The following is a 249167-nucleotide window of genomic DNA, read 5'->3' as shown; positions in this document are numbered from 1 at the left end:
ATACAGAACAATAGATACACCCATATTCCTATCAGAAGTAGATGAAATATGTTCCTGGGCATGTGTATTTGTGATATTTCACCCATAATCTCCATACAGAACAATAGATACACCCATATTCCTATCAGAAGTAGATGAAATATGTTCCTGGGCATGTGTATTTGTGATATTTCACCCATAATCCCCATACAGAACAATAGATATACCCATATTCCTATCAGAAGTAGATGAAATATGTTCCTGAGCATGTGTATTTGTGATATTTCACCCATAATCCCCATACAGAACAATAATTATACCCATATTCCTATCAGAAGTAGATGAAATATGTTCCTGGGCATGTGTATTTGTGATATTTCACCCATAATCCCCATACAGATCAATAGATATACCCATATTCCTATCAGAAGTAGATGAAGTATGTTCCTGGGCATGTATATTTGTGATATTTCATCCATAATCCCCATACAGAACAATAGATATACCCATATTCCTATCAGAAGTAGATGAAATATGTTCTTGAGCATGTGTATTTGTGATATTTCACCCATAATCCCCATACAGAACAATAGATATACCCATATTCCTATCAGAAGTAGATGAAGTATGTTCCTGAGCATGTGTATTTGTGATATTTCACCCATAATCCCCATACAGAACAATAGATATACCCATATTCCTATCAGAAGTAGATGAAGTATGTTCCTGAGCATGTGTATTTGTGATATTTCACCCATAATCCCCATACAGAACAATAATTATACCCATATTCCTATCAGAAGTAGATGAAATATGTTCCTGGGCATGTGTATTTGTGATATTTCACCCATAATCCCCATACAGATCAATAGATATACCCATATTCCTATCAGAAGTAGATGAAGTATGTTCCTGGGCATGTATATTTGTGATATTTCACCCATAATCCCCATACAGAACAATAGATATACCCATATTCCTATCAGAAGTAGATGAAATATGTTCCTGAGCATGTGTATTTGTGATATTTCACCCATAATCCCCATACAGAACAATAGATATACCCATATTCCTATCAGAAGTAGATGAAGTATGTTCCTGGGCATGTGTATTTGTGATATTTCACCCATAATCCCCATACAGAACAATAGTTATACCCATATTCCTATCAGAAGTAGATGAAGTATGTTCCTGGGCATGTGTATTTGTGATATTTCACCCATAATCCCCATACAGATCAATAGATATACCCATATTCCTATCAGAAGTAGATGAAATATGTTCCTGGGCATGTGTATTTGTGATATTTCACCCATAATCCCCATACAGAACAATAGATATACCCATATTCCTATCAGAAGTAGATGAAGTATGTTCCTGGGCATGTGTATTTGTGATATTTCACCCATAATCCCCATACAGAACAATAGATATACCCATATTCCTATCAGAAGTAGATGAAGTATTATCCTGGGCATGTGTATTTGTGATATTTCACCCATAATCCCCATACAGAACAATAGATATACCCATATTCCTATCAGAAGTAGATGAAGTATGTTCCTGGGCATGTGTATTTGTGATATTTCACCCATAATCCCCATACAGAACAATAATTATACCCATATTCCTATCAGAAGTAGATGAAGTATGTTCCTGGGCATGTGTATTTGTGATATTTCACCCATAATCCCCATACAGAACAATAATTATACCCATATTCCTATCAGAAGTAGATGAAGTATGTTCCTGGGCATGTGTATTTGTGATATTTCACCCATAATCCCCATACAGAACAATAGATATACCCATATTCCTATCAGAAGTAGATGAAGTATGTTCCTGGGCATGTGTATTTGTGATATTTCACCCATAATCCCCATACAGAACAATAATTATACTCATATTCCTATCAGAAGTAGATGAAGTATGATCCTGGGCATGTGTATTTGTGATATTTCACCCATAATCCCCATACAGAACAATAGATATACCCATATTCCTATCAGAAGTAGATGAAGTATGTTCCTGGGCATGTGTATTTGTGATATATCACCCATAATCCCCATACAGAACAATAGATATACCCATATTCCTATCAGAAGTAGATGAAGTATGTTCCTGAGCATGTGTATTTGTGATATTTCACCCATAATCCCCATACAGAACAATAATTATACCCATATTCCTATCAGAAGTAGATGAAGTATGTTCCTGAGCATGTGTATTTGTGATATATCACCCATAATCCCCATACAGAACAATAGATATACCCATATTCCTATCAGAAGTAGATGAAATATGTTCCTGGGCATGTGTATTTGTGATATTTCACCCATAATCCCCATACAGAACAATAGATATACCCATATTCCTATCAGAAGTAGATGAAGTATGTTCCTGGGCATGTGTATTTGTGATATTTCACCCATAATCCCCATACAGAACAATTGTTATACCCATATTCCTATCAGAAGTAGATGAAGTATGTTCCTGGGCATGTGTATTTTTTCCTTCTCATACTACTCTCATTTTCTCACTATCCTCTCTCCTTTTCTCATTCGTTTATTTAACTACTGGCGCTCTATGGGTACTATTGAGAGAGAGGGTCTGGAGGCTTGTATTTCGACACTTCCTAAACCTGGGAAACCTATGACCTCTCCTGGCAATTTTCGTCCCATCGCCCTTTTAAATTGCGATGTAAAAATATATGCTAAGGTCTGGGCCAATAGGTTACTGTCGGTGCTCCCATCCTTGGTTCATTCGGACCAGGTTGGGTTTGTCCCGGGTAGGCAAACTAGAGATGGTACGAGACGCTTGATCGACCTGCTGGATATGGTGGAGAGGGGGAGCCTCCCCAGTGTGTTCCTGTCTCTCGACGCGGAAAAGGCGTTCGATCGGGTGCACTGGGGCTATATAGCATCTACATTGCACAAATTTGGTCTTACTGGCCAGATTTTTTCAGCTATTATGGCTTTGTATTCCAATCCTTGTGCCTCAGTTCGCTCAGCCGGCTTTAAATCCCGTATATTTTCTATTTCAAATGGGACCCGGCAGGGTTGCCCCCTCTCCCCCATCATCTTTGCTTTAGTCATGGAGCCCCTGGCGGCTGCGGTGAGGCAATGCCCTGACATTAGGGGGGTAATGGTGGGAAGTCAGGAACACAAAATTGGCCTCTACGCCGACGATGTGGTGTTGTCTTGCTCTGCTCCTCTACAGTCACTATCTGCAGTGTCTTCCATTCTTACCCAATTTGCTGAAGCCTCCTATTATAAGCTAAATCTGTCCAAGTCCACAATTTTTCCCCTATTTATCTCTTCCTCTCTCCAACTTCAAATCCAAAATATTTACCCTTTTATATGGTCTCCGCTCGGATTCACTTATCTAGGTATTCAAATTACCCATATTAAAAACATTGTTCGCCTTAACTGTGATTCAACCCTCCACGAAATTAAAAAAGAAATTGACCAGCTTGCCTGCTCTCATCTATCCTGGATGGCTAGGATACAAACGTCTAAGATGTTAATTCTCCCTAAACTTATATATCTTTTTAGATGCCTCCCCTTCGCTATCCCCTCTAAGTACCTCTCTGCTTTTCAAGCAATTATTGACCGTTTTATTTGGAATAACAAGCCACATAGAATAAAACGCTCTCTAATGTCTCTCCCATATGCCAGGGGAGGTCTTGGTGCCCCTAATATCCACCTTTACCACAAAGCTGCTCTCCTAGACCCCCTTAAGATTTGGTGGGAGGGGAACTCCTCCCTCCAGTGGTTCCATATTGAGTCGTGCTTTGCCCCTAGGGGTTCCCACAAACTTTTGCTGGAGATCTGTTTGCTCCAGCCGCCCAGTCGGAGCTCCCCTCTTAAAACAATTTGCTCCGCCACTAAGGTCTGGACAAGTCTCTGCCCTACTTACCTCCCTTTTATATTTGACTACGTCTCTATTCAAGCATTAGAATACGCAATAGATGGTTTGTCTCTCTCTGCCTGGGGGGACTGCGGAATACACCGAGTGAATGATCTCTATAATGAGTCGGGCCTGAGATCATTTGCGGACCTCACTGCTCGCTATAACTTGCCTCCTAGGGCTTTTTTTCAGTATTTCCAAATTCGTAGCCTCCTTAAACATTGTAACTCCTTCGGTGTGGCCGTGTCCCCCCTGGGTATGGAGACCCCAATCCACAGATTTTTCAGACCAAACACGTGGATTGATCATGGCATTTCCATCATTTATAAATCCCTCCTCTCCCATGATTTCTCTGAGAGACTCCCATTTATGTCCACTTGGGAGGGTGCCCTTGCTTTCGAGGCTTCCCCGGAGGATTGGAGCATGGCTATGCTGCATCCTTCCAAATTCTCTTCGTGTCTTGGTCACCTCGAACAAAGCAAAAAAATTCAGCTCCTATGGTACTTCACTCCTGTTAAATTAGCTAAATTTTATCCCTCCTCTTCCTCATTATGCTGGAAAAATTGTGGTGTTTCTGGTTCGCTGGCTCATGTATGGTGGAGTTGCCCTAGTGTGCAAATATTTTGGCGTCAGGTTGAAGCGATTCTTTCAGAGGTGACCCATCTTCCTATCAACCTAACTGGCCCTCTAGCAGTATTGGGTATATCTCTCTTGGACTTCCCATCTTCCCTTCAACCCATTATTTCTAATATTCTTGTGGCGGCCCGACAATGTATTGCAAAGCATTGGAAATCTTCTAATATTCCCTCCAGACCTGAATTGATATCCAAAATTAATCTGCACTTTAGTTATGAGTCGATTACTGCGGACTGTCTTGCAAAAAAGAATAAGGTCCTTACGTGGTGGGACCCTTGGGTCTCCTCACCCTTTATTTCCTCGCCTGACCACCATCCCCCTTCTTCTGCCAGCTGACTCAATTGTTTGATATCATAGCTATGTATGCACCCATGTATTGTAATTTTTTTTTTTTTGTTTCATTCTTGATCGTGGATATTTACATTTATGTCTGCCTCTTCCCCTCCCCCTTCCTCCCCCTTTTTCCTTTCCTTGTTGCATTTTAATTGTACTCTGTTTTCTCAATAAAAATTGAATGGTTAAAAAAAAGAGTATATTTAACCAAAGTTATTTAAGTAATTTATTATTATTATTATTATTATTATTATAATTGTGCAAAATTACATCATACCAGAGTAGCACTACCAAAGCAGGTACCATGGGGATTTCTGTGAGCCAAGGTACGGCATTATTTATGACAGAAAATTATTAGTGCATAAGAATGCAAATACTATGCTCTGTAAACAATGTAAGAGCACACTAAATACATAGGAATCGCGCTTACCACATTCCTATTAGTCCCATAAGGGGTCAAACGCCGAATGGAGTAGGGATATGGATATAAATCGCTCCTATGATAAAGTGCCACAGTGCATGTTAGTGCATATTATTGAACAGAGTATCCATAAATAAAGTGCAAATGCCAGCGCCGTAACTTACATGGTATGTGACAAAATTGAGCCCAGGCCTGCCGCCTCTATGCGCGTTTCGCCCGTCTTCATCAGGAGGCTACATGTGTACAAGATCAAAACCACCTTCAGTACATGAATCTAGCACCAGAACCACCTTTGGTGCATGAACGCATAACCACTGTTACAACATGAATACAGCACAAGAACCATCATCATTACATTACTGCATTAACAGAAGCACCATCAATTCATGAATACGGCTCCAAAAACATCATCAGTGCATGAATACAGCACCAGAACCACAATCAGTTTGTGAATTCAGCACCAAGCTTAACAAAATTAGCAATTGTAATGCCAGGTCAGCCCCTACAATATACACTTGTATAAACAAATGCCAGTCTTCATCCAATACCACAGGAAAGATAAATATCTTGGTACCATGTTAGCCAGTAACACGGTACCAGCTCTCAATTCTAAATATTTTTCATCCTATACCAAGAATTGGGACAAGCGGTGTCACCTTTAGGATGACCACCTCCCGATGTTTTTTCATCCCTTTAGAGCAGTGTTTCGAAACTCCAGGCCTCAAGACCCACCAACAGGTCACGTTTTCAGGATATCCTTAGTATTGCACAGGTGATGGAATAATTGTCAGAGGAGGTTCTGCAATTATCACTTGGACAATACTAAGGAAATCCTGAAAACATGACCTGTTGGTGGGTCTTGAGGCCTGGAGTTGAGAAACACTGCTTTAAAGGGACTCATTTGGGGATACAGCGGCGACAAATGGAGGTCCCACCCGTGCCAAGAGGTAATCAAAGCTGACTATCAAGTAAACGCCCGGTCCCATTATATAAAATTTTAAAAATTTCTGGCAAACCCCTTCACTTGACCAACATAATTTCCTCACAGTGGAACGCATAGCTTACTCATCATTTCTGGTTCTAATATGTCCTTACCGGTGCGCGAACCCAGGGTCGGAGATCCTGCTTGCATACAATGCCAGCAGCTGCCTAGGGCCCCCGCTGCTCCAGGGGCCCCTAGCCAGTGGCGTGTCGCTAATAGCGGCACACCACGCAGCTGCTATGGGGCCCCTGGTGCCAGCGGAGCATCAGCGGGTGACAGGAAGCCTAAGCCTGTTCCCGCTGCTAAAGTGAAAATAATATTCACACTTCCCCTCGCCCCCATGGGCGTGGAAGGGAGTGACTTAATTTCACTTTAATAGCGGGCAGTGTTTGCCGCATGCTGCAGCTAACACTGCCCGCTATCAGGGCCCCCGCTCCCTCAGGGGCCCCCAGCCCACGCCGCCGCTATGGGGCCATAAGCCAGGGGGACCAAGTACCGCCCATTAGTGCGCATTAATGGAGGATAATGGAGGAGAGAGCGTCAGATGACGCTCCCTCTCCCATCATTCCCCTCGCCTGACACACAGTGGGTGCGCGATGACGTTACTTCATCGCGTACCTGCTGTGTGCAAGGCCGACTGCAGCGCAGCTCCTGACATCGGAGCAGAGCCGCCTCCAGAATCCGCATGGGAGCAAAGAGGAGAGGTAAGTATCATGCTGTGTTTATCTCTCTCTCTCTCTCTCTTTATATATACAGTGGGGCAAAAAAGTATTTAGTCAGTCAGCAATAGTGCAAGTTCCACCACTTAAAAAGATGAGAGGCGTCTGTAATTTACATCATAGGTAGACTTCAACTATGGGAGACAAACTGAGAAAAAAAAATCCAGAAAATCACATTGTCTGTTTTTTTAACATTTTATTTGCATATTATGGTGGAAAATAAGTATTTGGTCAGAAACAAAATTTCATCTCAATACTTTGTAATATATCCTTTGTTGGCGATGACAGAGGTCAAACGTTTTCTGTAAGTCTTCACAAGGTTGCCACACACTGTTGTTGGTATGTTGGCCCATTCCTCCATGCAGATCTCCTCTAGAGCAGTGATGTTTTTGGCTTTTCGCTTGGCAACACGGACTTTCAACTCCCTCCAAAGGTTTTCTATAGGGTTGAGATCTGGAGACTGGCTAGGCCACTCCAGGACCTTGAAATGCTTCTTACGAAGCCACTCCTTCGTTGCCCTGGCGGTGTGCTTTGGATCATTGTCATGTTGAAAGACCCAGCCACGTTTCATCTTCAATGCCCTTGCTGATGGAAGGAGGTTTGCACTCAAAATCTCACGATACATGGCCCCATTCATTCTTTCATGTACCCGGATCAGTCGTCCTGGCCCCTTTGCAGAGAAACAGCCCCAAAGCATGATGTTTCCACCACCATGCTTTACAGTAGGTATGGTGTTTGATGGATGCAACTCAGTATTCTTTTTCCTCCAAACACGACAAGTTGTGTTTCTACCAAACAGTTCCAGTTTGGTTTCATCAGACCATAGGACATTCTCCCAAAACTCCTCTGGATCATCCAAATGCTCTCTAGCAAACTTCAGACGGGCCCGGACATGTACTGGCTTAAGCAGTGGGACACGTCTGGCACTGCAGGATCTGAGTCCGTGGTGGCGTAGTGTGTTACTTATGGTAGGCCTTGTTACATTGGTCCCAGCTCTCTGCAGTTCATTCACTAGGTCCCCCCGCGTAGTTCTGGGATTTTTGCTCACCGTTCTTGTGATCATTCTGACCCCACGGGGTGGGATTTTGCGTGGAGCCCCAGATCGAGGGAGATTATCAGTGGTCTTGTATGTCTTCCATTTTCTAATTATTGCTCCCACTGTTGATTTCTTCACTCCAAGCTGGTTGGCTATTGCAGATTCAGTCTTCCCAGCCTGGTGCAGGGCTACAATTTTGTTTCTGGTGTCCTTTGACAGCTCTTTGGTCTTCACCATAGTGGAGTTTGGAGTCAGACTGTTTGAGGGTGTGCACAGGTGTCTTTTTATACTGATAACAAGTTTAAACAGGTGCCATTACTACAGGTAATGAGTGGAGGAAAGAGGAGACTCTTAAAGAAGAAGTTACAGGTCTGTGAGAGCCAGAAATCTTGATTGTTTGTTTCTGACCAAATACTTATTTTCCACCATAATATGCAAATAAAATGGTAAAAAAAAACAGACAATGTGATTTTCTGGATTTTTTTTTTCTCAGTTTGTCTCCCATAGTTGAGGTCTACCTATGATGTAAATTACAGACGCCTCTCATCTTTTTAAGTGGTGGAACTTGCACTATTGCTGACTGACTAAATACTTTTTTGCCCCACTGTATATATATATATATATATATATATATATATATATATATATATATATACATACACACCCAATACAGACCGAAAGTTTGGACACACCTTCTCATTTAAAGATTTTTCTGTATTTTCATGACTATGAAAATTGTAAATTCACACTTAAGGCAACAAAACTATGAATTACCCAGCAAAAAAAGAAGAAAGCAGATGCACTCACCAGATGCAGTTACAAAGCGTCCTTTATTTCAGTGCCAGCCGGCACATAATTCACGGCACGGGGGAGAGGGAAGTGGACAGGGAGAGTGCGACAGGTAAGACGACGGCCGTTTCGCGCTGCCTGAGTGCGATTCTACGGGTCCATATCAGATGGGAAATGACGCCAGGCTAAGTAGGCAAACACATGCGAACTACACCTGCCTCATTAACCCGCCTGACACCAGAGAAAGTGCACAGGTACATTGAAAGCAATTATAATTAAAAACAAATGCATAGTACTGCCAAAGAGAAGAGAGACATATAATCTAGACTTCCAATCAATATGAAATGTTAACATATAACATCGTAATTTTATCACGAATTTCCACGATATGCATAACAGGGGGAGCAACATCAATACACCTCTTAGTGTTAATTATCCAAACAGTATGATAGAAACATATAACTCTATTACATCCACAAGGGATCAGATGGAACAAAACGAAAAAACGAAAAGGAGGAGACAGAACGAGAAAAGGTATATATATATATATATATATCCGAGCTACAGAAATACCGCCATATCAACTCTATCATTAAGGCCGGCGGGGCCAGTCGCTCTTGTTCGCAAAATCCATTTCGCTTCCTGTCTTAGGAGAATCTTATGGAGATCGCCCCCCTGTGCTGGTAAAACAATTTTTTCAATGCCTGCAAAGGTTAAAACCTCCGGATTGCCATCATGATTTTCTTTTATATGGTCAATTAGTCTAGGAACACCTTTGCCGGTGGTAACAGATTTAAAGTGCTCTCTGAACCGCACATATAATCTACGGATGGTTTTACCTATATAAAATCGTCCACAAGGACAAAAGACAACGTACACTACGAACTCTGTTTTACAGGAGATGAATTGTCGGACCTGATGTATTATTGGTCCAATATGCAGGGTCTGACCCAATACATGAAACCGGCAGTACTGACACTGTCCGCACCGGTGATTACCTGTTGGAATCGCTCGCTCTAACCAATTAGATCTATCTTTTGTGACTTGATTACGTACGAGGACGTCCCTAATATGGGCTCCCCGCCTATTTGACACTAAAGGTCCTCCTGCCGTTCTACTCGTCAATTCTCTGTCCCTCTCCAAGACATGCCAGTGCCTACGAAGAGTAGCTCTAATTTCCCTATCTAAGGGACCATATTGAAAGCAGAAAGAAAAACGCTGCGATACTGCACTAGCAGAATTTTTTACGGATCCTGAACTTGTTGCTTCAACTCGATCTAATGTCAAATTTAACAGGTCCTCCGGGTATCCTCTTTTGCGGAACCTCTCACAAAGCTCCCCCGACTGTCGCCTAAAGCCCTCTTGAGTATTATTTACCCGACGTGTAATAAATAACTGGCTATACGGTAAGGATTTTTTTGTGTGGTGAGGGTGGAAACTGTCAAAATGTAAGATGGAATTCACCGCAGTGGGCTTACGAAATATGGAAGTACACACCTTCCCTTCAATCACCTCCACCCATACGTCCAAAAATTCCAACGCCAGACCCCCAAATTTATATGTGAAGGACATCCCCATCACATTACTGTCATTGAGGTAATTCACAAAGAGTTGGAAGTCCGTCTCAGTACCGTCCCATATCAGGAACAGGTCATCCACAAACCTCAAAAGCAACTTAATATGTTTCAAAAAAACATTAGAAGTGGAATAGATATAATCCTCCTCAAATACCGCCATAAATAAATTGGCGAAAGTACATGCAGCCGGGGTCCCCATGGCAGTACCGGTGGTCTGCCTGTACCAGGTGTCCAAAAAGGTAAAAGCGTTATGGGTTAGGATGAAATCCAATCCCCCGCACACAAAATTAATATACGCCTGGCTTTTATCGGTAGTATTCAAAATGCGTCTTATAGTCTCTACGCCTAAATTTTGAGGTATATTTGTGTACAGACTGACCACATCGATAGAAGCCATGGAGAACCCCGGCTGCCAAACAAAATCCTGAATATGATGGAGGAAGGAATTTGTGTCCCTGATATAGGACGGCACTTTAACAAGCAACGGACGCAAGAGCCAATCGATATATTGTGAAAGAGGCTCAGTGAGGGAACCCACCCCCGAAACAATAGGTCTCCCGGGGGGAGCGGTAATAGACTTGTGAATCTTTGGCAGATAATACCAGTGTGGTCGTATTGGGAAGCTGGGAAGTAGTCTTTCTGCCTTTCTCTGTGGAATTACCCCATTCTCTACAGCCTTCCTGAGAAAAGAGCATAGCTCTCCCTTAAATTTGTGGGTGGGATCACCCTGCAACTTTACATAAACCGAAGTGTCTGACAATTGTCGATTAGCCTCCGCTATATATGATTCCCTTGGCAACAAGACCGTACGACCCTCTTTGTCAGCGGGGCGTATAATGACATCGGTCCATTTGGCTATCTCCTTCAGAGCTTTAATTTCATTGCCAGTCTGAAGGAGATAGCCAAATGGACCGATGTCATTATACGCCCCGCTGACAAAGGGGGTCGTATGGTCTTGTTGCCAAGGGAATCATATATAACGGAGGCTAATCGACAATTGTCAGACACTTCGGTTTATGTAAAGTTGCAGGGTGATCCCACCCACAAATTTAAGGGAGAGCTATGCTCTTTTCTCAGGAAGGCTGTAGAGAATGGGGTAATTCCACAGAGAAAGGCAGAGAGACTACTTCCCAGCTTCCCAATACGACCACACTGGTATTATCTGCCAAAGATTCACAAGTCTATTACCGCTCCCCCCGGGAGACCTATTGTTTCGGGGGTGGGTTCCCTCACTGAGCCTCTTTCACAATATATCGATTGGCTCTTGCGTCCGTTGCTTGTTAAAGTGCCGTCCTATATCAGGGACACAAATTCCTTCCTCCATCATATTCAGGATTTTGTTTGGCAGCCGGGGTTCTCCATGGCTTCTATCGATGTGGTCAGTCTGTACACAAATATACCTCAAAATTTAGGCGTAGAGACTATCAGACGTATTTTGAATACTACCGATAAAAGCCAGGCGTATATTAATTTTGTGTGCGGGGGATTGGATTTCATCCTAACCCATAACGCTTTTACCTTTTTGGACACCTGGTACAGGCAGACCACCGGTACTGCCATGGGGACCCCGGCTGCATGTACTTTCGCCAATTTATTTATGGTGGTATTTGAGGAGGATTATATCTATTCCACTTCTAATGTTTTTTTGAAACATATTAAGTTGCTTTTGAGGTTTGTGGATGACCTGTTCCTGATATGGGACGGTACTGAGACGGACTTCCAACTCTTTGTGAATTACCTCAATGACAGTAATGTGATGGGGATGTCCTTCACATATAAATTTGGGGGTCTGGCGTTGGAATTTTTGGACGTATGGGTGGAGGTGATTGAAGGGAAGGTGTGTACTTCCATATTTCGTAAGCCCACTGCGGTGAATTCCATCTTACATTTTGACAGTTTCCACCCTCACCACACAAAAAAATCCTTACCGTATAGCCAGTTATTAAGGACACGTCGGGTAAATAATACTCAAGAGGGCTTTAGGCGACAGTCGGGGGAGCTTTGTGAGAGGCTCCGCAAAAGAAGATACCCGGAGGACCTGTTAAATTTGACATTAGATCGAGTTGAAGCAACAAGTTCAGGATCCGTAAAAAATTCTGCTAGTGCAGTATCGCAGCGTTTTTCTTTCTGCTTTCAATATGGTCCCTTAGATAGGGAAATTAGAGCTACTCTCCGTAGGCACTGGCATGTCTTGGAGAGGGACAGAGAATTGATGAGTAGAACGGCAGGAGGACCTTTAGTGTCAAATAGGCGGGGAGCCCGTATTAGGGACGTCCTCGTACGTAATCGAGTCACAAAAGATAGATCTAATTGGTTAGAGCGAGCGATTCCAACAGGTAATCACCGGTGCGGACAGTGTCAGTACTGCCGGTTTCATGTATTGGGTTAGACCCTGCATATTGGACCGGTAATACATCAGGTCCGACAATTCATCTCCTGTAAAACAGAGTTCGTAGTGTACGTTGTCTTTTGTCCTTGTGGACGATTTTATATAGGTAAAACCATCCGTAGATTATATGTGCGGTTCAGAGAGCACTTTAAATCTGTTACCACCGGCAAAGGTGTTCCTAGACTAATTGACCATATAAAAGAAAATCATGATGGCAATCCGGAGGTTTTAACCTTTGCAGGCATTGAAAAAATTGTTTTACCAGCACAGGGGGGCGATCTCCATAAGATTCTCCTAAGACAGGAAGCGAAATGGATTTTGGGAACAAGAGCGACTGGCCCCGCCGGCCTTAATGATAGAGTTGATATGGCGGTATGTCTGTAGCTCGGATATATATATATATATACACCTTTTCTCGTTCTGTCTCCTCCTTTTCGTTTTTTCGTTTTGTTCCATCTGATCCCTTGTGGATGTAATAGAGTTATATGTTTCTATCATACTGTTTGGATAATTAACACTAAGAGGTATATTGATGTTGCTCCCCCTGTTATGCATATCGTGGAAATTCGTGATAAAATTACGATGTTATATGTTAACATTTCATATTGATTGGAAGTCTAGATTATACAGTTAGGTCCATATATATTTGGACAGAGACAACATTTTTCTAATTTTGGTTATAGACATTACCACAATGAATTTTAAACAAAACAATTCAGATGCAGTTGAAGTTCAGACTTTCAGCTTTCATTTGAGGGTATCCACATTAAAATTGGATGAAGGGTTTAGGAGTATCAGCTCCTTAACACGTGCCATCCTGTTTTTAAAGGGACCAAAAGTAATTGGACAATTGATTCCAAGGCTATTTCATGGACACGTGTGGGCAATCCCTTCGTTATTTCATTCTCAATTAAGCAGATAAAAGGTTTGGAGTTGATTTGAGGTGTGGTGCTTGCATTTGGAAGGTTTTGCTGTGAAGTAAACATGAGGTCAAAGGAGCTCTCCGTGCAGGTGAAACAAGCCATCCTTAAAGGGAACCTGTCACCCCGTTTTTTGAGATTGAGCTATAAATACTGTTAAATAGGGCCTGCGCTGTGTGTTCCTATAGTGTATGTAGTGTACCCCGATTCCCCATGTATGCTGAGAAATAACTTACCAAAGTCGCCGTTTTCGCCTGTCAATCAGGCTGGTCAGGTCGGGAGGGCGTGGTGACATCGCTGGTTCTTCCTCAGCTTTACGTTGGTGGCGTAGTGGCGTAGTGGTGAACAAGCAGCGCGCGATCTGCGCTGTCATCCCTTTCGTCGGTGGGGGCGGCCATCTTCCTGGGGCCGCGCGTGCGCAGATCGAGTGCTCTGCTGCATGGGGCTTCAGGAAAATGGCCGCGGGATGCCGCGCGTGCGCATTAGAGATCGCGGCGGCCATTTTCCCAAAGCCGAGATGCAAACTCGGCTTTGGGAAAATGGCCGCCGCGATCTCTAATGCGCACGCGCGGCATCCCGCGGCCATTTTCCTGAAGCCCCGTGCAGCAGAGCACTCGATCTGCGCACGCGCGGCCCCAGGAAGATGGCCGCCCCCACCGACGAAAGGGATGACAGCGCAGATCGCGCGCTGCTTGTTCACCACTACGCCACTACGCCACCAACGTAAAGCTGAGGAAGAACCAGCGATGTCACCACGCCCTCCCGACCTGACCAGCCTGATTGACAGGCGAAAACGGCGACTTTGGTAAGTTATTTCTCAGCATACATGGGGAATCGGGGTACACTACATACACTATAGGAACACACAGCGCAGGCCCTATTTAACAGTATTTATAGCTCAATCTCAAAAAACGGGGTGACAGGTTCCCTTTAAGCTGCGAAAACAGAAAAAACCCATCCGAGAATTTGCTACAATATTAGGAATGGCAAAATCTACAGTTTGATACATACTGAGAAAGAAAGAAAGCACTGGGGAACTCATCAATGCAAAAAGACCTGGGCGCCCACGGAAGGCAACAGTGGTGGATGATCGCAGAATAATCTCCATGGTGAAGAGAAACCCCTTCACAACAGCCAACCAAGTGAACAACACTCTCCAGGGGGTCGGCGTATCAATATCCAAATATACCATAAAGAGAAGACTGCATGAAAGTAAATACGGAGGGTTCACTGAACGGTGCAAGCCATTCATAAGCATCAAGAATAAAAAGGCTAGACTGGACTTTGCTAAAAAACATCTAAAAAAGCCAGCACAGTTCTGGAAGAACATTCTTTGGACAGATGAAACCAAGATCAACCTCTACCAGAATGATGGAAAGAGAAAAGTATGGTGAAGGCGTGGTACAGCTCATGATCCAAAGCATACCACATCATCTGTAAAACACGGTGGAGGCAGTGTGATGGCTTGGGCATGCATGGCTGCCGGTGGCACTGGGTCACTAGTGTTTATTGATGGCATGACACAGGACAGAAGCAGCCGAATGAATTCTGAGGTATTCAGAGACATACTGTGTGCTCAGATCCAGCCAAATGCAGCCAAACTGATTGGTCGTCGTTTCATACTACAGATGGACAATGACCCAAAACATAAAGCCAAAGCAACCCAGGAGTTTATTAAAGCAAAGAAGTGCAATATTCTTGATTGGCCAAGTCAGTCACCTGATCTCCACCCAATTGAGCATGCATTTCACTTGTTAAAGACTAAACTTCAGACAGAAAGGCCTACAAACAAACAGCAACTGAAAACCACCGCAGTGAAGGCCTGGCAGAGCGTCAAAAATGAGGAAACACAGCGTCTGGTGATGTCCTTGTGTTCAAGATTTCAGGCAGTCATTGCCAACAAAGGGTTTTCAACCAAGTACTAGAAATGAACATTTTATTTAAAATTATTGAATCTGTCCAATTACTTTTGGTCCCTTTAAAAACAGGGTGGCACATGTTAAGGAGCTGAAACTCCTAAACCCTTCATTCAATTTTAATGTGGATACCCTCAAATGAAAGCTGAAAGTCTGAACTTCAACTGCATCTGAATTGTTTTGTTTAAAATTCATTGTGGTGATGTCTATAACCAAAATTAGAAAAATGTTGTCTCTGTCCAAATATATATGGACCTAACTGTATGTCTCTCTTCTCTTTGGCAGTACTATGCATTTGTTTTTAATTATAATTGCTTTTAATGTACCTGTGCACTTTCTCTGGTGTCAGGCGGGTTAATGAGGCAGGTGTAGTTCGCATGTGTTTGCCTACTTAGCCTGGCGTCATTTCCCGTCTGACTATGGACCCGTAGAAGCGCTCTCAGGCAGCGCAAAACGGCCGTCGTCTTACCTGTCGCACTCTCCCTGTCCACTTCCCTCTCCCCCGTGCCGTGAATTATGTGCCGGCTGGCACTGAAATAAAGGACGCTTTGTAACTGCATCTGGTGAGTGCATCTGCTTTCTTCTTTTTTTGCTGGATTGTCATGGACTATTTTTCTGCAGATTGCACCTCCTGGTTCATTTCTTAGACTGCTATACACCTCGTTGGTTTGCCACCGGTTTTCTCTATTTTTTAGGGCTGTGCCGCTCTCTCTCTTTTTGGTCTTCATAAAACTATGAATTAACACGTGGAATTTATATACTTAACAAAAAAGTGTGAAACAACTGAAATTATGTCTTATATTCTAGGTTCTTCAAAGTAGCCACATTTTACTTTGATGACTACTTTGCACACTCTTGGCATTCTCTTGATGAGGTTCAAGAGGTTCAAGAGCACAACCCCCATCAGCATGCACGCCCATTTATAGCCCCTGTGACGCCGCAGAAAGCAAGCCAATCACTGTCATGCCCTTCTCTAAGATGGTGGGGACCGAGACCTATGTCATCACGCTGCCCACACTCTGCGACCTCCTTCATTGGCTGAAAAATGGCGCTGAAAGCGTCATATGAAACGCGACTTTGGCGCGAAGATCGTTGACCTCATGATCGGTCCCACACTAGGATCGGGTCGGGTTTCATGAAACCCAACTTTGCCGAAAGTCGGCGATTTTTTAACTCCTTAAGCCCCGAGAGTGGTTTGCACGTTAATGACCGGGCCAATTTTTACAATTCTGACCACTGTCCCTTTATGAGGTTATAACTCTGGAACGCTTCAACGGATCTTGGCGATTCTGACATTGTTGTCTCGTGAAGTATTGTACTTCATGTTAGTGGTAAAATTTATTCGATATAACTTGCGTTTATTTGTGAAAAAAAAGGAAATTTGGCGAAAATTTTGAAAATTTCGCAATTTTCCAACTTTGAATTTTTATACCCTTAAATCACAGAGATATGTCATGCAAAATACTTAATAAGTAACATTTCCCACATGTCTACTTTACATCAGCACAATTTTGGAACCAAAATTTTTTTTGTTAGGGAGTTATAAGGGTTGAAAGTTGACCAGCAATTTCTCATTTTTGCAACACCATTTTTTTTTTAGGGACCACATCTCATTTGAAGTCATTTTGAGGGGTCTATATGATAGAAAATACCCAAGTGTGACACCATTCTAAAAACTGCACCCCTCAAGGTGCTCAAAACCACATTCAAGAAGTTTATTAACCCTTCAGGTGTTTAATAGGAATTTTTGGAATGTTTAAATAAAAATGAACATTTAACTTTTTTTCACACAAAATTTATTTCAGCTCCAATTTGTTTTATTTTACCAAGAGTAACAGGAGAAAATGGACCCCAAAAGTTGTTGTACAATTTGTCCTGAGTACGTTGATACCCCATATGTGGGGATAAACCACTGTTTGGGCGCATGGCAGAGCTCGGAAGGAAAGGAGCGCCATTTGACTTTTCAATGCAAAATTGACTGGAATTGAGATGGGACGCCATGTTGCGTTTGGAGAGCCCCTGATGTGCCTAAACATTGAAACCCCCCACAAGTGACACCATTTTGGAAAGTAGACCCCTTAAGGAACTTATCTAGATGTGTGGTGAGCACTTTGACCCACCAAGTGCTTCATAGAAGTTTATAATGCAGAGCCGTAAAAATAAAAAATCATATTTTTTCACAAAAATGATCTTTTTGCCCCCAATTTTTTATTTTCCCAAGGGTAAGAGAAGAAATTAAACCACAAAAGTTGTTGTACAATTTGTCCTGAGTACGCTGATACCCCATATGTGGGTGTAAACCATTGTTTGGGCGCATGGCAGAGCTCGGAAGGGAAGGAGCGCCATTTGACTTTTCAATGCAAAATTGACTGGAATTGAGATGGGACGCCGTGTTGCGTTTGGAGAGCCCCTGATGTGCCTAAACATTGAAACCCCCCACAAGTGACACCATTTTGGAAAGTAGACCCCTTAAGGAACTTATCTAGATGTGTGGTGAGAACTTTGACCCACCAAGTGCTTCATAGAAGTTTATAACGCAGAGCCGTGAAAATAAAAATTCTTTTTTTTTTTCACAAAAATGATTTTTTAGTCCCCAGTTATGTATTTTCACAAGGGTAACAGGATAAATTGGACCCCAAAAGTTGTTGTCCAATTTGTCCTGAGTACGCTGATACACCATATGTGTGGGAAGCACTGTTTGGGCACATGGCAGAGCTCGGAAGGGGAGGAGCGCCATTTGGAATACAGACTTAGATGGATTGGTCTGCAGGCGTCACGTTGCATTTGCAGAGCCCCTGATGTACCCAAACAGTACAAACCCCCCACAAGTGACCCCATATTGGAAACTAGACCTCCCAAGGAACCTATCTAGATGTGTTGGGAGAACTTTGAACCCCCAAGTGTTTCACTGCAGTTTACAACGCAGAGCCGCGAAAATAAAAAAAATCTTATTTTTCCCACAAAAATGATTTTTAGCCCCCCACATTTTTATTTTCCCAAGGATAACAAGAGAACTTGGACCCCCAAAAATGTTGTCCAATTTGTCCTGAGTACGCTGATACCCCATATGTTGGGGTAAACCCCTGTTTGGGCGCACCGGAGAGCTCGGAAGGGAAGGAGCACTGTTTTACTTTTTCAACGCAGAATTGGCTGGAATTGAGATCGGACGCCATGTCGCGTTTGGAGAGCCCCTGATGTGCCTGAACAGTGGAAACTCCCCAATTCTACCTGAAACCCTAACACACCCCTAACCCTAATCCCAACGGTAACCCTAACCACACCCCTAACCCTGACACACCCCTAATTCTAATCCCAACCCTAATCCCAACCGTAAATATAATCCAAACCCTAACCCTAACTTTAGCCCCAACCCTAACCCTAATTTTAGCCCCAACACTAACCCTAAATTTAGCCCCAACCCTAACCCTAACTTTAGCTCCAACCCTAACCCCAACCCTAACCCTAGCCCTAGCCCTAACCCTAGCCCCAACCCTAGCCCCAACCCTAGCCCCAACCCTAACCCTAGCCCTAACCATAACCCTAGCCCTAACCCTAGCCCTAACCCTAACCCTAGCCCCAACCCTAGCCCTGATGGGAAAATGGAAATAAATACATTTTTTTTTATTTTATTATTTTTCCCTAACTAAGGGGGTGATGAAGGGGGGTTTGATTTACTTTTATAGCGCTTTTTATATCGGATTTTTATGATTGGCAGCCGTCACACACTAAAATACGCTTTTTTATAGCAAAAAAGTTTTTGCGTCTCCACATTTTGAGACCTATAATTTTTCATATTTTGGTCCACAGAGTCATGTGAGGTCTTGTTTTTTTGCGGGACGAGTTGACGTTTTTATTGGTAACATTTTTGGACACGTGACAGTTTTTGATCACTTTTTATTCCGATTTTTGTGAGGCAGAATGACCAAAAACCAGCTATTCATGAATTTCTTTTGGGGGAGGCGTTTATACCGTTCCGCGTTTGGTAAAGTGGATGAAGCAGTTTTATTCGTCGGGTCAGTACGATTACAGCGATACCTCATTAATATCATTTTTTTATGTTTTGGCGCTTTTATACGATAAAAGCTATTTTTGGCATCGCTTTATTCTCAGGACTATAACTTTTTTATTTTTTTGCTTATTATGCTCGTTTTTTGCGGGACAAGATGACGTTTTCAGCGGTATCATGGTTATTTATATCCGTCTTTTTGATCGCGTGTTATTCCACTTTTTGTTCGGCGGTATGATAATAAAGCGTTGTTTTTTGGCTCTTTTTTTTTTTTTTCTTACGGTGTTCACTGAAGGGGTTAACTAGTGGGACAGTTTTATAGGTCGGGTCGTTACGGACGCGGCGATACTAAATATGTGTACATTTATTGTTTTTTTTTTTTTAGATAAAGAAATGTATTTATGGGAATAATTTTTTTTTATTTATTTATTTATTTAGTAATTATTTTTTTTTACAGATGTGGAAATTTTTTTTTTTTACTTTTTTACTTTGTCCCAGGGGGGGACATCACAGATTGCCGATCTTACAGTTTGCACAGCACTCTGTAAGATCGGCCATCTCACTGACATCGCTGCAGGCTTACAGAGCTGCAGGCGACCCGGAAGTACTCCCTACAGGACCCGGATGCAGCCCTGCGGCCATTTTGGATCCGGGGACTGCAGGGAGAAGACGCTCGGTACCGATCGTCTCAGGGAAGCACGCAGGGAGCCCCCTCCCTGCGCGATGCTTCCCTGTACCGCCGGCACATCGCGATCATGTTTGATCGCGGTGTGCCGGGGGTTAATGTGCCGGGAGCTGTCCGTGACCGCTCCTGGCACATAGTGCCGGATGTCAGCTGCGATAGTCAGCTGACACCCGGCCGCGATCGGCCGCGCTTCCCCCGTGAGCGCGGCCGATCGCATATGACGTACTATCCCGTCACTGGGAATTAAGTCCCAGGTCACCTGGACGGGATAGTACGTCATATGGGATTAAGGGGTTAATTTGTCCGATCCGTTTCGCTCAACCCTAGTCTGTGGTTCCCACATGCAGAATCACTCATTTATTGAGGGTGTCTTGAATTTAAAACCACAAAAAGAGGAAAAAATCCTCCAATATTCAAGAAAAAAAGCAAAAAAACAGGCAGAGATGCTTACCTGTCTTACTGGGCCTCAATATAATTGCACTAACAGGGTGCAGCGGACCCAAGTAAAATGGCAACTGCACAGGTGCAATAATACCAAATGAGACAGCCAGTCTTCAATCAGGGATTGGCCGTGTGGCACACCAATGTAAAACAATATACTCTGCATGTGGAAATTTTAACACACGGAATGCAGAGCATCTGGTTTTGTCTATTAATGGTGCCTTATGGTGGGCTGCCCAGTGCTAACTATAATGCACTGGGCATAATGTGAGCGCGGCCCTGCACTTAGTAACCCGATGTTTACCCTGGTTACCAGTGAAGACATTGCTGAATCGGCGTCACACACGCCGATTCAGCGATGTCTGCGGGAGTCCAGCGACGAAATAAAGTTCTGGACTTTCTGCTCCGACCAACGATGTCACAGCAGGATCCTGATCGCTGCTGCCTGTCAAACTCAACGATATCGCTAGCGAGGACGCTGCAACGTCACGGATCGCTAGCGATATCGTTCAGTGTGAAGGTACCTTTAGTCTGTTCCTCAATGGATAACTCTGGTCTAAAAAATGTCCCACGGTATTGGGGCATCTGTCGGCAGCTTGCTGATAACCACAACCCCATCCCCTCTGTCTGCCTCTTTAAAGTTTTTTTTTTACTGTCAATATCTGACGTCTCCGTATTCATTGATGAAAAATCAGTCTCTAGATGTTTAGAGTTCTCGGTTGGTTAAAGATTAGCTTAGTTTTCCTTGAAATTTTGCAAATCTCTAATACATTGTCTATGCTTTTCATCCTTGAGGTGGAATTGAAATCTCTTCAGGGTATTTTGCAGATTTAATTCTTTTGAAGCAAAATCCGATCTCCGTGGAGAATTCCATTGTTAAATCAATTTGTTCTTTTAAGATATCATTGAGCTTGGAGAGAGTAACATGTTCTTCGTCCAAGAGTAGTTGCATTAATTTCAAGGAATATTTGTAGCCTCTCCCATTTCGTCAGAAAGTCTGGGTTTTTATATCTTTAATCATGGTGTCAATGAGATTCTAAGATTACATGGAACTACACCAGTTTCAATATAGTTCTTTAAACCCTGAACCTCCCACAAGGAAGTACGGTAATCTGATTTTTAACTACATTATATATTCTGTGGGATTGTTATCCTTTTTTATTCTAGTTTCCTTGGTGAAAACAGAATACCCTATTGTTATACCTCTACACTGTCTTCCTTGGCGTTTTCAACATCTTCAGTGTCCCCATACACGGCTCCTCTCCATGCAATCCCCCAACATTCCTAACTCTCTGCATTATCACCTTATTCTCCAACTTCTTCATAGTGCCCCCCCCCCCACCTCTATATACAGATCCCCCACACTGCTCACTCAAAATAACATTTCCACTTTTGTGTGTTTTCTTTACACCATGTTACATGGCATTTATGTTTCATAAAATTTCTCAGAAACTAACTTGGCAGCAGTGGTTGGCAGAGATGTACAGATATTTTCCCCTTTTTTTACTATCTATGGCTTTAGAATCTCCAGTTAAGGACTCTGGATCATCTACTTAGAAGAAATACTATACCAATATTATAGTTACTTGTAGTAGGCAGCATAGGTTTTAATCTTTATAATCACCAGAACAGCCGCTTAGCTCACTGGCATCTTTTGGCTATAATCCTATGTGTAGAAAGAAATGGAGGTGACAATTACTTCTTATCAGAGTTGTCATGACTCAGACCAAACAGCATAAACTCTGATCATACTGTCCTTACATGTAGCTGCTAGTATAGTTATACTCCACTTCTGTGTGATATAAGAGGCCCGGCGGAACATGATATGAATCAGATACACTACATACACATATTATAGTAATCCATGTTTAATTTGGCTGCACTAAATTCTGCTGATGCTGAGGATCATCTTATGTACATCGTGGCATCATGCAAACAGTGTCAGGTGCTTAAGTAATAGTAAGATGAAGCAGAGAATGGTGACGAATGTGACACATGGGCTTCACACACCCTATATATAGCTCTTATTGTATATTTAGCTCTGTAACCTTATATATAGTTACAGTTAGGTCCATATATATTTGGACAGAGACAACATTTTTCTAATTTTGGTTCTAGACATTACCACAATGAATTTTAAACAAAACAATTCAGATGCATTTGAAGTTCTGACTTTCAGCTTTCATTTGAGGGTATCCACATTAAAATTGGATGAAGGGTTTAGGAGTTTCAGCTCCTTAACATGCGCCACCCTGTTTTTAAAGGGACCAAAAGTAATTGGACAATTGATTCCAAGGCTATTTCATGGACAGGTGTGGGCAATCTCTTTGTTATGTCATTCTCAATGAAGCAGATAAAAGGCCTGGAGTTGATTTGAGGTGTGGTGCTTGCATTTGGAAGGTTTTGCTGTTTAGTAAACATGTGGTCAAAGGAGCTCTCCATGCAGGTGAAACAAGCCATCCTTAAGCTGCGAAAACAGAAAAAACCCATCCAAGAAATTGCTACAATATTAGGAGTGGCAAAATCTACAGTTTGGTGTATCCTGAGAAAGAAAGAAAGCACTGGTGAACTCATCAATGCAAAAAGACCTGGGCACCCACGGAAGACAACAGTGGTGGATGATCGCAGAAGTGGAGGATGAACGCAGAATAATCTCCATGGTGAAGATAAACCCCTTCACAACAGCCAACCAAGTGAACAACACTCTCCAGGAGGTCGGCGTATCAATATCCAAATCTACCATAAAGAGAAGACTGCATGAAAGTACTGTAAATACATAGGGTTCACTGCACGGTGCCAGCCACTCATAAGCATCAACAATAAAAAGGCTAGACTGGACTTTGCTAAAAAAACATCTAAAAAAGCCAGCACAGTTCTGGAAGAACATTCTTTGGACAGATGAAACCAAGATCAACCTCTACCAGAATGATGGAAAGAGAAAAGTATGGCGAAGGTGTGGTACAGCTAATGATCCAAAGCATTCCAGATCATCTGTAAAACACGGCTGAGGCAGTGTGATGGTTTGGGCATGCATGGCTGCCAGTGGCACTAGGTTACTAGTGTTTATTGATGATGTGACACAGGACAGAAGCAGCCGAATGAATTCTGAGGTAATCAGAGACATACTGTGTGCTCAGATCCAGCCAAATGCAGCCAAACTGATTGGTCGTCGCTTCATACTACAGATGGACAGTGACCCAAAATATAAAGCCAAAGCAACCCAGGAGTTTATTAAAGCAAAGATGGATCTGGATAAGTTGGAAACTTGGGCTGAAAGGTGGCAGATGAGGTTTAACAATGATAAATGTAAGGTTATACACATGGGAAGAAGGAATCAATGTCACCATTACACACTGAATGGGAAACCACTGGGTAAATCTGACAGGGAGAAGGACTTGGGGATCCTAGTTAATGATAAACTTACCTGGAGCAGCCAGTGCCAGGCAGCAGCTGCCAAGGCAAACAGGATCATGGGGTGCATTAAAAGAGGTCTGGATACACATGATGAGAGCATTATACTGCCTCTGTACAAATCCCTAGTTAGACCGCACATGGAGTACTGTGTCCAGTTTTGGGCACCGGTGCTCAGGAAGAATATAATGGAACTAGAGAGAGTACAAAGGAGGGCAACAAAATTAATAAAGGGGATGGGAGAACTACAATACCCAGATAGATTAGCGAAATTAGGATTATTTAGTCTAGAAAAAAGACGACTGAGGGGCGATCTAATAACCATGTATAAGTATATAAGGGGACAATACAAATATCTCGCTGAGGATCTGTTTATACCAAGGAAGGTGACGGGCACAAGGGGGCATTCTTTGCGTCTGGAGGAGAGAAGGTTTTTCCACCAACATAGAAGAGGATTCTTTACTGTTAGGGCAGTGAGAATCTGGAATTGCTTGCCTGAGGAGGTGGTGATGGCGAACTCAGTTGAGGGGTTCAAGAGAGGCCTGGATGTCTTCCTGGAGCAGAACAATATTGTATCATACAATTAGGTTCTGTAGAAGGACGTAGATCTGGGGATTTATTATGATGGAATATAGGCTGAACTGGATGGACAAATGTCTTTTTTCGGCCTTACTAACTATGTTACTATGTTAATATTCTTGAATGGCCAAGTCAGTCACCTGATCTCAACCCAATTGACCATGCATTTCATTTGTTAAAGACCAAACTTCAGACAGAAAGGCCCACAAACAAACAGCAACTGAAAACCACCACAGTGAAGGCCTAGCAAAACATCAATAAGGAGGAAACACAGAGTCTGGTGATGTTTATGCCCTAGGATTTTTATCGATACTCGGCATCTTGTCATGTCAATGTGAGCCCTACAAAGGCTTGGTGGTCACTTGACCACATTTCCTTTGTCTAGAAACTTTTCTGTCGTTGTCTCCCATCAGCTTCAAGTGGCTTATTGGCCTAATCCCTTTACATTATATGGACAAAACAATACCTGTATGTAGTAATTTGTTCATCCCAAAGAGCAATTGTGAAGTCAGACACTGATACTGGAGGGGAGAGGGCTTGGCTCTTAAGTTGTGTTCTGGTTCATCCCAAAGGGGTTGGATGGGTTTGAGGTCCGGGCTCTGACCAGCCTATGTAGTGCTTCCATAATAAACTCACCGTACCATGACTTCATGGACTTAGCTTTTTGCACTTGGGTCATGGGGAACAGGAAAATGCATTCACTAAAATGTTGTCACAAAGTTGGAAGCTACGATTGTCCAAAATGTCTTCACTGAAACGAAGGGGTCAAAGGGGCTGCATCATGAGTTAGGGGTTAGAACTGTTTCTTTGCAGTGCTGGGATCCTGGGTAGGAATGGGCAAACCGATGGAAATCCATCCCGAACCCGAACTGCTAAGAGAAGGAAATAAATTCTCTCTCCTCTCTCTCTTTTCTCCCCACACACCAAAGATATACTAATCCCAATAGAGACAACAATGATGATGCCTGTAAAATGCTGTGGAATTAGTGTTATAAGTGAGTAAATTTAAGATATAAAGTCAACCCAATAACAACAACCCAATATCATTATCCCTCCTCCACCAAACTTTACATTTGGCACAATGCAATTGCAGCGCCCCAGGGTCCTGGTCATTGCAGTAATATCATTCTCCTCTAGGGGGGAGTGATGTTACGTTTGGAGGCAATAAAGGAGATCTCACTATCAGGTAACACCAACACAAAACACATTTCATACTCCTGTCCACCAGGGGGAGCTATGCTCCTATTTACTAGGGCACTCTTCACAATTAGGTAAAACTGGTGGTCTGGATAGGAAGTGAGGCAGATACTAGCTGGGCTTCGGCTCAGAAGCAGCTGCTAGCTGAGCTCGGCTCAGGTAGTTGGTCCCTGACAGGGGTGGGATCCTGTCAGAGGCCTAGACAGAAGGCCACGGAGCTGCGCCAGCCCCACATGCGGCAGCTTCCAGAAGGAGACACGAACAGAGAACTGTATTGTAGAGAGTGAGAAGAAGTCTTAGCAAAAGGAGAGGAAACCAGAAGGCGTTCTGCCCTACACAGGCTGCCTCCTTCTGAGGCGCAGGATCCCGGTAGCCGGAACACTGAGGGAGCAACAGTCCTTTATGCCTTGCTCCAGAGACCGGCAGGACAGCTAATTCCACGTTACCTGCCCACCCTATACCCAGGAGGCAAGGTGGCACCCACGAGAGGCTGGGGCATGCTAGAGTCCCTGTAAAAAGCCTCACGCCACCGGTCATACGGGTTTGTCCTATCCATCTGGGGGACAGAGAGAGACACAACATCTAGAACATCTACAACAGTTGTGAGGACCTTATGAGAGGCTCAGCAATAAGGTACTACAACACCCAGGCACTAGAGGAAGGCTACTTATTTCTACCTGGATAAGGGGACTCTGGATTTGCCTCCAAACCGGCTGGACTCTGCCTGCCCTGTGGTCTGGTGCTCTGGACTGTGGATGCTGAAGCCTTCAGTAAAAGGTAAAGAGACTGCAACCTTGTGTCCTCGTTCATCACTGCGCCTCACACCATCCACCCCCTACACACTGGGAAGCCCTGGGGACATACTTCACCTGTAGGAAGGTATACCATCTAGCTGCCATAACACCACCCCAGCGGACCCCTAAGCAGCGTCGGTCACCCTGACTGAATACCACAGATGGCGTCACGAACATATCCCTTTAAAGACCTTTCCCTTATCTCAACGGACCTCCCGAGGGCCACGGACCGGGTCAGCCACCGTGACATCCCCCTTGAGAACCGTATGACCCGGTTCCGAGTACCCCTAGCCTTTCGGGGCGCTCCACAATAATCAGGGTAACTCTTCTGGCAATCGCCAAACCCAGACTCATCCATCAGACTGCCAGATAGAGATGTGTGATTCATCACTCCACAGGGCACTTTTCCACTCCATCAGACACTTAGCATTGTGCTTAGTGATATAAGGCTTGCATTCAACTGTTCAGCCATGGAAACCCATGCCATGAAGCTCCTGAGGTAAAAGGGAACCTGTCACCAAAAAATGCTTTTAACCTGCATGTGTTGGGTTAATCTGCACATTAACGGCATTATTAACCTGCCTGGCATGATGCAGGGAGAAAATTAACTTTATCCCCCCTCCCCTGGTTTCAGACACGGCACCGGCGTGGGTTCAGCCACTTTTCTGAGTACGGAGAGCTGCTGCTGTATCTGCTCTTCTGGCCCTAACTGACAGCCAGCTGCAATGCAGAACCAGGAGCAGGATCTGGTGTGGCAAAGCCCACCTGACAAATTCTTGTAAAGTTGTGGCATACAGGAAAAAACAAAATCCAGCTCACCATACCGACATTCCCAAGAGCTCGGAGCACGGAACCGCTGTGTCAGGGCGTGGACTAACAGGAAAGAGAAGGAGATCCAGCTCAACGAAATAGTGAAAAATCCATAATTTATTTCACTTAAAATATAGTGAAAGGACAAAACATCAGCATACAAAAAAATTAAAACCAAGGTCAACGCGTTTCCGGTGACTAAGCACCCTTAATCATGATACCTGGTACAAGACATGTCTATACTTTTATACTAGTATCCGGTCATCACTCCAGTGTTGCAATTTGTAGAATTGTCTAATCAAGCAAAAATAGGCACACATGATAATGGAAGCAAGACAAACTTGATAGAAAGACAAAAACAAATGTTTTAGCTAAACAGAAATGCAGAGAAAACAGAAATAGCACAAAATACAAGGACTATATACAGAATGAAAAAACGAAATGACATTGCAATAATCATTAAATAAATCCAAGAATATGACAGTAACATAGTATGCACAGTGTCATATGTCGTGAACCCACATAACAATATAGAAAAAAACTATATTAGTCAAGAAAAAAAAAAAAAAATTAAAAAATTGGAAAAGAAAAACCTAAATAAAGAGAACATATTAGTAAAGAAGATTATTTCTAAAGAAAAACTATTTCTAGGGAAAAAAAACAACAAAAAAAACCTATCCTTAAATAGACACAAACTCGTTTGAGTTCTTGAGAAAATAAGGCATACATGTAAATCTCGTAATGAATAGAACTACAAAATTCCCTAGTACCTTAGAAAATAGCGAGCTCACAGACAACCATGGATGGAAAAACAGAACAATCAATGGCAGGAATCTCCCAAACAGGGAGCTGTAACAGCCAAAATAGGTTGGAGCAAATAGGTAAAAGCACAGCTGCAGACGCCGTGACAGTGTCACAGCGGCCGGCAAGCAAGAGGAAACAAGTGGAAACAGAAGGGCCAATTGATAGCTATTAGCCTCATAGAAGAGTCGTTAATTATACGGGAGATATAAACTACAAATTTAGTTACTAGATGTCAGAAAAGCAACTTCATTGTTTGTAAACCCTCAAAATACTAATAAAAGAGCATGAGATCTTTCCTTTTGTTTAAACCATGTGGAATTCTTGTTCCGAGTTTAAAGATCCACCATGATTCCCTGTTTCTCAGGGTCACCTCAATGTCTCCTCCTCTAAATGGTTTATGAATTTGTTCAATCGCATAAATTTTAAGTGACTCAAGGTTAGATTGATGATGATTAATAAAGTGTTGTGAAACTTGTGAAGTATTCCTATTAACACTAATATTTTCAACATCATAAATATGTTCACGAAAACGTGTTTTTAAAGACCGTATGGTACTCCCCACGTATTTAAGATGGCATGCCATGCATTCCATGATGTCAGGGCCGGCTCCAGGTTTTCGAGGGCCCCGGGCGAAAGAGTCTCAGTGGGCCCCCCCCTTTAACACATACCCTGATTTATGATGCACAGATACGGCAGAGAAATGTATAGTACAATGCCAGATTTCACTTCTTACATGAGTGACAACTATTGTAGATTCTGCAGTGTATATATACAGGAGGAAAGGTGCTGTGCAGTGTATATATACAGGAGAGGTGCTGTGCAGTGTATATATACAGGAGGAAAGGTGCTGTGCAGTGTATATATACAGGAGAGGTGCTTTTCTGTTTTGAGTTTTTCTATGAAACAAAGACTTTTCTACATAAACAACGTTGTTTGGTTTTGCGGCCCCAACAGATCTGTGCTACAAAGTAACAGGCGGCTCGGGCATTAATGAGGGACCTGATGCTGAATCCTTTCCACAAACCCTAATGACTAGTGTTGAGCGATACCGTCCGATACTTGAAAGTATCGGTATCGGATAGTATCGGCCGATACCCGAAAAATATCGGATATCGCCGATACCGATATCCGATACCAATACAAGTCAATGGGACATCAAGTATCGGAAGGTATTCTCATGGTTCCCAGGGTCTGAAGGAGAGGAAACTCTCCTTCAGGCCCTGGGATCCATAGGGATGTGTAAAATAAAGAATTAAAATAAAAAATATTGATATATTTACCTCTCCGGCGGCCCCTGAACTCAGCGCGGGTAACCGGCAGGCTTCGTTGTTCAAAATCAGCGCTTTTAGGACCTGAGAATCACGTCCCGGCTTCTGATTGGTCGCGGGCCGCCCATGTGACCGCCACGCGACCAATCACAAGCCGCGACGTCACCGCAAGCTATTAACGCGCTCATTTTTAAAAATGAGCGCGGTAATGACTTTCAAAGACGTAGCGGCTTGTGATTGGTCGCGTGGCCGCGACCAATCACAAGCCGCTACGTCTTTGAAAGTCATTACCGCGCTCATTTTTAAAAATGAGCGCGTTAATAGCTTGCGGTGACGTCGCGGCTTGTGATTGGTCGCGTGGCCGCGACCAATCACAAGCCGCTACGTCTTTGAAAGCCATTAACGCGCTCATTTTTAAAAATGAGCGCGTTAATAGCGTGCGGTGACGTCGCGGCTTGTGATTGGTCGCGTGGCCGCGACCAATCACAAGCCGCTACGTCTTTGAAAGCCATTAACGCGCTCATTTTTAAAAATGAGCGCGTTAATAGCTTGCGGTGACGTCGCGGCTTGTGATTGGTCGCGTGGCCGCGACCAATCACAAGCCGCTACGTCTTTGAAAGCCATTAACGCGCTCATTTTTAAAAATGAGCGCGTTAATAGCTTGCGGTGACATCGCGGCTTGTGATTGGTCGCGTGGCGGTCACATGGGCGGCCCGCGACCAATCAGAAGCCGGGACGTGATTCTCAGGTCCTAAAAGCGCTGATTTTGAACAACGAAGCCTGCCGGTTACCCGCGCTGAGTCCAGGGGCCGCCGGAGAGGTAAATATATCAATATTTTTTATTTTTTTTTTTTAAATTCGTTTATTAATTGCAGAATAAATCAAATAATACACACATTTGCATTCATGTCCATCATTTACAAATAATCACAATGCATCGTCACTTCAGGAGTATTACAAAGAAATAACAAATGGTGTATGTCAATCATTAACATCTTATAAGTCTCCTATTATATAACCTTAACTACATTAACTACTAACAGTACGCCGCCTTAAAAAAGAATTCCGCATAAATTTTACTCTGTAAATGATGCCCCCAAAACCAAGAACCCTACTTTTTAAAGAGATATTAAGTTAGTGTAGACTATAAAGTGTGATGGGAGGAATTCCATCTACCCCATATTTTCTCAAATTTATTTGGACATCCTCTATTCTGATATAACGTTCGTTCATATGGGATAATTGAATTTACCAAATCCACCCAGGCTCTAAGAGTCGGGCAAGAGCCACCCATCCATCGTAACGCCAACACCTTCCGCGCCAAAAAGAGTGTCTCTCGCAGAAAAATCCCAGTATAATGATCCCAGGATTCAGCATCCCACACCCCAAATAAACAGATCAGAGGCTCAAGTGGGACATGAATCAACAACAAGGATGACAGTAATGTCGTCACCTCTCCCCAATAATGAAAAACAACAGGGCACCTCCAGATCATATGAATGAAATCTGCATCGCCAGAATGACATCTCAGACAATCTGACGAGTGAAGACGGCCCATTTTAAAAAGACGAATCGGGGTCAGATAGGATTGGTATATGATGTACAATTGAATCATCCTATTATTAATTGATGGGGAGACTTTAGTTGGAGATTCCAAAATATCTTCCCATTCTTCCCCTAGTGTATCAGGAAGAAGCCCCTCCCATTTCTTTTTAATAAAGTCTATAGTAGATCCCTCTCCTACGGATAACAGATATGTATATAAAGAGGATATAAGACCTTGAGGACCCTGCGAATTAAGAATTCCTATTAAAGGTAAGGAAGAGATAGCTCGACCCGCACCCCCATTCCGCATGTGAGATTGAAAGGCTGACCTTAACTGTAGATAACGGAAAAATTGGGATCTCGGGATGTTATAAGTATTTTGTAATTGGTCAAAGGACATAAAAACCCCTTGTATATGTATATAATATTTTTTATTTTAATTCTTTATTTTACACATCTCTATGTATCCGATACCGATACCCGATACCACAAAAGTATCGGATCTCGGTATCGGAATTCCGATACCGCAAGTATCGGCCGATACCCGATACTTTCGGTATCGGAATGCTCAACACTACTAATGACCCAATTAGTGCCCTGTCATTAGAAGCTCATTAAACGCCTCCCTGTCCCGAGCAGTCATGTACAGTATGGGGGGATCCTGCAGCCCACCCCCTGACTGCTCCATACCATACACTGCCCTCTGTCGCGCTCACTATTATCCTGTGCATTTCTCCGTCATCGTTACCCCATGTTACACTTGTCACCCCCCACTACAGAGTAGCAGGGCAGCCAATGTCACCCCCTCCCGGACCCTAATGGCAGCAGGAAATGTCTGCTCCTCTATTGGGTTGGAACCTGATTTAATCAAGGAATAATGTGGATTTGTTGCCGGTGGCTGCAGGGGAAGGGTTAAGTGATGCCATGTCCGTGGTGGGAGCAGTGGCAGCTGCTGGGACCTGGACAGAGACAACCAATGTTGCTGTGACTGCACAGTGTGACCTGGAGGAGAGAAGCTGAGACTCCGGAGCAGAAATCACCCACATGCCAGCACTGGGCAGAGTCCCTCCAGTCACCAGCCTGGGGCCACGGGGCCCCAACGTACAGCCCACAGCTCAGTATTACCCATGGCAGCAGCTCCCCTCCCTCCTGGCATCTGGTTAACCCCATTTATGCGTGTCGGATTGTTATCTTTAAGGTTCAGCAATAACCTTCATACAGATGGGAACGGGTTAAGCTTCTTCCTACCCCACTGGTGCAGGTTTGGTGCAGCATGCATGTATTCTGGGTGAGCTGGGCGGCTACAGGCTGCACCCCACCAGCTGCTCCTCCAGACATCACCCACATTTTTAGGCAGCGGAGACAGACAGCAGCAGACTGAGCCACAACTGCAAGATACCTTTGCACTCAGGCACTGGTAGGACGGAGCTCCTCTGGAATCTGCCTGATAAACTTCAGCACTGTCTGCAGCCAGCCAGGAAGGAGAGCAGAGAAGGTGCTCTCTCCGCCCACAAACAGTCACACTGGCTGCCTTCTGTTAACCCCTATGTGTGCCTGCCTGGCTGCACTGACTGAGTGAGAAGATGCTTGTGTCAGAGCTGGCACATAGGGGTTAAGAGAATGCAGCCAGCAGTGACATTGTGGGCGGAGAGAGCATGTTATCTCCTGCTCTGCTCTCCCAGCTGTATCTATGACAGCTAAGTGGGCCCCCCTCTCTCCCCAGGGCCCCGGCATTTGCCCGCTGTGCCGGGTGCTGACGCCGGCCCTGCATGATGTATACCACATTTTTGGTGTTACAATTCATGAAAGTCTTGATGGGATAAACATTTTGATTACTGGCATCAGTGAAATTGTAGCATTTACCCGAGAATTTGCAAGTTTTACATGCCATCGCACCACATTTGAAAAAGCCTTTTGTGCTGAGCCAATGAGAAGGTTGTGCAGAGTGGGCATGAAGAGAACTCGGAGTTAGACTAGAGCCTAAAGAGGGGGCTCTTCTAGACACAATTCTGTATCCGTTACGCAAAATTTGAGCTATATCAGCATCTTCCTTAAGAATAGTCAAATTATTAGTCAATATTTTCCTGATTGCATTAAATTGATTACTATACTGGAAGACCACAGTGATTGGATTTTGAGGAGATAAACTTTGGTTTTGTTTACTATGAAAACGAGGTCGTCGAGCGACAATTTTTTCTGCTCTTTTTAAATGCCAGTCACTGTAGCCTCTCTGCACAAGTCTGCCCTTTATGTTAGGAGTCGAGTTTCCTCTGCTGCACAGGGGGAATCTCGATCCGTCTCCGCTGCGGTCTCCCATTCTCCTCCAGCCGCAGTGGAGTCTGCTCAGCAGGGACATCGCTCCCAGTGTCTTGCTCGCTCTCACTCTGTACAGAGAGTTACTGCTGCTTCTTCAGCTCCTGCCATTAAAGTCAGTGCTGGTCAGCGGTGAGCGGACTTCCCTGGGACTAAGTCCTTGTTTGCGCACACTGAGCATGCCCAGAGCAAGATCTCCCGTTGGAGATCGAGGGTCATGTGCTCTGGCTCTGCAGCGCATTCCATTGGTCCTCTTGGCAGGCCCTGGAAGGGCAAAGTTTCTGTGGCCACTTCCTGTCCTGCAATTATATAAACTGCGCATGACCGCACGGCCATGCGCTAGTGTACAATTGAATACGTGTGTTTGTTGTGAGTGCAAGTCGTTCATTAAATACCCCTACCCTATTGTATGACTGTTCGCGTATGGAGTATGGCTGCTATCTAGCGCCCGACAAATCACTCAACGTGTCACACACGTATCAGCGTCTATTGCTGTGACCGCCAGTGCGGCGCCACGCGCCAGTAGTGCGCTTCCTGACCCACGTCTGGGTGCTTAGTGGTGCCTGCCAGCACGGCACAGTTCGCACTTCGGTGCTCTAATTATAAGAGTTGCCTAACACACCCTGTTGCGGTGTTGTGTCAGCAAGTGGTCTAATCGGACTTCAATCCTAGTTGGGGTTAAGTTCGCTGACTGCTTGCTCGCCTTCTATGTGCGGTACCGCGATCCTGTGACGCAACAGGATCGCTTCCTTCACGTTGGGTGAAGTTTAACCCACGCGAGTATACTTATGAGTACCGCCATATAGTCCGTCATTACTCAGCAGCAGGTTCCATCTCTGCACGGTGGACCCCGGGCTACGAACGCACCGTACACTATCAGTCTTATTATTTGGTGCGTTCCGCTAGCCCTAACATTACACTAGCGCCAGGGTCTGGCTAGTGATGACGGACAAACATCACTCCCTGCGGTATATACAGCAGCTGGAGGGTAGGTTGGCGGCTCTCGAGAGCGCAACCTCAGCTGTGGATGTTACCGCAGTTGCTGTACAGGCTGCCAGCGTGGCTGCAGCAACTTTGTCCATTGCCACCCCTGTTCCGACATTTTCTCGCCTCCCGCTGCCAGAAAAATTTTCTGGTAATAGCAAATTTTGTAGGGGATTCGTGAGTCAGTGCTCTATTCATCTCGAGCTTCTGGCTGCACGTTTCCCCACAGAGCGGGCTAAGGTGGGATTTATTGTGTCTCTATTGTTGGACAGGGCGTTGGAATGGGCAACGCCGCTGTGGGAGCGTGGCGATCATGTGGTGCAGAGTGCTCCTCTGTTTTTGAGCACTTTAAAACAGGTCTTTTTAGGACCTCAAGTCACCCATGACACTGCGCTCCAACTGGTGGCATTAACTCAGGGTGAGTCCTTGGTCAGTCATTTTGCCGTCCAATTCCGCACTTTAGCATCTGAGCTGGAATGGTCGGATAAAGCTCTTATCCCCATATTTTGGAGGGGCTTGGCTGACCATGTAAAGGACGCTCTGGCCACTAGGGAGATTCCTGCCACACTGGAGGAGTTAATAACAGTCTCCACTCGAATTGACCTCCGTTTTAACGAGCGGAGGTTAGAGCGAGCCCAGTGTAGGCAGAGGTTTCGGCTGGCTCCTACTTTCGCCAAACCTCTGGAATCTCCGGTCCTGGTTCCTGAGTCACATGAGGCCAGGGAAGTGTCACAAGCGGGACCTAAGTCCCGGACCGCTTGTGCACTCAGGGTCTGTCATGTTTGCCAGCAGTCTGGACATTTAGCCACCAGATGTCCTCAGCGGTCGAGGAAACGTCAGCGTCTAATGGTCGTAGGTGGAGGTACACTAGACACGGCGACGTTTGCCTCTAAATTGTCCTTTAAGGGGACAATTACTATAGGCTCATTCTCCCACTTGGTAGAGCTCTGCGTGGATTCTGGGGCGGAGGGCAATTTTATGTCTTCTGCCTTCGCCCAACGCCACGCAATACCTCTGGTTATGCTAGCTCAACCTGTAACAGTACGAGTGGTGAATGGGTCGACTCTGCCCTCACAGATAACTCACCAGACCATCCCTTTTACTCTGTCCATGTCGCCATCTCATCAGGAGATTATTTCTCTGCTCGTCATTCCAGAGGGAATTGATGAAGTCCTGTTGGGAATACCTTGGCTACGGTACCACTCTCCTCATATCGAGTGGTCCTCAGGCAGAATTCTGGGATGGGGTGAATCTTGTGGGGGTAGGTGTCAGAGGGAGTGCGTTCAGGTAGCTACAACTGAGGTACCCGCAGATCTTTCCTCTCTCCCCAAGCAGTATTGGTCGTATGCAGACGTATTCTCCAAAAAGGCGGCGGAGACCCTTCCGCCACATCGCCCCTATGACTGTCCTATTGACCTCTTGCCTGGTGCTGAGCCTCCCCGGGGTCGAGTCTATCCGCTATCTCTCCCGGAGATGGAGGCAATGTCACAGTACATCCAGGAAAATCTGGCAAGAGGGTTCATCAGGAAGTCAGTGTCACCTGCTGGGGCAGGGTTCTTCTTCGTGCAGAAGAAGAGTGGGGAATTGCGTCCATGCATAGACTACAGGGGTCTTAACGCCATCACCGTTAAGAATAAATACCCTTTGCCTTTGATATCTGAACTGTTCGATAGGCTTCGGGGAGCAAGGGTATTTACTAAATTAGATCTGCGGGGTGCTTACAACCTGATTCGCATCCGTGAGGGGGACGAATGGAAGACGGCTTTTAACACCAGGGATGGGCACTATGAATATCTGGTGATGCCCTTTGGGCTCTGTAATGCCCCAGCCGTTTTCCAAGACTTTGTGAACGATATCTTCCGGGATATGCTTTCCACCTCGGTCGTAGTCTATCTGGATGATATTCTCATCTACTCTCCAGATATTGACTCCCACCGGAGAGATGTTTGCAAAGTCTTCGACCTCCTACGGGCAAACTCCCTCTATGCCAAGTTGGAGAAGTGTATGTTTGAGCAGGAGTCCTTACCTTTCCTAGGCTACATCATCTCAGCCCAGGGATTGGCTATGGATCCTGCCAAACTACAGGCTGTGATGGACTGGCAGGAACCCCATTCTCTTAAAGCGGTGCAGCGCTTTATGGGGTTCATCAATTATTATCGCCAGTTCATCCCGCATTTCTCAACTTTGGTAGCTCCCTTGGTTGCCCTCACCAAGAAGGGGGCGAATCCCAAATTGTGGTCTGAGGAGGTCTCCAAGGCTTTTATCTCTATAAAGTCATACTTCGCTAGCGCTCCCATTCTTCATCGCCCCGATGTTGATAAGCCATTTATCATGGAGGTGGATGCCTCTTCTGTTGGTGCTGGAGCAGTCCTCTTCCAAAAGGATGCTCAAGGTCGGAAGCATCCTTGCTTCTGTTTCTCCAAGACCTTCGCACCAGCAGAGAGGAATTATTCCATCGGGGACAGGGAGTTGCTAGCCATGAAGTTGGCTTTCTCGGAGTGGAGACATCTCTTGGAGGGAGCACGTTTTCCCTTCCAAGTCTTCACAGATCACAAAAATTTGGTGTATCTGCAGACAGCTCAGCGGTTGAATTCTCGCCAGGCCAGATGGTCCTTGTTCTTCTCCCGGTTTCATTTCACCCTCCATTTCCTTTCTGGGGAGAAGAACATTCGGGCCGACGCTCTCTCTCGCTCCATTGTGTCATCTGCGGAGGAGGAGGAGGAGCCTCGGCTTATTGTCCCCACCGAGAGTTTGAGAACCGTGGCCCCGGTTTCGCTGGAGTCTGTGCCCCCGGGCAAGACTTTTGTTCCATCTAGTTTGCGACCGGAGGTTCTCTCTTGGGCGCACTCGTCCAGGGTGGGTGGACATTTTGGTACTAAAAGGACATCAGACTTACTGGCGAGGACATACTGGTGGCCGCATATGGCTCGTGATGTCGCGGAGTACGTTCGGGCGTGTGTCTCTTGCGCCAGGAACAAGACTCCTCGGCAACGGCCAGCTGGGTTGCTTTATCCTCTGCCCGTGGCTGACAGGCCCTGGGAGATGGTCGGGATGGACTTTGTGGTTGGCTTACCCAAGTCTCGTAATTGCACCATTATCTGGGTGATCACCGATCATTTTTCCAAAATGGTGCATTTGGTGCCTCTTCCACGGCTACCATCTGCACGGGCGTTGGCTGTCTTGTTTATCAAGCATATCTTTCGTTTACACGGTATGCCAGACAAAATTGTTAGTGACCGGGGTCCCCAGTTTGCGTCTCGATTCTGGAGGGAGCTATGTCGTCTACTCAGTATTGAGTTAAATCTCTCTTCGGCATATCATCCCGAGACGAATGGGTTGGTAGAAAGGGCCAACCAGACCTTGGTCACATATCTGCGACATTTTGTTTCTGCCAGACAGGATGACTGGGCATCCTTGCTACCGTGGGCAGAGTTTGCACTTAACAATGCCGTAGCCGACTCTACCGGTCAGACTCCATTCCTCTTAAATTACGGCCAGCATCCGCGTGTTCCTGTGCCCATGCCTGTGTCTTCCGCTGATCCCAGGGTGGCAGACTGGGCTGTGGAGGCACGGGACATTTGGGATCGCACGCAGGATGCCATTCGGGCCTCCAAGGAGAGAATGAGGTCCTCCGCCGATGTTCATCGGCGCCCCGCTCCGACTTTTGCCCCTGGCGACTTGGTGTGGCTCTCCACCCGTAACATCAGGCTGCGAGTTGAGTCCACTAAGTTTGCTCCTCGCTACTTGGGTCCCTTCAAGGTTCTCGAACAGGTTAATCCTGTGGTCTACCGCCTGGCTCTTCCTCCACGCTTGGGTATCACCAACACCTTTCATGTGTCCCTCTTGAAACCCGTATACATGTCCCGGTTTTCCGAGTCATCTGCCGGGACATCGGGTTCGTCTACGGACGATTACGAGGTGAACGCTATTTTGGGGTGCAAGGTGGTACGCGGCAAAAAGTTTTATTTGGTGGATTGGAAGGGTTATGGTCCAGAGGACAGGTCTTGGGAGCCTGCTGAAAACATTCGGGCCCCACAGCTCATTGCTGCCTTCGAGCGTAGCGAGGCCCAAGAAGGGGGGGCCCTAGGAGGGGGGGTAATGTTAGGAGTCGAGTTTCCTCTGCTGCACAGGGGGAATCTCGATCCGTCTCCGCTGCGGTCTCCCATTCTCCTCCAGCCGCAGTTGTGTCTGCTCAGCAGGGACGTCGCTCCCAGTGTCTTGCTCGCTCTCACTCTGTACAGAGAGTTACTGCTGCTTCTTCAGCTCCTGCCATTAAAGTCAGTGCTGGTCAGCGGCGAGCGGACTTCCCTGGGACTAAGTCCTTGTTTGCGCACACTGAGCATGCCCAGAGCAAGATCTCCCGTTGGAGATCGAGGGTCATGTGCTCTGGCTCTGCAGCGCATTCCATTGGTCCTCTTGGCAGGCCCTGGAAGGGCAAAGTTTCTGTGGCCACTTCCTGTCCTGCAATTATATAAACTGCGCATGACCGCACGGCCATGCGCTAGTGTACAATTGAATACGTGTGTTTGTTGTGAGTGCAAGTCGTTCATTAAATACCCCTACCCTATTGTATGACTGTTCGCGTATGGAGTATGGCTGCTATCTAGCGCCCGACAAATCACTCAATGTGTCACACACGTATCAGCGTCTATTGCTGTGACCGCCAGTGCGGCGCCACGCGCCAGTAGTGCGCTTCCTGACCCACGTCTGGGTGCTTAGTGGTACCTGCCAGCACGGCACAGTTCGCACTTCGGTGCTCTAATTATAAGAGTTGCCTAACACACCCTGTTGCGGTGTTGTGTCAGCAAGTGGTCTAATCGGACTTCAATCCTAGTTGGGGTTAAGTTCGCTGACTGCTTGCTCGCCTTCTATGTGCGGTACCGCGATCCTGTGACGCAACAGGATCGCTTCCTTCACGTTGGGTGAAGTTTAACCCACGCGAGTATACTTATGAGTACCGCCATATAGTCCGTCATTACTCAGCAGCAGGTTCCATCTCTGCACGGTGGACCCCGGGCTACGAACGCACCGTACACTATCAGTCTTATTATTTGGTGCGTTCCGCTAGCCCTAACACTTTATACCCTTAATCTCTTGGGAGTAATCTTTTAGTGTGCTACAATTACGTTTTGCTCTTACCATCTCCCCTATAGAGATACTTTTGATAGTATGTTTAGGATGGTGACTGTTTGCACGCAATATTGTATTCCCTGCTGTGGTTTTCCGGAAAGTGGAAGTAACAATCGGGGTATTAGGTATCCCCTTTAGTTTTAAATCTAGAAACTCTATACACGTGTGGTCTTGGCGTGAAATAAATTTAAGATTGAATGGATTGTAATTTAGATAGTTTGTTAAATCCTGTACGGTAGATACATCAGAACTCCAGATAAATATCAGGTCATCAATGTATCTACTGTACCATCGTATACAGTCTTTAAATGGATTCTCATCATTATATATGTAAGATTCTTCCCACCAACTCATAACCAAATTGGCAATGGAAGGTGAGTATTTGGCACCCATTGAGACACCACTGGTTTGCATGAAATATATTTGGTTAAAGCAGAAAAAATTTGTAGTCATGAGAAAAGAAGTGACCTCTATGACATAAGACTGTAAATCTACGGAAAAATCACTATACTTTTGCATGTGAAATTTAAGAGCAAATATCGCCACTTCATGTGGTATAGAAGTATATAACGAGGTGACGTCTGAAGTGATCCAAGAGAAATTAGACTGCCATATAAACCCCTCCATGAAATTCAGGACATCGGTACTATCCCTAAGGTGCCCAGGTGTTCTCTGGACGAGAGGCTGGAGGAGCAGATCTAACCACTCTCCCAGCCTCTCACCCAGAGACCCAATACCCGACACGATCGGCCTCATGGGTGGTGGGTATAAGTTTTTGTGGGTCTTAGGTAAGGCATACAGAATTGGAGTTACTGGATTAGCTACCTTGAGATAGTCACTTTCTTTTTTGTTAAAAAAAACCATACTGAACCCTTCATCTATAAGATTGAAAATTCTGTTCTGTATTAGTGCAGTGGGGTTAGTGGACAGGCACTTGTACACAGTCAGATCTGTAAGCATATCATTGACCCAGGTGATGTAATTAGCTTTATCCATTACAACAACTGACCCACCCTTGTCAGAGTTTTTAATGACAAGGTCATCATTATTTTGTAGTTCCTGTAATGCCTTCTGTAACCTAGGTTTGAGATTACTACCGTGCAAGCGTTTATTCCGCACACTTTCAGAAAGGCTCCTCAACTGAGACTCTATTACATTTTGGAATCTGTCCATGGCAGGTTTACGTGCCTGAACAGGATAATAGTTAGGATTAGGCACTTTAATTATATTTTTAGGAATGAATGAATCTACATTAGCCTCTAAGCTTTCTTCCTGTAAATCTGATAGACACATGAGTGACAGTTGATCTGAAAAATCGAGAGACCTGAAATCATTACTTTGGGGGTTGATGTTACATTTTTTCTCTGTTGAATCATCCTTGAAATGCAATTTGAGAGCAATATTTCTAATAAATCTGTTCACATCACAAATTGTGGAAAAAAGATCAAAATTGCAACTTGGTACAAAATTAAGACCATGTGATAAGAGTTCTAATTGGTCATCTGTAAGGGAAAAGGAAGACATGTTAACAACATTAAAATGTCCTAACGTTGACGTCTGAGATGATATCTCGAAGGATTTCTGTTTGCTTCGATGTTTCCTTCCTTTTCTTCGATAGACCTTCTTCTGTTGATAAATGGGGGTTTGCTTTTCTTGAAATAGGAGTTTTTTGCACTCTGTGCAGGTTCAGAATCTGAGTCTTCTGTGACTCCAGTTGAAGTGTCCAGATCAGACGAACTAAAGGTGACCTGTCTCCGCATGCGATTTCTGTAGGTGCGGTTTCTGTGGGGTTTTAAGATAGATTTATGCGGTTGATTCATTTTATCCCACCTCCCCCACTCATAAACCTGATCATTGGCATAGTCATAAAGGTCCCGATCCAGCTTGCGTTTCTTCATATCCATGATGGTTTCTTCTGCTTTAGAAATTTTAGAGTTACTGGTGTTGATAAACTCATCAAATTGTGCCGATGTCATTTTATCCTTTGCCTCCTTGGTCATAGCTTCAATATCTTGTTGCAGTTGGATCAGGGCAATTAATTTCAACGAACAATCAGATAGAATTGTGTTCCATTCTTGAACAAAGGTATTGGAAAACACAGTATTAAGTATTAAAGTTGTGGCATACCTTACAGCAGAAATGCTACTCCAGTCTTTGGCTGGAGTTATATATTGGGCAGTGGCACATGCTAGTTATAATACTGCAGGGTAATAACGTTTTTTTCTGGTGACAGGTTCCCTTTAATTCCATAGAAGGTTCGGACTCTACATGAGGTGTGGCTCACAGGATTTTCTGGGGGGGTGTTTTTAGGCTGCTCTGCATTATTACCCTGTGAGACATACCCCCTTGCAAAACCATACAAATTAGCACTAAATAAAAAGGCCCATGTGTCTGAAACAGTATGGCAGATTTGAGAAAAAAAATTATTTCTTAGGGGAGCAGTGGAAAAAAATAAGAGCAAAAAGTAGGCATGTGTGATCTGGTTACAGGTCCTCTAACAATGGGTGCTCTACGTTGGGTGAAATTTGCCCTATTAAAAAAGACCCTTAAGATCTCTTAAAGGGGTTTTCTTACAATATGCTGATCAAAAGTTGTCCCCGTGCATAAGATAACTTTTGTTGCTTTGTGGGTTAGTAACGTAAAACTTTGCATGCAACAACATTCCCCTATTCCTGAGTGGAAATAGCATGTATTGCAGCGCCTTGCAAAAGTATCCCCCCCCCCCTTCTTGACTTTTTTTTTCATATTTTGACACCTCACAACCTGGAATTTCAGTATTTTTTAGGGTTTGCATCAGTTCATGTAAAGAACATGTCTACATCTGTGGACATTTGGTTTTCTTTATATTGTGAAGCAAACAGCAAATAGAGCAAAATACAGTCTTAACCGAAACCGTTGGCACCCTTGAAATTGTTCGAGAAAATTAAGTATTTCTCCCAGAAAATGCATTATTGTTTATTTCCTTTTTGTGTATTGGAACAACTAAAAAAACTGAGGAAAATAAGGCAAACTGGACATAATTTAACACAAAACCCCCAAAGTGGCCTAGACAATATTGTTGGCACCCTCAACTTAATATTTGGTTCCACATACTTTGATTGTAGTTATTTATTTCAATCGCTTCATATAACCACCAGAAGCTTCTAACATCTCTCAAGTGGAATTTTGGACTACTGTTTCTTTGCAAACTGCTCCAGGTGTCTCACATTTGAAGGTGCCTTCTCCCAACAGCAATATTAAGATCTTTCCACAGGTGGTCAATGGGATTTATATCCAGACTCATTGCTGGCCACTACAGAACTCCCCATCGCTTTGTTTCTATCCATTTCTGAGTGCTTCTTTGGGTCATTGTCCTGCTGGAAGACACATGAGCTAGGACGCAATCCCAGCTTTCTGACATTGAGCAATACATTGCGAACCAAAATCCTTTGGCAATCTAAGTGATTGCATAATGCTTTGCACACTGTCAAAGTACCCAGTGCCAGAGGCATCTTTGAACCTCCACCATATTTGACTGTAGGTACTCTATTTTATTCTTGTAGGCCTCATTCTGATTTCGGTAAAAGTGATTTACCAAAAAGCTCTATTTTGGTCTCATCTGTCCACAAGATGCTTTCCCAGAAGGATTTTGGCTTACGTACATTTTGGCAATCTGTAATCTAGCTTTTTTATGTCTCTGTGTCTGAAGTCGGGTCCTCCTTGGTCTCCTGCAATAGTGTTTAGTTTAATTCAAATGTCGACGGATAGTTCACACGGACTCCGATGCACCCTGAACCCACAGGAAAGCTTGAATTTCTTGATTGGGCTGCTTATCCACCGATTACAGCTGCAAGTTGCTTTGGATAAGTCTCTATGAGCTTTCCACATCTTGCCACTGGGATTTTTTCCCATTTCTCAAGGCAAAACTGTTCCAGCTCCTTCAAGTTAGATGGTATCTATCATCTGTTGAACAGCAATCTTGAAGTCTGACCACAGATTTTCTATTGAATTAAAGTCTGGGTTTTGACTAGACCGCTCCAAAACATTTACAAATTTCCCGTTAACCCCTTCCGATTTTTCATTTTTCGCTCCCCTTTTTCTTAGAGCCATAACTTTTTTATTGTTTCATCAATATGGCCGTGTGAGGGCTTGTGTTTTGCAGAAGGAGTTGTACTTTTGAATGACACCATTGATTTTACCATATAATGTACTGGAAAACTGGAAAAAATCTCCAAGCGTGGTGAAATTGACAAAAAAGTGCAATTCCACAATTCGTTTGTTTTTTTTCTAACATGGTCACTAAATGCTAAAAGTGACCTGCCATTATTATTCTCTAGGTCATTACGAGTTCATAGATACCAAACATGTATAAGTTCTTTAGTTATTTAAGTGGTGAAAAAAATCAAAAGTGTTTTTAAAAAAGGCGCAATTTTCAAAGACCCATAGCATCTCCATTTTTCATGATCTGGGTCTGGGTTAGGGCTTATTTTTTATTCAAATCATTTTGAAAGCAACATGGGGCCCTCTATCTATATATATAATTGTCTAAGGGTTTTTCCGTCTGTCTGTCTTTCTGTCTGTCTGTCTGTCTGTCTGTCCTGGAAATCCCGCCTCTCTGATTGGTCGAGGCCGCCAGGCCTCGACCAATCAGCGACGGGCACAGCATCGACGTAGAAATCCCGCGTCTCTGATTGGTCGAGGCCGCCAGGCCTCGACCAATCAGCAACGGGCACAGCGACGATGATGTCATAATGGTTGCCATGGCGACGATGATGTCATAAAGGTTGCCTCGACCAATCAGCGACGGGCACAGTCTGCCGCGAATTCTGGAATCATCATTGTCCATATACTACGGGGACATGCATATTCTAGAATACCCGATGCGTTAGAATCGGGCCACAATCTAGTTTTTAATAACTAGCCAAGATAAACCAGACAGCTGAGGGCTTCAGCCCACAGCTGTCTCTTTTACTTGCTGTTAATATCAAATACAGTTAGGTCCATATATATTTGGACAGAAACAACATTTTTCTAATTTTGGTCATAGACATTACCACAATGAATTTTAAACAAAACAATTCAGATACAGTTGAAGTTCAGATTTTCAGCTTTCATTTGAGGGTATCCACATTAAAATTGGATGAAGGGTTTAGGAGTTTCAACTCCTTAACATGTGCCACCCTGTTTTTAAAGGGACCAAAAGTAATTGGACAGATTAAATAATTGTAAATAATATGTTAATTTCTAGTACTTGGTTGAAAACCTTTTGTTGGCAATGACTGCCTGAAGTCTTGAACTTATAGACATCACCAGACTCTGTGTTTCCTCCTTTTTGATGCTCTGCCAGGCCTTCACTGCGGTGGTTTTCAGTTGTTGTTTGTTTGTGGGCATTTTTCTGAAGTTTAGTCTTTAACAAGTGAAATGCTGCTCAATTAGGTTGAGATCAGGTGACTGACTTGGTCATTCAAGAATATTCCACTGCTTTGCTTTAATAAACTCCTGGGTTGCTCTGGCTTTATGTTTTGGGTCATTGTCCATCTGTAGTATGAAATGACGACCAATCAGTTTGCTGCATTTGGCTGGATCTGAGCACACAGTATGGCTCTGAATACCTCAGAATTCATTCGGCTGCTTCTGTCCTGTGTCACATCATCAATAAACACTAGTGACCCAGTGCCACTGGCAGCCATGCATGCCCAAGCCATCACAATGCCTCCGCCGTGTTTTACAGATGATGTGGTATGCTTTGGATCATGAGCTGTACCACGCTTTCACCATACTTTTCTTTTTCCATTATTCTGGTAGAGGTTGATCTTGGTTCCATCTGTCCAAAGAATGTTCTTCCAGAACTGTGCTGGCTTTTTTAGATGTTTTTTTAGCAAAGTCCAGTGTAGCCTTTTTATTCTTGATGCTTATGAGTGGCTTGCACCGTGCAGTGAACCCTCTTTATTTACTTTCATGCAGTCTTCTCTTTATGGTAGATTTGGATATTGATACGCCGACCTCCTGGAGAGTGTTGTTCACTTGGTTGGCTGTTGTGAAGGGGTTTCTCTTCACCATGGAGATTATTCTGCGATCATCCACCACTGTTGTCTTCCGTGGGCGCCCAGGTCTTTTTGCATTGATGAGTTCACCAGTGCTTTCTTTCTTTCTCAGAATGTACCAAACTGTAGATTTTGCCACTCCTAATGTAGCAATTTGTCGGATGGGTTTTCTCTGTATTCGCAGCTTAAGGTTGGCTTGTTTCACCTGCATGGAGAGCTCATTTGACCGCATGTTTACTTCACAGCAAAACCTTCCAAATGCAAGCACCACACCTCAAATCAATCAGGCCTTTTATCTGCTTAATTGAGAATGACATAACGAAGGGATTGCTCACACCTGTCCATGAAATAGCCTTGGAGTCAATTGTCCAATTACTTTAGGTCCCTTTAAAAACAGGGTGGCACATGTTAAGGAGCTGAAACTCCTAAACCCTTCATCCAATTTTAATGTGGATACCCTCACATGAAAGCTGAAAGTCAGAACTTCAACTGCATCTGAATTGTTTTGTTTAAAATTCATTGTGGTAATGTCTAGAACCAAAAGTAGAAAAATGTTGTTTCTGTCCAAATATATATGATAATAATAATAATCTTTATTTTTATATAGCGCTAACATGTTCCGCAACGCTTTACAGGTTACACACATTATCATCGCTGTCCCTGTTGGGGCTCACAATCTAAATTCCCTATCAGTATGTCTTTGGAATGTGGGAGGAAACCGGAGAACCCGGAGGAAACCCACGCAAACACGGAGAGAACATACAAACTCTTTGCAGATGTTGTCGTTGGTGGGGTTTGAACCCAGGACTCCAGCGCTGCAAGGCTGCAGTGCTATCCACTGAGCCACCTATGGACCTAACTGTATAGTGGGGACCCCTGTATTTATTGTTTTCACAAATTGCACCAGCCAATAACAGTCATGCCAATACTTGGCATGGCTGTGATTGAGCCGGAAGTGCCCACACCGGAAAAGCTTGTTGATTGGCTGCGCTACACAACCCGAACAGTAACGTGGACTTCTGGGAGAAGTTCATGTACAGGGTCCGTGCAGGGACACTGGGTGTCTGGTACAGACCCCGAACTTTACTGTTTCGGTTCACCCATCCCTAGTTATAATATAGCGAAATAGATAAAAAGACAAGGGGGTGAATTATTTTGTAAGCCACTAAATGTGATGTTTTGGACCATTTCCTATAAATCTCTTCCATGAGTTGACAGGTCCTCCTGTCTCTTTGCCTACTGCAGATTTTGAGACTTCTGATGACCTCGGGCTATCCCTGGATGTTTCCCTCTAGTGATTGTACCTCAGTATAGATTAGTGATATTATTTATGTCTCTACTAAATGATCATAACAGTATGGGAAGGAATGGGGAACACATTAGTCATACATTGAGGCCACATGAGTCCTCTCTAATATGTACTTTGATCTACACATAAGAACTGAGACACAAAAGTAGAAAGAGGTCAGATTTCTAGGGAACTGCCAAATTTCCAGATTAAATGTTAATGAGAACAAAATCACTGTGAGATGTCGACTGATGCACTGTTGTTGGTTTTCCTGTGAGTGACAATTGCTGGGAGTCATCTTCTATTGTACCACAATGCAGCATTTATTCATACAATCAATAGTGATATGCAAAGATTGACACTATACACACTGGTACTTAACCCTTTTCTAATTTATCTACATCCCACATCCTGTATATACACACAAGGGCCATCTTCATAAAATCAGTTACCTTATTATTAGAACTGTGGAGTTTAGGAAGAACCCTCCAAAACATAGGGGAAACATACTCTACAATGTCATACTATATGGGTATGTGCACACTAGGGTGCCAAGGAAATGAATGGTAAAAATTAGGTAGCAAGTTTTTGAAGGTCTTACCTCCTAATTTTGTTCCTTTTTGGTCATAGATATTTTATAATTTTCTTTTTTTAAGATTAGTTATCATTTACTGGTAGCTCAATGGCACATTATATTGCAGTTTTAAATGTTTGTTTAGTATTTATCGTCATGCATATCCCGCGTTATGTATGGTATGTTATGCCATATACCGATCATTTTATATCTTGATAGATCTGGCAAACTGAGTGGTTATTGTGTGTACAATATTGTGGAAAATGAGAAACATGGAATAATTCATATACCTTGAGCAAATGGTAAATCTAAATTTAATGTCAACATATTTTACATGGTGAATCCTTATGCCAAAAGGAACAAATTTGAGGGGTAAGACTTACCAATTTGCAAAGTTCATTTTTCCTTGGCACCCTAGTGCCAACGTTGCGGATTTTGATGCGTTTCCACAGCGTTTTTGGAAGCGCAGAATTGTCTCAAATACACAGTACAGAGTGCACACAATGTTAATTAATGGGAAATGCAAAAACGCTGTGCACATGCTGTGGAAAATTCCATGTGGAATCGCAGTGGTTTATTTTCTGCAGGATGTCAATTCTTTTTCCGGATCAGCAGTAGCGTTTTCCATTCTGGCATATGAAAAAAAATATCTCTCTCTCTAAGAGGAAATAAAAATGTATAGTAATTGAAATGTATTGTAGGGATTCACTCTCTTTGGTAGGCAATAGGCCATTGGTAGCGTTCCCACAGACAGTACAACTTTGGTCTAAACATGTGCATTGTTGATTCATTTTCACAAGTTGCACAGTATCAAAACAAACTCATAAACATAAATCCCTAGCCTTGTACAGGTGCAAACTAAAAAAACAGACCTTGGCTGCTCATACATGACTGAGCTAGTTCCAGCTAAAGAAAACTGCTATTGTCTTTAGCAACCACTGATACTTGCGGTTCTCTGCACAGCCTGTGCAGACTTTTCTCAGAGAGGGATTTTGGCCTCTCTTCGGCTCCAAGACACATCCAGTCTGGTCAGCTTCCCTGATCTGACTTGACTAATGAGAACAGCTAGCCTGGTTATATGCAGGGCCAGCCAGCTGATCTAATCAAAGCAAATCCCGCAGAGCTAGAATTTAACCCTATCCCTTCTGGCATTGCTGCAATACAATAATGAACGTCACCTAATTGCCAATATATATCATTTGCTGTAATTGATTATGGTCTGCTGCACTAGTATTTACCACTATTCTGAACTATGATGAACCGCCGTAGTGGCAAACCCCACTGTGCTGAACTTATTGCTTTGTTTCTGATAACCTAGTAAACATAGAGGCACATGAATGTACAATTTGGACCCTTTGTAGTCTGTGGGCGCTGTATTATAGATCCATTCAACAGGACAGCACTTCTTAATTTCAAAAGCTTTTCATGTAGCTATTTGCTGTGAGTATCTTTTATCATGAAATAGATTAAAAAAAAACTTCTGAATTTGTGGTCTCTTCAATCCACGTGTTTCGTTACTGGTGACTTTTGGTAGTAGACTGGTCCTGTCATCACCGGCAGTCTGCCGCTCAGTCTGTCAGTTCTGCAGTAGCTGTGAAAAGCCTTTATTTCCAATGACCTTTGCCCAAAGTGCCTGATGTGTGTCTCATTTCATTAATGAATCGGATGTGCCACAGATCTTGCCTTGTAGTTACATGATCTCCACATCTACCAGTTCAGGGGGCTATTTGTAAGTGATGGAGGGTAGGGGAAGCAGTTAAGCGAATCAGAGGAACAATAATTGCAGGTAACATGACCCACATACCTATAGAGCCCCCCTCCTTCCAGATACACTACACCAGATCCCTACCTCCCTTTGCCGCTATGCCTCAGTTATTATCGCCACACGATCCCCTGTCTGTGCCTTCCATTGCAGCCAGGTCAGCTGAGAGAGACACAGACAGACAGGTTTGTTGGGAAGGGATAAGTGTCAGACACAGTGTCTGGTTCTTGGTGGGAGGACAGGTGTTCCGAGAGGCAAAGCACGAAGCATATTTAAGTAGGGTAATGATGTGTGAAAGTGAGAGAGGAGCAGTGACTAATATAATTTACATTACAGGTGGATGCCTTCAAGGACAGGATCATGGGAGGCCGCTGAGATCGGTAGATTAACAGGATTATAAATGGGAACCAAATGGAGAACTTTGATAACCCCAATCATGCAAGACTCTACTTAATGGCTGCTCATTGAGCCGAAAAATATTACCAAGTCCATAGATGTGACTTCCTGTGCCAATATGGAGCCTGCTGACCAAGTTGTGACTTCAGAAAAGAGGGTTGGACGACGCTATATTTCCAAAGCCAAGATCACGACACTGTTCACCAACACCGTATGCAACTCCCGATTGAAAGTTTTTATTTCTTCTTAACAATTTCCATTTCTCTCATTTTTATTCTTATGTTCCTAGCCTTCCTAGTTTATTTTTGGTTTGTTTTATATTAATATGTTTCAATTTTATAATATCTTATTTTTACCTCCATTATGATTTTTTTTTTCTTCCATCTTAATTCACTTTGCAGCACTCTGGCCCGAGGCTGCCCCTGTTATTGCAGCTCAGCCCTGTTTACTTGAGCCACATTACTCATATTCTTTTTTAAATGTATTTTTCCAGCAGTCTTTGATGAATGCAAACTTTGTAACTAATGATACTTTAGGCTCTGGGAGGCTTCTACCCTGTTTAGGAATTTGCACCCACTGCTGAGGAAAAAAGTAGTAGTTAGTGTTAATGAATATATTGGTATCTATTATGTTTTTCATTCTGGCTTAAAGGGACACTGTCACCTGAATTTGGAGGGAACAATCTTCAGCCATGGAGGCGGGGTTTTTGGGCTTTTGATTCACCCTTTCCTTACCCGCTGGCTGCATGCTGGCTGCAATATTGGATCATTGGTTCATTCTCTGTCCTCCTCCGTAGACAGAGAATGAACTTCAATCCAATATTGCAGCCAGCATGCAGCCAGCGGGTAAGGAAAGGGTGAATCAAAAACCCAAAAACCCCGCCTCCATGGCTGAAGATTGTTCCCTCCAAATTCAGGTGACAGTGTCCCTTTAACTAAATATATATATGACAAGAAAATACACAGCTGAAAAACTGAGTGTGTTCAATGATGTGGCCAATGCAGACGCAATGGTGTACTAGGATGTTCATTGTTATTAGAGGAACAAACATTAGAGGACTATATATGTATATATATAATATGTACGGTATATATATATACTGTATATGTGTGTGTGTCTCCTTGCCATTAGTACCGATATGCAAAAAGATTTGTTGTACAAGTGCATTCATTTTGCAGAATTTTGTAGTAATTGAGACTCTTTTTTTCAAATGATTGGGGTTCCAATACAATACCAAACCAAACTTTTATAATCCCGGACAACCCCTTTAACACCTTAAGGCTGTGTAACCCACGATGAGCTTTTATTGCGTTTTTGGCGTTGAGTATTTTCGCTATGGCAAAAACGCAGCATGTTACAGTATCGGCAAAGTGGATGGGCTTTATAGAAATCTCATACCCACTGTGCTTATGCTGCATAAACTGACAGGCGCTGTGCGATTCCAGTCTGCAGAATGTGAACTTCTCTTGCTAGTACGCTGACATTTCTGTGCAGAATTTCCCCATAGATGTGAATTAGTTGCTGAAAATCTGCTGGTAAAAAGGCACATGTGTTTTAAGTGCATTCCCGCAGTGGAAATGCATCAACAACACATGTAATCCGCACAGGAAAATGTCAAATACCAGGAAGTTTTCAAAACAAAGCAGCTTTATTTAAAGCATGAGTAAAAAACACAATTTGAGCGGGCACCATCCACTTAATATAAATAAGGGGATCTCCTAATGCATATCCATTTAGACACAAACATAAAGAAAAAAGTGTATGCATCAAAAATTGGGATCACCACATCAATCTTTGCAGTACAAAAGTAACAATTTTTATTGAGAACACCACTCAAAAAAACATTAAAAACAATTAAAAACCCAACAACATGGGTAGAGGATTAGGGTCCACCATAAATATGAGATAAATACCCAAAGAGCACTCCACAGCCAGTTACAATAGGATACATATCAATACAACCAAATCATGTTAGCCAGATAATATATGCACGCTGTTATTCCCAAATTATACCAATCCCCATAAGGGTAACAAATTACAGGAGTATGGATACCTATCCAGCAATAGCGTTCATAACCGAGGGGAAAACCTAAGGGTCCGTTGGTCACACGGAGATCAAATACTCCAAGCGGTAAACATTCAGCAGGGTTTACACCCAAAATCCTAGTATCTTACCCAACACTAACAGATAGGTCACCCCTCAACTACTGGCATAACAGGCTGTATCAGTGTTCAGACCCACGCGTATCGACGCATAGAGCGTCTTCCTCAAGGTCAATGGTTTATTTAAAGCATGACACACCAGAGACAAAAAAAAAAACAAAAAACGGAGGGTGAAAAACACAATAAAAACGTATGTTAAAAAAAAATGACAAAATTAAAAAAGTGACCTAATTTACAGAATAGATGCAGAAATCGTGCGGAAATTCTGCAACGTCAAAAACTGACCAAATTCTGATAGTGCACACTATATGTTTTTGTCGCATTTTTTCTGCTCAGTTTTGTCACAAAACCTGAACAATTTACTAATACCAGCAAGGTGAATGAGAAACCTGAAGTCCCGTGCACACGTTGCTTATTTTTCCCTTGCAGATTTACAACACATGTAATTCTGCAGAGCGTCAATTCTTTTAGGGTATGTGCACACGTTGCGGATTTTGCTGCGGATTCACAGCAGTTTTCCATGAGTTTACAGTGCCATGTAAACCTATGGAAAACAAAATCCGCAGTGCACATGCTGCGGAAAAAAATGCACGGAAACGCTGTGTTGTTTATTCAACAGCATGTCAATTTTTTGTGCGGATTCCGCTGCGGTTTACACCTGCTCCATAATAGGAATCCACATGTGTAAAACAGCAGGTGGAATCCGCACAAAAAACGCGGTAAATCCGCAGGTAATCCGCAGTGAGAACAAAAAGAAAGATGATCAAAAGGCCAAAATATGAAAAAATGCCAAACTTTATTAAATAACAACCATATAAAAGCATATGATCACAGTGTAAAATACAGGGAAAGCACACCCACCCATAAGATACCATCATACATAAAACGCACATCCACAGGATATATATGACAACACACGATCATATATTGGGACAATGTAGGCACCCAGACTAACCAAATAGAACTAATACAGATCTATAATGACCCCTAGCCCAATCACTGCCCACGGGGAAACCTCGCTTAGTCATATGGAATTTACATCTGCACAACAGACCTCATATCCAGTATATCCTACTACCCAAAGTATCCCCATGCCCCCATAGTCTGTAGCATACACGGCTCCAAAGCCCTATAGTACCTAAATGATATCTGCATAATCACCTGCTCCAGACGGTGGGGGGAGTGTTGTCAGTCCTGCGGTAGCGCGTCCGCCCCGACGCGCGTTTCGGTCACCTTTATCAAGGGGCCGCACATTTAGGTACTATATGGCTTTGGAGCCGTGTATGCTACAGACTATGGGGGCATGGGGATACTTTGGGTAGTAGGATATACTGGATATGAGGTCTGTTGTGCAGATGTAAATTCCATATGACTAAGCGAGGTTTCCCCGTGGGCAGTGATTGGGCTAGGGGTCATTATAGATCTGTATTAGTTCTATTTGGTTAGTCTGGGTGCCTACATTGTCCCAATATATGATCGTGTGTTGTCATATATATCCTGTGGGTGTGCGTTTTATGTATGATGGTATCTTATGGGTGGGTGTGCTTTCCCTGTATTTTACACTGTGATCATATGCTTTTATATGGTTATTTAATAAAGTTTGGCATTTTTTCATATTTTGGCCTTTTGATCATCTTTCTTTTTGTTCTCTATGTAGTAATTGATGATAGGCTCTATTGTCCTATTGTTTCTAGCATGGTATATGATTTGGTATTTAGTGATTGATTTTCAATTTTTATATTACCATGTTTTTGTGTCATATTCACCTTTATAGGTAATCCGCAGTGCGGTTTACCTGCGGATTTCCATAAACAGGTGCGGAAAAATCCACAGAGGTTCCATCGACGTGTGCACATAGCTTTAGTGTTTTTGCTGCAGATTTCACTCATACTTTATGAGTGGGAAAACACATAAGAACATGTATGTTATGCTGCCTTTTTCTTCCTGCCAACACATCAGTATTTGCAGCACATTTGCCGCAGATTTTTCTGCTGTAAATACTGAACTTGTGCACAAACCTTTCCCTACATTTACACTAGGTTGTAACATAAGAGGTGACACATAGATAACATAATGGATGAAACTAAGACCTAAAAATAAGCAACAGACATTTTGCAAGTGTTCATTTTTCTTCCAGCTATAACATAGAATTTCTATAATCTTTATCCCATTGGTTCTTCTACTGCCATATTCACGTTATTCAATGCCATTATTTTATTTCAGAGATGTACTCCTGGAGAAAATTCAAGGAAATTTCAGGATATCTTACAGCTCCCAGATAGATCAAGATTAAGTCAGTGCCTCCAGAAAGCAAGAATCACTGGAATCTTTCTTCAGTCCGTGAGTCTAAATACGTTTTTTTTGGATCAAGCCATAACAATTTGCAAAACTAGAATATTTTTTTGCCCATGCGCATTTTGTTGTTTATAGGGGGAATATAGTGATGCAACAGAAGATACTGTGTCTGAGTCAGGGGCGGCTGTAGATTTAGACTCTCTGGTGCCTACACACGATGATCAAGGACGACCGATACCAGAATGGAAGAGGCAGGTGATGGTGCGCAGACTGCAATCTCACCTGGAAGAAGAAGCCAAACCGGTAATCTTATAGGAAAGATACCTGATACAGTTATGGCTAAAAGTTTTGGCACCCTTGAAATTGTTACAAAAACTGAAATATTTTTCCCAGAAAATTATTGCAATTACACATGTTTTGTTATACACATGTTTATTTCTTTTGTGTATATTGGATCAACACAAAAAAAATGAGAAAAAAAGGCAAATTGGAAATAATTTCACACAACCCCCCCAAAACAAGCTGTACAAAAGTGTTGGCATCTTTTCAAAATTGTGGGTAAACAACTTTGTTTCAAGCATGTGATGCTCGTTCAAACTCACTTGTAGCAAGTAACAGGTGGGGGCAATCTGAAAATCACACCTGAAACCAGAGAGAAAGGGGAGACGTTGACTTAATCTTTGCATTGTGTATCTGTGTGTGCCACAGTAAGCATGAAGAACAGAAAGAAGAGAACAGAACTGTCTGAGGACTTGAAAACCAAAATTGTTGAACGATATCAAAAATCTCAAGGTCCAGCTCCAGAGATCTTCTTTATGCTCCTTTGTCCACGGTGCAAAACATAATCAAGTTTACAACCCATGGCACTGTAGCTAATCTCTCTGGAAGTGGACGGCAGAGAAAATTTGATGAATGGTTTCAATATGGGATAGTCTGCATGGTGGAAAAATAGCCCCAATCAAGTTCCAAAGAAATTCAAGCTGTCCTGCATCCCCAGGATGTGTCAGTGCAAATTATCCGTCAACATTTAAATGAAATGAAATGCTATGTCACAAGACCCAAGGGACACCACTATTGACATAAAGACATAAAAAAGCTAGACTGCAGTTTGCCAAAATCTATGTGAGTAAGCCAAAATCCTTCTGGGAATGTGTCTTGTGGACAGATGAGGCCAAAATAGAGCTTTTTGGTAAAGCACATCATTTTACTGAAAATGGAATGAGGCCTATATAAAGAAAAGAACACAGTACCTACAGTCAAATATGGTGGAGATTCAAATATGTTTTGGGGTTGTTTTGCTGCCTCAGGTACTGGGTGCCTTGACTATGTGCAAGGGATCATGAAGTCTGAAGATTACTAATAGATTTTGGGTCGCAATGTAATGCCCAGTGGCAGAAAGCTGTGATTGTGAACTAGGTCATGGGTCTTCCAGCAGGACAATAATCCCAAACATACTTCAAGAGGCACCCAGATATAGATGGAAACAAAAGCTCTGGAGAGTTCTGAAGTGGCCAGCAATGAATCTGGATCTAAATCCCATTGAACACCTTCAGAGAGATCTTTGTTATGAACAGGATATTCAGAACCACAATGGACCTTGAAGTTCAGAGCACACAAAGTGACCTGACAATTACCAAAAACATAGGACGAGCTCTGAGACGTGGGAACTCTGCTGACCGCAATCCCTAATCCTATCCAACCACATTAAAGGTAGCCGTGGAGCGCTCCTGACCAGTCCTATGCGCCTCGAGCACAGCCTGAGAAACTAGCTAGCCCTAAGAAAGAAAAATAAGCCTACCTTGCCTCAGAGAAATACCCCAAAGGAAAAGGCAGCCCCCCACATATAATGACTGTGAGTTGAGATGAAAATACAAACGCAGAGATGAAATAGATTTAGCAAAGTGAGGCCCAACTTACTGAACAGACCGAAGATAGGAAAGATTGCTTTGCGGTCAACACAAAACCCTACAAACAACCACGCAAAGGGGGCAAAAAGACCCCCCGCACCGACTAACGGTACGGAGGTGCTCCCTCTGCGTCCCAGAGCTTCCAGCAAGCAAGAAAAACCAATATAGCAAGCTGGACAGAAAAAATAGCAAACAAAAATAACACAAGCAAAACTTAGCTTATGCAGGATAGACAGGCCACAGGAACGATCCAGGAGAAAGCAAGACCAATACTAGAACATTGACTGGAGGCCAGGATCAAAGCACTAGGTGGAGTTAAATAGAGCAGCACCTAACGACTTAACCTCATAACCTGAGGAAGGAAACTCAGAAGCCGCAGTACCACTCTCATCCACCAAAGGAAGCTCATAGACAGAACCAGCCGAAGTACCACTCACGACCACAGGAGGGAGCTTGGCCACAGAATTCACAACAGTACCCCCCCCTTGAGGAGGGGTCACCGAACCCTCACCAGAGCCACCAGGCCGACAAGGATGAGCCACATGAAAGGCACGAACCAGATCGGCAGCATGGACATCAGAGGCAAAGACCCAGGAATTATCTTCCTGACCATAACCTTTCCACTTAACCAGATACTGGAGTTTCCGTCTCGAAACACGAGAATCCAAAATCTTCTCCACTATATACTCCAACTCCCCTTCAACCAAAACCGGAGCAGGAGGATCAATAGATGGAACCACAGGTGCCACGTATCTCCGCAACAATGACCTATGGAACACGTTATGGATGGAAAAAGAAGCTGGAAGAGTCAAACGAAAAGACACAGGCTTAAGAACCTCAGAAATCCTATATGGACCAATGAAACGAGGCTTAAACTTAGGAGAGGAAACCTTCATAGGAATATAACGAGATGACAACCAAACCAAATCCTCAACACGAAGTCGGGGACCCACACAGCGCCTGCGGTTAGCGAAATGTTGAGCCTTCTCCTGGGACAAAGTCAAATTGTCCACTACATGAGTCCAAATCTGCTGCAACCTATCCACCACAGTATCCACACCAGGACAGTCCGAAGACTCAACCTGCCCTGAAGAGAAACGAGGGTGGAACCCAGAATTGCAGAAAAACGGCGAAACCAAAGTAGCCGAGCTGGCCCGATTATTAAGGGCGAACTCAGCCAAAGGCAAAAAGGACACCCAATCATCCTGATCAGCAGAAACAAAACATCTCAGATATGTTTCCAAGGTCTGATTGGTTCGTTCAGTCTGGACATTTGTCTGAGGATGGAAAGCCGAGGAAAAAGACAAATCAATGCCCATCCTAGCACAAAAGGCTCGCCAAAACCTCGAAACAAACTGTGAACCTCTGTCAGAAACGATGTTCTCTGGAATGCCATGTAAACGAACCACATGCTGGAAAAACAATGGCACCAAATCAGAGGAGGAATGCAATTTAGACAAGGGCACCAAATGGACCATCTTAGAGAAGCGATCACAAACCACCCAAATGACCGACATTTTTTGAGAGACGGGGAGATCCGAAATAAAATCCATAGAGATACAGTGGGGCAAAAAAGTATTTAGTCAGTCAGCAATAGTGCAAGTTCCACCACTTAAAAAGATGAGAGGCGTCTGTAATTTACATCATAGGTAGACCTCAACTATGGGAGACAAACTGAGAAAAAAAAATCCAGAAAATCACATTGTCTGTTTTTTTATCATTTTATTTGCGTATTATGGTGGAAAATAAGTATTTGGTCAGAAACAAAATTTCATCTCAATACTTTGTAATATATCCTTTGTTGGCAATGACAGAGGTCAAACGTTTTCTGTAAGTCTTCACAAGGTTGCCACACACTGTTGTTGGTATGTTGGCCCATTCCTCCATGCAGATCTCCTCTAGAGCAGTGATGTTTTTGGCTTTTCGCTTGGCAACACGGACTTTCAACTCCCTCCAAAGGTTTTCTATAGGGTTGAGATCTGGAGACTGGCTATGCCACTCCAGGACCTTGAAATGCTTCTTACGAAGCCACTACTTCGTTGCCCTGGCGGTGTGCTTTGGATCATTGTCATGTTGAAAGACCCAGCCACGTTTCATCTTCAATGCCCTTGCTGATGGAAGGAGGTTTGCACTCAAAATCTCACGATACATGGCCCCATTCATTCTTTCATGTACCCGGATCAGTCGTCCTGGCCCCTTTGCAGAGAAACAGCCCCAAAGCATGATGTTTCCACCACCATGCTTTACAGTAGGTATGGTGTTTGATGGATGCAACTCAGTATTCTTTTTCCTCCAAACACGACAAGTTGTGTTTCTACCAAACAGTTCCAGTTTGGTTTCATCAGACCATAGGACATTCTCCCAAAACTCCTCTGGATCATCCAAATGCTCTCTAGCAAACTTCAGACGGGCCCGGACATGTACTGGCTTAAGCAGTGGGACACGTCTGGCACTGCAGGATCTGAGTCCATGGTGGCGTAGTGTGTTACTTATGGTAGGCCTTGTTACATTGGTCCCAGCTCTCTGCAGTTCATTCACTAGGTCCCCCCGCGTGGTTCTGGGATTTTTGCTCACCGTTCTTGTGATCATTCTGACCCCACGGGGTGGGATTTTGCGTGGAGCCCCAGATCGAGGGAGATTATCAGTGGTCTTGTATGTCTTCCATTTTCTAATTATTGCTCCCACTGTTGATTTCTTCACTCCAAGCTGGTTGGCTATTGCAGATTCAGTCTTCCCAGCCTGGTGCAGGGCTACAATTTTGTTTCTGGTGTCCTTTGACAGCTCTTTGGTCTTCACCATAGTGGAGTTTGGAGTCAGACTGTTTGAGGGTGTGCACAGGTGTCTTTTTATACTGATAACACGTTTAAACAGGTGCCATTACTACAGGTAATGAGTGGAGGAAAGAGGAGACTCTTAAAGAAGAAGTTACAGGTCTGTGAGAGCCAGAAATCTTGATTGTTTGTTTCTGACCAAATACTTATTTTCCACCATAATATGCAAATAAAATTATAAAAAAACAGACAATGTGATTTTCTGGATTTTTTTTTCTCAGTTTGTCTCCCATAGTTGAGGTCTACCTATGATGTAAATTACAGACGCCTCTCATCTTTTTAAGTGGTGGAACTTGCACTATTGCTGACTGACTAAATACTTTTTTGCCCCACTGTATGTGTCCAAGGCCTCTTCGGGACCGGCAAGGGCAAAAGCAACCCACTGGCACGAGAACAGCAGGGCTTAGCCCGAGCACAAATCCCACAGGACTGCACAAAAGAACGCACATCCCGCGACAGAGACGGCCACCAAAAGGATCTAGCCACCAAATCTCTGGTACCAAAGATTCCAGGATGACCAGCCAACACCGAACAATGAACCTCAGAGATAACTTTATTCGTCCACCTATCAGGGACAAACAGTTTCTCCGCTGGGCAACAGTCAGGTCTATTAGCCTGAAATTTTTGCAGCACCCGCCGCAAATCAGGGGAGATGGCAGACAAAATTACCCCCTCTTTGAGAATACCCGCCGGCTCAGGCAAACCCGGAGAATCGGGCACAAAACTCCTAGACAGGGCATCCGCCTTCACATTTTTAGAGCCCGGAAGGTACGAAACCACAAAGTCAAAACGGGAGAAAAACAGCGACCAACGAGCCTGTCTAGGATTCAACCGTTTGGCAGACTCAAGATAAGTCAAGTTCTTGTGATCAGTCAAGACCACCACGCGATGCTTAGCTCCTTCAAGCCAATGACGCCACTCCTCGAATGCCCACTTCATGGCTAGCAACTCTCGATTGCCAACATCATAATTTCGCTCAGCAGGCGAAAATTTCCTGGAAAAGAAGGCGCATGGTTTCATCACCGAGCAATCAGAACTTCTCTGCGACAAAACAGCCCCTGCTCCAATTTCAGAAGCATCAACCTCGATCCTGGAACGGAAGCGAAACATCTGGTTGGCACAACACAGGGGCAGAAGAAAAACGACGCTTCAACTCCTGAAAAGCTTCCACAGCAGCAGAAGACCAATTGACCACATCAGCACCCTTCTTGGTTAAATCAGTCAAAGGTTTAGCAATACTAGAAAAATTATTGATGAAGCGACGATAAAAATTAGCAAAGCCCAGGAACTTCTGCAGACTCTTCAGAGATGTTGGCTGAGTCCAATCATAAATGGCCTGAACTTTAACAGGGTCCATCTCGATAGTAGAAGGAGAAAAAATGAACCCCAAAAATGAAACATTCTGAACACCAAAGAGACACTTTGACCCCTTCACAAACAAAGAATTAGCACGCAGGACCTGGAACACCATTCTGACCTGCTTCACATGAGACTCCCAATCATCCGAGAAGACCAAAATATCATCCAAGTATACAATCAGGAATTTATCCAGGTACTCTCGGAAGATGTCATGCATAAAGGACTGAAACACTGATGGAGCATTAGAAAGTCCGAATGGCATAACCAGGTACTCAAAATGACCTTCGGGCGTATTAAATGCTGTTTTCCATTCATCGCCCCGTTTAATACGCACAAGATTATATGCACCACGAAGATCTATCTTGGTGAACCAACTAGCCCCCTTAATCCGAGCAAACAAATCAGACAGCAGCGGCAAGGGGTACTGAAATTTGACCGTAATTTTATTTAGAAGGCGGTAATCAATACAAGGTCTCAGCGAACCATCCTTCTTGGCCACAAAAAAGAACCCCGCTCCCAATTGCGACGATGACGGGCGAATATGACCCTTCTCCAAAGACTCCTTCACGTAACTCCGCATAGCGGCGTGCTCAGGTACAGATAAATTAAACAGTCGACCCTTAGGAAACTTACTGTTGTGAATTCTGTGGCAGAGCTCCCTCCTGTGGTCACAAGTGGTACTTTGGCTGATTCTCTCTGTGAGCTTCCGTTGGTGGAGGAGAGTGGTACTGCGGCTTCTGAGTTTCCTTCCTCAGGTGATGTGGTGAAGTCGTTAGGTGCTGCTCTATTTAACTCCACCTAGTGCTTTGATCCTGGCCTCCAGTCAATGTTCTAGTATTGGACCTGTTTCCTCCTGGATCGTTCCTGTGGCCTGCTGCTCTGCATAGCTAAGTTCCGCTTTTGCTATTTTGTTTGCTGTTTTTTCTGTCCAGCTTGCTTATTTGTTTTTTTCTTGCTTGCTGGAAGCTCTGGGACGCAGAGGGTGTACCTCCGTGCCGTTAGTTCGGTACGGAGGGTCTTTTTGCCCCCTTTGCGTGGTTTTTGTAGGGTTTTGTGTTGACCGCAAAGTTACCTTTCCTATCCTCGCTCTGTTCAGTAAGTCGGGCCTCACTTTGCTAAATCTATTTCATCTCTACGTTTGTCTTTTCATCTTAACTCACAGTCATTATATGTGGGGGCTGCCTTTTCCTTTGGGGTATTTCTCTGAGGCAAGGTAGGCTTATTTTCTATCTTCAGGCTAGCTAGTTTCTCAGGCTGTGCCGAGTTGCATAGGGAGCGTTAGGCGCAATCCACGGCTGCCTCTAGTGTGGTTGGAGAGGGATTGCGGTCAGCAGAGTTCCCACGTCTCAGAGCTCGTTCTATGTTTTTGGGTTATTGTCAGGTCACTGTATGTGCTCTGACTTCTATGTCCATTGTGGTACTGAATTACCTTATCATAACAGTACTGGAGGCCTAAAGTACTAATGATTCTCAATAGAGGGAAAAAAGAAGTTCTGAGACCATTTTTTTTTCTCTGCACTGTGTTTTGCCTTTTTTTTTCCCCTAGACATTTGGGTGGTTCAGGACACAGGTGTAGCGATGGACATTAAAGGTCTGTCTTCATGTGTGGATCAGCTCACGGCAAGAGTACAAAATATTCAAGACTTTGTGGTTCAGAATTCTATGTTAGAACCAAGAATTCCTATTCCTGATTTGTTTTTTGGAGATAGAACTAAATTTCTGAGTTTCAAAAATAATTGTAAACTATTTCTGGCTTTGAAACCTCGCTCCTCTGGTGACCCAGTTCAACAAGTTAGGATCACTATTTCTTTTTTACGTGGCGACCCTCAGGACTGGGCATTTTCCCTTGCGTCAGGAGATCCTGCATTAAGTAATATTGATGCGTTTTTCCTGGCGCTCGGATTGCTGTACGATGAACCTAATTCAGTTGATCAGGCAGAGAAAAATTTGCTGGCTCTGTGTCAGGGTCAGGATGAGATAGAGGTATATTGTCAGAAATTTAGAAAGTGGTCCGTACTCACTCAATGGAATGAAGGTGCGCTCGCAGCTATTTTCAGAAAGGGTCTCTCTGAAGCCCTTAAGGATGTCATGGTGGGATTTCCTATGCCTGCTGGTCTGAATGAGTCTATGTCTTTGGCCATTCAGATCGGTCGACGCTTGCGTGAGCGTAAATCTGTGCACCATTTGGCGGTATTATCTGAGCATAAACCTGAGCCTATGCAGTGCGATAGGACTTTGACCAGAGTTGAACGGCAAGAACACAGATGTCTGAATGGGCTGTGTTTCTACTGTGGTGATTCCACGCATGCTATCTCTGATTGTCCTAAGCGGTTCGCTAGGTCTGCCACCATTGGTACGGTAAAAAATTTCTTTTGTCCGTTACCTTGATCTGCTCTTTGTCTTATTCTGTCATGGCATTTGTGGATTCAGGCGCTGCCCTGAATTTGATGGACTTGGAGTATGCTAGGCGTTGTGGGTTTTTCTTGGAGCCCTTGCAGTGTCCTATTCCATTGAGAGGAATTGATGCTACGTCTTTGGCCAAGAATAAGCCTCAGTACTGGACCCAGCTGACCATGTGCATGGCTCCTGCACATCAGGAGGTTATTCGCTTTCTGGTGTTGCATAATCTGCATGATGTGGTCGTGTTGGGGTTGCCATGGCTACAAGTCCATAATCCAGTATTAGATTGGAAATCCATGTCTGTGTCCAGCTGGGGTTGTCAGGGGGTACATGGTGATGTCCCATTTCTGTCTATTTCGTCATCCACCCCTTCTGAGGTTCTAGAGTTCTTGTCTGATTACCGGGATGTATTTGATGAGCCCAAGTCCGATACCCTACCTCCGCATAGGGATTGTGATTGTGCTATCGATTTGATTCCTGGTAGTATATTCCCAAAAGGTCGACTGTTTAATTTATCTGTGCCTGAGCACGCCGCTATGCGGAGTTATGTGAAGGAGTCCTTGGAGAAGGGGCATATTCGCCCGTCATCGTCGCCATTGGGAGCAGGGTTCTTTTTTGTGGCCAAGAAGGATGGTTCGCTGAGACCTTGTATAGATTACCGCCTTCTAAATAAGATCACGGTTAAATTTCAGTACCCCTTGCCGTTGTTATCTGATTTGTTTGCTCGGATTAAGGGGGCTAGTTGGTTCACCAAGATAGATCTTCGTGGTGCGTATAATCTTGTGCGTATTAAGCGAGGCGATGAATGGAAAACTGCATTTAATACGCCCGAGGGCCATTTTGAGTATCTAGTAATGCCATTCGGACTTGCCAATGCTCCATCAGTGTTTCAGTCCTTTATGCATGACATCTTCCGAGAGTACCTGGATAAATTCCTGATTGTGTACTTGGATGACATTTTGATCTTCTCGGATGATTGGGAGTCTCATGTGAAGCAGGTCAGAACGGTGTTTCAGGTCCTGCGTGCTAATTCTTTGTTTGTGAAGGGATCAAAGTGTCTCTTTGGTGTTCAGAAGGTTTCATTTTTGGGGTTCATCTTTTCCCCTTCTACTATCGAGATGGACCCTGTTAAGGTCCAAGCCATCCATGATTGGACTCAGCCGACATCTCTGAAAAGTCTGCAAAAGTTCCTGGGCTTTGCTAATTTTTATCGTCGCTTCATCTGCAATTTTTCTAGTATTGCTAAACCATTGACCGATTTGACCAAGAAGGGTGCTGATGTGGTCAATTGGTCTTCTGCTGCTGTGGAAGCTTTTCAAGAGTTGAAGCGTCGTTTTTCTTCTGCCCCTGTGTTGTGTCAACCAGATGTTTCGCTTCCATTCCAGGTCGAGGTTGATGCTTCTGAGATTGGAGCAGGGGCTGTTTTGTCGCAGAGAAGTTCTGATTGCTCGGTGATGAAACCATGCGCTTTCTTTTCAAGGAAGTTTTCGCCTGCTGAGCGAAATTATGATGTTGGCAATCGAGAGTTGCTGGCCATGAAGTGGGCATTCGAGGAGTGGCGTCATTGGCTTGAAGGAGCTAAGCATCGCGTGGTGGTCTTGACTGATCATAAGAACTTGACTTATCTCGAGTCTGCCAAGCGGTTGAATCCTAGACAGGCTCGTTGGTCGCTGTTTTTTGCCCGTTTTGACTTTGTGATTTCGTACCTTCCGGGCTCTAAAAATGTGAAGGCGGATGCTCTGTCTAGGAGTTTTGTGCCCGACTCTCCGGGTTTATCTGAGCCGGCGGGTATTCTCAAAGAGGGAGTAATTGTGTCTGCCATCTCCCCTGATTTGCGGCGGGTGCTGCAAAAATTTCAGGCTAATAAACATGATCGTTGCCCAGCGGAGAAACTGTTTGTCCATGATAGGTGGACGAATAAAGTTATCTCTGAGGTTCATTGTTCGGTGTTGGCTGGTCATCCTGGAATCTTTGGTGCCAGAGAGTTAGTGGCTAGATCCTTTTGGTGGCCATCTCTGTCGCGGGATGTGCGTTCTTTTGTGCAGTCCTGTGGGATTTCTGCTTGGGCTAAGCCCTGCTGTTCTCGTGCCAGTGGGTTGCTTTTGCCCTTGCCGGTCCCGAAGAGGCCTTGGACACATATCTCTATGGATTTTATTTCAGATCTTCCCGTCTCTCAAAAGATGTCAGTCATTTGGGTGGTCTGTGATCGCTTCTCTAAGATGGTCCATTTGGTGCCCTTGTCTAAATTACCTTCCTCCTCTGATTTGGTGCCATTGTTCTTCCAGCATGTGGTTCGTTTACATGGCATACCAGAGAATATCGTTTCTGACAGAGGTTCCCAGTTTGTTTCGAGGTTTTGGCGAGCCTTTTGTGCTAGGATGGGCATTGACTTGTCTTTTTCCTCGGCTTTCCATCCTCAGACTAATGGCCAGACCGAACGAACCAATCAGACCTTGGAAACATATCTGAGATGCTTTGTTTCTGCTGATCAGGATGACTGGGTGTCCTTTTTGCCTTTGGCTGAGTTCGCCCTTAATAATCGGGCCAGCTCGGCTACCTTGGTTTCGCCGTTTTTCTGCAACTTTGGGTTCCATCCTCGTTTCTCTTCAGGGCAGGTTGAGTCTTCGGACTGTCCTGGTGTGGATACTGTGGTGGATAGGTTGCAGCAGATTTGGACTCATGTAGTGGACAATTTGACCTTGTCCCAGGAGAAGGCTCAACGTTTCGCTAATCGCAGACGCTGTGTGGGTCCCCGACTTCGTGTTGGGGATTTGGTTTGGTTGTCGTCTCGTTATATTCCTATGAAAGTTTCCTCTCCTAAGTTTAAACCTCGTTTCATTGGTCCGTATAGGATTTCTGAGGTTCTTAATCCTGTGTCTTTTCGTCTGACCCTTCCAGATTCTTTTTCCATACATAACGTATTCCATAGGTCATTGTTGCGGAGATACGTGGCACCTATGGTTCCATCTGTTGATCCTCCTGCCCCGGTTTTGGTGGAGGGGGAGTTGGAGTATATTGTGGAGAAGATTTTGGATTCTCTTGTTTCAAGACGGAAACTCCAGTATCTGGTTAAGTGGAAGGGTTATGCTCAGGAAGATAATTCCTGGGTCTTTGCCTCTGATGTCCATGCTCCCGATCTTGTTCGTGCCTTTCATATGGCTCATCCTGGTCGTCCTGGGGGCTCTGGTGAGGGTTCGGTGACCCCTCCTCAAGGGGGGGGTACTGTTGTGAATTCAGTGGCAGAGCTCCCTCCTGTGGTCACAAGTGGTACTTCGGCTGATTCTCTCTGTGAGCTTCCGTTGGTGGAGGAGAATGGTACTGCGGCTTCTGAGTTTCCTTCCTCAGGTGATGAGGTTAAGTCGTTAGGTGCTGCTCTATTTAACTCCACCTAGTGCTTTGATCCTGGCCTCCAGTCAATGTTCTAGTATTGGACCTGTTTCCTCCTGGATCGTTCCTGTGGCCTGCTGCTCTGCATAGCTAAGTTCCGCTTTTGCTATTTTGTTTGCTGTTTTTTTCTGTCCAGCTTGCTTATTTGTTTTTTTCTTGCTTGCTGGAAGCTCTGGGACGCAGAGGGTGTACCTCCGTGCCGTTAGTTCGGTACGGAGGGTCTTTTTGCCCCCTTTGTGTGGTTTTTGTAGGGTTTGTAGGGTTTTGTGTTGACCGCAAAGTTACCTTTCCTATCCTCGCTCTGTTCAGTAAGTCGGGCCTCACTTTGCTAAATCTATTTCATCTCTACGTTTGTCTTTTCATCTTAACTCACAGTCATTATATGTGGGGGCTGCCTTTTCCTTTGGGGTATTTCTCTGAGGCAAGGTAGGCTTATTTTCTATCTTCAGGCTAGCTAGTTTCTCAGGCTGTGCCGAGTTGCATAGGGAGCGTTAGGCGCAATCCACGGCTGCCTCTAGTGTGGTTGGAGAGGATTAGGGATTGCGGTCAGCAGAGTTCCCATGTCTCAGAGCTCGTTCTATGTTTTTGGGTTATTGTCAGGTCACTGTATGTGCACTGACTTCTATGTCCATTGTGGTACTGAATTACCTTATCATAACAACTTACTACCAGGAATTAAATCGGTAGCACAATCACAATCCCTATGCGGAGGTAGGGCATTGGAATTGGGCTCATCGAATGCATCCCGGTAATCAGACAAGAACTCTGGGACCTCAGAAGGGGTGGATGATGAGATAGACAGAACTGGAACATCACCATGTACCCACTGACAACCCCAGCTGGACACAGACATTGATTTCCAATCTAATACTGGGTTATGGACTTGTAGCCATGGCAACCCCAACACGACCACATCATGCAGATTATGCAACACCAGAAAGCAAATATCCTCCTGGTGCTCAGGAGCCATGCACATGGTCAGCTGGGTCCAATACTGAGGCTTATTCTTGGCCAAAGGCGTAGCATCAATTCCTATCAATGGAATAGGACACTGCAAGGGCTCCAAGACAAACCCACAGCGCCTAGCAAACTCCAAGTCCATCAAATTCAGGGCAGCGCCTGAATCCACAAATGCCATGACAGAATAGGAAGACAAAGAGCAGATCAAAGTAACGGACAAAAGAAATTTCGACTGTACCGTGCCAATGGTGGCAGACCTAGCGAACCGCTTAGTGCGCTTAGGACAATCGGAGATAGCATGAGTGGAATCACCACAGTAGAAACACAGCCCATTCTGACGTCTGTGTTCTTGCCTTTCAGCTCTGGTCAAAGTGCTATCGCACTGCATAGGCTCAGGTTTATGCTCAGATAATACCGCCAAATGGTGCACAGATTTACGCTCACGCAAGCGTCGACCGATCTGAATGGCCAAAGACATAGACTTATTCAGACCAGCAGGCATAGGAAATCCCACCATGACATCCTTAAGGGCTTCAGAGAGACCCTTTCTGAAAATAGCTGCCAGCGCACATTCATTCCATTGAGTGAGCACGGACCACTTTCTAAACTTCTGACAATAAATCTCTATCTCATCCTGACCCTGACACAGAGCCAGCAAATTTTTCTCTGCCTGATCCACTGAACTAGGTTCATCGTACAGCAATCCGAGCGCCAGAAAAAACGCATCAATATTACATAATGTAGGATCTCCTGGCGCAAGGGAAAATGCCCAGTCTTGCGGGTCGCCACGTAATAAAGAAATAATGATCCTAACTTGTTGAACTGGGTCACCAGAGGAGCGGGGTTTCAAAGCCAGAAATAGTTAACAATTATTTTTAAAATTCAAAAACTTAGCTCTATCTCCAGAAAATAACTCAGGAATAGGAATTTTAGGTTCTAACATAGGATTCTGAACCACTAAATCTTGAATATTCTGTACATTTATAGCAAGATTATCCATCAAAGAGAACAGACCCTGAATGTCCATGTCCACACCTGTGTTCTGAACCACCCTGATGTAAAGGGGAAAAGAAAGACAGAACACAGTGCAAAGAAAAAAAAATGGTCTCAGAACTTCTCTTTTCCCTCTATTGAGAAGCATTAGTACTTTGGGCCTCCAGTACTGTTATGAACAGGATATTCAGAACCACAATGGACCTTGAAGTTCAGAGCACACAAAGTGACCTGACAATTACCAAAAACATAGGACGAGCTCTGAGACGTGGGAACTCTGCTGACCGCAATCCCTAATCCTATCCAACCACACTAAAGGTAGCCGTGGAGCGCTCCTGACCAGTCCTATGTGCCTCGAGCACAGCCTGAGAAACTAGCTAGCCCTAAGAAAGAAAAATAAGCCTACCTTGCCTCAGAGAAATACCCCAAAGGAAAAGGCAGCCCCTCACATATAATGACTGTGAGTTGAGATGAAAATACAAACGCAGAGATGAAATAGATTTAGCAAAGTGAGGCCCACCTTACTGAACAGACCGAAGATAGGAAAGATTGCTTTGCGGTCAACACAAAACCCTACAAACAACCACGCAGAGGGGGCAAAAAGACCCTCCGCACCGACTAACGGTACGGAGGTGCTCCCTCTGCGTCCCAGAGCTTCCAGCAAGCAAGAAAAACCAATATAGCAAGCTGGACAGAAAAAATAGCAAACAAAAATAACACAAGCAAAACTTAGCTTATGCAGGATAGACAGGCCACAGGAACGATCCAGGAGAAAGCAAGACCAATACTAGAACATTGACTGGAGGCCAGGATCAAAGCACTAGGTGGAGTTAAATAGAGCAGCACCTAACGACTTAACCTCATAACCTGAGGAAGGAAACTCAGAAGCCGCAGTACCACTCTCATCCACCAAAGGAAGCTCATAGACAGAACCAGCCGAAGTACCACTCACGACCACAGGAGGGAGCTTGGCCACAGAATTCACAACAGATCTTAACCCCCTGCGCGATCTTTGCCGTACTAGTATTGCACAGGTCGCTTCTCTCCCTTCGATGTGGACTCCGGTGGTGAGCCCACATGTTTCTCGGCACATGTCAGCTGTTTTGAACAGCTGACATCTGCCCGCAACAGCTGCGGGTGAATCACGATTAAATACTGCTGTTAAACTCTGACAGCGGCATTTAACGCTCGCTTCCAGCCATTGGGCTGCAAATCAAAATAAAACAATAAAATAATCAAACATACACATACCGTATATACTCGAGTATAAGCCGACCCGAGTATAAGCCGACCCCTCTAATTTTGCCACAAAAAACTGGGAAAACTTATTGACTCGAGTATAAGACTAGGGTGGAAAATGCAGCAGCTACCGGTGAATTTCAAAAATAAAAATAGATGTTCCATACTGTTCATTATGGCCCCTGTTGTGAATTCTGTGGCTGAGTTCACTTCTGTGGTCACAAGTGGTATTGCAGTCTCTGGGCTTCCTCCCTCAGGTGTTTTGGTGAGCTCGTTGGCTGCCTTGCTATTTAGCTCCACCTGAGTCTGTCTTCCTTGCTCCTTGTCAATGTTCCAGTGTTGGATCTGAGCTACTGCATCTTTCCTTGGGCCTGCTGCTCTGCTAGATAAGTGCTTCTAGTTTGTTTTCTGTTTTTTCTGTCCAGCTTGCTATTAACTTTTGCTGGAAGCTCTGAGAAGCAAAGGGGTGCACCGCCGTGCTGTTAGTTCGGCACGGTGGGTCTTTTTGCCCCTTTGCGTGGTTTTCGTTTTAGGGTTTTTTGTAGACTGCATAGTTCTCTTTGCTATCCTCGCTCTGTCTAGAATATCGGGCCTCACTTTGCTGAATCTATTTCATTCCTACGTTTGTCTTTTCATCTTGCTAACAGTCATTATATGTGGGGGGCTGCCTATTCCTTTGGGGTATTTCTCTGAGGTAAGTCAGGCTTGTATTTCTATCTTCAGGCTAGTCAGCTCCTCAGGCAGTGCCGAGTTGCATAGGTAGTTATAGGCGCAATCCACTGCTGCTTATAGTTGTGTGAGGATAGATCAGGTACTGCAGTCTACAGAGATTCCACGTCTCAGAGCTTGTCCTATTGTTTTTGGTTATTGCCAGATCTCTGTATGTGCGCTGATTACTGCACGCTGTGTTGCCTGATTGCCAGCCATAACAGTACAAGGAGCCACATCAATGATTCCCAATAGAGGGAAAAAAGAAATCCTGACATCATTTTTTTTTCTTAGCTCTGTCTTCAGTCTTTTTTTTCCCCTAGACATTAGAGTGCTTCAGGACACAGCTGTGGACATGGATATTCAGGCTCTGTGCTCCTCAATGGATAATCTCGTTGTAAATGTACAAAAGATTCAAGATACTATTGATCAGAAATCGATGCTAGAACCAAGAATTCCGATTCCTGATTTGTTTTTTGGTGACAGAACTAAGTTCCTGAGCTTCAGAAATAATTGTAAGCTATTTTTGGCCTTGAAACCTCATTCTTCTGGTAATCCTATTCAACAGGTTTTGATTATTATTTCTTTTTTGCGCGGCGACCCACAGGACTGGGCGTTTTCTCTTGCGCCAGGAGACCCTGCATTGAGTAGTGTCGATGCGTTTTTCCTGGCGCTCGGATTGCTTTACGATGAGCCTAATTCAGTGGATCAGGCTGAGAAAAATCTGCTGGCTTTATGCCAGGGTCAGGATGATATAGAAGTATATTGTCAGAAATTTAGAAAGTGGTCAGTACTCACTCTGTGGAATGAATCTGCACTAGCGGCTTTGTTCAGAAAGGGTCTCTCTGAAGCTCTTAAGGATGTAATGGTGGGATTTCCTATGCCTGCTGGTTTGAATGAGTCCATGTCCTTGGCCATTCAGATCGGTCGACGCTTGCGCGAGCGTAAATCTGTGCACCATCTGGCGGTATTGTCTGAGAGTAAACCTGAGCCTATGCAGTGCGACAGGACTATGACTAAAGTAGAACGGCAAGAACACAGACGTCTGAACAGACTGTGTTTCTATTGTGGTGATTCTACTCATGCTATTTCTAATTGTCCTAAACGCACTAGGCGGTTCGATAGCTCTGCCGTTATTGGTACTGTACAGTCCAAATTCCTTTTGTCCATTACCTTAATGTGCTCTTTGTCATCGTATTCTGTCATGGCGTTTGTGGATTCAGGCGCTGCCCTGAATCTGATGGATTTGGATTATGCTAAACGTTGTGGATTTTTCTTGGAGCCTTTGCGGTGTCCTATTCCGTTGAGAGGAATTGATGCTACACCTTTGGCCAAGAATAAGCCTCAGTACTGGGCCCAGCTGACCATGTGCATGGCTCCTGCACATCAGGAAGTTATTCGCTTTCTGGTACTGCATAATTTGCATGATGTGGTCGTGTTGGGGTTGCCATGGCTACAAACCCATAATCCAGTATTGGATTGGAACTCTATGTCGGTAACCAGCTGGGGTTGTCAGGGAGTACATGGTGATGTTCCATTTTTGTCTATTTCGTCATCCATTCCTTCTGACATCCCAGAGTTCTTGTCGGACTTTCAGGATGTATTTGAAGAGTCCAAGTCTGATGCCCTACCTCCGCATAGGAATTGTGATTGTGCTATCGATTTGATTCCTGGTAGTAAATTCCCTAAGGGTCGTTTATTTAATTTGTCCGTACCTGAACACACCGCTATGCGCAGTTATGTGAAGGAGTCCCTGGAGAAGGGACATATTCGCCCATCGTCGTCACCATTGGGAGCAGGGTTCTTTTTTGTAGCCAAGAAGGATGGTTCGCTAAGACCGTGTATTGATTACCGCCTTCTTAATAAGATCACTGTTAAGTTTCAGTATCCCTTGCCATTGATTTCTGACTTGTTTGCTCGGATTAAGGGGGCTAGTTGGTTCACCAAGATAGATCTTCGTGGTGCGTATAATCTGGTGAGAATCAGGCAAGGAGATGAATGGAAAACGGCATTTAATACGCCCGAGGGTCATTTTGAGTATCTGGTGATGCCGTTCGGACTTGCCAATGCTCCATCTGTTTTTCAGTCTTTTATGCATGACATTTTCCGTGAGTATCTGGATAAATTCTTGATTGTTTACTTGGATGACATTTTGATCTTCTCAGATGATTGGGAGTCTCATGTGAAGCAAGTCAGAATGGTTTTCCAGGTACTGCGTGCTAATTCCTTGTTCGTGAAGGGATCAAAGTGTCTCTTCGGTGTGCAGAAAGTTTCATTTTTGGGGTTCATCTTTTCCCCTTCTACTATCGAGATGGATCCGGTTAAGGTTCAGGCCATCCAGGATTGGACTCAGCCGACATCTCTAAAAAGTCTGCAGAAATTCCTGGGCTTTGCTAATTTTTATCGTCGCTTCATCTGTAATTTTTCTAGCATTGCCAGACCATTGACCGATTTGACCAAGAAGGGTGCTGATTTGGTTAATTGGTCTTCTGCTGCCGTGGAAGCTTTTCAGGAGTTGAAGCGTCGTTTTTGCTGTGCCCCTGTGTTGTGTCAACCTGATGTTTCTCTTCCGTTCCAGGTCGAGGTTGATGCTTCTGAGATTGGTGCAGGGGCGGTTTTGTCACAGAGAGGTTCTGGTTGCTCAGTGTTCAAACCATGTGCTTTCTTTTCCAGGAAATTTTCTGCTGCTGAGCGTAATTATGATGTGGGCAACCGAGAGTTGCTGGCCATGAAGTGGGCATTCGAGGAGTGGCGTCATTGGCTTGAGGGTGCTAAGCATCGCGTGGTGGTTTTGACTGATCATAAGAACCTTACTTATCTTGAGTCTGCCAAGCGCTTGAATCCTAGACAGGCCCGTTGGTCGTTATTTTTTGCTCGTTTTGATTTTGTGGTTTCATACCTTCCGGGCTCTAAAAATGTGAAGGCGGATGCTCTGTCTAGGAGTTTTGTGCCCGACTCTCCGGGGTTATCTGAGCCGGCGAGTATCCTCAAGGAAGGAGTCATTGTGTCTGCCATCTCCCCTGATTTGCGGAGAGTGTTGCAGAAATTTCAGGCTAATAAACCTGATCGTTGTCCGGCCGAGAAACTGTTCGTCCCTGATAGGTGGACTAGTAAAGTTATCTCTGAACTTCATTGTTCGGTGCTGGCCGGTCATCCAGGAATCTTTGGTACCAGGGAGTTGGTTGCTAGATCCTTCTGGTGGCCATCTCTGTCACGGGATGTGCGTGCTTTTGTGCAGTCCTGTGGAATTTGTGCTAGGGCTAAGCCCTGCTGTTCACGTGCCAGTGGGTTGCTTTTGCCCTTGCCGGTCCCGAAGAGGCCTTGGACACATATTTCGATGGATTTCATTTCTGACCTTCCCGTTTCTCAAAAAATGTCGGTCATTTGGGTGGTCTGTGATCGCTTTTCTAAAATGGTCCATCTGGTGCCCTTGGTTAAATTGCCTTCCTCCTCTGATTTGGTGCCTTTGTTCTTCCAGCATGTGGTTCGTTTACATGGCATTCCTGAGAATATTGTTTCTGACAGAGGTTCCCAGTTTGTCTCGAGGTTCTGGCGAGCCTTTTGTGGTAGGATGGGCATTGACCTATCTTTCTCCTCGGCCTTCCATCCTCAGACTAATGGCCAGACCGAACGAACCAATCAGACCTTGGAAACATATCTGAGATGTTTTGTTTCCGCTGACCAGGATGATTGGGTGTCATTTTTGCCGTTGGCTGAGTTCGCCCTTAATAATCGGGCCAGCTTGGCTACCTTGGTCTCTCCATTTTTCTGCAATTCTGGGTTCCATCCTCGTTTCTCTTCAGGACAGGTTGAGTCTTCGGACTGTCCTGGTGTGGATTCTGTGGTGGACAGGTTGCAGCAGATCTGGACTCAGGTGGTGGACAATTTGACCTTGTCCCAGGAGAAGGCTCAGCTTTTCGCTAATCGCAGACGCCGTGTGGGACCCCGACTTCGTGTTGGGGATCTGGTTTGGTTATCTTCTCGTCATATTCCTATGAAGGTTTCCTCTCCTAAATTTAAACCTCGTTTTATTGGTCCGTATAGGATTTCTGAGATTCTCAATCCGGTGTCTTTTCGTCTGACCCTCCCAGACTCCTTTTCCATACATAATGTATTCCATAGGTCGTTGTTGAGGAGATACGTGGCACCTATGGTTCCATCTGTGGAGCCTCCTGCCCCTGTTTTGGTGGAGGGGGAATTGGAGTATATTGTGGAGAAGATTTTGGATTCTCGTGTCTCTAGACGGAAACTCCAGTATCTGGTCAAATGGAAGGGTTATGCTCAGGAAGATAATTCCTGGGTTTTTGCCTCTGATGTCCATGCCCCAGATCTTGTTCGTGCCTTTCATGTGGCTCATCCTGGTCGGCCTGGGGGTTCTGGTGAGGGTTCGGTGACCCCTCCTCAAGGGGGGGGGTACTGTTGTGAATTCTGTGGCTGAGTTCACTTCTGTGGTCACAAGTGGTATTGCAGTCTCTGGGCTTCCTCCCTCAGGTGTTTTGGTGAGCTCGTTGGCTGCCTTGCTATTTAGCTCCACCTGAGTCTGTCTTCCTTGCTCCTTGTCAATGTTCCAGTGTTGGATCTGAGCTACTGCATCTTTCCTTGGGCCTGCTGCTCTGCTAGATAAGTGCTTCTAGTTTGTTTTCTGTTTTTTCTGTCCAGCTTGCTATTAACTTTTGCTGGAAGCTCTGAGAAGCAAAGGGGTGCACCGCCGTGCTGTTAGTTCGGCACGGTGGGTCTTTTTGCCCCTTTGCGTGGTTTTCGTTTTAGGGTTTTTTGTAGACTGCATAGTTCTCTTTGCTGTCCTCGCTCTGTCTAGAATATCGGGCCTCACTTTGCTGAATCTATTTCATTCCTACGTTTGTCTTTTCATCTTGCTAACAGTCATTATATGTGGGGGGCTGCCTATTCCTTTGGGGTATTTCTCTGAGGTAAGTCAGGCTTGTATTTCTATCTTCAGGCTAGTCAGCTCCTCAGGCAGTGCCGAGTTGCATAGGTAGTTATAGGCGCAATCCACTGCTGCTTATAGTTGTGTGAGGATAGATCAGGTACTGCAGTCTACAGAGATTCCACGTCTCAGAGCTTGTCCTATTGTTTTTGGTTATTGCCAGATCTCTGTATGTGCGCTGATTACTGCACGCTGTGTTGCCTGATTGCCAGCCATAACAGGCCCCATAGCTGTGCCATATAGTGCTCTGCACCGTTCATTATTGCCCCATAGATGTACCATAGAAAGCTGTGCCATATAGTGCTCTGCAACGTTCATTATTGCCCCATAGCTGTGCCATATAGTGCTCTGCACCGTTCATTATTGCCCCATAGCTCTGCCATATAGTGCTCTGCACCGTTCATTATTGCCCCATAGCTGTGCCATATAGTGCACTGCACAGTTCATTATTGTCCCATAGCTGTGCCATATAGTGCTCTGCACCATTCATTATTTCCCCATAGCTGTGCCATATAGTGCTCTGCACTGTTCATTCTTGCCCCATAGCTGTGCCATATAGTGCTCTGCACCGTTCATTATTGCCCCATAACTGTGCCATATAGTGCTCTGCACCATTCATTATTGCTCCATAGCTGTGCCATATAGTGCTCTGCACCGTTCATTCTTGCCCCATAGCTGTGCCATATAGTGCTCTGCACCATTCATTATTGCCCCATAGCTGTGCCATATAGTGCTCTGCACTGTTCATTCTTGCCCCATAGCTGTGCCATATAGTGCTCTGCACCGTTCATTATTGCCCCATAGCTGTGCCATATAGTGCTCTGCACCGTTCATTATTGCCCCATAACTGTGCCATATAGTGCTCTGCACCATTCATTATTGCTCCATAGCTATGCCATATAGTGCTCTGCACCGTTCATTCTTGCCCCATAGCTGTGCCATATAGTGCTCTGCACCGTTCATTCTTGCCCCATAGCTGTGCCATATAGTGCTCTGCACCGTTCATTCTTGCTCCATAGTTGTGCCATATAGTGCTCTGCACCGTTCATTTTTGCCCCATATATGCTCTATATAAATCTCTGCCATTGCTGCTGCTGCAATAATTAAAAAAAATGCCATACTCACCTCTCTTGCTTGCAGCTCCCGACGTCTCGTCCCGACGTCTCTCTGCACTGACTGATCAGGCAGAGGGCGGCGCGCACACTATATGCGTCATCGCGCCCTCTGACCTGAACAGTCAGTGCAAGAGGACGCGAAGACGGAGCGGCGCCCGGCGGGTGGAACGCGGCAGGTGAATATAAATACTCACCTAGTCCCGGCGCTCCTGACGCTGTCGCTGCCTGTCACACTGTCTCCGGGTGCCGCAGCTCTTCCTGTCAGTGGCCACTGGCACCGCTCAGAGGAATGAATATGTGGCTCCACCCCTATGGGAGTGGAGTCCATATTCATTTCTCTAATGAGCAGTACCAGTGGCCGCTGACAGGAAGAGCTGCGGCACCCGGAGACAGTGTGACAGGCAGCGACAGCGTCAGGAGCGCCGGGACAAGGTAAGTATACCTCAGCGCCCTCTCCCCCTCACCCGCCGACCCTGCCGCCCACCGTGACTCGAGTATAAGCCGAGAGGGGCACTTTCAGCCCAAAAATTTGGGCTGAAAATCTCGGCTTATACTCGAGTATATACGGTATTTGGTATTACCGGATTCAGAATCGCCCGATCTATCAATAAAAAAAAGGATTAACCTGATCGCTAAACCGCGTAGCGAGAACAAAAGTCAAAATGCCAGAATTACATTTTTTTGGTCGCCGCGACACTGCATTAAAATGCAATAATGGGCGATCAAAACACCGTATCTGCACCAAAATGGTATCAATAAAAATGTAAGCACGGCACACAAAAAATAAGCCCTCATCCAACCCGAGATCACGAAAAATGGAGACACGGTCTCGAAAAATGGCGCAATTTATTTATTTATTTTTGTTTAACAAACTTTGGATTTTTTTTCCATCACTTCAATAAAATAGAACCTAGACATGTTTGGTGTCTATGAACTCGTAATGACCTGGAGAATCATAATGGCAGGTCAGTTTTAGTATTTAGTGAACATGGTAAAAAAAATCCAAAAACCGTTGTGAAATTACACTTTTTTTGCAATTTCATCGCACTTGAAATTTTTTTTCCATTTTTGAGTTCACAATATGGTAAAACCAATGGTATTGTTCAAACTTACAACTTGTCCCTCAAAATACAAGCACTCACATGGCCATATTGACGGAAAAATAAAAAGTTATGGCTCTGGGAAGAAGGAACGAAAAATGTAAACGCAAAAACGAAAAAGGGCAAGTTTTCTAAGGGGTTAAAATTGCTGTTGAGAAAAGGCACCCTTCAAATATGAGTGACTTGGGGCAGTTTGCTAAAGAAGAGTGGTCCAAAATTCCTGTTGAGAGGTGTAACAAGTTCGCTGATGGTTATAGGAAGCGATTTATTGCAGTTATTTGTTCCAAAGGGTGTGCAACCGAATATTAAGTTGAAGGTGCCAACAATTTTTTCTGGCCCATTTTTAGAGTTTTGTGCAAAATTATGTCAAATTTTACTTTTTTTCTGTTTTGCTTTGTATTGTTCTAATACACACAAAGGAAGTAAACATGTAACAAAACATGTGCAATTGCAATATTTTTCTGGGAGAAATACTACATTTTCCAGAACAATTTCAAAGGTCCCAATAAGACTGTATTTACCATTGCAGAAATTACCTTGCTTCGCATTATGTACTTTGTAGATCCAAGTTTCCCTAATCTGTGAGCCACAGTCCAATTGTTACAGTCTCTACAGACTGTGTTATAATCCTTTCTAGGATATCACTTTATTCACAAATGTTTCCAAGAATTGTCTAAAGGTACCGTCACACTCAGCGACGCTGCAGCGATATAGACAATGAGCCGACCTAAATTAGATCGCTGGAGCGTCGCTGTTTAGGTCGCTGTAGAGACGTCAAACACAGCAATTCCAGAACGATGCAGGAGCGATCCAGTGACGTAACGGCGACTCACTTCTCGTTCTCGCTGGTTGTTAGCTCTATGTAAAACGTTGCTGGCGTCGTTGCTTTTGATGTCAAACACGACGATACACGCCGACCTGGCAACAAAATAAAGTTCTGGACTTCTAGCTCTGACCAGCGATGGCACAGCGGGATCCAGATCGCTGCTGCGTGTCAAACACAACGAGATCGCTATCCAGGACGCTGCAACATCACGGATTGTTGTCGTTCTCGTTGCAAAGTTGCTGAGTGTGACAGTACCTTAATAGAAATGTGTGGCTCTAGTCACTATTTACTGACACACCTTGAGATGGGGAAGTCAGAGAGGCCGCGGTGAAAAGCCAAAAGGTTACGTCATAAAGAGAGGGTTAAGACAAAGGCATAATCAGGTCACAGTCCAAGGTAAAAATTCCAAGAAGGTAGCAAATCAAGATAAGGAGCTAGGAAAATGGATTGTCAAAGGCAAATCCAAGGTTGGTAAAAAAAAAATACTAGAACTTACAGCAGAGAGCAAATACACATGAAACTAAAGCTTTAGTCACACTAAACGACTTACCAACGATCACGACCAGCGAAACGACCTGGCCGTGATCGTTGGTAAGTCGTTGTGTGGTCGCTGGGGAGCTGTCACGTCCCCCCACCGGCGTCCACAGGGTTAAAACTGCTTTCGGCGAGAGCGCTGCTAATGCACGCGCTGCTGCCGAGAGCTTCCCTGCACTGACTGTGTCAGCGCCGGCAGTAACAGCGGTGACGTCACCGCTGGGCTCTGCTTTATGTGAGTATGTACTGTTTTTTTTAACTTTTACAATGGTAACCAGGGTAAATATCGGGTTACTAAGCGCGGCCCTGCGCTTAGAAACCAGATATTTACCCTGGTTACAAGTGAACACATCGCTGGATCGGCGTCACACACGCCGATCCAGCGATGACAGCGGGTGATCAGCGATCAAAAAAAGGTCCTGATCATTCCCCAACGACCAACGATCTCCCAGCAGGGGCCTGATCGTTGGTCGCCGTCACACATAACGAGATCGTTAGCGGGATCGTTGCTACGTCACCAAAAGCGTGACGTTGCAACGATATCGTTAACGATATCGTTATGTGTGACTCCAGCTTAAGCAGAGCTACAACTTGGAAAGAAAAGAGGCAGATAGGTAAGTGGCTTAATATCAATGTATTTCAAAGTCAAACTGACTCCTACTTCAGGACAACAACATGTAGTCATCTACATGTTGTTGTCTTGAACAAGGAGTCAGTTTGACTTTTAAAAGCGTTGACATTAAACCACTTACATCTTTCTCAGTCCTTGGATCCTGTTTTACATCAATCAAGCAGCGCAAAACAGTTCTACCCTCTTTGATACTGACAACTCAGCACGCCCCTGCCCCAGATTGAGCAGTTGAGCTGCCACTCACCACACTGAGAGCAGGAATCGTGACAAAATCAATTGTTTTAGATGATTATTTCAACAATTAGATAAATACTACACTAACTTAATTGCATCTTACAGGGAGAATTGCGATACTCTCATGCACGGAGTGCTTTACTGGGTCCATATGGTGAGTTAGTTACTGAAGAGGAGCTCCGTGTCTTTGATGGGCAGATGGAAGGACTTCGTCGTCGTAGAGAATGTCAGCAATATGAGAAGGAATTAAAAAGAAAGGTAAAACAGCTGCAAGCTCGTTTACCAACGCCTCTGATCAATGTTAGCATCAATACAGAGCTTCTTCAGCAGACAGAGGATCCAGAATGGTGTCACTGCATGTCAGATGTGATCAGTAGTATCTCCAATCTTCTGTGCAGCACTAATGGTACATCAGATTCTACTAATGAAATGGTCAAAACAAGAAGGAATCGTTCTCCTTCACCTTCACCGATAAAAGAGCTTCTCAAGTATGGAGTGTCAGTACGAAGACTAAAGGTTCAGTTTGAGAAGCAACCACATGGTCTATCTCCAATTAAGTCCTCTAAAGTAAAACCAGAACCAGAAGACACCAGTGATTCTGGGATAAGTTCAGAAGAGTCTCCTTCACTCCGGGGGTCTCCTGTCCCCTCTAAGACATTAAGAAAAGAACGCATTGTCCTCTTGTTTTTAAGCCATTGGAAGAGGTCAGCATACTCGGTGCATGCTGCATTAAGAGCTACAGAGACCACAGATTCCCAAGAATCTGTGAAGGATGATAATCATGATCAGGATACACAACATAATGATCTTCCCAATATGATCCAAACAATAGAGGACATGGACATAATGGAAGGTAACATGTGTGATGAGGAAATATCCAACAAGGAGCCTCTTATTGATTCAATGGGAGGGAAAAGGCAAATAATGTTACACATAAAAAATGATATGATATCCCAGAATATTCAGGACAGTGATGACCTTACCAATGGTAAAGATGCTTTGGTACAGAATAACCCTCCTCGTGTAGGTGGAATTTTGGAAAAACTACTAAAGCAAAGAACAACAGTTCAACGTCTAATTGGAAGTTGGCGCACCATATCTCCAGATGTCCCCATCTCTTCCAGACATTCATCAAATTCATCACCTGACAATTTGCTGTCAACATCTAGTGGCCAGACACCTATAAATCATGACAGTCTTACGCTGGACTTGTTCATGTTGGGATACTTTAGACTTCTCGAGCAAGAGCTACCAGAAGAGGAAAGACGTATGAGGCATCTGCTCTGTTTTGAAGTGTTTGATCAGCTGGGACGTTATGGCTGGCCAACAGCTAGAGAATTCCACTGCACCGTCTTACAGGAGATCGCCACTGGAAGGCGCACTTGGACTGATGGTTTTGAGGACATCAAAGTTCGATTTTTTGGACCTGAAGCACAGAAAGTGGAACAAAACAGAAATGCCCACATTTCTGATAGCAATGACATATGTCAGTGTATTGAGAGAAGCTTTTCATTCTGGAAAGAGAAGGAAGCTGAAATATTTGGCGCAGAATCATAAACAGATGAAACAGTTGTCAGTATTGAGAGTAAATGTACTGTGACACTTCTAAAAAAAGACCAACTCTTTGAGAAGACCAGCCCAGTCTACATAATTTTTTTTTTTTATTTTACCTCTTTTTTTGACCATCACCTAGAGGTCCATTTTTCACTTCAAATTTGGGTGCTTGGCCCAAAGTATTTTACAGTAGTTTTATGACTGCAAATTTTCCGTCACTTATTGGATAACATCAATGCTACTAGGAGATCATTATAGCTTTATATTTTAATCTAAAACATTTCTCAAGACACCATGCATTGTTTTTCTCATAAAGTAATGGAATTATTGGCTATTAAATGTAATATAGCGATGGGCAGCAAGCAATAAAAGCACTTAAATATATTGAAAAATACATATGAGTTAACTATGGGTGTCAAATCCAATATCCTCATTAAACTAAAATACTGAGTAACTGAATGTATATACAGTATGTTGGGGCACAGCTGCTAATTTAAGATTACATTGACTTTTGAATACTTTTTTTTACATATAGTATTAATTTGTATTAAAATTTGAGTAACTTTGTAAATACATTGTAATTTTCTCATCTCTGGTCTAAATATACAGGTGCATCTCAAAAAATTAGAATATCATCAAAAAGTTAATTTATTTCAGTTCTTCAATACGAAAAGTGATACTCACATATTATATAGAGTCATTAAAAACAGTGTGATCTATTTCAAGTGTTTATTTCTGTTAATGTTGATGATTATGGCTTACAGCCAATGAAAACCCAAAAGTCATTATCTCAGTAAATTAGAATACTTTATAACAGCAGCTTGAAAAATGATTTTAAAATCCAAAATGTTGGCCTACTGAAATGTATGTTCAGTAAATGCACTCAATACTTGGTCGGGGCTCCTTTTGCATTAATTACTGCATCAATGCGGCGTGGCATGGAGGCGATCAGCCTGTGGCATTGCTGAGGTGTTATGGAAGCCCAGGTTGCTTTGATAGCAGCCTTCAGCTCGTCTGCATTGTGAGGTCTGATGTCTCTCACCTTCCTCCTGACAATACTCCATAGATTCTCTATGTGGTTAAGGTCAGGCGAGTTTGCTGGCCAATCAAACACAGTGATATTGTTGTTTTTAAACCAGGTATTGGTACTTTTGGCAGTGTGGACAGGTGCCAAGTTCTGCTGAAGAATGAAATTTCCATCTCCAAAAAGATTGTCGGCAGAGGGAAGCATGAAGTGCTCTAATATTTCCTGGTAGACGGCTGCGCTGACTTTGGTCTTGATAAAACACAGTGGACCTACACCAGCAGATGACATGGCTCCCCAAACCTTCACTGATTGTGGATACTTCACACTAGACCTCAAGCAGAAATGCCCACATGCATGGAGAGCCTGTGTGTTGGGCTCTCCATGCATGTGCTGTGACTGTCACACATGCAGCTGCGGCGCCGAACATATGATCAGCCAGTGCACTCCATGTATTCAGGTTCCCTCTGCAGCTTATTCGGTGAGCGCTATAGTTTGCCGAATAAGAGGGAACCCGAACAAATTCACTCAACTCTAATCACAACCTAATGCTCTGACTGTCCAGTGGCTTTCCTGACCCAAGAGTGACAGCTGCAAAGAAATACATGCTGTCATGATCGGCTCTGGAAACCAACGGCCAGTCTGAGCATTTTGTTGCGATCCTTGTCCAAGTTATACAGCTGTCTGACCCTTCCTTTAGACTCACAGTCAGACGCCTCTCACCTAGCCAAATCAGATCTTCTGCTTTGCCCTGATGAGGGGCAACCCCCCCAAAACACGTGTCTGCAAATGTAATGTGTGGTTTGGTTTCTTCTGGTGTGGCCCAGCTCAGTAAAGGGTCAATATTGACTTTAAGAATTGCTACTTCCAATAGTCCAAGTCCTTTTCCTCTCTGAAGAGGCTATTTGCTAAGAAATGAAAACCTCTTTAAATAACTGTGCACCGAAAATCCTAAAAAAATGTCATATGCTACCATCTCTTGTGTTATAATCTATTGGAAGATAAAAATGAGAAGAATTAAATTATGCTTAGAATAAAATTCTGCTATATCCCCCCCTACCCCTCCTGACATATGACACCTGGACAATCCTGATGCTTGGAAGTGTGTGTGTTCAACTTTAAAACTCTTGGGAGGGGGCAGCTGAGACTGGCAAGGAATGTGCCAGGAGGACGGCCATCGGGTGGGTGATCTATTAATAATCCCCCTCCCCGAGCTGTGAGCTCAGAGACATTAGAAATACTGTATACTTTTGCCAAAGGAGCCGGACAGACTCACGGCCATTCTGTGCTTCCAGATCTGGTGAGTTATGGCTGATAAATAATGTAAAGTTAATGTTCTTGGGTGTTTTCAGTAGTGCTCATTTAATGCAATATTTGAGGTCGTGCCACGCTTGTTTTCATGTCCCAGGTTATTTTGAAGGGTGTTATTGCGTCATCACAGATACAAGTGGCCATTTTTTTGTGTTTTTCTGCAGAGATATAAGATATTTAGGGACGTTTTGCTTCTCTTACCACTTTTATTTAGTAATTTACTTGATATTAATCACGTGATCTGCAGTAATCCCTAATGTTTCTGATTTTTTTTTAAACATCCCGTTCGTAACAATACTCTCTCGGGGTTTGGTTCCTCACAGATTTTAGATGCTGCATTGTAAATACACTAGTAGAATTTTTTTTTTTACAATTGCTGTATATGTCTGGTGCTGCATGTGCCCCTTGGGCTAATATTAGTGGTATCACTGGTAGTAGAGCATGATAAGTAATTGGAATTGCAAAGTGCAATCACTACAGTGCATAAAATTGCTGTAAAGGACGGACCTAATGGGCACAATGGCACAGGGTAAAAGCTGCTTTGTCACCCAGTATTTGACTATATGAAGGTTCCGTTTTAATAACCTCCAGTCTTCATGCACAGAAAATCTTAATATATTAAAATTGGGAGATGACCCCGACTGGAAATACAGCCTTGTAAATATGCCCTGAGGCTGGCTGGTTATTAATCCTCTCATTGCAGACTTGCTCCTATGGGATTTACTAATTGTCCCTTGTACCGTTGGAGTTAGTACAGCAGACCCCTTCCGCTCAGACAGCTGATAAGTGACATTTTCAGAATTGCTGCAGCTGAGGGATGTCCCCACTAGTTAGTGCCTATTGTAGAATGGTACAGATAATACTCTAAGATACGAGTCCACTTTTCAATTGAGCAGGAAACATCCGTCTGATTCTGAAGCATCTGTTAACACTCTGGCATCAAGACGGATTAAGCCCAACACAATGTAAATGACGGGGAGCAGGAGTCACTCTGCAGGATGGATGTCTGTGGCAAGCTCCATTCCCTTACATAATACAAAAATGACTAAAGATGTCATGAAACTGTTGTATTAGATTACCAGTTTGTCTCCATCCCCAGCATGAATGATTAATCATCACTGATTGATGCTATTTGATGCATCTTGGTTATACCGCATTCACACATGGATGTGTCACGGTCCGAGACCTGTCGGATCTGTTGATCCGAACTTATATGACTATGAGGCTCAAGTCAAGTTTGGGTCAGGAGGCACGTGGACAGTCCCTACATCACGGTCCATGCTTGGACCATGACCTCCATACATGTGACTGCAGCATTAGGTTTAGGACTTGTTAAGTTGGGCATAAATCAGTCCATGTCTTGACCTTGTGCACCACAGACCACGCATGGAGAGTACACAGACCCATTAGAACCAGTGTGCTAAAGCACATGGCTGATTTTCCATGCTGACCACTCGCAGCATGCACTACCTTAGCCCTTTTTACAGACCACAATAGTGAATTCAATGTCGAAGCAGATCTGGCATCCGTCTGCAATGTGGATGAGCACATGGAGCTGCAGACGGAGACATTCTCGTCTATCACTTGTGCACACGACTGACCCATTTTTGCACACAGATGTAAGAGTAGCGTAAAAATCATCTCTGTTCTGACCGTATGCCAAAGCAAAGTCAATGTGTTTTCTCACATGACCATTTTAACACTGTAAAAATCGCAGAGGGCACTACTTTGATTTATGTTTCATATCTGGCTTTATCCATTATGAGGCAGGTCGCTCGGCCAACAACCATCGTGGCTGTCTCTCCCATGCACAATAACATAAGGTCCCTGACCTTAGTCTTATACTCACCAGTCGCTGTCTTCAGCTCTCCCCAGCGCTGCTCTGGTCCCGCGCCACCATCTTGTGATTGCAACTTCTGATTGGCCAAAAGTCAGAGGTGACGGTAACAAGCTCTCAGTATAGGTCTATGAGAATCTTGTTCTGGCCTCGTTCTGGCTTTCATAGACTTACATTGAGTAGTGACTTTGGACTCGCCGATCACACACTGGAGCGATCTGGCAGGTCACAATTTGCAGAATATGACCAGAGCGGCGCCAATAACAGAGGAAGATAGCAGCTGGTGAAATTGAGACTAAAGGTACCGTCACACTAAGCGACGCTGCAGCGATACCGACAACGATGTGGATCGCTGCAGCATCGCTGTTTGGTCGCTGGAGAGCTGTCACACAGACAGCTCTCCAGCGACCAACGATCCCGAGGTCCCCGGTAACCAGGGTAAACATCGGGTTACTAAGTGCAGGGCTGCGCTTAGTAACCCGATGTTTACCCTGGTTACCAGCGTAAATGTTAAAAAAACAAACACTACATACTTACCTTCAGCTGTCTGTCCTCCGGCGCTGCGCTTTCCTCTGCACTGTCAGCGCCGGTCAGCCGTAAAGCAGAGCGGTGACGTCACCGCTGTGCTTTCCGGCTGGCCGGCGCTGACACAGGATGCAGGAGTAGTGCAGAGAAGCAGAGCGCCGGGGACAGACAGCTGAAGGTAAGTATGTACTGTTTTTTTTTTTTAACGTCTACGCTGGTAACCAGGGTAAACATCGGGTTACTAAGCGCGGCCCTGCGCTTAGTAACCCGATGTTTACCCTGGTTACAAGTGAAGACATCGCTGGATCGGTGTCACACACCCCGATCCAGCGATGTCAGCGGGAAGTCCAGCGACGAAATAAAGTTCTGGACTTTCCTCAGCGACCAACGATCTCCCAGCAGGGGCCTGATCGTTGGTCGCTGTCACACATAACGATTTCCTTAACAATATCGTTGCTACGTCACAAAAAGCAACGATATCGTTAACGATATCGTTATGTGTGACGGTACCTTTAGGGAAGGGGACTTACATTATTGGCACCACTCCAGCACTGCAATAAAAAAATCACTGGAGTGGTGCTTTAAAGGGATTGTCCAGCACTAATATATTTATCACCTATCCATAGGGTAGTTCATCAATATGAGATAGGTAGGGTTGGACTCCAGGCACCTCCATTGCTTAGATGATATTTACCCTGGCAGTTGTAAGAAATGTACTGAACTAAGCATTGTTTAGTGGACACTGCCAAATACTGTCATTTATTGCCCATTAACTTGAATTTTTAAAAGGAAATGGCCTACTCTAAAAAGTGAATTTGGATTGCTTAAGTGCAATTTCGTAGCATAATGTTAGCATTTAAATACCCTTAACCTTGGTGAATTGTTATCATAGTCTACTATACAGGAAGAGAAAGTTGTTACATGGTTCATTGCTAAGAAAAAAAAGACCTATAGGCCCCATACATATTAAATAAAATTCGGATGAACCCACCAATGTTGGCAGTATGGACAGACCAGCTAATATGTTTCGGAGCCTCCCAGCTCTCCCCAGACTGATGATTTTAAGGGAGAAAAGGACAAAAGATTCCAGTCAGTGGGACGTCATTGGCTGATCCTTTTGTCTGGTGGGGAGATAAGCTGCTGCCTGAGGAGTGTAAAGGTACCGTCACACTAGACGATATCGCTAGCGATCCGTGACGTTGCAGCGTCCTGGCTAGCGATATCGTCCAGTGTGACAGGCAGCAGCGATCAGGCCCCTGCTGTGATATCGCTGGTCGGGGAAGAAAGTCCAGAACTTTGTTTCGTCGCTGGATCTCCCGCTGACATCGCTGAATCGGCGTGTGTGACGCCGATTCAGCGATGTCTTCGCTGGTAACCAGGGTAAACATCGGGTTACTAAGCGCAGGGCCGCGCTTAGTAACCCGATGTTTACCCTGGTTACCATCGTTAAAGTAAAAAAAACAACCACTACATACTTACCTACCGCTGTCTGTCCCCGGCGCTCTGCTTCTCTGCTCTGGCTGTGAGCACAGCGGCCGGAAAGCAGAGCGGTGACGTCACCGCTGTGCTTTCCGGCTGCCCGGCGCTCACAGCCAGAGCAGAGAAGCAGAGCGCCGGGGACAGACAGCGGTAGGTAAGTATGTAGTGGTTGTTTTTTTTACTTTAACGATGGTAACCAGGGTAAACATCGGGTTACTAAGCGCGGCCCTGCGCTTAGTAACCCGATGTTTACCCTGGTTACCAGCATCGTTGGTCGCTGGAGAGCTGTCTGTGTGACAGCTCTCCAGCGACCAAACAGCGACGCTGCAGCGATCCGGATCGTTGTCGGTATCGCTGCAGCTTCGCTCAGTGTGACGGTACCTTAACAATGGGTCTATCTGTCTGGGGAATTGGGAGAGATAGCTGATGGCTGAAGCAATCATTGGGCCAATGGCTATCTAGTGTCAATAGCCAGGCATAGTCCATCAAGTCCGACTTTTTATCATTACTAACATACACTAGCAAAATACAAAAACTGTCCTTGAATAGCAGAGAACAATTTTCCATACAGGCTAAAAAATTCCTTTATTTCCCTATGGGGAGGTGGACGGATCCCTGGTCAATATTCTCAGTTAACAGTACGTTTTTGAAACTGATAGCACAACTAACCCCTGGGAATAATGGTGTCCTATCTGATCAACCCCTTTCTGATACAGCATATAGACACCATAGACGAGGGACCTACTCTTTAAGGTACCGTCACATTAAGCGACGCTGCAGCGATATAGACAACGATGCCGATCGCTGCAGCGTCGCTGTTTGGTCGCTGGAGACCTGTCACACAGACAGCTCTCCAGCGACCAACGATGCCGAAGTCCCTGGGTAACCAGGGTAAACATTGGGTTACTAAGCGCAGGGCCGCGCTTAGTAACCCGATGTTTACCCTGGTTACCATTGTAAATGTAAAAAAAAGACCACTACATACTTACATTCCGGTGTCTGTCGCGTCCCCCGGCATCAGCTTCCCTGCACTGTGTAAGCGCCGGCCGTAAAGCAGAGCGGTGACGTCACCGCTGTGCTCTGCTTTACGGCCGTCCGGCGCTGACACAGTGCAGGGAAGCTGAGGCCGGGGGACGCGACAGACACCGGAATGTAAGTATGTAGCGTTTTGGGTTTTTTTACATTTACAATGGTAACCAGGGTAAACATCGGGTTATTAAGCGCGGCCCTGCGCTTAGTAACCCGATGTTTACCCTGGTTACAAGTGAACACATTGCTGGATCGGCGTCACACACGCCGATTCAGCGATGTCAGCGGGTGATCCAGCGATGAAATAAAGTTCCACACTTTCAGCTCCGACCAGCGATGGCACAGCAGGATCCTGATCGCTGCTGCGTGGCAAACACAACGATATCGCTATCCAGGACGCTGCAATGTCACGGATCGCTATCATTATCGTTCTAAAGTTGCTCAGTGTGACAGTACCTTAAGAGCCAGAGCCCTGGAAAGAGTGGCCCACATTGTAGCAGACTCTGCATGACCATGTATTATGGGTGCCCATTAATCTGACTGGGCACTGTGTAATATTAGATTTCCCGCCTGCAACTTCACTTTGCAATATCTACTGATTTTTGGACCATCATTTTAACAACTCTTTTTTGGGTTACTTCAAGGATTTGTTCTTGTTTTAAAAACAGATTGTGAATTTCGTAATGTTAGTAGTTTATCAAAAGAATAGCCACTTGTCTGCAGATGGGTCTTGTTTAGAAGCCCCTACGCACCAAATCTATGGGGAAATAGGAATTTGGCAAAGCAGCATCCATTTCCATAATAACATGTTGTTAACTTACCAAAGTATCATCTATATGATTTTTACTATAAAAATCAGATAGTTAAACATAATCTTTTTCGCAATGTTTTTATTATTATAAAACATTACATTTTTTTTTAATTATGACTTTTTTACATCATTTTGGGGACGACCATCTAGCCTTGGATGTTTTTAACAGCAGTTAGAGATATGCTTTACTGCAGCTACTGTATACACAGTAGACTATAGAAAATAATGGACTTGGAAATGATTTCTTGACTCCTATGGGAGAGTGTCCGAACAATGGTCTGCCACCTGTGCATATGTCATTACGCAGGAAGGGGGAGAAGGTTAGCTGTGGCCATTGCCTATTCACAATAATACAATGCCATCTTATTCATATACTGTTATCCTATCTAAGATGATAATGAGATTACGCTAAAAAGAAAAGTATTTGAGGGTCAGTGGCTGGAGTGAACACTACAAGATTTGGGGATTTCTTTAAGTGCATAGTAACAAGGAAAATCTAAAATAAAATCATATCAAATAGAGTTGAAATCCTATGTATCCTATATGTAATTCCTTACTTATTGGAAGGGAAGCCACAGGGAGAAAAGGAAGTTTTATTTTTCCTGCTGCTTCTCATTTCCAGTCATTGGTGTGGGGCAGAGTTGTAATAGTCACTGCTCGTTATACAGCATGGCTGTAATCACTCCCCGGGAATTTGATTGACAGCTGGCTCTGCATGTACACTGCGCACATACATTCTGCACATCTGGCTAGCAATCAAAGTGCCATAGAGTGATTACAGCCTGTTGGCAGCGGATTAATCTCTTTACTGTCCAGCCATGAATATACTGTATATTTATTCAGGAACAACGATAAAGTAGCTTACAACTGGAATTTCTTATAGCTTAGTATCTTAGCATCTTCTCTGCCAGCTTGCGAAGTGAAAATAAAACAGCTTCACACCAGAATTGGTAGTTCTGGTTAGTCAGATATGGCACTGTGAACTTCAGAGTTGCTGCTGGCGGCCATCTTTGCTTCTTCTTAGTGCACTGTTCACTCTCCTCTGGACTGTTCACTTGGTCTTTGCGTTTCTAGGTCTTGGCCCATAACCTGTTGACAGTGAATTAATCTCTGTACTGTCAGCCGTTCAACAGTGAATATATAGAAAGATAGATAACACAGCTTACAGCCTGTATTATTATTATTTATTATTATTATGGCGTCATTTATTCCATGGCGCTTTACATGTGAGGATGGGTATACATAATAAAAACAAGGACAATAATCTTGAACAATACAAGTCACAACTGGTATAGGAGGAGAGAGGACTCTGCCCACAAGGGCTCACAATCTACAAGGGATGGGTGAGGATACAGTAGGCAAGGGCATACCTCCCAACCGTCCCGGATCCCGCGGGACTGTCCTGATTTTGACAGTCAGCCCCGCGATCCCGGGTGGGACATTAGTTGTCCCGCACTACGTACCTAGGGCGGGGACAATGCAGGGGGCGGCACCTAAGCAAGGTTTGTGGCTGTTTTTTTTTTTTGTTTTTTTTATTTATAAAAGCTGGGTCACCTCCCGACCGACCCCGCCCAACTGCCCGCCCCCCCAGCCGCCTCCCACCCACCCTCCTTGAAGACGTTACTCACCCTGCTCCAGCGATGGTCTCGGCTTCTGCAGCGCTCCTGAATGAGCGGTCACGTTGGTACCGCTCATTAAGGTCATGAATATGCGCATATTCATGGTCCTTAATGAGCGGTATCACATGACCGCTCACCCAGGAAGAAGGTGCTGAGCCGGGAGTCGGGATAGAGCAAGAGGGATGGCCGTGCGGTGAGGAACAGGTAAGTATGAGGGATGGGGGACAGGGTAGGGGGATGAAGGAGGACGGTAGCCGTGCCATTCAAGATGGGAGCGTGGGGGGAGCGCAGGGGGAGTGGAGAAATGAGCCATGCATACAGGAGGGGGAAATATGAGCCAAGCATACAGGAGGGGGGGGAAATATGAGCCATACATACAGGAGGGGGGGAATATGAGCCATGCATACAGGAGGGGGGAATATGAGCCATGCATACGGGGGGGGGGGGGGGAAATATGAGCCATGCATACAGGAGGGGGGGGAATATGAGCCATGCATACAGGAGGGGGGGAATATGAGCCATGCATACAGGAGGGGGGGAATATGAGCCATGCATACGGGGGGGGGGAATATGAGCCATGCATACAGGAGGGGGGTCATTATACAATATTAAGCATCATGTGGGATCATTATACAGTATGGAGAACTGTGTGTGGCCATTATACAGTATGGAGCATCATGTGCAGCCAGTATACAGAATGGAGCGCATCATGTGCAGTCATTATACAGTATGGAGCATCTTGTGCAGTCATTATACAGTATGGAGCATCATGTGCGGTCATTATACAGTATGGAGCATCATGTGCAGTCATTATACAGTATGGAGAATCATGTGCGGTCATTGTACAGTATGGAGCATCATGTGCGGTCATTATACAGTATGGAGAATCATGTGCGGTCATTATACAGTATGGAGCATCATGTGCGGTCATTATACAGTATGGAGAATCATGTGCGGTCATTATACAGTATGGAGCATCATGTGCAGTGATTATACAGTATGGAGAATCATGTGCGGTCATTATACAGTATGGAGCATCATGTGCGGTCATTATACAGTATGGAGAATCATGTGCGGTCATTATACAGTATGGAGCATCATGTGCGGTCATTAGACAGTTCATGTGCGGTCATTATACAGTATGGAGCATCATGTGCGGTCATTATACAGTATGGAGAATCATGTGCGGTCATTATACAGTATGGAGCATCATGTGCAGTCATTATACAGTATGGAGAATCATGTGCGGTCATTATACAGTATGGAGCATCATGTGCGGTCATTATACAGTATGGAGAATCATGTGCGGTCATTAGACAGTATGGAGCATCATGTGCGGTCATTAGACAGTATGGAGCATCACGTGCGGTCATTAGACAGTATGGAGCATCACGTGCGGTCATTATACAATATGGAGCATCATGTGTGGCCATTATACAGTATGGAGCATCATGTGGGGCCATTATACAGTATGGAGCATCATGTGTGTTCATTATACAGTATGGAGCGTCATGTGTGTTCATTATACAGTATGGAGCATCATGTGCGGTCATCATACAGTATGGAGCATCATGTTCAGTCATTATACAGTATGGAGCATCATGTGCGGCCATTACACAGTATGGAGCACTGTGTGGCCATTATACAGTATGGAGCATCATGTGCAGTCATTATACAGTATGGAGCATCATGTGCAGCCAATATACAGTATGGAGCACTGTGTGGCCATTATACAGTATGGCACATCATGTGTGGCCATTATACAGTATGGAGCATCATGTGTGGGCATTATACAGTATGGAGCATCATGTGCGGTCATTATACAGTATGGAGAATCATGTGCGGTCATTAGACAGTATGGAGCATCATGTGCGGTCATTAGACAGTATGGAGCATCACGTGCGGTCATTAGACAGTATGGAGCATCACGTGCGGTCATTATACAGTATGGAGCATCATGTGTGGCCATTATACAGTATGGAGCATCATGTGGGGCCATTATACAGTATGGAGCATCATGTGTGTTCATTATACAGTATGGAGCGTCATGTGTGTTCATTATACAGTATGGAGCATCATGTGTGGTCATCATACAGTATGGAGCATCATGTTCAGTCATTATACAGTATGGAGCATCATGTGCGGCCATTACACAGTATGGAGCACTGTGTGGCCATTATACAGTATGGAGCATCATGTGCAGTCATTATACAGTATGGAGCATCATGTGCAGCCAATATACAGTATGGAGCACTGTGTAGCCATTATACAGTATGGCACATCATGTGTGGCCATTATACAGTATGGAGCATCATGTGCGGGCATTATACAGTATGGAGCATCATGTGCGGTCATTATACAGTATGGAGAATCATGTGCGGTCATTAGACAGTATGGAGCATCATGTGCGGTCATTACACAGTATGGAGCACCACGTGCGGTCATTAGACAGTATGGAGCATCACGTGCGGTCATTATACAGTATGGAGCATCATGTGTGGCCATTATACAGTATGGAGCATCATGTGGGGCCATTATACAGTATGGAGCATCATGTGTGTTCATTATACAGTATGGAGCGTCATGTGTGTTCATTATACAGTATGGAGCATCATGTGCGGTCATCATACAGTATGGAGCATCATGTGCAGTCATTATACAGTATGGAGCATCATGTGCGGCCATTACACAGTATGGAGCATCATGTGTGGCCATTATACAGTATGGAGCACTGTGTGGCCATATTTTTTGTTTACAATTATTGTTTATGAAACCGTGTGATCAGCAGTGCTAAATGGGTGTGGTTGGGACGTGGATATGGGTGTAACTAATTATGAATGGGGGTGGTCAGAGGCGTGGCCTAAAATTTGCCCTTTGTCCCTCTTTCCCATCTTCAAAAGTTGGGAGGTATGGGCAAGGGTAGAGCTGGTCGTGCAGTGGTTTGGTCGATCGGTGGTTTCTGCAGGTTGTAGGCTTGCCGGAAGACGAGGTCACAAATGTATGGAGAAGACAGGTTGTGGATGGCTTTGTATGTCATGGTTAGGCTTTTGTACTGGAGTCTCTGGGTAATGGGGAGCCAGTGAAGGGATTGACAGAGGGGAGAGGCTGGGGAATAGCGCGAGGACAGGTGGATTAGTCGGGCAGCTGAGTTTAGAATAGATTGGAGGGGGGCAAGAGTGTTCGAGGGGAGGCCACAGAGCAGGAGGTTACAGTAGTTGAGGCAGGAGATGATGAGGGCATGGACTAGGGTTTTTGCAAATTCTTCGTTTAGGAATGTACGGATCCGTGAAATATTTTTGAGTTGAAGGCGGCAGGAAGTGGAAAGGTCTTGGATATGCGGTTTGAAGGAGAGATTAGTGTCAAGGTTTACCCCAAGACAGCGAGCTTATGGGACTGAGGAGAGTGGGCAGCCGTTTACTGTAATGGATAAGTTAGTTGGGGGGGTTGCGTGAGATGGGGGAAAGACGATGAATTCTGTTTTGTCCTTAATTTCTTATAGCTTAGGCATATTTCCCATCTTTTGAAGAGCAGAAAAAGGGACAGATCATGTAGTGGGAGGGCCCCATGGCAAATTTTGGCCATGCCACCGCCAAAGATTATTTCGTGTGGTGTGAACACCTGTACAAAAAAAAACAGCAGAAAGAACGCAGCATTTACGCTACATGTAAACACAGCCTGAGCATTACAGTTTTATTCAATTTTTTTAGGCTTAATAGAGAAAAATATCAATTGCGCCGTTTTTTTACGGCATTTCTCAATCCCTGTAAATAATATGATCCCTGTATTGTCTAGGTCGTTCTGATTACAGGGACACTAAATATGTCCGTGCTATTTGCAGATTTGTGATGTCTATTATTTAAAAAAAATGCATAAAAAAGATTATTTTTTTCATTATCAAGTATTTTTCATTATTGTTTTAGTAAATTTATAGGATGAAAAATATCTCATATATTCTGCTTCTACACAAAATTCTCCCAATGGCAACTTCAGAGCATGTGGATCGATCAGCAGCTGCCTGTAATGTTGAAGGATGTGGGTTTGATTACAGGGATGACTCACAGGAAAAAAAATGACGCTTTTGTAATTGCTTGTTGTTATTTTTACTACTTTAATAGGGACAAAAAAATATTTTTCTTCACCTCATTATTCAGGGTTCATAGAAATACATTGTTTTACATAATGTATCGCTAAGGACATGTATAGCTTGTTTCTGGGTTCATTGCCTGCAATAGAGGTCAAGATTACCAAATTATCCTATCTATACCAATAGCCTGTGAACCTGGAGACATGAGTTCAAGTCCTGGGGAGACCAGATCACAGGAGAGGGAAAAAGCGAAAAATATGATTTATTTTATGCACTGAACAGAGAGCATCTCCTCCACCTGAGGAGAAGGAGGGAAGAGAGGTGAGTATAGAAGCTGGGACAAAAGGTCTGATGTGACAAGACGTGGAATGAGCCCTCAAATCAAGAAAATCCCGCTGAATCTGGGATGGTTGGGAGATATGGCTTAGGATCTTAGCATTTTGTCTGTCAGCTTGCAAAGTGAAAGTAAAATGTGCTCCAGCCACACACATAGTGAAGAGGCACTTCTTTTTTTCTTAACAAAGTATTATTGGCAATACAACACCACTGCTGGAAAAAGAAACTGATGCACTAGTAGGCTGTGTGCATACGGTGCTTTTTTGCGGTGTTTTTTCTGCATGGAATTGGCCCAAAAGCGCTAGGGATTCCTTATGCCAGCAAACTCAATGAGAATCCTGAAGTGCTGTGCACATGATCAGTAATGTTCCGTCTCAGATTTTTGCTGCTTTTAAATCAGCAGCATGTCAATTCTTTGTGCATTTTTGCCACATTTTTCACCCAATTGAGTCAGCCAAATATGCAGCAATAACGCAAGTATAAAAATGTTTGCGCATTTGCTGAGTTTTTACAGACTTCCTCTGGTGTTTCCCACGCTGTCATTTGTGTGACAGTGTGAGAAACACCGATTCTGATTGATGGTAACATTACCGCCTGTAGATCATTACCTTCGGTCAGAGGGATGCGGGGTCATGCTGTCAGATGTCAGTGTGACTCTGCAGAAGGGACTGTGACCCACAGTAAAAAGCTTACCGCAAGTCACAGGCATTGGCTGATCAGAGACTACTACACCCATCGGCTGACACTTGCGGTCACTGATTACAGCGGGAGCAGGTAGCAGCTGATGGGCGTAGTCATCAGTCGTTGCCTGTGCTCAAAGTAAAAAAAAGGTGAAATAAATATTGACATAGAAATAAAAAACACAGTATATACTCACCTTACACCTAATCCCTGAAGTCCTTTGTCTCCTTTCAAAAATAAAAATAAACGCCTAATCCCCAATGCCCATGTCACCTGAATCAGATAAAAAAATAATAAACCACCATATCCATCAGCTATCCACCATAATCCATAATGTCCTGTGATGATTCGGATCACTTGTAGAGCAGTCACATAAGCTGATGCGACTGCTCTACCCGCAGCCAGTGACACACTAGCATCAGCGTGTAATCACTCCTGCAGTGTGCGCGCTAAGCAAGTTCACTGGAGTTCATCAGCTGATGAGCCCCGGTGATCTCACTTACAGCACCGCTGCATAAGAAAGTTCTCACTTAGCAGAGGTCCCCCTAAGTGAGATCACTGCAGCTCGTGAACTCCAGTGAACTTTCCCTCCGCAGCTCAGACTTACCTATTGTAGAACTGATTACCGTATATACTCGAGTATAAGCCGAGATTTTCAGCCCAAATTTTTGGGCTGAAAGTGCCCCTCTCGGCTTATACTCGAGTCAAGGTGGGTGGCAGGGTCTGCAGGTGAGGGGGAGAGGGCGCTGAGGCATACTTACCTGCTTCCAGCGATCCTGGCGCTCCCCGCCTGTCCCACGGTCTTCGGTGCTGCAGTTCTTCCACTGTTCAGCGGTCACGTGGGACCGCTGATTAGAGAAATTAATATGCGGCTCCACCTCCCATAGGGGTGGAGCCACATAGTCATTTCTCTAATCAGCGGTAACGGTGACCGCTGATAGAGGAAGAAGCTGCGGCACCGAAGACAGCTGTCCGGGAGAAGGAGCCGGACGCCGGGACCAGGTAAGTATAGCATATTTACCTGTCCCCGTTCCAGCCACCAGGCGCCGCTCCATCTTCCCGGCATCTATCCGCCCTGACTGTGCAGGTCAGAGGGCGCGATGATGCATATAGTGTGCGCGCCGCCCTCTGCCTGATCAGTCAGTGCAGAGAGACGCCGGGACCGGACGCTGGGAGCTGCAAGCAAGAGAGGTGAGTATGGCATTTTTTTTTTTTTTTACTGCAGCAGCAGCGGCACAGATTTATGTGGAGCATCTATGGGGAAATATGAACGGCGCAGAGCACTATATGGGGCACAGCTATGGGGAAATATGAACGGTGCAGAGCACTATATGGCACAGCTATGGGGAAATATGAACGGTGCAGAGCACTATATGGCACTGCTATGGGGAAATATGAACGGTGCAGAGCACTATATGGCACAGCTATGGGGAAATATGAACGGTGCAGAGCACTATATGGCACAGCTATGGGGAAATATGAACGGTGCAGAGCACTATATGGCACAGCTATGGGGAAATATGAACGGTGCAGAGCACTATATGGCACAGCTATGGGGAAATATGAACGGTGCAGAGCACTATATGGCACAGTTATCGGGCAATAATGAACGGTGCAGAGCACTATATGGCACAGCTATGGGGAAATATGAGCGGCGCAGAGCACTATATGGCACAGCTATAGGGCAATAATGAACGGTGCAGAGCACTATATGGCCCAGCTATGGGGAAATATGAACAGCGCAGAGCACTATATGGCACAGCTATGGGGAAATATGAACGGTGCAGAGCACTATATGGCACAGCTATGGGGAAATATGAGCGGCGCAGAGCACTATATGGCACAGCTATGGGGCAATAATGAATGGTGCAGAGCACTATATGGCCCAGCTATGGGGAAATATGAACGGCGCAGAGCACTATATGGCACAGCTATGGGGAAATATGAACGGTGCAGAGCACTATATGGCACAGCTATGGGGCAAGAATGAACGGTGCAGAGCACTATATGGCACAGCTATGGGGCAATAATGAACGGTGCAGAGCACTATATGGCACAGCTATGGGGCAATAATGAACAGTGCAGAGCACTATATGGGGCACAGCTATGGGGAAATAATGAACATGCAGAGCACTATATGGCACAGCTATGGGGAAATAATGAACGGTGCAGAGCACTATATGGCACAGCTATGGGGAAATAATGATCTATTTTTATTTTTGAAATTCACCGGTAAATGCTGCATTTCCACCCTAGGCTTATACTCGAGTCAATAAGTTTTCCCAGTTTTTTGTGGCAAAATTAGGGGGGTCGGCTTATACTCGGGTCGGCTTATACTCGAGTATATACGTACCTCCTATGTCAGTGTGTAGCCGGCTATCCTTGAGAGCAGTCACATTAGTGACTGCTGTCAAAGACATCAGGATAATCGTGGGACATTATGGATTATCTCTTCACTTCTTTCAGGTGAGAGATAACCAGTCACCAGAACTCTAGATAAACCAGGAAAGTCCAGACAAGCTAATACTGTATAATATAAGATATATATCTTTATTAAATGACAACAGCAATATTATTAATAAAAAGTATAATATAAAAAGTGCACGTATCCGGACATTTAATACAAACATGGTATATAAAAAAAAATACACTGTATATATAAAAGCAGTTATAATGAGTAGTGGACCTACAGGATAAAAATGAATGGCCTCCTAAATAGAATATTGCAGATCTCCAAAAATTTCTTAAAAGAACAAACCTAAGTAACACTAATAAAAGACTGTGAATCAAATGTTGAATACCAAAATAAGTGTACTGAAGCAAAATAATTAAGTAATATAGTAACCTTAGTAAGTGTTAACAAACAGCGTGTCACATAATAAACGCCCAAATCTCCATGTGACCGCTAAAGTGCATTGTGCAGAGTGCAAAGAAAAAAGGAGATGTGCTAGAGATGCGCCTTTTCTGGGGTGGCTGAGAGCTGATGTTTTTAGCCTGGGGGGTCTGTTCCTAGGCTATTAATATCAGCCCACAGCTTTCTGCATAGCCTTTGCTGGTTATTAATTATAAAGGGACCCTACGTCTTTTTTGGGGGGAGGTCCCCCATTTTAATAGCCAGTAAAGGCTAATTATACAGCTGTGAGCTGATATTAATAGCCTGGGAAGCTCCATAGGTATTACTCCCTTCCCAGGCTATAAACATCTGCCCCCTGCCGTCGGCTTTCCCTCTGCTGTTTAACCCCTTACTGACATTGGGCGTAATAGTACGCCGATGTCGATCTCCCTCCCTTTGATGTGGGCTCCGGCGGTGAGGCCACATCTTTCCAGGGACATGTCAGTTGTTTCACAGAAGTTTGATTTACTTGGAGTTATATTCTGTTGTTTAAGTGTTCCCTTTATTTTTTTGAGCAGTGTATATGTATTATATGTGTATATATCTATTCTATTCTGTCGGGTCTTAATGTGAATTTAATGTACGCGGTACATGAATTGCCGGCTTTTCAAATGCGTTCAGGGTGTAATAAAATCGGACAGCATGGTCCGAGTGCTGTGATTTTTTTTCTTGCACACATTCACTTCTATTGCGGGATGCGATCCGATTTCCGATTACAATCGCAGCAGGCTGCAACTTTTTTCCAGTCCGATCGTGATTCGATCCGAGCTGGGGAAAAAAACACAGATGAACACACAATGATAGAATAACATTGGTCCGAATGCAATCTGATTTTTGATCGGATTGCATTTGTCCAATTTCATCGCAAGTGGGAATGAGCCCTAAAAATAATTTTCACTTGACAAACAAGTGTTTTGCCCATTCGTCGCGTGATCTTCTGTAGGAGTAAATGCACTTTTTGTGCCACTGAATAGACTAACATTAATTAGCAATATCACAATAAACTAATGATCCCTATATTCCTCTTTCTTTAGGTTTGCCTAAAGACATCTTAAGATGCCTTGATCAATTAAATTATTATAGATTTCCTCCAGAATGGAAACCCCCCAAAAGAATTAAAACGGGGGTCTCATGGTGACACGAACCCTTCATTTTATTTATTATTGCCATGGGTCTTTTTGAGGTCTCTATGTTACAAAGGGTTAATTTCGGTAAGCTGTGTATGACAGGAGCAGGTTGTTCCAGTTTAAACCAGTTCTCAGTGGTTCTTTTATCTCTATTTTCATTGGTTTAAATAAAAAGAGCGGGAAGAATTGTTTCTATAAACAGCTGGCTCTACCTGAGCAGCTGGTCATTCTACAGGAGTGAATCATCCGCCCACCCTCCTCTTTTATGTTCATTGTATGTGTTTTGTCTTGAAGCTTTGTTAGTGAGAAAATTGCCCAGGCCTGCTGGGTGGATTGTGTAAATTTTTGGTGGATGAAATATTTGGTGTTATTTATAATATTTAACCCCTTAATCCCATTGGACGTACTATCCCGTCAAGGTGACCTGGGACTTAATTCCCAGTGACGGGATAGTACGTCCAGCGCGATCAGCTGCGCTCATGGGGGGAGCTCGGCTGATCGCGGCCGGGTGTCAGCTGATTATCGCAGCTGACATCCAGCAATATGTGCTAGGAGGGGTCACGGACCACCCCCGGCACATTAATCCCTGGTACATTGCGATCAAACATGATCGCAGTGTTCCGGCGGTATAGGGAAGCATTGCGCAGGGAGGGGGCTCCCTGCGGGCGTCCCTGAGACCCTCGGAGCAACACGATGTGATCGCGTTGATCCGAGGGTCTCCTACCTTCCTCTCCCTGAAGGCCTTGGATCCAAAATGGCCGCATCTGGGTCCTGCAGGGAGGTGGCTTACCAGCGCCTGCTCAGAGCAGGCGCCGGGAAGCCTCCCTGATGTGCATGTCAGATCGCTGATCTGACACAGTGCACAGCAAAGTGTGAGATCAGCAATCTGTCACTTTACTGTGATGTCCCCCCCGGGGCAAAGTAAAAAAGTTAAAAAAAAAAATTTACATGTGTAAAAAAAAAAAAAAATCCTAAATAAATAATAATAAAAAATATATATTGTTCCAATAAATACATTCCTTTATCTAAAAAAAAAAACAAAATAAAAGTACACATATTTAGTATCGCTGCATCCGTAACGACCCGACCTATAAAAATGTCTCACTTGTTAACCCCTTCAGTGAACACAACACAGTAAAAAAAAAAACAAACGAGGCAAAAAATAACGCTTTATTATCATAGCGCCGAACAAAAAGTGGAATAGCACGCGATCAAAAAGATGGATATAAATAACCATTGTACCGATGAAAACTTCATCTTGTCCCACAAAAAACGAGCCGCCATACAGCATCATCAGCGGAAAAATACAAAAGTTATAGTCCTCAGAATAAAGCGATGCAAAAATAATTATTCTTTCTATAAAATAGTTTTTATCGTATAAAAGTGCCAAAACATAAAAAAATGATATAAATGAGGTATCGCTGTAATCGTACTGACCCGAAGAATAAAACTGCTTTATCAATTTTACCAAACGCGGAACGGTATAAACGGCCCACCCCCAAAAGAAATTCATGAATAGCTGTTTTTTGGTCATACTGCCTCACAATATTTTTTGCAATAAAAAGCGTCTTTTATTGTGTGACGGCTGCCAATCATAAAAATCCGCTAAAAAACCTGCTATAAAAGTAAATCAAACCCCCTTCATCACCCGCTTAGTTAGGGAAAAATAAAAAAATGTATTTATTTCCATTTTCCCATTAGGGTTAGGGCTAGAGTTAGGGTTAGGGGTGTGTCAGGGTTAGGGGTGTGGTTAGGGTTATGGTTGGGATTAGGGGTGTGTTGGAGTTGGAGGTGTGGTTGGGATTAGGGTTAGGGGTGTGTTTGGGTTAGGGTTTCAGTTAGAATTGGGGGTTTCCACTGTTTAGGCACATCAGGGGCTCTCCAAACGCGACATGGCGTTCGATCTCAATTCCAGCAAATTCTGCATTGAAAAAAACAGTGCTCCTTCCCATCCGAGCTCTCCCGTGCGCCCAAACAGGGGTTTACCCCAACATATGGGGTATCAGCGTACTCAGGACAAATTGGACAACAACTTTTGGGGTCCAATTTCTCTTGTTACCCTTGGGAAAATAAAAACTTGGGGGGTTAAAAAAAAATTTTGTAGGAAAAAATTGATTTTTTATTTTCACGGCTCTGCGTTATAAACTGTAGTGAAATACTTGGGGGTTCAAAGTTCTCACAACACATCTAGATAAGTTCCTTGGGGGGTCTACTTTCCAAAATGGTGTCACTTGTGGGGGGGTTCAATGTTTAGGCACATTAGTGGCTCTCCAAAAGCAACATGGTGTCCCATCTCAATTACAGCCAATTTTGCATTGAAAAGTCAAATGGCGCTCCTTCCCTTCCGAGCTCTGCCATGCGCCCAAACAGTGGTTTACCCCCACATATAGGGTATCAGCGTACTCAGGACAAATTGCACAACAACTTGTGGGGTACAATTTCTTCTAGTACCCTTGGGAAAATAAAAAATTGGGGGCGAAAAGTTCATTTTTGTGAAAAAATATTTTTTACGGCTCTACATAATCTTCCGTGAAGCATTTTTTGGGTCAAAGTGCTCAGCACACATCTAGATAAGTTCCTTAGGGGGTCTACTTTCCAAAATGGTGTCACATGTGGGGGGTTTCAATGTTTAGGCACATTAGTGGCTCTCCAAAAGCAACATGGCGTCTCATCTCAATTCCAGCCAATTTTGCATTGAAAAGTCAAATGGCGCTCCTTCCCTTCCGAGCTCTGCCATGCGCCCAAACAGTGGTTTACCTCCACATATGGGGTATCGGGGTACTCAGGACAAATTGTACAACAACTTTTGGGTTTTATTTTCTCCTGTTACCCTTGGTAAAATAAAACAAATTGGAGCTGATGTAAATTTTTTGTGAAAAAAAATTAAATGTTCATTTTTTTTAAACATTCCAAAAATTCCTTTGAAGCACCAGAAGGGTTACTAAACTTCTTGAATGTGGTTTTGTGCACCTTGGGGGGTGCAGTTTTTAGAATAGTGTCACACTTGGGTATTTTCTATCATATACAGGTCCTTCTCAAAAAATTAGCATATAGTGTTAAATTTCATTATTTACCATAATGTAATGATTACAATTAAACTTTCATATATTATAGATTCATTATCCACCAACTGAAATTTGTCAGGTCTTTTATTGTTTTAATACTGATGATTTTGGCATACAACTCCTGATAACCCAAAAAACCTGTCTCAATAAATTAGCATATTTCACCCATCCAATCAAATAAAAGTGTTTTTTAATAACAAACAAAAAAACCAACAAATAATAATGTTCAGTTATGCACTCAATACTTGGTCGGGAATCCTTTGGCAGAAATGACTGCTTCAATGCGGCGTGGCATGGAGGCAATCAGCCTGTGACACTGCTGAGATGTTATGGAGGCCCAGGATGCTTCAATAGCGGCCTTAAGCTCATCCAGAGTGTTGGGTCTTGCGTCTCTCAACTTTCTCTTCACAATATCCCACAGATTCTCTATGGGGTTCAGGTCAGGAGAGTTGGCAGGCCAATTGAGCACAGTAATACCATGGTCAGTAAACCATTTACCAGTGGTTTTGGCACTGTGAGCAGGTGCCAGGTCGTGCTGAAAAATGAAATCTTCATCTCCATAAAGCATTTCAGCCGATGGAAGCATGAAGTGCTCCAAAATCTCCTGATAGCTAGCTGCATTGACCCTGCCCTTGATGAAACACAGTGGACCAACACCAGCAGCTGACATGGCACCCCACACCATCACTGACTGTGGGTACTTGACACTGGACTTCAGGCATTTTGGCATTTCCTTCTCCCCAGTCTTCCTCCAGACTCTGGCACCTTGATATCCGAATGACATGCAAAATTTGCTTTCATCAGAAAAAAGTACTTGGGACCACTTAGCAACAGTCCAGTGCTGCTTCTCTGTAGCCCAGGTCAGGCGCCTCTGCCGCTGTTTATGGTTCAAAAGTGGCTTTACCTGGGGAATGCGGCACCTGTAGCCCATTTCCTGCACACGCCTGTGCACGGTGGCTCTGGATGTTTCCACACCAGACTCAGTCCACTGCTTCCTCAGGTTCCCCAAGGTCTGGAATCGGTCCTTCTCCACAATCTTCCTCAGGGTCCGGTCTCCTCTTCTCGTTGTACAGCGTTTTCTGCCACATTGTTTCCTTCCAACAGACTTACCATTGAGGTGCCTTGATACAGCACTCTGGGAACAGCCTATTTGTTGAGAAATTTCTTTCTGGGTCTTACCCTCTTGCTTGAGGGTGTCAATGATGGCCTTCTTGACATCTGTCAGGTCGCTAGTCTTACCCATGATGGGGGTTTTGAGTAATGAACCAGGCAGGGAGTTTATAAAAGCCTCAGGTATCTTTTGCATGTGTTTAGAGTTAATTAGTTGATTCAGAAGATTATGGTAATAGGTCGTTTAGAGAACCTTTTCTTGATATGCTAATTTATTGAGACAGGTTTTTTGGGTTATCAGGAGTTGTATGCCAAAATCATCAGTATTAAAACAATAAAAGACCTGACAAATTTCAGTTGGTGGATAATGAATCTATAATATATGAAAGTTTAATTGTAATCATTACATTATGGTAAATAATGAAATTTAACACTATATGCTAATTTTTTGAGAAGGACCTGTAGACCCCTCAAAATGACTTCAAATGTGATGTGGTCCCTAAAAAAAATGGTGTTGTAAAAATGAGAAATTGCTGGTCAACATTTAACCCTTATAACTCCCTAACAAAAAAAAAATTGTTTCCAAAATTGTGCTGATGTAAATTAGACATGTGGGAAATGTTACTTATTAAGTATTTTGTGTGACATATCTCTGTGATTTAAGGGCATAAAAATTCAAAGTTGGAAAATTGTGAAATGTTCAAAATTTTCGCCAAATTTCCATTTTTTTTTTTCACAAATAAACGCAGGTAATATCAAAGAAATTTTACCACTCTCATGAAGTACAATATATCTCGAGAAAACAGAGTCAGAATCACCAGGATCCGTTGAAGTGTTCCAGAGTTATAACCTCATAAAGGGACAGTGGTCAGAAGTGCAAAAATTGGCCCGGTCATTAACTTGCAATCCACCCTCGGGGCTTAAGGGATTAATTATAATATTACTATTATTTATTAAAATCATTTATGTAACTCTTAATAAAGCTTCACGGCCAAGTTTTAATCCAAAGAATATTACTGTGTTTAGGTGTTTTTTATTGGTCAGCTAAAGTGGGTTTTGTGTCACCATGTTTCATCATCAGTTCCACAGACAATCAATTAGGTTCTTTGCTGCTTTAGAAATTTATCAAAAAACTGTTTCCAAGAAGTTTATTATCTGGTCTGCACACTCCCCATTCAAAGGGGTGGGGGTGAGAAATTAGTGATAGACCGCATACTCTTAAATAAAGTTATTCTGAAGAAGGAAATCCGGATGAAGTCCATAAAATTGGTCATCACAAGGATGCATAAAATTGTTACTTGCAATGGATCTTCAATACCTGTGTAATAAGAGAGACTGGATCGGGGGTACCTTATTTGCGCTGGGGCCGGAACTGTCACCTTTGTTGTCTGGGGGAAAGTTAAGAGACCCAGACCGGCCTTTGCACTTGACAGCAGGGGGCGAAGTGAGGATAAAAAGGGCAGGGCCCGCGAAACCGCAGACAGACTTGGTTGGAAGACGCAGTGCGCAGCAGGGGAATGCAGGTGCTGTCATCTGAGCACCATGACAGCGCAGGACCGCACTAAATTGTCCCAGTGGCTCCTTACAAAGACTGCGATCGGAGAACCGTTTTCCGCCCATTGGCCCCCACGGCTCAAGTTCCTCCACGTCATGGGCCACTGCATTACGCGCATGTGCCGCCTATAATAAAACAGGTGACTTCTCGAGAACTTTACCCTTATTCACCCGCTTAATTCTGCCAGGCTCTGTCCAGCCCCGGCAGTGCCAACGACTTATCTCTGCTACTCAGGACCCCGAGATAGACATTGAGGACTCAATGTCACCACCAGAAACCGTTCCTTCGATGCTTATAGGCCTGCTACTCATCCACCATGTACTGTGTCGGCACCTCCACGTGCATCTGAGACTCTTCACTCTGAAGCCGTCGGACTGATAAGTTTACTATTGTTGAACATTTGTTAAACCTTCCATTCTCCTTACCCCCCTCAGTACATTGAAAGTGTTAAGACTACCTCCCTCTATCCTCCTTCCTCCCTGCTTGGAGTATACCTCTGTTACAGTAAAGTTTATCTTAGCCCTTGCTCTGCCTCTTATCCGTTACTGCATCCCGCAACCTGCTTACACCTTCATACCTTTATGTCCTAAAATAGCTATGGAATAAGACTTAACCTTTATTAGGTATATATATATAAAAAAATATAACCACTACAAAACAAAATAAACAAAAAGACTTGGGGAGGAATAAACCCTAGTGCTCTAGTGAACCCTAACAAACCACAGAGAAGGGAAAGAAAAAAAGGGGTATATAAAAACCAATACCTCTGGCGATGCTGTATGGTCTCCTTACCAAAGCACACCGTGACACGTCACATAACCTAGGGTGTCTGGATAGGTGCAACCAAATATGGTAGACTGTATCACGGGATATTACGGTATGTAATCCCTGTATATTTGTCAACCCTTATATATGTTAATCATTACATATGACCTTTATGGTGGGTATAAGCTGCAACCATCTACCACAAATTGGCACCGACTCTCCAACTTGATAGAGCCCCAACAATGGTCATGTATACTTCTTACTTTAATTTATTAACATATGCGGGTTACCATGCTACAGGTATAAACTAAACAAGATGGTCTTAGATAAAACTGACCCATACCATTGTTATCCTCTGCGCCATCACCTTACAAAAAACATCCCGTCAGAGGTTTATAGCAGCATAAGAGAGGTATATACAAAATCATGTGACCATATGTACATATAACTGTATTGTGCTCACTACGGGACCAAGCTACCTTATGCACATACATACAGAGCGTCCCTCAATAGGCACAACAGTATGGTCACCATTTTTTGCTCCAGCCCCTGTCACCTTCGGGCATCAATATCTGCAGACTCTGCAATCAGGAGCAATCATGTATTGTATCGATCTCACCCACAGTTGGAGAGAGTTAACGTATCTCTCAGAAGGGTGAGTCTGCCTCTCATTCATGTGTAGCGTCTCCCGACGCGTTTCGTCCTAATGGGACTCATCAGGGGAGTAAAGGCTGCCACTTACAGGACTTACCCCCTCTGTGATTTAAAGGCGTTGACTGAGGCGCGCCATTGGGGCTCCGCCCCCAGCGTGTGACGCGTCTCCTGTACTGCGCGAAGCATTTCGGGTATATCGGAGCCTGCGTGTAAGCTATGAGACACAGAGAGTCATGGAGATGGAACGCAAGCGCTCCACTTCATTCTCGTGCGCCGCTTGGCACCGGATCAATGTCTGCTCCATACCTGCATGTCAATTTAAACAAGACCACTATACGGTCTATAACGCATGCATTTTGTGCCCACATAGTGATGCGCCAATATGTATAATAGGTCTACAAAACGGGCAACATGCATGTATAGATGGGACCATTATCTTTGCATCGGTCCCATCTACCCCTAATATGGTACAGTGTTATTATGACTACTACCACGAACAACGTAAATCTGGCCCACTGAGGCAAGCATGATGCAAAAAGATAGACACCCTTTGCACTAAAATATAACCACTCCTAAACTGTAAGGAGGAAAGATGTACAGAGACTCCAGTATAATAAAGGCATGTGGAAAAAGGAAAAAATAAATGAATAAACAATTAGTTAAAATGTTGAAAAAATTGAAAAATAAAGTACAGGACACCACCGACCCCTGGGTTTTCTTCAAATACCCCAAAAAGGAATGAAAGAAGGCTCCCTATTACACCCTTTTTACTGTGAAACCTACACTCCTGAATCCTACCTAACGCGGAGGTTGGCACCCTAAAAAGAACCCTGCGCAATGGCGCCCCCACTTAACGGCGGCTGGCCCCATACTACCTGTCCCTATAAACCCTATGCTAAATAGATAGGGAGGAAAAACACAAACAAATGAACATGTGAGGGAATGTATCCCAGCATTTGATTATTATTAATAGGGAAAGGTAGGTAAAGTGTGCCTAGAGATATATTTTAATAACTGGACACCTACCTAACGCGGGGGTTGGCACCCTAGAGACCTCACGCCTTGGCGCCCCCACTCGTCGGTGGCTCTCCCTCCCTAATTGACCCTGTAACCTGTGTATAACAAAGGAACATAGGGGAAGAGGTAGGGGAAAAAAGGAGAGGGAAGGGGTTTCGGGGGCTGGAATGGAAAGAAAAGCGCACGGGAAAGGGGTATGTATTAGAGTTAGAGGAAACAGCTATAAGGCTGTAGTTCGTTCAATCCCAATGGTTGGACTGTTTTAAGACAGAAGATCCATTTACTTTCTTTTTGGAGGATCAACTTATCCCAATCCCCCCCTCTGACCGGTGGTAAAATCCTGTCTATCCCTACGAAAGTGATTTTTTTCGGGTTGCCTTGATGGAAAGTATTCATGTGGGTTGCCACCGGGGTTTCTCTTCCATTAGCGATGTCTCGAAGGTGCTCCCCCACTCTCTTACGGAATTCCCTTTCAGTTTTTCCCACATATTCCAACCCACATTCACAAGTTGCTTTATAGACAATGCCTTTCGTGCGACAATTAATAAAATGTCGTATGAGATAAGATTTGTTCGTTACATTACTTGAGAATTCTTTTGTTGTTAGTATTGAGGTACATGCCTTACAATTTCCACATTTAAAACAGCCTTTGATGTTATCTAAGCGTGGATTTGAGTTGCCTTTGGGATCATAATGGCTATGAACCAATCTGTCTTTGAGGGATCTGCCTCTCCTGTATGTAATTTGGGGGTAAGGGGAAATATGCCCTTTGATTTCTCTATCCATTAGCAGAATAGGCCAATGTTTTTGAAGGATATCCCTGATGTTATTTGCCCCATTACAATATCTAGTAATAAACCTGATAGTCGTGTCACTCTCTGACTGTGGTTTTGATGTCAATAGGTCCTTCCTCTCTCTCTTTACAGTTTCTCTGTAGGCCTTTTTTAAAACCCCCTCGGGATAGCCCCTATCCAGAAATCTACCACAAAGGTCATTGGCTTGTTCTTGAAAAGTATTTTGGCTTGAACAATTCCTTCGAATTCTTAGGTATTGACCTTTGGGGATCCCTCTCTTTAGAGGGACCGGATGGTTACTTTCCCATCGAAGGAGAGAATTAGTGGCTGTACTTTTTCTATGAGTCTTAGTCGAAATGGCCCCATTGTTCTCTTTTTCTATAAGGATATCAAGGAAAGCCAGCTTCTCTGTACTGGCCTCATATGTGAAGTGTAGGCCTATGTTGTTAACATTCAGCCCCTCTACAAAGCTGCCAAATTCACAGGTACTCCCTCTCCAGATGACCAGCACATCATCAATGTACCTTAACCATAACACAATCCTTTCATCTAGAGCAGAGGCACCATCTCCAAGGACCACTCTTTCCTCCCACCAGCCCAGGAGCAAATTTGCATACAAGGGCGCACAAGGGCTACCCATCGCGGTGCCCCTGAGCTGGTGGAAGTACTTGTGGTCAAATAAAAAGACATTTCTGGTAAGGCAGAATTCGAGGGCTTCTAGAACAAACCTGTTGTGTCTGTCATATTGTGTGCCCCTAGTACTGAGATAATGATTCACTGCCAACAGACCTTTATCGTGTGGGATGGAGGAGTATAACGCTTCCACGTCTATACTCGCCAGTATCATGTCTTCCTCCAAAAACACCCCATCTAATTTGCCCAAAAGGTCGGTGGTGTCCCGTACATAGGAGTTTAAAGAATTCACAAAGGGTTTAAGGATTTGATCCACATACTGCCCCAATCTCTCTGTAAGACTGTTATTACCAGAAACTATAGGTCTCCCTTTAAGGGGAGTAACCCCTTTATGTACTTTAGGGAGGCAGTAAAAGGTGGGGATAACTGGATTTTTTGGTATAAGAAAGTCTCTTTCATCCTTCCCTACAACCCCATCCTCAAAGCCACGCTCAATGATAGTTCTTAATTCTGTCAAAAAAGCCGCTGTAGGGTTGCCACTCAGAACCCTGTATTCATCTTTCCTGTCCAAAAGGGAGATGCACATGGAACGGTAATTTGTCGTATCCATAATTACCACATTCCCCCCTTTATCAGAGGGTTTTATCGTGATACTCTGATCTTTTTCAAGGTTACACAGACATGCCATCTCGCTTCTGGACAGATTAAACCGCCCTCTTCTCTTATTTTCTGGCAAATTCACAATCTCCTCTGTGACCAAATTCAAAAAAATATCAATAGATCCAAGATCACCCATAGGAGGGGGCATCTTAGAACTCTTGTTTCTCAAGCTAGTGAAGGGGCCTGTACCATCTAGATTAGGAATGGGATCGCTCAGGTGAAATAGTAATTGTACATCTTGCAACAAATCATCCGAGATGCCAAGTTCTGTACACTGTCTTCTATCTTCCTTTAGAAAAAACTTCTTCCATTTTAAACGCCTCACAAATAAATTAAGGTCTTTGATAACCTCAAAGGTATCCATATCAGAGGTGGGAACAAATGATAAACCTTTACTCAATAATGATGTTTCCTCCTTGCTTAGGGGTCTCGATGATAGATTTATCACTTGTGTATTCATATTGGAGGATTGGTTCGATTCCTGAGGGGATAGCTTAGTTCTAAAAAACTATTCTTTGGGGGTGATCTCTTATTACCCCCACGTCCCCAATTACTACCTCTTCCCTTTCCTTTTCCCCTACCTCTCTGTCCACTTGGACGTATATCACAATCAGATGCTTCAGCTTCCTAAGAGGAAATATCCGTTTCAGCTCTCCGAGAGAACCTAACCGTAGAAAAAGAGTATGCTCTATTTTCCTTGAAATCCTGGAGGTCTCGTATGAAAAATTTATGTTTTTTCTCTTTCAAGTGGTATTGAAACCTTTCCAAAGAATTTTGCAATAATGTTTCCTTTTTGGAAAATTCTGGCTCCGTAGAGAATTTCTTTGTGATTTCAATTTGTTCTCTTAAGGAATTATTAAGACCAGTCAGATTTTGTTTTACTTCATCTAATAGTAATTTCATTAATCTTAGGGAGCTCTCTGTAGCTTCCTTCTCCCACTTGACCAATAAGGCTGGATTTTTATAACGATACCCTGGTGCAAGTGTAATTCTTAGATGTCTTGGTACAATTCCAGATTTAATATAGTTATCTAAACTTTGCACCTCCCACCAGGAAGATATCTGATCTTTGTATATTTTTGTCAATTCCTTAAAAGCCCCATTAAATTATGGAACGTACTTTTTTTGAGTATATGTTCTATCTGAAAAAACATCAGATGCCTCAGCGAACCACTGATTCGTGTCGATGCCCGTAGTCAGAAAACCTGCCATATCACTAATGTAAATATATATAAGCTGGGTGATTAATCCAAAAATTGTAATAAAATAGCTATGGAATAAGACTTAACCTTTATTAGGTATATATATAAAAAAATATAACCACTACAAAACAAAATAAACAAAAAGACTTGGGGAGGAATAAACCCTAGTGCTCTAGTGAACCCTAACAAACCACAGAGAAGGGAAAGAAAAAAAGGGGTATATAAAAACCAATACCTCTGGCGATGCTGTATGGTCTCCTTACCAAAGCACACCGTGACACATGTCACATAACCTAGGGTGTCTGGATAGGTGCAACCAAATATGGTAGGCTGTATCACGGGATATTACGGTATGTAATCCCTGTATATTTGTCAACCCTTATATATGTTAATCATTACATATGACCTTTATGGTGGGTATAAGCTGCAACCATCTACCACAAATTGGCACCGGCTCTCCAACTTGATAGAGCCCCAACAATGGTCATGTATACTTCTTACTTTAATTTATTAACATATGCGGGTTACCATGCTACAGGTATAAACTAAACAAGATGGTCTTAGATAAAACTGACCCATACCATTGTTATCCTCTGCGCCATCACCTTACAAAAAACATCCCGTCAGAGGTTTATAGCAGCATAAGAGAGGTATATACAAAATCATGTGACCATATGTACATATAACTGTATTGTGCTCACTACGGGACCAAGCTACCTCATGCACATACATACAGAGCGTCCCTCAATAGGCACAACAGTATGGTCACCATTTTTTGCTCCAGCCCCTGTCACCTTCGGGCGTCAATATCTGCAGACTCTGCAATCAGGAGCAATCATGTATTGTATCGATCTCACCCACAGTTGGAGAGAGTTAACGTATCTCTCAGAAGGGTGAGTCTGCCTCTCATTCATGTGTAGCCTCTCATTCATGTGTAGCGTCTCCCGACGCGTTTCGTCCTAATGGGACTCATCAGGGGAGTAAAGGCTGCCGCTTACAGGACTTACCCCCTCTGTGATTTAAAGGCGTTGACTGAGGCGCGCCATTGGGGCTCCGCCCCCAGCGTGTGACGCGTCTCCTGTACTGCGCGAAGCATTTCGGGCATATCGGAGCCTGCGTGTAAGCTGTGAGACGCAGAGAGTCATGGAGATGGAACGCAAGCGCTCCACTTCATTCTCGTGCGCCGCTTGGCACCGGATCAATGTCTGCTCCATACCTGCATGTCAATTTAAACAAGACCACTATACGGTCTATAACGCATGCATTTTGTGCCCACATAGTAATGCGCCAATATGTATAATAGGTCTACAAAACGGGCAACATGCATGTATAGATGGGACCATTATCTTTGCATCGGTCCCATCTACCCCTAATATGGTACAGTGTTATTATGACTACTACCACGAACAACGTAAATCTGGCCCACTGAGGCAAGCATGATGCAAAAAGATAGACACCCTTTGCACTAAAATATAACCACTCCTAAACTGTAAGGAGGAAAGATGTACAGAGACTCCAGTATAATAAAGGCATGTGGAAAAAGGAAAAAATAAATGAATAAACAATTAGTTAAAATGTTGAAAAAATTGAAAAATAAAGTACAGGACACCACCGACCCCTGGGTTTTCTTCAAATACCCCAAAAAGGAATGAAAGAAGGCTCCCTATTACACCCTTTTTACTGTGAAACCTACACTCCTGAATCCTACCTAACGCGGAGGTTGGCACCCTAAAAAGAACCCTGCGCAATGGCGCCCCCACTCAACGGCGGCTGGCCCCATACTACCTGTCCCTATAAACCCTATGCTAAATAGATAGGGAGGAAAAACACAAACAAATGAACATGTGAGGGAATGTATCCCAGCATTTGATTATTATTAATAGGGAAAGGTAGGTAAAGTGTGCCTAGAGATATATTTTAATAACTGGACACCTACCTAACGCGGGGGTTGGCACCCTAGAGACCTCACGCCTTGGCGCCCCCACTCGTCGGTGGCTCTCCCTCCCTAATTGACCCTGTAACCTGTGTATAACAAAGGAACATAGGGGAAGAGGTAGGGGAAAAAAGGAGAGGGAAGGGGTTTCGGGGGCTGGAATGGAAAGAAAAGCGCACGGGAAAGGGGTATGTATTAGAGTTAGAGGAAACAGCTATAAGGCTGTAGTTCGTTCAATCCCAATGGTTGGACTGTTTTAAGACAGAAGATCCATTTACTTTCTTTTTGGAGGATCAACTTATCCCAATCCCCCCCTCTGACCGGTGGTAAAATCCTGTCTATCCCTACGAAAGTGATTTTTTTCGGGTTGCCTTGATGTGGGTTGCCACCGGGGTTTCTCTTCCATTAGCGATGTCTCGGAGGTGCTCCCCCACTCTCTTACGGAATTCCCTTTTAGTTTTTCCCACATATTCCAACCCACATTCACAAGTTGCTTTATAGACAATGCCTTTCGTGCGACAATTAATAAAATGTCGTATGAGATAAGATTTGTTCGTTACATTACTTGAGAATTCTTTTGTTGTTAGTATTGAGGTACATGCCTTACAATTTCCACATTTAAAACAGCCTTTGATGTTATCTAAGCGTGGATTTGAGTTGCCTTTGGGATCATAATGGCTATGAACCAATCTGTCTTTGAGGGATCTGCCTCTCCTGTATGTAATTTGGGGGTAAGGGGAAATATGCCCTTTGATTTCTCTATCCATTAGCAGAATAGGCCAATGTTTTTTGAAGGATATCCCTGATGTTATTTGCCCCATTACAATATCTAGTAATAAACCTGATAGTCGTGTCACTCTCTGACTGTGGTTTTGATGTCAATAGGTCCTTCCTCTCTCTCTTTACAGTTTCTCTGTAGGCCTTTTTCAAAACCCCCTCGGGATAGCCCCTATCCAGAAATCTACCACAAAGGTCATTGGCTTGTTCTTGAAAAGTATTTTGGCTTGAACAATTCCTTCGAATTCTTAGGTATTGACCTTTGGGGATCCCTCTCTTTAGAGGGACCGGATGGTTACTTTCCCATCGAAGGAGAGAATTAGTGGCTGTACTTTTTCTATGAGTCTTAGTCGAAATGGCCCCATTGTTCTCTTTTTCTATAAGGATATCAAGGAAAGCCAGCTTCTCTGTACTGGCCTCATATGTGAAGTGTAGGCCTATGTTGTTAACATTCAGCCCCTCTACAAAGCTGCCAAATTCACAGGTACTCCCTCTCCAGATGACCAGCACATCATCAATGTACCTTAACCATAACACAATCCTTTCATCTAGAGCAGAGGCACCATCTCCAAGGACCACTCTTTCCTCCCACCAGCCCAGGAGCAAATTTGCATACAAGGGCGCACAAGGGCTACCCATCGCGGTGCCCCTGAGCTGGTGGAAGTACTTGTGGTCAAATAAAAAGACATTTCTGGTAAGGCAGAATTCGAGGGCTTCTAGAACAAACCTGTTGTGTCTGTCATATTGTGTGCCCCTAGTACTGAGATAATCATTCACTGCCAACAGACCTTTATCGTGTGGGATGGAGGAGTATAACGCTTCCACGTCTATACTCGCCAGTATCATGTCTTCCTCCAAAAACACCCCATCTAATTTGCCCAAAAGGTCGGTGGTGTCCCGTACATAGGAGTTTAAAGAATTCACAAAGGGTTTAAGGATTTGATCCACATACTGCCCCAATCTCTCTGTAAGACTGTTATTACCAGAAACTATAGGTCTCCCTTTAAGGGGAGTAACCCCTTTATGTACTTTAGGGAGGCAGTAAAAGGTGGGGATAACTGGATTTTTTGGTATAAGAAAGTCTCTTTCATCCTTCCCTACAACCCCATCCTCAAAGCCACGCTCAATGATAGTTCTTAATTCTGTCAAAAAAGCCGCTGTAGGGTTGCCACTCAGAACCCTGTATTCATCTTTCCTGTCCAAAAGGGAGATGCACATGGAACGGTAATTTGTCGTATCCATAATTACCACATTCCCCCCTTTATCAGAGGGTTTTATCGTGATACTCTGATCTTTTTCAAGGTTACACAGACATGCCATCTCGCTTCTGGACAGATTAAACCGCCCTCTTCTCTTATTTTCTGGCAAATTCACAATCTCCTCTGTGACCAAATTCAAAAAAATATCAATAGATCCAAGATCACCCATAGGAGGGGGCATCTTAGAACTCTTGTTTCTCAAGCTAGTGAAGGGGCCTGTACCATCTAGATTAGGAATGGGATCGCTCAGGTGAAATAGTAATTGTACATCTTGCAACAAATCATCCGAGATGCCAAGTTCTGTACACTGTCTTCTATCTTCCTTTAGAAAAAACTTCTTCCATTTTAAACGCCTCACAAATAAATTAAGGTCTTTGATAACCTCAAAGGTATCCATATCAGAGGTGGGAACAAATGATAAACCTTTACTCAATAATGATGTTTCCTCCTTGCTTAGGGGTCTCGATGATAGATTTATCACTTGTGTATTCATATTGGAGGATTGGTTCGATTCCTGAGGGGATAGCTTAGTTCTAAAAAACTATTCTTTGGGGGTGATCTCTTATTACCCCCACGTCCCCAATTACTACCTCTTCCCTTTCCTTTTCCCCTACCTCTCTGTCCACTTGGACGTATATCACAATCAGATGCTTCAGCTTCCGAAGAGGAAATATCCGTTTCAGCTCTCCGAGAGAACCTAACCGTAGAAAAAGAGTATGCTCTATTTTCCTTGAAATCCTGGAGGTCTCGTATGAAAAATTTATGTTTTTTCTCTTTCAAGTGGTATTGAAACCTTTCCAAAGAATTTTGCAATAATGTTTCCTTTTTGGAAAATTCTGGCTCCGTAGAGAATTTCTTTGTGGTTTCAATTTGTTCTCTTAAGGAATTATTAAGACCAGTCAGATTTTGTTTTTCTTCATCTAATAGTAATTTCATTAATCTTAGGGAGCTCTCTGTAGCTTCCTTCTCCCACTTGACCAATAAGGCTGGATTTTTATAACGATACCCTGGTGCAAGTGTAATTCTTAGATGTCTTGGTACAATTCCAGATTTAATATAGTTATCTAAACTTTGCACCTCCCACCAGGAAGATATCTGATCTTTGTATATTTTTGTCAATTCCTTAAAAGCCCCATTAAATGATGGAACGTACTTTTTTTGAGTATATGTTCTATCTGAAAAAACATCAGATGCCTCAGCGAACCACTGATTCGTGTCGATGCCCGTAGTCAGAAAACCTGCCATATCACTAATGTAAATATATATAAGCTGGGTGATTAATCCAAAAATTGTAATAAAATAGCTATGGAATAAGACTTAACCTTTATTAGGTATATATATAAAAAAATATAACCACTACAAAACAAAATAAACAAAAAGACTTGGGGAGGAATAAACCCTAGTGCTCTAGTGAACCCTAACAAACCACAGAGAAGGGAAAGAAAAAAGGGGTATATAAAAACCAATACCTCTGGCGATGCTGTATGGTCTCCTTACCAAAGCACACCGTGACACATGTCACATAACCTAGGGTGTCTGGATAGGTGCAACCAAATATGGTAGGCTGTATCACGGGATATTACGGTATGTAATCCCTGTATAATTGTCAACCCTTATATATGTTAATCATTACATATGACCTTTATGGTGGGTATAAGCTGCAACCATCTACCACAAATTGGCACCGGCTCTCCAACTTGATAGAGCCCCAACAATGGTCATGTATACTTCTTACTTTAATTTATTAACATATGCGGGTTACCATGCTACAGGTATAAACTAAACAAGATGGTCTTAGATAAAACTGACCCATACCATTGTTATCCTCTGCGCCATCACCTTACAAAAAAACATCCCGTCAGAGGTTTATAGCAGCATAAGAGAGGTATATACAAAATCATGTGACCATATGTACATATAACTGTATTGTGCTCACTACGGGACCAAGCTACCTCATGCACATACATACAGAGCGTCCCTCAATAGGCACAACAGTATGGTCACATTTTTTGCTCCAGCCCCTGTCACCTTCGGGCGTCAATATCTGCAGACTCTGCAATCAGGAGCAATCATGTATTGTATCGATCTCACCCGCAGTTGGAGAGAGTTAACGTATCTCTCAGAAGGGTGAGTCTGCCTCTCATTCATGTGTAGCGTCTCCCGACGCGTTTCGTCCTAATGGGACTCATCAGGGGAGTAAAGGCTGCCGCTTACAGGACTTACCCCCTCTGTGATTTAAAGGCGTTGACGGAGGCGCGCCATTGGGGCTCCGCCCCCAGCGTGTGACGCGTCTCCTGTACTGCGCGAAGCATTTCGGGTATATCGGAGCCTGCGTGTAAGCTGTGAGACGCAGAGAGTCATGGAGATGGAACGCAAGCGCTCCACTTCATTCTCGTGCGCCGCTTGGCACCGGATCAATGTCTGCTCCATACCTGCATGTCAATTTAAACAAGACCACTATACGGTCTATAACGCATGCATTTTGTGCCCACATAGTGATGCGCCAATATGTATAATAGGTCTACAAAACGGGCAACATGCATGTATAGATGGGACCATTATCTTTGCATCGGTCCCATCTACCCCTAATATGGTACAGTGTTATTATGACTACTACCACGAACAACGTAAATCTGGCCCACTGAGGCAAGCATGATGCAAAAAGATAGACACCCTTTGCACTAAAATATAACCACTCCTAAACTGTAAGGAGGAAAGATGTACAGAGACTCCAGTATAATAAAGGCATGTGGAAAAAGGAAAAAATAAATGAATAAACAATTAGTTAAAATGTTGAAAAAATTGAAAAATAAAGTACAGGACACCACCGACCCCTGGGTTTTCTTCAAATACCCCAAAAAGGAATGAAAGAAGGCTCCCTATTACACCCTTTTTACTGTGAAACCTACACTCCTGAATCCTACCTAACGCGGAGGTTGGCACCCTAAAAAGAACCCTGCGCAATGGCGCCCCCACTTAACGGCGGCTGGCCCCATACTACCTGTCCCTATAAACCCTATGCTAAATAGATAGGGAGGAAAAACACAAACAAATGAACATGTGAGGGAATGTATCCCAGCATTTGATTATTATTAATAGGGAAAGGTAGGTAAAGTGTGCCTAGAGATATATTTTAATAACTGGACACCTACCTAACGCGGGGGTTGGCACCCTAGAGACCTCACGCCTTGGCGCCCCCACTCGTCGGTGGCTCTCCCTCCCTAATTGACCCTGTAACCTGTGTATAACAAAGGAACATAGGGGAAGAGGTAGGGGAAAAAAGGAGAGGGAAGGGGTTTCGGGGGCTGGAATGGAAAGAAAAGCGCACGGGAAAGGGGTATGTATTAGAGTTAGAGGAAACAGCTATAAGGCTGTAGTTCGTTCAATCCCAATGGTTGGACTGTTTTAAGACAGAAGATCCATTTACTTTCTTTTTGGAGGATCAACTTATCCCAATCCCCCCCTCTGACCGGTGGTAAAATCCTGTCTATCCCTACGAAAGTGATTTTTTTCGGGTTGCCTTGATGGAAAGTATTCATGTGGGTTGCCACCGGGGTTTCTCTTCCATTAGCGATGTCTCGGAGGTGCTCCCCCACTCTCTTACGGAATTCCCTTTTAGTTTTTCCCACATATTCCAACCCACATTCACAAATTGCTTTATAGACAATGCCTTTCGTGCGACAATTAATAAAATGTCGTATGAGATAAGATTTGTTCGTTACATTACTTGAGAATTCTTTTGTTGTTAGTATTGAGGTACATGCCTTACAATTTCCACATTTAAAACAGCCTTTGATGTTATCTAAGCGTGGATTTGAGTTGCCTTTGGGATCATAATGGCTATGAACCAATCTGTCTTTGAGGGATCTGCCTCTCCTGTATGTAATTTGGGGGTAAGGGGAAATATGCCCTTTGATTTCTCTATCCATTAGCAGAATAGGCCAATGTTTTTGAAGGATATCCCTGATGTTATTTGCCCCATTACAATATCTAGTAATAAACCTGATAGTCGTGTCACTCTCTGACTGTGGTTTTGATGTCAATAGGTCCTTCCTCTCTCTCTTTACAGTTTCTCTGTAGGCCTTTTTCAAAACCCCCTCGGGATAGCCCCTATCCAGAAATCTACCACAAAGGTCATTGGCTTGTTCTTGAAAAGTATTTTGGCTTGAACAATTCCTTCGAATTCTTAGGTATTGACCTTTGGGGATCCCTCTCTTTAGAGGGACCGGATGGTTACTTTCCCATCGAAGGAGAGAATTAGTGGCTGTACTTTTTCTATGAGTCTTAGTCGAAATGGCCCCATTGTTCTCTTTTTCTATAAGGATATCAAGGAAAGCCAGCTTCTCTGTACTGGCCTCATATGTGAAGTGTAGGCCTATGTTGTTAACATTCAGCCCCTCTACAAAGCTGCCAAATTCACCGGTACTCCCTCTCCAGATGACCAGCACATCATCAATGTACCTTAACCATAACACAATCCTTTCATCTAGAGCAGAGGCACCATCTCCAAGGACCACTCTTTCCTCCCACCAGCCCAGGAGCAAATTTGCATACAAGGGCGCACAAGGGCTACCCATCGCGGTGCCCCTGAGCTGGTGGAAGTACTTGTGGTCAAATAAAAAGACATTTCTGGTAAGGCAGAATTCGAGGGCTTCTAGAACAAACCTGTTGTGTCTGTCATATTGTGTGCCCCTAGTACTGAGATAATGATTCACTGCCAACAGACCTTTATCGTGTGGGATGGAGGAGTATAACGCTTCCACGTCTATACTCGCCAGTATCATGTCTTCCTCCAAAAACACCCCATCTAATTTGCCCAAAAGGTCGGTGGTGTCCCGTACATAGGAGTTTAAAGAATTCACAAAGGGTTTAAGGATTTGATCCACATACTGCCCCAATCTCTCTGTAAGACTGTTATTACCAGAAACTATAGGTCTCCCTTTAAGGGGAGTAACCCCTTTATGTACTTTAGGGAGGCAGTAAAAGGTGGGGATAACTGGATTTTTTGGTATAAGAAAGTCTCTTTCATCCTTCCCTACAACCCCATCCTCAAAGCCACGCTCAATGATAGTTCTTAATTCTGTCAAAAAAGCCGCTGTAGGGTTGCCACTCAGAACCCTGTATTCATCTTTCCTGTCCAAAAGGGAGATGCACATGGAACGGTAATTTGTCGTATCCATAATTACCACATTCCCCCCTTTATCAGAGGGTTTTATCGTGATACTCTGATCTTTTTCAAGGTTACACAGACATGCCATCTCGCTTCTGGACAGATTAAACCGCCCTCTTCTCTTATTTTCTGGCAAATTCACAATCTCCTCTGTGACCAAATTCAAAAAAATATCAATAGATCCAAGATCACCCATAGGAGAGGGCATCTTAGAACTCTTGTTTCTCAAGCTAGTGAAGGGGCCTGTACCATCTAGATTAGGAATGGGATCGCTCAGGTGAAATAGTAATTGTACATCTTGCAACAAATCATCCGAGATGCCAAGTTCTGTACACTGTCTTCTATCTTCCTTTAGAAAAAACTTCTTCCATTTTAAACGCCTCACAAATAAATTAAGGTCTTTGATAACCTCAAAGGTATCCATATCAGAGGTGGGAACAAATGATAAACCTTTACTCAATAATGATGTTTCCTCCTTGCTTAGGGGTCTCGATGATAGATTTATCACTTGTGTATTCATATTGGAGGATTGGTTCGATTCCTGAGGGGATAGCTTAGTTCTAAAAAACTATTCTTTGGGGGTGATCTCTTATTACCCCCACGTCCCCAATTACTACCTCTTCCCTTTCCTTTTCCCCTACCTCTCTGTCCACTTGGACGTATATCACAATCAGATGCTTCAGCTTCCGAAGAGGAAATATCCGTTTCAGCTCTCCGAGAGAACCTAACCGTAGAAAAAGAGTATGCTCTATTTTCCTTGAAATCCTGGAGGTCTCGTATGAAAAATTTATGTTTTTTCTCTTTCAAGTGGTATTGAAACCTTTCCAAAGAATTTTGCAATAATGTTTCCTTTTTGGAAAATTCTGGCTCCGTAGAGAATTTCTTTGTGGTTTCAATTTGTTCTCTTAAGGAATTATTAAGACCAGTCAGATTTTGTTTTTCTTCATCTAATAGTAATTTCATTAATCTTAGGGAGCTCTCTGTAGCTTCCTTCTCCCACTTGACCAATAAGGCTGGATTTTTATAACGATACCCTGGTGCAAGTGTAATTCTTAGATGTCTTGGTACAATTCCAGATTTAATATAGTTATCTAAACTTTGCACCTCCCACCAGGAAGATATCTGATCTTTGTATATTTTTGTCAATTCCTTAAAAGCCCCATTAAATGATGGAACGTACTTTTTTTGAGTATATGTTCTATCTGAAAAAACATCAGATGCCTCAGCGAACCACTGATTCGTGTCGATGCCCGTAGTCAGAAAACCTGCCATATCACTAATGTAAATATATATAAGCTGGGTGATTAATCCAAAAATTGTAATAAAATAGCTATGGAATAAGACTTAACCTTTATTAGGTATATATATAAAAAAATATAACCACTACAAAACAAAATAAACAAAAAGACTTGGGGAGGAATAAACCCTAGTGCTCTAGTGAACCCTAACAAACCACAGAGAAGGGAAAGAAAAAAAGGGGTATATAAAAACCAATACCTCTGGCGATGCTGTATGGTCTCCTTACCAAAGCACACCGTGACACATGTCACATAACCTAGGGTGTCTGGATAGGTGCAACCAAATATGGTAGGCTGTATCACGGGATATTACGGTATGTAATCCCTGTATATTTGTCAACCCTTATATATGTTAATCATTACATATGACCTTTATGGTGGGTATAAGCTGCAACCATCTACCACAAATTGGCACCGGCTCTCCAACTTGATAGAGCCCCAACAATGGTCATGTATACTTCTTACTTTAATTTATTAACATATGCGGGTTACCATGCTACAGGTATAAACTAAACAAGATGGTCTTAGATAAAACTGACCCATACCATTGTTATCCTCTGCGCCATCACCTTACAAAAAACATCCCGTCAGAGGTTTATAGCAGCATAAGAGAGGTATATACAAAATCATGTGACCATATGTACATATAACTGTATTGTGCTCACTACGGGACCAAGCTACCTCATGCACATACATACAGAGCGTCCCTCAATAGGCACAACAGTATGGTCACCATTTTTTGCTCCAGCCCCTGTCACCTTCGGGCGTCAATATCTGCAGACTCTGCAATCAGGAGCAATCATGTATTGTATCGATCTCACCCACAGTTGGAGAGAGTTAACCAGATGAAAGGATTGTGTTATGGTTAAGGTACATTGATGATGTGCTGGTCATCTGGAGAGGGAGTACCGGTGAATTTGGCAGCTTTGTAGAGGGGCTGAATGTTAACAACATAGGCCTACACTTCACATATGAGGCCAGTACAGAGAAGCTGGCTTTCCTTGATATCCTTATAGAAAAAGAGAACAATGGGGCCATTTCGACTAAGACTCATAGAAAAAGTACAGCCACTAATTCTCTCCTTCGATGGGAAAGTAACCATCCGGTCCCTCTAAAGAGAGGGATTCCCAAAGGTCAATACCTAAGAATTCGAAGGAATTGTTCAAGCCAAAATACTTTTCAAGAACAAGCCAATGACCTTTGTGGTAGATTTCTGGATAGGGGCTATCCCGAGGGGGTTTTGAAAAAGGCCTACAGAGAAACTGTAAAGAGAGAGAGGAAGGACCTATTGACATCAAAACCACAGTCAGAGAGTGACACGACTATCAGGTTTATTACTAGATATTGTAATGGGGCAAATAACATCAGGGATATCCTTCAAAAACATTGGCCTATTCTGCTAATGGATAGAGAAATCAAAGGGCATATTTCCCCTTACCCCCAAATTACATACAGGAGAGGCAGATCCCTCAAAGACAGATTGGTTCATAGCCATTATGATCCCAAAGGCAACTCAAATCCACGCTTGGATAACATCAAAGGCCGTTTTAAATGTGGAAATTGTAAGGCATGTACCTCAATACTAACAACAAAAGAATTCTCAAGTAATGTAACGAACAAATCTTATCTCATACGACATTTTATTAATTGTCGCACGAAAGGCATTGTCTATAAAGCAACTTGTGAATGTGGGTTGGAATATGTGGGAAAAACTAAAAGGGAATTCCGTAAGAGAGTGGGGGAGCACCTCCGAGACATCGCTAATGGAAGAGAAACCCCGGTGGCAACCCACATGAATACTTTCCATCAAGGCAACCCGAAAAAAATCACTTTCGTAGGGATAGACAGGATTTTACCACCGGTCAGAGGGGGGGATTGGGATAAGTTGATCCTCCAAAAAGAAAGTAAATGGATCTTCTGTCTTAAAACAGTCCAACCATTGGGATTGAACGAACTACAGCCTTATAGCTGTTTCCTCTAACTCTAATACATACCCCTTTCCCGTGCGCTTTTCTTTCCATTCCAGCCCCCGAAACCCCTTCCCTCTCCTTTTTTCCCCTACCTCTTCCCCTATGTTCCTTTGTTATACACAGGTTACAGGGTCAATTAGGGAGGGAGAGCCACCGACGAGTGGGGGCGCCAAGGCGTGAGGTCTCTAGGGTGCCAACCCCCGCGTTAGGTAGGTGTCCAGTTATTAAAATATATCTCTAGGCACACTTTACCTACCTTTCCCTATTAATAATAATCAAATGCTGGGATACATTCCCTCACATGTTCATTTGTTTGTGTTTTTCCTCCCTATCTATTTAGCATAGGGTTTATAGGGACAGGTAGTATGGGGCCAGCCGCCGTTGAGTGGGGGCGCCATTGCGCAGGGTTCTTTTTAGGGTGCCAACCTCCGCGTTAGGTAGGATTCAGGAGTGTAGGTTTCACAGTAAAAAGGGTGTAATAGGGAGCCTTCTTTCATTCCTTTTTGGGGTATTTGAAGAAAACCCAGGGGTCGGTGGTGTCCTGTACTTTATTTTTCAATTTTTTCAACATTTTAACTAATTGTTTATTCATTTATTTTTTCCTTTTTCCACATGCCTTTATTATACTGGAGTCTCTGTACATCTTTCCTCCTTACAGTTTAGGAGTGGTTATATTTTAGTGCAAAGTGTGTCTATCTTTTTGCATCATGCTTGCCTCAGTGGGCCAGATTTACGTTGTTCGTGGTAGTAGTCATAATAACACTGTACCATATTAGGGGTAGATGGGACCGATGCAAAGATAATGGTCCCATCTATACATGCATGTTGCCCGTTTTGTAGACCTATTATACATATTGGCGCATCACTATGTGGGCACAAAATGCATGCGTTATAGACCGTATAGTGGTCTTGTTTAAATTGACATGCAGGTATGGAGCAGACATTGATCCGGTGCCAAGCGGCGCACGAGAATGAAGTGGAGCGCTTGCGTTCCATCTCCATGACTCTCTGCGTCTCACAGCTTACACGCAGGCTCCGATATGCCCGAAATGCTTCGTGCAGTACAGGAGACGCGTCACACGCTGGGGGCGGAGCCCCAATGGCGCGCCTCAGTCAACGCCTTTAAATCACAGAGGGGGTAAGTCCTGTAAGCGGCAGCCTTTACTCCCCTGATGAGTCCCATTAGGACGAAACGCGTCGGGAGACGCTACACATGAATGAGAGGCTACACATGAATGAGAGGCAGACTCACCCTTCTGAGAGATACGTTAACTCTCTCCAACTGTGGGTGAGATCGATACAATACATGATTGCTCCTGATTGCAGAGTCTGCAGATATTGACGCCCGAAGGTGACAGGGGCTGGAGCAAAAAATGGTGACCATACTGTTGTGCCTATTGAGGGACGCTCTGTATGTATGTGCATGAGGTAGCTTGGTCCCGTAGTGAGCACAATACAGTTATATGTACATATGGTCACATGATTTTGTATATACCTCTCTTATGCTGCTATAAACCTCTGACGGGATGTTTTTTTGTAAGGTGATGGCGCAGAGGATAACAATGGTATGGGTCAGTTTTATCTAAGACCATCTTGTTTAGTTTATACCTGTAGCATGGTAACCCGCATATGTTAATAAATTAAAGTAAGAAGTATACATGACCATTGTTGGGGCTCTATCAAGTTGGAGAGCCGGTGCCAATTTGTGGTAGATGGTTGCAGCTTATACCCACCATAAAGGTCATATGTAATGATTAACATATATAAGGGTTGACAAATATACAGGGATTACATACCGTAATATCCCGTGATACAGCCTACCATATTTGGTTGCACCTATCCAGACACCCTAGGTTATGTGACATGTGTCACGGTGTGCTTTGGTAAGGAGACCATACAGCATCGCCAGAGGTATTGGTTTTTATATACCCCTTTTTTTCTTTCCCTTCTCTGTGGTTTGTTAGGGTTCACTAGAGCACTAGGGTTTATTCCTCCCCAAGTTTTTTTGTTTATTTTGTTTTGTAGTGGTTATATTTTTTTATATATATACCTAATAAAGGTTAAGTCTTATTCCATAGCTATTTTATTACAATTTTTGGATTAATCACCCAGCTTATATATACCTTTATGTCCCACTCTGGCAGACTCACAAGGGGTTTCTTTGTGTAGCAGTCAGAGCCACCAAAGATTTCTTCATCTGTATTTTATTTTTTCCTGTTTAACTTCTCATTGGCCACTCTTTTGCAGCCATCTTAGTTCCAGTTGGTAATCATGATTACTTGCTTGGAAGATTGGTTTGCAATTGCTAAGTTTAATATTTGTTTTCAGTATTATTTACACTTTGCCATCAGGATACTGCAGCACCACGGGTTCTTGATCAATGAAGAGAGTTCTCAGCACTGCCCCATATGTCGGCAAAATATCTAGGTTTCATCATACAGTTGTGCTCAAAAGTTTACATACCCTGGCAGAATTTTTGCTTTCTTGGCCTTTTTCAGAGAATATGAATGATAACACCAAAACTTTTTCTCCACTCATAGTTAGTGGTTGGGTGAAGCCATTTATTGTCAAACTACTGTGTTTTCTCTTTTTAAATCATAATGACAACCCAAAACATCCAAATGACCCTGATCAAAAGTTCTCCGCTTCCTCTGGTGCATGTTGAGTGTGATACACACCATGTCATCAAACAGCACAGTGAGTATCTGTAGCCCTATATACAGGCCCACTCACTGATTCCAAGATTGTAGCCACCTGTGATGCTAGTTAGTGGACACACCTTGATTTAACATGTCCCTTTTGTCACATTATTTTCAGGGGTACCATCATTTCTGTCCAGGCCTATTTGTGTTTTATTTATTTACTAGCTGAAGAGCCCGGCGTTGCCTGGGCATAGTAAATATCTGTGGTTAGTTATAGCACCTCACTTCTCTTATTTTCCCATCACGCCTCTCATTTTCCCAATCACATCTTTCATTTTCCCCCTCACATCTCTCATTTTCTCCCTCACACCTCTCATTTTCTCCCTCACTCCTCTCATTCCCCCATAACACTTGTCATTTCAACCTCACATCTGTCATTTTCTGATCACTCCACTATTTTTCCTCACTCCTCTCATTTTGCACTCACACCTTTTCATTTTCACCTCACACCTCTCATTTTCACCTCATCACCTCAGTATATACATGTTTGTCATCTCCCTTATATATAGCATACATCTGTATGTCATCTCCCGTATATAGTATATACCTGTATGTCATCTCCCCTGTATATAGTATATACCTGCTGTGTCATCTCCCCTATGTATAGTTTATACCTGAATGTCATCTCCTTCTATATATAGTATATACCTGTATGTCATCTCCTCCTGTTTATAGTATATACCTGTGTGTCATCTCCCCTGTATATAGTATATATCTGTGTGTCATCTCCTCCTGTATATAGTATATACCTGCATGTCATCTTCTATATATAGCATATACCTGTATGTCATCTCCTCCTGTATATAGTATATACCTGTAGGTCATCTGCTCCTGTATATAGTATATACCTTTGTGTAATTTCCTCCTGTATATAGTATATACCTGTATGTCATCTCCTCCTCTATATAGTATATACCTGTGTGTCATCTCTCCTGTATATAGTATATATCTGTGTGTCATCTCCCCTGTATATAGTACATACCTGTGTGTCATCTCCTCCTGTATTAGACCTTGTTCACACGTTATTTGCTCAGTATTTTTACCTCAGTATTTGTAAGCTAAATTGGCAGCCTGATAAATCCCCAGCCAACAGGAAGCCCTCCACCTGGCAGTATATATTAGCTCACACATACACATAATAGACAGGTCATGTGACTGACAGCTGCCGTATTTCCTATATGGTACATTTGTTGTAGTTTGTCTGCTTATTAATCAGATTTTTATTTTTGAAGGATAATACCAGACTTGTGTGTGTTTAGGGCGAGTTTCGATTGTCAAGTTGTGTGTGTTGAGTTGCATGTGGCGACATGCATGTAGCGACTTTTGTGAGATGAGTTTTGTGTGGCAACATGCGTGTAGCAACTTTTTGTGTGTCGAGTTGCATGTGACGGGTTAGTGTAGCAAGTTGTGTGCAGCAAGTTTTGTGCATGGCGAGTTTTGCGCGTGGCGAGTTTTATGTGTGGTGCCTTTTGAGTATGTGCAAGTTTTGTGTGAGGCAACTTTTGCATGTGTTGCAAATTTTGTGCATGTGGCAATTTTTCCGCGTGTGCAAGTTTTGCGTGTGGCGAGTTTTCCATGAGGTGAGTTTTGCAAGAGCCTAGTTTTTGCATGTGGCGAGTTCTGCGCGTGGCGAGTTTTGAGTGGCAACTTTTGTGTTTCAACTTTTATGTGTCGAGGTTGGTGTATTTGTGGTGAAATGTGTGCTGAAGGTAATATGTGTTCAAGCACGTGGTAGTGTGTGGCGCATTTTGTGTGTGTATTTATATCCCCGTGTGTGGTGAGTATCCCATGTCGGGGCCCCACCTTAGCAACTGTACGGTATATACTCTTTGGCGCCATCGCTCTCATTCTTTAAGTCCCCCTTGTTCACATCTGGCAGCTGTCAATTTGCCTCCTACACTTTTCCTTTCACTTTTTCCCCATTATGTAGATAGGGGCAAAATTGTTTGGTGAATTGGAAAGCACGGGGTTAAAATTTCACCTCACAACATAGCCTATGACGCTCTCAGGGTCCAGACGTGTGACTGTGCAAAATTTTGTGGCTGTAGCTGCGACGCCTCCAACACTTTTCCTTTCACTTTTTTCCCTATTATGTAGATAGGGGCAAAATTGTTTGGTGAATTGGAACGCGCGGGGTTAAAATTTCGCCTCACAACATAGCCTATGACACTCTCGGGGTCCAGACTGTCATGATCCCAATGGCAGGGGATCACAAAAGGACAAGCACAAAAAACAAAACAAGCTCTAGGGTGATGGAAACTGAGCTGACCGCGATCCTGAACCTCAACACACAACTAGCTGTAGCCGGGGAACGTGCCTACGATGATTCTAGACGTCTCGCGCCAGCCGAAGAACTAACTTTCCCTATTAGAAGAAACACAGACCTCTCTTGCCTCCAGAGAAACACCCCACAGAAATAGCAGCCCCCCACATGTAATGACGGTGAAATGAGAGGAAAGCACATACGTAGTTATGAAAACAGATTCAGCAAAATGAGGCCCGCTAAAGCTAGATAGCAGAGGATACAAAAGTGAACTGCGCGGTCAGCGAAAAACCCTACAAAAAACCATCCTGAAATTACTTGAACTCATGTTCCAACTCATGGAACATGAGGAGTAATATCAGCCCACTAGAGCAACCAGCAAAAAGGAATCACATATCTGCAAGCTGGACTAAGACAAAAATTAAGCAAAACGTGGAACAGGAAAATGAAAAACTTAGCTTGTCCTGAAGAATACAGAAGCGGGAAGCAGAGGTAACAAGACACACTGATTACATTGATAGCCGGCGAGGAAATGACAAGAAAGCCAGGTTAAATAGGAAACTCCCATATCCTGATAGAACAGGTGGACACCAGAGACCGCAGAGAACACAAGTCACCCAGTACCATCTGTAACCACCAGAGGGAGCCCAAAAACAGAATCCACAACAGTACCCCCCCTTGAGGAGGGGTCACCGAACCCTCACAAGAACCACCAGGGCGACCAGGATGAGCCCTCTCCTGGGACAACTTCAAATTGTCCACCACATGACTCCAAATCTGATGCAACCTATCCACCACCATGTCCACTCCAGGACAATCAGAAGGCTCCACCTGACCAGAGGAAAAACGAGGATGAAACCCCGAATTACAAAAGAAAGGAGAAACCAAGGTAGCAGAACTAGCCCGATTATTAAGGGCAAATTCGGCAAGCGGCAAAAAGGTAACCCAGTCATCTTGATCAGCAGAAACAAAACACCTTAAATAAGTTTCCAAGGTCTGATTAGTTCGTTCCATCTGGCCATTCGTCTGAGGATGGAATGCAGACGAAAAGGACAAATCAATGCCCATCTTAGCACAGAACGTCCGCCAAAATCTAGACACAAACTGGGATCCCCTGTCAGAAACGATGTTCTCCGGAATCCCATGCAAACGAACCATGTTCTGAAAAAAACAGAGGGACCAACTCAGAGGAGGAAGGCAACTTAGGCAAGGGTACCAGATGAACCATCTTAGAAAAGCGGTCACACACAACCCAGATGACGGACATTTTTTGAGAGACAGGGAGATCCGAAATAAAGTCCATGGAAATGTGCGTCCAAGGCCTCTTCGGAATAGGCAAATGTGACAACAATCCACTGGCCCGAGAACAGCAAGGCTTAGCCCGAGCGCAAACTTCACAAGACTGCACAAAAGAACGCACATCCCTCGACAAGGAAGGCCACCAAAAAGACCTGGCCACCAAGTCTCTAGTACCAAATATTCCAGGATGACCTGCCAACGCAGAAGAATGGACCTCGGAGATGACTCTACTGGTCCAATTATCCGGAACAAACAGTCTTTCAGGCGGACAACGATCACGTTTATCCGCCTGAAACTCCTGCAAAGCACGTCGCAAGTCTGGGGAGACAGCCGACAAAATCACCCCATCCCTAAGGATACCAGTGGGCTCAGAATTTCCAGGGGAGTCAGGCACAAAACTCCTAGAAAGAGCATCCGCCTTCACATTCTTTGAACCTGGCAGGTATGAAACCACAAAATCGAAACGGGAGAAAAACAGTGACCAACGAGCCTGTCTAGGATTCAGACGCTTGGCAGACTCAAGGTAAATCAGATTTTTGTGATCAGTCAAGACCACCACACGATGTCTAGCACCCTCAAGCCAATGACGCCACTCCTCAAATGCCCACTTCATGGCCAAAAGCTCCAGATTACCAACATCATAATTCCGCTCAGTGGGCGAAAACTTTCTAGAAAAGAACGCACATGGCTTCATCACCGAGCAATCGGAGCTTCTCTGTGACAAAACCGCCCCCGCTCCAATCTCGGAAGCATCAACCTCAACCTGAAAAGGAAGCGAAACATCTGGCTGACGCAACACAGGAGCAGAAGAAAACCGGCGCTTAAGTTCCTGAAAGGCCTCCACAGCCGCAGGAGACCAATCAGCAACATCAGCACCCTTCTTAGTCAAATCCGTCAAAGGCTTAACAACACTAGAAAAATTAGTTATGAAACGACGATAAAAATTAGCAAAGCCCAAGAACTTCTGTAGACTCTTAAGAGATGTAGGCTGCGTCCAGTCACAAATAGCCTGAACCTTGACGGGATCCATCTCAATAGTAGAAGGGGAAAAAATATACCCCAAAAAAGAAATCTTCTGGACTCCAAAGAGACACTTTGAACCTTTTACAAACAAAGAATTGGCCCGCAGGACCTGAAACACCTTCCTGACCTGCTGAACATGGGACTCCCAGTCATCCGAAAAAACCAAAACATCATCCAAATACACAATCATAAATTTATCCAGATATTCATGGAAAATATCGTGCATAAAGGACTGGAAGACAGAAGGAGCATTAGAAAGTCCAAAAGGCATCACCAAATACTCAAAATGGCCCTCAGGCGTATTAAATGCGGTTTTCCACTCATCACCCTGCTTAATCCGCACAAGATTATACGCACCCCGAAAATCAATCTTAGTGAACCATTTAGCCCCCTTAATGCGAGCGAACAAATCAGTCAACAATGGCAAAGGATACTGATATTTAACTGTAATCTTATTCAAAAGACGGTAATCTATACAAGGCCTCAAGGAACCATCTTTTTTGGCCACAAAAAAAAAACCTGCTCCCAAAGGGGACGAAGATGGACGGATATGTCCCTTTTCCAAGGACTCCTTAACATAATCCCGCATAGCAGTATGCTCTGGCACTGACAGATTGAACAAACGACCTTTAGGAAATTTACTGCCAGGAATCAAATCTATAGTACAATCGCAATCCCTGTGAGGAGGAAGCGAATTGAGCTTAGGCTCCTCAAAAACATCCCGATAATCAGACAAAAATACCGGAACCTCAGAAGGAGTAGATGAAGCGATAGAAATCGGAGGTGCATCATCATGAACCCCCTGACATCCCCAGCTTAACACAGACATCGTTTTCCAGTCCAAGACTGGGTTATGAGTTTGTAACCATGGCAGACCAAGCACTAAGACATCATGTAAATTATACAGTACCAGGAAGCGAATCACCTCCTGATGAACGGGAGTCATACGCATGGTCACTTGTGTCCAGTACTGAGGTTTATTCATAGCCAAACGTGTAGAGTCAATTCCTTTCAAAGGAATAGGGACTTCCAGAGGCTCCAGACTAAACCCACAGCAGTTGGCAAATGACCAATCCATAAGACTCAGGGCAGCGCCTGAATCCACATAGGCATCGACGGAAATGGCTGATAATGAACAAATCAGAGTCACAGACAGAATGAACTTAGACTGTAAAGTACTAATGGCAACAGACTTATCAACCTTTTTTGTGCATTTAGAGCATGCTGATGTAACATGAGCTGAATCTTGCAGCCAGGGCGCACTCATTCCACTGAGTAAGCACCGACCATTTCCGAAATTTCTGACAATATATTTCTGCTTCATCTTGCCCCTGAGAGAGAGCCAATAAAGCTTTTTCAGCCTGAATCTCTAGGTTAGGTTCCTCATAGAGCAAACCCAATGCCAGAAAAAACGCATCCACATTGAGCAACGCAGGATCCCCTGGTGCCAATGCAAATGCCCAATTCTGAGGGTCACCCCACAGGAAAGATATAACAATCTTGACTTGCTGAGCAGGGTCTCCAGAAGAGCGAGATTTCAAAGAAAGAAACAACTTGCAATTGTTCCTAAAATTCAGAAAACTAGATCTATCTCCAGAAAAAAACTCTGGGGTAGGAATTCTAGGTTCAGACATAGGAGCATGTACAACAAAATCTTGTATATTTTGAACCTTAGCAGCAAGATTATTCAGGCTGGAAGCCAAACTCTGGACGTCCATGATAAACAGCTGAGGTCAGAGCCATTCAAGGATTAAGAGGAGGTAAGACGCAGCCAGGCTGCAATTAAGGCTATGCAGCAAACTCTGAGGGGAAAAAAAAAAAAAAACTTCCTCAGATTACTTTTCCTCCTACTTCAGCCAATACGATTACCACTTTTTGGCCGGCTATACTGTCATGATCCCAATGGCAGGGGATCACAAAAGGACAAGCACAAAAAACAAAACAAGCTCTAGGGTGATGGAAACTGAGCTGACCGCGATCCTGAACCTCAACACACAACTAGCTGTAGCCGGGGAACGTGCCTACGATGATTCTAGACGTCTCGCGCCAGCCGAAGAACTAACTTTCCCTATTAGAAGAAACACAGACCTCTCTTGCCTCCAGAGAAACACCCCACAGAAATAGCAGCCCCCCACATGTAATGACGGTGAAATGAGAGGAAAGCACATACGTAGTTATGAAAACAGATTCAGCAAAATGAGGCCCGCTAAAGCTAGATAGCAGAGGATACAAAAGTGAACTGCGCGGTCAGCGAAAAACCCTACAAAAAACCATCCTGAAATTACTTGAACTCATGTTCCAACTCATGGAACATGAGGAGTAATATCAGCTCCCTAGAGCAACCAGCAAAAAGGAATCCCATATCTGCAAGCTGGACTAAGACAAAAATTAAGCAAAACGTGGAACAGGAAAATCAAAAACTTAGCTTGTCCTGAAGAATACAGAAGCGGGAAGCAGAGGTAACAAGACACACTGATTACATTGATAGCCGGCGAGGAAATGACAAGAAAGCCAGGTTAAATAGGAAACTCCCATATCCTGATAGAACAGGTGGACACCAGAGACCGCAGAGAACACAAGTCACCCAGTACCATCTGTAACCACCAGAGGGAGCCCAAAAACAGAATCCACAACACCAGACGTGTGACTGTGTAAAATTTTGTGGCTGTAGCTGCGACGGTGCAGATGCCAATCCCGGACACACACACACACACACACACACACACATTCAGCTTTATATATTAGATTTTCATTCTGTGGAAGCATGGTTGAAAAGCAATGTCTGACTTAATTTGTTCATTTTCATAGATTTTTTATTTATTCTTACTTTTGTCAGATTCAAGTTCTGTGACCATTGTGGGTTTTTCTGTCATTAAACGAGGGGTACCAACAATTTTGACCACATGTGTACTTACCAGCTGCCGTCTTCATCTTTGATCTCCACCACTCCGGTCTGTCCCCAACAGTTTGTGACCAGCTGGATCGCTCCATTCTATGCTAGGCAAGCTGGAATTACAACTCTATGTAAGTCTATGAGAACCAGAGCGAGGCCTCATAGACTTACATTGAGAACTTTTGACCACTGTTACCTCCGATGAGTAAGATGTCGCAATCACGAGATGGCAACGCTGGACCAGAGCAGTGCCAGGAAGAGATGAAGACGGCGGCTGGTTAGTTTAAGGCTAGGGGCAAGGAACCTTCATTAGCAGCGCCGTTCCAGAGCTGGAATACAAAAAATTCCGGAGTGGTGCTTTAAACATGAAAACTTGGACATTTCCATGCTGCTGGCCTTTTATGGTGAATTTACATGTGGCTGATTTATTGCAGAAGTTTCAACAATTGTCCCATAAATCTGGATGGGACTTTAAGAAATACAGGTCCTTCTCAAAAAATTAGCATATAGTGTTAAATTTCATTATTTACCATAATGTAATGATTACAATTAAACTTTCATATATTATAGATTCATTATCCACCAACTGAAATTTGTCAGGTCTTTTATTGTTTTAATACTCATGATTTTGGCATACAACTCCTGATAACCCAAAAAACCTGTCTCAATAAATTAGCATATCAAGAAAAGGTTCTCTAAACGACCTATTACCCTAATCTTCTGAATCAACTAATTAACTCTAAACACATGCAAAAGATACCTGAGGCTTTTATAAACTCCCTGCCTGGTTCATTACTCAAAACCCCCATCATGGGTAAAGGTACCTTCACACATAACGATATTGTTAACGATATCGTTGCTTTTTGTGACGTAGCAACGATATCGTTAATGAAATCGTTATGTGTGACAGCGACCAACGATCAGGCCCCTGCTGGGAGATCGTTGGTCGCTGAATAAAGTCCAGAACTTTATTTCGTCGCTGGACTCCTGCTGACATCGCTGGATCGGCGTGTGTGACACCGATCCAGCGATGTCTTCACTGGTAACCAGGGTAAACATCGGGTAACTAAGCGCAGGGCCGCGCTTAGTAACCCGATGTTTACCCTGGTTACCATGCTAAAAGAAAAAAAAAACAAACACTAGATACTTACCTACCGCTGTCTGTCCTCCAGCGCTGTGCTCTGCACTCCTCCTGTACTGGCTGTGAGCCGGAAAGCAGAGCGGTGACGTCACAGACAGTACAGGAGGAGAGCAGAGAAGCAGAGCGCAGCGCTGGAGGACAGACAGCGGTAGGTAAGTATCTAGTGTTTTTTTTTTTTTTACTTTTAGCATGGTAACCAGGGTAAACATCGGGTTACTAAGCGCGGCCCTGCGCTTAGTTACCCGATGTTTACCCTGGTTACCGGCATCGTTGGTCGCTGGAGAGCGGTCTGTGTGACAGCTCTCCAGCGACCAAACAGCGACGCTGCAGCGATCCGGATCGTTGTCTGTATCGCTGCAGCGTCGCTAAGTGTGAAGGGGCCTTTAGACTAGCGACCTGACAGATGTCAAGAAGGCCATCATTGACACCCTCAAGCAAGAGGGTAAGACCCAGAAAGAAATTTCTCAACAAATAGGCTGTTCCCAGAGTGCTGTATCAAGGCACCTCAATGGTAAGTCTGTTGGAAGGAAACAATGTGGCAGAAAACGCTGTACAACGAGAAGAGGAGACCGGACCCTGAGGAAGATTGTGGAGAAGGACCGATTCCAGACCTTGGGGAACCTGAGGAAGCAGTGGACTGAGTCTGGTGTGGAAACATCCAGAGCCACCGTGCACAGGCGTGTGCAGGAAATGGGCTACAGGTGCCGCATTCCCCAGGTAAAGCCACTTTTGAGCTACAGAGAAGCAGCACTGGACTGTTGCTAAGTGGTCCCAAGTACTTTTTTCTGATGAAAACAAATTTTGCATGTCATTCGGAAATCAAGGTGCCAGAGTCTGGAGGAAGACTGGGGAGAAGGAAATGCCAAAATGCCTGAAGTCCAGTGTCAAGTACCCACAGTCAGTGATGGTGTGGGGTGCCATGTCAGCTGCTGGTGTTGGTCCACTGTGTTTCATCAAGGGCAGGGTCAATGCAGCTAGCTATCAGGAGATTTTGGAGCACTTCATGCTTCCATCGGCTGAAATGCTTTATGGAGATGAAGATTTCATTTTTCAGCACGACCTGGCACCTGCTCACAGTGCCAAAACCACTGGTAAATGGTTTACTGACCATGGTATTACTGTGCTCAATTGGCCTGCCAACTCTCCTGACCTGAACCCCATAGAGAATCTGTGGGATATTGTGAAGAGAAAGTTGAGAGACGCAAGACCCAACACTCTGGATGAGCTTAAGGCCGCTATTGAAGCATCCTGGGCCTCCATAACATCTCAGCAGAGTCACAGGCTGATTGCCTCCATGCCACGCCGCATTGAAGCAGTCATTTCTGCCAAAGGATTCCCGACCAAGTATTGAGTGCATAACTGAACATTATTATTTGTTGGTTTTTTTGTTTGTTATTAAAAAACACTTTTATTTGATTGGATGGGTCAAATATGCTAATTTATTGAGACAGGTTTTTTGGGTTATCAGGAGTTGTATGCCAAAATCATCAGTATTAAAACAATAAAAGACCTGACAAATTTCAGTTGGTGGATAATGAATCTATAATATATGAAAGTTTAATTGTAATCATTACATTATGGTAAATAATGAAATTTAACACTATATGCTAATTTTTTGAGAAGGACCTGTATATGTGCTAACTGTCAAAGCAACTCTATTTGGAAGAATTTAACTGATTTTCGATCTCAGAAATTTCTGCAACCAGTCTATGCCACTGGCACTGTATGAATACATAACCAATAAAGTAGGATGCTCAACTGAAAAAAAAGGATGACACGCAGTCTATTTACTGTATTCTGCTGTATGAAATATCATAGTATGCTATGTTATTTCATACTGCAAAATAAGTATGCCAAGACAAAAAAAAAATTACTATGCCAACATGTGCCCAGTGAACAGTACTTTTCTGCGTAAATAAGAAAAGATGAGCGCATTTATTTGAGTGGAACTGAATTCTTGTAAAATTGTATAAAAGTTCCTATTCTCCAGAGCACAGATTTTTTCCTATGTGCTCCGCTATTTTGCTGAACTTTAGAAGGCCATCAAAAACTAAATAAAAACTAATAATAATACTAACCTCTCAGATCACCTGTTCTGCCACCCATGCAACTCGGTCCTCCCCGCTACTTATTTTTCGCTCTCCTGGTCACATGCATCACCTCACTCTGAGCCGGGGCTTTCAGCAAAATAAGGACTCTGACATCACTGTGCATCATGCTGGCCCCAAAGGCGCTGACTAGGCCGTGGGTGATACACTCCATGACAGCACAGTGTGCAATGAGGTCAGTGGCATGGATGAGCCAGAAGTTCCAGCCCAGAGTAACGGTATATGCACACGTAGATGGAGCCTCTGAGGATTTTTCCGCACCTGTTTTGAGAAATCCGCAGGTAAAAAGCACCGCGTTTTACCTGCGGATTTACCGCGGATCTTATGCAGTTTTTCTGCGGATTCCACCTGCGGTTTTACACCTGCGGATTCCTATTATGGAGCAGGTGTAAACCGCGGTGGAATCCGCACAAAGTATTGACATGCCGCGGAATAAACAGCGCTACGTTTCTGCACATTTATTTCCGCAGCATGTGCACTGAGGATTTTATTTTCCATAGGTTTACATGGTACTGTAAACTAAGGGAAAACAGTTGCGGATCCGCAGCAAAATCTGCAACGTGTGCACACACCCTAAAGCAGACTCAAGACGATGCTCAAGATTGGGAAAGGCGAAATTAAGAGTTACCGAGGACAGGACGGTGGCACAGGTGACTGGTAAGGTGAATAATAATTATTATTTTTAATTTTCTTTAACATCCTGCGTTTATTATACTTTGTAAAAACCCAAGAGCATTATAAGAAACATTCAATTTGTGGTAAATTACTTTGATACAATTCAAATTTCTCTGTAAAATTCACATGATTTAGTGCATTATTTTTCATCTCTATAAATCAGTCCTTTGGGATACATTCAGCATTTGCATCTGGAGCTTTACTACAGCATACACACCCAAACCCTTGTAATATATATTCTAACTGAGTTCATCATAATCACAATGTTTTTTTCTTTTCTTAAAGCCATTGGTCCATGAGTATCATAGAGTGAAAACTCCTGAGGAAGCATGGTGAGGAACATCGATGACCTAGAATTCTGTCTCCCCTCCCATTCAGACTCTATTCTAGCAGGTTTGAAGTCCCTAAGATTTAATCCACAGCTCTCTGATGTTACGTTGAAAGTTCAAGGGCGGGAATTTCCTTGCCATCGTGCTGTGTTGGCTCTTTGCAGCCAATATTTCCATGCCATGTTCACTGGGAACTTCCAGGAAAGCATCTCTGCACATGTGGAAATCAAAGAGGTAGATCCAGATTTCTTGGAGACCTTAATTGATTTTTCTTACACGGGTCACCTCACCATTAACCAAGCCAATGTAGAAGGACTTATTCGTATCTCCAACCAGCTTCAATTCCCTGCAGTGAGGAAAGTTTGTGTCCGGTATTTGCAGCAGCAGATGGATGCCACCAACTGTTTAGGGATATGGGAGTTTGGTGAAACCCATGGCTGCCCAGAAGTTACAGCAAAGGCCTGGTGTTTCCTACAAGAAAATTTTGAAGCTGTATCTCAAGAGGAAGAATTTTTACTTTTGCCTCCTGAGCGTCTGCTTCACTACTTAGGAGATCCTCTGCTACAATTAAAAGAAGAACAGAGTCGGGCAAAAGCCATGCTCCTGTGGGTCAGGCAAGATGTGGACAGCAGGGCTCATTATCTCCCGGAGCTGCTTAGTATGGCCAGGTTATCAAATTTGACAGACCATTTCCTGCAGAAGCTAATGGATGATGAGCCATTGATAAGTGAATCAGAAACATGCCGAGCACTGATCAGCAGCAACATTGGACAGGTATTGTACAAACTGGTAGTGATAGCACCTGATTTATCCATGATGATGTAAGATGCTCAAGATCTTTCTGTTAGGCCATGTGCACATGACGTCTTTTGGTTGCTGTGTTTTTCAGGAGGAAGACTCTTCAGTAAAATGCCTGCAGTGTTTTTCCTAAAGCATCATTTTTGGCATCCTTACGGTTATATTATCTTTACTCTTTTTACTTGTATATATAGAATAATGAGCCGCTTCCAAGGGGCAGGGAAGAGCGGCCAGGTCACTTCTTTTAACAGCTTCACGTCTTTGGAAATCTATAGTGGTTAAAAAAGCTCAAAAGACTGGACATTTGCACAGCAAGTTTTTTTTTTTTTTTACATCGCAGTGCATATGTTCATTTTTATTTTCCATTTATTTAGCTCTTTTTTCAGGCAAATTCCTGAGCGTACCCAGCTGAAAATGATGTTGTGTGCACATACCCTTATTTTTCATTACAGCTACTCAACCGGGCTTTGGACTTATAGGTTTCGAAACATATGTATTGACAGCACAAAAAGTCCCCTTTTGTCTTTGTACTGCAGAGCCACAAGGACTTTTCGTGCTGTCATTTGGCCCCGATACAGAACATTTCTGCATGATTTTAGTGGACTGTCCTTAAAGGAAATCTATAGTTAGAAAATTACAATAATACTTAAAAAAAACATATTCACATTTTAAAACAATGCAAAATATTGCAATTTTCTCACTGTCCATAGAACTCATAATAGGATGTCATCACTTTAGTAGAGATCACTTCTTGTTTGCTGTATGCAATGGGTGCAAGGAAAGCAGTTGTCCAATAATCACCAGAGAGCAGGACGACATGACACTGCTATTAAAAATCTGATCGAAAATAACACCACTATCTATAGATAATATCCCAGCTCATTAACTCTCTGTCTCAGCACAGTAACCTGAGTACTTTGTCATACCTAGTTAATGGGTTTCCCAGGTTTATTTTTTTCTTTTGAGGCCTGCTTTATATAGAAATAGCGCCCCACTGCTGCTCCAGGTGTTTTTTATTGACCCAGCTAAATTGGAGATTGTTACATACAGTCATGGCCAAAAGTATTAACACTGTTGTGAATTCTGCTCTTGGGCTCCCTCCGGTGGTTATGAGTGGTAGTGCTGCGGTAGTTGGATCGCAGCATTTATCAGGTGTATCCATTTTTTGCAATTTGGGCTGGGCTATTTAAGTCCTGCTTTATCCTTTAGTCAGTGCCAGTTGTCCATTGTTTTTGGAGGATTCACATCCATACCTGGTCTCTCCTGTTCTGCTGTTCATTTCATCTAAGATAAGTCCTGGCTTGGTTTTTGCTGTCCACCTGCTGTGGCCCTTATAGTTCTGTGCATTTTCATGGTTTGTCTTGTCCAGCTTTGTCTGTGAAGGATTTTTGTTGCAGCCAAGCTGTGTCTCTGGAGATGCAGATATACCCTCCATGTCTTTAGTCAGATGTGGTGATTTGTATTTTCTGTGGTGGATATTTTCTAGTGTTTTAATACTGACCGCATAGTATTCTGTCCTATTCTTCCTTTTTAGCTAGTATGGCCTCCTATGCTAAATCCTGATTTCATGTCTGCGTATGTTATGTCCCTCTCCTCTCACAGTCAATATTTGTGGGGGGCTGTCTATCCTTTGGGGATTTTCTCTGAGGCAAGTTAGTTTTCCCGTTTCTGTCTTAAGGGGTAGTTAGTTCTTAGGCTGTGTCGAGGGGTCTAGGGAGTGTTAGGTACCCCCCACGGCTACTTCTAGTTGCGCTGCTAAGTTCAGGGTTTGCGGTCAGTACAGGTACCACCTTCTCCAGAGTACGTCTCATGCTGCTCCTAGGCCACCAGATCATAACATAAAACCCCTGCAATTTTGTCAGATAATACTCAGTTTCTTCCTGAAAATGATTGCAATCACAAATTATTTGGTATTATTATCTTCATTTAATTTGTCTTAAATGAAAAAAACACAAAAAGAATTGTCCTAAAGCCAAATTGGATATAATTCCACACCAAACATAAAAAAGGGGGTGGACAAAAGTATTGGCACTGTTCGAAAAATCATGTGATGCTTCTCTAATTTGTGTAATTAACAGCACCTGTAACTTACCTGTGGCACCTAACAGGTGTTGGCAATAACTAAATCACACTTGCAGCCAGTTGACATGGATTAAAGGTGACTCAACCTCTGTCCTGTGTCCCTGTGTGTACCACATTGAGCATGGAGAAAAGAAAGAAGACCAAAGAACTGTCTGAGGACTTGAGAAACCAAATTGTGAGGAAGCATGAGCAATCTCAAGGCTACAAGTCCATCTCCAAAGACCTGAATGTTCCTGTGTCTACCGTGCGCAGTGTCATCAAGAAGTTTAAAGCCCATGGCACTGTGGCTAACCTCCCTAAATGTGGATGGAAAAGAAAAATTGATAAGAGATTTCAAGGCAAGATTGTGCGGATGTTGGATAAAGAACCTAGACTAACATCCAAACAAGTTCAAGCTGCCCTGCAGTCCGAGGGTACAACAGTGTCAACCTGTACTATCTGTCGGTGTCTGAATGGAAAGGGACTGTATGGTAGGAGACCCAGGAAGACCCCACTTCTTACCCCGAGACATAAAAAAGACAGGCTGGAGTTTGCCAAAACTTACCTACAGAAGTGTAGACTAGTGGCCCTTTTAGAAGAAAAGGTGCAGGGTCTGGAAGAAAGAATAGCAACTTTGAAACTCATCAAAGAGAATGAAGACTTTCTAGACAGAACAGAAGCATCTCTACTGGTCACAGAAGGTGAAAAAAGTGTCAGAGAACCTCCAAAAGCAGATGAGTGGAAGCATGTGACCAAAAGAAGCACACGGCAAGGAAGGACCTACCGACAATCTGCAAAGACTTTGAAGAGTTGGGGAAGAAAGTAAAGGAACTGGATGCACAGGTAGTTTTTTCTTCTATCCTTCCAGTAGACGGGCATGGCACCAAGAGATGGAACAGGATCCTTGATGCAAACAACTGGCTAAGACGATGGTGCAGACAACAAGGATTCGGATTCCTGGACCACGGTGTGAATTACTGGTACGATGGACTCCTCGCCAGAGACGGACTACACCTCAACAAACCTGGGAAACACAAATTCGCCAGAAGACTCGCTACACTCATCAGGAGGGCGTTAAACTAGAAGAAGAGGGGACTGGAAGAAAAACATTAGACTTGAACAAAGAAGACCCAGGAAAACATACTCAGATGGGAGGTAAGAACATTTCTAAAACAATCCACAGCGAGGAGATTGGAACAAAACAAAATCCTCTAAACTGCATGCTCGCAAACGCCAGAAGGCTGACAAACAAGATGGAAGAACTAGAAGCAGAAAAATCTACAGGTAACTTTGACATAGTGGGAATAACCGAGACATGGTTAGATGAAAGCTATGACTGGGCAGTTAACTTACAGGGTTACAGTCTGTTTAGAAAGGATCGTAAAAATCGGAGAGGAGGAGGGGTTTGTGTCTATGTAAAGTCTTGTCTAAAGTTCACTTTAAGGGAGGATATTAGCGAAAGAAATGAGGATGTCGAGTCCATATGGGTCGAAATTCATGGAGGGAAAAATGGTAACAAAATTCAAAATAATAACAAAATAACAAATCTGCAGGTGGTTGGGCATCTAGGAAATAGCGACCACAATATTGTGCAGTTTCACCTGTCTTTCACTAGGGGGACTTGTCAGGGAGTCACAAAAACACTGAACTTTAGGAAGGCAAAGTTTGACCAGCTTAGAGATGCCCTTAATCTGGTAGACTGGGACAATATCCTCAGAAATAAGAATACAGATAATAAATGGGAAATGTTTAAGAACATCCTAAATAGGCAGTGAAAGCGGTTTATACCTTGTGGGAATAAAAGGACTAGAAATAGGAAAAACCCAATGTGGCTAAACAAAGAAGTAAGACAGGCAATTAACAGTAAAAAGAAAGCATTTGCACTACTAAAGCAGGATGGCACCATTGAAGCTCTAAAAAACTATAGGGAGAAAAATACTTTATCTAAAAAACTAATTAAAGCTGCCAAAAAGGAAACAGAGAATCACATTGCTAAGGAGAGTAAAACTAATCCCAAACTGTTCTTCAACTATATCAATAGTAAAAGAATAAAAACTGAAAATGTAGGCCCCTTAAAAAATAGTGAGGAAAGAATGGTTGTAGATGACGAGGAAAAAGCTAACATATTAAACACCTTCTTCTCCACGGTATTCACGGTGGAAAATGAAATGCTAGGTGAAATCCCAAGAAACAATGAAAACCCTATATTAAGGGTCACCAATCTAACCCAAGAAGAGGTGCGAAACCGGCTAAATAAGATTAAAATAGATAAATCTCCGGGTCCGGATGGCATACACCCACGAGTACTAAGAGAACTAAGTAATGTAATAGATAAACCATTATTTCTTATTTTTAGGGACTCTATAGCGACAGGGTCTGTTCCGCAGGACTGGCGCATAGCAAATGTGGTGCCAATATTCAAAAAGGGCTCTAAAAGTGAACCTGGAAATTATAGGCCAGTAAGTCTAACCTCTATTGTTGGTAAAATATTTGAAGGGTTTCTGAGGGATGTTATTCTGGATTATCTCAATGAGAATAACTGTTTAACTCCATATCAGCATGGGTTTATGAGAAATCGCTCCTGTCAAACCAATCTAATCAGTTTTTATGAAGAGGTAAGCTATAGGCTGGACCACGGTGAGTCATTGGACGTGGTATATCTCGATTTTTCCAAAGCGTTTGATACCGTGCCGCACAAGAGGTTGGTACACAAAATGAGAATGCTTGGTCTGGGGGAAAATGTGTGTAAATGGGTTAGTAACTGGCTTAGTGATAGATAGCAGAGGGTGGTTATAAATGGTATAGTCTCTAACTGGGTCGCTGTGACCAGTGGGGTACCGCAGGGGTCAGTATTGGGACCTGTTCTCTTCAACATATTCATTAATGATCTGGTAGAAGGTTTACACAGTAAAATATCGATATTTGCAGATGATACAAAACTATGTAAAGCAGTTAATACAAGAGAAGATAGTATTCTGCTACAGATGGATCTGGATAAGTTGGAAACTTGGGCTGAAAGGTGGCAGATGAGGTTTAACAATGATAAATGTAAGGTTATACACATGGGAAGAAGGAATCTATATCACCATTAGTAACATAGTAACATAGTAACATAGTAACATAGTTAGTAAGGCCGAAAAAAGACATTTGTCCATGCAGTTCAGCCTATATTCCATCATAATAAATCCCCAGATCTACGTCCTTCTACAGAACCTAATAATTGTATGATACAATATTGTTCTGCTCCAGGAAGACATCCAGGCCTCTCTTGAACCCCTCGACTGAGTTCGCCATCACCACCTCCTCAGGCAAGCAATTCCAGATTCTCACTGCCCTAACAGTAAAGAATCCTCTTCTATGTTGGTGGAAAAACCTTCTCTCCTCCAGACGCAAAGAATGCCCCCTTGTGCCCGTCACCTTCCTTGGTATAAACAGATCCTCAGCGAGATATTTGTATTGTCCCCTTATATACTTATACATGGTTATTAGATCGCCCCTCAGTCATCTTTTTTCTAGACTAAATAATCCTAATTTCGCTAATCTATCTGGGTATTGTAGTTCTCCCATCCCCTTTATTAATTTTGTTGCCCTCCTTTGTACTCTCTCTAGTTCCATTATATCCTTCCTGAGCACCGGTGCCCAGAACTGGACACAGTACTCCATGTGCGGTCTAACTAGGGATTTGTACAGAGGCAGTATAATGCTCTCATCATGTGTATCCAGACCTCTTTTAATGCACCCCATGATCCTGTTTGCCTTGGCAGCTGCTGCCTGGCACTGGCTGCTCCAGGTAAGTTTATCATTAACTAGGATCCCCAAGTCTTTCTCCCTGTCAGATTTACCCAGTGGTTTCCCGTTCAGTGTGTAATGTTGATATTGATTCCTTCTTCCCATGTGTATAACCTTACATTTATCATTGTTAAACCTCATCTGCCACCTTTCAGCCCAAGTTTCCAACTTATCCAGATCCATCTGTAGCAGAATACTATCTTCTCTTGTATTAACTGCTTTACATAGTTTTGTATCATCTGCAAATATCGATATTTTACTGTGTAAACCTTCTACCAGATCATTAATGAATATGTTGAAGAGAACAGGTCCCAATACTGACCCCTGCGGTACCCCACTGGTCACAGCGACCCAGTTAGAGACTATACCATTTATAACCACCCTCTGCTTTCTATCACTAAGCCAGTTACTAACCCATTTACACACATTTTCCCCCAGACCAAGCATTCTCATTTTGTGTACCAACCTCTTGTGCGGCACGGTATCAAACGCTTTGGAAAAATCGAGATATACCACGTCCAATGACTCACCGTGGTCCAGCCTATAGCTTACCTCTTCATAAAAACTGATTAGATTGGTTTGACAGGAGCGATTTCTCATAAACCCATGCTGATATGGAGTTAAACAGTTATTCTCATTGAGATAATCCAGAATAACATCCCTCAGAAACCCTTCAAATATTTTACCAACAATAGAGGTTAGACTTACTGGCCTATAATTTCCAGGTTCACTTTTAGAGCCCTTTTTGAATATTGGCACCACATTTGCTATGCGCCAGTCCTGTGGAACAGACCCTGTCGCTATAGAGTCCCTAAAAATAAGAAATAATGGTTTATCTATTACATTACTTAGTTCTCTTAGTACTCGTGGGTGTATGCCATCCGGACCCGGAGATTTATCCATTTTAATCTTATTTAGCCGGTTTCGCACCTCTTCTTGGGTTAGATTGGTGACCCTTAATATAGGGTTTTCATTGTTTCTTGGGATTTCACCTAGCATTTCATTTTCCACCGTGAATACCGTGGAGAAGAAGGTGTTTAATATGTTAGCTTTTTCCTCGTCATCTACAACCATTCTTTTCTCACTATTTTTTAAGGGGCCTACATTTTCAGTTTTTATTCTTTTACTATTGATATAGTTGAAGAACAGTTTGGGATTAGTTTTACTCTCCTTAGCAATGTGCTTCTCTGTTTCCTTTTTGGCAGCTTTAATTAGTTTTTTAGATAAAGTATTTTTCTCCCTATAGTTTTTTAGAGCTTCAATGGTGCCATCCTGCTTTAGTAGTGCAAATGCTTTATTTTTACTGTTAATTGCCTGTCTTACTTCTTTGTTTAGCCACATTGGGTTTTTCCTATTTCTAGTCCTTTTATTCCCACAAGGTATAAACCGCTTACAGTGCCTATTTAGGATGTTCTTAAACATTTCCCATTTATTATCTGTATTCTTATTTCTGAGGATATTGTCCCAGTCTACCAGATTAAGGGCATCTCTAAGCTGGTCAAACTTTGCCTTCCTAAAGTTCAGTGTTTTTGTGACTCCCTGACAAGTCCCCCTAGTGAAAGACAGGTGAAACTGCACAATATTGTGGTCGCTATTTCCTAGATGCCCAACCACCTGCAGATTTGTTATTCTGTCAGGTCTATTAGATAGTATTAGGTCTAAAAGTGCTGCTCCTCTGGTTGGATTCTGCACCAATTGTGAAAGATAATTTTTCTTGGTTATTAGCAGAAACCTGTTGCCTTTATGGGTTTCACAGGTTTCTGTTTCCCAGTTAATATCCGGGTAGTTAAAGTCCCCCATAACCAGGACCTCATTATGGGTTGCAGCTTCATCTATCTGCTTTAGAAGTAGACTTTCCATGCTTTCTGTTATATTTGGGGGTTTGTAACAGACCCCAATGAGAATTTTGTTACCATTTTTCCCTCCATGAATTTCGACCCATATGGACTCGACATCCTCATTTCCTTCGCTAATATCCTCCCTTAAAGTGGACTTTAGACAAGACTTTACATAGAGACAAACCCCTCCTCCTCTCCGATTTTTACGATCCTTTCTAAACAGACTGTAACCCTGTAAGTTAAAGGGAACCTGTCACCCCGTTTTTTGAGATTGAGCTATAAATACTGTTAAATAGGGCCTGCGCTGTGTGTTCCTATAGTGTATGTAGTGTACCCCGATTCCCCATGTATGCTGAGAAATAACTTACCAAAGTCGCCGTTTTCGCCTGTCAATCAGGCTGGTCAGGTCGGGAGGGCGTGGTGACATCGCTGGTTCTTCCTCAGCTTTACGTTGGTGGCGTAGTGGCGTAGTGGTGAAGACACAGCGCGCGATCTGCGCTGTCATCCCTTTCGTCGGTGGGGGCGGCCATCTTCCTGGGGCCGCGCGTGCGCAGATCGAGTGCTCTGCTGCACGGGGCTTCAGGAAAATGGCCGCGGGATGCCGCGCGTGCGCATTAGAGATCGCGGCGGCCATTTTCCCAAAGCCGAGTTTGCATCTCGGCTTTGGGAAAATGGCCGCCGCGATCTCTAATGCGCACGCGCGGCATCCCGCGGCCATTTTCCTGAAGCCCCGTGCAGCAGAGCACTCGATCTGCGCACGCGCGGCCCCAGGAAGATGGCCGCCCCCACCGACGAAAGGGATGACAGCGCAGATCGCGCGCTGTGTCTTCACCACTACGCCACTACGCCACCAACGTAAAGCTGAGGAAGAACCAGCGATGTCACCACGCCCTCCCGACCTGACCAGCCTGATTGACAGGCGAAAACGGCGACTTTGGTAAGTTATTTCTCAGCATACATGGGGAATCAGGGTACACTACATACACTATAGGAACACACAGCGCAGGCCCTATTTAACAGTATTTATAGCTCAATCTCAAAAAACGGGGTGACAGGTTCCCTTTAACTGCCCAGTCATAGCTTTCATCTAACCATGTCTCGGTTATTCCCACTATGTCAAAGTTACCTGTAGATATTTCTGCTTCTAGTTCTTCCATCTTATTTGTCAGGCTTCTGGCGTTTGCGAGCATGCAGTTTAGAGGATTTTGTTTTGTTCCAATCTCCTCGCTGTGGATTGTTTTAGAAATGTTCTTACCTCCCATCTGAGTATGTTTTCCTGGGTCTTCTTTGTTCAAGTCTAATGTTTTTATTCCCGTCCCCTCTTCTTCTAGTTTAACGCCCTCCTGATGAGTGTAGCGAGTCTTCTGGCGAATTTGTGTTTCCCAGGTTTGTTGAGGTGTAGTCCGTCTCTGGCGAGGAGTCCATCGTACCAGTAATTCACACCGTGGTCCAGGAATCCGAATCCTTGTTGTCTGCACCATCGTCTTAGACAGTTGTTCGCATCAAGGATCCTGTTCCATCTCCTGGTGCCATGCCCGTCTACTGGAAGGATAGAAGAAAAAACTACCTGTGCATCCAGTTCCTTTACTTTCTTCCCCAACTCTTCAAAGTCCTTGCAGATTGTCGGTAGGTCCTTCCTTGCCGTGTCATTGGTGCCAACATGTATCAGAAGAAATGGGTGGACGTCCTTGGAGCTGAAGAGCTTTGGTATCCTATCGGTCACATCCTTGATCATCGCACCTGGAAGGCAGCATACTTCTCTTCCAGTTATGTCCGGTCTGCAGATGGCTGCTTCTGTGCCTCTCAGTAGTGAGTCTCCCACCACCACCACTCTTCGTTGCTTCTTGGCTGTACTTTTTGCTGTCACTTGTTGCTGTGTGCCCTTTTCTTTTTTGCTTGCTGGTATTGCTTCATCCTTAGGTGTGCCATCTTCATCCTCTACAAAGATTTGATATCGGTTCTTCAGTTGTGTGGTTGGTGATTTCATCATGGTCTTCTTGCTTCTTTTGGTCACATGCTTCCACTCATCTGCTTTTGGAGGTTCTCTGACACTTTTTTCACCTTCTGTGACCAGTAAAGATGCTTCTGTTCTGTCGAGAACATTACACACTGAATGGGAAACCACTGGGTAAATCTGACAGGGAGAAGGACTTGGGGATCCTAGTTAATGATAAACTTACCTGGAGCAGCCAGTGCCAGGCAGCAGCTGCCAAGGCAAACAGGATCATGGGGTGCATTAAAAGAGGTCTGGATACACATGATGAGAGCATTATACTGCCTCTGTACAAATCCCTAGTTAGACTGCACATGGAGTACTGTGTCCAGTTTTGGGCACCGGTTCTCAGGAAGGATATAATGGAACTAGAGAGAGTACAGAGGGCAACATAATTAATAAAGGGGATGGGAGAACTACAATACCCAGATAGATTAGCGAAATTAGGATTATTTAGTCTAGAAAAAAGACGACTGAGGGGCGATCTAATAACCATGTATAAGTATATAAGGGGACAATACAAATATCTAGCTGAGGATCTGTTTATACCAAGGAAGGTGACGGGCACAAGGGGGCATTCTTTGCGTCTGGAGGAGAGAAGGTTTTTCCACCAACATAGAAGAGGATTCTTTACTGTTAGGGCAGTGAGAATCTGGAATTGCTTGCCTGAGGAGGTGGTGATGGCGAACTCAGTCGAGGGGTTCAAGAGAGGCCTGGATGTCTTTCTGGAGCAGAACAATATTGTATCATACAATTATTAGGTTCTGTAGAAGGACGTAGATCTGGGGATTTATTATGATGGAATATAGGCTGAACTGGATGGACAAATGTCTTTTTTCGGCCTTACTAACTATGTTACTATGTTACTATGTTACCTGAAAAAGCCTAAAACGTTTTGGAAGAATGTTCTCTGGTCAGATGAGACAAAAGTAGAGCTTTTTGGGCAAAAGCATAAACATAGAGTTCACAGGAGAAAAAAGAGGCATTCAAAGAAAAGAACACGGTCCCCACAGTCAAACATGGCAGAATTTCCCTGATGTTTTGGGGTTGCTTTGCTGCCTCTGGCACTGGACTGCTTGACTGTGTGCATGGCATTATGAAGTCTGAAGACTACCAACAAATTTTGCAGCATAATGTAGGGCCCAGTGTGAGAAAGCTGGGTCTCCCTCAGAGGTCATGGGTCTTCCAGCAGGACAATTACCCAAAACACACTTTAAAAAGCACTAGAAAATGGTTTGAGAGAAAGCACTGGAGACTTCTAAGGTGGCCAGCAATGAGTCCAGACCTGAATCCCATAGATCACCTGTGGAGAGATCTAAAAATGGCAGTTTGGAGAAGGCACCCTTCAAATATCAGGGACCTGGAGCAGTTTGCCAAAGAAGAATGGTCTAAAATTCCATCAGAGCATTGTAAGAAACTCATTGATGGTTACCGGAAGCGGTTGGTCGCAGTTATTTTGGCTAAAGGTCATGCAACCAAGTATTAGGCTGAGGGTTCCAATACTTTTGTCTGGCCCATTTTTGGAGTTTTGTGTGAAATGATCAATGTTTTGCTTTTTGCTTCATTCTCTTTTGTGTTTTTTCATTTAAGACAAATTAAATGAAGATAATAATACCAAAGAATTTGTGATTGCAATCATTTTCAGGAAGAAACTGAGTATTATCTGACAGAATTGCAGGGGTGTGAATACTTTTGGCCATGACTGTATACCATACACCATGTTCCAAATTATTATGCAATTCCTATTTTTTCTCTAATTTATCTAAATGGTCGATGCAAATGAGTCAGTATAATGTTCAATTCATGAACAGTTAGAGTATTTCAAAGATTATTGGGCAAACCTTCCCATGATAACAGGATTTTTTTCAAAACTAGAAAAAAATCAAAATGCACTGTTCCAAATTATTATACATAAGAGTTTCCAAACATTATACGTTATACGTTGTAAAGTACTGAAAATGGTGGTGTGCTGAATTTACAGCGTTAAGAGATCACATTTACTGAAATCAAAGTTTTTTCAATCAAAAACATCTCAATAGGCCAAGTTACATGTTAACATAGGACCCTTCTTTGATATCATCTTCACAATTCTTGCATCCATTGAACTTTTGGAGAGTTTCTGCTTGAATTTCTTTTGATGATATCAGAATAGCCTCCCAGAGCTGCTGTTTTGATGTGATCTGCCTCCCACCCTCATAGATCCTTTGTTGAGGATACACCTAAGGGTACCTTCACACTCAGCGACGCTGCAGTGATACCGACAACGATGTCGATCACTGCAGCGTCGCTGTTTGGTCGCTGGAGAGCTGTCACACAGACAGCTCTCCAGCGACCAACGATCCCGAGGTCCCCGGTAACCAGGGTAAACATCGGGTTACTAAGCGCAGGGCCGCGCTTAGTAACCCGATGTTTACCCTGGTTACCAGCGTAAACGTTAAAAAAACAAACACTACATACTTACCTTCAGCTGTCTGTCCTCCGGCGCTCTGCTTTCCTCTGCACTGTCAGCGCCGGTCAGCTGGAAAGCAGAGCGGTGACGTCACCGCTCTGCTTTCCGGCTGGCCGGCGCTGACACAGGATGCAGGAGGAGTGCAGAGAAGCAGAGCGCCGGGGACAGACAGCTGAAGGTAAGTATGTAGTGTTTGTTTTTTTAACGTTTACGCTGGTAACCAGGGTAAACATCGGGTTACTAAGCGCGGCCCTGCGCTTAGTAACCCGATGTTTACCCTGGTTACCAGTGAAGACATCGCTGGATCAGCGTCACACACGCCGATCCAGCGATGTCAGCGGGAGATCCAGCGACGAAATAAAGTTTTGGACTTTCCTCAGCGACTAACGATCTCCCAGCAGGGGCCTGATCGTTGGTCGCTGTCACACATAACGATTTCCTTAACGATATCGTTGCTACGTCACAAAAAGCAACAATATCGTTAACGATATCGTTATGTGTGACGGTACCTTAAGGTACTTAATAGGGTTAAGGTCAGGTAAGTTTAAGGTGCCAGAGGGAGGTAGCTGTGGTGGAGCTGCTGCTCCTTTACAACCTCGCACTTTACAGGAAATTTGTGTCCCCGACCCAGTGTGCTATCTCATGTAGGGTGCGTTTTACTCATTTACTGGCTGAAGGCCTCCGCTGCCTTCTGGTCTCCATCCCCAGGAACAGCAGCACACTCATTAGGGGACACCCACTTCGTTTTAACTATCATAAGTTTACTGGACAATTCAAGTACATCAGATTGTAACACGCAGTATCAGGCACAGCACCCTCTGGTTCTGGTTTCAGTAATACAGTACATCTCGCGATTCACTTTTAGTTCCTCTTGGACTACCCCTATGCTTACTGGTTCCTTCAGCCCTAGGAATTTTCTGTCCGGCCCCGCAGTATTGTCAAGATCTACTACCTTCCCCACTCGCGGTTCCTCATCCATCTTCCTCTATACGCTCTATACGGAAAAGGTTAAGGTACTCTCCATAGCATCTGTTTCAAAGCGGAGGCTCTGGACATTGCAGGAATGTTTGCAGGGAGTCTTGTAAGGTCTTATACCACCCAACACCAAATGTACTCCTCTCTCTGTCGGCCCACTGCTCCATGAACTTGTCCTTTCACCAACTCTCTCTCTCAGTAACTAACTAAAGCAGGAAGTTGTTAATTTTTTTTTCTGGCCCTAATGCCTCCCACTGTGGGCTAGACCAAATAATTAACTATATCTGTTCCTGCAGTCTGTTGCTGGGCAGAGCTAACCTTTCACCTACATTCTAGCATACAGTTTGCATTACTTTTCTATATTAACACTATACTATCAATACTTATACTATACCATACTCCATTGTCATCATCTAATTGCAGTTACTATCTTGTGTCCTAAATCTTACTCTATGTTCTACCTATACTCACTCTGCACTGTACGTTTCTCAGACTAGGCATTACCTTTACAGCACTTGTATATCAGCAGCATTACCTAAAACACTATGCATTACTACTCATTACATTTTTAACAACATATGACATAGTTCACACTTCACATATCACAATACATCTACAAAAACGCATGACACTATTCACTTGATGCGATTGTTGTCTTCGGGAGCAGGAACACAACAGTCTCTGTAACACTCTTACAGGATATGGTGGCCATACCATGAGTTTCTCTTCTTTTATGCCCATAGCAGCCATCGTCATGCATGAAATGATTTTGCGCTATGGAAGAAAGTGTTCAGTCATAAACTCTATACTTTCCTGAGGTCATTTTCACACCTTCATGATTCTCTCATGCGAAAGGTTCGGATGTGATACGCTAATGACACTTGGCTCCAGCTCTGCTGTGAGCGTGATTTGATTGTCAGTGCTCTGTGCTCCGATCCTCTCGCATGTGAGAATTTGAGCACATATGCGGAGGAGATTGAGAAATTAATTTCTCCGTGTTACGCGTTACGGAACCACTCAGCACTCAAAATATGTTGTGCAGTTATATGCATGTATAATAGGTTCCATGTGAGATGCATCAGCCCACAGGCTGCGCCCCTGGGCAGAAGGGACAAGATATCCCCCTTCTGTCCTCCCCCACCTTTGTAATTCCCACAGTAAATATCGGCAGGCTCCGGCCCCCTGCGGCTATTGTAATGTATGTCTGGCCTGCCCTCTGTATCTGTGTGATATATTCTGTGTCCTGTGAATAAAGTGTTGTCAGACTGGAAATACGTGGAGAAGCAGTGATATTTTATATGCTCCCAGGTAACCAAGGAATTCCAGCCAGCGTCCTTCATTCAGACTCCAGCCAAAGCAGAGTGGACCTCCTGAAAAACGGGGTGGTACTGAAAGAGGTACCCCAGCTTGGTAGACCCCTTTACACTGGTGGCAGACAGCGGGATATGATACCCCTTCTACAGGAGAAAAGGAATGAATGGAAAACAACTTCCAGAAGTTAAAGAGGACTACATTAAAAGATCTGGTGGAAGCCCGAGGGTTGATCGCCAGCAACAAAACAAAAGCGGATTTGATAGCAGCCATCATGGAACATGACAGTGCAGCGCCCCCCAATGTGAACGTGGAGGAGACTGAATTCCAGAGGGAGGTAAAGAACAGACTTGCGTTCTATGGCCCAAACCCTGCAGTAGAGATCATACGAGAGGTGATGGCTGATGTGCGTACTGATCTGAAGGAAAAGATGGCCGAGCGGACCAGGATAGAGCTAGCCAAGATGGAGATGGCAGAGCGGACCAAAGTGGAGCTGGCCAAGATGGAGATGGCAGAGCGGAGAGAGGAGAGTCAGCGAGCAGGGGGAGCTCTGGCCTCCGCCCAGGTACCTTCAACAGTAAGCCACAAAAAGATCCAGTATAATGCCTTCCGACAGTTGGGGGAGGCAGAGGAAGACATTGATAGCTTTCTGCAGGACTTAGAGCGGCAGTGTGCCCTTCATCAAGTGAAGCCGAGGAACGGGTTCAGATTCTGGCCAGCAAGCTGACAGGCCAGGCAGCGGACGCCTATCGCATGGTACCTGATGAGGACTGTATGGACTATGAGCGGATCAAAGAAGTGATCTTGGCCTGGTATGCGCTGACACCAGAGGCATACCGCCAAAAGTTCCGCGGACTTATAAAACGAGTAATCGATATCCACGCTGAATGGGCCTGTAAATTACGGCGGTCACTGCTACAGTGGGGACAAGGGAGCCAAGCAACCACTAAGGAGGACGTCCTCCAGCTCGTCTTGTTAGAACGATTCTTTAATGGACTAACCCCCGAGACACAGGAATGGCTCCGGGACAGGCGGCCAACGACTCTTGAGGAAGCCGCTCGTCTGGCCGATGAACATCATGATGCCAGGAGGCCTCAGTTGTCCGGATCAAAGATGGTCACTAGGGGTCCACCCATGGACCTGGAGGGCCCCAAACCACCGAAGATTGTAGGGGGACCAACTAGAAACCCGGCCTACCACAGTTCCCCTGGGGTGCGACGCCACACCTGCGGTCAGCTGGGCCACCTGCAAAGACAATGTCCCAACTGGACTCAGCATGCCCAGTGGCCAAAGGTGGGAACAGCTGCCTTCAGCCGGGCCGCTGTATACTGCTACCAAGGCGAAGCTGACCCGACATTGGGGGCTACAACTAACCAAGAGGTGGAAGAGATGGAGGAAGTGCTCCATGAAGTGGACTCCGTGCAAGCAGCATGGGCAGATAATCGACAACAGCATCGACAGGTCGTGTGGGTTAATGGGAAATGCATGCAGGGACTTAAGGTACCGTCACATTAAGTGATGCTGCAGCGATATAGACAACGATGCCGATTGCTGCAGCATCGCTGTTTAGGTCGCTACGAGATGTCAAACACTGTAACAGCAGAACTATACAGGACGAATCACACCGACCTGACGACCAAATAAAGTTCTGGACTTTCAGCGATGACCAGCGATGTCACAGCAGGATCCTGATCGCTGCTGCGTGTCAAACACAACGAGATCGCTATCCAGGACGCTGCTACGTCACGGATCGTTGTCGTTCTCGTTGGTAAGTTGCTTAATGTGACAGTACCTTAAGAGATTCAGGGGCAACTTTGACCCTTGTGAAGCCTCATCTTGTCCAGGACCAAGAGAAGATGGACTGGACAGTGGCAGTCCGTGTAGCAGGGGGAGCCATACATCGACTGCCCACTGCCAGGATTCACCTGAACTGGGGAGTTGGGGATGGCCTTGTTGAGGTCGGCTTGATGGAGGATTTGCCCGCAGACGTCTTGCTGGGAAATGACTTGGGGCCCATGTTGTCTGCCTTCTCAGTTGCCCCTCTGGCTGAGACTTATCCTGTGACCACCTGGAGACAAGCTCAAGCTGTGGAGGCGGAATCACACTCAGAGGAGGCCCAGGTAAGACATCCCAGCCCTACACGTATTCCCATAGCCAGGCACATTTCTTGGGCCACCCCAGATGAATTTAAGAGGGAGTTACTTTAGGATCCTTCATTGGAGGGATATTGTGGGAAGGCCCAAGAGGGGAGAGGGGTAGTGGAAGGGGAAAAGTTTATATGGAAGCAGGGACTCCTCTACCGGATCACAGAGCAGCACCACACAGGGACGAGCCCCACTATAAAACGACAGCTGGTAGTTCCGAAGAAGTATAGGCAGGAGTTACTGCGAATCTCTCATGACATACCCTTGGCCGAGCACTTCGGCGTCAGTCGCACCAGGCATCGTCTAACACAACTTCTTTTGGCCGGGGGTAACCTATGATGTTTGTCAGTACTGCCAGACCTGTGACAGTTGCCAGCGCATTGGCAAGAGCGGAGATCGATGCAAGGCCAAATTACGCCCCCTCCCCATTGTGGAGGATCCATTTAGCTGAGTAGCGGTCGATCTGATAGGGCCGTTAGCCAAACCCAGTCCGTCAGGGAAAAGGTATATATTGACAGTGGTAGATTATGCCACACGGTATCCAGAGGTGGTTGCGTTACCTAACATACTGGCAGAGACGGTGGCGGCTGCCCTGCTTCAGGTTTTCTCACGGGATGGATTTCCCCGGGAGATTATCTCGGACCAGGGTACCCAGTTTACAGCAGAGGTGACAAACCAACTGTGGAAGCTGTGCGGCATAAAGTCCATTAGAAGTGCCCCGTACCACCCGCAAACCAATGGGTTGTGTGAACGCTTTAACGGGACGTTAAAACAACTCAATAGGACTTTTACCAGGACCTACAGGGACTGGGAGAAATTCTTGCCTCACCTCCTGTTTGCCTATCGGGAGGTGCCCCAAGAATCCACGGGGTTCTCCCCGTTCGAACTGGTATACGGGAGATGGGTAAGGGGACCCCTAGACTCAGTGCTAGAACAGTGGGAAGGGGAGGGCATCATAGAAGGGGTACCTATTGTACCCTATGTACTAGAATTCCGGGACCACCTACAGGAGCTGACCCAGGCTGTACCTAGGAACATGCAGGTGGCCCAGTGGCACCAGCGCGTATGGTACAATCAGAGGGCCAGAGAGTGCACCTTGGAAATAGGACAGAAGGTCCTGGTGTTAGAGCCCACCAGGCAGAACAAGTTCCAAGCTGCATGGCAGGGGCCCTACCAGGTAATGGGGAAAACAGCCGACACAACCTATAATGTCGCCGATTGTGACGACCCCAGGGTTATCCGCATGTTCCACGTGAATATGCTGAAGCCCTACCGGGAGCGCCCTGAAGAGGTAGTGGCCAACTGTGCACCTGAAGCAGAGGATTTAGCCGGACTTCTCTTGCCTGATGTTTTAGGGGAAAGGACTCAGTCTAAAACATGGGACCAGGTACACTTGGGTGAAGACCTAGGCCCCCAGGAGAGACGGCAAGCGGAGGAGTTGTTGAAGCAGCGACAGAGGAAGTTTTCAGGGAAACCAGGGTACACTCACCTGGCACAACACAAGGTTGAGACCCAGGATCAGACCCCCCTGTGACAACCCGCCTTCCACGTCCCTGAGTCTGTACGAGAAGGGATGCGACAAGAGATACAAGAGATGTTGCTTTTAGGGGTCATTGAAGAGTCAGATAGTCCCTGGGCATCTCCAGTAGTGTTAGTGCCCAAGAAGGATGGGACTACACGGTTTTGTGTAGACTAACGTAAGCTCAATGAGAAAACAGTGATGGATGCGTATCCCATGCCGCGTTTGGATGAGTTGTTAGACCGGCTGGCGGGGGCAAAGCATTTGACCACCATCGATCTATGCAAAGGCTACTGGCAGATTCCCCTTAGTCCTGACGCTATTCCCAAGTCGGCATTTGTCACCCCGTTTGGCTTATTCCAGTTTCGAGTTATGCCATTCGGGATGAAGAATGCCCCGGCGACCTTCCAGAGGCTGGCTGACCGGCTTCTGGATGGTCTGCAGGACTATGCTTGTGCCTACCTGGACGACATCGCCATCTACAGCGCGGCATGGGAAGATCATCTAAGTCACATAGAGACAGTATTGGACAGGATCCACAAGGCCGGAATCACCCTGAACCCCAAACAAGTGTCACGTGGCCAAAGCAGAGGTTCAGTATTTAGGGCATTGGGTGGGAAGTGGGAAACAGAGACCAGAACCAGCCAAGACTGAGGCCATAGCCAAATGGCCCACCCCATGCACTAAAACCCAGGTCATGGCATTTCTAGGGACAGCAGGGTATTACAGGAAATTTGTTCCCAATTACAGCAGCATAGCCAAGCCCCTTACTGATCTGACCCGTAAGAACCAACCCCGCCAGGTAACCTGAACCCCAGAGTGTGAGGAAGCCTTCCGCCAACTAAAGGACGCCCTCACCAATACCCCTGTATTGGCTGCACCCGATCCAGCTAAACGTTTCCTGGTTCACAGAGACGCTTCTATGTTTGGATTGGGGGCAGTACTGAGCCAAGTCGGGCCGGACGCCAAGAACACCTGGTAGCTTACCTGAGTCGGAAACTACTGCCCCGTGAAGTAAGCTATGCGTCCATCGAGAAGGAGTGCCTGGCGATAGTATGGGCACTCAAAAAGTTGCAACCATATTTGTATGGATGATAGTTTTCTCTCCTAATGGACTATAATCCCCTAGTCTGGCTTAATCGGGTCTCCGGAGACAACGCCAGATTGCTGCGGTGGAGTTTAGCCCTACAACCTCTGGACTTCACCATCCACTACAGACCCGGCAAACAAAACAATAAGACTGATGGACTAAGTCGACAAACGGAACTTGTACCAACCCCATAAACTTCGGTCATCCCCAAACCGATCCGTTAAGGATCAGACTGTGTATGCCGATCGCGTCGCTGAAAAGGGGAGCCGTGTTATGGAACCACTCAGTACTCAGAATATGTTGTGCAGTTATATGCATGTATAATAGGTTCCATGTGAGATGCATCAGCCCACAGGCTGCGCCCCTGGGCAGAGGGGACAAGATATCCCCCTTCTGTCCTCCCCCCACCTTTGTAAATCCCACAGTAAATATCGTCAGGCTCCAGCCCCCTGCGGCTATTGTAATGTATGTCTGGCCTGCCCTCTGTATCTGTGTGATATATTCTGTGTCCTGTGAATAAAGTGTTGTCAGACTGGAAATACGTGGAGAAGCAGTGATATTTTATATGCTCCCAGGTAACCAAGGAATTCCAGCCAGCGTCCTTCATTCAGACTCAAGCCAAAGCAAAGTGGACCTCCTGAAACACGGGGTGGTACTGAAAGAGGTACCCCAGCTTGGTAGACCCCGTTACACTCCGTCTCCTTCATTGCCGGCGTCTGTAAGAATTGCACTACACTCGGGTAATATCCAAGTGCAGTACGATGTTTCACACGCAACCCATAGACTTATATGGGTGTGTGCAATCCAAATTCTCATGTAATCACAGCATGATGCATTTTTAATTTTTCAGTTCATTGTCGATCTGACTGGAGTTGAAAAAACCCCAATCATAGAATAACATTGGTCTGAATCCAATCCGATCAATTTATTCGCAAGTGTGAGTTAACCCTAGAATGGTCTAACAGCTCTCTCCCAATTATTTTAGCACAAAACATGACTCCACCACCTTCTTGCTCCCGCAGCCTTGTTGAGAGAAGGGGGCCATCCACCAACCATTCTCTATTCCATCCTTCTGGACCAATTTGGATTGCATGGCATTCATCAGTAAACAATACTGTTTTAAAGTTAGCATTCATGTATGTTTGTGCCCACTACAATTGTTTCTGCTTGTGAGCACTGTTTAGGGGTGGCCAGATAGGTTTATGCACAACTGCAGCCTCTGGAGGATCCTACACCCTTGAGGTTTGCAGGACTCCTGGGCACTAGCACCTTCAAATACCTGTTTTCTTTGGTAGGTTAGCAGCTGCTCTCTTAATCTGATGTATTTGTCTGGCAGAAACCTTCTTCATTATGCCTTTATCTGTATGAACCCGTCTGTGCTCTGTATAAAGGTACCTTCACACATAACGATATTGTTAACGATATCGTTGCATTTTGTGACGTAGCAACGATATCGTTAATGAAATCGCTATGTGTGACAGCGACCAACGATCAGGCCCCTGCTGGGAGATCGTTGGTCGCTGAACAAAGTCCAGAACTTTATTTCGTCGCTGGATCTCCCGCGGACATCGCTGGATCGGCGTGTGTGACACCGATCCAGCGATGTCTTCACTGGTAACCAGGGTAAACATCGGGTAACTAAGCGCAGGACCGCGCTTAGTAACCCGATGTTTACCCTGGTTACCATCCTAAAAGTAAAAAAACAAACACTACATACTTACCTACCGCTGTCTGTCCCCGGCGCTGTGCTCTGCACTCCTCCTGTCCTGGCTGTGAGCGTCGGTCAGCCGGAAAGCAGAGCGGTGACGTCACCGCTCTGATTTCCGGCCGCTGTGCTCACACAGACAGTACAGGAGGAGTGCAGAGCAGAGCGCCGGGGACAGACAGCGGTAGGTAAGTATGTACTGTTTGTTTTTTTTACTTTTAGGATGGTAACCAGGGTAAACATCGGGTTACTAAGCGCGGCCCTGCGCTTAGTTATCCGATGTTTACCCTGGTTACCGGCATCGTTGGTCGCTGGAGAGCGGTCTGTGTGACAGCTCTCCAGCGACCAAACAGCGACGCTGCAGCGATCCGGATCGTTGTCGGTATCGCTGCAGCGTCGCTTAATGTGAAGGGGCCTTAAGCCAAACATCTCTTCACAGCACGACAATCACGCTTATGTTTTCGTGAAACATCTAATGTTTTCATACCTTGTGCTTTGCCGCTTTTCGGCAACAGAAAAATCATTTTTCTTTCCTATATTCCTTGAAACCTTTTGCCTGCTTAATAATGTGGAACGTCCTTCTTAAGAAGTTTTCAGGTAAATTGATCTCACCTGGTAAACTAATTATCACAAATGTTTGAGATTGATTTCAGTGATCCAAAGAGCCCTGAAACGCAAGACCATCCATGAGTTTATTTGAAAAACAAAAATTACATCTTTATGAAACTTAAATCAATTTTTCATAATAAGTTGGAAAGTGTTGTAAGATACCTGTGAAAAAGAATCATTAGTTTTTTTATGTCTATATTGGTAGTATCAATTAAATCTAAAAAATTATGCTAATAAAAAATGAACATATTAAAAAAATAATGTTTCAGAGTAAAGTTTAAGAAACAATGAAACAAAACAAAAACAGAATAACTCTTGTTTTTTTCTTATTCTCCATTATTGAAGTAAACCAATGCCTCCATCCTGCACATCACCTTTGGTATCATAGACATGACCTACCTGCCACCTGCACCCTGGGTCATTTCCTCTCAAATAGACTTAACATGAAACTCTTCCATCGTTCTAACCTTTGACATCTGCGTCACCTTTCACTAGTGTGTTCATCTGTACAGTCTTGTAATGAAATGTCATCTCCCATCAGTGTCAACTCTCACACCTGAGCTGTACCAGGATCACCTGCCCTAGCTGTTACTTTTTATGACCCATATCACCTGTCAAGGCTATCATCAGACACTTGACTAATCTCTCCAGCTAGATCTCTTCTCAACGACTACCTGTTATCAGTTACGTCTGGTGTCTCATTCCCCACACCTGTCACCTCTCAAATGTGTGTGTCACCTCTCTCATCTATGGCTCTATTGTAACTCGTGTTAACACTGGTAATTATAGCTAGATCCTTCAATGGCTGGAAAGGATTATAGACAAGTTGAATAAGTTCCTCTTAGTAACACATTATGAAAGTTTATTTTCAGTCCATGTATTTTTCCTCCAGGTGACAAAGGGCCTTACTGAGCAGACACCAGTATCTCTGCATCAAGTGTTGGTAGTAGTTGGAGGAAAAGTTTTAGAGGAAGAGGAGGACGAGGAGGATGAAGATGTTGATGAATCTCCTAGTACATCTCATAACTTTTCCTATTACAATCCAAAAACTAGTAAGTAAAATCTTTCCAAGGCAAACTTTAAAGGGAACCTTTTCTGCGTCGCACAAAGACACGGTGGTTGCAACCAAAGATCTCAAATTTGGACTCATCAGACCAAAGCACAGATTTCCACTGGTCTAATGTCCATTCCTTGTGTTCTTTAGCCAAACAAGTCTCTTCTGCTTGTTGCCTGTCCTTAGCAGTGGTTTCCTAACAGCTATTTTACCATGAAGTCCTGCTGTACAAAGTCTCCTCTTAACAGTTGTTGTAGAGATGTGTCTGCTGCTAGAACTGTGTGTGGCATTGACCTGGTCTCTAATCTGAGCTGCTGTTAACCTGTGATTTCTGAGGCTTATAAACTTATCCTCAGAAGCAGAGGTGACTCTTGGTCTTCCTTTCCTGGGGCGGTCCTCATGTGAGCCAGTTTGTAGCGCTTGATGGTTTTTGCCACTGCAGTTGGGAACACTTTCAAAGTTTTCCCAATTTTTTTGACTGACTGACCTTTATTTCTTAAAGTAATGATGGCCACTCGTTTTTCTTAGAATTTGTACTATGGCAAGAAAAAAGCAGCTAACAGTCTATTCAGTAGGACTATCAGCTGTGTATCCACCAGACTTCTGCACAACACAACTGATGGTCCCAATCCCATTTATAAGGTAAGAAATCCCACTTATTAAACCTAACAGGGCACACCTGTGAAGTGAAAACCATTCCCGGTGACTACCTCTTGAAGCTCATCAAGAGAATGCCAAGAGTTTGCAAAGCAGTCATCAAAGCAAAAGGTGGCTACTTTGAAGAACCTAGAATATAAGACATAATTTCAGTTGTTTCACACTCTTTTGTTAAGTATATAATTCCACGTATTAATTCATAGTTTTGATGCCTTCAGTGTGAATGTACAATTTTCATAGTCATAAAAATACAGAAAAATCTTTAAATGAGGTGTGTCCAAACTTTTGGTCTGTACTGTATATATATATCTGTTGAGTTTCTTCTGATTTATAATATGCTGGTTACAGAGTTGATTGTATTTTGAATGTAGGAGAAAATAAAGCCAATGGTGTCCTATGTCCCTGAGCTACTACATATAGTAGCAATTCCTGAACCAAATTGGCTGATGCTCTTATTGAAACCATTGGGATGAAGATTTTCACAAAAATCTGTATGATAGCTATTGTCCCTTAAACGGGTATTCTGTTGACTCTTGAGCAGCTCACAGTTCTGCAATATCCTTACATTCCTTGTTGCTTCGATGGTGGGTGCTCCTCCTTATGTAACAGTTCTGGTCAGGAGCTCTTTCTTACAACAACATATTTACAGGCTGTTAATGTTGTTATTACAATATTTAAATGTACTAGTGCATTTGAACATGCACAAAGCTCAGAAAATTAAGAGTTGAGAGTAGGAGAACTGAAAGTAAATGTAAAAGCAAGTCAATTGCAAACTTGCTTATTTTCATGTTTTCTGTAGCGCTGGCTTCTCTGCCTCCATTCCCTGGCAGAGATGCCGACTCACTCACTGCGGTGGCCCTGCAGTTCCTCACTCCTCTGCTGCTGCTGATGTCCTGGGTACGCGCAGAGCAGCCAAATCCCCAATCACTGTGCTTAAGGTGTGCGCTCCCTCCTTCTTAAAGTGGCCTTGTGCGCACTGTCCCAAAGTGTCCCCAGTCAATGAATGGGAGCTAAGTACTATTTAAGGCACCTCCACCTGCATGGAGGTGCCTGTGCAAAATTGTATTTTGTTTCTAAAACGCTTGCTAGTTCTCAGGTCTCAGTGCTCGTATCCCAGTATACCTGCACTGTATGTCAGCCTGCCTGCCTATCAGCCATGCCTGCCTGTCAGCTGTGCCTGCCTGCCAGAATTCCATTCATGCCTGTCAGTACCCGCCTGCCTGTGTGTCTGTCATGCCAGTCACTATACCAGCCATGCCAACCAATACTTGCTAAATCTACCATTCTTGCCTCCTGTCCTTTGGGGGTCAGCTGCCATCTACCCGAAGTCACTCCTGGTGTAGCACCTTTTTCCTTCTCACTCATTCCTCCTCAGATCGTGGTATCGCCAGCCACCGTATATCTGAGGTTGGACTTGGTGAGGTACCTAGTCACACCCGTCCAGGCTCTCCTTGGATCATGGCACTGTGGTTCCACCAACCAGTCCATTACATTTTCTAGGGTATGTCACATTTTCATTCTTCAGCACTGCACCACATGGTGTGGTGCACTCCTGATGTTTGACTGTTTGAACCAGTGGCATAGTTAAACCATTGGTCCGAACTGTGCAATCTTAGATTCTGCATGTTCTATCGCTGGGCTCCTTGTCTAGGATACAGAGGTGGCCAGTAACCTAGACAACGAGCAGTAAGCAATAAAATTAAAAATCTTTCCAGATGATATTTTTTTGTATAAGAGGTAAATTACAAAGTTGCTTATTTTTGCAAGCACTTTGCAATTTTACCTATTTAAGAAGACGAGACAACATCTTTATTCCACTGCCATCACCTGCTACTTATCATTCATTCAGCAGCACAGTTTTGAGACTGTTCCCAATCAAATTTATTGTACATTGTTTTTGGGAGAAACATTTTTGGATCCAGTGAATTTGTAAAAGGATTTAAAGAGAACCTGCCATCAGGTAAACAGGCACTGTAAGATTGGCGCTGATTAAATTGAGTTGAAGAAATCTGTCTTGTGGTTCTTGTTTAAACTGTGTTTGCAGTTTTGAGTTAATGAGATGCTTGTGCTTCAGGGTGGACATTTGGGTGTGTATTTTTGGGTGCACTGGCCTCATTATCATCATTTTGGGCTTAATGACAGGTCACTGAACCTGCAATGACTTGTCTCCTACTTTAAATACAGTACCTGCTCAGTTAATATTGTGGTCTTAAAAAAAATATTTCTGCAATGATGATGATGGGGCCAAAGCACCAAAAAAGATCACCCACAGGCCTGCCCGAAAGCACAAACAAATCATTAACTCAAAACTTCAAACACAGACTAAACAAGAACCACAAGATGGATTTCTTCAACCCAGGTATCATTTTATTCAGTGTAGCAGTGCCAACATTATAATGCGTGTCGTTTACGTAGCAAAATCCTGATGACAGGTTACCTTTAAATACTGACTGCTGTAAGCCACAGCACAGCGGCAGTACAGCACAATGCTATATGAACCTATACACAAAAATGATTTCTAGGCTGTATATTTGTAGAAAGAAATTCTAATATAATATTGCATACACCATAGGTTTGCCCTAGTGAGTAACAGATCTAAAAAACAAAAGGAAATTGAAGAGGTGGGAAATGTTATTTACGGTAATAAATTCTGACATAGTCTTACATTCTTTGCAGAAATGTGGATGTCACTCCCGGATTTCCCAGATTATAATAAATGGGGATTCTCGGTCACTTCACTGAATAACGATGTGTACGTCACTGGTGAGTAGAACCAACAGCAGCGATCAATACAGTGTAGTCCCCAATAGTACTTTATTAACTGCTGTTACAGTATATCCTTAACTACTTCACTTACTGTGATGGGAATTCACATTTTATAGATAGACATAATACAGTACAACAATATAGACCTATGTGCAGAATATCCAAATATATTGTTAAGATGTCAATATATATATATATATATATATATATATATATATATATATATATATATATATATACTAGATGGTGGCCCGATTCTAACGCATCGGGTATTGTAGAATATGCATGTCTATGTAGTATATTGCCCAGCCACGCAGTATATTGCCCAGCCACGTTGTATATTGCACAGCCCACGTAGTATATTGCCCATCCCCGTAGTATATTGCCCAGTGACGTAGTATATTGCCCAGCCACGTACTATACTGCCCAGCCACGTAGTATATTGCAGTCACTTAGTATATTGCCCAACCACATAGTATATTTCCCAGCCACGTAGCATATTGCCCAGTCACGTAGTATATTGCCCAGCCACGTAGTATTTTGCCCAGCGACATAGCATATTGCCCAGCCACATAGCATATTGCCCAGCCACGTAGCATATTGCCCAGCCACGTAGTATATTGCCCAGCCACATAGTATATTGCCCAGCCACATAGTATATTGCCCAGCCACGTAGTATATTGCCCAGCCACGTAGTATATTGCCCAGCGACGTAGTACATTGCCCAACCACGTAGTATATTGCCCAGTCACGTAGTATATTGCCCAGTCACGTAGTATTTTGCCCAGCGACATAGCATATTGCCCAGCCACATAGCATATTGCCCAGCCACGTAGCATATTGCCCAGCCACGTAGTATATTGCCCAGTCACGTAGTATGTTGCCCAGCCACGTAGTATATTGCCCAGCCACGTAGTATATTGCGCAGCCACGTAGTATATTGCCCAGTTACGTAGTATATTGCCTAGTGACGTAGTATATTGCACAGCCACAAAGTATATTGCCCAGTGACGTAGTATACAGCACAGAGCCACGTAGTATATTGCCCATCCCCGTAGTATATTGCCCAGCGACGTAGTATATTGCCCAGCCACGTACTATATTGCCCAGCCACGTAGTATATTGCAGTCACTTAGTATATTGCCCAACCACATAGTATATTTCCCAGCCACGTAGCATATTGCCCAGTCACGTAGTATATTGCCCAGCCACGTAGTATTTTGCCCAGCGACATAGCATATTGCCCAGCCACATAGCATATTGCCCAGCCACGTAGCATATTGCCCAGCCACGTAGTATATTGCCCAGCCACGTAGTATATTGCCCAGCCACGTAGTATATTGCCCAGCCACGTAGTATATTGCCCAGCCACGTAGTATATTGCCCAGCCACGTAGTATATTGCCCAGCGACGTAGTACATTGCCCAACCGCGTAGTATATTGCCCAGTCACGTAGTATATTGCCCAGTCACGTAGTATATTGCCCAGTCACGTAGTATTTTGCCCAGCGACATAGCATATTGCCCAGCCACATAGCATATTGCCCAGCCACGTAGCATATTGCCCAGCCACGTAGTATATTGCCCAGTCACGTAGTATGTTGCCCAGCCACGTAGTATATTGCCCAGCCACGTAGTATATTGCGCAGCCACGTAGTATATTGCCCAGTTACGTAGTATATTGCCCAGTTACGTAGTATATTGCCCAGTTACGTAGTATATTGCCTAGTGACGTAGTATATTGCACAGCCACAAAGTATATTGCCCAGTGACGTAGTATACAGCACAGAGCCACGTAGTATATTGCACAGCGAAGTAGTATATAGCACAGAGCCACGTAGTATATTGGCCAGTCTCGTACTATATTGCCCAGCTACGTAGTATATTGCCCAGCTAGGTTTGTCACAGTTTAAAAAATAAAAAGTAAACATATACTCACCTTTCCGAGGGTCCCTTGTAGTCCACGGCAGGGTTGGTATGAGCGCAGGACCTGTGATGACGTTGCGGTCACATGACCGTGACATCATGGCAGGTCTTTCTAGCGCAGGCGCGCAGGGCCTGTGATGACGTCGCGGTCACATGACCGTGACGTCATGGCAGGTCCTTCTCCCATACCATCTTTGCCACCGGAACCTGCAACGGAAGATGACGGCCGGCGCGAGCGACTACGGAGGGTGAGTATAGCAGGTTTTTGTTTTTTTTTATTATTTTTAACATTACATTTTTTTCTATTGATGCCGCATAGGCAGTGTCAATAGTAAAAAGTTGGGGACACACAGGGTTAATAGCGGCGGTAACGGAGTGCGTTACCCGTGGCATAACGCAGTCCGTTACCGCCGGCATTAACCCTGTGTTAGCGGTGACCGGAGGGGAGTATACGGACGACAGGCACTGACTGCGGGGAGTAAGGAGCGGCCATTTTCTTCCGGACTATGCCCGTCGCTGATTGGTCATGGCAGCCATGACAGGCAGCTGGCGAGACCAATCAGCGAATGAATAACCGTGACAGACAGACAGAAGGACAGACGGAAGTGACCCTTAGACAATTATATAGTATATATATATATGTATATATATATATATACAGTGGGGCAAAAAAGTATTTAGTCAGTCAGCAATAGTGCAAGTTCCACCACTTAAAAAGATGAGAGGCGTCTGTAATTTACATCATAGGTAGACCTCAACTATGGGAGACAAACTGAGAAAAAAAAATCCAGAAAATCACATTGTCTGTTTTTTTAACATTTTATTTGCATATTATTGTGGAAAATAAGTATTTGGTCAGAAACAAAATTTCATCTCAATACTTTGTAATATATCCTTTGTTGGCAATGACAGAGGTCAAACGTTTTCTGTAAGTCTTCACAAGGTTGCCACACACTGTTGTTGGTATGTTGGCCCATTCCTCCATGCAGATCTCCTCTAGAGCAGTGATGTTTTTGGCTTTTCGCTTGGCAACACGGACTTTCAACTCCCTCCAAAGGTTTTCTATAGGGTTGAGATCTGGAGACTGGCTAGGCCACTCCAGGACCTTGAAATGATTCTTACGAAGCCACTCCTTCGTTGCCCTGGTGGTGTGCTTTGGATCATTATCATGTTGAAAGACCCAGCCACGTTTCATCTTCAATACCCTTGCTGATGGAAGGAGGTTTGCACTCAAAATCTCACGATACATGGCCCCATTCATTCTTTCATGTACCCCGATCAGTCGTCCTGGCCCCTTTGCAGAGAAACAGCCCCAAAGCATGATGTTTCCACCACCATGCTTTACAGTAGGTATGGTGTTTGATGGATGCAACTCGGTATTCTTTTTCCTCCAAACACGACAAGTTGTGTTTCTACCAAACAGTTCCAGTTTGGTTTCATCAGACCATAGGACATTCTCCCAAAACTCCTCTGGATCATCCAAATGCTCTCTAGCAAACTTCAGACGGGCCCGGACATGTACTGGCTTAAGCAGTGGGACACGTCTGGCACTGCAGGATCTGAGTCCATGGTGGCGTAGTGTGTTACTTATGGTAGGCCTTGTTACATTGGTCCCAGCTCTCTGCAGTTCATTCACTAGGTCCCCCCGCATGGTTCTGGGATTTTTGCTCACCGTTCTTGTGATCATTCTGACCCCACGGGGTGGGATTTTGCGTGGAGCCCCAGATCGAGGGAGATTATCAGTGGTCTTGTATGTCTTCCATTTTCTAATTATTGCTCCCACTGTTGATTTCTTCACTCCAAGCTGGTTGACTATTGCAGATTCAGTCTTCCCAGCCTGGTGCAGGGCTACAATTTTGTTTCTGGTGTCCTTTGACAGCTCTTTGGTCTTCACCATAGTGGAGTTTGGAGTCAGACTGTTTGAGGGTGTGCACAGGTGTCTTTTTATACTGATAACAAGTTTAAACAGGTGCCATTACTACAGGTAATGAGTGGAGGAAAGAGGAGACTCTTAAAGAAGAAGTTACAGGTCTGTGAGAGCCAGAAATCTTGATTGTTTGTTTCTGACCAAATACTTATTTTCCACCATAATATGCAAATAAAATGATAAAAAAACAGACAATGTGATTTTCTGGATTTTTTTTTCTCAGTTTGTCTCCCATAGTTGAGGTCTACCTATGATGTAAATTACAGACGCCTCTCATATTTTTAAGTGGTGGAACTTGCACTATTGCTGACTGACTAAATACTTTTTTGCCCCACTGTATATATATACATATACACAGTTAGGTCCATATATATTTGGACAGAGACAACATTTTTCTAATTTTGGTTATAGACATTACCACAATGAATTTTAAACAAAACAATTTAGATGCAGTTGAAGTTGAGACTTTTAGCTTTCATTTAAGGGTATCCACATTAAAATTGGATGAGGGGTTTAGGAGTTTCAGCTCCTTAACATGTGCCACCCTGTTTTTAAAGGGACCACAAGTAATTGGACAATTGACTCCAAGGCTATTTCATGGACAGGTGTGGGCCATCCCTTCGTTATGTCATTCTCAATTAAGCAGATAAAAGGTCTGGAGTTGATTTGAGGTGTGGTGCTTGCATTTGGAAGGTTTTGCTGTGAAGTAAACATGAGGTCAAAGGAGCTCTCCATGCAGGGGAAAGAAGCCATCCTTAAGCTTTGAAAACAGAAAAAACCCATCCGAGAAATTGCTACAATATTAGGAGTGGCAAAATCTACAATTTGGTACATCCTGAGAAAGAAAGAAAGCACTGGTGAACTCATCAATGCAAAGAGACCTGGGCGCCCACGGAAGGCAACAGTGGTGGATGATCGCAGAATAATTTCCAGGATGAAGAGAAACCCCTTCACAACAGCCAACCAAGTGACTAAAGGTACCGTCACACTAAGCGACGCTGCAGCGATACCGACAACGATCCGGATCGCTGCAGCGTCGCTGTTTGGTCGCTGGAGAGCTGTCACACAGACAGCTCTCCAGCGACCAACGATCCCGAGGTCCCCGGTAACCAGGGTAAACATCGGGTTACTAAGCGCAGGGCCGCGCTTAGTAACCCGATGTTTACCCTGGTTACCATCCTAAAAGTAAAAAAACAAACGCTTCATACTTACCTACCGCTGTCTGTCCTCGGCGCTCTGCTTCTCTGGTCTAGCTGTGAGCGCCGGGCAGCCGGAAAGCAGAGCGGTGACGTCACCGCTCTGCTTTCCGGCTGCTGTGCTCACAGCCAGACCAGAGAAGCAGAGCGCCGAGGACAGACAGCGGTAGGTAAGTATGTAGCGTTTGTTTTTTTACTTTTAGGATGGTAACCAGGGTAAACATCGGGTTACTAAGCGCGACCCTGCGCTTAGTTACCCGATGTTTACCCTGGTTACCAGCGAAGACATCGCTGAATCGGTGTCACGCACGCCGATTCAGCGATGTCTACGGGGAGTCCAGCGACCAAATAAAGTTCTGGACTTTCTTCCCCGACCAGCGACAGCACAGCAGGGGCCTGATCGCTGCTGTCTGTCACACTGGACGATATCGCTAGCGAGGACGCTGCAACGTCACGGATCGCTAGCGATATCGTCTAGTGTGACAGTACCTTAACACTCTCCAGGAGGTCGGCGTATCAATATCCAAATCTACCATAAAGAGAAGGCTGCATGAAAGTAAATACAGAGGGTTCACTGCACGGTGCAAGCCACTCATTAGCATCAAGAATAAAAAGGCTAGACTGGACTTTGCTAAAAAACATCTAAAAAAGCCAGCACAGTTCTGGAATAACATTTTTTGGACAGATGAAACCAAGATCAACCTCTACCAGAATGATGGAAAGAGAAAAGTATGGCGAAGGCGTGGTACAGCTCATGATCCAAAGCATACCACATCATCTGTAAAACACGGCGGAGGCAGTGTGATGGCTTGGGCATGCATGGCTGCCAGTGGCACTGGGTCACTAGTGTTTATTGATGATGTGACACAGGACAGAAGCAGCCGAATGAATTCTGAGGTATTCAGAAACATACTGTGTGCTCAGATCCAGCCAAATGCAGCCAAACTGATTGGTGGTCATTTTATACTACAGATGGACAATGACCCAAAACATAAAGCCAAAGCAACCCAGGAGTTTATTAAAGCAAAGAAGTGGAATATTCTTGAATGGCCAAGTCAGTCACCTGATCTCAACCCAATTGAGCATGCATTTCACTTGTTAAAGACTAAACTTCACACAGAAAGGCCCACAAACAAACAGCAACTGAAAACCACTGTAGTGTAGGCCGGGCAGAACATCAAAAAGGAGGAAACACAGCGTCTGGTGATGTCCATGAGTTCAAGACTTCAGAAAGTCATTGCCAACAAAGGGTTTTCAACCAAGTACTAAAAATGAACATTTTATTTAAAATTATTGAATCTGTCCAATTACTTTTGGTCCCTTTAAAACATGGGTGGCACATGTTAAGGAGCTGAAACTCCTAAACCCTTCATCCAATTTTAATGTGGATACCCTCAAATGAAAGCTGAAAGTCTGTACTTCAACTGCATCTGAATTGTTTTGTTTAAAATTCATTGTGGTAATGTCTATAACCAAAATTAGAAAAATGTTGTCTCTGTCCAAATATATATGGACCTAACTGTATATACACAGTTGTGTAAAAAGTGGTTGCCCCTTTCCCGATTTCCTACTCCTTTGCATGTTTATCACACTTCAATGTTTCAGATCACCAAACACATTTAAATATCAGACAAAGGTAACACAAGTAAACACAAAATGCAGTTTTTAAATGAAGGTCTTTATTATTAAAGGAAAAACAAATCCAAACCTACAGGGCCAATACGCATTAAAATTTCGGCCGCTAAGGGGCCTTATTCTCTAATTGCGGTTTTAAAACGGCGATCAGGAATAAGACTGTAGCGCTCCCCAGAGTCGGAACATCTCTGAGGTCTTGGCTACCAGATGTAGCTGAGACCCTGAAGATGGTGTTCTTTAGGTGATGAGTCGCATTGGTTTGGCGCCAGACATAATATTTAACTTGTTGGCCAAAAATGTAATTTCTCCATACATTTGGGGAGTCTCCCACATGTCTTTTGGCAAATTCAAAATGAGCCTCACAATTTTTGCATGTAAGTAAAGGCTTTTTTTTCTGCCCACTCTTCCATAAAGGGTACCTCTAAGGAGTGTATGGCTTATTCTGGTCACATGGACAGATATTCCAGTCTCTGCTTACCTTTGGTCTCTGTGCTGCCTCTTTGATTAATTCTCTCCTTGCCTGGGCTGTGTTTTGGTGGGCGACCCTCTCTTGGCAGGTTTGTTGTGGCACCATGTTCTCTCCATTTGATGATAATGGATTTGATGAAGCTCTAAGGGGATCATCAGAGATTTTGATAGTCTTGGTGCCTCTTGCTTAATGGTGTTGTAACCATTCAGAAAATGCATGTATGTACTGACAGACTACTGTATATGATACAGATTGCATACAGGTGGACTACCTTTCACTAAGAATGTGACTTATGAAGGTAATTGTTTTCACCAGAAATTTTTAAGGGCTTCGTCGCAAAAGGGGTGAATACACATGCATATGCTAAGGTTTAGATTTATTCCACAAACTTAATTTATGCCTATATTTTTCTCACTTCACTTCACCAACTTAAACTATGCAGTGTTGATGCATCACACGCAAATTGGCTTGCAAAAATATTAAAATACAGGTTGTAATCTAATAAATAGGTAAAAAGCCAAGGGAGGTGAATATGTTTGCAAGGCAGTGTATAAATTCACTTGGGATGTAATAGATATATATACTGCATCAGACTGCATGCAGAGTGGCCAACCGTGGCCTTTACATTACCACTGATTGACTTTAGGAACACGGACCACACGTCTAAGTGTACAGAACAATTGTTAATACAATCATTTGTGCACACAGAATATCATCATTATCTACAGCCCATGTCCTGTTTACACAAGATAATGCCCAGCTGTCTGCCATGAATGATTTTATCATCACCATTCAAGCATTTTGCTAGTTTGTGTGGTGATCGGTTTAGACAGGTTGATAATCGGAATATAAGTAATCCTAGAAACACTCATTCACCATTATCTTTCTAAATGGACCCATACAATGTAGTATCATTTTCTTTTGATTTCCTCTTCTCCTAGGCGGCTCTCGTGGTTCTCGAGATGATTCTTGGTCCACACGTCAAGGGTGGCGCTTTGTACTGAGTGAAGGGATATGGAAACCATTATCACCTATGAATAATCCACGAACAAATCACGCCAGTGCTTCTCTGAATGGGGAAATATATGTCATTGGAGGTTAGCTATTGCAATAAATATGACATATTCATTGTTGGGAGAAGAGTTAAAACCTAACTAACAACCAATGACATTTAAGTCTTCTTCTTTTAATAGGAACCTTACAGGTGGCAGTAGAAGTAGAGTGTTATGACCCTTACAGTGGAAAATGGTCGTCGGTGAGCCCTGCGCAGAAGTATGTCAGCAATTTTTCTGCGGTTGGATGTGGTGGAAAGCTCTATGTGGTTGGATCCTGTGCCATAAAGTACAATGCACTGACGCTTCAATGCTACAATCCATCTACAGGTACCAGGCTAGGAGAGCTGCTTTTTCTAGTTGTTCTTTAGATGGTATAATATGTGATAGAAATGGTCAGCACAACAATGTACTGGGTAAGGGGCCATTCCAAAGAGGGTGTCCAGTCGTAGTTGGCAAGAAACCTACACAGAATTACCCCTTGTAGAAGAAGTGCTTTGCAAAGAAGAGGACGGGGAGTAGGCCCAAGGGTTAGAGAGTGGAGGTAGGAAAACACCAGGCTCATCTGTCCTTGGTGGCACAACACAACAACATAAAGCGGGCTCATTTTGATCATTAATATGGAGACCAGCCAGTGGCGTATCTAGAGTCCCATTGGTCCTAGGGAAAAATTTGGACCCGGGCTCCCACATCCATGTTGGTCAGATGTAAGAGCATTTGAAGCATTCTAGATCCTACAAAGACACACATGTATTATTGTCCCCATTCCTGTAATAATGTCCCCGTACAGACCCCTTCCTGTAATAATGTCCCAAAGCCTGTCTATGCTGTCCTCATACACGTTAGCAGGGTGTGCGATGAGACATGTAGCTAATCCCCCTGACTTCTTTAAGAAAAAGAGGCTGTAAAATTGTAACATTCTTTTATTGATTGCAGATGTGACAGGAAAGGGTGAAACTATAGGATGCAATAACAGGAGCATTTCAGAATATATAACTGTAGAGAGCATGAAACACAAATAGTACGCAATACACAGGTAACACGAGGTAATACACAGGTAACATGAGGTAATATACAAACTGATGATTACCTACTTAGTACAGCAAACGCATTGATAAACACAGGATTATAACACATAGATAGTGCTTACCAACTATGCATAGAGCAGGGATTTTTCGTTTTTCCGTGTTCGTTTTTCACTCCCCTCTTTCCCAGAGCCATAACTTTTTTATTTTTCCGTCAATTTGGCCATGTGAGGGCTTATTTTTTGCGGGACGAGTTGTAATTTTGAACGACATCATTGGTTTTAGCATGTTGTGTACTAGAAAACGGGAAAAAAATTCAAAACAGCTGACATGTCCCGGCTTTGATGCGGGCCCACCGCCGGAGCCCGCATCAAAGCGGGGCTTCTGACCTCGGACGTACTATCCCGTCTGAGGTCAGAAAGGGGTTAAGGAGCATGAAGAACACGAATGGTGTAGTTTCTCCTAAGACGCATGGAGGAATAATGGCTGCTGTTCCCTTCCCATTGTCATAATAAGACCACAATGCAACAGGAACTATCCCACAATGCCCTAGGAACTTCCCACAAGACATTGCAAATTAAACTAGAATCTATGCATTAAACGGCCAGCAGGTGGTGCGGTTACCTTACAATATGAAATATAGGAAGGATTAATACACACAAAAAATACAATGTCTGTAATAATGGAGACATAAAAAAATGAAAAAACTTTCTAGACAGCAATTATATGACTGGACAGAACACTTGTGACGCTGTAAGAATCTGGCTGCACTCGGATGTCACCCGAGTGCAGTCCTATTAGAGCATGTAGATTCAAAACAGTGAAAAATGGAGAGTGGACCCACTGGACCGTGATGACGAACCCCTCTCGGACGAGCTGACCAGGTGGACCGCCCCCTATACAGGGAGAGTTAGGGGCAGGCCCGTGAGGGACTATCGCCACGGAAGCTGGAGGGTCGACTGATCAGATGGGTACACAGCAGGCACAAAGGGAAAGAGGGAACAGAAAGGAACTACTGAGACAAGGGAGAAGATGGGAACGCTACGGAGGCACGGAGGCTGGCAGGACAATATGGAGACACTGAGGCTGACGGGAGCAAGGAAAAGATATAGGAGCCGGGCAGGTACCGCAGAGGAAAAGGAACTGAAGGAACAAGGCAGGAACACAGGAAACAGGCAGGCACTGCAGAGGGCGGGGGACACCCAAAGTCAGAGAGCTAGGAACGCACAGAGACCACAGGTGGCCAGAAGCACTTGTAAACACAAATGAACATCAGGCACAGAGAAGCAGCAGGAAGCAGTTTACATAGCAGCATGGGAGCTACTTCCGGGTTACAGTCCTCCAGGATGACGGAGAGGACAGGAAAGAGCGCCAACAGAGGAATCAGATGTGCGCATGCGCAGAGCTGAATGCGACGCGCGCGCGCACCCGGCGAGCTGCAGTGGGGAGAGGCGGCGGCAGCAACGGCATGACAGTACCCCCATCTTTACGCCCCTCCTTTTTAAGACTAGAAAGAAACCGGGACAAAATACGAGGAGCCCGAATGTTCTCTCGAGGCTCCCAGGACCTCTCCTCAGGACCAAAACCCTTCCAGTCAACCAAAAACAAAGTTCTCCCTCTAAGTTTTTTCATGGCTAAAATGTCCCTAACTTCAAAGACATCATCCTCGGAAACAGGCGAAGGAGAACAAAGGTTAGAAGAATGAAACTGATTAAAAACTACAGGTTTAAGGAGAGACACATGAAAAGAATTAGAAATACGCAGAGAGGCAGGCAACTTAAGTTTGTAAGAAACGTCATTAATACGAGACAAAACTTCGAATGGACCGATATAGCGAGGACCCAGCTTATGTGAAGGGATTTTGAGACGGATAAATTTAGAATAAACCCAAACCTTGTCCCCAGGATGGAATATAGGAGAATCAAGACGTCTTTTGTCCGCATGTCTCTTCATCCTAACTTGAGCCAACTCAAGGGCGGACTTGGTCTCCTGCCAGACCCTGGAGAACTCTCTAGACAGAAGATCAGCCGCTGGTACAGTAGAGACAGGAGGAACCGGAAGAGGAAGACCAGGATGTTGACCGTAGACGATAAAAAATGGAGATTTGTTAGTGGCTTCGCTGGGATGGTTATTGTAAGAAAACTCAGCCCATGGCAGTAAGTCAGACCAATCATTCTGATGAGAATTGGAAAAATGACGGAGATAAGTTACCAAGGTCTGATTAGTACGTTCCACCTGGCCATTGGACTGTGGATGGTAGGCCGAAGAAAAATCAAGCGAAATGTTCATAGATTTGCAGAGGGATCTCCAGAAGCGGGTGGTGAATTGAACACCTCGGTCAGAAACAATATGTAAAGGAAGACCATGAAGACGAAAAATATGGTGAACAAAAATCTTTGCCAATTTGGGAGCAGAAGGTAAACCTGGGAGAGCGATGAAATGAGCCATCTTGGAGAAACGGTCCATGACCACGAAGATGACGGTGGAACCAGAAGAATGAGGCAGATCAGTGATGAAATCCATAGATAAATGTTGCCACGGAGAGGAAGGTACTGGCAAAGGATGTAGAAGCCCAGAAGGTAGTTGCCTGGGAATCTTATTCTTGGCACAGGAAGGACAAGAGGCGACAAAACTTTGGACATTCTTAGACAACGTTGGCCACCAGTAAAAACGAGAGATCAAACGAAAGGTTTTTTTGAAACCAATATGTCCAGCCAGTTTGGAGGCGTGACCCCAAAGTAAGACACGTCTCCTGTTCCCTTCAGCGACAAAGGTCTTACCCGGAGGCAACGAAGTGAGAGAGACTGGAGCAACTGTGATGACTCTGGCAGGATCAATGATGTGTGCAGGCTCGTCCTCCAAATCCACCACCTGGAATGACCTAGACAGAGCGTCGGCTTTGGAGTTTTTATTTCCTGGCAAGAAACGAAGTTCGAAGTCAAACCTGGCGAAAAACAAGGCCCACCTGGCCTGCCGAGGATTAAGTCTTTGCGCAGAACGAATATACGCCAGATTCTTGTGATCGCTGTAGATTATAAAACGATGTAAAGCCCCTTCTAAGAGGTACCGCCACTCCTCTAATGCCAACTTGATTGCCAAAAGTTCTTTATCACCGATGGAATAATTTTTTTCTGAGGAGGAGAAGATCTTTGAGAAAAAACCACAGGGCACAAGACGACCAGAAGAGGATTTCTGCGAGAGCATAGCTCCAGCTCCAATTGCAGAAGCATCTACTTCAAGGATGAAGGGTTTATTGGCCACTGGACGATGAAGAATAGGAGCTGAGGCAAAGGCTTGCTTGATGGACTGGAAAGCCTCTTCGGCCTCAGACGACCACAGATGAGGATTGGCACCCTTCCGAATCATGGAGGAGATTGGAGCTGAAAGAGAGGAAAAGTGAGGTATAAACTGCCGATAGTAGTTAGCAAATCCAAGAAATCGCTGAATTACTTTCACTCCAAGAGGACGCGGCCAGTTGAGCACGGCAGAAACTTTTCCCGGATCCATACACAAACCAGCGTCGGAAATGATGAAACCCAAGAAGGGTAGAGATGACTGTTCGAAGACACATTTTTCCAGTTTTGCGTACAGACGATTCTCTCTCAAACGCTGAAGTACTTGCCGTACATCTCTTCTGTGAGTAGACAGATCTGGAGAGAACACAAGGATATCGTCCAAGTACACTACAACACAGGTGTAAAGTAGATCCCGAAAAACATCATTTACGAACTCCTGGAAGACTGCGGGTGCATTGCATAAACCGAATGGCATAACCAAATATTCATAATGACCATCTCTGGTATTAAACGCAGTCTTCCACTCGTCACCAGAACGGATACGGATCAAATTATAAGCTCCTCTGAGATCCAATTTGGTAAAGATTCGTGCTCCACGTAGACGATCAAAGAGTTCTGGTATGAGAGGAAGTGGGTACTTGTTTTTGATCGTGATGGTGTTGAGACCCCGGTAGTCTATACATGGGTGAAGAGAACCGTCCTTCTTTTTAACGAAGAAGAACCCAGCTCCTGCAGGTGAGGAAGACTTTCTAATGAAGCCTCTGGCCAGATTCTCTTGAATATATTTGGACATGGCTTGAGTCTCGGTAGGAGACAATGGGTAAATACGACCCCTAGGTGGAGTAGAACCAGGAACAAGGTCTATCGGGCAGTCATAAGAGCGTTGCGGCGGCAAAATCTCCGCTTCCTTCTTGTTAAAGACGTCCGAGAAAGCGCAATAGGCAGGAGGAATTCCCACGGATTCCGAAGCAGACCGAGAGGAGGACGTAGGCTTGACGGGAAGCAGGCACCTGTTCAGACAAGACTGTCCCCACCGTAGAACATCTCCAGTACGCCAGTCCAGCGTGGGTTCGTGATCTCTCAACCAAGGAAGACCCAAAAGGAAAGAATGAGACAAAGAAGGTAAAACATAAAAGGCCAGTTTCTCACGATGAAGAGCTCCAATCTGAAGTTCGACTTCCTCTGTAACCAAGTTGACGGTCTCCCGCAAAGGCTGACCATCGACGGAAGCTATTTGTCTAGGAGTCTCCAAGGGTCTAACAGGTATCCCAAGCCTGTTAACAACCTCGAGCTGAACAAAGTTCCCAGCCGCTCCTGAATCAACATAAGCCTCCAGAGAAAAGTGACGGGAACCTAAATGTAGAATAACAGACAAAACCAGAGGCGGAGAGGAATCATAACCACTTAGGAAGGCCTCTCTTACCTGTCCTAGGCGGATGCGTTTCCCGGCTTCTGAGGACAAGCGCGTAAGAGATGAGAGGCACTGCCACAGTAAAAACAAAGACCTTGTGCGAGTCTCTCCTTGCGGCGTTGCTCAGAAGACTTAAGGCGATCGACCTGCATGGGTTCAGGAGAAGATGAAGAAGCCACCGGGGCTGCTTGAGAAAAAGAAGTCCCTCGAGCAACAGTGGTCTGGCGAAGAGGTCTCCTCTCTCTGGCAAGCTCACGAGTGCGCTCCTGAAAGCGCAGATCAATGCGTATGGCCAAGGAGATAAGATCATCCAAAGAGGTGGGAGTGTCCTGTCCCGCCAACTCATCCTTAATCCGTGAAGACAAACCACGCCAAAACGCTCCAACCAAAGCCTCATTATTCCACCCAAGGTCTAAGGACAGAGTCCGGAAACGGATGGCGTACTGGGCTACTGAGAGAGTACCCTGGTAAAGATTAAAGAGGGACTCAGTGGTAGAGACCAGACGACCAGGTTCATCAAAAACCTTACGGAAGGTATCCAGGAACGGATTGAGTTGGGAGACCAAAGGATCATCACGCTCCCAGAGGGGATTACCCCCACGCCAAAGCCTCACCCTCCAAATGGGATACTATAAAAGCAACCTTAGCTCGGTCGGTAGGATAAAGTAGCGGAGACAATTCAAAATGCAACTGGCATTGCTTAAGAAAGCCGCGGCACGCTTTAGAATCCCCACCATACCGAGGAGGTCTAGCAAGTCGGGGCGAGGGTTGTGGCGCAGAGACAGGAGTGGAAACAGAGGCCACATTCTGGAGGGAGAGAAGCCGATCATTGATGGAGGCCATAAAATTCAAAATATGGGACCGAGTGTCCCGTTGTTGACCTAGCTCCTGCTGAAGGGCAACCAACTGCGGAGCAATACCAGGATCAGAAGGCTGTAAAGCCGCTAGGCGAGACTCCATATTCTTTAAAAATGACATGATCCTAGTCTGGTTTTCACGCAAAAAGAGTAACTTCTTTTGAGTGGCGGAGACTCCAGCGGGGTCCATGGCCTGATGTTACTGTGACGCTGTAAGAATCTGGCTGCACTCGGATGTCACCTGAGTGCAGTCCTATTAGAGCATGTAGATTCAAAACAGTGAAAAATGGAGAGTGGACCCACTGGACCGTGATGACGAACCCCTCTCGGACGAGCTGACCAGGTGGACCGCCCCCTATACAGGGAGAGTTAGGGGCAGGCCCGTGAGGGACTATCGCCACGGAAGCTGGAGGGTCGACTGAGATCAGATGGGGACACAGCAGGCACAAAGGGAAAGAGGGAACAGAAAGGAACTACTGAGACAAGGGAGAAGATGGGAACGCTACGGAGGCACGGAGGCTGGCAGGACAATATGGAGACACTGAGGCTGATGGGAGCAAGGAAAAGATATAGGAGCCGGGCAGGTACCGCAGAGGAAAAGGAACTGAAGGAACAAGGCAGGAACACAGGAAACAGGCAGGCACTGCAGAGGGCGGGGGACACCCAAAGTCAGAGAGCTAGGAACGCACAGAGACCACAGGTGGCCAGAAGCACTTGTAAACACAAATGAACATCAGGCACAGAGAAGCAGCAGGAAGCAGTTTACATAGCAGCATGGGAGCTACTTCCGGGTTACAGTCCTCCAGGATGACGGAGAGGACAGGAAAGAGCGCCAACAGAGGAATCAGATGTGCGCATGCGCAGAGCTGAAGGCGACGCGCGCGTGCACCCGGCGAGCTGCAGTGGGGAGAGGCGGCGGCAGCAACGGCATGACAACACTGTCCCCTTCCTGTAAGAATTTCCACCATCCTGGGCCACTTTCTGTAATGTCCTAAATCATGGCCCCTTTCTGTAATAATATGTCCCGTCCTGGGCTCTTTCTGCTATAATGTCCCCCGTCTGTAATAATGTCTCTCCTACTTTAATGTCTCCTGTCCTGGGCCTTTTCCTGTTAAAATGTGCCCCATCCTGACCCCCTTTCAATAATAATGTTGGAAACGTGGGCCGAAAGGTGGCAGATGCAGTTTAACAATGATAAATGTAAGGTTATACACATGGGAAGAAGGAATCAATATCACTATTACACACTGAACGGGAAACCACTGGGTAAATCTGACACAGAGAAGGACTTGAGGATCCTAGTTAATGATAAACTTACCTAGAGCAGCCAGTGCCAAGCAGCGGCTGCCAAGGCAAACAGGATCATAGGATGTATTAAAAGAAGTCTGGATACACATGATGAGAGCATTATACTGCCTCTGTACAAATCTATGGTTAGACCGTACATAGAGTACTGCGTGCAGTTTTGGGCATCGGTTGTCAGGAAGGATATAATGGAACTAGAGCGAGTACAAAGGAAAGCAACAAAATTAATAAAGGGTTTAATTTAGTCTAGAAAAAAGATGACTGAGGGGCGATCTAATAACCATGTATAAGTATATAAGGGGACAATACAATTATCTCTCCGAGGATCTGTTTATACCAAGGAAGGTGACGGTCACAAGGGGGCATTCTCTGCGTCTGGAGGACATAAGGTTTGTCCACCAACATAGAAGAGGATTCTTTCCTGTTAGGGCAGTGAGAATCTGGAATTCCTTGCCTGAGGAGGTGGTGATGACGAACTCAGTCGAGGGGTTCAAGAGAGGCCTGGATGTCTTCCTGGAGCGTAACAATATTGTGTCTTACAGTTATTAGGTTCTTTAGAAGGATGTAGATCTGGAGATTTGTTCTGAGGGAATATAGGCTGAACTGGATGGACAAATGTTTTTTTTTTCGGCCTTGCTAACTATGTTACTATGTCCCCTCATCCTGGTCTCCTTCCTGTTATAATGTCCCCTGTCCCTTACTGGGCCCATTATTGTAATAATGTCTCCCATCCTGCTATAATGTCCCCAATCTATAATAATGTCCACTATCCTGGGTTCCTTCCTGATATAATAACCCCCATTTTGGTATAATGACAGCCATTCTGGGCTCCATTCGTTCCTAATATAATGAACCCCATTCTGGTATAATGACCACCATCCTGGGCATCTTCCTAGTATAATGACCACCATCTTGAACCCTATTCTGATATAATGACCCCCATCCTGGGACTTTCTTTGTATAATGTCCCCCATCTTAGGCCCTTTGCTGGTATAATGACAACCATTCTGCACCCCTTCTTGGTATAATGACCCCCATCCTGGACTCTTTCTTGGTATAGTGACCTCCATTCTGGTATAATAAACCCTATCCTTGGCCCCTTCCTTGTATAATGTCCCCTATCCGGGCCCCTTCCTGGTATCATGACCCCCATCCTGGACACCAGTCAGGTATAACGATTTCATCTTGGGACCCTACCTTGTAGAATGTCCCCATCCTCGGCCCCTTTTTGTTATAATGACCCCAATTCTGAACACCATGCTTGTATACTGACCCTCATTCTGGACCCCTTCCTAGTTTAATAACCCACATCCTAGACCGCATTCTAGTATAATGACAGCCACCTTGGGCCCTTTCATGTATAATGACTCCCATCCTAGGCCTTTTCCTGATCTAATGACTCCCATCTTGGATCCCATTCCGGTATAATGACCTCCATCCTGGGCCCCTTCCTGTGCATCTTTCATCTATAATGACCCCCATCCTGGGCCCTTTCCTGATATAATTTCCATTCTGTTTCTAAAACATAAAAAATAAACAATTCTTCTTACCTTCCTCTGCCCCCACGACGTGCAGCGTCCTATCCTGTAGCTGACAGCTTACTTCAGTGTGCTGACACGGGTAGCGCATGACGTCAGTGCCATGCGGCGCTCATGACTGGCAAGCCAACGTCAGCTGCCAGCCTCTGATTGGCCGACAAGGTGTATTGGGACTTTAGGGAGCCAGGTGGTCCTTGCACTGCAATACAATTCATCTGAATTAGGGGCTGGTGTCTGTGGGCCTCCTTCCCACACGAGCACAGTCATGGTTGCAGTCTCTGCGACCGTGATCGTTATGTGCCATGATGGGAACTGTCTCTTCTATATACACCACTACATTTAGGCTAATATACGAAATTTGCTGTATTTTAATTGATTTTATCAAAAACCGATTATGTCTACATTATACATGCTGTATGTATGTAAAGATTATGCTTCTTGTGACCCACAGATGGCTGGTGTGTCATTGCGTCTCCATTCATCCCAAAGTACCTGTCCTCTCCTTGCTGTTGTGCCCTGGATGGAGCAGTGTATCTTACTGCTGATAACACCAAAAAAGTTTATATGTATCTTCCAGAGATTAATCTGTGGAAAAAGGTGAGTATGGTCGTGAAAATAATTATTTTCATGTTATTGAATCAACTTGATTAAAGAAGATCCTTTACCAAGTTTCACAATGCAAACTGTACACATATAGATCTCTCAGATCTGATGACACTAGTGTAATTCATGTCAAAATGGCTGTATAATCCAGTATGAAACTTTTCCCTGCCTGACAATAAAGCAAGCATTTTATGAATGCAGCTAACATACAAAATGCTCATTATTTTAAGACATGTTTAAGGATATACCACTAGAATCCTTTAGAAAACTTATACCCTCTGGTAATAAAATGTACAGGAATAAATATAAACCATTATGGATAAACTAGATGGTGGCCCGATTCTAACGCATCGGGTATTCTAGAATATGCATGTCCACGTAGTATATTGCCCAGCCACATAGTATATTGCCTAGCCACATAGTATATTGCCCAGTCACGTAGTACATTGCCCAGCCACATAGTATATTGCCCAGTCACGTAGTATGCAGCACAGTTACGTAGTATATTGCCCAACCACGTAGTATATTGCCCAGCCACGTAGTATATTGCCCAGCCACGTAGTATATTGCCCAGCCACGTAGTATATTGCCCAGCCACGTAGTACATTGCCCAGCCACGTAGTACATTGCCCAGCCACGTAGTACATTGCCCAGCCACATAGTATATTGCCCAGCCACATAGTATATTGCCCAGTCACGTAGTATACAGTACAGACACGTAGTATATTGCCCAGCCACATAGTATATTGCCCAGTCACATAGTATATTGCCCAGTCACGTAGTATACAGCACAGTCACATAGTATATTGCCCAACCACGTAGTATATTGCCCAGCCACGTAGTATATTGCCCAGCCACGTAGTATCTTGCCCAGTCACGTAGTATATTGCACAGTCACGTAGTATATTGCCCAACCACGTAGTATATTGCCCAGTCACGTAGTATACAGCACAGTCACGTAGTATATTTCCCAACCACGTAGTATATTGCCCAGCCACGTAGTATATTGCCCAGCTACATAGTATATTGCCCAGCCACATAGTAACTTGCCCAGTCACGTTGTATATTGCACAGTCACGTAGTATATTGCCCAACCACGTAGTATATTGCCTAGCCACGTAGTATATTGCCCAGCCACGTAGTATATTGCCCAGCCACGTAGTATATTGCCTAGCCACGTAGTATATTGTCCAGTCACATAGTATACAGCACAGTCATGTAGTATATTGCCCAACCACGTAGTATATTGCCTAGCCACGTAGTATATTGCCCAGTCACGTAGTATACAGCACAGACACGTAGAATATTGCCCAGCTACGTAGTATATTGCCCAGCCACATAGTATATTGCCCAGCCACATAGTATATTGCCCAGCCACATAGTATATTGCCCAGCCACATAGTATATTGCCCAGCCACATAGTATATTGCCCAGCCACATAGTATATTGCCCAGCCACATAGTATATTGCCCAGCCACATAGTATATTGCCCAGCCACATAGTATATTGCCCAGCCACATAGTATATTGCCCAGCCACATAGTATATTGCCCAGCCACACAGTATACAGCACAGAGCCACATAGTATACAACACAGACACGTAGTATACTGCCCAGTCACGTAGTATATCCCTGTTAAAAAAAAAAAGAATTAAAATAAAAAATAGTTACATACTCACCATCCGGAGCCTACGGATTGAAGCGGCCGGTTACCGATGGTCCTCGCGCGCTCCGGTCTGAAGAGTGCATTGCGGTCTCGCGAGATGATGACGTAGCGGTCTCGCGAGACCGCAATGCATGGAGCGGTCACCGGTGCGTCGCAAGGAGCATCGGTAACCGGCCGCTTCGATCCGTGGGCTCCGGATGGTGAGTATGTAACGATTTTTTATTTTTTTTAATATTTTTAACATTAGATATTTTCACTATTCATGCTGCGTAGTCAGCATGAATAGTAAAATGTTGGTCACACAGGGTTAATAGCAGCGTTAACCGAGTGTGTTACACCGTGGTCAATGCTGCCATTAACCCTGTGTGAGCGCTGACCGGAGGGGAGTATGCGAGCGCCGGGCACTGACTGCGGGGAGGAAGGAGCGGCCATTTTCTTCTGGACTGTGCCCGTCGCTGATTGGTCGTGGCAAAACAGCCACGACCAATCAGCAACTTGGATTTCCATGACAGACAGAGGCCGCGACCAATGAATATCCGTGACAGACAGAAGGACAGACAGACAGACAGAAGTGACCCGTAGACATTTATATAGTAGATAAGACAGTGCAAAGTTTAAGACAAAAATAAAGTGCATTCAAAATCTTGAAGGTCGGAAATATAGAAATAGCATTTCAGGATACAACTAGTTTAACACAAGAAGTACGCCTGCGTCTGAGCAAATTAAACATTGTTAAATCTCCCAGACCAGACGGCATTCATCAAGGTATATTGAGGGAATTGAACTCAGTAATTGACAGACCGCTGTATCTCATCTTAGGGTATCGTCACACAGTGGCATTTTGATCGCTACGACGGCACGATTCATGACGTTCGAGCGATATATCCGTGACGCTCCAGCGATCTCGCAGTGTCTGACACGCTCCTGCGATCAGGGACCCCGCTGGGAATCGTACGTCGTAGCAGATCGTTTGAAACTTTCTTTCGTCGTCTAGTGTCCCGCTGTGGCGGCATGATCGCATGGTGTAACAAAGGTGTGCACGATATTGTATACGATGTGCGCTTAGTAACCAACGGCTTCTACATCGCACATACGTCATGAAATTATCGCTCCAGCGTCATACATTGCAAAGTGTGACAGCAGTCTACGACGCTGGAGCGATATTGTTACGATGCTGGAGCGTCACGGATCGTGCCGTCGTAGCGATCAAAATGCCACTGTGTGACGGTACCCTTAGACTCTCTTGTAATAGGGTTGGTGCCATAGGATTGGACGATGGCTGACATGGTGCTAATATTTAAGAAAGGTAAGAAGTAGTAATGAGCGGGCACAAGAAACCTTGTGCTCCTGGTACTCGAATCTTGCAGGTCGGACGCTGGAGGAGCTCTACTCGAGTAATGAATATAATGGAATTCAATAATGGAATTCAATGGGAAACTCTAGCATTTTTCAGGAAACCCTAATAAGAGGCCTGGGCAGGCAGTAAAGTCGCTGAAATGGATGGTATCAGCGCTCATATGGAATGGGAATAGCATGGGGAAGATGCCTGGATACATCTCTGACTATCAGGTTGCTGCTTGGAAGAATTTTGTCATAGTATTACTCCACTTTTATGGATTGACAATAAAACATACAAAATCGAAGATAAAATGGATTTTAAAGGAAAAAATATTAGGAAACATTTTTTTGCAGTATAATGACTTGTATACAAGGCAAAATGAAAAAGAAAAAAAAAAACCCTCCTTCTCCACCGCCTATGACTACAGTAGATGACATAGTAGATGGGGAAATAGAAGTAAACCCACCGGTAGTCACCGGTAAATGTAATTTTACTACTTTATCTCGGCATGTGGTGTGTGTGACATGGTCAGACTCATCCTGTTTAATTTATGAAGGAGGGTCTCTGAAATTCACCAAACCTATGTGGACAATGCAAGAACTGTTAAAAAATTAGAAGGAAGGGGACTCTGATATACCCTGTATTAGACATAAAGGAGGGCCTCATACACATTCCTTGACTTATAAAGTCTATGCACTAATTGTAAGATTGCCAAAAATTAGAAGAAGAGACTGCACTACACCCTGCAAGACAGATACCGGAGGTCCTCTGAAAACTTTTTTCCCCATTTTTATGTGTCAGTTGTTAAGTGGACCTTATCCGTACCTGCATTGGTCAGGGCACAAGTCATGTTATTGGACACGTGTGGGTGTAAGGTGGTGACGGCACACCGGGAAAAATAGTGGCGGCTGAGGAAGAAGTGCCAAGAGACAGCTGCCACTATGAGGTTGCAGAAAACCTCAGTGTCCACAAGCCTAAAGGGCAACATTTCCAGGGCAAACAGTCTGGAAATGTGCCTGTTTAGTGTATCGGCCTGTGGGAGGGTGGCTGGGTGTTTCCATTTGCGTTCCAAGGCATAGGGTACGAACAGCTGAATGCTGTGCTGCGACAAAGAATTGGACGTGGTTGCTGATGGTGCTTGTAATGTGCAACAACAGGTGCAGGGTGGGAGACATCCGCACCTGGGTCCGGGATAGGGGATTAACAAGCACGTAGCACTGGGTAAGAGGCAGTGATGTCACCAGTAGACACTGATTGTGGGCTCAGGCGTTCGGCCCACCTAGTCAGGTGCTTTGATGACATGTGCCTGAGCATGCTAGTGGTAGTAAGGCTTTTAGCGGCCAGGCCCCTGCTGATCTTGGTACAGAATAGGTTGCAAAATGACTGTTCTTTTTTTGTCTGCATTTTCTTTAAAAAAGTGTCAGACTTGGGAACATCTAACCCTTGGCCTGGGAACTTGCCGCTTGTATGGTGCTCTGGGGACCAGTTGCCTGCCTTCTTCATCTGGCCACCTGACTGCCTCTTCCTACTTGTTGCAGTGCTGCTGATCTTTCCCCCTCTGTGTTGCTGTCCTCGCTCGCATGACATCTTCCAAGATTGGGTCAGTGACTTCATTGTCCACCCCCTCATCTTCCACTTCCACACTTTAGTCCTGCTGACTTGTTGACTTAGCAACATCATTTGTTGGTAACTGTGTCTCATCATCACCGATCTCATGAGACACTAATTGACGTTCCCCACCATCATCTTCTTCTGACTGTTGCTGCTCAAATATTTGGGCATCACTACACATGATCTCCTCATGCCCCTATTGTTCTCGGAGTGTCCGAGGGTGGGATCATTTGTCTCCTGGGACTCGCCATGGTGGGAGGAGGAGGAGTCTAAAGGTGAGGATTATGTGGTCCAGACTCTTGACTAGTGAGACTGGACCATGTGGAAGACAGGCAGATATTACTTACAGTATTTCCAGCACCACCCTATCTGCCATCCAGCCAGCCAACTGTTCACACAGTTCTGGCTCCAAGAGTGGTGTCCTGTGCCCCCATGCAAAGTGGGACAGGAAGCTTGGTATCATGGATGAGCGTGTTTGTTGTTCTTCCACAGCAGGTACAGGTTCACCTGACCCACGGTCTCAGCATCTGTGTGCACCATCAGCAGCACGTCCACTCACGCACACCTTGCGCATTTTAAATTAGGTATATAAGGTATGCCTACAACCTTTGCAGTAATAGGGAAAAGAAAATATGCTGCCCTGAAAAGGACTTTTCATGTAATGGTACAGCATAGATTTACAAGTACTGCAATAGCAATATTAAACCCTGCCTGTATGCCTCTCATCCAAAACTATTCCTCCTCCACCAGCTGCTATCTCTACAAGGAATGCAGGTAACAGTGGTTTTACAAGCGAAAGGACAGTTTGCAGCGCTTTCTTTTAATGGTGCAGCAGTGGAATAAAAGTAGTGCAACAGCAATATTAAACATTACCTATATGCCTGCTCTAAAATAGGCTCTCCCTCCTATAACAACTCTCCCTGAACTTCTTCTAGAGGACAGTAGGCCGAGCATCGCGTAACCGGATCTTATATAAGACCCTATGATGCTATGCGGCCGGCCAATCACAGTAATGCCAGTAGTCAAAGCTATCGCATTACCGTGTGTGGCAGGCAATCCCCACATTTTTATTGCCTGTCTAACAGACGCAAAACATGCAGGGTGGGGACTCAAACTTGGTGCTCAATAATCGATCAACTAACGAGCTTACCCAAGCACCCCGATGCTTCATCGAGTATCCAGCAGTGGGAGCATGCTCACTCATCACTAGTAAGAAGGCAGATCCAGGCAACTACCGTCCGGTAACTGACACCAGTAGTATGCAAAGTTTTTGAGGACATTATAAGAGATGACCTGTAGAATAATATAATAATTCACATGCAGCATGGATTCATGATAGGTCATGTCTAACCAACATGTTGGGTTTCTACAAGGAGTTAAATGCAAATCTGGATGTTGGGAATGTGGCTGATGTGATTTATCTGAACTTTGCAAAGGCATTTGATACTGTGCCAGGGTAAACTATATGCAGGTGAGTAAGAGTAAGAAAGTGGCCAAAAGACCGTAAACAAAGCGTCTTCGTAAATAGTACATTCTCTAAATGGGATAGTCAGCAGTGGGGACTGCAGGAATCTGTAATGGGAGCAGTGGGGACCGCAGGGATCTGTGCTAGAACCGATTCTTTTTAATCTCTTTATTAATGACCTTTTCGATGGGATTAAGAGTAAAGTGTCAGTCTTTGCTGAGCACACCAAACTATGTAGGATATTAAAAACTGACTTTGACATTACAATATTACAAAATGATCTGGATAAGACGTCTGAATGGGCAAACACTTGGCAAATGAGGATAAATGTAGAGTAATGCACCTGGAACGAAGTAATCCTTTTGCTGCATATACATTAAAAGGGAGTATACTCGGGACTACAGAACAGGAGAAGGACTTGGGTATTCTGGTTACAAGTAAGCTGAGCAGATTTTAGGATGTATAAAAAAAGATAAAATCCCGCAATTCCAAAGTATTGTTGCCCCTTTATAAATTACTGTTGAGGCCACATCTAGAATATGGGATCCATTTTTGAGCTCCACATTTTACAAAGGATATTCAGAAGTTAGTCAGTTCAAAAGTGGCAACTAGATTGTTACAATGTATGGAAGGCCTCTATTATGATGAGAGGTTGGAAAAGTTGGGCTTGTTTAGCTTAGAAAAAAAGACGCCTCAGAGGGGATCTCATTTACATGTATAAATATACAGTAAGTGTCATCTGTACAAAGGACTGGAACAGGACTTATTCCTTAGGCCGGGTTCACATTGCATTAATGGCGTCCTTTAGACGGACTTTGTTACACCGTGGCATAACGCGGTGGTAACGTAGTCCCTAACGCCGCCATTAACTCCTATGTCGGACGCATCGCTAGCGCACGCCCACAATGGGCGTGCACTAGCGATGTGCCGTCATTGAGTGACGGACCCCGAGACGCGAGCTGCAGCATTTCTGGGTCGGTCACTGCTAGTGCAGATAGAGCTAGCAGATGCTCTATCTGCGCTAGCGCACTGCCAATACCGGCACTTGCGTTAATAGCAGCCCGTTACCGTATGTGTTGAACGGGCTGCTATTAACGCAATGTGAACCCAGCCTTACAAAGATCACACTAAGGACCAGAGGGCATTCATTACTGGTAGAAGAAAGGCGATTCCTACAGCTAAATAGGAAAGGGTTCTTCATAGTTAGATCAGTCAGACTGTGGAATGCCGACCACAAGCGGTAGTAATGGTAGACAGTATAACAGCTTTAAAAAAAGGGGCTGGACGATCTCCCCAGTACACATAATATTGTGGGTTATAATTAATCTATATATATATGCTATTAACCCTGCTGCTATTAATATGCTGCTATTAACCCTGTGTGACCAACTTTTTACTATTGATGCTGCCTATGCAGCATCAATAGTAAAAAAGATCTAATGTTAAAAATAATTAAAAAAAAAAAAAAAAATCATTACTCACATTCCGGCGCCTTTCCCGCTTCTCGCGACGCTCCGGGCCGTGCATTGCGGTCTCACGAGATGATGACGTAGTGGTCTCGCGAGACCGCTACGTCATCATCTCGCGAGACCGCAATGCATTCTTGGGACCGGAGCGTCGCGAGGAGCATCGCTAAATGCCTCACCTGGATCCGGGGGCCGCCAGAAGGTGAGTATATAATTTTTTTATTTTAATTCTTTTTTTTTTTTTTAACAGGGATATGGTGCCCACATTGCTATATATTACATGGGCTGTGTAATATACTACATGGGCTGTGTTATATACTATGTCTTGGGCTATATACTACGTGGGCTGTGCTATATACTACATCGCTGTGCTATATACTACGTGAGCTGTGTTATATACTGCGTGAGCTGTGTTATATACTACGTGGGCTGTGCAATATATTACGTGGCTGGGCAATATACTACGTGGCTGTTATATACTGCGTAATCTGTGCTATATACTACGTGAGCTGTGCTGTCTACTATGTAGCTGTGCAATATATTACGTAGATGGGCAATATACTACATGGCTGTGTTATACACTGCGTGAGCTGTGCAATATACTACGTGAACTGTGCTATATACTACGTGGCTGTTATATACGTTGGCTGTGCTATATACTACGTAGCTGTGCAATATACTATGTGGCTGTGCTATATACTACGTGGCTGAGTTATATACTACATGGCCTGTGTTATATACTACGTGAGCTGTGCTATATCCTGCGTGGGCTGTGTTATACACTGCGTGGGCTGTGCTATATACTACGTGGGCTGTTATACACTGTGTGGGCTGTTATATACTACGTGGGCTGTGTTATATACTATGTGGGCTGTGTTATATACTATGTGGGCTGTGTTATATACTGCGTGGGCTGTACTATATACTGCGTGGGCTGTACTATATACTGCGTGGGCTGTACTATATACTGCGTGGGCTGTGCTATATACTATGTGGGCTGTTATACTGCATGGGCTGTGCTATATACTGCGTGGGCTGTTATATACTATGTGGGCTGTGCTATATACTACGTGGCTGTGCTATATGCTACGTGGCCTGTGCTATATGCTACATGGTTGTGCTATATGCTACGTGGGCTGTTATATGCTACGCGGGCTGTGGTATATTTCTCTGCTGTATCTGTGCATCATGAATCGTGGTATGTGTTAATGAGGGGGGCCCCCACTGAGACTCTTTTGCCCGGTGCCCTCAAAAACCTAAAGTCGGCCCTGGCTTCACCGATTGGTCACGGCCAGCCGCGAACAATCAGCGACAGGCGCAGTTCGGCCGCGAATTGGCGCAGAATTTGAACCACGCTTCGCTAATTGGTCTCGCCCGGCCGGCCGAATACTGTGTATAAATTGCATTATTCTGAAAACTTTATAAACTACATACATATTCTAGAATACCCGATGCGTTAGAATCGGGCCACTATCTAGTTTACTATAATTGGTATAGTTATAAAATATAAAAATGTATAATTGTTGAAGAAAGATTGAACTTGATGGACCTAGGTCTTTTTTCAACATTTGTAACTATGATATCACCATTTTACATTGATTTTCACAGTTCGCACACCAGCCTCATCAGATCTAAGAGATATTTTTAAAGGGATTTTCCAAAAATCACAAACTAAACTCTCTCTATAGAATAGCCCCAACTTGAATATAGAGGTGGTGCACATGCTCAGCCTCTGCTCCATTCATATCAATAGTACTGTTGGTAATAGCAGAGTGCTGTATGTTGCTTTTTCCAGCATTGTCCTAAAGACAATGAAGGTATTGTGATTTGAACATGCACACTTGTGTTCCATTCAAGATGGAGGGCTGCAAAACCTCGTTTTCAGGGTCATTGGTGCTCTCAGAGGTCAGACATCCAGCAATCAGCAAGCGATGCCTTTTCCCACGTACAGAGCATAATTTGCTACTACTACTTTAGTAATGAATGCAGTTTATATTGTGAAATTTGTAATTTCAACAAACTTCAAGAGGATTTATCACTAACATTTGTATTATTTTATAATGGGTATAATAAGAGAGATGCTTATTTCTTCCAGAAACTGTCATCAGCTCTGTGCATACATTATTAGCACAGTGCCAGTCAGTGTGCACATTGAATGACTGCTGTCGACGCCTGGAAATTCCCATGTTTCTCTGCTTGGCTGACCAAACCTTCCCATGATGCATACAGTCAGGGGAAAACTAGTTATTCTCCAATTTTCACTATTCTTTTTACTGAGAGCTGCTTATCCATTCCAAAAACTGTCAGCATCTCTCAGTGCATACAGTATAGCACAGTGCCATCTGGGGCGCACATTGACTGACCACTGCTCTGATGATGAGAACTCAAGAGTTGGACAGCTAGTGAATCCCACTATCAGTCCTGCTCTGAGCGCTCATTATCAACACAGCAGTCAATGTGTGCTATGGTCGGCACTGTACCTGTGCTGACAGTTTCTGGTAGGTATTAGTGACACCTATCGTAAGGGATAAGTGCCACTGCTTCCAATTGCAGGAAACTGACCATTTCTCTGCTGATAAGCGTTTCACTCTAGTATGGGATTCTTTACCAGTCTGTAGACTACAGCCAGAATTGGTGGGCTGATTACGGCAGCTTTCACATCCTTCTGTTGTTCAAGGGCCCCCTGAATGGAAAGATTCTTGGCTTCCGCAGCCAAGTCGGTACAGATGAAGGAGCTCGGGGGGACAGTGCTGTCTCCAGAAGTCAGACTGGTCTCATCCCCATCTCAGACACTTCCAAGATCTTTCAGTTCTGTGCTCAGAGCCTGCATCACATCTTTCAAAATGTCCGAGTCTTCAGATCCCGTCCGGCTTTCCATCACCTAAGCGCTACTCACTGCTTTCTCGGTCACAGGCATGGACTCTTCTTCCCTCTTTATTGCAGCAAGGTAGATCCAGTAAAACGTCAAATGTGCGGTCTTCCAGGTCATCTCCTGCAACCTGTTCTGGAGGAATTTTGTTGGCCTATTCGGCAAAGAACTGATCCCACAACAGCCTATCCACCTCGCAGAAAGCTTATATTGCATTGGGATCCGGTCTGACATCACCCTCTAGGGCAGTGGTCCCCAACCTGTAGCTCGGGAGCCACATGTGGCTCGCGGTCCCATGAATTGTGGCTCGCGACTGTCTGCCAGCTTGGTGCATTAGGTCCATGTCTCGCAAACTGGTATGAAGAACACATCTCAAAATTGCGAATTTTGTGAGTAGCCCTGCACAGTAGTGAAGATCTGGATGCACATTTACTGGTCTTAGAGGTTTAGAGATGTTTTAGGCATGGTACGCAAGAAGATGGTACTGCCTGTTAGAGGAGGTGCTCAAAGCTGGATGTGACAGTGTGTTGGGAGTCATTGATGGGAGAATACTGAATGGGGGTATTGTGGGAACCCCTGGATCTCAGTTTACTGCTTTAGAGTGATTTCTTTGCAAAAGCTTTGGTTATCATTATACCTGTAATGAGGGCTTTGGTTAACACTACTTTGAAGGGGGTGGGAGCTGGATGTGGCTCGTGACCCTCTCTCAGTGCTGAATGTGGCTCGCAACCCTCTCTCTAAGCTGAATGTGGCTCTCAAGGTCAGAAAGGTTGGGGACCACTGCTCTAGGGCATTCAATGCTCTCTCTGCTCGCAACTCTGGGACCAAGATGCACATTTTAATAACACTCGGCACCCTTTCTGTCCAATCTTGCAATGTCATATTTTTACCATCATATTTTGGCAAATGCTGTAACAGCTCCCCGTTTGGAAGGTATCCGGAACTGAAGCAGTGGTTGGCGGGTTTAGCACCTGAGCCAGGTCCACTGGCAATAAGGGATTGTTTCCCCTCCATGGCAATCGCTGTGTCCTGCCGATTACACCAAGTTGTAGACCGTGTATCGGTGTGGTCTCTCCCAGAACTCGACCAGTCATGGAACTACTTTTTTACTAAAAACAGAACCTGAGTTAACCTGATAATGCAAGCAAGATACACAGTTAAATTTCACACACACCTAGCCTGGGTCATCTAGGACCCCTGCGCTGCACAACCGATAAGTCCAGGATGTTTTATCTGATACACTATAATTTACCCCTGTAGGGGTGCAACGCAGGAATTATTGAGTCTCCATGAAAGAGATATTGAAAACCAGAGAATAACTCACTTTTCCTTGATGCTATGCATATTGAGAGTTTGGCCAGTTGCAGCCGTCCGAGTATCGACCCCAATGTCCAGACCAGCTGCAGGTCTTCTGACCCAAACTCAAAAGCCTCATATCTAATGGTGCTTGGATGTTTGCGAATCCATGAATGTTCCATAGGAATCTATCGGACACCTCTGTATTCTCTTCCGCACCCTGACATCGCATAAATGAGATGATTACCTTAAAGTTCCCAACCTACCGCACTATTATTTGGCAGATATCATAGCGCAACCCTCTACATTACATCTACCTCTCTTTTGATTTCCCCAACATTTAGGCTTTCCACATTAAGTCCTTTAATGTTATATTCTTTTAAAGTTTTTGGATGTATTTATATTCTTGGGTAAACTTGCATCTTTTCAAGTCCCCTTCAATCTCTATGGCTAATAGGGCCTACCCACCCAGTGCAGATGACTACACATCTATTTCGTGGTGGCAGGGGAATGACTTTCAGAAAGTTCACTGTTTTCCTTTTCAGTCCTTGCCTTTTTTGAGGTACTGAGAGAAATGCTTAAAGGGAATCTGTCACCCCCCCTGGCGTTTTTAACTAAAAGAGCCACCTTGTGCAGTACTAATGCTGCATTCTGTCAAGGTGGCTCTTTTAGTTGGGGTCCCTTCCTACGCTGAAATATTCATTTTTATAATTTGCCCCTCATACCTGTAGTCTGTCCGAGGGGGCATGTCTTTTCCCCCCGGACACAAACGCCTCCCAGCCATCCCTCAGCCCCTCCGTGCACCGCCGCCTCTGCAGTCATTAACGTCCCAGGCGTCTGCGCTGTAAGTTCCCATCATGTGATGGGAGTTGAAGGGCAGCACAAACTGGGCATGCCCGAAAGAGACTTTAATGACTGCAGAGGAGGTGGTGCCCGGAGGGGTTGAGGAATAGCTGGGAGGCGTTTGTGTCCGGGGGGAAGAGACATGCCCCCCGGACAGACTACAGGTATGGCGGGCTAATTAAAAAAATGAATATTGCAGCTTTGGAAGGGACCCCAACTAAAAGAGCCACCTTGACAGAGTGCAACATTAGTGCTGCACAAGGTGGCTCTTTTAGTTAAAAACGCCGGGGGGGTTGACAGGTTCCCTTTAATCCCTTATTTAGAACATATTCGATATTTGCACGTAAAACATTTGATGTCAAGCTGCCTGCCTGGTTTTGACCCTCTATACAATTTTAAATCATTTAAATGTATTTGCCAATCATCTCTACACTCCAAATATCTAATATCCATTCTATATTCATTTTTGGTCCTCTTCACACCATACACAGTTATGTACGTAGATGGGAGGCAAACTTTTTGTGCACACACGACAGCTTCCTGGAATAATGCATGGGTCATGGATTTCTCCCTCTACCATACACTCCGATACTATGGAATCAGCATGCAAAGTCCTCATGTGCTGAAATGGTTCCTACATGGATAGCACACATGGTCCCTGGTTACTCTGATAACTTTATTTCGAGGGTGCTCCTCCAAAGGGGATATGATGAATGAGTAGTGGTCCTGGCCACGATTCTCTTGCTTCTGATGCCAGATATATAATTTATCCCATACTATATTCCATATTCCCCAGACTTGGAACCCGTGGGAAGCATTATTGCATCACACATCATCCACTTTCGCTTGGTCTCTGTACAGACTCACTTATCTCTTTTTAATATTGAAGCAAAAGATAGCCCATGCTTGCAAAAAAAAATCATATGAAATTCCCAGAATTTCTAGCCCATGTAGATAACTCTAAGACCAATCAGCAACTTACAAGTGTCTTTAATGAGACTCATGTTAAATTTTTCAAAATCTGGAACTTGCGGACAACATACGCTCATCCACATCTATCATCCACATCCCAACCTACCTCCCCTCATTTTTCCAGGTGTTTTGTTCTTTTTGCGCTCATACTACTATACCGATGCTAAATGACACGGTTTCTTTTTGGAATTACTGTAACAAATTTGTACACATTTGTGTACAAATGGAGGAAATTCAAGATCATTACTATGCTCCTCATGATTGGTCAACCAACAAAATCATTTGAAGGGCAAGGTGCATAATATTCCTTGAGATCACAAAGGAACCTAAGGCAACCTCTAAGCAACTAAAGGCCTCTGTCACATTTGCTAATGTTAATGTTCATGAGCTCTCAATCAGGAGGACATTGAACAAGCCACTGCTCCCTAAAAGAGAGACCTATAGAACTTAAAGCAAGCAGATTATGGGAGAAAACCAACCAACATATGAGTTGATGCAGTTTTGTGAAGAGGAATGGGTTAAAATTCCTTTAAGCCGATGTGCAGGACTAATCAACAGACAGCAGAAACATTGACATGCATTTATTGCTGCCCAAGGGAGTCACAAAAGCTACTGATAGCATAGGTTCACATACTTTTGTCACTCAAAGACATGTGATATTTGATAATTTTACTCAATAAAAATTAGACAAAATCTTGTATTTTTTACTCACATGTTTGATTTTGGTTCCAGTTATCAAGTTTTAAGACTTGTGTGAAAATCTGATGTCGTTTTAGGTCAAATGTATGCAGAAATCTGGGAAATTATGAAGGGTTCACAAACTTCATATGCACCTTTCTATGCCTATGAGGCTGTTGATGTCAGGTCAGGAGACCCAAGGCCGGTCTGGACATTGCGTCCAAAGTGAAATGTGTGAAACTGGTTATATGGAGAGATATAATGATTAGCATAGAAGTCAAATTCCAGACATGGCAATGTGAAAAAAATAAAAAAGCAGGACCAAATGATTGTCAATGTTCTGTTCTTTTTCACTCTCAGGTACAGTTATTACACACTCTTCATGAGAACGGAGGCATGACCACTGTTGGTTCTAGGATGTACGTGACAGGCGGGCATTGGCATGGCATGGCTCGAGAGTACAACGTGGTGATGGAGTCATATGACAGCAGCTCAGACACTTGGACTCGAGAAGGTGCTTTGCCAAACCGTTGGATGTACCACGGTACATCAGCCATCTTTATGGACACCTCCAATTGGACAAGTGTATTCCAAGGACAATCAGAGATGGAAGCTTGACTGAAAGTTACCAAAATTATTTTTTTTAATGTTTTAATGGTTATAGAATTCAAGATTCTGACACAGAACTGAGGCCGACCATTTTCATTCACTTACAAAATTGCTTACAAGTTTAATGATTTATTTCCCAAGTCAGTCCTACACTGGAGAATATTTCCAGGCGAATTGCATTTTTATGGATTATGGCTTGATCTACATTAACCCTGCTGTTCTGTTGGTCAAAAATGACCGACTTTGAACTTCAATATTCTTTAAAATATTCAAGATGCGGCTCTGAAACCCGTGGCCGACCGACCCATCCTCATTGAAGTCAATCAACCACAAGTTTCAGAACCGCATCTTGAACACCCCAAAAAATACCAAAGTTCAAAATAGGTCTCCCCAGACCGAACAGAACAGCAAGGTTAATATATTACATTTTATCAATTTTAACTTTTATAATTTTAATATAGTATGTAGCGCAGGCTGATTTATATATAAATATGTGGTGTTTATTACTTCAAGCTTTTTTTACAATTCAAAAACAAGCAAAATCGGAAGATATGTGCCTTAAGGGTTATGTTTTTGCATTTCCTTAAAGGAGTTTTCGCATAAATAGAAAAAATAACTATAGGAAATTGCATTTTAAATAAATTCATAAATACATTTAGTTAGCAAATCACAATTGATTTGTCTGAAGAGTTAATCACTATAGAATCAATATGGCGGCCGCCTTGTTACACTGACACGAACCTGTGCTAGAATGTTAGAACAGATGTCTGAGGAGGCTCTGCTGCTGGGCCCTGGAAGTTTGAGCGGCCTTTTCTTACTTCAGCACCTCTGGTAGTACTAGTGGAACGCATCTTTCTTCACATTGTGGAAGTTGGAGCTTCCTACTGCTCACTGTCACAGGCCACTGTCCCAACATTCTGGGACAGCTTTGTTTTAGGGAAACAATATGGCAGCCATTTTAATTCTATACTAATGACCTCTCTAGACAAAAAGATTGTGATTTGCTAATTAAATGTATTTAGGAATTTATTTATAATGAAATTTCCTTTAGCTATTTAGTTTTTTTCTATTCCCAGAAAACCCCTTTAGGGTATGTTCACACGTTCCTGATTTCCCTCCTTTTTTTTTTCAGGACTGAAACCGCAGCTCTTTGCAGAAAACGCAGGTCCTTTTTTTGGTGCTTTTTTGGTGCGTTTTTTGATGCAGTTTTCTATGCAGAGTCTGTGTGTTTTCTAGGAAGTTTTTTAGGGTTAAAATGGCTGAAAATACCCTAACCCTACCCCTAACCCTATTCTAACCTTAGTGGAAAAAAAAAAAATTCTTAATTTTTTTATTGTCCCTACCTATGGGGGTGACAAAGGGGGGGGGGGGGGGGTGTCATTTACTATTTTTTTTATTTTGATCACTGAGATATAACCTATCTCAGTGATCAAAATGCACTTTGGAACGAATCTGCCGGCCGATTCGGTGGGCGCACTGCGCATGTGCCCGCCATTTTGCAAGATGGCGGCGCCCAGGGAGAAGACGGCCAGACGGACACCGGGAGGCCGGGTAAGTATAAGGGGGGGGAGATTAGGGCACGGGGGGGGGGGGGGGGGCATCGGAGCACGGGGGGGGCATCGGAGCATGGGGGAGTGGGATCAGGGCAGCCACACTCCGCCCACGCACTTCCGCCCGCTTCCCCGCACTTCCTGCTGCAGCGGTTCGGCACCACAAACAGCAATAAAACCCGCAGATATATTTTTGATCTGCGGGTTTTACTGCGGGTTTGACCTCACAATGGAGGTCTATGGGTGCAGAACCGCTGCGGCTCCGAAAAAAGAAGTGACATGGTACTTCTTTTTTACCGCGGCTATTCAGCGCGGCTTTTTTTCCCGATTCCCGCATCATGTGCACAGTTGTTCCTGTTTTCCATAGGGTACATTGTACTGTACCCTGCATGGAAAACAGCTGCGGAACCGCAGCGGCAAAAACGCTGCGGTTCCGCAGAAAAAAACGCACTGTGTGAACATGGCCTTAAAGGGAACTTGTCATGTCCCCAAACGCTACCAACCTGCAGATACAGGGAGTATTTGAAGATAAATAGCGTTAAAATGTTGTCCGGCTGCCTTGCTGGAAGTGAGGCAACCGGAAGAAAATTATTGTATATTTCTACTGAAAGCCACCGGTTTTGGGTCATAGAGGCATGCACAGGACGGCTACATTCATCGCTCAGTAAACATATATGTAGGTTTATTGCGTTTGGGGACATGACAGGTTCCCTTTAATTACATGGTTTTACTTTTGCCATATTGTTGTTATGGAGAATGTAATGAATTCTTGGCTTCGGTTCTGTAAAGAGGTGTTTTGGGATTAAATATATGTTCTGTTTATAGAGAATAAGTCCACTAGCCAATATGGCTTATCACTGCATGTAAACATTACAAGCCTGGATAAGCCCAGACATACGGAGTCTATACGATGGAAAAATGCTGATTGAATAATCACTTGGATGATCATGGATAATACCTCAAATTTTCGATCATCTGGAGAGAGCTTAGTGGTAGATTCTTTGGCACAGAACATTTCTCCAATTTTGTCATTACAAATAAACGGTAGGCCTCCATAGATTACCGCAGCTGGCAATACATTTAGGTACTTTTTTGTCTCTAATCAAAAAATTCTGTTGTCAAAATAAAAATAATGATCTGTGTGCAAAGTCATGTGAGTTCCTCCTGAAAATGGCCAGGGCTTGTAATACATTGTCATATCGTCAGACAAAATACAGGAAACCAGATAATCTTGAAGACTGCCACTGATTGGTAGGGTTGACCAGCCACACAGATTAGACAAAACACCCAAAAAGAAAATTAAAATTATTTCACGTTAATTTGTAACATTAAAGAACTGTATAGCATACATACAGATATTTGTAACTACTTAAACCAGCGGGAGAACAGGCACGATGGTGGGTATATAAGATTTACATATTTTAGCCGATAGCTGCCTGAATGCAGATATTTTTAATTAAAGAGTTTATCTGGCTCTACTTACCACCACATTGGAGGTGACTGGTGCCGATAATTTTACAGCCCCACACACCAGGCTGCCTAGATGTGTGCACAATCAGCGGGTATCAAGGAATTGTCCAATTCTGATGAACAACACAATAAATGCATGGTATATGCTGATTGTACACATGAAAATGTCTCCAAACTGCTGACTACTATTTGTATCCCTTTTTTTTTCTTGGCCTTTTTTCAGAGAATATGAATGATAACACCAAAACTTTTCTCCTCTCATGGTTAGTGGTTGGGTGAAGCCATTTATTGTCAAACTACTGTGTTTTCTCTTTTTAAATCATAATGATAACCCAAAACATCCAAATGATCCTGATCAAAAGTTCACATACCCTGGTGATTTTGGCCTGACAACATGCACAGAAGTTGACACAAATGGGTTTGAATGGCTACTAAAGGTAACATCCTCACATGTGACCTGTTTGCTTGTAATCAATGTGTTTGCATAAAAGCTGAGTGAGTTTCTGGGATCCAGACAGACTCTTGCATCTTTCCTCCAGCCACTGACGTTTCTGGATTGTGAGTCATGGGGAAAGAAAAAGAATTGTCAACAGATATATGGCAAATGGTAGTTGAACTGTATAAAACAGGAAAGATATCCAAGGAATTGATACTGGCAGTCAGCAGCATTCAAACGGTGATAAATAAATGGAAAATCAGGGGCTCTGTAAAAAACAAAACCATGGTCAGGTAGATCAACAAAAATGTTGTCCACAACTGCCAGGAAAATTGTTCAGGATGCAAAGAAAAACCCACAAATAACATCAGCTGAAATGCAGAACTCTCTGAAAACTAGCGGTGTGGCTGTTTCAAGATGTACAATAAGGAGGCACTTGAAGAAAAATGGGCTGGTCGAGTTGCTAGAAGCAAGCAAATACTGAGCAAATGCCACAAAGTATTTCACCTACAATATACAAAACAGCACAGAGACAGCCTCAAACCTTCTGGAAAAAGGCAATTCAGAGTGAGAAGACCAAAATTGAACTTTCTGGCCACAACCATAAATGTTACATTTGGAGAGAGTTCAACAAGGCCTATGATGAAAGGAACACCATTCCTACTGTAAAGCACGGAGGTGAATCGCTGATGCTTTGGGGATGTGTGAGCTACAAAGGCACAGGAGCCTTGGTCAAAGTTGAAGGAAAGATAAATGCATCCCATTACCAGCAATTACTTGAGGCAAATTTACACTCATCAGCCCAGAAGCTGCACATGGAACGTACTTGGACATTCCAACATGACAATGATCCAAAACACAAGGCCAAGTCGACCTGTCATTGGCTTCAACAGAACAAAGTGAAGGTTCTGGAGTGGCCATCTCAGTCTCCTGCCCTCAATATCATCGAGCCACTCTGGTGAGATCTCAAGCGGGCAGTTCATGCTTTTTGCCAGGAAGAGTTGGCAGCTTTAGCATCTGAGAAAATAAAGAACCTCATGCACAACTACCACAAAAGACTTCAGCTGTCATTCATGTTAAATGGGGCAATGTACAGTATTAAGAAATGGGGTATGTAAACTTTTGATCAGGGTCATTTGGATGTTTTGGGCTGTCATTATGATTTAAAAAGAGAAAACACAGTAGTTTGACAATAAATGGCTACACCCAACCATTAACCATTGGAAAAAGTGTTGGTGTTATTCATATTCTCTGAAAAAAGGCCAAGAAAGCAAAAATTCTGCTGGAGTATATAAACTTTTGAGCACAACTGTATCTCTGCCCCTGCTCTCCTCTTTCAGTTTAACACAGGTAAGCCATATGACAATGACAGGCTCAAGTGAGGGAAAGAAAACTTCAAAACCTATAGTGATGGCAGAATATCAATAAAAGCCAGCTCTCCCATATACAGGAGCACTTGTTCGGCTGACTGCTCCTATGTTCCCTGGAAGGAAGCGGTCGCAAGACATGTCTAATCTCTAGGAGGCAATGAGATCGGCAGTCTGAAATCGGACATGCCCAATCGACATCTACCCCATCTACTGTCGGCTGAACTTGTCGATATCAATGGGTTTGAGCAACATTAGTCTAATTTGTATGGGGTCTTAACTGCCCACTGCAAAAGTGGGTGGCAAATTGAAGAACATAAGTATTTGGGGAGTTGTTTGACTTATTTGTGCACGAAAAGCACATTTAACTTGATGTAAGGGATGAGGAGACCAGAAATGCCTTGGTTTTCTACAGGTTTTATGTGAAAGAAAGCTATGTTTTAATTTTAATAATAGTTTAGGAAAAGCAAGTCTAAACCTTGAAGACACAATTGACTTAAGATTCTGCTGTCTTCTAGGTCATTATACAGCATTATACAGTACATTCTATGTAGATCTAGACTAAGCCATTGTACTAAATTTTCGCATTTAGGGAAGGACAACAGAACTAGACTTCTAGTGAGGAATAAATCATTGTCTAAACAGTGCAATATTGGGATGAGACATTTGCTGAAGCATCACAAGGAACACAAGAGGAAATTGTCTTTTTAGTTCCTCAAAGTTTTTAATTTCACAATTATTGCTTAAAGCAAATCTGTCAGCAGGATTGTGCTCAGTAAACTACAGACATTGTCAGGTCGGCGCCTTTATTCTGATTAAAATGATACCTGGGCTGATGAAATCCTTCTTGTGGTTGTTGTTTAATCTGTATTTGCAGTTTTTAGTTAATGAGATTCTCGTGCTCCGGCCTTTATGTTGTGCTTTGATTACATATACATCTCTATGGGCTTATGACAAGTCACTGATCCTTCAGTGACCTGCCCCCTATTTTACATAATGCATAGAATATTGTGTAGAAAAAAATAAATTTAACATTCATCATGCAGGTGCTATACAATGAATAATATACATATATTCGTTTATGACTTAGTCATATAGTATTGTGGGCATAAAAAAAAAAATCAAAATGACATTGGCGGCCGCGCCTGCGCAGTGGCATCTATCAGGTTCCGACAGATGATACTGTGCAGGCGCCGTCACCGCCGCAATTTTGCTAGAGAAAACAAAATTGGCTCCATCACAATAGCACTAGCGGCACCTGCGTAGTAGCATCTATCGCCGATGGAGCCAATTTTTTTTCTCTAGGAAAATGGTGCCAGCGGCGGCTTCATCTTGATGAATCCAATTTTTTTTTTTTTTTTTTTGCTCCCCACAATACATGACTAAATCATAAATGAATGTATAAATATTGCCCATTGTATCATGCTACAGCAAAGGCGCCGATGCCAGCGCCTAATGTTGATTTATTATTTCTATGCAGTATGTAAAATAGGGGGCAGGTCACTGAAGGATCACTGATGTGTCATAAGCCCATAGAGATGCATATGTAAGCAGAGCACAACAAAAAGCAACATCCACAGGTCCATCAACAGCCCCGCCCACAGGCCGCCCCAGATCACGAGAATCTCATTAACTGAAAACTTAAAATAAAGATTAAACAACAACCACAAGACTGATTTCACCAACCAAGGTATCATTTTAATCACTATAACGGCGCCAGCCTGACACTGCCTGTAGTTTACGGAGCACAGTCCTACTGACAGGTTCACTTTAAAACAGAAATGCAATAATTATTGCAACCACTCATAAGTAGGTTTTCGTGTAAGGCTCCTAGATCTTCATCAGCTTTCCTTGGACAGCAGATCAGTTCATCCATATAGATAGAAAACCAGAGAAGGAATAATATATGATGTGCTTTCTTATTAGAGGACTATGAAGTAAGTTCCTGTGGATTTGAGTTTGTAGCACATCTTGTCTGGCACAAACGGACTAAAACTCGACCATGTGTCCCAAATTTTTCTACAATGAAGGTTCTTTATTTGAAAGCTCATCACTTATTATACAGGTCCTTCTCAAAAAATTAGCATATAGTGTTAAATTTCATTATTTACCATAATGTAATGATTACAATTAAACTTTCATATATTATAGATTCATTATCCACCAACTGAAATGTGTCAGGTCTTTTATTGTTTCAATACTGATGATTTTGGCATACAACTCCTGATAACCCAAAAAACCTGTCTCAATAAATTAGCATATTTCACCCATCCAATCAAATAAAAGTGTTTTTTAATAACAAACAAAAAAACCAACAAATAATAATGTTCAGTTATGCACTCAATACTTGGTCGGGAATCCTTTGGCAGAAATGACTGCTTCAATGCGGCGTGGCATGGAGGCAATCAGCCTGTGACACTGCTGAGATGTTATGGAGGCCCAGGATGCTTCAATAGCGGCCTTAAGCTCATCCAGAGTGTTGGGTCTTGCGTCTCTCAACTTTCTCTTCACAGTATCCCACAGATTCTCTATGGGGTTCAGGTCAGGAGAGTTGGCAGGCCAATTGAGCACAGTAATACCATGGTCAGTAAACCATTTACCAGTGGTTTTGGCACTGTAAGCAGGTGCCAGGTCGTGCTGAAAAATGAAATCTTCATCTCCATAAAGCATTTCAGCCGATGGAAGCATGAAGTGCTCCAAAATCTCCTGATAGCTAGCTGCATTGACCCTGCCCTTGATGAAACACAGTGGACCAACACCAGCAGCTGACATGGCACCCCACACCATCACTGACTGTGGGTACTTGACACTGGACTTCAGGCATTTTCTTCTCCCCAGTCTTCCTCCAGACTCTGGCACCTTGATTTCCGAATGACATGCAAAATTTGCTTTCATCAGAAAAAAGTACTTGGGACCACTTAGCAACAGTCCAGTGCTGCTTCTCTGTAGCCCAGGTCAGGCGCCTCTGCCGATGTTTATGGTTCAAAAGTGGCTTTACCTGGGGAATGCGGCACCTGTAGCCCATTTCCTGCACACGCCTGTGCACGGTGGCTCTGGATGTTTCCACACCAGACTCAGTCCACTGCTTCCTCAGGTTCCCCAAGGTCTGGAATCGGTCCTTCTCCACAATCTTCCTCAGGGTCCGGTCTCCTCTTCTCGTTGTACAGCGTTTTCTGCCACATTGTTTCCTTCCAACAGACTTACCATTGAGGTGCCTTGATACAGCACTCTGGGAACAGCCTATTTGTTGAGAAATTTCTTTCTGGGTCTTACCCTCTTGCTTGAGGGTGTCAATGATGGCCTTCTTGACATCTGTCAGGTCGCTAGTCTTACCCATGATGGGGGTTTTGAGTAATGAACCAGGCAGGGAGTTTATAAAAGCCTCAGGTATCTTTTGCATGTGTTTAGAGTTAATTAGTTGATTCAGAAGATTAGGGTAATAGGTCGTTTAGAGAACCTTTTCTTGATATGCTAATTTATTGAGACAGTTTTTTTGGGTTATCAGGAGTTGTATGCCAAAATCATCAGTATTAAAACAATAAAAGACCTGACAAATTTCAGTTGGTGGATAATGAATCTATAATATATGAAAGTTTAATTGTAATCATTACATTATGGTAAATAATGAAATTTAACACTATATGCTAATTTTTTGAGAAGGACCTGTATATGCACAGTAGACACTTGGGCCTTTCTACAGTAAAAACTTTTCTTTACAGGAGATGCTATTTTCTTTAAGTTATTTTCTTTCCAAAAGTTATAACCATGAGTGATGGGAACATGTGTACAGTAACGTCAGTGTGTCCTTCTACTCGTACATCAAAGGTGAAGAAATTGTCCTGATAAATACCTAGTACGGGGTAATATTAAAACAATGATTTCCTAATGGGACTCACCAGAATGAGTCTTATTACAAAGGTTTCTTCTTGAAAGTACAAAACTACAGGGGACATTGGTCAGATGTAAATACTGACTGCAGAAAATGTAGGGTCTCCAAGAGCCAAAATGGATCCCACCTGACGGCATCTCTAAGCGTTACACTCATTCAAGTTTCTTCTAAGTCTGATTCTTGGAACAAACACACAAAACCCTCCGAGCTTCTCTATATGTGTGCGTGTGGGGCGTTGGGTACTGTTATCTAAACTGAGAGGACAAGACAGCCACAAGGAGGAGATACAACCACTGAGGAGACAGCAGCACGGGGGACAACATAGACCTCAGAGCAGCAGTGTGGGGACACTTATTCTCGGGGGTTACTGTTTCTGCTTGTGGAGACAGCCAGTTGACATAATTGATCACTAAGATCATATTTGTATTTTTTTAATCATTTAATAACCGTATTTAACAGTGTTTACATAGGATAGATACTGTACATAGGAAGCATCAAGGTGAGATCTTGTGGAGGATACTTGTATGTGGACTTATTACTATTGCTCTCTGATATTACCAAGTTATCAACTGATTATAATTGTAAGTAACACAGACTAGTGTGTATGATGAATTCAGACGGAAAGCCAGTCCCCCTGCGCTGCGTGCTCATGACCATCAGTATGGGGGTCCTACTGGTTCTTCTCAGCGCCTGTCCTGCCTGTACACATAAGAACAGAGGATCTAAATTTGAGGTAGGTCTTTTATATATTTTTTACAGTATTACCGTAAGTTGAATTTATGTAATTTAAGCTATACCCTGAAGGTGAAGCTACATGTTGTAATTGTTAGAACCATGGAGAGCCATAGGAAACCATCTGGATGACCATCCTAAGGTGCTCATCAGTGCCCATAATTTGGAATGATCTTTTTTTCATTGGATAGAGTCACAGCAGCGTATTTTCTCTCATCTGAGAAAATCGGGCAAATTATGTTAAACAAACTCTGCTCACATTTTGATCAGAATGTGATCTAATTCTCTCAGATGAGAAGATGGAAACTTTTTTTTTTTTTTTTTTTTTTAACAAACTTCTCAATTCTGTCAGCCAGTGAAAATCACACTAAACTCAGAGGTCATCCCTGTACAGTCCGCTGTTTTCCATGGACTCATTTACTTGCATGGTCGAGTGCGATACGAATACCGGTCAAACCGGGACATGCTGTGACTTTTTCCTCGGAACAGCTAAGTCCGAGGAAAACATTGGACATGTATACAACTCCATAGAATAACATTGGTTGGAGTGTGATCCCATGTTTTGTTGAATATCACTTGGACCAAAAATAAGCCCTTTTAGTGATATATTAATGGCACATTATACCTCACTAAACCGATTATTGGTAGGGGCAGCATATGGAAATGTATCAAATTACCACCGTTGGTATGCCCAACATGATTAAGTCCCATTACCACCCTCAACTATCTATATAATTTAAGAGGTTAGTAAAACAATAGTTGGAATGTTAGACGGATCCTCCGTTGAAAAGCGTTGCGGTTTAACCCCATCTCTCGTCTGTATCTCTTTCCTGTGCTCCTAAGACCGGTTTTCATTGTCTGATTGCTCCCATCCTCCATTGGAGGTTCCCGGCTGGAGCTGCGGTGGAGACTCGACATCCTGTCCACCCTTGGGCTGCTTCCTAAGCACTCCTATATGACCGCTCATCACTGACTCTTATTAAAAGAGGAAATAATGTCACTTATTTCAAGTTCTGTGATCACTAATTATTCCTTCTCCAATTTTACATCAGCGTTACAATTTTGGTAGGTATAACGATAAAGATATTTTTTTAAGGTTTAACCAGTTATTTCTCAGTTTCTTTATATACAGGATATACAGTGCCTTGTGAAAGTATTCGGCTCCCTGGAACTTTTCAACCTTGTCCCACATATCATGCTTCAAACAAAAGACACCAAATGTAAATTTTTGGTGAAGAATCAACAAGTGGAACACAATTGTGAAGTTGAATGAAATTTATTGGTTATGTTAAATTGCTTGGAAATTCGAAAACTGAAAAGTGGGGCGTGCAATATTATTCGGCCCCTTTACTTTCGGTGCAGAAAACTCACTCCAGAAGTTCATTGTGGATCTCTGAATGATCCAATGTTGTCCTAAATGCCCAATGATGATAAATATAATCCACTTGTGTGTAATCAAGTCTCCGCAGCGTCGGACTGGGGTGTCTGGGGCCCACAGGAGGAATTGACCCTAGGGGCCCATTCTACAGCTATATCCAAATACCTATATTGTTACAGATACAAGAAATGTCATAGGGATCTATGACTGGCACTACCTGGTCATCACGGCAGATAACTCATCACATATGTCGTTTTATGAGGTTGGCATCAGTTATGGAGCTGTTGTGATATCACAGCCCATTGTGGTCAGCGGAGATGCTGTAATATTTCGGGTGAGTGACATTACAAGGGGAGTCATTGAGGCACACAGCTTCTGACAGTACAACCTTACCAAACATGTAAAACGCAGTATAATCACAATTATGTATCACTCAGTTGAAAGGGATTGCCCAAGACCAAAGCCGCCCATCAGTGCTCATAACAATGAGATCCAGCCCCAACATCACTGGAACGCTGCCAGTGCGGGAGGTGAATATATATTTATTTTACAGTAGACAATATAGTATTTATGGAAGAGTTGTCCAAGTAGTGCTCAGCCCCTTTACGGATAGGTGATCAATATCCAACTGGCTGGGGACCCCCACTGATCAGCTGTTAGCAGCCCCCACTACCACCGGAAGTACTCCTGTACATGCTTTGTATACTGTGCATTCACCTTTCCCAGCTATTGCAGCTCTGCTCCCAATCACTTTAATAAGAGCTGAGCTACAATACTCGAGAAGGGCCACTACGTGTACGGACCTGTGTTGTTCCAGCTCCGCAGGGACCTGGTAAAAGCTGACAGGTGGGTCATCAATATTGTAGCCTTGGAAAAAACCCTTAATTTGCTTCTGAAGTTCTGATCATAGCAGCAATCTGGTCATCTGTACCTTTAACCATGTCCTGGCCACACAGGCACACACACACACACAGACAAACTCACACACAGACACACAAACATGCAGGCACACACACACAAACACGCAGGCACACAAACACACAGACACACACAAACACGCAGGCACACACACACAAACACACTCACACAGGCACACTCACACAGGCACACACACACAGACACGCAGGCACACACACAGACACGCAGGCACACACACAGACACGCAGGCACACTCACACAGAGACACTCACACAGACACACACAAACACGCAGGCACACACACAGACACGCAGGCGCACACACACACAAACACGCAGGCACACACACACAAACACACACACAAACACGCAGGCACACACAGACACGCAGGCACACTCACACACAGACAGACCCGCAGGCACACACACACACAGACAGACCCGCAGGCACACACACACACACAGACAGACCCGCAGGCACACTCACACAGCACAGCTCACCTCCCTGCAGCCTGTTCTTTGCCGGCAGCTTTCTGTGTGAGACAAAACGCTGGATGATGACGTCATCCAGCTGGGCTCTCACACAGGGAAGCAGGACGCCGGAATGTGCTGCTGCTGCTGCCAGAAGGTGAACTGCTTTGTGTCTGACTCTGTGTGCGGCTGTGCCTGTGTATGTGGTGCGGACGGTGCTTTTGCGGTGCTGTGTGTAAGTGGTGCGGTGGTGGGGCTTTACATGCGGGCAGCGTTAGCCTCACCCTGCGGCTAACGCTACCCGCTATTAAAGAGAAATGGTATTCACGCTTCTCCACGCCCATATTGGCGTGGAGAAGCGTGAATATTCATTTGGCTTTAGCAGCGGGGAACGGATTCTGTCTCCAGCTGCTGCTAGGCTGGCACAGAGCGGGTCCCCTTGACTCAGGGGCCCCATAGCCAGTGGCTGGGGCCCCGGGAGCAGTGGGGGCCCTTGAAGCATTGGGGGCCCTAGGCAGCTGCTGGCAAGTATGCCAGCAGGTGTCAGTGCCTGGGCCCACCGGAGAATCCTCCGGTTCTCCGTTGGGCCAGTCAGAGCCCGAGTCTCCGTATAAATGCACCTGCTCTGTGATAGTCTCAGGGTTCTGTTTGAAGCACAGAGCATCATGAAGACCAAGGAACACAACAGGCAGGTCTGTGATACTGTTCTGGAGAAGTTTAAAGCCGGATTTGGATACAAAATGATTTCCAAAACTTCAAATACCCCAAGGAGCACTGTGCAAGCGATCATATTGAAATGGAAGGAGTATCATACCACTGCAAATCTACCAAGACCCGGCCATCCCTCCAAACTTTCATCTCAAACAAGGAGAAGACTGATCAGAGATGCAGCCAAGAGGCCCATGATCACTCTGGATGAACTGCAGAGATCTACAGCTGAGGTGGGACAGTCTGTCCATAGGACAACAATCAGTCATACACGGCACAAATCTGGCCTTTCTGGAAGAGTGGCAAGAAGAAAGCCATTTCTCAAAGATATCCATAAAAAGTGTTGTTTAAAGTTTGCAACAAGCCACCTGGGAGATACACCAAACATGTGGAAGGTGGTGCTCTGGTCAGATGAAACCAAAATCAAACTTTTTGGCAAGAATGCCAAACGATATGTTTGGCGTAAAGGAAACAGCTAATCACCCAGAACACACCATCCCCACTGTCAAACATGGTGGTGGCAGCATCATGGTTTGGGCCTGCTTTTCTTCAGCAGGGATAGGGAAGATGGTTAAATTGATGGGAAGAAGGATGGAGCCAAATACAGGACCATTCTTGAAGAAAACCTGTTGGGAGTCTGCAAGACCTGAGACTGGGACGAAGATTTATCTTCCAACAAGACAATGATCCCAAACATAAAGCAAAATCTACAATGGAATGGTTCACAAATAAACGTATCCAGGTGTTAGAATGGCCAAGTCAAAGTCCAGACCTCAATCCAATCGAGAATCTGTGGAAAGAGCTGAAAACTGCTGTTCACAAACGATCTCCATCAAACCTCACTGAGCTCGAGCTGTTTGCCAAGGAAGAATGGGCAAGAATTTCAGTCTCTCGATGTACAAAACTGACATACCCCAAGCGACTTGCAGCTGTAATTGCAGCAAAAGGTGGCGCAACAAAGTATTAAGTTAAAGGGGCCGAATAATATTGCACGCCCCACTTTTCAGTTTTTGAATTTCAAATTTTTTTTAAAATAACCAATAAATTTCATTCAACTTCACAATTGTGTTCCACTTGTTGTTGATTCTTCACCAAAAATATACCTTTGGTATCTTTATGTTTGAAGCATGATATGTGGGAAAAAGTTGAAAAGTTCCAGGGAGCTGAATACTTTCGCAAGGCACTGTACAGGTAAATTTGACATACACAAGTAGAAGATTGAGATTTGCTTTTTTGCAGATCTGTCATATTTGTAAAAAAAAATTTTGGGTGCGCAACATATGGTGAGAGAAGGTTTGATGACCACAATCTCTCCACACAGACATTCAGAAATATCCGGCTTTAACAAACAAGTGGGAGGTTGGACAGACACTGGCTACATGCCGTGTGCTCTGTACCATCTGGTAATGTAGAGGGCATCAGATACACTGGAGGAGCCAAGTGTTAATCACAGTGCAAGGCAGCATGGTGGCTCAGTAATTCACTGGAGTCCTGGGTTCACATCCCACCAAGGATAACATCTGCAAGGAGTTTGCATGTTCTCCCTATACCCTTCAGGGAAGAACATCTACAAAATCAAATATCATTGTTTCCAATACATAACAAATGGATGGATATTCTGTGACCGATAAAGCAATATTAGAATATTTTTTCCTATATAGGATACCATTGTCACAGCTCTACCCTCACCGGAGATTCCTGTGCTTACACCCCCACAAAAGACAGACACCACAGTAGAGAAGATATCACGGAAAGGGACAGGAGAACAAACTCCCAAGTTGTCTCCCAAATACTCCTGGCTGTTGTTTCTTAAGCACGCCGACCGTGAAGCCAAAAACAAAAGAAGGGGGCATGAGGACTCTTCGCAAGTAAGATATATTATATGCATTACTATTGTATGGATGCTCAATTGATACACTTATTTCACTGGAAGACAAGGGGGTAAGGTTTACATGAGATTAGAAATACGAATTTGCTATATTTATTCCAAAACACCACTATTCTTATCCTTGAGTTGTGTGTGCTAGTTTGCTCTATGAATTATTTGTGGCAGTGACCCAGGGTCAAACCCTAAATTTTTGGTATTTCAGACTAATGTTAGAACATTTTGGTACTTGGGCTAGTAGATTTTTGCTCAAAAGTAAATTTTATATCAAGTATTGATGTAATGTCTTCAGAGAGTGGACGACCCCTTTTCTTAAATACAGTTTTCTTCTAAAGTGAACTCATTAATACCTACAAGACATCAGATACTCTGGATTATTACATAGTTGTCAATTCAATAAGTCCAAAATAAAATATTCACCCAGTTTTTGTTCTGGGCTTGTTCTGCAGCAAACATTACATCACTGTATTCTTTTTTCTTGTTTCTTTGGACATTACATCACTGTATAGTTTGTGCTGAAACCCAGCACTGGATTATTAAGGCTACGTTCCCACTGAGTTTTTAGTGAGATTTTTAAGCTGCGTATTTTTGAAAAATTGCGAGTAACTTTGAGGGAGCAGAAATGGTGCAACATCAAAACCTCACCAAAAGCTTATCGTGGGAAAGTAGCTTTAGAGTTTCTGTACTATAGTAGACCTGAATTAAGCTTTTTCATAATAAAATTCTTGTATGCTCTCAGAATCATCACACTGGCCCCATCGGCCCTCCGGCACCCTCACGGCATCACAATCAAGCCATCAATCATGTTTCCAGGGAAAAGAAACTTTCCCAATTCCTGCAGTTATTGAGCGGTGAGTAGGTAAAAAATGGCTAAAACTGTTAGTTTGTTACCACTTAATGCTGAGAAAGTGACAGCTCATTACTGTACGTAACGTAGTAACATACTTATAGGGGCTGCAGTATATTAGGTGCCACAGCGCCACCTTGTACACAGCTACTACATGTCATGTTCCCTACAGTAATACATCCGTTTCTTTCATCATATTCTCACTGCATAGAATAACTGATAAAGCTAAGCCATATATTGCACAAGTCCCATTTTATCTAGTTGTGCATCTTAAGTGCAGCAGTAAACACTCCCAGATCAGCCACAGTACATGTTCATACACTGCAGATTATTCTGCCTAACTCCTGCATGATTCCTCAAGTTTTATAACAGCTTTCAAGTGATCAAGAAAAACACTGTGCGGAAACATACATCCACAGCGTGGTCATGACTGTGACAATTTCTGGTGGAAAAACTTCAGATTAGCTCGGCTGAATTCCTACGGAGTTAATCCAAGTGTGGATCCACTAGTCTTCCCATGGAAAAATATGAGTTTCAGCTGCGTATTATCTAAAACATTTGGTAAAGTTTATTCACAAACTCATCAGCTTCTCTTTTCTTACATAAATGATAGATCTATGCAATCCCTCATTTATAATGACTTGCAAAAGCATTCACCCCCCTTGGCATTTTTCGGGTGATGCTACCTCACAACCTGGAATTTCAGTTTTGCTTTTCTTTCTGAGGGTTTGCATCAGTTCCTGTAAATAACATACCTACAACTGTGAGCATTTGGTTTTCATTTTATTGTGAAGCAAACAACAAATAATAAAGCAACTGAAGACTTCAGTGTGCATAACTATTCACCCTCCTACAGTCATTACTTTTTTAGAGCCTCTTTTTGCGACAATTACAGCTGCATGTCGCTTTGGATAAGTCTCTATGAGCTTTCCACATCTTGCCACTTGGGAGTTTTGCCCATTTCTCAAGGAAAAACTGCTCCAGCTCCTTCAAGTTACTGTAGATGGTTTCCTCTGTTGAACAGGAATCTTCAAGTCTGATTACAGATTCTCACAATGTTTCACTGTGGGGATGGTGTTCTTGAATTGATTAGCTGTGTTGGTTTGGCATCAGACACGTTTACTTTGGTGGCCAAAAAGTTCAATTTTGGTCTCCTCTGACCACAGCATATATTTGGGGAGTCTCCTCTGTCTGTTGGCAAACTCAAAACGAGCCTTACAATTTTTGTGTGTAGCCCACTCTTACATAAAGGCCACCTCTATGGTAGTGTATGTATTTCTATGCAGCTGAACACTCCGGTCCCGAGTGCCAGGTATTGATGCGAAAGACTCATGCGAGTTTCTTGCATTGCACTCGCAAGTGTGACCCCGGCCTTATTGTGGTCATATGGACAGATATTCCAGTCTATGCTTGGGAACTCTGCAGCTCCTTCAGGGTTACCTTTTGTGTCTGTGCTGCGTCTCTGCTTAATGCCCTCCTTGCCCGGGCTGAGTTTTGGTTGGGCGGCTCTTTCTTGGCAGGTATCATGTTCTTTCCATTTCATTATAATGGATTTGATGGTGCTCTGGGTGATCATCAGAGATTGGGATATTTTTTTATAACCCAACCCTGACTTGTACTTCTCAACAACTTTGTCCCTGACTTGTTTGGAGATCTCTTTGGTCTTCATGATGTTTGGTTAGTGGTGCCTCTTGCTTAATGGTGTTGCAGCCTCTGTGGCCCCTCAAAAAAGGTATGTAGATAAGGTACCTTCACACAACGATTTCATTAAAGATATCGTTGCAACGTCACGCTTTTTGTGACGTAGCAACGATCCCGCTAACGATCTCATTATGTGTGACAGCGACCAACGATCAGGCCCCTGCTGGGAGATCGTTGGTCGCTGGGGAATGATCAGGACCTTTTTTTGGTCGCTGATCACCCGCTGTCATCGCTGGATCGGCGAGTATGACGCCGATCCAGCAATGTGTTCACGTCACCGCTGTGCTCTGCTTTACGGCCGGCGCTGACAGTCAGTGCGGGAAGCTGACGGCGGGGGACGTGACAGACATCGGAATGTGAGTATGTACTGTTTTTTTTTTTTTTTTTTTTACTTTACCCTGGTTACCATTGTAAAATATTGGGTTACTAAGCGCGGCCCTGCGCTTAGTAACCCGATGTTTACCCTGGTTACCCGGGGACTTCGGCATCGTTGAAGACAGTTTCAACGATGCCGAAGTCTTTCCCCTGATCGTTGGTCGCTGGAGAGAGCTGTCTGTGTGACAGCTCCCCAGCGACCACACAACGACTTACCAACGATCACGGCCAGGTCGTATCGCTGGTCGTGATCGTTGGTAAGTCGTTTAGTGTAACGGTACCTATACTGACAGACCATGTGACACTGAGATTGCGCACAGTTGGACTTCCTTTCACTAACCATGTGACTTATTGTTAGGGATCAAGTTCCCGCCTCTGCACAGAGGGAATCTCGAGCCATCTCCGCTGCGGTCTCCCATTCTTCTCCTGCCGCAGTGGAGCCTGCCCAGCGGAGGCGTCGGTCCTAGCGTCTCACTCAGTCTGACACTGTGCAAAGGGTTACTGCTGCCTTTCCAGCTTCTGTCATTGTAGCTAGTACTGGTCAGCAGCGAGCAAACGTCTTTGGGACTAAGTCTTACTTTTCCCCTTCTGAGCATGCCCAGGGTAAGGTCTCTCATTGGAGATCAAGGGTCACATGCTCAGGTACTGCAGCAACTCCCATTGGTCCTCTAGGAAGGTCCTGAAGTTGCTCAAGTTCTGTGGCAGCCTCCCATTGGTCCTTCTGGGAAGGTCCTGTAGTTGCTGCAGCTATAAAAGGTTCGCATGACCGCACGGCCATGCGCTAGTATTAATCCTTGTTATGTGCTTTGCGCCAGTGTGGTCATGTATGCCTATGGTCAGGGTTGGCTGTAAAAGCCATTAGAATACCGGCACCTCCGGTCAGAAGTTTGGTTGCATGTATTCAGGGCCCGGCTGAAATAAGCCACTAGAATACCGGCTCCTCCGGTGAGGAATTGGTTGTGTGCTTTCCTGACTGCATGACCACTGACTGCTATCTGCTCAGCAGTTATTTGTGTGCTCCTTTGAGTTTAACAGGACAGAGTTCGCATATACCGCCATATAGTGCCATTTACTAGCAGCAGATTCCTCCTGCACGGTGGACCCCGGGCTGCGAATGCACCAATAACTTCATCTAATTACTCAGTGCGTTCTGCTAGCCCTAACACTTATGAAGGGAGTTGCTTGCAAAATAAATTTTGATGGGCTTTATTGGAAAAGGGGTGAATACTTATGCACATGCCAATTTTTAGTTATTTGATCACATACATTTAAGTTATGCCTATATTTACGTCACAAATAGACTATTTAGTGCTGATGCATCACACACAAATCGGATTACAAAAATATTTAAACAGGTTTTAATGTAATAAAATAGGTAAAAAGCCAAGGTTTTCAGCCCATTTTTTTGGGCTGAAAGTCCCCCTCTCAGCTTATACTCGAGTCATATACCCGGGGGTCGGCAGGTGAGCGAGAGCGGGGGCTGTGTAGTTATACTTACCTGCTGCGGCGCGGTCCCTGCAGTCCCTGGCTTCCCCGGCGCTGCAAATTCTTCCTGTACTGAGCGGTCACATGGCACCGCTCATTACAGAAATGAATAGGCGGCTCCGCCTCCATAGGGGAGGAGCCGCATATTCATTGCTGTAAATGATCGGTGCCATGTGACCGCTCAATTACAGGAAGAAGCTGCAGCGCCGGGGAAGCAGGGACTGAAGGGACCGCGCTGGAGCAGGTAAGTATACGGAGAGCACAGCGCTGCGCGATATTTACCTGCTCCGGTGCGGCTCCGTCTGCAGCGTCCTCTAGCAGTGACGCTCAGGTTAGAGGGCGCAGTGACGTAGTCAGTGCGCGCCCTCTGCTGAGCGTCAGTGCTGGAGACGGAGCCGCACGAGGAGCAGGTAATTACTGAAAGCGCTGCCATCCTGAGCAAGAGAGGCGAGTATGTGATTTTTTTATTTTTTATTGCAGCAGCAGCATTCTATATGGAGCATCTATGGGGCCATAATCAACAGTGCAGAGCAATATATATGGCACAGCTTTATAAGGAGAATCTATGGGGCCATAATAAACGGTGCAGAGCAATAAATACATGGGGCACAGCTTTATAAGGAGCATCTATGGGGCCATAATGAACGGTATAGAGCATTGTATATAGCACAGCTTTATGTGGAGCATCTATGGGGCCATAATGAACGGTGCAGAGCATTGTATATAGCACAGCTTTATGTGGAGCATCTATGGGGCCATAATGAACGGTGCAGAGCATTGTATATAGCACAGTTGTATTTGTATATAGCACAGTTGTATATGGAGCATCTATGGGGCAATAATGAACGGTATGGAGCATCTATTTTTATTTTTGAAATTCACCGGTAGCTGCTGCATTTTCCACCCTAGGCTTATACTCGAGTCAATAAGTTTTCCCAGTTTTTTGTGGCAAAATTAGGGGGGTCAGCTTATACTCGAGTATATACGGTAATTCTCCAATTTTTTTTAAATTTGTTATTATTGTTTCTGGATGGTTATGTAGCACTATCATATTCTGCAGCGCTCAAAAAAGATTGTCAGAATTAATATCAGTTTTTGTCCCAGTGTAGCTCACATCTACATTCTCTACACTGCATATGGTCCATTAGACGAACCAATAATCATCAAACCCATCAAATCATCAATGAATGAGCAAAGCTTAAAAATCACGGTTCTCAGCAGCACATCTGTCTAGTTGATGTGCTGCCAACAATGTGATATTTTCTGAACACAGCAAGATTGTATTAACCATCAATGTGTGAACACAAAATTCTGGTTTGGCCCATCTAATTAAAAAACCCTGATGAACGTTCATTTAACTGCTGCAGTCGGCTAGTCTAATTGTACCTGTTCACACTGGGAGTTATTTCATAGGAAGTGACGGAGGTGAGGAGCGTTGATCATTTTGCATCAGCAGATAACTTCCAAGGGACACACAAACAACAGGTATCAGCCAGCATATCATCAGCGCCACTCACCTTTAGACGTGGAAGTGAATGATGCCTCTTTTAAAGGGCCACTGTCACCCCTTCCAGCCGTTATAAACTAAAAGAGCCACCTTGTGCAGCAGTAATGCTGCATTCTAACAAGGTGGCTCTTTTAGTTTTTGGTGCATTTATTCCCAAAATAAAGCGTTTTACAACTTCTCCCAAATACCTGTCTTTAGACAGGGAGGCAGCTCTTAACCCCCCTGCTTGAAACGCCACACTGCCGTCACTCAAATCTTCAGGGGCGCCGGGCGTCACCCCCTCCGCGCTGTTTTCCCATGAAATCCGGCATCTGCGCTGTTTAGTACTGGCTGGTGCAGGCGCAAGATTTGAGTGACGGCAGTGTGGCGTTTCAAGCAGGGGGGTGAGGACCTGCCTCCCTGTCTAAAGAAAGGTATTTTGGAGAAGCTATAAAGCGCTTTATTTTGGGAATAAATGCACCAAAAACTAACAGAGCCACCTTGTTAGAATGCAGCATTACTGCTGCACAAGGTGGCTCTTTTAGTTTATAACGGCTGGAGGGGGCGACAGTGGCCCTTTAAGGCAACGAACCCAATACAATAAGAAAACAGAGCTAACCACTGAGCCACTGCGTTACTGGGTTATATTAAATCCAAAAACTAATGTTAAATGTGCAATCCTCACATGACAAGAAGAGATCTTGATATTTGATACAGTAGGGGCCGATTGATCACGTTTTATTTTTTATCTTGTGGCATATGTCTATGTTTTATGAAGCCAAATTCTTCAAAATGGTGCAGGCAGTTCATGATTTTAGCACAAAATAAAAAATGTTGTTCATTTTTGTCTTTGACTGGTTTTGTGATTTTTAAGCACAAAAAGTGGAGTAAAATTTGGGCCAAAATATCTGTTGTATATAAAATCACTCTAGGGGGGAAACTGGGGTAGATTTGCACCAAATCTTGGGACTTTTTTTTTTTTTTCTCGCCTTTCTTAAAGTCGCTATTGGTGAATCAACTGGAAACTCAAAGCCCCGCCTACAATGGTTAACATAAAACAGTCAAACACAAAATAAACTTTAAAAAATGTACAAATTAAAATAAGAATTAGGTGCAAGTGAAAAAACACCAAAAACCTAGACGAAAAAAGACAAATGTAATGATGAATTGGGCCCAAAGTGTATTAGAATCTTTTCATTACAGAATTATTATACCTTTAAATACATTAGAGATAATGTGCTTGTGCTATAAAAATACTAAATTTCATTTCCTGACAGATATTCTTGTGAAACAGAAGGACGGGGATCATCTACCTCCAACTGTGCTCCCTGCAAAAGTGCTCGCAGCCTTTACCTGCAGGACAATTGGGGATATTCTCGTGGATGCTGGAGAGATGAAGGAACTTCAGAATTACCAGCGGGTGAGTGGCGAGCAAATGAGTAGATGGAAGATAAAACCCCCGACCCTGCAATATATGTTACTTCAAATCCATGGCCTTTTTAACCTATTGTGGAAGAAGTTCTGCCAGTTATCACCATGTTGGCCTCTATTTATCGAAAGTCACCTTTCTGAATATACAGATTGCAGGTTTAGTCTGGGGCTACTCGGGGACTTTGGCCACACAACCAAAGACTGCTGTATGGCGCTGCTATATCACAGCAAAGTGCAAGTAAATGGGGTTGTTAAGTGACCCGTAAGGTACCACGACAAGCAATATACAAAGAGTCAGAACACGTTGGATATTTTGCCGAGTGTTAGCCAAGTTACCGTACTGGTCAAAATGTGCCACCATTCACTTGCACTATGTTGCGATATAACAGCGCCACGTAGTGATCTCTGGCCAAGTGACCGGTGTTGTGGACAAAGTTGCAGTATCGCCATCTATCCTTCATAAGAAACACCACCACAAAGTTAAATACTCTCTCCTCTTTGGGATGATGCGATGGGCGTTTATAGCGCATTTATCTGGATAGTGCTTCCCGGGCCGTCATGTATTTTCCTATCACTATACTGACAGTGGCTGTAAACCAGGGGCTTGTTTTTCTACATTGTGCCCTTAGACTAAAAATATTCTTACAAAGCCGTCCTTCGTGATCCCCTTACAGTGAGATCACACAATAACATGTCTGTTTGCAGCTTCTTTTAGAAGGATCATTTTACAGAAGTGCTGGCCTGAACTTAACCAGTGGTCGGTATACGGCTCCATTCACCGGACTCTATGCCTTCTACGCAAGACTCCGGATTGGTGAGTGACAGAACAGGAAAGAACATCGCGTTGGAGTAATGATGTCCATGGTGACAGACAACTGATTAATAATTCACTCCTGAGGCCTCATGTACTCAACCATATTACTGATCCACAATACAGCAACAATACTGAACCGTCACTAGGCCACCGATTGAATACAGAATCCACGTGAAAGAAAATAAGTAAAGTTTAATCAGGTCTCATATTATAGTGGTATCCCCTTCTACAAACATTCCTCTAAGGGAGAACACGGCACCTGGGAGAAGAACCATACTGCTGACAATGTAATGTCTATGGGTCAGCAATATGGAACCTTGTGTGCTACTTGACAGGCAATATCCACACACAGTGCCAGCTTGCGAATGTATTCGGCCCCCTATAACTTTTCAACCTTTTCCCACATAGCATGCTTCGAAACAAAGATACCAAATGTAAATTTTTGGTGAAGAATCAACAAGTGGAACACAATTGTGAAGTTGAACAAAATTTATTGGTTATTTTAAAGTTTTGTGGAAATTCAAAAACTGAAAAGTGGGGCGTGCAATATTATTCGGCCCCTTTACTTTTAGTGCAGCAAACTCATTCCAGAAGTTCATTGTGGATCTCTGAATGATCCAATGTTGTCCTAAATGCCTAATGATGATAAATATAATCCACTTGTGTGTAATCAAGACTCGGTATAAATGCACCTGCTCTGTGATAGTCTCAGGGTTCTGTTTGAAGCACAGAGAGACTCATGAAGACCAAGGAACGCAACAGGCAGGTCCGTGATACTGTTGTGGAGAAGTTTAAAGCCGGATTTGGATAAAAAATGATTTTCAAAACTTTAAACATCCCAAGGAGCACTGTGCAAGCGATCATATTGAAATGGAAGGAGTTTCATACCACTGCAAATCTACCAAGACCCGGCCGTCCCTCTAAACTTTCATCTCAAACAAGGAGAAGACTGATCAGAGATGCAGCCAAGAGGCCAATGATCTCTCTGGATGAACTGCAACGATCTACAGCTGAGGTGGGACAGTCTGTCCATAGGACAACAATCAGTCATACACGGCACAAACCTGGCCTTTATGGAAGAGTGGCAAGAAGAAAGCCATTTCTCAAAGATATCCATAAATCCATAAAAAGTGTCGGTTAAAGTTTGCAACAAGCCACCTGGGAGACACACCAAACATGTGGAAGAAGGTGCTCTGGTCAGATGAAACCAAAATCAAACTTTTTGGCAACAATGCCAAACAATATGTTTGGCGTAAAGGCAACACAGCTCATCACCATGAGCATACCATCCCCACTGTCAAACATAGTGGTGGCAGCATCATGCTTTGGGCCTACTTTTCTTCAGCAGGGACAAGGAAGATGGTTAAAATTGATGGGAAGATGGATGGAGCCAAATACAGGACAATTCTTGGAAGAAAATCTGTTGGAGTCTGCAAAAGACCCGAGACTGGGACGGAGATTTGTCTTCCAACAAGACAACGATCCCAAACATAAAATCTACAATGGAATGGTTCACAAATAAAAGTATCCAGGTGTTAGAATGGTCAAATCAGAGTTCAGACCTCAATCCAATCGAGAATCTGTGGAAAGAGCTGAAAACTGCTGTTCACAAATGATCTCCATCAAACCTCACTGAGCTCGAGCTGTTTGCCAAGGAAGAATGGGCAAGCATTTCAGTCTCTCAATGTACAAAACTGATAGAGACATTCCCCAAGCGACTTGCAGCTGTAATCGCAGCAAAAGGTGGCGCAACAAAGTATTAAGTTAACCCTGCTGTTCTGTTCGGTCTGGGGAGACATATTTTGAACTTTGGTATTTTTTGGGGTGTTCAAGATGCGGTTCTGAAACTTGTGGTTGATTGACTTAAATGAGGATGGGTCGGTCGGCCACGGGTTTCAGAGCCGCATCTTGAATATTTTAAAGAATATTGAAGTTCAAAGTCGGTCATTTTTGACCAACAGAACAGCAGGGTTAAAGGGGCCGAATAATAATGCACGCCCCACTTTTCAGTTTTTGAATTTCAAAATTTTTTTTAAAATAACTAATAAATTTCGTTCAACTTGACAATTGTGTTCCACTTGTTGTTGATTCTTCACCAAAAATTTACATTTGGTATCTTTATGTTTGAAGCATGATATGTGAGAAAAGGTTGAAAAATTCCAGTGGGCCGAATACTTTCGCAAGGCCCTTGTTTCCGTGAGAAAAATCCATTAATAGGTCATGACCTGCGCATTGTGTATATTCTGAACAGTCACATCCTTAGAAAGGCATGGAGTTTAATGGCAGTGTGGGGGTCTAACTGCTGAGACCCCCCACTAATCCCACTGCCACCTCAGTGAATCTCTACACAACTGCTTGAAATAGTGAAGTTGCCATCTCCTTCAGTTAATCGAATCGAGCAGCACAGCTGAATGGTCACTCTAAACTAGTGGGGAACATAATCCCGTTTTGGGTCCTAGCTGTTGAACCCCCAAAAAGTAGTAGTTACATACTTGATACCCTTCGTGCCATAGCTTTTTCATTTTCCCATCGATGGCACTGCATAAGACCTTTTTTTTGTGTGGCAAGCTGATGATTTTATTGATCCCATTTTGTGATTACATACAACATTTCTGATTGCTTGCTTTTAAAGGGAACCTGTCACCTGAATTTGGCGGGTCCTTTTTTGGGTCATATGGGCGGTGTTTTCGGGTCTTTTATTAACCCCCTTATTTCCCGCTGGTCGCGAAATTGACTTGCTGTTGATTCGCTTTCCTCCCTAGTTAACGCGTGCGCAAAGCAATCTTGCCTTGTGCACGCCCAGTATGCTTGGCCCAACTGCGGGCAAAGCCGAAAACCATTAGTGCGCATGCGCCGGCACACTATGTCCCGGAACACAGCAAAATACTTCCGGGACATAGTGCGCCGGCGCATGCGCACTAATGGTTTTCGGCTTTGCCCGCAGTTGGGCAAAGCATACTGGGCGTGCGCAAGGCAAGATTGCTTTGCGCACGCGTTAACTAGGGAGGAAAGCGAATCAACGGCAAGTCAATTTCGCGACCAGCGGGAAAAAAGGGGGTTAATAAAAGACCCGAAAACACCGCCCATATGACCCAAAAAAGGACCCGCCAAATTCAGGTGACAGGTTCCCTTTAAGCAATTTGACATTTTCATTTATTTTTTGTCTTCACATTTACCACTTGAATTATTGAACTTTGAATTTTCCATAACTCTGCCTTTAATGGCATTAGAAAATATGTGCATTGTTTTCAATGTTTTATTTCTTTATTATTAAAGGGGTGGTAATAAAAACTTTATTAAAATCTGGAAAAAAAATACACTTAATTTTCTGTCCCCTTAGGGGATTTGAACTTGCAATCATTTTTTTTTTCTTGTACAAAGCCCAGCCACAGGGTAAGATGGCAGCCATGGGGGTCTTCAAAAATAAGCTGACTGCCAGTACAAACCATCATGGGGGGCCGACAGACAGGGACATGCACACACTAGTGATCGCGCTATTTACATTGTGCTGATAGTTGCATTGATAAACAGTGACTAAAGGTACCTTCACACATAACGATATTGTTAACGATATCGTTGCATTTTGTGACGTAGCAACGATATCGTTAATAAAATCGTTATGTGTGACAGCGACCAACGATCAGGCCCCTGCTGGGAGATCGTTGGTCGCTGAAGAAAGTCCAGCACTTTATTTCGTCGCTGGATCTCCCGTGGACATCGCTGGATCGGCGTGTGTGACACCGATCCAGCGATGTCTTCACTGGTAACCAGGGTAAACATCGGGTAACTAAGCGCAGGGCCGTGAGCTGTGAGCGTCGGTCAGCCGGAAAGCAGAGCGGTGACGTCACCGCTCTGTTTTCCGGCCGCTGTGCTCACACAGCCAGTACAGGAGGAGTGCAGAGCACAGCGCTGGAGGACAGACAGCGGTAGGTAAGTATGTAGTGTTTGTTTTTTTTACTTTTAGGAAGGTAACCAGGGTAAACATCGGGTAACTAAGCGCGGCCCTGCGCTTAGTTACCCGATGTTTACCCTGGTTACCGGCATCGTTGGTCGCTGGAGAGCTGTCTGTGTGACAGCTCTCTAGCGACCAAACAGCGACGCTGCAGCGATCCGGATCGTTGTCGGTATCGCTGCAGCGTCGCTTAATGTGAAGGGGCCTTAAAGAAAGCTCCGGTAGCGGCTGTTACAGGAAGATGCCACCTGCTTAACACAGCTGGCATCTCTCGGGTATAGTGCACGCTCAACTCCTCAAATATCAGTTCCCTTCATCCTAATGAGGTTGTTACAGTGGAAAAAAAAATTCTCCACAAGCCCCAAAATTTCTACAATGTGTAAAGCTACTCTGATGGCCACCATTATTTTCCCAAACTAAAAAAATAATTTTGTACAAGGGTAAATAATGTCCCCCTCCAAAAAAAATTCCACGTAAGATATATAAATGATCATCTATGTAAATGGCGTCACAGGTACATTTGTATTTGCAGATTTTCAGAACCACGCTCGGCCCAAGGATCCGATGGGTTTTCTGCATGTGATGCTCTGTATCCGGTCCCTCTGCCAGGAAAATTTGTAAGTTACAGTGAATTCGATCATATAAAATAACTGGTTCCTGATGAGTAAATGAAATCTAAACAGATGCGTTTCCTCTAGGTCCTTGCAGCAAAGTCGCAGTTTCACCAGCAGGGAGGTTGCCGCTACAATTACATTGAATGGAGTATTGTACATCCAGGTAAACAACAGGAAACATCTCCTCATCCATCTAAAGGCCCCTTCACATTTAGCGACGCTGCAGCGATACCGACAACGATCCGAATCGCTGCAGCGTCGCTGTTTGGTCGCTGGAGAGCTGTCACACAGACCGCTCTCCAGCGACCAACGATGCCGGTAACCAGGGTAAACATCGGGTAACTAAGCGCAGGGCCGCGCTTAGTAACCCGATGTTTACCCTGGTTACCATGCTAAAAGTAAAAAAAAACAAACAGTACATACTTACCTACAGCCGTCTGTCCTCCAGCGCTGCGCTCTGCTTCTCTGCTCTCCTCCTGTACTGTCTGGGAGCCGGAAAGCAGAGCGGTGACGTCACCGCTCTGCTTTCCGGCTCACAGCCAGTACAGGAGGAGTGCAGAGCGCAGCGCTGGAGGACAGACAGCTGTAGGTAAGTATCTAGTGTTTGTTTTTTTTTACTTTTAGCATGGTAACCAGGGTAAACATCGGGTTACTAAGCGCGGCCCTGCGCTTAGTTACCCGATGTTTACCCTGGTTACCAGTGAAGACATCGCTGGATCGGTGTCACACACGCCGATCCAGCGATGTCAGCAGGGAGTCCAGCGACGAAATAAAGTTCTGGACTTTATTCAGCGACCAACGATCTCCCAGCAGGGGCCTGATCGTTGGTCGCTGTCACACATAACGATTTAATTAACGATATCGTTGCTACGTCACAAATAGCAACGATATCGTTAACAATATCGTTATGTGTGAAGGTACCTTAACCGACACTTACTTTGTAGGCTGTGTTCACAAGCTGCCATCGTATCACAGTATTTGCAAAGACTGCTATACAACTGCAAAGTGTGAATTAACTCTTATACGTCAGTCCCTGAGTGCTCCATATATTGACTACAGTCCCCATTCTGTTTCTATGGCCCTTTTCAGATAAGTGCAATGTAGGGGCTTATTCTGCACTATGGTTACAGCAACGGGATCTTTCATAAAAACCAAAGTTAGGCGACCATCAAGGCCTATAGTACTCGGTTTCTTACAACAGCTTCGATCTTGACCTGCTGGGCTACATTTCCACCATTTTTTGCTGTAAAAATGCAAAACAAAATAGATGTAAAAGATATGCTGCAAGGTTTCTCAATGCTTGAAAAATACTATTTGGGTGCGTTCATGCTGCATTTTTTTGCCGACTTCTTGAGGATTTTGGAGAGTTTCAACTTCAAATGATCAGCAAAAACATTTAGTGTGAAAGACGCTTAAGAAGGGTCTTGCAGCATGGTTCTATATTTTCCAGGATCACTTACTCTAACCCTGCTTTATTCCCCACAGGCCGGCCAATACGTGTCACTTTTCTTGGAGAACAGGATGGGTTCTTGGCCCGTGCTGGTGAAGGAGTCAGATTTCAGCGGCGTGCTCTTAGGACAGTGATCCTTCTTCTATTTTTAATTAAACTACGAGGGGATATCCACGACACCCAGGATCCTTTATATTTTATAATATAATTTAAGAAATTGCAAATAAATATTTTATAACTTAATGTATGACGGCTGCAGAGCTACCAGGATATTTCACGGTTTATATTTGAGGATGTATTTCTACAAAATAAAGTGTGCAGACCAAAATGGTTTTCTGTGGCTACAAAGCAGGCAACCCACATATGTTCTGATCCATCAATAAGAATCAATGTAAAGGGGTTGTGCCAACTCAATGCGTTATCATCTATACCCAGGATAAGTGGCTGCTCGCTCAGGGGCCCACGGCTGGGAGCCCCTAGATCCAGAGAACCATGCTCTTAAGTGACCCAACTGAATGGCGCTACGGCTGCCCATCTCTATCTCAGCTCTGTTCATCATCTATGTCAGGGACCCCCAACTTATGGCTCGCAGCGGTCTACCAGCTTGGTGCATTATCATCAGGTCTAACAAGCCGCTATGAAATGCAGGCAAGCAGATGGTGACTTTTGTGAGTAGCCTCACACAGAAGAACAGACCTGGATGCTCATTTATTGCAAATACATGGACATTAGTGCATAGCATGTCAATGTAATATATTAAGACCTTGTGCTTCTCTTCTGTGTGAATCAATATTTTTTACATACATAATCAAAAATACACAAAATCCATGACATAATGGTAAAAAGTGTAAGATCGTGCTGCAATTTACCGTACCTCCTTCTCAACATGAGGCATACATGTATGTAAGATGTATGCAGACTCAGGAGCTGAGCCCGCTCCATACAGCTGTGTCATACTACTGACCCCTGACTAACAGCAACAACAGAGCCAGCTTAGATCACTGCTGTTTAACCAATTAAATGCCACTACCAATATCGCCAACAGACGCATTTAAAAGGAACCTGTCACAGGAAAAAAAAATTGCTAACCTGCAGATATGGAGATAATCTGCAAGTTAATAGCATTAGCAACCTGCACGGCACCCGCACTTAGCCCAACGCTAAGGGCTTGTTTCCATTTGCGAGAAACACGTCTGTGTCTCGCATGTGAAAACCAAGCTCTGGCGCCGACACTTGGGAGCGGAGCGTGCGGCTCCATGTCTTGCTATGCGGCCGCACGCTCCGCTCTGGAGTGCCGGTGCCAGAGCTTGGTTTTCACATGCGAGACCCGGACGCGTTTCTCGCAAATGGAAACAAGCCCTAAAACTGATTTCAGTTACGGGTGCGGCGACGGTTCAGTCACCGCTCTGAGTATACAGATCGGCCCGCTGTAACTGTACCCCTGGCCCTGACTGACTCTTAAGTCTACAAACACAGCGGTTTCTGCAATGTCTGCTGCTGCAGGAAAAAAAAAAATTGAATTATTGATTCACATGTGAATGATCAAAAATGAAAGATGTGAAATAAACCATCACAGAGGGAATAAAATGTGAAATATTTTACTGAAATATACAGGATCAAAAACAATGTCACAAACAATAATGGTATCGTGGGATGGTATAATATATACCGACCTCACAGGCTTCCAAGCATAAATAATTTATCATTACCTTAACATAAATCCAGAGATCCGTCATATCCCAGTATTTCAGTGAAAAGCTTTCCTAATGGCACGGTGCTGAATAAAGTCTCTGATGGAAAAGAGTTTCAGAGGTTTAGTGATAATCCAGGTTGAAAGACAAGGCCGTCGCTGCACTAGGGTCCGCACAGTCGTGTTGGGCGGGGGAGGGGGTTTCTACAATATCGTTTTTCTCCAAGATGGAATAAACAGAATGCCATTGAAATGAGTGGGATATCTCTCACAATATAGAGCAGCACTTCTTTCCCTAGCTGACTTCAAAGGGAGAAATTATTGGCCTAAGAAAATACAGTCTTACTGTATACGATGATATTTTTGCCATAATTTCTACGTAACGTAGTAATGTGGCTTTCTGCCTCACCACCACCCTCCAATGTGAACCTGGCATTAATAGTTTGGTATTTTTTAATTGCCGCCACCCTTCCACCACATCAGTGCATTATCTGTACTACAAGCACAGTGACATTGTCGGCGGCGCCCCGGCGCACAGCTTCGTTTGCGAGGCGGTGGCAGGCAGATTCATATTGAGCATCCATGTCTTCAGATTCAGAGCCTTCGTCCTGCAGATGACAAGGATTTTACAGACACGTTAAATTGGACTCATTCCCTGGAATGTCCCTTTAATAAGTAACGTCTTGAGCCGCACAGATTTCCCGCTAGAGAAACCCACCTGTACATGGCTGAGGATGAAGTTCACCGCTTCATCTGCTGAGAAGGCTTTAAAAAGTCCATCACAGGCCAATAAAACAAACCTTGAAACAAATAAAAAGTAGTATCATTGGTTCAATACAACATGAGAGACGATCCTTAAAAAACGTGCATCGACAAGGTATTCAAAAGCAAGGAAGAACTAAGCGGGTCATATTGTAAAGACACGCTTATAATCAATGATCTACAAACTTGTGAAGAGGATACAATATGAGGACCTAAAATACCAACGCAATTCTAGAAAGTGTCTAAAATATCAATTGTGACGCATCTGCGTTGTACTGCTCCTCTAATTCCTGGTGGAAGTATATAATAATCTGACAACTGAGGGCAATTGTCATGTAGATATGTTCCTACAACCCGACATTATGGCACAAAGTTACAAGAAAAAGGCACTCAAAAATGTTAATTTCCTGGGGAATGTAAGTAAACAAACCAATAAACTGGAGCAGGATTCTCATGGTGTATTACCACCTGCTCTCTACCCAAAAAGAACACGCCAGGTCTCCAAGCTTCCAGCAGAGACAGCCACTTTCTGTGGCCAACACTGCTGGCTACACACTGTGGGGTCTTGTGGTTTCCATTATATTCAATTGAAAAAACACTTGTCTAGTGGGAAGGTATATAGAGATGACCGATTATAGCCACCTAGGAGCCATTAAAGGCCACAGTGCTGGTGAATGATGGCCTTACTTACCTGTCACTGTCAGTCAGTGGACACCTTTTGACATCCGGGATGCTGATAACACCACAACGCTTGTACTGCCCGTCTCCTAGTGAGCGTGACACCTCCAACACCCCAAGGACTCGACCATCTCTGTTTAACGGAAGAGCATATGTGGTTCTTAAAGAAATTTACTGGGAAACCAGAAGCAGGGTTTTACCCCAAATAGAAAAAGTTGCATTGTCCCAAATCTGAGTGTCCTTTATTTTATTCATTGCCATTAATTATATTTCGGGCGGCTTACAGGCCTTTTTATGTTTTGTTTCCCCACACTATGGTCATGAGAATGCCTACAAGACTTCCCTTATTAAATGTACCACTAAGACCAGGGACGACCAGACAACGGTTACATTTACTACTGCTTATCAGAATAAAGCCGATGTATGTACGTATTTAGTAATTAGTGAGCAAAAAGATTTGCAGAACCTTGGTCCTGTGACCACATTGGAAACCCATGGATGCTGAACCATATGTCTCAAGGGTTGGATCCTGGCGTCCACAGACTACCAACGTGGCTGATGGACCAGGGTCATGCAAAGCTTTTAGTGGTAATGTAATAGTATTATTGTGATGCAACTATGAATAGTAAGAACTGAGCCAAGAAACGGTACATCGCAAACACCCATAAAACGGGAACAAGGGTGTTGAGTAGCCCAAAATTGACCATTTAGGTCCAAACGGTGTCCTGAAGAGACATCAGCCCAAGAAGTCTCTAAAGCAATGACAGCATGTTGTTCAAAGTCATGAATCACAAGTCACACTGCACGAATCTAGGTTTAACAACTGCTCTGAGCACACCATCTACCAGAACCTTGGTGCCCTCTGCAACAGTTGGTAGGAGGGGTAATATATGGGGCTTTGGAGGGCAATATTGAATGTCACAGCACACACGGACGTTACACAATTGAAATATTCAAACTTTGTGGCAACAGTTTGGGAACAATAGTACACTTGTGCACAAAGAGATCTTCAAAAAAATATGGTTAGAACAGTTTGGATGGAACGCTAGTCGCTGCACCATCCATCGCCTTTAGGATGACTTGCATCTCCGCTTACAAGCCTGACCTTCTCGTCCAATATTATTGCCCGAGTCAACAAATGTGGAAAGCTGTAGTGATTTGTGGGGTTTTACTTTACTGTTTATAAAGCCATGTTTTCTTGCAGGCAAAGAAGCAGCAAGAAGGAAAAAAAAAAAAACACTCTCCCTAAGAAAGCAGTCTGCATATCTTTAGCTGGAGCGTTATGTAAGAGATTTTCAGCAGGGAGGCATGGCTCAGTCCATATCTTGGTGAAACTTTTTTAGCAAATTGAACCCTCGGGCAGAGCGGCGTCGGCAGTGTGGCTTATACAGATAACTGCCTGGCATTTCACAGAATTTACTGATTCTGCAGAATACTGTACACACCCGAGAGCGAGGGGCTCCTCCACCCTGAAGGAAGAACGTCAAGAAATAAATTGTAGACACGAAAACTCAAGAACATCTCAGGAAGTATAAGCCGGTTTCTCCCATTATCCTCCCAGGCGGGTTATATGATTATGTAGATGATACAGGTACATGACCGCTTTAGGATTCACTGAGAATAGAAGTTTTTGCCTGAATTCCCTGCAAACAGCCAGGTGTACATGTATGGGACGCATTGTAGAGGTGCCCACCTCACATTGCCTCCTGCTCTTTGGATTCTCATCCTCTCTTCATACTGAGTGGGATTATGTTCTTTACTCAAACTCAAAACAGTGGGTTTCTGGGTTTCCTCATTCATTCTGCAGAGCAGAGCCTAGATAAGGAACGCAGTACATAAGATTACTGGAATAAAAAAGGCAGAAGTGCAACAAAATCTAAGCTTTATGCCAAGGCAGAAGGGTATTCAAACAAATAGGAATATCATTGGCCGCTTTTTACAATATTTCATCCACACACTGCAAAAAAAAACAAAAAAAAAAACATCTGTGTAGAGCAAATGAACCAGTGCTTTGGATCTGAAAATCTCAGTCTAGGCTTCGGATCTCATTGTGGCTTTTACCCTCTGCCGCAGATCAAACAGCACATGCTCCTACTCATCTAAGAAGCCAAAGACTCACAAATCACGTCACAGACCGTCCCATGCAATTTGGACACCAGTCCGAAGGTAATGGCAACTACGTCACTCTGCTGTTCCCTGACCCTCCCTGGATTTGCTAGAAGGACATTCATTTGAATGGCTGCCAAGTAATGTTATTTTTCTGCCACAGAGGAAATATCTGTCCAGACATGGCCCACTGTAATAACTAATAACTGGGTACTAGAGAAGTCTGACCTGTAACCTCATCGCTGGATCATTGTGTTTAAAGGTAACCTGGTACCAGGAAAAACACTATTCATCTGCAGATATGGGTTTAATCTGCAGGTCAATAGTTATTAACCGGCCTTGTGCCCTCACTAAGCCGAACATTGCGGGGAGACAATTTACTTTATTCCCCCAGTCAGCGTTCAGGTTTCAGTCACGGGGCGGCGCCGCTCTGAGTATAGAGAGTGGCACCTGTAACCGCGCCACCAGTCCGACTGACACTCACTCTGCATTGGGGGGTAAAAAAAGGGTTTAGTAATCACCTTGCTGTCCCCAAGGTTGGCAATATAGAGGACGTTATCTGCAACCAGTACACAAATGGCCGTTGTGCCATCTTTCCACGATGGCTTCCTACAGAATAAAACAGAAATGACAAGGCAACAATGCAAAGAGGCGTTAATTCCTACGGCTGCAGAAATCAGTAAGACACCAACTGGCTGGCTGCCTGCTTCAGAAACTCCTCATCAGTATGCCTGAAAGCCTCAAGCAGACTCTTCTTTATGGTCTTGTCCACGCTGCCTCCATCTCCTGTAAAGAGAGGATTCATGACTCCGTCCTCTGTTATTACTGAGAGCCACAACGCCACAACCGTCACTTACCGCGAGGCAACTTCTTCACAAGATTAAGATGCAGATTGTGCGCTGCATATCGTGCTGCCCGACTCCCGCCATGGCCATCAAATACTGCATAGTATGAAAGGCGTGATCTGCAAGAAGGAGAACCCACAGCGTGCAGTTACAGCCGCCATTCAGACACATACTGTATATAGATCATTGATCTTGGAGCCACAGTCTACAGAATACATATCCATGATTTCTCTTACACTTACATGTTGGCCAGCACAGGCCCACGTTCCTCGCTGAGATCGCACACCGTGTGGGCATCTTGTAATTCTTCCCTTTCTCCCCTCCTTTCTGCTACATGAGCTTTTAAAGACAGAATTCCTACATTGTGGGACAAAGAGAAAGCAAAGAACAAAGTTGCCGGTAAGTAAATGCTCCTATACGTTGCACGTCTTGCATATGGCAGTGTTGACACCTTGTTGTTATCTTGTGGCTGACACTACCCCCATCATGTAGGGTGGCTTCAGCCGCAGCGTGACACCCGCCTTAGGTGAGGACCTGAGTTAAATGATGGGAGTCTCTGCCCGCTTCATTCACTAGCCTGTACGGATAACACAGGCGCTGCCATGATCTACGGTCAGTGTCTCAGGCTGCCAGGGCACAATGTGGGAAGAAATAGTCAGGAGCCATGATCACTACTTGGGCTGGCAGCCTTCACATGGGAGCGCAGGTCTTTATGACCAAGAGCGGAGACAAGTTTTATGCCATAAGATATTGGATTGCTGATGCCAGTAAACGTTTGACCACCAGTACTACCATGATACATATAAATGTAATTAAGATGATACAAAAGACAAAATAAATCCCCAATAATAAAGGTTTATTTCCGCCTCATCTTCCATCATTTTTTAAACAATGGCAGTCCGTCTTCTGGGCCCCCACGATCCTGAGAATGAACCACCACCTGTCACACAGTGATGATACATCCTAGCCGAGTGCCATCACTGTAAAAGCTGGGAACAACTCCTCAGTCACTACTAGGAATCTCCTGGTAAAGGCAGGTCTACCCAACAAATCCATGGAAGATGCAGCGGTCACGTTGTATTTCTCATTCTGCGTGACTTTTCTTGGCTTTATTCATAAAGTGACATCTTACCATAGAATTAGATCTAGATCTTGGGAAGACTGTATTACAATGTGTCACTTCACGTCTAGCAGCTCATTATTGATTTGTGTTGTCTTGCGCCCCCTTGTGGCTGCAGTTGTTCCTACATGATAAACCAATTACTAAAACACATACTACAGACCCCTATCCTCCTGCTCACGAGCGCTGTGGCCTCAGCAGCCAGCGAGGATCATGTCACCTATAGGTCTCCAGTGCTTCTATGATGGTTCACATATTGCTTTTTCAAACAAAAAGATCTGGTGAATGAGGCTGTGACAGAAGTATAGAAATGTATACAAGGCTAGCACGCTGACTTGGTGGGATTTGAATTCAGAAACCCAAAACCACTAAGTCCAGCATCTGCAAGGAGTTTGTATGTTCTCCCCATATTTGCATGGGTTTCCTCCGCGTTCTCTGGTTTCCTCCCAGACTCCAAAAACATACTGACAGGGAATCTAGATTGTGACCCCAATGGGGACAGTGATGATAATGTGTGCTGTGGAATTAATTACGGTATACAAGCAAATCATAAAATACATTTTCTGTTGCGACATTAAAGTTATGATTACAGCATAGATACAAATTGTCGTCTCAGGACAACATTCAATATTACTGACAACGTGAATGGGATTTCAACACTGCCCAACATTTACCAATAAAAAGTCTCTGGCTCCTCTATCACATGCTGATGGTGGTCTGACGGAGACCCATTTTAGGTGGGCTAAGTTACCCTACTAGATCCCATAGACAAAGTTACTTGCCAGAAATAACAAAATATATATATATATACTCTGCCAGCACAGTCACCAAGTACAGGCGCACAGTGCACCCTTGGTGTGGCCAAACATTTAAGTGCACCTTCCCACCTGCTTGTTTTCCATCTAGCGCCACCATTCTCTAGCTCTATAAAGCCAGAGCTGTCAAACGAAGAAGAGAGGGGATGGAGAGAGAAAGAAAACAAGTAGGTGTGAAGGTGCACTTAAATGTTTGGTTACACCAAGGGTGCCCTGGGCACCTGTACTTTATTTGGTCACTCCCTTTAAGGGGGTTTTCAGAAATTAAACACTGACAGCAATCCCTTAGGGCTTGTGCAAACGACCATATTTTCGGTCCGTGTATGATCCAACAGAACATCACCTTGCACTCTGACCAACATTAGCTAATGGGGCTTTTCCTTGGCCGGAGTCTGTCTGGGAAAGAAAAAAAAAAAATAAACACTGCATGCCAGAGTTTAAACTGATATTCAGATCGCACTCGGCCATACAAGTCAATGAGTCAGTTGAAAACATCTGGGTGCGCTCTGATGACATCGGTATGCAGTCCAAATTCCACGAACCGACAGAATGGGGAAGATGGGAGACTTTTTTTTTATCCATCTTCTGCTCATCTGAGAAAATCAGAGCTCACTGTGATCACACTCTGATCAGAGTGTCATTGGCATAATCGATCTGATTCTCCCAGTATTTCACAAGCTTGTCTAAATGTTGTTGTGCTAACTGTAAACGCACTTGAACACGCTTTTTGTTCAGCAATGAAGTCTTGCGTTGTGAGTACCTACAGGCCACGGAGGTGGAGTGCATTACTTAATAGTTTTCTTTGAAACAATTGTACCTGCTGATTCCAGGTCTTCCTGTAACTCCCCACATGTGGTCCTTTTCTCTTGAACAACTCTCGTGATAATTCTTTTCACTCCTCTGTCTGACATCTTGCAGTGAAGCACCTGGTCATGGCCGGTTTATGGTGAAATGATGTTCTTTTCACTTCGAGATCATGGCCCCAACAGTGCTCACTGGAGCCTTTAGTACTTTAGAAATTATTCTACAACCAATGCCATCAGTATGTTATGAAACAATAAGGTTGCAAAGGTTTTGAGACAGCTCACTGGTTTTACCCAAGATGAGATGTTTCTTGTGTGGTACCTTGGTAATGAGACCTTTTATAGGCCATCAGTTGAACCAGCTGATATTTTTCACTAAGTGACAGGATTACTTTCTAATTACTGAGAGATTTCAGCTGGTGTCATGACTTTACATGGCTTTTTGCTCTCTTCATGTAATCAATACTTTTCCCTGTGTCATTTTTCATTATTACACAACCTAATTTATGGACAAGTATGGTTTGATTTATTTGCCTGTGTGGATTGGATAGGTTGTTACACACATCTGGTGAGAATTTCATGTCAATTGCACTTTTAGAAAAATATTTACTTAGAAAACTGGTGACTTGTTCAATACTTATTTCACCTGCTGTACTTGTCAGAGTGGGGAAAAATCTCTGGGAACCTGGCTCAGACTAATCATCTGAGTCTCTGGCTGGGTTTTCAAAGTGTTTTATCTGAAATACCAAAGTAGCACAAATCTCAAGTCCAGATTTCATACTCCATTGGCTCATAGACTAAAAAGAAAAAAAGCCGAGCTTTTGTTTATCACCATCCACCATGTCCAGCGCTGCCTGTTCACCGCTGCTCCAGTCTTTGTAGATTACCACTGCGGTCAATGTCACGTCTACAGAACTGCAGCCAGTGACTGGACTGAGTGCTTCTGCCAGTGTAAAATGCACGAGACGCTGATTGGCTGCAGTATGTAGACATGACAGTACCGCTGCAAACCAAAAAACACCGGCGCATCAGTGACAAGGCAGTGCTTAATCCGCGGAGGGGGTGTGAATGCACAGTTTACTTTAATATTAGTCTCAGAGAATGGAGTAGGAAAAGTTAAAGGGAACCTGTCACCACTTTCTGTCCTATCAGCTATAAATATCATTTCATTCAGTGTCCGCTATTCATTCCCTAAATACTTATTAAACCCCGACTCCCCATGTATCACCCATAAAAACCTTTTATGTCTCCATGAAGCCACGCCCATCGGACCGAACGGACCCTATTATCATACATTGCAGGAGAAATATAAAAGGTTTTTATGGGTGATACATGGGGAGTCAGGGGGTTACATAAATATTTAGGGAATGCATCACTGAATAAAATGATATTATTAGCTGGTAGGACAGAAAAGTGGTGACAGATTCCCTTTAAAATAAGACATCAGGACCACCCCTCACATGTGATTAAAAGATACACAGTTTACAGGACACACAAACTCCATGTGCAGTGTTAAGTTGTGTGAAAACCTTTACAAACTTTCTTTTCCTGGTGCGTGCCCTCACAGCCGTCCAAGTCACTGGCTTCTGCTCTTCGCTTTCCCCGAGAGTTACCGTTCAGAGGTCCGGGGTCAGGGGGCGATCCTGGTGGGGCTGGAAGAGCATGGCTTGGATTACTTATGGACCATCATAGAAGGAAGAACACACAAGGGGGACAGACAGGGAAGAAAAGCAGATATAGAGCCGAGATCTGGAGGTATAGAATCCAAATTATACAAAACAAAAAAGTGGACTGAATTGTTCAGGAAGCAGGGAGTTGTTGTTTTGTTCGTTTTAGACAGCTACATATAATCATTAGAGCCCATGTTCTGGAATTCAAAGATAATAGGCATTCAGATAGATAGGAAAGGAGTAAAAAAAAATTAGACAATTATATATATAGATAAAGATCTGTTACCTTTATCTATATATATAATTGTCTAAGGGGTACTTCCATCTGTCCGTCTTTCTGTCTGTCGGCAACTTCCATCACGGAAATTCCGCGTCGATCGGTCTTGCCAGCTGCCTGTCATGGCTGCCGCGACCAATCAGCGACGGGCACAGTCCGATTAGTCCCTCCCTACTCCCCTGCCCGGCGCCCGCATACTCCCCTCCGGTCACTGCTCACACAGGGTTAATGCCAGCGGTAACGGTACGCGGGTACCACACTCCGTAACCGCTGCTATTAACCCTGTGTGACGAAGTTTTTACTATTGATGCTGCTTATGCAGCATCAATAGTAAAAAGATCTAATGTTACAAAAAAAACGTTATTCTCACCCTCCGACGTGGCACTGTCCTCGGCAGTGCAAGCGGCAGGTTCCGGGGCCAAGGATGGTATGCGAGAAGGACCTACCATGACGTCACGTGCACCGCACACAGGCGCCAGGGCTACAAGAGCCCTTCAGAAGGTGAGTATATGTTTATTTTTTTATTTTAAGTATTTTTTAACCTGTTACATACGTGGCTGGGCAACATACTACGTGGGCTGGGCAACATACTACGTGGGCTGGGCAACATACTACGTGGAATGGGCAATATACTACGTGGAATGGGCAATATACTACGTGGAATGGGCAATATACTACGTGGACATGCATATTCTAGAATACCCGATGCGTTAGAATCGGGCCACCATCTAGTAAATGTATATCCGTGCTCTGTGCATTCTAACCTGAAGTGTTTGTTCCTTTCCCTACACCCTATTAACTCATATAGAGGTCACTATAGGTGGCCCTGCACACAGGTAAAGATAGATGAAATCAGTCTTGTAAACTCATTATATAGAAAAAGAGGAAAGAAGCAGTGGGCACAGCAACAATAAACTCAAGGTGCTGCATGAGTAGAGGGGAGAAGCGCTGCACAGAAAAATACATGGTGCACAGCAAATAATAAATGCATAGGAGAAAAGATATAAAGTGTATATGAAAAATTAGGACAAGGACAGACAACTTAAAAACAATTAAAAAGAGCAAACAATGTACAAATAGGGGTATGGATAAAATAATCCAGGAATACACCCCACTCCAGGCGGACATCATCATCAATATGTAATCATAAAGTATGCAGCAGAGTATAAACGTATCTCATAAAGAGTAGAATAGTGAATTAGTAATGAAATACTCCTGTTGGGAGAAAAAAAAAAGATGAAAGGTAAAAGACTTAAGGTACCGTCACATTAAGCGACGCTGCAGCGATATAGACAATGAGCCGATCGCTGCAGCGTTGCTGTTTAGGTCGCTGTAGAGACGTCAAACACTAACAGCAGAACGATGCAGGAGTGATCCAGTGACGTACTTATCGTTCTCGCTGGTTGTTCGCTCCATGGAAAACCATTGCTGGCATCGTTACTTTTGCTGTCAAACAGGACGAATCACGCCGACCTGACGACCAAATAAAGTTCCGGACTTTCAGTGACGACCAGCGATATCACAGCGGGATCCAGATCGCTGCTGCGTGTCAAACACAACGAGATCGCTATCCAGGATGCTGCAACGTCACGGATCGCTGTCGTTATCATTGGTAAGTTGCTTAATGTGACGGTACCTTTAGGCTAAATTCACACACACACTAGGCTTTTTATGCTAATTTTCAGCTGCTTTTTACAGTACCAGCAAAGCCTATGAGATTTCAGAAATCTCATGAACACACATTGGGTTTTTGTCATCAGAATCTTGTGCTTTGCATGTTTTTTGGACATGGAGCATGTCACTTCTTTCAGCGGTTATTCACCCGTTGAAAGCAATGGGTGATGAAAAAAAATGCTGACAAAATAAAAAAGACAAGTAGAGCAGTATATGAAACCCAGGTTTACCATCCTGTCTTGCTCACCTGAGATGGCAGTTTGGATTAGTACAGTTTCATTAAATTAGTGATATGCACAAAGCATTGGCCAACGAAGGTGTGAAATTGAACAATGCCTGTAGCTGACCAAGGTGTGAGGGTGCACAATATGTGAGCATCTCAGTGGCTGGCCAAAGTGTGAAAGTGAAACAGTGTCCTACAAACTCAATGCACTGCCAGTGTCTTGGGTAAATTATTCCAGACCAATTCACCTTGCCCAGCTGTTACATTTGTATGTGTATTTTTCCATGACATATGTCTTGTATTGGTGACCTGTGTTCAGGCTTCTGTGGTGGAAGCAAAACTGAACATTAGGATCCTAAAAAAACATGCACCAAAACATGCGCTTTTAACAGTGCTTCTTTTCAGCCAAGAGTGTAGGTTTTGCTGCAGAAAAGGTAGAAACGTAGCAAAAACGCTTAGTGTGACCTCAGCCTTACTCATACAAAAAGCTGCTGCATGAAATACATTTCATGTGACCCGTAAATATATAACCATGAAAATTTCACTATATATTAAAAATATGACGAAAAAAATACGTGCAAAGAGACAAGACCGCAATATATACATATTTATTTCAATAGGGCAAGTATAACCATGAGAAATAATAAAAAATAAATATGTACATGCTCAGTGCAAAGTGCGTAACAATCAGGACCAATCTCGCCATCTGTCAGTGTTGTCCTATTTTTTCAATCATTTTATTTTCATATACATTTATTATTTGATCTGCACCATATATTTTTCTGTGCAGTTTTTCTCCCCTCTTCTCCTAAAACTCTCGTCATCACACAGACGTACACATAGTATAGCCTGCGGTGAGGTCCATTACACAAGGGTGAAAGATCTACAGAGGGACCATAGTTGGCAAAATGGCCGTTGTCTGTGATTGGTCGGCTACAAAGATTGTTCGGTGCTATAGGGGTTATCTGGGATCTACTTGTAGATGAGCCATCTAGAAGAAAGGCAATCAATATCAGACGGGTGGGGGTCCGATACCAGTCGCTCCCACTGATTAGCTAGATGGAAGCAATGTGCAGAGCACTACACTGTGGCTCTATACACCGGGTAGTGGCTACTGCTGAGCACTGCAGTTTATCTCTCTGTATTTCTTACACCAGCCACTGCCAGAGCAGGTACACGCTGACCAGCGGAGGTGCACATGAACTTCCCACACTGTAAACCATCCATAAGCAAGTCCTATAAATCGCATCTGATATTTTGTGTCGCAGCATCCATTTTCCCAGCACCAACCCTCTGTAGACACAGGATACTTCAGACAAGCATGCATTGCCAATGGCGAGAGGAGCACAGAGCCGGACACCTCCTGTGAGAGCTGCAGATGAGGCTCCACATTAACCTACAGCACGGGATGAGCAGACACAGGCCAGGCCACAGCACAAGCATGCACGGTGAGGTCACAACACGCACACACAACACAGGCCAGGCCACAGCACAAGCATGCACGGTGAGGTCACAACACGCACACACAAGACAGGGCAGGCCACAGCACAAGCATGCACGGTGAGGTCACAACACGCACGCACACACACACACAACACAGGGCAGGCCACAGCACAAGCACGCACGCTGAAGTCACAACACGCACACACAAGACAGGGCAGGTCACAGCACAGGCATGCACGGTGAGGTCACAACACGCACACACAACACAGGGCAGGCCACAGCACAAGCATGCACGGTGAGGTCACAACACGCACACACAACACAGGGCAGGCCACAGCACAAGCATGCACGGTGAGGTCACAACACGCACACACAACACAGGGCAGGTCACAGCACAAGCATGCACAGTGAGGTCACAACACACACACACACACACAACACAGGGCAGGTCACAGCACAGGCACGCACGGTGAGGTCACAACACGCACACACAAGACAGGGCAGGTCACAGCACAAGCACGCACGGTGAGGTCACTACACGCACACACAAGACAGGGCAGGTCACAGCACAGGCATGCACGGTGAGGTCACAACACGCACACACAACACAGGGCAGGCCACAGCACAAGCACGCACGCTGAAGTCACAACACGCACACACAAGACAGGGCAGGTCACAGCACAGGCATGCACGGTGAGGTCACAACACGCACACACAACACAGGGCAGGTCACAGCACAAGCATGCACAGTGAGGTCACAACACACACACACACACAACACAGGGCAGGTCACAGCACAGGCACGCACGGTGAGGTCACAACACGCACACACAAGACAGGGCAGGTCACAGCACAGGCATGCACGGTGAGGTCACAACACGCACACACAACACAGGGCAGGCCACAGCACAAGCACGCACGCTGAAGTCACAACAAGCACACACAAGACAGGGCAGGTCACAGCACACGCGCGCTCATACTCAGGACACAGCAGGTCACACACAGACAGTCACAACACATGCACACAAACAGGACAGGTCAGGTAACAACACACACACACACCACAGGTCAGGTCAAGTCACAGCACACACACAGAGGCCAGGTCACAACACACACACAACCAGGTCAAGTCACAGCATACACACACACATATATAGGACAGGTCACAGCATACACACAGGACAGGTCACTGCACGCACACACAGGACACAGCATACATACATATGGACAAGTATGAGGTGCGCACACACACACACGTCAGGTCACAACACACACGTCAAGTCACAGCACACACACAGGACAGGTTACAGCATACACAGGACAGGTCAAGTCACAGCATGTGGACACAGCATACACACAAGACAGGTCACAACACACACACGTCACAGAACGTACACAGGACACGTCACAGCATACACACACACACACGACACAGCATATACACAGGACAAGTCACAGCGTGCACACACACACACACACGACACAGCATATACACAGGACAAGTCACAGCGTGCACACACACACAGGTTATACAGAGCACAGTGCATTAACGAGGCACGAATAAATACCAGTGGGGGAGGTCAGATTTCTAATTAAAAAAAAACTAATGTATAATCAATTTGTAATATTTCTTTTTTCAGGGGAAAGGTGGGGAGCGATACTGTTCACACAGAACATCTGTAGTAACCAGCACCCATATAAGACCACCCCACACAGCGCTGGACTGTGGTCACACTGGTGGAATTATTGGAGATAAAGGGTTAAGCGCACAACACAAGGAAGGTTTTGCACGTTTCTGCTGCTGCAGCGCCTCCCTGTCATTAGTGACTATGGGGAGTACTGCACCCGCCCCGCAGTCCCTGCGCTGACGGCACATGACGCCCTGGTGAGATTAGTACTGTACCGGCTGTGTGCTCACCAGGAGCCCGCGGCGGCTCGGGCAGCTCGTCATACAGCTCCATCCAGGACTACCGGCCAAGGGAACTGACGCCGAGAACTCTCGCGACATTAGAATGGAAAATCGCGGAGCAATTTTTCCAACCAATGAGCTAGGCGGAGCTGCGGGAGTCTAGCAAATCAGCGTGGAGTCCGGTGTAGCTCCAGCCAATCAGCGTACGAGTGTTGGAGACCAATACTTCCGCCTTCTAAAAAAGAAACTTTATTAACAAATCTTAGATAGAACAGAGGTTTTTTTTTTATTTATTTAATTAACTTTCAAGTTTTTTTTATCTCTCCTTTTAATGGAAGGTTCAGAGACAGAGCTGAGGACCGCAGAGACTTTGTTATCCCTCACAGAGTAATGACACAACTAGATGGCTTCTTGTCACTGGGCCCAAAGTGGGTACTAAGGAAGCCCCCTATACCATCTCCCAGGCAGGCGCTACCTCTCCTCACTTCTGTGTCCCTCGCCGGTCTCAAGGCATCAATACCTGAGCTGGGTGTCACCTGACGCTGCAGCACATTGGTTCCTTACTTGGCTAATTCTGCTCAAAGGCAATGTAATAAATAATAATCTTTATTTTTATATAGCGCTAACATATTCTGCAGCGCTGTACAGTTTGCACACATTATCATTGCTGTCCCCAATGGGGTCACAATCTAAATTCCCTATCAGTATGTACCTTGGTATGTGGGATAAAACTGGAGGAAACCCACGCAAACACGGAGAGAACATACAAACTCCTTGCAGATGTTGTCCTTGGTGGAATTTGAACCTAGGACTCCAGCGCTGCAAGGGTGCTGTGCTAACCACTGGGCCACCATGCAATTTGAAGGCTGCAGCCGATCAATGGACAATGATTGGCTGCAGTGGTCTTGTGATGCCCCCTCCTGATGCTGAAGCTGATCAGTGCTGGTGTTGGAGCTGAGTATAGGACATGTTGTTATTACCCCACACTGAGAATGTTATACTTCCAACAGGTGGCGCTATAGGGTTCAAGTCCTCTTTTTTTCAGAAGAGGCAATTTGCATATTAAATTTCCCAGAGGAGCATTGCACGGCGAATACGCCTCCTCTTGACAAGCCAGAGCTGGTATGTCACTCTCCACAAGGAGAAACCTTACATACCCTCTCTACGTCGGAGGGTGAGAATAGCACAATTTATTTATTTTTTAATTATTTTTAACATTATATATTTTTACTATTGATGCTGAATAGGCAGCATCAATAGTAAAAAGTTGGTCGGGATGGGGCGACACACTGGCGCTGACTAGAGGGGAGTAGGGAAGGGGCAGTGACTGGAGGAGTGTAGGGAGGGGCCAATTCACCGCCGGACTAAGCCTGTCGCCGACCAATCAGCGACACGGGATTTCCGTTATGGAAGTTAGTTACAAACAGACAGAAGGACAGACGGAAGTACCCCTTAGACAATTATATGGATAGATTGAACTATCTTTACACCAATTCTTTAATAATATACTTGTCATGTGCTAACACGTCAGCACCTGTGACGTCAAATGTCAGGTGAATCTTTGACGCGCTTACTTGAATTTTGAAGTCTGAACCTATTTAAAGTGTGTAACAACTTTTGTCTGTACTTGTGGCACTTCCTGAGGAAGGAGTCATGCGTACTCCGAAACGCGTAGAATAAACCAATGTTCAACTATACAATTGGTCTGTTTTTGGATGTGCTGGCAGCGCGAATCATAACCCACAAATCCTCCTTTTCAGTGATTGAACTACGGTCGCATGCCGACCGGTGGATCTGCGGCAGCCGGCAATATATGCTTGTGAATATTCTACATCAGGTGAGCAGTTAATGTTACAGGTAAATCCTCTATAATTTGTGAGATAAGACACTATTTGCGCTTCTTTCCTACAAGTTATTTTACTAGACCCAATCCTGGCTGACCTTTATAGGTCTCCAAAACCTTCATCGAGCTCCCGCACCCCCTGGAAACTTAATTGCAGGGCCTTGCCCATGGAGTCAGCGTAAAATGATCGAGCCTTCAATTTCTTGCGCGTTGTCTTTTCCATTTCCTTGGAGACTTGCTTAAAGGGGTTGTCCACTTCTAGGACAACCCCTTGTTAAACTAAATGCTAGACCCGATAAAATAATAAAGCTTATACTCGCCTCCCGTGCGGGCGCCATTTCCAAGGTGTCAACACTTTCGTTCCTGGATCTGTGATGTGGAATGACACATGATGCCCCGCGACCAATTAGCACTAACGTCACTATCTTCTTCGGACAAACTGAACATGAAGAGGAAGTCCGGGCTGCAGCTGATCCCTGACTGCCTCTTCTAGTTCAGTTTGTTTGAAGGCGGAGACAGTAACGGAAGTGCTGATTGGGCGCTGGCGTCACGTGTCAGAACACCGTATCACAGCATGGGACTGCGAGTACCGACACAAGTGGGAGCAGCGCCAGCATGGGAGGGGAGTATAAGCTTTTTTATTTATCGGGGTAAAACATTTAGTTTAACAAGGGGTTCTCCTAGTCAAGGTCAATAATATTTTCCACATGTCTATATGACAGAAAATAACCAAAAGTGACATCATTCTAAAAACTGCAACCCTCATGTGCTCAAAACCACATTCAAGAAGTTTTTTAACCTATTAGGTTCTTCACAGGAATTAATGGAATGTGGAAGAAAAAAATAAATATTTTACTTTTTTTTCACAAAAATGTTACTTTAGACCCCAATTTTTTTTATTTTCACAAGAGTAACAGGAGAAATTGGACCCCAAAATGTGATGTTCAATTTCTCCCGAGCAAGCCGATACCCCATATGTGTTAGTAAACTACTGTTTGGGTGTACAGAAAAGCTTGGAAGGGAAGGAATGCCATTTGACTTTTTGAATGCAAAATTAAATTTTGGAAACTAGACCCCTAAAGAAATTTATCTAGATGTGTGGTGAGCACCTTGAACCCCCAGGTCCTTCACAAAAGTTTATAACGTTGAGCCATGAAAATAAAATAAAAAATCACATTTTTCCCACAAAAATGTTCTTTTAGCTCAATTTTTTATTTTTGCAAGGGTAACAGGAGAACATGGACCCCAAAATTTGTTGTGCCATTTATCCTGAGTATGCTGATACCCCATATGTGGGGGAAAATTACTATTTGGGTGCAGGGCTCAAAAGGGAAGGAATGCCATTTGACTTTTGGAGGTCAAAATTGGCTGAAATCATTAACGGACGCCATGTCGCGTTTGGAGAGCCCCTGATGTGCCTAAACAGTGGAAACCCCCCACAATTGACCCCATTTTGGAAACTAGACCACTCAAGGAATGGTGCTTTACAGAAGTTTATAAAGTAAAGCTATGAAAATAAAAAAATCACATTTTTCCCCACAATTTTTTTTTCTAGCCGCAATATTTTTATTTTCACAAGGGTAACAAGATAAACTGGACCCCAAAATTTGTTGTGCAAGATCGATACACCGTATGTTGAAAACTACTCTTGAGACACAGTGCAAAGCTCAGAAGGGAAGGAGTGCCATATTGGAGTTCAGATTTTGCTGTACTGGTTTGAGGGTGCCATGTCACATTGGCAGAGCCTCTGAGGTGTCAGAACTGCAGAACCCCCATAAGTGATCTGATTTTACAAACTACACGTCTCAATAAACTTCTCTGGGGGGTGCAGTGATCATATTGACACCACAGGTGTGTAACAGAATTTTATACCATTGGGCAGTGAAGAAGAAATAATTACATTTTTACCACCAAAATTTTGTTTTAGCCACAGATTTTACATTTTCACAAGGGGAAATGGGTAAAAATGGCACCGAAATTTGTCCCACAATTTCCACTCAATCTACAAATATCCCATATGTAGCTGTACAGTACTACTTAGCAATACGGCGAGACTCGGGGAGGGACAGAACGCCTACTGAATGTCTCCTGAAGCGCAGATTTACCTAGAACAGTTTGCGGACTCCATATATAGAACCCCTAAAATGCTAAAAGAGCACAATCTTCCCTTAAGTGACCCCATATTGGAAATAAATTCCCAAAGGGGCATAATCTGCAGGTGTAATGACGATTTTCACTCCATGAGTGCTTTCCAGAAACAAGCAGCAGTGGATGTTGCTGAGTGAAAATTGCAAACTGCCATTCTAGTGACCAGTACGTTATAGTTCCCAGTACGTTGTAGTGCCCAGCTCATGCTTCTGGAGACACGCACACGTACTGTAAATTAGGTGGACTCTCATACTGCACATTTCAATGCTAGGATTCCTAGCATTCCTAGCCTAGGAATGTTTTTTTGTGGCACCTGTGAGGCCTGTTCATTATAACCAATCCATTCTCCATGGAAAACACTACTGCCCAAGGTGCCTGGTGGTGAGTTAATTTCCTATCTATGATCAGGGGTGGATTATAATAGGGTCAATCTGAGCGGTAGCCCAGGGCCCAGTGGTGTGGGGGGGCCCTGGGCTACCGCTCAGATTGCTCGCCGCCATCAGGGCATTACTGCCCTGACTGGCGTATTGGCCTGGTGGGCAGAGGGGGCCCGCATCGGGCCCCGTCTCGTCTGCTCACCGGGCCCCGGCCGGGGCCCGCACGTCAATAGTTAACAACAGCCACCAGCCAATTGGGGGCTGGCAGCTGAAGTCGGCTGCAGGCGCAGCGCACACGTCGCTTGCGTCTGACGTCATTGTCAGTCGCTGGCGAGTGCGCGCTGCTGGAGGGAGCTCGCCGCTGGAGTGCACAGGTCAGGTGAGGAGAACTCGGCTTTTTTTTTGCTAACGGCAATCCGGGGGGCCGGGGGCGGGCCAGAATGCTGGACACTGTCTGTGGGCAATATGCTGGACATGCTGGGGCAGATTGCTGGTGGACACACTATCTGGGGGCAATGCTGGAGACACTGGGGCAGATTGCTGGACACACTGGGGGCAATGCTGGACACACTGGGGGTAATATGCTGGACACACTGGGACAGATTGCTGGACACACTGGGGGCAATGCTGGACATACTGGGGCAGATTGCTGGACACGGGGCAATGCTGGACACACTGGGGCAGATTGCTGGACACACTGGGGCAATGCTGGACATACTGGGGCAGATTGCTGGACACACTGGGGGTAATATGCTGGACACGGGCAATATGCTGGACATACTGGGGCAGATTGCTGGACATACGGGGTAATATGCTGGACACACTAGGACAGATTGATGGACACACTGGGGGCAATGCTGGACACACTGGGGCAGATTGCTGGACACAATGTCTGAGGGCAATGCTGGACACTGGGGCAGATTACTGGACACACTGGGGGCAATATGCTGGAGTCAGACACTGGGGCAGATTTCTGGACATACTGTCTGGGGGCAATGCTGGACACACTGGGGAAGATTGCTGGACACACTGGGGGCAATGCTGGGAATACTGGGGCAGATTGCTGGACACACTGGGGGTAATATGCTGGACACTGGGGCAATATGGACATACTGGGGCAGATTGCTGGACACACTGGGGGTTATATGCTGGACATACTGGGGCAGATTGCTGGACACACTGGGGGCAATGCTGGACACACTGGGGGCAATGCTGGACACACTGGGCCAGATTGCTGGACACACTGGGGGCAATATGCTGGAGTCAGACACTGGGGCAGATTGCTGGACACACTGTCTGGGGGCAATGCAGGACACACAGGGCAGATTGCTGGACACACTGGGGGCAATATGCTGGAGTCAGACACTGGGGCAGATTTCTGGACACACTGTCTGGGGGCAATGCTGGACACACTGGGCAGATTGCTGGACACTGGGTCAATATGCTGGACATACTGGGGCAGATTGCTGGACACACTGGGGGTAATATGCTGGACACACTGGGGCAGATTGCTGGACACACTGGGGGCAGGACTGGAGGCATGGGCAGAATGTAGATACAGGGCATGATTGGAGACATGGGGCAGAATGAAAGACATGGGGCAGGATTGGATCATGGGGCAGGATGGATACGATGGAGACAGATGGGGCAGGATGGGGAGATCATATGTGGTAGAATGGATACTCATGAGGGCAGGATGCGAGAACATATGGCTGGAGCCAGGAATGAGATAAACGGGGCAAGGATGGGGAATATTATTACCATAGGGGCTAATTAAGGGATATTATTACTGCAGTGATGTATTTATTTTATCTTTTGAGTATACTGTTAAATGGGGGGGCGGCCCTGTTACTGTGCAGAGTGACACTATATTGCCTTTTTTCTTCATGTGGTGTAATGTAGAAGTTGGGAAAAATTAAGTAATGTGTTCTGCAAGCGGAGCTTGAGATAACTGTGTTATTTCCTGCAGAAACGAGTCCTGGCTGAAATAAATTATGGCGGTCTGTGTTGGATGAAAGATGAAGGACTTCACCTAGAGACGTCACTGGTGAGTCAGTGTTACCTATACACTGACACTATACACTGTGCACTATATACAGAGCTCCTGTGTATAATGTCACCAGTGATCACTGTATTACCTATACATTGCTGGACACACTGGGGGCAAT

The 249167-nt window shown here is 44.1% G+C and overlaps 3 protein-coding genes across 5 annotated transcripts; 2 read left to right on the top strand and 1 right to left on the bottom strand.

Moving 5' to 3' along the window:
- Positions 1–83063: 83063 nt before the first annotated feature.
- Positions 83064–197857, top strand: KLHL30 (kelch like family member 30). The gene is made up of 8 exons (XM_069727745.1): positions 83064–83121; positions 137805–138622; positions 161022–161181; positions 164517–164603; positions 172700–172855; positions 172952–173140; positions 182694–182839; positions 197410–197857. Exons 2-8 carry the CDS (start codon positions 137849–137851, stop codon positions 197665–197667), a joined length of 1770 nt encoding a protein of 589 aa, XP_069583846.1. The 5' UTR covers positions 83064–83121; positions 137805–137848; the 3' UTR covers positions 197668–197857.
- Positions 197858–206643: 8786 nt separating this feature from the next.
- On the top strand, positions 206644–226940 carry ERFE (erythroferrone). 2 transcript variants are annotated; one of them, XM_069727742.1, is made up of 8 exons: positions 206644–207103; positions 212238–212444; positions 213201–213312; positions 219633–219775; positions 220492–220600; positions 225085–225169; positions 225251–225329; positions 226652–226940. In XM_069727742.1, exons 1-8 carry the CDS (start codon positions 206975–206977, stop codon positions 226748–226750), a joined length of 963 nt encoding a protein of 320 aa, XP_069583843.1. In that variant the 5' UTR covers positions 206644–206974; the 3' UTR covers positions 226751–226940. The 2 variants fall into 2 exon arrangements, with proteins under 2 accessions (XP_069583843.1, XP_069583844.1); XM_069727743.1 differs by having other exon boundaries at positions 206835–207103; positions 212298–212444; positions 226652–226879.
- Positions 226941–228198: 1258 nt separating this feature from the next.
- Positions 228199–242756, bottom strand: ILKAP (ILK associated serine/threonine phosphatase). Of its 2 annotated transcripts, none has more exons than XM_069727741.1 (10): positions 242641–242756; positions 236965–237087; positions 232940–233054; positions 232710–232816; positions 232545–232638; positions 232374–232461; positions 231440–231561; positions 229760–229879; positions 229025–229106; positions 228199–228914 (listed from the first exon to the last, which is right to left on the bottom strand). In XM_069727741.1, the coding sequence occupies exons 1-10, from the start codon at positions 242681–242683 to the stop codon at positions 228786–228788; spliced, it is 1023 nt and encodes a 340-aa protein (XP_069583842.1). In that variant the 5' UTR covers positions 242684–242756; the 3' UTR covers positions 228199–228785. The 2 variants fall into 2 exon arrangements, with proteins under 2 accessions (XP_069583842.1, XP_069583841.1); XM_069727740.1 differs by having other exon boundaries at positions 242626–242754.
- Between the last annotated feature and the right edge of the window lie 6411 nt (positions 242757–249167).

This window comes from Ranitomeya imitator, chromosome 5 (genome assembly GCF_032444005.1).
Source record: "Ranitomeya imitator isolate aRanImi1 chromosome 5, aRanImi1.pri, whole genome shotgun sequence".
Classification (NCBI taxonomy): Eukaryota; Metazoa; Chordata; class Amphibia; order Anura; family Dendrobatidae; genus Ranitomeya; species Ranitomeya imitator.
Note: the sequence above shows the minus strand (reverse complement) of the source record. Positions and strands in the feature narration are given on the sequence as shown.

Excerpts from the sequence above, each read along its gene's own strand:
- ERFE (XM_069727742.1), top strand. The coding sequence starts at position 206,975 with ATGATGAATTCAGACGGAAAGCCAGTCCCCCTGCGCTGCGTGCTCATG. Across the intron at positions 219,776-220,491 it reads AACTTCAGAATTACCAGCGG|CTTCTTTTAGAAGGATCATT; the intron begins GTGAGTGGCGAG and ends GTCTGTTTGCAG. Across the intron at positions 220,601-225,084 it reads CTACGCAAGACTCCGGATTG|ATTTTCAGAACCACGCTCGG; the intron begins GTGAGTGACAGA and ends TTGTATTTGCAG.
- ILKAP (XM_069727740.1), bottom strand. The coding sequence starts at position 242,683 with ATGGAGCTGTATGACGAGCTGCCCGAGCCGCCGCGGGCTCCTGGTGAG. Across the intron at positions 237,088-242,625 it reads TCCTGGTGAGCACACAGCCG|CCCCACCAGGATCGCCCCCT; the intron begins GTACAGTACTAA and ends ATGCTCTTCCAG. Across the intron at positions 232,462-232,544 it reads CTGAAGCAGGCAGCCAGCCA|GAAGCCATCGTGGAAAGATG; the intron begins GTTGGTGTCTTA and ends TTTATTCTGTAG.
- KLHL30 (XM_069727745.1), top strand. The coding sequence starts at position 137,849 with ATGGTGAGGAACATCGATGACCTAGAATTCTGTCTCCCCTCCCATTCA. Across the intron at positions 138,623-161,021 it reads TCAGCAGCAACATTGGACAG|GTGACAAAGGGCCTTACTGA; the intron begins GTATTGTACAAA and ends TTTTTCCTCCAG. Across the intron at positions 161,182-164,516 it reads CTATTACAATCCAAAAACTA|AAATGTGGATGTCACTCCCG; the intron begins GTAAGTAAAATC and ends CATTCTTTGCAG.